The 283,715-nt window shown below is 47.4% G+C and overlaps 3 protein-coding genes and 1 pseudogene across 8 annotated transcripts; 1 reads left to right on the plus strand and 3 right to left on the minus strand.

Moving 5' to 3' along the window:
• The first annotated feature begins 7,499 nt into the window (after positions 1–7,499).
• Cdc42bpb (CDC42 binding protein kinase beta) lies at positions 7,500–99,744 on the plus strand. Of its 2 annotated transcripts, XM_027946579.3 has the most exons (37): positions 7,501–7,917; positions 44,233–44,324; positions 48,276–48,359; positions 51,973–52,068; positions 53,877–54,025; positions 57,607–57,700; positions 59,943–60,143; positions 61,682–61,930; positions 63,496–63,575; positions 66,129–66,295; positions 66,369–66,488; positions 67,454–67,587; positions 68,061–68,303; positions 70,351–70,461; positions 71,354–71,598; positions 71,686–71,791; positions 72,326–72,450; positions 72,921–73,026; positions 74,084–74,232; positions 75,442–75,536; positions 77,564–77,643; positions 81,597–81,686; positions 82,039–82,116; positions 83,415–83,520; positions 83,838–83,974; positions 84,528–84,667; positions 85,869–85,950; positions 87,513–87,729; positions 87,877–87,939; positions 88,839–89,435; positions 92,185–92,282; positions 92,371–92,455; positions 92,575–92,692; positions 92,800–92,917; positions 93,662–93,767; positions 93,855–93,925; positions 98,508–99,744. In XM_027946579.3, the coding sequence occupies exons 1-37, from the start codon at positions 7,743–7,745 to the stop codon at positions 98,637–98,639; spliced, it is 5,139 nt and encodes a 1,712-aa protein (XP_027802380.3). In that variant the 5' UTR covers positions 7,501–7,742; the 3' UTR covers positions 98,640–99,744. The 2 variants fall into 2 exon arrangements, with proteins under 2 accessions (XP_071463607.1, XP_027802380.3); XM_071607506.1 differs by lacking the exons at positions 92,575–92,692; positions 92,800–92,917; positions 93,662–93,767; positions 93,855–93,925; positions 98,508–99,744 and having other exon boundaries at positions 7,500–7,917; positions 88,839–89,251; positions 92,371–92,459.
• Positions 32,518–32,603, minus strand: LOC114101659 (U2 spliceosomal RNA; annotated as a pseudogene).
• Positions 99,745–105,444: 5,700 nt separating the features above from the next.
• Amn (amnion associated transmembrane protein) lies at positions 105,445–114,911 on the minus strand. Its single transcript, XM_027946550.3, has 12 exons — positions 114,869–114,911; positions 113,966–114,084; positions 113,809–113,853; positions 107,401–107,488; positions 107,092–107,306; positions 106,833–106,970; positions 106,579–106,687; positions 106,379–106,461; positions 106,055–106,217; positions 105,802–105,988; positions 105,626–105,719; positions 105,445–105,543 (listed from the first exon to the last, which is right to left on the minus strand). Exons 1-12 carry the CDS (start codon positions 114,909–114,911, stop codon positions 105,445–105,447), a joined length of 1,383 nt encoding a protein of 460 aa, XP_027802351.2.
• A 6,086-nt stretch (positions 114,912–120,997) lies between these two features.
• Traf3 (TNF receptor associated factor 3) lies at positions 120,998–235,858 on the minus strand. 5 transcript variants are annotated; one of them, XM_071607507.1, is made up of 13 exons: positions 235,844–235,858; positions 235,289–235,392; positions 171,629–171,753; positions 154,172–154,427; positions 153,028–153,079; positions 150,509–150,613; positions 149,072–149,239; positions 143,242–143,322; positions 140,771–140,845; positions 139,055–139,147; positions 134,524–134,664; positions 127,761–127,935; positions 120,998–126,903 (listed from the first exon to the last, which is right to left on the minus strand). In XM_071607507.1, the coding sequence occupies exons 4-13, from the start codon at positions 154,408–154,410 to the stop codon at positions 126,332–126,334; spliced, it is 1,701 nt and encodes a 566-aa protein (XP_071463608.1). In that variant the 5' UTR covers positions 154,411–154,427; positions 171,629–171,753; positions 235,289–235,392; positions 235,844–235,858; the 3' UTR covers positions 120,998–126,331. The 5 variants fall into 5 exon arrangements, with proteins under 5 accessions (XP_071463608.1, XP_027802358.1, XP_071463609.1 ...); XM_027946557.3 differs by lacking the exon at positions 235,844–235,858 and adding an exon at positions 235,643–235,745; XM_071607508.1 differs by lacking the exons at positions 171,629–171,753; positions 235,844–235,858 and adding an exon at positions 235,643–235,745.
• Between the last annotated feature and the right edge of the window lie 47,857 nt (positions 235,859–283,715).

Consider the following 283,715-nt stretch of genomic DNA (forward strand, 5'->3'; position numbering starts at 1 on the left):
CCCAGGTGAGGCTCCACCCCTGCCTGCTGGTCACTTGAACATGGGTTCTTTGAATGACCACTGAGGTGGGGGAGGAAAGAGACCAGAATGAATAATCTTACCCTTTGGCATACTGAGAGCTTCCTCCACAGTAAATGCTATTTTGGTGAGCATTCATTCCCATGGGCAGGCATTCTGTTCCCATTCGGAGAAATTCATCCATTTGGTTCCTCCCCAGCAAAAGAAAAGAAAAACACTTTTTTTTTTTCCCTTGGTACTGGGAATTGAACCCAGGGGTGCTTAACCACTGAGCCACATCCCCAGCCCTTTTTATTTTTTATTTTGCTAAGTTGCTGGGGCCTAAATTGCTGAGGCTGGCCTTGAACTTGCAATCCTCCTGCCTCAGTCCCCTAAGTCACTGGGATTACAGGTGTGTGCCACTACGTCTGCCTTCTATTTTTTGATGGAAAGATAGCTTGGGTTGCACAGCTCCTTGGTATCCATGGTCAGACATTCAACTTCTACTAAGAACCAGTCACAAGCAAGTACTGATTTGAAATGGAGAAGAGTTGTTGGCAGAAGGCGGCATGGACTTACTCCAAAACCTTGGGGATCTATGCTGTAATTCTCCCATCATAACTTTCTCCACAGAGCATCTTTGTCTGACCCTCACACTTTCAAAACCATAGGATTTGCTGGGTCATAGGTTAAGTGTCAGGGAAGCTTGCACCAAAGCCTGAATTTGCCAACTTTCCCATTTTCCCCTGGGTGTCACCCAAGATTGGTTGTCTTGGAGAATGTACAGTAAATGAATCCAAGAAGCTCATCCAACGTAGTACATGTTATCTAGAAAAGATACCTATTAAGCATTCTTCCTTTTTCTTCATGGTGGGTTTTCGTATGTCTAAAAATATCTTTATTTCCACTTTTTGTTTGTTTGTTTGAAGAATATTTTTGCTGGGTATAGAATTTTAGGTCAGTGAGTTGTTATTTTTATTTTTTCAGTGTTGAGGATTGAACCCAAGGGCACTGTACTAGCAAGCTACATTCTCAGCCCCTTTCACGCTTTATTTTTCAGATAGGGTCTCACTAAGTTATTGAGGCTGGCCTCAGACTTGTAATCCTCCACCTCAGCCTCAAGAATGGCTGGATAATAGGCATGGGCTAGTGCCCCTAGCTTCTTTTGGTACTTTAAAGGTATTGCTCCAAATCTTCTCATTTATGTTGTTTCCAATGAGAAATTTGGTATCATCCTTATTTTTGTTTCTCCATACATGATGTGTCTTTTTTTGTTTTGTTTTCTTTGTTACCATCGGTTTTGTGCAATTTATGAGGAGCATAGGTGTAGTTGTAGTTATTGTTTCCATGTTTCCTGCTCTTAAGTTGAGCTTCTTGAATTTTTTGTTTTCATTTTCATGGAATTTGGAAAATTCTCAGTTTTTATTTCTTCAAATATTTTTTTCCTGACCCTCTTTCTTATATATCTCCTTCAGGATCTCAAGTATTCATATGTTAGGTCACTTGAAATTACTACAGTTTACTAGTACTCTGTTCACTTCTTTGGATTCTTTTTTCTTGGATATTATTTTGGATAGTCTCTTTCAAGGCTTTGACCTGACTAATCTTTTCTTAATTAGTGTCTAATCTGCCATTAATCCCAAACAGCATAATGTACACCTCATAAATTGTAATTTTGAAACTCTGGGGGATGTAGTTCAGTGGTATTGAACTTACCTAGTACACAAGACCCTGGGTTTGATCCTCAGATTGGGGGGGGGGAGGCAGGAAATAACTGGGTTTGGTGGGACGTACCTGTAATCCCAGACTAAGGCAGGAGGATTGTAAATTCAAGGTCAGCCTCAGTAATTTATGGAGTAGTTAAGCAACTTAACAAAACCCTGTTTCAAAATAAAACATTTAATAGGGCTGGGGATGGATGTAGTTCAGTGGTAAAGTGCCCTTGAATTCAATCCCCAGTGCAAAAGAAAAAAAGTAAACAGAAATTGTAGTTTTCATTTCTAAAAGTTGTCATACTTTTTAAAAAAATTGATATTCATGGTTCTACTAACTTTTTGAGCAGAGGAATACAGTTATCCTGTTTTGGTGTCCTTCTCCCCTAATTTTGACATCTGTGTAAACTCTAGGTTGGTTTGATGTGATTATTCTCATTATGAGTTGTGTTTTCTTGCTTGTTGGAAAGTCTGGCAATCTTTGGATACCACACATTGTGCCTTTATCTTTTTGGGCACTGGATATGTTGCCTCCTATAAATGTTCTGTAGCTTTATTCTGGAATGCAGCTGAATTACTCAGAATTTGAGGTTTCTGTGTCTTCATTTTATGATTTGTTAGACAGATATAGAAGAATGCTCAGTCTAGAGATTTTTCTAGGATGTCTGGGGGACAGATGATTAGATGAACTCCTAGTAGTAATAACCCCATTACTAAGGCACAATATTTTTTTTTTGAATTCTACCCAAAGCCTGTGAATTCCAGTTTGGCTGGCAGAAAACAGATTTCCACTGTCTCCTCTTAAGTCTTTTGGATGGTTCTTCCCGGGACTCTGGATAGTTTTCTCCCACAGGAGCAGTTCTCAATATGTTGCTGGGGGCTTGAAAGAACTCTGCAGATTTCCAGGATCTTCTTGGCACAGTGCTCTCCTTTATGAGGTCCTGTCCTAAGAGTTCTGGCTCTCTTTTTCCCTCCATTCTTTTTTTTTTTTTTTTTTAAAGTTCTAATCAGTTTTACATGACAGTAGAAAGTTCTTCAATTCATTGTACACAAATTAAGCAGAATTTTTCACTTCTCTGGTTGTGCATGAAGTAGAGACACCATTCGTGCAATCATACATGTTCCTAAGGTAATGATGTCCATTACATTCTATGTCTTTCCTACCCCTTTGCCCCAGCCAAAGTTCCTCCACTTATCCCATGCCCCCACCCCCTGTATGGATTAGCATCCACTTATCAGAGAAAACATTCAGTCCCTGGTTTTTGAGATTGGCTTATTTCACTTAGCATGATATTCTCCAACTCCATCCATTTACCTGAAAATGCCATAATTTTAGTCTCTTTTAATGCTGAGTAATAAATTCACTGTATATATGTACCACATTATCTTTATCCATTCATCTATTGAAGGGCATCTAGGTTGCTTCCATAGTTTAGCAGTTGTGAATTGTGCTGCTATAAACATTGAAGTGGCTGAGTTACTGTAGTATGTTGTTTTTAAGTCTTTAGGAGGAGTGGGATAGCTGGGTCAAATGGTGGTTCCATTTCAAGTTTTCTAAGGAATATCCATACTGCTTTCCAGATTGGTTGCACCAATTTGCAGTCCCAGTAGCAATGTACGAGTGAATCTTTTCCCTCACATCCTCACCAACACTTATTGTTGCCTGTATTCTTAATGATTGCCATTCTGACTGGAGTGAGATGAAATCCTAGTTTTGATTTGCATTTCTCTAATTATTAGAGATGTTGAACATTTTTTTATATATTTGTTGATCAATTGTATTTCTTCTTCTGAGAAGTGTTCATCTCCTTAGCCCATGTGTTGATTAGTTTGTTTGTTTTTTTGGTGTTAATTTTTTGAGTTCTTTATATGTCCTGGAGATTAGTGCTCTGATGAGCATGTACAAAAATTTGCTCCCAAAATGTAGGTTCTCTCTTCACCTCATTGATTTGTTTCTTCTGCTGAGAAGAAGCTTTTTAGTTTGAATCTATCTCATTTATTAATTCTTCATTTTATCTCTTGTGCTCTAGGAGTCTTGTTAAGAAAGTTGGGCCTAATCCGACATAATGAAGATTTGGGTCTACTTTTTCTTCTATTAGATGTAGGGTCTCTGGTCTAATTCCTAGGTCCTTGATCCACTTTGAGTTGAGTTTTGTGCATGGTGAGAGATAGGGGTTTAGTTTCATTCTGCTGCATATAGGTTTACAGTTTTCCCAGCACTGTTTGTTGAAGAGGTTATCTCTTCTCCAATGTATGTTTTTGGTGCCTTTGTCTAGGATGAGATTACTGTATTTATGTGGGTTTGTCTCTGTGTCTTCTATTCTGTACCATTGGTCTACACGTCTATTTTGGTGCCAATACCATGTCATTTTTGTTACTATAGCTTTGTAGTATAGTTTAAGGTCTGGTATTGTGATGCCTCCTGCTTCACTCTTCTTGCTAAGAATTGCTTTGGCTATTCTGGGCCTCTTATTTTTCCAAATGAATTTCATGATTGCTTTTCCTATTTCTGTAAGGAATGACATTGGGATTTTAATTGGAATCACATTGAATCTGTATAGCACTTTGGGTAGTATGGCCATTTTGACAATGTTGATTCTGTCTATCTAAGAGCATGGGCGATCTTTCCATCTTCTAAGGTATTCTTCATTTTCTTTCTTTAGTGTTCTGTAGTTTTCATTGTGGAGGTCTTTCACCTCTTTTATTAAATTGATTACCAAATATTTCATTTCTTTGAAGCTATTGTGAATTGGGTAGCTTTCCTAATTTCTCTTTCAAAGAATTCATCACTGATATATAGAAATGCATCTCCTTATCTTAGGGAGCCACTGGGCTTTAATCCCTCTATCTCCACCCTTGCCTTTTTTTAACCAAGACTGTGATGGCTGACCTGAAGTCTTACCTTCACAGCTTGTGCCATGAAGTAAGAATCAGTAAACTACAGCCTTGCAAGCCACTTCTTTCTGTAAATAAAGTTTTATGATTACTCAGTCACACTTATTTATTTACATATCACTTATGGCAGCTTTCATGTGACAGCAGTAGAGGCAGAGACTGTATGTCTCACGAAACCTAAAATATTTACTCTCTGACTCCTTATAGTTTACTAACCTTGGCCTAAAGGAAAAAAAAAAAAGCAAGAAATTCTCTTGAAATTTTAGCATACAATACCCTAAAGAAGATCTTCTCTGATTAGTCTGGCATGAGTCACATGAATGCCCACCATGGGAAATCGGCAGCTGACCAGCTGGTCCTGGGTGACATATCCACCTCTTGTGGCACCTGCTCTAGAATCTCCTGCTCAGAGTGGAGCTGGAGCAGAGATTCACAGGGAATGGGGTTCAGGGAGAGGGCAGTCAGACACAAGGACTGTCCACTAAAGGGACAACGACTTTTGTCCGATATTAATGTTGTAAACATACTTGAATACTAAACTGAAGTTTTGAGGAATGAAGGAGAAACCGCTGATATGGAATTCTCAAGAAGTGAGTTTTCAAGATTGCCACATGCAGATCGTCAAGGAGGAGGTTTTGAAACCTGTCCACACCCTGGAATAAAAGGTGAGGTGGAAGACAGAGGAAGTGGTCCTGCTAGGGGGCACAGAGCATGGGTGTTCTTACCTACACCTTGAGTGAGGAGGTTTCCAAGGGATTTCTCAGAGAACAAAAGACTATTCACAATTGGACCTATAAGGACCCCCATAAATACTCACTCCCAAAAGTGACACATTTGGGCTGGGGATGTGGCTTAGTGGTAGAGCACTTGTCTAGCATGTGTGAGGCCCTGGGTTCAATAACCACCACGGGGGTGGGGGGTGGGGAAACCACTGGGGGGGAAAAAGTGACACATCTGTTTGGGTTAAAGGGATTCAGGAGAAGCCCACTAATGTCCCCAGAAGAGGGTCAGCTTTATTCTCTGCTAGTCTGCCGCAGTCCGGCTGCAGCAAAAAAACCAGGGGGTGAAGAACAACTTGTGTATGTTGATACAGCAGGAGTGGAAGCAGTTTATTGCAGGACAGGAGCAGTATTTATACATTCCACACAGCTTATCTAATTAGCATAAACCACATACATCAGTCAACCAATCAGGAATCTCCACACTTAATGGCTTGCTGGTGTTAGTTCACAAACCACTCCCTCTGGCATTTTGCCAGGCACCATCCAGACTTGTTTAGGAACTCTAACATTCCCCTGGCAAAATGCCAGATGTTATTTTGACTTGTTTACAGACTCTAACACTAGTCCAGAGATAGAATCATAGTTCTTCCCAAACTTCCCCATTCCCTCTCCCTGACAGTTTCAGACCAGCAGGAGCCGGTTGAGCATACCTGAAACTGGGGGGGAAAAAAAAAAAACAAGGAGGGTGCCAGGCACTGTGTCCTCTTGCCATTGCTCATCTTAGGCTCTAAGGGGCCCAAGGATAGAGCTAAAGTCAAATAAACTTCAGAGGCTTAACTCTAGGACTGAACATTCTAATTTCTGAACAAAGTCATTGATTGTGGCTTGAAGTAACTAGGTTGTGTGTACATTCTGGAGTGCTGAGGATAGGTTAGCTTAGTCCTGGGGTTGGTGTTTTGATTGCAAAGATCAGAAATTCACTGGAGCCAGCCCAAATAAAAGTTTATTGTTAAACATACAGCAGACCCTCATGGGTGCCTGAGAACACAACAGCTGGGCTTCCCTGGTCAGGGGACCAAAAGCCAGCAATCTCCAAAGGTGACCACTACTCTGACCTCCAATACCCGATTATTTTGTTCTTCATTTAACCAATCAAGGTTATATACAGATGCATCCACAGTGACATACATTGATCTTAGGAGGGCAGCTGGTTCATACGCACGCCAGTGTAACCCAAATCCGGTCAGGGCAAGTTCCCAGCAGTCCGGAAGGCCCCCTGGCCCCTCCACGTAATACCGCTCCTAAACGGAGGCCGTTATTCGACATCTTCTCCATAGGGTCCCCTGGCTGCCGGCTCACCTACCCGCCGCACGGCCGCGGTGGCCTCCGCAGCTCCAGGATGTCCCCTCCCTGACCCACGGTTCGTTCGGGTGGACCTCCCTTAACCCCCTCCCGCAACAACGATCGGCCTCAGTAAAGTGGTGATGGCCTGAAAACAAGAACCTGCTTCCTACCAGAGTATCATACTAGGAGTCTAGGGAGTGGAACCCGAAATGGCCACCGCGGGCGTCGCGAATTTCAGGGGCGGGAGCCCGCAGGCCGCGCCTCTCGGGCAGCCCCACCGCCGCCGACCGGGCCAGAGCTAGGCCGCTCCGGAGCGACCCGCCAAGGCCACCATACTGCACCTGCTGGGGTCCGTGAAGCCCGCCCAGCCTTGCGAGGCAGCAAGAGGCCCCAAAGCTTTGCCCCGGCCCAGGCCCCGCCCCCGCCGGGCAAGCCAGAGACCCTTGGCCGCGGGAAGCGCGCACGCGCAGCGCGGCCCCCGCCCCACCCGGGAGCTTCTGCGCACGCGCCGGGCCTCAATCTCGGCGGCGCACTCAGTGCCCCACCCCCGGCCCGGCTCCTACGGCAAGCCGCGAGGCCGGATCCGCCGGGAGTCGCCGCGGGGCGAGGGCGGGGCAGCGCGCTGAGGTCAGCGCGGCGGCGGCCGGCCCCGCAGTGGTTGGCTGCGCCGCGCTGGCCGCACCCTGGTTGGCTGCGGGCCGCGGGCTGGGCGGCCGGCCGGGCTGGGGTCGGGGCTCGGGCGCCGGCCGGGCTTGCGCAGCGCTCGGCTCCGCAGCGCTCCAGGTCGGCGGCGGCCCGCGGGAGGGCGCGGCCGGGCGCTGAGGGCGGGGACGGCGGGCGGGCTGAGGGGAGGAGACCGGCTCATGGACCCGTGGGGCCCGGCGCCCCAGACTCCGCGCCGCCGGGACGGAGCCCAAGATGTCGGCCTAGGCCGGGGCGCACCGACGCGGACGGGGCGGCGACCGGGCGCCGCTGCTGCCGGGGCTCGCGGCCGGGCCCCCCAGGGCTGGCCCTGACGTCCGGCCGCGCGGGCGGCCGAGGCCGGCGTGTGGGGAGCGGGCCGCGCGGAACCATGTCGGCCAAGGTGCGGCTCAAGAAGCTGGAGCAGCTGCTCCTGGACGGGCCCTGGCGCAACGAGAGCGCCCTGAGCGTGGAGACGCTGCTCGACGTGCTCGTGTGCCTCTACACCGAGTGCAGCCACTCGGCGCTGCGCCGCGACAAGTACGTGGCCGAGTTCCTCGAGTGGGGTGAGTGACCTCGGCCCGTAGCCCTCCGCGCCCCCTCGCCCTGCGCTTCGGGCCACATCTCCGCTCCACCCCCACCCCGCCGGGCCATCGCCCTGGCGGCTTCCGAGACCCACCCTCCGGGTCTGGAGATCATTTCCTGCTGCGCTCCCCGGGACATCCGCCCCGCCCCCGCCCCGCACCTCGCCTGCGGGTCCCACTCAGCGACCGCGCTCTGCGGGATGTGAGGGCAGTAGCCTGTGCCTTTTGTACCTCGGCGCCTGTCCCCCACGCCCCGCCCGAGCATCCCCCGGGAGATGGCCCCTCCCAAGTGACAGCTTGCTCACATCCCCTTGGTATCCAAATCCTGAACACCCACTTTCCTGTAGCACCGCAAGGGAATTTTAAGGTTAAAAGCTTTAAATACGCCAGCAAAGAATAAGTGAATTATTTCCATCCTTCATTGTGCCAGACCCTTGTGATATTTGGGTAGGTGGGACTGTTACTTACAAACTTCTGTTTACCTGATCTTTGCATGTTGTCTTTAGTTCATTCAGAGATCTTTAATGCTGTAATCATCAATTAGCTAACTTATTATGCTTTATTAGGACAAAAAATTTGGTTAAGCCATTAAGTAAGGTTAGAATCCACGGACAGGTAAAAATGTAAGGTGAAACCCGTCTGCATCATCTCCTGAACACCTTCATCCCTGCAAGACCCTCAGATTTCTCATGTACTACAACTGAATAGGAGGAAGCAAGGTTTTGGTCCAGGCCAAACCCTGTGAAAATTTTACCCTTGTGTCCTTTGTGTCATCAGGCTACTGGGACTGTGCAGTTTGAACCAGTAATTTCTAATCTTTGGGACTGCTGATAAAGCCAATATTTACATGAGGAAACAAATGAATGTGTTCCACACTGAGGCCTCCACTCTGCCACAGTGGTGACTGGAATTTGGAATTTTGTTTACAAAGTACAATTTAAGTTGCAGTATGTAGAGGGTTTCTGTTGATTGCTCTTCAGTGAGATGTTACTCTATGCCTGTGAGAATAGCAGGAGGAGGCCTGAGTCCCAGGACAGCTTTTGGTGCTTTGTTGCATGGAGCCACCATTCTTGGTTACATAGAGGATCTGTCAGTTCAGAGTTCTGCTTTCCAGGGGTCCTTTATCTGTGACATAATTTTCAACTGGATAATTACTTCACAGTTGCTTTGAAAGTGAGGTCTTAAAACCATAGCCTCTTTAATACTGTGTTTGCCTTTCCTTTCTTAGCACTGGATCTTGAAATCTGTGAGATTTCACAGCCAGGCTCAGCTGAGTGCACAGAGGTGGGTAAAACTCTACTTAGGGGAGGAAGCAGAGGAAGGTGGATTTAGGTAGTGAGGTGTGATCCAGCTGACCTCTGACCTCTGACCTGGAACCTGGGGGAGGCCTGGAGACTGAGCACTCTTACCGCTAGGATACTCTGGGCTTCACTGGAGGATTTCTCAGCATGCAGAGAAGTCAGATTTTATAATCTGAACTTTCTAATTAAACAGAAGCTGTGACCTATATCATAGACATATTTTCAAAATTGTATTCTGGAATTGAAAATCACAACAAGTAAATCACATTTTTTAAAGAACTCTGTTTAACAGAGTAAGCTTTATACTTCAAAGCATAGGGGCTAGGGCTGTAGTTCAGTGGTAGAGCTCTTGTCTTGCATGCGTGAGGCACTAGGTTAGATCCCCAGCATCACATAAATATAAACAGATAAAATAAAGGTATAAAAAATACAATAGCATTATTAAAAAAAGGTTAAGAATAAATTACAGAACAGACAGAATGGACTTAAATATAAGGTGACATTTAATTAATTAATTAATTAATTATGGAGGGGGGTACCAGGGATTGAAATCAGGGGCACTCGACCACTGAGCCACATCCCAGCCCTATTTTACATTTTATTTAAAGACAGGATCTCACTGAGTTGCTTAGCACCTCGCTTTTGCAGGTGGGCTTTGAACTCCTGTCTCAGCCTCTGGAGCCTCTGGGATTATAGGCGATTAGGTGGCATTTTAATGAATATTAACATATTTTAGAAGTACTATACACATTTGTGTATACACTGGTGTAACACCACAGTGGTGTATTACTGGTTAAGATAGGTGGGCAGTCATTGGTGTACTTGTAACTGCCTAGTTGTTCTTTATGAAAACAAAGAATGGCCTTTCTAATAAAACTGTTTGTAGAGCATGGCTAGGTACCCTAACTCCAAAGGAGTGACTTTTTGCTTAGGAAGCTATCCTGAGTCTGGATTTCCTGGAGTCGGAGTCAGGCTCTCTCCACCTTTCAAATCCTGCCAGATAGCTAATGATAGTTACGTAGTAGAATTCTTAAAATTTAGGGATGAAAACAGCCAATTCAGCCTAGATTTTAAGATTTATCAGGATATCTTTGAGGTAATATGGAAAATGTAAGTAATAAGTTTTATTTTTTTACTTTTTGGGACGAGGGATTGAAACCAGGGGTGTCTAACCACTGAGCTACATCCCCAGCATTCCCCACCCCATCACCTTTTTAAAAAAATATTTTGAGATAGGGCCTCATGAAGTTGCTATGGCTGGCCTTGAATTTGTGATCCTCCTGCCTTAGCCTCCCTAGCCTCTGGGATTAAGGTATATGCCACCACATCCAGTAAGTTTTTAAGTCTTAAAAGAAGATTATTCTGGGGCTGGAGTTGTAACTCAGTGGTAGAACACTTGCCTGGCATGTGTGAGGCACTGGGTTCGATCCTCACCACTATGTAAAAATAAATAAAATAAAGGTATTCTGTCCATCTACAACTAAAAATATATTTTTATATAAAAAAGAGATTATTCTGGCTCCTATTTTCTTATTGCCACAGTGGCTGCACGGGACAAATCATCTAGCTTTCATTGTAGAGTTTTGTCTTTAATTTTCCTTTGATTGTGTTTATGGCTTGATTGGTTTCCTTTATGAAGTTCTGGACCTTAATTAAAAGTTGGAAACACCCTGCTTTGCATGAGCCTTTCTTTAAGCTATTTTTTTAAATGTAAATGATTCCATTTGAAGTAAGCACATGAAACACTTTAAAATTTCCACTAGTAAATAGCAACAAATATAAGCAACCAAATGTGCTTTCATCTTTGTTATATGTCTTTTCATGTGTTAAGTGTTTTTTTCACAGCTTGAGTATTATAAATGGTGTCACATTTAGATGGAGCTGATGTTTGAAATCCCAGCCTTTTGGCGCTGGACAGATCACTGTGGTCCTTGCTGTGGCTCCTGTGTGGCCTTCAGACTTGGAGGCAGTCCTGAGTGGTGTGGATATGCATCATGGAGCATGCCTTCCCAGTGCCCAGTCCTGGGCCTCTTCTTTGCCATGTGCTTCCTCTTAATGAATAGAACTGATGTTGCCAGCCTTGTGGTTAATTTCCTCATTTGTGGTTCTTCTTATCTTGAATGTGACAGCACCTTCTGAGTTCTTCATGAATGTGACTGTGTGGAGCTCTCTGTATGGAGATGCCCAGCCCTCCATATGTGTGGGTGGGGCTACCAGGTTTAATGAGAAAGGCTTAACTGGTGGTGCCAAGCATCTCATTGTCCATTTTAAGCTTAATGGTTTCTTTGGATAAAATTTCTTGTAACAAGGTTATATTAAAAAAAAAAATAGATTTAGGAGCTGGAGCTGGGTGTGCTGGTGCATTCCGGTAATCTGGGCAACTCCTGAGGCTAAGGCAGGAGGATCTCAAGTTTAAGGCCAGCCTCAGCAACTTAATAAGACCCTATCTCAAAAAAGAGAAAAAGGCTGGGGATGTATTTCAATGGTAAAGCATCCTTGTGTTCAATTCCTAGCAGTGGGAAAAAATATATAAAACTTAAAAAAAAAAGTAGATTTAGGAAATGGGGTCCTGGGTGAGTATTGCTTGACACCCTCTAATCCCAAGCTAGGGATTGAACTCAGGGCCTCTGCATGCTAGGCAAAGAGCTCTACCACTGAGTACACACCCCAGCCCAAACAGGTCTTTTGATAAGATCCAAATTATAGGGAAATGTTGGGTTTCATGATAAAAATTAGGTTAACATAATTTAGATTGTATAAATAGCTTTTTGAAATGCATATTGATATTGACTGCATGGCTTGAGATAGGACAGTTAAAACCATTAAAAATTGACAAGCCAGGGCTGGGGATGTGGCTCAAGCAGTAGCGGGCTCGCCTGGCATGCGTGCGGCCCGGGTTCGATCCTCAGCACCACATACAAACAAAGATGTTGTATCTGCCGAAAACTAAGAAATAAATATTTAAAAAAAAAAAAAATTGACAAGCCAGTCTTTTTCTCTCTTCAGATATCTTCATGGCTAGTTGGGCTTTAAGGTGAATAGCAGTGTCTGTGTTACATTTCTAAATAAACAGAATTGGAGTTGAAGGGATCGTTCTTACTTCAGGACACCACTGTGTGGGCTGCCTGAAGGAGTACACACTGCAGTGAATCACTCTCCAGGCTGAGGACTCCAGTGTGAGTTAAAGAACTCAAAGTGCCACAGGATTGGCAGGCAGCTCCTCTCTGGCCCCATGCCTTGGCCCTTCCTCCTGTCTGTGCCAGATGCCCTGAAGTCTCCTGTCCGTGCTGTGACATCAGTGATGTGGGATCAGCAGGCAAGAGGGTGGGACTGTTAACTCCAAACCATACTGAATCCACTAGGAGAAGATTAAATGTGTTTCTTGGTAAAGAGGCAGAAAGTATTTGTTAAGACTGATAAAGAAAAAGACTTGTTGGATGAAACCAAAAACAGTTTTCACTTTTTGTAGTCAAAAAGTTTGGCATTGTGGCACATGCTTGTAATCCTAGCAACTCAGGAGTTTTGGAAGTTCAAGGCCATCCTGGGCAATTTAGTGAGACTCTGTCTCAAAATAAAAAATAAAAATGGCCGGGATGCAGCTCAGTGTTAAAATGCCTCTGGGTTCAATCCCCTGTACCAAAAAGGAAAAAGAAAGAAATTTGGAAAGAATTAAAAAGCAAGCACAAACAAACAAACACGTAGCCAGGCTGGTGGTTCACATCTGTAATTCCAGCAACTCAGGAGGCTAAATAAACCAGGAGGATCTCAAGTTCTAGACCAGCCCAGGGAACTTACTTAGACCCTGTGCAGTAAATTGCCACATATAGTATTTTGAAGCCTTTATTTGGATTTTTAAATCTACCAGAAAACTGTTTTTTTGTTTGTTTGTTTTTTTGGTTTGCAAACAACATTAATACTGCCTATGAGGTAAAAGGTCGTCTGGTCATCCTCCCCAGTTTGATTTTAGATGATGTGTGGGGAATTAGGTTTATTTGGTTAGTTTTATTGATTGGTAATCAACTGTGGCAACAAAATTGTTTTTAGATTAAACTTTTCCAAAAAGATTGATTATATGGTAGGAAACTTTGGGATTTTTTTGTTATTCTTAGGAATACATGAGGAATTTAAAGAGAAATTTGAATTGACTCTTATTCATTCAGATTCTGTCCTTTGATTGGAATCTTTTTAGAGAACATGTGAAACAACTTCTAAGGTCATTCTTTACTTTATTAAGGCAGTGATTTCTGGCCTCAGTCATGGATTGGAAAACAGGAATTTTGAGAACTCATGTGGTCTGCGCTGTCCCTATTCTCCTGTGGTTACACCTGTTCCTGAATGTTTTCCTAATTACTTCTGAGGAAGCAGCCCTAGATCTCAAGTGATTTTAGCCTTTTCTTTCTATTCCCATTAGCAATGGCCTACCTGAGGCTCTTAAGTCCTCAACCTAAGTGAATCCTTCTCCCCAGGAAGTTCTAGAAGCCTTTCCAGCTCAGCATCCCACCCTGCTCTTTTTTTTTTTCTTTTAATATTTTTTAGTTGTCGATGGATCTTTATTTTATTTATTTATATGTGGTGCTGAGGATTGAACCCAATGCCTCCCATATGCTAGGCAAGTGCTTTTCCACTGAGCGACAACTCCAGCCCCCTGCTCTTCATTTTATCACTCTCCTTTTCAAGAACTTCTACAGTGGTGGCTTCGTATTCTGTTGCCTTTGAAAAAAATCAGGTCTGAATCCACAGTAGAATGTTTGAATTTAAAATCCACCTAAAAAGACACATGTAATCTTAACTTCAGAAGTGAAGGTAGGGCTGAGGTTGTAGCTCAGTGGTATAGAGCCCTTGCTTAGCATGTGTGAGGTTCAGTTCTCAGCACTGCATATAAATAAAAAGAAAATAAAGGTATATATATATATATATATATATAATTTTTTGGGGGGGGCGGGTACTGGGAATTGAACTCAGGGGCACTTGACCACTGAGCCATTATCCCCAGCCCTATTTTGTATTTTATTTAGAGATGGGTCTCACTGAGTTGTTTAGTGCCTCACTATTGCTGAGGCTGGCTTTGAACTCGATCCTCCTGCCTCAGCCTCCCTAGCTGCTGGGATTACAGGCGTGTGCCACTGCGCCGGGCCAATAACTAAAAGAATAATAAAAAAAAAAAAAAAAAAAGAAAAAAGAAGTGAAGGTTAGCTAGGCATGGTGACGCACGTTTATAATCCCAGAAGTTCTAGGCTAGCCTGGGCAATTTGGTGAGCCCCTGCCTCAAAATAAAAACTAAAAAGGGCCAGGATGCAACTAAGTGGTAAAGTGGAAGTTCAAGGTCCCCCATCGCCACCCCAGTTCAATCCCCTGTATCAAAAAAAACCCCAAAGGATGTGAAGAAGTGGGAGGTGCATGTGGGTGTCATGGAGTTGAGGGTAGTGGGGGAGGGAGCAGGATGCTGTTTACCACTGGGAACCAAATGTATAAACTGTACCTGGAAATAAGATAGAGCTGAATCTGTTCAATGCAAAGCCTTTGGTCTATAGGAAGAAATCACCAACTGGAAAGAGGAATGGGACAAGAAACATTCTTGCCACCCATCATATTCTGAAAAAGTTAATATCAGAAGTGAAATTCAAAGGCACATGGACCTCCCTTAACAGAACACCCACGACCACATTTTTAAGACGTTTGTATGTCACCTTTGTTGTGAAAAAGGGAGTTGAAATAATTGAATTTCTTTGTCATTTTGTTTGAAAGTTTACATCAGTGGTCTGAATTTGTTTTTGAATTTGACATAACTATTTATATTGGTTCGTCATTATTGAAAAATATATTGATTTTATGATTTATGAGTATGCAGCAATTCTTAAAAATCTGGCAGCTGGCACAGTGGTGCACACATATAATCTCAACAATTTGGGAGGCTGAGGCAGGAGGATCAACAGTTTAAAGCCAGTCTCAGCAAGTTAGTGAGACCCTAAGCAATTTAGCAAGATCCCAGTAAAAATAAAAAGGGCTGGGGATGTTAAGTATCCCTGGGTTCAATCTTGCTAACAAAGAAAAATGAAAAAATTAATTTTGCAGTTCTGTTGCACGTGGATTTTTTTTTTTTATACCAAAGTATTTGAATCATATTGTTGAAGAGTCTTTATGTATATCAACAATAGCTTTCTGGTATACATTTAAAATTAATCAGGGAAGCAGGCAGGGTATAATCTGAGCAGTTCTAGGCCAGCCTATAATCCCAGCAACGGGGAAGGCTGAGGCAGGAGGATTGCAAGTTCAAAGCCAGCCTCAGTAATTTAGTCCCTAAGCAATTTAGTGCCACCCTGTCTCAAAACAGTGCAAAAAAAATGCAATGGGATATAGCTCCTGAGTTCAATCCCTGGTACTAGGAAACAAAGGGGAAAATGTCAAGAGAACATTGCTTTCAAATCTGTAGAAAATAATTATCTAGCAGCAAATTGGAAAGTTCTGGGAAAGCCCAATTTCCAATTTCACCAGTTAGTTAAGGTGTGGGGGACAGTATTTATATTATTATTATTATTATTATTATTTTGATTTTTTTATTGTTCAAAAAGTTCTTGACATATCATATTTCATACATTTGATCAAGCGGATTATGAACTCCCATTTTTACCCTATATATATATTGCAGAATCACATCGGTTACACATCCACTTTTTTACCTACTGCCATACTAGTGTATGTTGTATTCTGCTGCCCTTCCTATCCTCTACTATCCCCCCTCCCCTCCCCTTCCCTCTCCTCCCCTGGAAAGTGCCCTTTTGGAATCTGAGACCAGTCCCTCACCACACACCAGATCTGCTGATGCCTTGGTCTTGAGTTTCCCAGCCCCCAGAACTAGAGAAATAAAATTTCTATTGTTACAAAATTGCTTTCTCTATAGCATTTTGTTAGAGCAGCAAAGACAGGCTAAGGCAAACATAAAAGTAGCATGTATTACTGCTTTAACATAAAAAAGAAACAAAGAAATTGTATATTCTGTATTATTTAACTTTCTGTTACATAAATGTAATTATTTAAGTAAAATAACAATAAAACTGGTTTAAAATGGCAATTAATAGTAATTAGTAGTAGGACTAATTAAATGAGATGTGAGAAAAATATAACAATATTTTACAATATTTCTGTTCTGATATAGCAGTTTAACTCATTTAAAAATTCTTTACTGACTTATTTAAATTTTGTAAGCTTATATTATGTATTCTGAAGATATATAAATGTTAAGGCTTTTAAAAAGGAAAATGTAAAAAAAAAGCATGAGTAATTAAACAGATATTACCTATTTTTAATAACAACATCAAACAAAGTTTCTGCTCCCTGGTAGGATATTTTACTCTTGGTTCCTTCTCCACAAATACTTCTCTGAACTGCTTGAAGTTATATTCTAAATGATGTTTGAAATATTCCTCAAAACATCAGGCTTTGCCGGCTGTGTTGGCACAGCCTATAATCCTAGTGGCTTGGGAGGCTTGAGGCAGGAGGGTCACAAGTTCAAAGACAGCCTCAGCAACTTATCGAGGCCCTGTCTCTAAATAAAATATATATTTAAAAAGGGCTTGTAATGTGGTTCAGTGGTTAAGTGCCCATGGGTTCAATCCCTGGTATCACACACACACACACACACACAAAAAAAAAAAAAAAAAGGCATCATCTTGGTTCATGTAACCAAAGTAATAAGCCTGGATGTTTCCTCCTACAAATATTTCATTATTTTAAAAATTGGACTATGAAGTTTAGATAATCCTTGTGAAACAATATGAATAAAAACTGGAGATGTCTATCCGCAATACAAGAGAAATTAAATTGAATTATACAACTAATTTTAGTAGAAAATAGGTTTCTCTGCTTTTTGCAATTACCACATGATTTCTTAAAAATTTTTTTTTTTTTGATAATAGCAATATGGAGAACAATTCATGTCCATCTTGTCTCTTTACAGTGTATAATTTAGTGGTTTTTAGTATATTCATAGATGTAGAGCCATCTCCCTTGACTAATTCCAAAATATTTTCACTACCTCAAAAAGAAACCCTGTACCCTTTGGCTCCCAACTCCCCTATCTCTAAGCAACAACTAATCTTCCATTATCTATTTGCCTGTTCTGGACATTTCCTATAAAAGGAGTCCCGTCATGTGTGGCCTCTTGTGCCTGCCTGGCTGCTTCCACTCAGCGTGGTGTTGTCTGGCTTGACCCTGTTGTTGCTTGCATCAGTACTTCATTGCTCTTTGTTGCTGAGTGATGTTCTGTGGTATGGGGGATCCACATTTGGTTCGTTCATTTGTCAGCTGATGGACATTTGGGTTGTGTCTGTCTTTTGGCTGTTGTAACATTGCTGTCAAAATTCATGTAAGAATTTCATGTGGACATAGGTTTTTGGTTCTCTTGGGTGTATCCTGGGAGTAGAATTGCTAGTTATGCAGTGGCTCTGTGCTTAGCATTTTGAGGAAATGCCAGATCATTTTCCATAGCAGTTATGCCATCCTACAACAGCACGTGAGGGTCCCAGTTCTCCAGATGCTCTCTACCACTTATTGTTATCTGACTTTTTAATTCTAGCCATCCTGGTGGGTATGAAGTGACTTCTCGTTATGGTTTTTTTTTTTTTTTTGTATAAGGATTGAACTCAGGGGCACTCAACCACTGAGGCACATCCCCAGCTCTATTTTATATTTTACTTAAAGAGACAGGGTCTCACAGTTGCTTACCACCTCGCCATTGCTGAGGCTGGCTTTGAACTTGTGCTCCTCCTGTCTCTCAGCCTCCTGAGCTGCTGGGATTACAGGTGTGCGCCGCTGCGCCCAGCTCATTATGGTTTTGATTTGCTTTTCTCTAGTGGCTAATGATGTTGAACATCTTTTTCTCCATTTATTGGTCATTTGGATTTTTGGAAATATATATTCAAATTCTTTGCCCGCTCCACCTTTCACCCTACCCCCCCCTTTTTTTAAATTTATTTTTAATTTATTTTTTTAATTGGTTGTTCAAAACATTACAAAGCTCTTGACATATCATATTTCATACATTTGATTCAAGTGGATTATGAACTCCCATTTTTACCCCGAATACAGATTGCAGAATCACATCGGTTACACATCCACGTTTTTACATACTGCCATACTAGTGTATGTTGTATTCTGCTGCCCTTCCTATCCTCTACTATTCCCCTCCCCTCCCCTCCCCTCTTCTCTCTCTACCCCATCTACTGTAATTCATTTCTCCCTCTCATTCTTTTTTCCCTTTCCCCTCACTTCCTCTTATATGTAATTTTGTATAACAATGAGGGTCTCCTTCCATTTCCATGCAATTTCCCTTCTCTCTCCCTTTCCCTCCCACCTCTCGTCCCTGTTTAATGGTGATCTTCTTCTCATGCTCTTCCTCCCTGTTCTGTTCTTAGTTGCCCTCCTTATATCAAAGAAGACATTTGGCATTTGTTTTTTAGGGATTGGCTGGCTTCACTTAGCATAATCTGCTCTACTGCCATCCATTTCCCTGCAAATGCCATGATTTTGTCATTTTTTTAGTGCTAAGTAATACTCCATTGTGTATAAATGCCACATTTTTTTATCCACTTATCTATTGAAGGGCATCTAGGTTGGTTCCACAGTCTAGCTAATGTGAATTGTGCTGCTATGAACATCTATGTAGCTGTATCCCTATAATATGCTCTTTTAAGGTCTTTGGGGAATAGACCGAGAAGGGGGATAGCTGGGTCAAATGGTGGTTCCATTCCCAGCTTTCTCCAAACTGCTTTCCAAATTGGCCGCACCAATTTGCAGTCCCACCAGCAATGTACAAGTGTACCCTTTTCCCCATATCCTCGCCAGCACTTGTTATTGTTTGACTCCATAATGGCTGCCAATCTTACTGGCATGAGATGGTATTTTAGGGTGGTTTTAATTTGTATTTCTCTGACTGCTAGAGATGGTGAGCATTTTTTCATGTACTTGTTGATTGATTGTATGTCCTCCTCTGAGAAGTGTCTGTTCAGGTCCTTGGCACTTTTATTGATTATTATTACTTTTATCAATAAAAGTAATTTGTTTTCTTACTGTTTAATTTTTTGAGTTCTTTGTATACTCTGGATATTAGGGCTCTATCTGAAGTGTGAGGCGTAAAAATTTGTTCCCAGGATGTAGGCTCCCTATTTACCTCTCTTATTGTTTCTCTTGCTGAGAAAAAACTTTTTAGTTTGAGTAAGTCCCATTTGTTGATTCTTGTTTTTAACTCTTGTGCTATGGGTGTCCTATTAAGGAATTTGGAGCCCGACCCCACAATATGTAGATTAGAGCCAACTTTTTCTTCTGTCAGACACAGAGTCTATTTTGATATCAAGCTCCTTGATCCATTTTGAGTTAACTTTTGTGCATGGCGAGAGAAAGGGATTCAGATTCATTTTGTTGCATATGGATTTCCAGTTTTCCCAGCACCATTTGTTGAAGATGCTATCTTTTCTCCATTGCATGCTTTTAGCACCTTTGTCAAATATAAGATAGTTGTAATTTTGTGGATTGGTCTCTGTGTCCTCTATTCTGTACCATTGGTCCACCCGCCTGTTTTGGTACCAGTACCATGCTGTTTTTGTTACTATTGCTCTGTAGTATAGTTTGAAGTCTGGTATCGCTATACCGCCTGTTTCACTCTTCCTGCTTAGAATTGCTTTTGCTATTCTGGGTCTTTTATTTTTCCAGATAAATTTCATGATTGCTTTATCTATTTCTATAAGAAATGCCTTTGGGATTTTGATTGGCATTGCATTAAACCTATAGAGAACTTTTGGTAATATCGCCATTTTGATGATGTTAGTTCTGCCTATCCATGAACAGGGTATATTTTTCCATCTTCTAAGATCTTCTATTTCTCTCTTTAGGGTTTTGTAGTTTTCATTGTTTAAATCTTTCACCTCTTTTGTTAGGTTGATTCCCAAGTATTTTATTTTTTTTGACAGTGCTGGGGATTGAACCCAGGGACTTGTGTGTGTGAGGCAAGCACTCTACCAACTGAGCTATATCCCAAACCCCTTTGCTCACTTTTAAATTAAATTTTTTTTGGGGGGGGGCACTGGAGATTTTTTTAGTTATAGGTGATATTCTTGAGTATTGCTAGGTCCACAGTTGATCCAATTTTTTTTCCCCTGAGGTGTTGGGGATGGAACCCAGGGCCTCCTGTATGCTTGGCAAGTGCTCTACCACTGAGCTATACCCAGCCCTTTTTAAATTCTGTTTTGAGACAGGGCCTTGCTAAAGTTGCCCAGGCTGGCCTGGAACTTGAATGCTTCTATATCAGCCTCCCAAGTAGGATTAAAATTTTTTTAAATTGTTTTTGAGACAGAAGGTCACTATGTTGTCAAGCCTCATCTCCAGCTCTTGGGCTCAAGGGATCCTCCTGCCTCAGCCTCCCAAGTAGCTGGGAGTATGGGTGTGCAGAATTTTATAATTTTTCTTCTCCAGCATTATTTTGATAAAAAAAAAAAAAAAAAAAAATGGTAGCTCCACCACTGTTGAGAGCCACAACCAAGTCAGGATGGCACCTGGCATTTTGCCAGAAGGAGCGATTGAGGGGTAGCGCTAGCGAGCCATTAGGATGATGATGATTAAGTTAAGCTGTGTATAATTATTGGGATGATGGCTGATTGCTGTAACTGGATGATGCTGGATTGGGGCAGGCTGTGTATTCAGTTGTGTATATGGACCTCTGCTGTCCGGCAATAGGCAATACGGCGGCTCCTGCTACCTTGGGTGCCCACTACTTTTGAGTTCTCGCGGAGTTCCCGTTGAGTTTGTGTGGGTTCTGGAATAAAGTTAGTTCCTGCTTGAATCTACAAGTGGCTCTTGACCTCCCGGTTATTTGTGCCCAGCCAGACTGCAGCACACCACTGAGCTACCAAAAAGGATTATTTTCAGGAAATCCCAGACATCTGTCATCTCATTTATAACTATTTCAGTATATATTCCAGGAAGATGAAAAATGATTTTGATTTAAAAATGATGCTGGAGAAGAAAAATTATAAAATTCATTTAATACTAAGGAAAAAAGCAAAAACCCATACTGATTTGAGTTAGATTCCACTTCACACCCCACCCATGCTCCTACGGTTTATTTTTTCCCTGCTATGTTAGTTCTTGTTGATGGTATGCAATGATGCTTAAAGTATTAAATTTATAATCTTATGAGAAATAATTCTCAGTAAAATGAACTTTACATTTTTTTTAAGAGAGAGAGAGGAGAGAGAGAGAATTTTTTAATATTTAATTTTCAGTTTTAGGTGGACACAACATCTTTATTTTATTTTTATGTGGTGCCGAGGATCGAAGCCAGCACCCTGCGCGTGCCAGGCGAGCGCATTACCGTTTGAGCCACATCCCCAGCCCGAACTTTACATGTTTTTTAAAGTAAAATTTGTTGTGGGGGATTATGAATGTAGTTTCTCAGTTTTCCTGAATTGTCCTTCACTGCATTTGAAGGGGAGCCTGTGGCAAAGATCCAGGAGTACCAATTAAAAAAAAAAAAAAATGGTTCAGCAGTAAGACCACCTCTACAGACCTTTGGGACTTAAGTCCAGAGTGTGGCCGGGCCATTGTTGACCAGGTCCTAAGGTGTAGATAGTTTAAACTGGATACAGAAGCCATTAGTCATGGCAGCTTTGCAGAGGTTGCACAGAAGTTTTACCAGGTCATAAAACTTTTATGACCCAGAAGGAATGCCAGCAATAAACAAATGAACTCACAGCAAATACACTGGGCATGAAGCTGATTTTCTGCTGTGATAATGCTTCCGTGAGGGAACTGCCGTGTGGCTCTCAACAAGAGCTTTCCCTCATCTGGAATCCAGCCTTCCTGTTTTGAGCACTTGAAAAAGGAAACTCATTGTTCAATATATATATTTTTTCTTTCTGTGGTTCTGGCAATTATACTCAGGGCCTGGGGCATCTACCACTGCACTATATCCCATCCCCTTTTATTTTGAGACAGGGTCTCGCTTAGTTGCTCAGGACCTTGCTAAGCTGCTGAGTCTGTAGGATAATTGTTGAAACTGAACCCCCAGTTTCAACAATTTTTAACTCATGATCCCTTGTATTTCATTTTAATCCCCCCATTTCCAAAGAGAATTGTTTTGTTTGTTTGCGGTGTTGGGTTGAATGAACCCAAGGCCTCAACCATGCTAGGCAAGTGTTCCACCACTGAGCTACCAAAAAGGATTATTTTCAGGAAATCCCAGACATCTGTCATCTCATTTGTAACTATTTCAGTGTATACTCCAGGAAGATGAAACTTTTTAAAAAATCATAGCCATCATAATATTATGACATTGAAATAACCAATTCCTTAGTATCATTCAATATTTGTTTGTTGTTTGAATTTCCTTCTATTAAAGTCGATCTGTTCTGTAGGAGCCAAACAGAGTCTGCACATGGCATCTGGATTGTGTGCCTCCCACATTTCCTTTACTCCCCTTTGCTGCTTTTTCACCTGTTTGCAATTTTTTAAGGAATGCAGATCATTTGTCTTGTCTTGCTCACATTGTAACTGCTAGTGTTTTCTGAGCTGGACAGACTGGGCCTTTGACAAGTCATTTCTGTACTATTGGCCTAGTATACCTTGTGGGATATTTAGGATTAAGTTGAATTAAAACAGGCAGGGTAGATTCTCTGAGTACCTGTGGGGCTCCAGAGCCTGAATGGTGTCCATGTGGGTCCTTTGGGACTGAGGGTTGGGTAAATCTGTTATCACCTCTCTTCTGGCTCCTGTGTTGGGTCAGGGCTCCTGAGCTTAACCATGGAGCCACCTCCTCCTTGGCCCACACATCCAACTGGCATTTTTTTTTTTTTTTTTAATGGTCCTGGGATTTGAACCCAGAGTTTTGAGCATGCTGGCAAGCACTCTACCACTGAGCCACCCCACCTACCCTTGCAATGAATCTGAAGGGTAGATTCATGTTGGTTGAACCTGGAGAAGGACCAGTGTGGTATGCACGTAGGGACATTCTGTACAGTACGGGGATTGTAATCAAGGTACACTTGTACTAGAAGTCTTATTTTTCTTGAAGCCTTTGTTTAAGGAGTAGCACTTTTGACAGCTCTTTTTGGTGTGTAGAAGCAAATGCAGTCTTCATAAAGAGCCTTATCACATTATCACAGCAGAAAATCAGCTTCATGTTCTTTCCTTTTCCTCAAGCCACATGTGGCTCATTCTGCTTTTGCTCTTAGTTGCATTGTATTTGGAGAGCCAGCCCCTTTCTGATTGTTTTCCCCATTGTGTTGTCTAGGAGTGTCTCCTCACCCTGTGGTATGTATCCTCGGTATAGGGCACTGGGGCAATGGACGCTGGGCCCTCGGGGTGTCCAAGCAGGTCCTCCATCTTCTGGAGAGGCCTGTGAGCTGCAGGGAATAGAAATAAAAAGTCACCCACCCAGGGTTCAGCATGCTTCTCTCACTAGGGGAATAAAAAGGTGGCTTCCCTCAGGTGACATTTGACTGAGTTAGTGGATGAAGGGCAGGCGTAGAGCAGGCTGCAGGGTCCACCACTGGAGAGTGGTGCATGGTGGTGGGGATTCTGGTTGGGTTCCAGGGACCTGAGCATGGGAAGGTTAAGAGGTGAGAGCACGTCTCAGAAGGCATGGACAGGGCCAGGCGTGGGCAGCATGCCTGTAATCCCAGCAGCTCAGGAGGCTGAGGCAGAAGGATCGTGAATTCAAAGCCAGCCTCAGCAAAAATGAGGTGCTAAGCAACTCAGTGAGACCCCTGTCTATAAATAAAATACAAAATGGGGCTGGGGATGTGGCTCAGTGGTCGAGTACCCCTGTGTTCAATCCCTGATCCACCCCCACCCCCCCCCAAAAAAAAAAAAAAAGACATGGAGAAGACCCAGGAAATAGAAGGAGGGGCAGACAGCTGGGCTCTATGCCTTGCTCCAGTTTCCATTAGACCAGGCTTTTCTGAAAGGGTCTAGTACTGGGAAAGGAGCATGCACTATGCATTATTCTGCAGAACTTCAGAAAAATCCCACAGCCAGTTCTGTGTCCTCCAAGGTATGTTCCTGGAGTTGCTTCCCTCTCTCCATCTCTAGACCATGTATCCCAGTCTGGCTCCCCAGATACCTCCCCTTGTCTAGCTGGGACCTTCCAAGGCAGGCATACCCCAGAGGACACCTAGAGACGTGCACTCAGGTATCTTCCTCTGAGTGGTATCACTCTGCCTCTTGGAATTTTGGAGAACTGTATGTGCAATGTGGAGGTCTGGGATCTTGGCTGGGTCAGCTCATTGGTGCCAGGTAAACCCAGGGTGTATTAGAGGAACCAGTGGACAGGCCCTAGAGGGGTGGGATGGGAACTGCCTGCAGAGCCTTTCCTCTTCTTCCAGCCCTCAGTCTCTTGGTGTTGGCCAGGTGCTCACTGATAAGGTGTTAGGGCAGCATGCTGGGATCCTCCTGTCTCATGGAGTCATCACAGACACTGAAGAGTATTTGGCAGGCCTTTATTCAGCTTTGTGAGACTATTCCAAGGGACAGTCCTCTAGGGTTTGCATCTGTGGGGATGGGAGGAGATTGTAGCCAGGTGAATGTGGGACTGCCAACTGCATTGGGGGATGATTGGCCAAACCTCAGCCCCTTTCTGAGGCAGCAGAGGGGACTTGGGTAATGAGAGAAACGTGTGTAGTACTGTCTAGTCCTGGCTGTAGCAGCACTGCCGCTGCCCTGTGGACACTGGGAGACATTATGCTCCTTGCGTGGAGCTCCAGCAGCCTGGTCTGTGGCATGTGTCTTAGAAACTTCCCTGCTCTGCAAGTTGTGTATACAATATAATAGCTGTTCCTTGGAGACTCTTTGAGGTCCACATTAGCAAGGACTTAGCTATTTAAATGTACTCTTGAACTTTGTGGTTTTTATTTGAACTTAAGGAACAAATTGATACTCATCTGTGTGTGTGAGCTCACGTACATCCAGCTCTGATGTTTTTCCTTGCTGGCTCTTGGAGAGGTTAGAGATCTATAGGCAAATGAGGCCATGCAGATGCTGTGCTCCTGAAGGCCCCACCCCACCCCAAGCTGCTTCCTGCTGGGCACCTGGAGAAGGACCAGTGTGGTATGCACGTAGGGACATTCTGTACAGTACGGGGATTGTAATCAAGGTACACTTGTACTAGAAGTCTTATTTTTCTTGAAGCCTTTGTTTAAGGAGTAGCACTTTTGACAGCTCTTTTTGGTGTATAGAAGCAAATGCAGTCTTCATAAAGCTAGATGTCCTTTTAAAATATGTTAAGCAGGGACTGGGGCTGTAGTTCAGTGGCAGAGCACTTGCCTAGCATGTGTGAGGCACTGGGTTGGATCCTTAGCACATATAAAAAGAAAGGCATGCTGTCCATCTACAACTACCAAAATAAATAAGTAAATGAAAATTTAAAAAATATGTTAAATATTGGCCAAGCTTTCACTAAAATTGTGTTCATTATTTGGAAAGCTCTTTTCATTTGCCTGGTTTTCAGTGTCTCATTTCCAGGCATCTGGTAGGGAGAGATAGCTCTCAGTTCATTAAGTGCTATATGAAATCAAAATAACACTTTGAAAGGTCTGACATAAAAACATCCTTCTTTTTTCCTGTTTGTGCATGTGTTTATTTGGGGGATGGCAGACTAAGAGAAAAGGACAGCAGGACACTTACTCTATTTGTCTGCTTAGTGTCTGGATAATTTTCCCTTTTAGTTTAATTTCCTTTACGCTGACATTTTTATATTACTGAGAAAATATCAAGCACGGAGGGTTTTACTTATTTAAAAAAGGTATCCAATGCATAGGTTCAGTTGGATAATGTGACATAACATTTAATGTGGTAGAGAGTGGCGCACAGTCTGGGCAAATTAAATTTTAATTTTTTTAAGTTGAGGCTAAAACAAACAGCATTTAAAAAGTGTTTCAGGATTACTGAAACACTGTTATATGCCTCTTTCTCAAAAAAGGTAGATTCTTCTGTAGGTTAAGTGCTTTGAAAATGACTTTTTTCTTGGCCAGGTGTGGTGGTGCACAACTTGAATCCCAACTACTTTGATAGTCTGAGGCAGGAGGATCAAGAGTTTGAGGCTAGCTAGGACAACTTAGTGAGACCCTGTCTTAAATAACAAGGTTGGGTATTTAGCTCAGAGGTAGAAAACTGTGCTAGGGGTTCAGTCCCCAGTATTACCAAAAAAAAAAAAAAAAAAAGGAACAAGGAAAAAAAAGGACATTTTTCCACCTTAAATTTTATTATGCTGGGAGACCCTAGAGGTCTGCCCCCAAGGGCTGACCTGGTGACAGCAGTCAAGGTAACAGTGGCCTGGGTGGGCATGTGAAGCGAGACAGGGCGGGGCTGCTCCTTATTTCTGCTCTTGGAAAGAAGCTTAGTCTTCCCTCCGAGCTGTATGCTTGGTGATTGGTTAAGAAGAAGCACCTGGAAGCCGGTTAGATATGGGGCTGTGAATCACTGTTTTTATTCTTACCTCCATGTCTGGCCACTGCTATTCCCTGTAGCTTCAGGTGTCTGGCAGTGGATTAGATTCTAGCAGGTTCATACAATTTTGGAAGAAAAATTTTTTCCCCTCCATGCACTTATTTCTTATGCAGAAACACAGAGCTAGTCACTAAACACAGTAAAAGCTTGGAGTTTTTGGTTAAGAGAAGAATTTCTATTAAAATGATTGCTTTTATATGCTATAGTATATTAGCTGTCCAGTTCAGAAAGTTTATCAGGCAGACGTAGATAATTCACTGTTGGGCTCTGGGCACTTACTAAGAACATTGGTGAAGATTGGTACATGCAGGTTTAGCAGCTTAGACTTTCTGTTGGTCCCCAGGATATAAGCTAGAATTTTAAAAAATAACCAGCATAAACTTGTTTTTCTTTTTATTAGTGTTTTCTAGTTGAATGGATTTTTTTTAAAGTCATGTTAAGCGAGAATTCACATTTATATTCAGATTGAAGCTTCTGCCCCATATGTGTGGGTCACAAGCCCCAGCCATGAGGCAGAGGGGAGGAGGTTGGAGAAGCATCTTGGGAGTACAGGGTCTCTCTTCATTCAAGTGAGGTCCGTGTTTGAGTGATTGCAGAAGGCAGCCCCTGAGCTCTGAGGATAGGAGTCCTGAATTCCTGAAAGGCAAAAGTGAATCCTGAGAGGCTGAGAGAATCCTGAGAGGCAAAAGTGGAAGGAAGACAGATGGGAGGTGCAGGCCTGCCTGGAGGCATGTTGGCTCAGCTCATAGCTGCATGGGGCGGGCAAGAGCGGAGGCCATGCACCTGCTGAGTGTCCTGTAGACGGGTGTGTGTCCCCAGAGCAGCTTCTCCAGTGGTCTTTGAGCAAGCAGCAGAACAGAGAGTCCCCTGGGATGATGGCAGCATCACAGTGGTCGCACCTTGTTGCCTTGCTTTCCTCTACTTCTCAGGTGATCTCTCAGTTGCCCTTTATCCTAGGACCGGTCCTGACAGTTCTACCCCCAGAGCTTGCTCCTAGCTCTTATGTCTGTTTCTTCATTTCAGTGAGATCTTTTAAATGTCTTTAATATATTTTGAATAAATGACTGAAAGAATTATGTATCCAAGCAGGTCCCATTGTGACACTTACCTTCCCCCCAGTGGTAAGATCTGCTGTGACCCATACCACATGTGTCTGGGTTGTTGTTTTGGGAGTTTTTGGTGTGTGTGTGTGTGTGTGTGTTAGTATGTTGGTAGTAGGGGTTGAACTCAGGGGTGCCTGGCTTCTAGGATTATATGTGTGTGCCACTGTGCCTGGTAGATGTCTGGGTTTTTGTTGTTGATTTTGTCTTTTCACTTTCTTAATGGTGTTTTTTGGACATTTTTTTCCACATTTAGTAATTTTAGTTCAAAAACAAATGTTTTTGGTTTTGATGCAGCCTGACTTGTCTGTTATTTTTTTGTTCATGCTTTTGGATTTGTATGTTTTCTTCTGAGTGTCTCCAGTTTCAGGTCTTCATTTTATGTCAATGTTTCTAGTTGGACATGAAGCAGGGTCCATGACTCTAGCATATGGCTGCCCTTGTGTCCTCATGCCCCTTGTTGAGGAGACAGCTCTTCACTGTGGAATTACCTTTGGACTGTGTCTGGTTTTTGTGCTTTGAGCACTGGAATCGTGCAGTGCCATGTGTCTGATTTCCTTGGTTTCATACCACATTCCCAGACATGGCCGGCCCTGTTGTGCATGACTTGAGTTTGTTCTTGCTTTCTCAGGTGTGGTGATAGTGGTCGTCGTGAGAGCACCACAGAGCGTCTGTTCTTCTGTTGGTGAACTTCTGGGTTCTTTGCAGTTTCTGACCACAGGTGCAGAGCTGTTGTGGACAGTCCTGTGTATATCTTTTTTGGAGACACATTCACGCCTCCTCTTGGTGTTGCCTGGGACAGCTCCTAGGTCCTAGGCACACCTGTGGTAGCCCCCAAGCTGCCTCCGCAAATGTGGAATGGAAGGCTGTCAGACGTCATGTTTAGAGGAGAAACTGGATTACCAGTTTTCAAAGGACATGAACCATGCGGTTCACCTAAACTGAAAGGACACTGACTGCCACTGTCAGGTCCTCAGAAGATTGGCTCAAAATGAGAAGTGGCCATTGTTCTACTGTGTAGAAAAACACTGTGCTTCTCTGAATTCATAACAATGGCATAAAAACATCTTTGATAATAGATTATCTAGTATAGGAGGTTAAGAACAACATGAAAAATAGTTAATTTTGGGGGGCAGGTACTAGGGATTGAATCCAGGATCACTCAACCACTGAACCATATCCCCAGCCCTTTTTTGAATTTTGAGCCAGTGTTTCACTGAGTTGCTTAGGGCCTTGTTAAGTGGCTAAGGCTGGCTTGAACTCTTGGTCCTCCTGCTTCAGCCTCTCAGACTGCTGGGATTACAGTGTGTGCTACTGTACCCGGTTGTAAAATTCTTGATATTACAATAAAAATCATATATGTATATGAAACAAATAACAAAAGGGTAAAAATACTATGTGTTATGAACTTGGGCCTGTGTTCCTCAGCTGGCTTAATTTTCAGAAAGGGATAGTATCTGTCCTGCATGTTTTGGATATTGTACATGACATCCTTGGCATAGTGTAGGTGTTCAGAAAGTGGTAGCTGCCATCAGCAAAGGGGTGGGTTTGATGCTTATTGAATGTGTGGGACATAAAAGAGTAAAAAGCAGATTTTATTAAGTCAAGGTCCTGCTTTCTCGTGCCTGTCAGACAGGAAGGGCCATGTTATAAATTTGGATTAACCCTAACTAGTGGGTATACATTTTTGATTATCAAAGTTTCTCTGGATTACTGAAATGAAGATTGCCCTGGAATCATATTAATTTGCTGATGCTTTGAGAACTGGTACTTTACTGTTAATCTTGGTTGAGTGTCTTTAGTAAATGCCATGTTATCAGTGATTTGTCCTAAGTCCTGTGACTACTGTCCACTAGAAACATTTAGCAAGTCTCCAGTCCCAGAGTGAGAAACAGGAAGAGAGGCAGTCTTATTCTGTCATGGATCTCCAGTGGCCAAAGCCCAGAGCTCCTCTATCCTCCATCTAGCAGCAGAGACCTCTCTACGCAAGGCACTGTGGGAAGAAGAGGTGCAAATGGTTCTCTTCCTTTTGGTCCCAGCCTTCCGATGTGGGGGACTTCTCTATGTATATTTGGATGGCCCAGCCTCTTGCTGGGAGGCAGGGAGGAGGTCATTCTTCATTTCTCATCCATTCCCTCGCAGAGGCCAACCTCCTTTCCCACATTGCCCTTCTAGAGATGGGGCCTGTCCCCCATTGGTGCTGCCTGCTGTTTTGGGGAACAGTCTGTAATGATGCTTTATCCTTTAAAAGAACTGTGTAGAATGTGGGGGAAACTAGTCAGTCACCACAATTCCAGTTATCTAGTTCCCAAACAAGATTTGGAATTATAGAGAGTCATCTCTTTAGCGTGGCTGCCATCCTATTTTGCTGAACTAATGAGAGTCCCGACTCCACTATATAAGATCCAGAATGCCTCCATTTAGTGTTCTGTGAAATCTGTGTATTACCAAAATACGTACGTATCATCCTAGTAGTTGGCTTAGTAACATTGTGTGTTTATAAATATATATATTTTTTAATCAAAATTAACTTTTGGGCTGAGGTTGTGGCTCAGTGGTGGAGCACTTGCCTAGCATGTGTGAGGCACTGGGTTTGAGACTCAGCACCACATATAAGTAAATAAACCCATTGACAACTAATTAAAAAAATGTTTATTAAAAAAAATTAACTTTTATTCAAAGTAATGAAAGTTAAGAAAATGGGAGAAAAAATAATGAGTAGAACCATTGATTTATACCAAATAAAAAATTGGCTGTATCTGTGTAGTTCCTGTTCTACTGGTGTCTGGAAACCAGCTACTCACCAAAGAACTTCCTGCTGTGGGAGCCAGGAACCATGGCAGGTGAGCTGTGCCTAGAGAGGCACCACCTGCTCACATGCCCTCACAGGCAGATTGAGGGCCATCAGGGTTCCCCTTCAGGAGGTGGCTATGTTCTGCTGATGGCCTTTTGAAGTTTGTTTGAAACCCTAGAATTTGATGTGATGGTTTATTGTTGGCATCTAGGTACATGGAAATGAGCTGCTTGTTACTGTGATCTGTCGCAACCCGTGCTTGGTTGGGTGAGTTGGCCAGTCTGATGTTGTCTGAGTTGGCCAGGTTAGGAATGAACTGACTTTGCCTCCATTCTAAGACCAATGCCTTGGTTTTTTTTTTAAACAAACATTTGGTGAAAATGCTTGCAAGCCTCTCATCTGTACTTTGTGGGTCTTGCCTTCTCAGTATTGGAGATTAAACTCAGGCCTCTCACTTGCTAGGCAAGCCTTCTACCGCTAAGCTACATCCCGATCAACACCCCTGCCCTTTTTAAAATTTTATTTTGAGACAATCTTGCTAAATTGCCCATGCTGTCCTCTAACTTGGTGGTGATCTTCCTGCCTCAGCCTCCTTGGTAGCTGAGATTATAGGTGTGTGCCGTTGCAAAAACACTTTGTGTTTTTTGCAGTAAACTTTATAGTTGTCTGCCCTTGCTGCCCTCACTCCATCCTCTCAGTCTCAAATTCAGTCTAATCAGACTTTTGTCTCCCCACATCCTTCAAAACTGCTGCTTTTGTCAAGTCTCCATGGCAGAAACCAGTAGGTAGTTCTCAGTCCCTACCTGCCTTCAAGATGGAGCCCCCCACCTTCCTGGTTCCTTCTTCTCTCTGGTGTCAGGCACCCCAGGTTTTAGTCCTTGGTCTCTCCTATCTCTACTGACTCCCTGGGTGACTCTGGCTCCTGACCTCAGCCCTATTGTACACCCTGTACCTAGGCTTCTTTGGGGAATCCACACTTGCAGATTCCCTCCCCATCTCAGTTGTGGCTAACTCCACACTCCTGGTCACTCAGACCAGTGCACTGGGTAGTTGTCACACTGCAGGGCCAGTTGTGCAGCATACCTAGGGGTTCTGCCTTTCAAATACAGGTGGTCTGCCCATTCTCACCACCTCCATGGCTTTTGTCCCTACAGGCAACTGGCAGTATGTGTCCCACTCTGCCCCCCCCCCTTCATTCCACATCCCCACCTTTTCTGTTAGCTGCAAGGCTAACTCCTTCCTGTGCAATCTATGTGTTCCTTCTATTTAATGTTTCTTCTCCGTCTTTACTGAAATGTGAACTCTTTGCAGGTGTTTGCTCACAGGTCTATCCCTGTGTCCTCACAAAGCTTTTCCTCCTCTCTCTCCTCCGCATTCCCCTTTTAAAAAAAATATAATCTCTCCTCCTGCTTATTTCTTTTCTGTCTTTTTAAAACAGCTTTATGGGGATAAAATTCCCATGCCATAAAATGCACCCCTGTGGCTGTCTCCTTAGAGATGCTCTGGTGTTTGTCTGGCTCCCGATCTGTTCTGCTTCTGCCCTCTGCTAACCTGGGTGGGCCTGGTATGGGAGCCCTGCGAGCTTTCCTCGGTGACTGTGGGCTAAACTAACTCGGCACAGGAGCCTGCTCCTCAGCTCCAGTGTTGAAGAACAAGAAAGCAGGTCCTTGGGTCATTATTGAGTGACGCTTCCTGGAAGAAGGCGACTGCAGGCAGCTCCGGGTTCGTCCCCACAGAGCCTGACCTACTGGACTGTGATTCCAGATGATACATTTCTTCATGATTGTTGAATTTGAAGGGTGATGTAGGTGAAGAGGGCTAGGGAGATTTGTGGTTTGGAGAAAAACTAGAAAGATTATTGAAAGGCCTTAGAAAGTTAAACAGTGTTGGAAAAAACAAGGACTTCATCCTGAAAATTTTAGTGAAAGAAACAGTCAAGATGCCATATTACACTTGATCTTAGCCAAAAGGCCGAGAAGCGATGATGCCATATTAAATTATGATGTTTCTTGCTGAGTTATATTTTAGCATGGCCTACATTAGAGGGTACAGAAACCTAGGACTTTTTTCCTTGTATCTGTCCTGGCTGGTGTAATCCTGTTATCCCAAAAGCAGAATGTAGCTTAGAAGATTCAGGGAGGCTGGAAATGGCTTTTCTGGCGAGGCTTGGTACCCTCTCGGTAGGTAGTGGGCACTGTGTTCCCTGCCACTCCTGCCTGTCTAGGAGCATCCTGACCGCCCACGGCGTTAGGGGAAGGGCCCAGGGCCCACATTAGTCACATCCTCCTGGGGCCAAGCAGCTCTGTGCAATGGGGTCTCAGGGCCTTACTTGTCTTACTGGCAGATGGGGAGCGTATTCAGTGCACACCCTGATTCCTGGCTTCATTTGCTGGCAGCCCAGCGGCTCTGGGTCTTTCGGTACACATGTGTGGGAAATGTTCCACATCCAGGTGTCACTGTTTCTTCTTCGTGCACTGCTGAGGCTTGTTTTGGACCTGTCTCATTAAAATGAGGTCAGACAAACAATAGAGAATTAAAACTCTTAAATCTAAAATTCTACTTACTATAGGGGAAAATGTGCATTTTTTTCAAAAATTTTTGTTACCCCATTTTCCCCCAAACAGTGGGGTAAGAGACCCTTCTGTGTTCTTCCACCCATGGCTTCAGTGACTGCACTTTACTTCTGCCTCACTGTGAGGAGAAGCCTGTGAGCAAGGCTAGGAAGTAGGCAGCAGTGGCAGAGATGTGACTTTCAGTGACCTTTCATGTTCCAAATTTATAAAGAACAAGGAAAGTAGCCACCTGTGTGGAAATGTGATGGTGGGTGGAATGATAAGATGCTCCTGCCACTCCCTTAGAACCCTCACCCCAGATGCAGGTCACCTTCACCTCTGGGCCTGTGGGAAGGCAGTAGAAATGCTGATTTAGGTAGGGATCAGAGACAGCCTGCCCCTGACCTAGCCCACTGGAGGTGCCATGCTCACTGTAGCCCTGCTGCCCAAGGGCTGCTCTTCAACAATGGCCACCCCTAGGGCCCACCCACATAGGGCCCTTTCAGGGTATGGCGTGTCAGTTCTTATGTGGTGCTTACGTGTCCACTGTGTTGTGACCTGCCTGGAGGTGCTTGTTTATAACCAGGGCACCTTCTTTGGTGAATTGGCTGGATTCTGTGGTATGTTTGTTTACTTATTGTTAAATGTGACATATTTACTAACATAACTGATCAGACAAAATGTGACCCAGTAATCCTTGAGAGCTTACTCTGTTGGACAGAGCTGAACACTTTGTGGGGATCACCTAGCTGAGTACACCCAGTGAGATCCTTGAGGTGCAGGCTGTTTGTTGCTCCAGCTTGCAGGTGAGGAGACAACCTCAGAGAGGCCATGCTCAATGATGGAGTGGCTCCAGCCCCTGCTGCACAGGATGTGCCTTCCACTCAGTAGTGGTGATCTTGGGTAGCTCTGTTCCTCACCCAGAGTTTCTCAGATGTGAGTGTGTGTCCGGCTGACACTGAGGGTCTGTTAAACACAGTCTTCCTGGGTTCCAGTGCCATAGGTCCCAAGAAGGATAAGGAGATGCACCTTCTCCCAAGTTCCCAGGTGTTGCTGCCTCCACTGCTCTGAATTTGGGCATTCCATTTCTAAAACCACCCCCTTATACTCAGGGCAGTTGTACCTGCCTGACTTTTGGCAGCATATCATGTGGCTGGCTGACAGGGAGATGCTGCCAGTGGAGCAGCCTGACTTCTAAGTTCAGGTGCCCTGCTGGGTGGGATACACTGTAGGTCTGCCACATTTGGTCTGGGGAACCTAGAGTGAAATAGATGTTGTAAAAACACCATAATAATAATTATTTAAACCTTCTCTAAGCTCTTCAGCCACTGGCTAACTAGCACTTATTCTTTACTTCTGATTTTCCTTTTTCTTACATTTAGGATGTAGGTAGACAGGATGCTCCTAGTGGCTCGCAAAAGAGGTGGCCTGGAAGCTGGCCACGTTATTGTGTAGCAACAAGAAGAGTGGGGTCCTTGTGATAAAGTCTTTGCAGCATTTCTGTGACTTGAATGATGCCATTGGCTCTGTCCTTCAAGTCACTGTCATACACTTAGAATGTGTTTGTGTGTGAGTACACATACATAATACACGTACATATTTTTAAAATTTTTTTGTGGTGTTGGGGGGTTAAACCCAGGGCCTTACACATGCTAGGCAAGTGCTCTACCCTTAGCCCTGCAATAAATTTTAAACTAAAACGTGTTTTTGTTCACAGCAGCAGGGGACCTGGCTTTATGTTGTGAAGGTTATGTTGCTTTGCATAGGCTCTTTGCTTTGCCAAAGGACTTCCAGAGGGCAGTGCTGCATATGGTTCCCAGGAGTACTGGGGACTGCTTCCTCTTTGACTGGGGGCTTCAAGTGGGGACAGACCACCTTCCAACAGGATGACAGAACACCTCAGAGTGATAGGCAGAGGTGAGGTCGTAGGATTTTATTCTGGTAATGACAGAGCAAGCCCACAAATGGGAAAGAATGGAGAAACATTCAGTCTGTCTGGTTTGAGAGAAGGCAAAGAGGAAATCAGGCATTCCCAGCCCCCGTAGTCTTGAGACAAGTGTAAGTGAGGCTCGTGGTACCCCCATCCTCCCACCATGGCCTCAGCTTGGAATGAAGGTTTCCTAGTCTGGCATTGGCTGGGTGCAGCCTCCCTTCCCTGGCTGTTGGACTTTCACTGCCTGATCTGAACCCCACTTGGCTTCTGTCTCAGAATATTATTAAAGGGCTTTCTTTTCAGTCCTCTAAAATCTCATGTTGTATTCAGTTAAAATTTAATGTCTGTCCTTATAAGCATTATAGTTCTGCCATCCGCCTGAGTGGGAGAGTTTGAATTTAGAGAGCTTTGCTGGATGCTTCTGGAAGAGTCCGTTTCCTCCAACTTGTGGTTCCTGATGACACATTCGTGACTGCCTGGCTGCTTGTGATGGAGAGTGCTGTCAGTTCGTAAAACATCTTAGTTATTGAAACAAGAGAACTTGTTTTTTTAATTTGAGCACATTTTCCAGAAACTTTATGTAGGTTATCAGCAGCCCGAACTGGATGTGTTTTGGAACTGTAAATTCATTCTAAAATGGGTCTGTGGAGTGCTTGCTTTTCCTTCTCAGGCTGGCCAAGAACTTGACCCTCAGCCTGTGCTCATAGGAGCCTTAGCTGTGCATTCAGCAAGGTGAACCTGTCCACTTCATTTTACTGCCGGCTGTGTTCCCTGGCTAGCCCCTGGGTGCTGTTCTGGCCTTAATCTCTCTGCAGGAGAATCCAGCACAGGACCAGGCAAGTGTGGGTCCTTGCTGCTTACTGCCAGTTGAGGCCTGACTAAGTCCTCTCTAGGTGTCCCCCGGAGTTGCCCTATATTCTAGTCAACCCTGCGGTTACTGCTTTGAGCAGTTTTCAACATGCTCTCTTAAAGGGACCAGAGCAGGAGTGACTGTTAAAAGGGGAAGTATTCTCAGGGGTGGGGAGCCATTGAGTGAAGTTTACTTTTGTCCCTCTTGCCCTCTGCATGACAGTGACCTTTAGGGCCCCTGGTTCTTTTTTAAAATTCTTTAAATTTTTTTTAGTTGAGATGGACACAATACCTTTATGTTGTTTGTTGATTTTTATGTGGTGCTGAGGATCGAACCCAGTGCCTCACACGTGCTAGGCAAGCACTGTGCCACTGAGACCCAGCCCAGCTCCTAGGGCTCCTGATCTTCATGGTAAATGTGTTATTTGTACCAGATAATCTTTAAGACTGTTTCCAAGTCTAAATGTATTGATGTGACTACAAAGGTGCTGAGGCAAGAACTGAAGAGACAGGGGTGGGAGGAACAGTCCAGCCAAATCCAGAGGGAGGCCAACAGCTGGAGCTGGAGAGAGGGAAGTGGGACATCTCTCCTGCCTTCCTGTGGGCTGCTGCCCTGGGACCCAGCCCCAGCCCTCCTTCCTCTGACTATCCTGCCCCCATCCAGCTAATCTACTCTTATTTCCTTTCTTGGTAAACAAGAAGGAGATAAAGGGGTCATCAGTTTCTCATTTCACAATGATTTTCATCAAAAGGTCCTCCTTCCACCTTCACTTCCTGGCAAAGCCTTTCCTGTTTGAAGAGAGTACTGGGTTCTAATTTTCCTTGCAGTTTGGACATTATGTTTGACAGTGGTAACCCTTGAGTGTTGAATTCATTAGATTTTAGGTCATTAAGAGAAGTTCAATTGGGTCTGCATCATGAAGGAATGGGTTAGGGTTAGGTTTAGGGTCAGGGCTACGGTTGAGTTTTTATTCAACTTTTTGGGGTGAAAACTGTCCCAAGATGTTCAATATATTCTTATAGGAAAAAAGCAAGCCCTCCTTGAGGGGAAGGTAGTCTCTTTGTGACAGTTGGTCATTGTGAGCGTTACAGATAGCATACACAGTGGACTGTATTTACTGAGCTCCACCTTCACGCCAGGTGCCTGGGGAGTCGTGGACAACCAGGTGCGGTAGACCTGCCCTCCTGGGACTTATGTCAGTGAGGAAGACAGCCAGAAAAAGGTGAGGAAGATGGTATCTGGGTGTTTCAGAAGGCACCAGATGCTGCACCTGAAGCCTTAGGTAAAGGTTAGTGTCGCAGCCCCACCTACCCCTGCCTGCCTGTGACTGTAGCTGCAAGGTGCCAGCTGACCAGTTTGGCTCTGTTCTGAGCTGAAGAGGGGCCTTGTCTGTCTGGATCCTTAGCATGTTTCCTGGTAGATATTTACTAACCCAGTATCATTTCATATTTGTTGATAGAATGTGAAGGAGAGTTCATTTTATTCTTTGTAAAATTTAAAATAGTTATGTTTGGTCTTACTTCATAATCTATAAGTTCATTATCACCATGAGAGTCCAGTTCATGTATTGTAGCTGGTCAGTTTTCTTCAAGCTACCCATAATATTTGTAGTCTTCTCTACCTCCCTGCCCCCCCCCCCCAGTGGGGATTAAATTCAAGGTCTCCTGCATATTAGGCAGGCAATGCACCACAGAGCATTGCTTTTTAAAATTTAACTTTATTTTTGAAACAGGGTCTCACTGAATTGCAGAGGTTGGCCTCAGCCTCCTGGCCATCTTCCTGCCCCAGCCTTCTAAGTAGCTGGTATTATAGGCAGGAGCCACCACATCCAGCCAAATTGTCTGTATTTTAAGAGAATCTCTGTATAAATGGTATTTAAAATGAGCCCTTAATGATTTTCAATTGTTTTGATTGTTGTGGTTTGCTTTGCATCTGAATGTTTTTAAGAATATTTGCATGACAAGTGATGTTGCATCCCAGTGGGTATAATTCATAAAATTTTGTAGCATTTGTATTCTGAAGAGCATCCCAGATTCTAGATTTAGGTGATGAAACATCAGCAGACTGAAAAATGGCTTTAGAGAAGATGGACACTGTGTTTCCTTCTTGCATGCCCTTCGGTTGCTCTATAATGCCTCTCCCCTTCCAGCCCTCACCTCTTCCCCACCATGTAAGCTGGTGGTTCAAAAGTGATCTTTTTGTGAAAATACAAGACAGCAGTTCACTATAAAAACAAACAAAAACCCCACTTTGGTCTCTACCTTCTCAGGCACCATAGTAATACCTGTGATGTTTTTACTCCATTACTGCCACCATTACTTGCCATCTCTCTGGGTCTTTCCCAGTTCAGTAAACTGAGTCTCCTTCATCAAGGTGCCTGGGCTGAAAACCCCCCTCGCATCCATCCTGGAGCCAGTGGCATCTGGGCTCAGCCTGGCCCTCAACCACCTGGTTCTCTGTATGCACTTGGCTAGCTTGGCTCTTTCCCCTTCGACCTTTAACCTCTACTGCTTGTTTTACAGTTTGCAACAAATGACTTCTTTAACCCCCCCCCCCCCAAATGCTTTGAAACAGTTTCAAACTTAAAGAAAAGTTGCAAATAACGGAACAAAGAGTTCTCATCTCCAGACTTCTGGAGAATGAGTTCTGACATTATACCTGCTTGTCCTTGAGGCTTCAGTGTGTTTCCTACAAACAGGGATATTCACATAACCACAATGTGACCACAAAACCAGGAATTTCATATTGATGCTTGCTACTGTGTAGTCTTCAAAGGTGTCAGGCTGGCACTGATTCCTCACACCATCTTGTGTGATCCAAGGATCGGTGCAGGGCCCCTCCTGTGTGACCTTGTCTGTGTCCTGAATTCCATTCTGCATGAACAGCTCCTTAGACTTTCCTTGGCTTTCATGACCTTGGCACTTAGAAATTGCTGACCAGTCATTTTGGAGCATGTTCCTCCTATGTGGAGTTACCTGACATGTAGGAATGTCACAGAAGTGAAGCTGCATTTTCTTTATTGTGTTCTGTCAGATGACGTCAGTTTCGCTTTGTCATGTTACTGATGATGGCTACTCGGTCAATCAGTTTAGGTGGTGTCTGTCAGCTTTCGATGTAGTCACCCTTTTGACTTGTGATTGACAGGTGTTTTGATGAGGTCTACTTTGTGCACCAGATGTTAAAATTTATTGCTTGCTATCAGTACAGACTCCTTTGGGTTGCCAGTGTCCTTTGCTGGGTTGTGATCTATCAGTCAGTGTTTGTTTTGATTTGCCACCACTGAGCTTGTCTGCACAGCAGGGTGCCTCAGGCTCACCTTGTACTTTGCTGACTGGGCTCTGGACTTGCCAGAGGAGCTCTGTTTCCTTCCAAGGAGAAACCAAGACCTGGCACTGGCTGTGCTTGTTGTTGGGATGTTGCTCCTACCAGGCTCTCGACAGATGAGCTAGGGCCATGTGTGTGTACATACCAGTTTATGCTTGTGTGTATTTCTCCTTGTACCTATATATTGCCAACAGTGAGGACACACTCAACCATGCAAATCCCATACTGAATGGCTGGTTTCAGTTTTCTCCCTTATTCGTAGCACTGTTCTCTGACAGTGAGGAGTCTGGCTTTTATCACCTATGTGTTTATCTGATCAGGCCTCTATATACACCAGTCTCTCCTCCCCCACCTGGCTTTGCTCACCCCCACTTGGCTCTCTGACCCTTGCTCCCTGTTAAACTTGGCCTAGAGAGGATGCTAGAAGGCGCCTGCAAGTCCAGGAGGAGGCAGGTCACATCTCCCCATTTCTTCTCTCTGACACCTGGCAGCTCCTCATCCTCTCAGCCAAGTTCCTTCTAGTGTTAGGCAGCCGGTTTCGCTTTGAAAGTTTCCCCACACTTGTTGAACAGTGTTGTTACAGTCCCCTCTGGAACCCAGGGTCTGCGCTCCTTCTTGATACCTGAGTCCCATCCTTTGCACTTAGAGACTCTAGGACTCACCAGTATTGCCCTATCCTCAGGGGCTGAGTTCAGCTTTATAGGGCCTTTGCCAAGTGTGTACGACCACTTCCTTCACCTCCTCGTCCTGAGTGCAGTGGGTCCTGCGTCTGCTGCCTGAGATTATTTAGTGTGCCCCTTTTCATTTCTTTCAAGAACTTAGAGTTCTTCATGTTTTCTTTGTTCAGATGTCTGATGTGGTTTCTGTCTGCTGGCTTTTTCCAGCCCAGAGGGCAGGGTCACCTTATATCATGTCGACACTGATCAATGGCCTCATTGGAAGCATCCCTATTTGTCCTTTCCACCTGCTGCACCCCATCCATCTTTCTTGGCCAGGCTTATCACCTTTCCTAGTTTGACCTTACGCCCAGTCCCTGTGTCATTAGTGGGTTGGTCTGCCATTGTCACTGTCTCTTCTGGCTTTAGCTACTGCAGTCTTAGTAAATACTTACATGTCAGCACAATGTTGTCACTGTGGCATCAGAAATGTTTGAAAATATCAAGTGTTCTTTAAAAATGATGTTTTTCCCTTAGACTTTTCCTTCTGGGTTCTTCTTTTAGTGCCTCCATTTTTAGAAGTTAGCTTTCATCCATGTGGATTTCCTTTTGCTTGATTTTGTAGTTTAATCTTTTTATCTTTGTTATTGAGATTGTTTCCGCTGTTCTCCTCTTTATCAGACTGGCCCTGATAAATCCACTTCTACCAGTTTCAGGGACACTTGTTCAGGACTGTTACAGTGTATAAGCAACAAAAAGTGTTTTGTCAGAGGTATAGGAGAAAAGCTTGACATGGAAGACCAAGTAACTTCAGGGCAATTAATGTGAAAAGAGGAGAGATGCAAAGAAGGACGTCACAGCCCTGGTGCAAGCTACTTTCTGTCGTTAACTTCCCTAATCTGTACTGCTGATGAGTCCCTGGAAAGAGCTTTTGCCATTTTGTGGAGGAGGAAGCCTAGTCCCAGAGGAGCAAGTGACTTTTTTCTAAGATGGCACAGCTACCAAGTGTTACACTTAGGACTCTCTATTGTCTCCTAATGGAAGCCAGGGTTTTTCCCTGGACCCCACAGTGAGTGTGTCCCCCACCTCCTGCCCAAGTAGGGATGAATAGTCAGACCACTTTCCTAAGACCATTCAGATATGTGCAGATGGTCTAAAGGAAGAATCAAGGCCAGCACTTCTTACCCCACTACAGAGTGCTTTAAACAACAGGTGGCCTAAAGGGTTAGGTATTATAAAAAGCCATGCAGCAGAAAATAGTATTGAATTTGAGATCTTCAAAGGGTTGATAACTTTCTAAGCCTTAATAAAGTGAGAAAGGAACCAACTTAATTTTATTAAAAATAATAATTTCTATAAAGTGAAAACTAGCATCATTGAGGTGAAAAGAGGCTACAACATGGAAGAATAGCATTTTTAGCTATTATGTCTGACAGCTGAAATAAAACGGTCATATAACCATTGAAAAGGTCCAGCTGTGATCAGTGAGCAGGTGATGTGGTTTGATGACTGACGCAATGGGGCCTACAGCTGGACCTGAGAGAATGTTAGCCTCTAGGTGTCAAGGAGCTGTATTAGTGGAGGGTGGACAGTGTCAGTGCATGGCGTTGAGGTATGTTTTGGAAGGCAGTTTAGGGACCATAAAATACGTCAGTGCCTTTTGGAGACTCCTAGAGCTTCATTCTAACAATTAGTTAAAATAGTAAAAGATCAGTATGAATGAAAATGTTCATTGCAAATATATCACCTAAAAAAAATATACACACAAATACAAGAGGTTTTTTTTTTGGTAGGGAGAGGGTATGTACTGGGGATGGAACCCAGGACCTCTCACATACTAGGCAAGTGCTTTATCACTGAGCAATATCCCCAGAACTTATACTTTATTCTGAGACAGGGTTTTGCTAAGTTGCCCAGCTGGCTTTGAACTTGAAATCTTCCTGCCTTCTGCCTCCTAAGAAGCTGAGATTATAGGTGTGTGCCAGCTAGAAAAACTAACCAGTTCAGTAGACACATGATTTAAAATTTTTGGTGTGTCGATTCAGCTCTTGGATCTGTTAAAGTGATTACTGAGTAGTATAAAACATGAAAATCAGGAAAAATAAAAGCAAAATACACACACACACACACACAAATAAATAACCAAAACAACCCAAAGCGAAGTTCTAGGAGCAAGAACTAGAATGGGAACATGGGCCAGTTATATTGGTTCATGGCACAGAGATAGATGAATTTTCTTTGATCACTGGATGTCGCTGCCTGGTTTGCATTGTTTAAGCCACAGCTAATAACAAATGCTGTGAGTCTTGGGGGTTTTGTAGGAAAGTCAGGGTGCTTGCTGGTGGTACCACTGCCACAGGGAGCTCTTCTGCTCCATGTACCACATGTGGCTTGTGACATATTTGATTGGCATCCTTCTCTTCCCAGGCTGTCTTCTGGTAGAAAAACAAAACAAGTCAGATTTGTTGTGACTATTTTTCTCCACAATGAAATGAAAGGTATGATTGGTTAAAAGACTTATTTCTTTTAGGAATTTTGGGAATGATTATTTTGGGTGATATTTGAAAGAAATAGGGAGAAACTATGGATGACCTTTTAAGTTCTAGCCACTTTTTTTTTTTTTTTTTTTTTAATAATCCAGGCCTTATGTGTTCTGTTTTCCTGAACTCTATGCCAGTAGTCATTCATGGCAATGGTGGGCCCTGGATTGGTAATTCACCACCAGACAGGCACCTGCTATTGTTGCTGGGGACAGTGAAACTGGTGATGGAGTCTGAGTGGTACTTAGTAATCGTTTAAGGAGAAAAAGATACAGAATTAAATTAATAATGTGGAGCTCAATTAAAAGCCCTGAAAATGTCAGATTGCATATTTTTTGAGTGATAATTTTAGAGACACATGCAATACTAAGAAATAATATTGCTTGTGTCTCCATGTACCACACACATTGGCACCCTTCTCTTCCCAGGCTCTCTTCTGGTAGAGAAACAAAACAAGTTAGATTTGTTGTGACTAATTCTATGTGACTTGTCCAGTTTTGCTCAATGGTAATATTTTGTAAAACTGAAGTAATGGATAATTTGAAAAAGAAATATATAGAACAAATAGAAGTTAACATAAAATGTGGATATGAAACCTGAAGATGAAAATAAAGACAGGTGTAAAAGATGAGGGACAGTGATCAAGACAGTGCTGCCTCAAGACCTGGACTGCATGGATTTAGACCTGGCTCTGCCACATACCCTGTTCCTGACCTCTCCATAGGAGTTTCTAGGAACCGTTGAAACAAATTACCACAAACTACTACAGGGCTTAAAAGGACAGAGATTTTTTTCTTCTCACAGGTCTAGAGCAGGCAGGCCAATGTTAAGGTGTGGGTAGGCCGTGCTCCCCCTAAAGACTTTAGGGAAGAATCCTGCCCTGTATTGTCCCAGCTCCTGGTGGTCAGCGGTCCTGGACATGAACTATCTTGAGGCTGCTTGCTCTATACTCTGCCTCCATCTTCACGTGGCTTTTCCCCTCCTCTGCCTCTGTGTCCACATTCTCTCTTATGTTTTGGACTTAATGGCCGTTCTCTTTGAACATGTGACCCTACCTTAACCTGGCTGTATCTGGAAAGGCCTTATTTTCCCTTAAAGTCACAGTTTAGTGGACACTGTTCAACCTAGCACACTGCCACAGACACCTGACTCAGTGTCCTCATTTGTAAAAAATGGATAGTAACAGAACAACTTTCAAGGTGTCAGGGTAAAGAGTACATGGCCAGTGTAGTAAAGTGCCCAAGCAGTAGACTTGGCTATTAGAGACCCTGCGTGGTTTATTGGGAGCCTTTATAGATACAGGGGATGCTGCTGGCACTTTCAGGCCTGCCATCATCCTGGAGGTGCCTCCTGTTTCCCAGCTGCTCTGTGGCTTGTGCAATACAGATATGGGGCACTCAGAGTTGCCTCACCTCATGCTCTGTGGCCAGCAGCTGAGTTGTCTCTCAGGACAGACAGGCACACCTAACACACCTGTCAGTTGCTCTCTCAGTGGGTAAATCCTGGCTTTGACCAGGAAGAAGAACAGATCTTTATAGTGATGGTATTTGTTTTAGTAGACTTCGCAGGGTGGTTGCTAATAAATGTTTACATTAATTAGCATAAACAGACTTTCTAAAACCTTTCACTTATTGAATATTTCAAAAGTAAACACTTTTTGCACTTTTTAAAGTATAACTTGGTATGCCTCAGTTAAGTTTTCAGGTTGCCAAATTGTTGACTAAATTATTAATATTATTTTTTTTTTCTGTTTACAGCCAAACCGTTCACGCAGCTGGTGAAGGACATGCAGCTTCATCGAGAGGACTTTGAAATAATCAAAGTAATTGGGAGAGGTGCTTTTGGAGAGGTAAGAGAAGCCTCACTAGACAGTTTGCCTCTGTGGCCAAGGCAGCAGAGCTCCACTCATATTCTTGGGGACCTATGCATTGATATTTTCTGGAAAGTTCTGGATTGGTAAAATCTGAAAGACAGAATTAAGAAGAGAACAAAGAGGACTGGGTGTGCAGCTCATTATAGAGTGCTTGCCTAGCATATGAGGCCCTGGGTTCCATCTCTAGCACTGCAAAAAAAAAAAGAAGAAAGCTTATGATTGGCAAATGACTCTCAATAGTGTTGGGACCATAGTTTCTCTCTTTCTGGGGGGAGAGGGATACCAGGGATTGAACTCATGGGCACTGCACCACTGAGCTACATCCCCAGCCCTATTTTTTGTTTTATTTAGAAACAGGGCCTCACTGAGTTGCTTAGTGCCTTGCCATTACTAGGGCTGGCTTTGAACTCAAGATCCTCCTGCCTCAGCCTCCTGAGCCATTGGGATTACAGTTGTGCGCCTCCATGCAACTATGGCAAGGGACCATAGTTTCTTAAAGACGTAAATAAGTTTTAAAAAAATCAGTTTGTTAATTGAGAAATGACTTGGAATTTTCTTTTTTTTTTCCTCTTTATCTGAAATTTATTTATTTTTTTTAATTTTTAATTTTTATTTTTTTATTGGTTGTTCAAAACATTACAAAGCTCTTGACATATCATCTTTCATACATTTGATTCAAGTGGGTTATGAACTCCCATTTTTACCCCAAATACAGATTGCAGAATCACATCGGTTACACATCCACATTTTTACATAATGCCATATTAGTGACTGTTGTATTCTGCTACCTTTCCTATCCCCTACTATCCCCCCTCCCCTCCCTTCCCATCTTCCCCCTCTACCCCATTTGCTGCTGTTCAGTTCTCTCCCTTGTTTCCCCCCCCCCTTTCCCCTCACAACCTCTTATATGTAATTTTGTGTAACATTGAGGGTCTCCTTCCATTTCCATACAATTTCCCTTCTCTCTCCCTTTCCCTCCCACCACTCGTCTCTGTTTAATGTTAATCTTTTCCTCATGCTCTTCCTCCCTGCTCTGTTCTTAGTTGCTCTCCTTATATCAAAGAAGACATTTGGCATTTGTTTTTTAAGGATTGGCTAGCTTCACTTAGCATAATCTGCTCTAATGCCATCTTGGAATTTTCTTTAAAAAGCAAAGAGAGGGAAGTGAGGGCGTCTCTCTGCATCCAGCCTTGCTGAGCAGCTTCCCCTGGTCCCTCCAGGCTTCAGTGCCTCTGCACCTGTTCTGACCTTAGGCTCTACCTGCTTGGGAGCCGCCTGGTGGTTACTGAGGGAACTCCAAACAGGAAAACGATCTGTCTGCTGTCCTGGTGGCAAGAGTACTGACGCCAGGCCCTCTGACATTACCAGGATGTGTGCTGAGTGGGCAGTGGCAGTTGTTGTGCAGGACTGGATAGTTTGTCGTGTGCAGACATGGAAGAAAGCAAAGCAGTACATAGCGTGGTTGCTGCTTTGCTCTGCAATATCTCCTATGGCTACAGGGGCTGAATAGGCCTGTTGTGTCTCAGCACCTTAATATTTCTGATGAATATTTTCTGCTGCTAAAGTAACCTCATTACACCCTTACATCATCTGCAGGTCTTTAGTAGAATATACAAAAAGAATACTCTCCCCTGCACTTGTCTTCCCACCTCCCCATCCCACCCCATCCCTCTGCACCATCCCTCTGAGGGGTGGGGGCAGGGAAATGACCAGTCTCCAGAGGACAGCTTCTTTGCATCCTGCCCCACCTAATGTGTAGCTTGGGGTTTTTCTCAGTACTAGGACGGCCAGCCAAATTCGGTTTATTGTATGCTGGGACAGAAAGCCTTTTAATTTTTAAAAAAAGATTGAAATATAATTCCATAGAAAATGCACAGATCTAAGTATGCAGTTTGCATTCTGACTCATCTTTGCCAGTGTAATCAGTACCAAGTGGATGCATAGTGCCGTGGGTTCCATCCCCACTTTCCTCCCCAGAAAGTGCCTTTCTGTCTCCACAACACCTCACTCCACTCCATTCCGCCCAGACAGGGACTTTGATTGCCACCAACAGGGAAATTTTCATTTAAAGGAGCCACAGGAAAATCTTTTGAACTCTACATAAAATAAAAAATCTCTAGGTGATAAGTAGCTTGCTGATGCTATAAGGTATGAGTTTTATTGTGCAGTAAGAAGGCAGAAAAAGCCTTTTAAAATTAACACCAGCTTCCATCTGTGGCACACTTCGATGCCTTTCTGCCTGGTGCCAAGACTTAGGAGATGGCCAGGCCCATCCAGAGCACTGCAGCTGCACTGGCCAGAGGATGTTCTGAAGAGGGAAGACAGGAGACACATAAGGGCATGGATGCCCTTCATTGACACTTGGGAAGGTGATACTGCATTATGACCACTGTTAGAGGGTAGTTGTAGAAGCATGCTCTTGAGAGTGAGGCTGCCACTTCTTGACAAGTATGTAAGCCTCTGAACCTCAAATTCCACATCTGGAAAATGCGGCTGTTAAATGTCCCACCATTGAGGATTGTTGTGAGGACTAGGTAAGAGTGCAGGTAGACTGCTTAGAGCCCGGCCTGGCATAGGGAGAGTGCTCAGGGGGTGTGAGCTCTCACGAGTCCCTTGATGGCATTCTTGTGTGGTTTGTGACATGTAGAAGGGTCAGGAAGTAGATGATTTCATTTAATAACTCTTTGTCCGTGCCTGCTGTGTGCATGGAGGCAGGTTGACTGCCAGAGGGCCCTTAGCCAGTGGGTGGTTGACTGGTGTAGGTGGAATGTGCCCTGTCATGTGCAGCATTGCAGTGGGCACTGGTACTGGTGGAAGGCTCATTCATGAGCTGGCAGGGACTAAAAGACCAGGAGGACTTCCTAGAAGAGGTGATGATGGAGTTGTGCTGGGAAGGACCTGGCTGACAGCTAGCATGCTGATAGCTAGCTGTGTGCCCCTGCAATAACTCACCTGATCATCCCAGCAGTGCAGGAGGCCAGTCCTGTTCTTATCCCTTGTATAGTTGTAAAAACCAAGGCCCAGGGCTGGGGTTGTGGCTCAGTGGTAGAACACTTGCTTAGCATGTATGAGGCTCTGGGTTCGATTTTCAGCACTGCGTATAAATAAATGAATAAAATAAAGGTCCGGACTGGGGTTGTGGCTCAGCAGTAGAGCACTCACCTAGCATGTGCGAGGCCCTGAGTTCGATCCTCAGCACCACATAAAAATAAATAAACAAAATAAAGGTATTGTGTACAACTAATAAATAAATTTAAAAAAATTAAAAATAAAGGTCCTTCAACAACCATATATATATGTATGTATGTATGTATATGTGTATGTGTATAATATACACATATGTGTGAGTGTGTGTGTGTGTGTGTATATATATATATGAATGTGTGTATAAATATGAATGTGTATGTGTGTGTGTGTATGTGTGTGTAACCCAAGGCCCAAAGAAGGGAATTTGCCAAGTTATTTCAGGCCCTCACTAGCCCTGTAAAGCAAGAATACATGAACAACTGGTACTTGCAGAGGCTGATGGGAAAGAGGTAGAAATGGGCAGGAGTGGGGAGGAAGGAGCACACAGATGGGCCCTTGTGCAGGGAGAACCTGTGGCCTTGATCAAATTTAAAAAGGTGTTTGTTTTTAATGTGAGAGGAAAAACGACAGGCATAGCCCTATATTAGAGGACTGAAATTCCTTGTACCCATTGCTCAGTATGAAAGTTTTTGAACAGAGCCGGGTGGTACTAGGTAAGTTGTGGTGTGGGTAAAAGCTAATTTTGGATGCATGAAAGGGCAATGTTTATTTACATAGGAAACTTTACTTTCTTTGACAGTTTATTTTCCAGGTCTCTTGGGCAGTTGGGATTTCACTGTAACCATAGATGTGATTTTTGTTCCATTAACAAATTTGGTTATACTCAAATTTGTATTATAGGTTGCTGTTGTTAAAATGAAGAACACTGAACGAATTTACGCCATGAAAATCCTCAACAAGTGGGAGATGCTTAAAAGAGCAGAGGTGAGTGTGCAGTATAGAATAACTAAGTAAACCAAGGCAAGGGCTCGCCTGGGACCCCAGCCACTCAGGAGGCTGAGGCAGGAGGATCGCATGTTCCAGGCCAGCCTGGGCAGCTTAGTGAGGCGCCTCACAAGTCTGAGCCTCCTTGCACCCTCTACTCCTGTTGCTCTCGTCCTCCTATCTAGTGTCCTGCAGACACTCTGCCTGAGGGCACACCCTTGAGTCCTTCAACCAGGTTTTGTCTACAAACAGAAACATTCATGGAGGTTTAGGCATTTAGTGCATTCCTGCTCCACATGCAAAAGAAATTGCATAGTCTAGAGCCCACTTACCTGCAGAAGTGTTTTGAATTCCCCTGTGGAAGGCAGAGCTTCTAAACAAATGTGGATAGCTGGTGGTTAGCCATCTTTGTGGGTTTTTTGTTTTGTTTTGTTTTTGTTTTTTTTAGTTGTAGATGGACGCAATACCTTTATTTTATTTATTTACTTTTATGTGGTATTGAGGATCAAACCTAGCACCTAAAATGTGTGCCAGGCGAGCGATCTACCACTGAGCTACAACCCTAGCACCACATCTTTGTTTTTGTTTTTATTTTTTTTAAGATGTTGATGGAGCTTTATTTAATTCATTTATTCGTATGTGGTGCTGAGATTTATATTTATACTCAGGGCCTCGCAGGTGCTTTACCAGTGACCCACGATTCCAGCCCCTACTTGGCCATCTTGATGTGCCTTTTCCTTGTTCCCACTGTGTTCAGCCCTGATCTTGCCTCCTACCAATAGCAGCCAGCATGGCTGCTCTGTTCTGACTCTCTACTTCTCTCATAACTGGTGCCCCTCCTTGAAGGTGCTGCCTGTGACAGTGACTCTGTCACCTGAGCCTCTGACCTGCTTCCAGTGCTATCTGGACTTGGTTCTATGACTGGGCCATCCCCTTTTCACAGGCTACCACCACCTTTTGGAAGGTCCTTTTGTGGTTCCTAGCCTCGTCTACCACCTACACCCTCCTTGACACATGAGATAACTTTGTCTCTGTTGTCTTGGAGTTCTTCCCTGTTCTGCCAGTGGTAGGTGCCACCTTGGGTATGTGACAGTGGCTGGCTTCTGTCCACTCTCTCCTGAGCTTCTGGCCTCTGAGAACTCAGTGCAGTGGCACTTTAGCCTCCCACTGACCTCTCAGGCTCGTCGTGTCTGATTCGTTTGGGTGTGTTCTTCCCTGTCCTCACGTAGCTCCTCTTCTCGGCTGTGCCAGTTACACCCATTTATTGTTTATTGCTAGGAAATCCATGTGGATTGACTGAGACGCCACTGTTGTGCAGTCACTGGTCCCCCCACAACTCTGCTTCAGCTATGCACATCCTGCAGCATCTCCTCCTCCTCTCCACAGTGTCTTCTTTCATCCTTGTTCCTTCACCTTGTGCTTCTTTTAGTTTGGCCACCTTAGCCCTGTGTGGCTCTTTTCCCCATCATTGGAGGAACTTTGGCAAACACTGCCACTTCTCTCTTGGGAGAAAAGCAGCTAGTGCTGTGTGAAGGAGTGGGAGGTGCTCGGCTGGACCCAGTGTCCCTGGCAGCGAGCAGGTCTTAAAAAGCAGTGGGGCCAGGGTTGTGGCTCTATGATAGAGTGCTTGTCTCACACCTGTGAAGCACTAGGTTCCCTCTTCAGCACCACATAAAAATAAACAAACAAAATAAAGGTATTGTGTTTATCTATGACTAAAAGATATGTATATATATTTTTAAAAAGCAGTGTGGCGCTTCCACTCAAATTTGGCTATACAGACCCAGCTTAAAACTGGCTCGCTCGGAGAAGACAAGAGGTGTGCTAAGTGGTCGTGACTATCTGAGAGTTCAGGTAACAGACTGAGCTTAAGCCTGTGTTGACATGGAATAGTCGTCCTAAGCAATTGGTCTTCTAATCCTCATCATTAAACATATTTTAAATCTTACATTTTACAATGTTGACATTAAAAAGCTTTTTAAAAACATAGATGAAATAAGATCAGGCAGAAGAGTTGCTAGGCTGTGTAAGTTGATAGTCAGACTAGGCTGGGTTTTTGTTTCATCTTCTTTGGTCATTAAAAAAATACTAAGAGTTTCTCTGTTGTTTATTTGGTGTTTTGTTTGTTTTATTTCAGTACTGAGGATTGAACCCAGAGGGTACCACTGAGCCACATCCCCAGCCCTTTTTATTTTTTATTTTGCTAAGTTGCTGAGGTTGGCCTTGAACTTGTGATCCTCCTGCCTCAGCCTCCTGAGCCGCTGGGATTATAGGCGTGTGCCTCTTTCTGTCTGTATGAGATGATACTGAATGATATGTATATTTCCTGCTGATGGGTCACTGTGCAGGTGATCCCAGCTTAAGCCCAGCTTCTCTCTTTGTGTTGATGGGCAGATGCCAAGCCACAGAGAGCAGCCCCTTGTGGAAATGACATCACAGTGCTGTAGTTTCCTGCACTGGCTGTGACTCTCATAGCAATGGTCTCATCTAGCCGAGGACCCCCTGCTCTGTCCCCATATCCTTGTGGAGGGTGTGCTGGAAGACAGGAGGCCAGGCATGCCAGTGCTCAGTGTCTTTCAGCTATTTCTGTGCCAGGCCTTGGGTTAAGGTTAACATTGGCAAAGGGGGCTGCTTGTCTCCACATCTGACTGTTGACCTTTGTCATGTGTTAATTAGTAACATTGGGGCATGTGTACCTCGTCATTGGTTTTGAAAGGAAAATGTCTTAAGAGTTTTGAAAAGAAAAGTTTATAGAAAACTCAAGTGAGAGAGTGATACTTGCATTTCTGTTAAGTTTTGACAGTTTCAAACAGAAGTGTGTTTAAATCTTATCATGTCATGTGCTCAATAAAGAGGAGACTTTATTATAATTTGGCAAAGATCTCATAACCTTTTTTTCTTAATTGTGTATGGATATAATAACTTTATTATTTATTTTTATGTGGTGCTGAGAATCGAACCCTGTGCCTCACATGTGCTAGGCAAGCACTTTACCACTGAGCCACAACTGCAGTCTAAGACCTTATAACTTTTAAGTAGATGCCATGTGCCTGTCAGGGCTGGCGCGTGCGTGCCTGTCTCTCTCTCTCTCTCTCTCCCCCCCTCCCCCATCTCCCCCTCCCTCCTTAAAACCATATAAGGGTAAAAGGTACTCCTGGCCATCTCCATAACAACACTCTGTCATGATCATATTTCATTACACTCTGAATAAATCATATTTTCAGATAAGCAAACAGGCATGCCCCTGTCCTGCCAGTCACTCACCTGCTCAGCAGTGGGAGTGAGACGGGGTTGCTATGTGGTGGTACCATCCCAGTCCCTGTGGAGGGGGTAAGGCCGTGTTTTGGAGAGTCCAGTTTAGGAAGGTCCTGCTGACTCCCCCTTGAGGATGGCAGGACCCTCATGTGGGCCACAGGCAAGGCCCTGGGGAGGCAGGGCAGGTTTCCAGCAGCCCTTGCCATGCTGGGACTGGGTGGGGGGTGGCAAGAGCAGAGGGTGCTCAGAGTAACAGGCCAGGGGCCAGGCATTGTCTCCAGAGGGACCCCCTGCTGGGAACTTGCCCTGTGGGGTGTTTTCCCAGGGGGACATAGACTGACTGTCCTAATCCCTGCAGACTGCCTGTTTCCGGGAGGAGCGCGATGTGCTAGTGAAGGGCGACTGCCAGTGGATCACCGCGCTGCACTACGCCTTCCAGGACGAGAACTACCTGGTGCGTCTGTCCTCGGCCACCTCGGCCTCTGCTCCACCTTCACTGTGACCTTGCCACACCCAAAACTAAGACAGATATTTGGAACTCTCTTTTCTCAAATGTAAAATGTTTGACTTGATAAAATTGAGGACAGTGTTCTAGTGTAATGAGAGGTGCAAATGTTAATAACGGGCTGGGGGAATTTGGTATACCGTTTTCCTGCAGTCCCTAGATTACTGGACTCCTTTGTTCTCTGGGTGTATCACATTTAAATAAACTGAAGATTTGAAACATTTTCTAATTTGAATTATGTATAAGAAACTGCTGTGGGGATTTAGAATGGCCAGGACTGGCCTCACAGCTGTTTTCTCCTCCTCCATCCCTTGGGCAGTCTGTCAGAGAATGCCTTCTGCTGGCCGTGTGGACCTCCTCTATAGTCTGGTACAACCGCTGTTGTCACACAGTCTCCAGGCAGGAGCCAGAGGCCCTTTCCTTTCCTTGGTGGCTAACTTATCTCTTCACCCTGAAGCTCATTGGTCACAAGGTGGTTGGCTCATGAGAAGCCCAGTAAGATAGGATTTCTTTTATTTATCTCCCTCAGGCATCAAAAGAATCCCTTAGTTCTGAATACCTAGGATTAGGTTAAATGTTGTGTTACGCTCTTTATTTGGAATTAAAGCTGCGCAGAATGGCAGCTGATGTCTGCTGGCCAAGTGTGGTACATCAGGCTGTGCTTATCTCACCCAGTCTTCCTAGGACCCTGGGAATTAGTCCTTTGTGATTTTTACTATTTTATAAATAGGTGTCACATGCCTACAGATCTCAGACAGATAACAGAAACCTTCCCAGTGTCCCTTCCTAGGCCTGCCTGTAGGGGCAGGCGGCAGATGCTTCTGGGCTGTATCCATAAAAACCATGTCATTTTCTGGGTCAGTGTGCCCATCCTGAGGACTCAAGGTTCTCAGTACCTTTGAAAGTATTATTCCCCTGACTCAGTAAACCTGGTACTAGTTTTCCTTTCTTGTTGGTCAGTTAAAGTTAACCGTCCCTGTCTTCAAAGGAAATTGGCATAGAAGTTGGTGGTTCCTAAAGGGCTGGGACCTCTACTCTTATCCAGCTATGGCAGTCTTGCCTATCCTGGGCCCTGTGACCCTGTGAGGCACCCCCACTGGGGCCTCCACAGCTTTGGCCCCTGCAGCCTGAGCCTCCTGAGTGCTGCACAGGAGATGGTGTCCTCAGGCGGAAGCTCTTCCTGGTGCATATCCAGGTCTCCAGCACCAGTGCTGGCTGGTGGAGAGAGAGAGACAGGCTCAGCCCCACCGGCAGGAGACGTCTCCTCACACTGCTCTGGTTGCTGCTGTAGCAGCAGCTCCTCTTATGTGTCTGTGGTGTGACCCGCTCTTTGATAACCCCATCTTTCCAATAAGAGCTGCTGTTGTAGATAGCCTTTCCCTGGTCCCGTGTCCTCCTGTGACTCAAGGCCTGGAGAACTGAACCCCACGGGTCTTGCCAGCTGCTAAACTTTGCTCCTGCTCTGGCTCACTAGCTCTTGGGAGGGTTTTCTCTAGCAGCAGGCCTCCCATCACTTTTTCAGTGATCAGTGTGTTCTCTGTAGGAGTCTGTTCTCTGCCACGTGTGTAATCTACATTACAGCATCATCACAGTACATCTGGGACCTTCCAAGAGGGGCAATCCAGCTAGCAAAGGAGCAGCTAAGAAGCCAGTGCTCAGACTTGAAGAGTCCATGGGCTTCTGCAGGGGAAGTTTGGTCTTTAGTTGTCAGGTTCCCTGGGGACTCAGCATTGTGTTCTTTGCTCTCTGATCTGTAGTACCTGGTCATGGATTACTACGTGGGTGGTGATTTGCTGACACTACTTAGTAAATTTGAAGACAAGCTTCCAGAAGACATGGCAAGGTTCTATATTGGTGAGATGGTGCTGGCCATTGACTCCATCCACCAGCTTCATTATGTGCACAGGTAAGTACCTTCTCATGTACTTCATGGCCATCACATTTAAGGTGTTAAAACATCCCTTTAACATGTTTAAGGTCCCTGAGTCACAGATTGCAGGTTCCAGTCCATCCAGGGAGTCATGCAAGTAGCGAGTCCTTGTGGTGAGCAGCCAGGCACAGAATGGTTTGCCCACAGCACGTCTTACACCAGGCCTGGCATGTGTCTCCTGTTGTGATGGTCTCACTCATGCCTGCTGAGCCACCTTGCCCTCTGGTAGTCTTACATGCCTGCCCTTACTGACACTCGTGCATGTTCCATCCCATGGCATCTCCACCCTCTCCTCGGTTTTACCCCTCCTTCTGTCCCAGGAACCTCATAAGGGAAGATTGGCCAAAGGAGGTTGGTTGTCCATCACGTTAGTGGAGAGAAGTGGAGGGATTGGTGGTTGTGCTTCAGAGGCTCCCTGCAAGATGGGACCAGGCAGCAGCCCCTTTGCTCTCCCTGTCCCTTCATTGCAGGCAGGCCACTCCCTGAAGACCACCTTTGCACCCCACTCATTCAGAGACAGACGTATATAGTCCTGTGGTTTGTTTTGTTTAATAGAAACTGGTTTAATTTATATCTTTATCAAAGTAATTTCATAATAACAGTTTTTAAAAGTTGAAAAGTTCTATAGGACTTTGCCCCCCAAATTAGTCCCAGCACCACCCTTCCTGTAAGATCGCCAGCTGTGCTTCCCAGACATTGACCTTATTGTTTCTAGTGATTGAAACCCTCCTGAAGACACTAGTGTGTTGCTAATCTCTCTACATGTAGTCAGCATCTGGTTGGCACCCATGTTTGTGATCCGCCCTCTGCTGTTTTTGAGGGCAGCCTTAGGTTCTGGCTCATCTTGAACTTCTGTGCCTTCTTGGACATTTCCCAGAGTGGCCCTGGCTGTGGTTTGAAGATGCAGGTCAGTATGCCGAGTGTGCTCATTTCATCAGGGGCGCCTGCTTCTGGGCTCCTCAGAGAACAGAGGGACTGAAGTGCAGGTGTGCAAGCAGCGCCCCAGGGCCATGCGTCCACCCTTGTAGTGTGGGATTCTTGAGTTAACTCACTGGTTTTTACCCATTCCACATGGCAGCCTTCCTCCTCCCGACCCTTCTGGCTCCTGGAAGGCATAGCACCGTGAGTCATTGGCTCAGTCCTCTAACTGTCTGCAACAGCTCAGTATTGCCCTGCCTACACTGCTACCTAAAACAGAACTCCCAAAAAGAGTCCAGGGTGTGTCTGCAGTTCTCCCCCCTCACTAATGCCCCACCTCTCACCTGCACAAAGGTCAAATGTTCTTGAAAATCTTTGAATTTTTGCCACCTGATGGATGAGAGATGCTGGACAATTGTGGTTCCTTCCTCCCTGCCACCTCCTTTCTGTGGTGCCGGGTATTGAACTCAGGGCTGTTCTACTACTGAGCCACATCCCCTGCCCTTTTTATTTATTTTGAGACGGGGTCTTACTAAGTTGTTGAGGCTGGCCTCAAACTTGTGATCCTCCTGCCACAGCCCCCTGAGTTGCTGGGATTACAGGGAAACATGGCCTTGGTTGTAGTTTTTGTTTTGTTTTGTTTTTTAACCTTTCTTATGGAGTTGAATATCATTTTCCTGTCTTTGTTGTGATTGCCTCTATGAGTTATTTCATGTGATTTTACTTTTTATAGAGTATCTGCTTATTTCCTTCAATTGTTAAAGAATTGTCTTTTATCTCCAATATATGTTGCAAATATTTTTTCCCAGTTTGCCATTTGTTTTTGACTTTGCTAGTTGTTTTTTTTTTGCCATGCAGATTAAAAATGATGGTTTTTTTTTTAAATTTTTTACAATATTTATTCTTTAGTTTTCAGCGGGCACAACATCTTTGTATGTGGTGCTGAGGATCGAACCTGGGCCGCACGCATGCCAGGCGAGCGCGCTACAGCTTGAGCCACATCCCCAGCCCAAAAAATGATGTTTTATATAATCAATTTTGTTGGTCTTTTCTTTGATTACATCTGGATTTTAAGTCATAATTGGAAGTCTTTTCTTTTTTTTAATCCCCAGAAAGAAAATACATGTTTTCTTCTGATAGTTTTATTTTCTTCATTAATGTAGTTTCATTTTTTAATTTATGGACCTTTAATACATTTGGAATTTATTCTTAAATCTGGCACAAGGAATGGGTCACAAATATGTGATTTTTTTTTTTTAGTTATAGGTGGATACAATATCTTTATTTTATGTGGTGCTGAAGATCAAACTCAGTGCCTCATGCATGGTAGGCGAGCGCTCTACTTCTGAGCCACAACCCCAGCCCCAAATGTGTGATCTTTAAGTCTGTGTTTCCCAGTGACTTGAGATGCCACCATGGTCACAGACTCCATTCCATTGTGTCTGTGGTGTGTTCCTGGGCACCTCTGGCCATTGCCTTTCCTGTTCTCATGCGGTACCTGCCCAAGACTGGGAGGAGGCTGTGGCTGGATCGCCCCCCAGCCCTCCTCACTGGTGCCTCTTGTGGGTTACTTCTTCTGTGTGAACCTCAGTTTCAGCTTCTCTTGCTCCCTGAAATAGGACACTGATTCTAAGTCCGTGGATTCGAGGCTTTTCTCTTGCTCTGGGATGTGGGCTCAGCTCAGCTGGACGTCTGCTGTGCGCCTCAGGCTCTGCCTGCCCCCTCCCTCTCCAGCTGTCTCCACTCCGCAATTCCCTCCTTACTTTCCGTGTTCTTACACTTCTGATCTTTTCCTCCCTGTCCTCGGTGTTTTTCATTAGATTTTGATTAGAATTCTCCTTTGGATTCTCATTTCTGGTAAGGTTTTCTTTTTCTTCTCTTCTTCTTCAAGTTAAATCTACTCATCTCTTCCATTTTTGTCCACTTCTTTTTCTTAGGTTTTTAAAAATTATTCGTTGTGGGATTTTTTTTTTTTTTCCCATATTCCTGAATGCTTGCTATCAGGGTTATTTCAGTTTGGAGTGCTGTGTTGAAGTATTCTTTTGCTTTGTGCTTTTATTATTTAGTCAGGATTGTCACCATCTGCTCACCTGTGTTTTTGAGAGTCTTCCCTGTTGTGCCCTCACTCTCTTCCTTCATCAAACTGCTCTTCTTCTTGGAGGCTGCCCTGACTCCCTCCATGCTGCCCTGCCCCTTGGCCTCAGTTTCTACTTCTTCGTAGCACTTCCCACAGGCCGCGCTGGATGGCACTGTCAAGGTGACAAAGCATGCTTGTGTCCTTGGATGTTTATTTTCTGACCCTACAGCTTTGGGTAGGCCTCATAAAAACAGGGCATCCTTGTCTCAATTTCAAGGGAGACTCTACCTGGAGGGTGATAGATGGACAGGAATGACAGTGTGCTTTTGGAGTCATTTGGGGATTCAGTGAGTGGCAGCGGTGGCAACACCTGCTGCTGTTCCTGATGGGTCTCAAACAGAAGTGCTCTGACTCAGAGGCTCTTTGAGTTGGTGGTTACAACTATTCCCAGATGATGGTAGCATTTCCTCAGCTGACCTACCAACCTACTGCTAGTTCAGAGCTTTGATCTACCTAATGTATTTCACAGAGATGGTTAATTTCATGTTTATTTTAATAACAGAGACATTAAACCTGACAATGTCCTTTTGGATGTGAATGGTCATATCCGCCTGGCTGACTTTGGATCCTGTTTGAAGATGAACGATGATGGAACTGTAGGTATTTTTGTTGGAGATTTTCAATTTGGGTGGATTTGGCTTGTAGTTAGGAGGCATTTAAGTGTTCAATTTTAGGTACAATTAAGAAACCAAATTTTTTTGTTTGTTTTCTTTTGTTTTTGTTTTTGTGCTAGGCATTGAACCCAGGGTTTCATGCAGTCTAAGCATGCATCTTACCACTGAACTACATCCCTAGCTCCCTTTCATTTTATTTTTGTGGTGCTAGGAATGGAACCAGGGACTTGCACCTGCTAGGCAAATGCCCTACCACTGACTGAGCTACATCCAGCCCCCAAGTTTATTAATGTAAATTAAGAAAATCATTTAGAACATAATTGAACATTTTTTATTTGGGCAATTAAACAAAAACTTTATTGTTTTATGTTGAGGAAAGTCATGTGTGTGCCATCAGAGAAGTTGTCAATCCCTCAGACTTCTGGGCTACTGCCAGCCTGCCAACCCTGCAGCAAGCAAGACAGCTCCTGGTCCTGCCTTGAAGAGCCTGGCCTGGTGGGCAGACCCCGCCGTGTTACTGCCTTCTCCCTTTGTTTGGGCAGGTCTTCCTGCCCATCAGGGGCTTTCTCTCGTGGGTGCTGCAGACCTAGAAACAGGGCTGTTGCTGTGCAGAATGCCAAGAGGGCCAGTACCACTCCTGCCCCAGAGAAGGCTGTTTCCTGGCGTGGCCTCATCTCAGGTCAGGCCAGAATCACAGCTGGTGACTACTTTACTCCAGTCCCGCTCTCACCACAGCAGGGCTCAAATGCGCTCTCTCCCATGGCCATGGTTGCGGCTTTATATATATGTTTGGAAGTCTTTTCTCCTTGAAAACCTACACTTATAAGTGTCATATGAAATATTTCCAAAAGCCAGCAGTCTGGTCCTTTTCTGTGAGTTGGTTTTCATGCAGCAACAAGCCTGCACCAGCAGGTCATGCTTTACGTGCAGTGCACTTTTTCTTTTGGTACTGGGGATTAAACCCAGGGACATTTAACCACTGAGCCACATCTCCAGCTCTTTTTTGTGTTTTATTTAGAGACAGGGTCTTGGTGAGTCATTTAGGGCCTCATTAAGTTGCTGGAGCTGGCTTTGAACTTGCAATCCTCCTGCCTCAGCCTCCCAGGCCACTGGGATTACAGGCGTGCACCCCTGTGCCTGGCCTCGAATTATCTCTTTCCAAAAAGCCAGTCTCTCTTGTTTTTAAGTATTGACCACAAATCAGTCAGGTGGTAGGTAAGAATTGTCCTCAAACTCAGTCTCAGTGACTGTAGCACTGGCCTTGGTTGCCCTTCTTGTCTACCCATCTCCTCATCACAGTGGGTGTTTGACCTTGGGTTACCACCAACATACTCAGCAGTCCACTACTCACATTTGGGACTCCTATGGCCTGGGAAAGGCATTATGCAGAAAAGTGACTAGTGACATGACATGCAGAATCCCTGCTGTTTCTGCAGACTAGCAGTGCTCTTCACTGCCAACCCTGGCCCTGCTTGTGCCCGAGCTGCTCTTTCCAGGGAGCCCCAGTTCCTGTCTGAGCCTCAGTTGTAGAGACCTGCAATCTCTAGTGGTCTTTTCTCCCTGTACCCAGCCACCTCTTGCTTTCCTGTGATTGTTGGTCTTTGCTGATCATAGCATTTGGGAGACATGGCAGTATATTCAATCACAACCTTCTAATGTTGACAGCAGGGAATTGTTCTCTTCCTTTTGGGGGAGTGTTTACCTCCCAGTTCCCTGAGCAGGGAATGCCTGAGCACCCAGCTAATGCCTGGACCAACTTGTCTTCCATCTAGGAGACCACAGGTGGTCTGCAGATGGGCATTCTTGGCACCCTGAGGGCTTGTTAGGAATACAGCATCCAGGCAAATCCTCGCCTGACTCCCTGTTATAACAAGAGCCCCCCTTAACAAGTCTATTGACGGAAAGTCAGAGTCCGGCCCTGGGACAAGGATGGAGAGTGTGGGGACTCTGCCTGTGGGGACTTGGAGAGGTTCTGACTTGGGGCTGGGGAGGGTGTTCAGCCTTGGGAAACCATGCATGCAGGGCCTCACCACTCTGGGAACTGCTCACTGTTCAGTACTGCAAGAGAGTATTTATTGAATTTTGAATCATTAGCCTTGTATATCCTGATCACTCACTGCTTTTCTTCCATGATTATTTTGTTTCCTGTTGGTGCTAGATGTTAGAGAGTGGTTAGAAACAGGCCATCGGAGCACTCTAGGTTTTCCTTCACTCTTCCCCACAGGTTCAGTCCTCTGTGGCCGTGGGCACACCTGACTACATTTCACCCGAGATCCTGCAGGCCATGGAGGATGGCATGGGCAAATACGGGCCTGAATGTGACTGGTGGTCCCTGGGCGTCTGCATGTACGAGATGCTTTATGGAGAAACACCGTTTTATGCAGAGTCACTTGTAGAGACCTATGGGAAAATCATGAACCATGAGGTAAGACTCCATTCCCGTGCCCTGTATTTTCTTAGTATATGGTATAGGCCTGGAGGGAGGTAGGACCACACCCTTGGGGCAGGAGGGGACAGAGAGGGTTGCTAGATGGATCTGGTGGGCAGAGGGAAGGGAAGCCTCAAAAGCATTGCCCAGGTGTGTGGGTGGCTTCTGTGGAAACCTGCAGTGTCTGCATGGCGGTATCAGAAGTGAGGAGCCTGGCGCTGCTGGGGAGGCTGTGGGAGCACATGGACCCGGCCTTACAAATGGCCACTTATCTCCCTGGGGAGGGCAGGTCCATGGTCCTTTCTTATCCCGTTTTTTCCCTTTTCTTCTTTTCCCTCTCCCAGAGACTAATTTTTCTGTTCAGTGTTGCCTTCCTTGGTCTTTCTTGTTTTCTCTTGTATTATTTCCTTTTCTGCCATTTTCTCTTGTTTTTTCTCTTAGCCGTATGTCTTTGCAGTGTTGTGTTTGTCCTTTCCACCAGCATGCTGGTAGCATTCTGCATTCCTGCCTGCTGTCCACACACACACTTGCACACGTGTTCTGCACACAAGTCCCAGAACCTCCAGTTGTATGCTGACCTGTCCTGTAGTTGAGGTCTCCCACTAACTGCCCATGTGGGGAGCAAATTAACAGGACAGCAGTAAATGATTTTGTATTTAACTCTAAATTAAAGCAAAAGCTGTACTTATAAAAAATTTTTCCCCAGAGTAGAATCGTGTCTTTCATTTAAGAATTAGCAATCACACCTTTCCTGTAGACTTCACGTGTGTATAGAAGGTGAAAGCCCTCTACCCACTCCTACCTGACAGCTGCTGTTACCAGTGGTGACACCTGCATGGCCAGGCCAGGCACTCCCTGTGCACGCGTTGGCTTGATCCTCACTGCCACCCGTGAAGTCAGTGATGGTGGTCCTTCTGTGTAGACAGCAGAAGGGAGACACAGACAGCCTGTGGGGGCTCTGCGTCCAGGCCTGCTCTGTCCCATGGGGCATGTGGCCTGGTGAGTGTGTCTGAACAGACAAGCAGGTGTCCTCTTCATGTGTCTGGTTCTCCCTCGGCCTTCTTGTGGGGTGTGTGTACTGTATTTTTTTAACGAGTCCTTTGGGTGGGCATTTTGCCATTTTCTTGGTCTAGCTCAAATGTAGTCAGGGTTGTGTTGTTTCCTCTTTGTGACTGTTCATAGAATAACTTTTTGGACGTGGACTTACATTAGACGCCAGCAGATACCCTCTAAGAAAGCTGTGCGTGTTTACATTCCACACAGCATTCTTTGCTGCTTTGATAGGCAAAAATTTATCACTGTTGTAATTTATTTGCAGTGTAGAATCAAACCAAGTATAAATAAAACCAGAGGGACTAAAGTTTTCTCTTTCCATTTGCCTTTCTAGAATTAAAATTCTCTGACTTTGGTTTATGGTTAGTTACCATGAAATCACAAGGACGTGGCTTCGGAGCTGCTTCGTCTTCATACTGTCTGTACAGCTTGGATGTTTCTGACGGTGTCCATTTGTCAGCTGTTTTTTTGTCTCCACCCAGGAGCGATTTCAATTCCCTTCCCACGTCACGGATGTCTCTGAAGAAGCGAAAGACCTCATTCAGAGATTGATCTGCAGCAGAGAGCGTCGGCTAGGGCAGAATGGAATAGAGGACTTTAAGAAACATGCGTTTTTTGAAGGTCTAAACTGGGAAAATATACGAAACCTAGAAGCACCTTACATTCCTGATGTGAGCAGCCCTTCTGACACATCCAACTTCGACGTGGATGATGATGTGCTGAGAAACGCTGTAAGTGTCAAGGTGATTACACCTCAGCATTAGGCCAAGGTGCTGCTTTTTGTTATTCCTTGAGAATTCCTTATACTAAAATAGTATCATTTGCTGCATGTCTCATCCTTCTTGACCTCTTGCAATTGGTGACCTTGACTCGAGGGAACTGCTGTAGCAAGATAGTACATTGAAGAACCACATGGATTGTTTTTTAAATATTTGGCAATGTCCAAAGAAAGGGTTCCTTTTACTCCAGCCTTTGGCTTGGCTCTCAGTGTCCCTGTTAAAAGATGATGAATCACTCAGTTTGAGTAGGATCCAGCTCTTTTGTTTGGAATTCTTCAGAAACCCTTTGCTTTTATTTTCATCATACTTTGTACCTTTTCAAAGCAGTCACATGCACTGCTGTGCTCATGCCTCAGTACAGCCCAGTTTCCACTTTGTAGGTCTGAAGACTTAAGACTCACCAGGAGCACAACCCACGGCCCACCAGTGGTGAGCCAGCCTGGCTTCTGGCTGAGAACACACTAAGTCTTTCAGGGTTTGCATTTACATTCGTTGTACCGAGGATTCAGAGTGATGGCAACGGAAATAGGTTCTGAGTCTTTGCACTGACAGCTAAGTTGTGGTTTCCACTGTGGTCCTGGCTGTGGGGCTCACTCGTACTCTGGTCTGGTCTGGCAGAGCCACTTTGACACACAGTCCAATACTTCCACCCTGGGAGATTTGCTCATGTCTTATAATATTATTTTTGTCTCATAGACCTTTTTATATGTGACTTATTTGATGGTAGAGGAAACCAAGTGAAGGAAACATTTTTGTTATTCCTTGAGAATTCCTCATACTAAAATAGTACTATTTGCTACATATGTCTCATCCTTCTTGACCTCTTACGATTGGTGACCTTGACTCTAAGGAACTGCTGAGCAGGAGCAGCCAGGGAAGATTGTTGAAGCACCCCTTGCGGCCTCAGGAGGAATTCTGTGCTTGTACTCAGCACTGGCTCAGATGGTGCCACATTCAAAGAGGGGCTGAACTTCAGACCCCATGGAGGCTGCAAAGAGTGACACCATTGATCAGAGACTTGTTCCTAGACTGCAGAAACCTCTTTGCACACTGAATTCCCCAGATACTTTAATTCAAGAAAGAGCCTCTATCTGAAAAATAGAGTTGTAGTAAACCGATTGAAAATAGTCTGCCTTTGAATTATAGAACTCCTTTCTGTTTGAGACCAAAATCTTGAGAGTCCCAGCCATTCATCATGTCCCCAGAGGGCTGACGTGTCCACTGCTGTTCTCTGCACACAGTCATGCTCAGTAGTGGATTCTGTGACTTTAGAAGCTTTGGCAGTTACTGGCTGATCCAAGCTGGTGTCATGTGGGTGCATTTATCCTCTTAACTGTGCTGTGCATTCAGTGGATAGAGCCAGAAGTGAGAAGTGAGAGTGGCCTGCAGGCGGCACCATGGGTGGGCATTCTGTAAGCTACTTGTGGCCTGGCGCCTCTAGCTCACAGTAGCGTCACATCTTTTCCTCTGGGTGTTTGGATATAGATTTCATTCCTATTGTTTGTGTTCTTATGCAGGAAATATTACCTCCCGGCTCTCACACCGGCTTCTCTGGATTGCATTTGCCCTTCATTGGCTTCACATTCACAACAGAAAGGTGTGTCTGGGTTTGCCTTTCCCCTGCAGCACCTTCCCTGGAGAGGCACATGGTCTGGGGGTGCTTCTGTGCTGGGCATGCTTGTGCTGAGAGGGCTGGGGGGCCGTGATCAAGGGAGACATAGGGCTCTTTGTCCTTTAGAGATGCATGCTTGGTCACTGCAGGTGTATGTCAAAGTTGGCTAACTTTCTCTGAAGGGCAAGACAGTAAATAGTCAAGTGCCACATAAAGACTTTTTGGTCAGTGCCAGATCCCCATAAGCTGTGCTGTTGCTGTAAGATTCCAATGAGTGGAACACTTCTTTCACTTGTGATGTGACAGCCTGCTAAGGTCACCTATTTTGTGGTGACACCATCTGCGCTGCTAGTCATGTAAAGTACAGCACATCACTGCTCAGAGTCCCGCAGTTGTTGAGACATGCTGTTTCCTGGGACCTATTGTGGCGTGCTTTCCTGCTCATGAAAAAGAAACTCACTGTAAAACAGTCTGTTGCTGCCCTGTAGCAGCCTTGCCCAACTATGTCCATTGTACCTCTCAGCCGCCTCTCTTCTTGAGCCATGTTTTGTTTGTTGTTATTGTTGTTTTTTTAATGGTACTGGGGATAGAACTCAGGGGCACTCAACCACTGAGCCACATCCCCATCCCTATTTTGTATTTTATTTAGAGGCAGGGTCTCACTGAGATGCTTAGCGCCTTGCTTTTGCTGAAGCTGGCTTTGAACTCACAACCCTCCTGGCTCAGCCTCCCGAGCCACTGTGATTTCAGGTGTGCGCCACCGCGCCTGGCTGCCATGTACTCTTGTGCTTGAGTGAGCTCGCTCTGGTGTTTGCGTAGTGATGGAGTAGCCTAATAATGCAGTTCTCAGAATGTGTCCCATCATTAATCAACATAGGACTATAATTTAAGTTTTGAGGTCTCTGTTGTGTGTATTCTTTTACAATCCTTTAAAAAATGTGAATGCCATTTTGGCTCATGGACGGCACAAAAACAAACTGTGGGTGAGATTGGGTCCACAGGTGGTAGTCAGGTGACTCCTGCCCAATCAGCTCTCGGTGCTGGCAGAGTGTGTTCAGATGTCAAAATCAGTGGCTACAGTTGAATTTGCACTTCTGCCCAACTGAGAGTCATCTTCTTTTAGAACACTCTGCTTGCTTTTATAAGGATTGAAGCCCAGCTCCATGGTTTCCTTCCATCAGTGGGGCTAAAATACATTCCATGCCTCAAGGTAAAATCTACAGTGCCAGATGCACCCACCTATGTGCAGTGCCACAGGTGCCAAGGCTGGTGTCTTTGTCCGTTGGCACCCACGAAATTGTGTGGCCGGAGGTTTTCCACCAGATTTTAAAGGAAGTAGGCAGGGGGTCGCAGGCCCTTAGCAACTCAGTGAGATCCTGTCTCTAATAAAATACAAAAAAGGGGCTGGGGATGTGGCTCATTGGCTAAGTGCCCCTGCATTCAATTCCTGGTTCTAAAAGATGGAAAGGAAAGAAAAGAAACCGGGGCCATGAAGAAAGGAAGGTGAGATAAGAACGCCCCTTCCAGAAGGAAGCTCCCATACCTGGATTTCTGGCATCTTCTGGGAGCTAGCAGCTGAGATGATGAGGGTCCTCAGGAAAGAGACCACTGCCCAAGCTCATGGACAATCTTGAGGTGTGAAGTGCCAGAGCTAGAACCAGAGTGACAGCTGCTACCGCTGTGCAAGGGAATGCATTTAGTGGCCCAAGCCAAAGACCCTTGACCTGTCCAGTGCGTCCCAGGTCACTAAGTTCTTGTCACGCTTGCAGGTCCCAGGTCTATATGCCAATACCCAATTTGGTGGGATGGACCCAGGACTTTCCTCCCTGGATAGACACCCGCAGGCCTGGCATGCCCAGCTCTATCAGAGCCCTCTGCAGAAACACTCATTAGTTTTACATTCTGTAATAGATGTGTGTTCCCTTGTGCCTTTATCAGACTCAGCATAGGAACTCAAACAAGTTTTTTGTGTGATATGGTGTCTCCTAATGAGCTAATTAGAACTAAATAACGTGTACACCAGTCCAAGAATTGGGCTGGGTGAGAGAACCATCTACAGCCTCCATCTGGGCAGTGGATGGTGCTTGCATGAATATCCAGTGTGTCCACCAGTTGGCTGATCCTCAGTGAGTGGCTCAGCCATGCCAGCCAGAGCTCTGCAAGGGCCATTTAGTTTGCCAGGTCAAGAATGTGAACCCTGAAGGGTTGGATAGCTATCCCAGACGGCTCAGTTGTGGCAACCTGTCAGAAACCAGGGAGCCCTGCCACCTCTGGTCCTGTTCCTTAGGCAGAATGCTGTGTTGGTGCTCTGGGTGAGAGTGAGGTGGCTGTGCAGAGGCTTCTCAGGTTCCCTCCCACCACCCAGTCCTCTGCAGGAAAGAGGGCTCTTGCCTAACTTTGGCTCCATACACAATAAAAGTCTTTTCACAGGTATTTTGTGTGCCACTTCTAAAAGACTTTCACCCTAGAAAGTATTTAAGTGCCAGTGTAGGCACTTCAGCTCTCAGTAGATGAGAAGGCCTGTGCTCAATTTCACAGCTGCTTTTCTGACCGTGGCTCTCTGAAGAGCGTGATGCAATCTGACACATTAACCAAAGATGAAGACGTGCAGCGGGACTTGGAGAACAGCTTGCAAGTTGAAGCTTATGAGAGGAGGATACGAAGACTGGAACAGGAAAAGCTGGAGCTGAGCCGGAAGCTGCAGGGTGAGTGGCAGGGCGGTTTGGGCTGCAGCGCTGTCTCCCGTAGCCTGCTGCACTGACACCGTGTCTCCCTCAGAGTCCACACAGACCGTGCAGTCCCTTCATGCTGCCACACGGGCCCTGGGCAACTCCAACCGAGACAAGGAAATCAAAAGGCTAAATGAAGAAATTGAGCATCTGAGGAACAAAATGGCAGGTAAATGTTCCCAGAAGCAGCTGCTCAGCCTCTGTTCTTAAGTGTTGATCTCTCTTCTGTTTGGATCTGTTTCTTTAGTGGAGCTGGTGACAGAACCCAGGACTCACTCATGTAGTCAAGTGCTCTACCACAGAGCCATACCCAGCCCTGTCATTAATCTTTTAAAAGGAAAATTTCTGAATCCTTTAAATAAGGTGGAAAGGCAGGAAGACAGTTCTCTATTTAGAGTTCTAGCATTCTGTCAGTATTAAAATGGTCAGTTTTAAAATTATTTTCCACCTTGTTTGGTTCTGATAATAGAGTAGTAGTTCTGATAATAGTGTAGTGGCATGTGTTTTCTCCATAAACTCTTTCTTTTCCTCTGTGTAGCTCTGACAATTATGTGGCCTCTCGCATTGGTGGCCCTGCCTTGAATTTTATTTAGAGACAGGGTCTCACTGAGTTGCTTAGCACCTCACTGTTGCTGAGGCTGGCTTTGAACTTGCGATCCTCCTGCCTCAGCACACCCCTCCCTTCCCGAGCTGCTGGGAATACAGGTGTGAACCACTGCACCCAGCTTCAGATGACTTTTAAACTGTGACTCTTAACTCCATGTGGGCAGGCTCTGTTGGCCACTTACAACTCCAGGTCATCTCAATCTCCTGTCAACCCTACCATCCTGATCCAGAAAAAGGCTTGGGTTGAGTTAATTAGTCACTGAAACCTTTATGCTCCCTGAAAAAATAAGGTGCTGTGCTGGGTTACATGGTTTTTAGGGACAGGTGGGCGTATGGGTCCAAGGCTTACAGTCCCTGGAGAGAGTGGTTAGAATGAAATGTAGTGAGCCTGTTCCCTACAGCTCAGAACACTTATGATACACGTAAAAGGAAAAGAAGTCTGAATGAGAGAGATGTTTTGTGTTGTTAATAAGGCAGCTGACAAATCATTTCATACAAAGACACACAATTTATTTCTCTTCTGCTCAGATTCAAATAGGCTAGAACGGCAGCTGGAGGACACAGTGACACTTCGCCAGGAGCACGAGGACTCCACACACCGGCTAAAGGGCCTAGAAAAGCAGTACCGACTGGCGCGGCAGGAGAAGGAAGACTTTCACAAGGTAGCATGGTGTGCTTCTGTGTGAGAGGTCTTGATGGTTTTGCACTTTCCTAAGGGTGAGCCTCCCCGAGACAGTTGAAGACCTCCTGGGGTCCCTGGTGTGTGGGCTGTCCTGTGCCGGGTGTTGTTCTGTTGGTCTGCTTGCAACTCAGTGCTAGATCGCGTGCACAGGTCCTGCTGCATCCTTCTGTGTGACTGTAGATGAGTCAGAGAGGTGGGTTAATGGGGCCAGGTGCCCCCAGCAGGCTGCTCCATACAGTGCAGGGTCTTTCCTGGTCTGGAATTGGTGCTCAGCCCCCAAGCCAGGGGACTTCAAGGCTGCATGTGAGGAAGAAAGGCTTTTTCCAAGAAGGTGGGTTCTTGGATCTATGACCGGCATCTGCAGTCACTCTCTTTAACACAGTGGAAACTGAATTTCAGCCTTCCGAATCTTTACTAAGCTGACATAAAACATCTGTCATTCTTTCTGATCAGCAATTGATTGAAGCTTCAGAAAGATTGAAATCCCAGACCAAAGAACTCAAAGATGCCCATCAGCAGCGAAAGCGGGCCCTGCAGGAGTTCTCGGACCTCAATGAGCGCATGGCAGAGCTCCGCTCCCAGAAACAGAAGGTGTCCCGGCAGCTCCGGGACAAAGAGGAGGAGATGGATGGGGCCATGCAGAAGATCGACTCCCTGAGGCAGGAGATCCGCAAATCTGAGAAGTTCAGGAAAGAGGTAATTTCTTATCTTAGATTTCAAGAGACAGTATTGATTGATTGGATTTTAGATTGATCTTAAAACATCTTTGAAAGCCTGGGCCATATTGCATAAATCACACTAAAATGGGTCTTAAGATTTGTGTGAAGTTGATCTGCCAAGTATTTATTTTCAAAGTTTTTTTGTGTGTGTGTGTTTTGTGGTGCTGGGAATTGGACCTAGAAGGTGCTCTACCACTGAACTATACCCTTTTTATTTTGAGACAGGGTCTGCCAAGTTTCACAGGCTGACCTCAAATTTGTAATCCTCCTGCCTCGGCCTCCTGAGTCACTGGGACTGCAGGCATGTGCTACCACACCCAGCTGTTTTGTGGTTCTTATCTCTCAACATTTGCTTGTAAAATTATTATTTTTCTTTTTGAGGTGATAGGGGTGAAATCCAGGGTCTCATACATGTAGGCCAAACACTCTACTACTGAGCTACAACCCCAGCCCACGTTTGTGAAATTATTACAAGAAATTCCTGTAGTGCTAATTTTTAAAAATTCCATATCGAAGTAAAATAATATTCATGTTGTGGTTTGGCTTGGCATGACTTCAGTGACTCTGTGCCTGAAGCCCATTGAAGATGGGAAACAAATCAGTCTCGCTTCCTCCAGTCAGTTGCCTAAGGTCCACAGTGCAAGGTCCTCTACACCCCTTAAAAATTAAAGTAGGCTTCAGCCCTTCTTATGTGTAAGTTAGAAATTGAAATGATTTTTTTCATTGTAACAATAAGCCTATTTTACTTGTTAATATAAATAACATTTTAATGAAAAGTGTCTTTTTTGTATGCCTTTTTAGCATCTGGCATATTAGTAAACACCTGGGTTCTCACACCTATTTCAAGGGACAGGCGCTTAGAAAAGGAAGAGCCCTGGGACCCCCAAGGGTCTCACCCCCAACTTTGAACCTTCTGAGTGTTCTGCTCCTGACAGGTAGCATGTTTGAAACAATGCTTATGGTTTTGAATTCTGCTGAAGTCTGCTTGAGGAACCTGTGAAATTGGAAAGCCTGAAAGTACATGCTCTTATTCCTTTAGAGTTCAAATTCTGCCATTTAGCCTCAAAATATCTACTTTTTTTTCTTCTTAGTTTATTTTCCAATCAAATATATTTGTAGTTATAATCAGCTATAAGTCAGGTTTGTGAAACCCCTATTTAAGAATTATGGGTGAGCCAGTCATGGTGGTGAGTATCTGTAATTTCAGTGACTTGGGAGGCTGAGGCAGGAGGATCCCAAGTTCAAGGCCAGACTGGGCAACTTAGACCCTGTCTCAAAAATTGAAAGTGGTAGGGGTGTAGTTCAGTGGTCCATTGCTCCTGGGTTCAATCACCAGTTTGGGGGGCAGGAGGGGGTGAAGAATTATGGGTGAAATGACACTATGGGTGTCTGGGCTTTGCTCTAAAATAACCTAAGGCACACAGGCTAGACTTATAAGATGAACCAAATTGGCCTTTAATAAGGCACCACTGTCAGAACTGGTTCTCACTACTCTCCTTCGAGGATGTTTGAAACTTTCAGTTAAAAATTAAGCCAGGTGTGGTGGCACACACCTATAATCCCAGCGGCTCAGGAGGCTGAGGCAGGAGGATCATGAGTTCCAAGCCAGCTTCAGCAACTTAGTAAGGCCCTAAGCAACTCAGCAAGACCTGTCTCTCAATAAAATGTCAAAAAAAAAAAAAAAAAAAAACGGCTGGAAATGTGGCTTGGTGGTTAATTATCCCTGGGTTCAATCCCTAGCGTGTGCATACACGCACACACACAAAATTGGATCATTGTTCTCCACATATCAGAAATAATCTTTCCTAAAACTCAATCTCAAGTTTGCCATCTAGACTACATTTAAACTTGCTTCTTACCAGTGGCTTACAGCTAGCGTTGCAGTGAAGCCCTGGAGGTGCTTCTCAACCTGACTTGGGGTGGGTTTGGTGGTGGGGAGATGGGTACAGGTCCTCAGGTGAGAGCTTACCACAGCAGCAGGGCTTGTTCTGTGTTCATGAAAAGCGGACCTTGCTTTCTCATAGCTGGAAGTGCAGCTGGAAGACGCCCTAGCCGAGGCCTCCAAGGAGCGCAAGCTTCGTGAGCACAGTGAGAGTTTCTGCAAGCAGATGGAGAGCGAGCTCGAGGCCCTCAAGGTAGCACTCAGCCAAGAGAGCTCCTCACCCAGGCGCCTGGGGACACTGTCACACAGGGCAGGACGTGGGTGGGAACGAGGGCAAGGCTGCGCCTTAGGGTCACTTTCACTTGTAAACACCCATTGTGTCTCTTTTCTTCCTTTTGGACAAGTTGTAGGTGGCATGTATTAAGTTGTGGTGAATTGACACCTGAGAGCTTCACATGCTCATTTTCTAATTAGCCAAGTGTGGTTCTGCAAAAGCCCTTAATGCGCTGTGTGCTGTGTGCACTGTGACCAACTTACTGTGCCTTTGTCAGCCCTCCGTAGGGGGTGGCACATAGCAGCCACAGTGAGCTCACTCAGAACACCTCACTCCTTGCAGGCTATTGCCAGCAGTTCCCTGCAGGACTCCCTCAGCCCGGCCTGCCCTCATGTGCCCAGCAGGCCCTGCTCCATTCCCGTACTCCCACCTTCCTCCAGAGCCCATTAGCTATCCTCCTCTGTCACCAATTCAAAGGTGTCCTCCCTTGTCGTTCCTGCTGTGCCCCATTCTTTGTCACATTACTTTGTGCTGTCATCTTGTGCTGGTCTGTTGTCAGCACCCCCTTGCTGACAGTGGAAACCTCAGCATCACCCAGTCACCAGAAGGGTGCGTGATCCACATGAGATCACAACAGTGTAGGACGGAGTTGCAGAGCTCAGGCAGAGCTGGGCAGGTGCCTCTGCAAGGCAGACTGCCCCTAGGCTACCCATGCTCATAAGAAGAACCCAAGACCATGCCCGGCATGCCAGCTGCCCCGGGGGATGGGGCAGGGGGCTGTTTGCAAGTGCCGTCCATGGTGGGGTTGAAGGACTGCACCATCCTCAAGGGAGGACCTGCATTTGTCAGTTTATTTAACCTCCATCTACAGGTAAAGCAAGGAGGCCGAGGGTCAGGGGCCACTTTGGAACACCAGCAAGAGATTTCCAAAATCAAATCAGAGCTGGAGAAGAAGGTCTTGTTTTATGAGGAGGAGCTGGTCCGCCGGGAGGCCTCCCACGTGCTGGAAGTGAAGACTGTGAAGAAGGAGGTGCATGACTCCGAAAGTCACCAGCTGGCACTGCAGAAAGAAATTTTAATGTTGAAAGACAAATTGGAAAAATCAAAACGAGAACGGTAAGTTTTGTCAGCGCCTCAACCCAGAAAAGGGTGTGAACATGAGTGAAGCTGGGAACGTCTGAAACCGCTTCTCTGCCTCTTCAGGCACAGTGAGATGGAGGAGGCGATAGGCACTGTGAAAGACAAGTACGAGCGAGAACGGGCGATACTGTCAGAGGAGAACAAGAAGCTGACTGCTGAGAACGAAAGGGTAACTAGTGGTACCGCCTGTCAGTCTGTTGGGCCATGCCGGGGTCTTCTGGAAATGTAGTGTCTCTCTCAGATACTTTGATTTTTAAATGAAGTAATAGGTTTGTGGGGGATGGGGTTGTGGCTCAATGGTAGAACACCTGCCTACCACGTGTGAGGCTCTGGGTTCGATCCTCAGCACCACATAAAAATAAATAAATAAAATAAAGGTATTGTGTCCAACTATAACTAAAATATATATATATATAATTTTTTTTTTTTTTTTTTTTTAATTTATAAGTTTGGTCTTTTAAATGGGCTGCTTTTGCTCGTTAAAGGTAGTTACCTCAGATCTCTAGCTCAGTCACTTTTAGGGCCAGATTTTAATAGAAACAAATTAAAAACTGTCAGAAAGTCTCTATCCTGAACTTACTTTGGAAAAATCTCCTAAAGAAAGAAAGTGTTCAAAACCTCCAGAAGGACCTCTAGTCTTAGTCATGCTGCCATAGTAACAGGTGCACCTTAACAAGTGATGGGGTGGGTTGTTTGATTGCAGCTCTGTGCCTTTGTGGATAAGCTCACGGCCCAGAACAGACAGCTGGAGGATGAGCTGCAGGATCTGGCAGCCAAGAAGGAGTCAGTGGCACACTGGGAAGCTCAGATCGCAGAGATCATTCAGTGGTACGTGCCAGACACGGAGACATGCAGCCCGCAGAACACCTGTGAGACCCCCGAGCCGAGCTGCCTGTCTGCTTCTATCTTGAACTGCACTGTTCCCCAGGGTCAAAGTTCAGGCCTCGCTGTGTTGCTGGTCTAGGGCTAGGCCAGCAGTTCTGCCCAGTGATCTTCTCAGTTGGACTAAGGGTGGGAAACACCAGCCTTCTGTAGGGCTTGGGTCAGGCTGTGCATGCCCTCTCATTCTGGATAAAACAGGCATGAGCTTTCATGGCAGCCCACACACTGACTGGGCAGAACCTGAGAGAGGGTGTGGCATGGGCCTCTGCTCACAGAGGGCACTAGCTGGCCCTGGGTCTTTGGTGCTCTGGCTGGTGTGAGACCATGTCTCAGGAAGATGGGAAATGCTTGTCTTGTTCAGCTCCTCGCACCAGTAGTCTTGCCTTCCAAGATGCCACATCTGCTTGTCCCTCCAGGGTTAGTGACGAGAAAGATGCCCGGGGTTATCTTCAAGCCCTAGCCTCTAAGATGACTGAAGAGCTCGAGACTTTGAGGAGTTCTAGTCTGGGATCAAGAACACTGGTAGGATTTTTTCTAAAATCTGCATTCTTATTGCTGAAGAACTCATAGATTGCTTTATTGTAAGTAGGACTGTGGTGCAGAAGTGCTGTCGGGTAATTCCAATGCAGAGACTTGTGTGACCAGCATACACTAGCCTGCTTGGTGTCGACAGCTTCCTTCCTTCATGTAGCAAGTGATGATTGAGGCTCTGTGGCAGCAGCTTTGTCACTGACTCAATCCTCTGTCCACTCACTCGGTGTTTTGAGCCCTGCAGTGCAGTTGGCTTTGGGCTGACTGGGGGTACAATGCAGCCTGACCTGTCCCTGGGGCAGGTGCTTCTCACGGCCATCTGAGTTCCGTTTGAAAAATATGTCTGTGTAGTTACTTTATGAATGATCTTTCTCACACTCATCGTTGGTATCTAGCTAGAGTGTTGCCACCTGTCCCTCCTCACCCACTTCTGGCTGGTACTTTTCTTGTCATTACTGCTTTGAGTGGAAAACGAAAACTTTTCATCTGTTTCCGATAAAAACTTAAGTCACCAAGACAGCGTGTCTTTTGTGGCTCTTGAAGGCAGCAGTACGTTGGGCAGCTCAGTAAGAACACGGAAGAGTGACAGTACCCAGATGGCTGGCTCCCCTTTGCTTGGTGCTTCCAGGCCACTGTCCTCCTTCCCTCACCATTGAACCTTTGTTGTAGGCAGGAGTGGTAACCACATGGTCCCGAGTAACGGGGTAGAGAAGGTCCCAGCTGCAGGGAAAGGTACCAAGACCCTGCTGGGCACCTGGGTTTGTGCAGGTGTTGCCTGGACCCACAGGTTGCACCACAGAATCAGTTTTTGTCCTCCTTCTAAAAATCATCAAAGTCCTGGTTTTTAGGAGACAGACTTCTAAGAAATGAATTAAAGTTAGAAAACATCAAAACTAAAAGTGGGTCTGATGGACCTTGATAACATCTGAGGATTAAATTTAAATATACTAGTAAAGTTTAGAAAAAGTTGAATTACTTGTTTGCATTCATTTTGTTTACCAAATAAATAGCTTAAGATGTGTTTTTAATCTCTTCACCAATGTCAAAGGACCCACTTTGGAAAGTTCGCCGTAGCCAGAAACTGGACATGTCTGCACGGCTAGAACTGCAGTCTGCCCTTGAGGCAGAGATCCGTGCCAAGCAGCTCATCCAGGAAGAACTGAGGAAGGTCAAAGACACCAATCTCTCCTTTGAAAGGTACTTTGTGCATGGTGCTCCTCTCAGCAGGAGCAGGGGTCCTGTGTGACTCCTGAGCCATGCAGGCCCTTGTTCTCCCCATCTCGGGGGCAGGAGCCCTAGAGCTTGCCATTGTTCGGGAGCACATGAGGGCTGTCTACCAGGCCAATTTGGGAGAGTTTCAAGGAGTCTAAAGGTCTCTGGCACTTAGTGGGTGCTCAGTAAGAACCTGTTGGGTGAATGTGCAGATGTACCCACGCTGCAGCAGGTATACTCAAGTGTTCTCAAGGAATAGAGGGCAGCATCAGTAAGGGGTTCCTGTCTCCCCGTACTGGTGACAAGACTCATGGCCACGTGTCTAAGGGGCACTAGGCTCTGTTTATTTTGTCAGCTTTTCAAGCTAAAGCTGCTGTGCTAACAGGTTGAAGATGGCTCTCCCCACTTGGAAGTAGTCTGCCACTCACACGGCAGGTGTGCATGTGCTTGCCGAGAGCCCATGGCAGGAGAGCTGTTTCACCATGTGGGATGCCTTAAGCTGTAGCACCATGAATGCTAGGGTGGACGGCCAGGGCCAGCTCTGCCACAAGGAGGTGTGAGATGCTGGCAGGATTCCAGGCCCCAAATCCTGTCTGCCTGGGGCTGAAGAAATGTGGCCATGGCTGCCAAGTAAATGTACTTCTTCTGTTCCAGGAGCTGGTTTGATAACTTTGCCTATTAAATCACGTGACCCTTGCATGCCCTGAGACACAGGTGCACTGGGTGAAGTGTCTGCCAGTGTCTCCCACTAACAAGTGTAGAGCCCCGCTCTGACCTGCTTGCCTCCTAGCCAGATGCTGCGTTGTGGCAACCTTCCTCTGTTTCCTCCATGAAAGCGCGAACTCCCAGGGCCCGAGCATATCCCCCACTCCCCTGCAATCCACCATCTAGCTGATCATGGGAAAGGCCTCTGCAGGTCTGGCAGCCAATGGGTCTAGGTTCTATGTCCTCAGGGGATGGATGGCTCATCTGGAAACAGATTTGGGTGTCATAAAATCACCTAGGGCTTCCTGAGCCCTCACTTTTAAAGTTCATGTTTGGATGTTAACAATTTTGAATTATTTGTACCTTCTCTAATGTACTAAGTAGAAAGACCCAGAGTGTGGTGGGCACACTCTCTCCCCGAGACACACCGTGAACTAGCATGGATAGCCTCTTTCCAGTGCACTTAAAGCCATTTGTGTTTTATTTTAGTAAACTAAAGGATTCTGAAGCCAAAAACAGAGAATTATTAGAAGAAATGGAAATTCTGAAGAAAAAGATGGAAGAAAAATTTAGAGCAGATACTGGTAAATTAAAATCACAAAAGTTTTGTTGAACTATTTAGATATCAGCCTTTTCTTAGGAATGGTATTGTTTTCCTTTGCTTTCTTTTTAAATGATTTTTAGTTATACAAAGAACTTAAATCATTCTGAAGTCAAATTTTTGAAATGAACTATTAAAAACATCTTCACCAGAGGGGACCAAATTTGGTTTATTCTTCCTTTGCCTCTTCTTGAAAACTGCCGCAGTCTGGCTGGGCACAAATAACTGAGCCACCACAAAGCCTTGTAGGTTCAAACAGCAACTCTTTATTCCCCAACTCTCACCGGCACTCTACACACACTTCCCGGAAACACACTGCCTCCACCGGGCTCCACGCGCCAATTCTCCTGGAAACACCCCCCAAGAACTCAATGGGAACTCCAAAGTAACTGGCGCCCAAGGCAGCAGGATCCGCCCTATTCCCAGAGGAGCCGCCCTAATCCCAGAGCAGGGTCACCTTTCAACCATTCCCTCTGGTAAAAATGCCAGGCGTCATTCTGACTAAACTGTGGCTCTCAACATCTCCCCCCTTCTGTTGCAAATACCAATGTGCATAGTCAGGTATTAGTACCCACTGGCCACCTGAGAGACAGCATGCTTCTCACTTTTCTGTGCTGGGCAGCTGCTAGGCCACAGCCACTAGGCCACAGACACTGAGACCGTCCTAAGCCCTTTTAGGACTACCCGCTGTGAGCTGTAGCAGCCCATGCTGATGGGCACTGGGCCATTTCCTAGCTTTTGCTATCATAAATAGTGCTTCAGTGAGAGCTGCATGCACAGAACCTTGTGTGTGTGTTATATGCATGTACATATGTTATATGTGTACATACGTGTATATATATATACACACCTTTTTCTATTTTTCTTTCTTCTTCTTTTTTTGTAACTGGGGATTGAACCACAAGTACTTTACATCTGAGCTACATCCTTAGTCCTTTTTTACTTTGACACAGGGTCTGGCTAAATTGCCCAAGCTGGCCTTGAACTTTTGATCCTCCTGCCTTGGCCTCCTGGCTGGGATTACAGTTGTGCACTTCCACAGCCCCCTGAACATTGCATATTTTTGTCAGTATGTTTTAAGGATACATTTCTAGAAATGGGGCTAAGAGATCAAAGGGAAAATGTGCATACACTGTGCTAGCTGTTGACAAATCATGAGGGGTCTCTGTCCCACAGCCAAGCTCAAAGTCGACTTTATACTTGGGGATTTTTGCCACCCTGAATATATGAGAGCAAGCTTTTTGAAGGTCTGATTTGCATTCTCCTGGCCATTTTTAAAATTCAGGTTGTTATATTTAAGCTGCAGAAACTTTTCATGCCTTGGGGATGAAATTTTTTTATTTATGTTGTGACTTGCAGGTATTTTTCCTACTGTGACTTTACTTATAGATTTTTTTTTTGCCAAGAAAAGTCTTCTTATTTTTTATGTTTTAAGTTATCATTCTTGTTACTTTTTGAGTCATGGTTAGGACTATTCAAGGGATCCACACACTTCCTAAAACTAAGCTGCCAAGGCTGGCTTCCAACTCAGATCCTCCCACCTCGGCTCCCAAATTACTGGGATTGCAAGTGTGGCCACCGCACCCGCCAGGTCTCACTCTTAAATTCATCTGACTGGCTCATTTGAGTTCACACTGAAGCAGTTTTCTCTCTCTCCTTAAGCCCTTTTCCCTCCTGATGACACCCATGGCTTTGATCACACATGACGCACTGTGGGCACCGGGTGTTTTTCCGATTCTCTGCCTTGTCCTCACTCAGTGGCAAGAACCACTTAATTCCAGTCTGAGTTGCAGTGTGGCATGGGATCTGGTGGCTCTTCTGAGAGTGTCCTCACAAAGGTGCTGATCCTGTTGCTCACTCGGAGGAAAGCCCTCTGGTGCTTTTACTATTACATCACAGTTATCAGTTAATTTAGGGAGAACTGACTTCTGGTCAGTGTTGAATGTTTTTATTTAACAGTATAATCAGTCTTTCAAGTTTTTTACCTGGACTCTTCTTTCTTTCTTACAGGGCTCAAGCTTCCAGATTTTCAGGATTCCATTTTCGAGTATTTCAACACTGCACCTCTTGCACATGACCTGACATTTAGAGTGAGTAATTGCTGCCCCTGACCAGTGCAGGCAGCTGAATTTAAGATTGCTTGTGTGAATTTGCAGGGACACCAAATAAAACACAGACACAATTTACCTTTATACGAGCTTCAGGAGAGCTTCCCTGCTCTCAGCCTCAGGCTCCCCAAAAGGGAGAGCAAGAGAAAGTCATGAGAGGCTGACGAGAGAGAGCACGTTCGGAAGTCAGCTTTTATTGGGGGGACTCTTGTTCTTAAAAAGTTCTATCCAAAAAAGGGCAGAAGGTGCAGGACTACAAGGGACATGTGGGTGTAACTCAACCCTAGGGGCACATCCCACAAGGAAGACCCCTTGCTATCCGAGCTAGACCCCGCCCAAGCCACAGTGAACGCAGTGGACGGTCAGAATCTGAGGCATTAGGGCTGAAAGGGTGTGGTCATTCATTGTGGCTCCCCACAAGTACTTTTTTTAAGTGAATTTAAATGAATTTATGGCAAATCAGAAATAATGGACTATGATTTGACTACTGGTGGGGCCATGAGCATACCAGTGAATTAAGATATGATGTCACTGTAGGTTAGAGGCACTTACAGTAGTAGAGCTACTCCCTAGAGAGCTTTCCCACCTCACACCTAGTGCAAGCTGATGAGGAAGTGCTCACGCTTTCAGGGCAGACATCTGCACTAGCCTCTGACTGCGTAGTCTTTTGGGTAACTTTTTGAAAGATAAATTCTCATACTGCAGAATATAATAATCAGTTGTGTTATCATTTGTGTGACTTCCATGTGGCTGTACTCATAAGAACAAATTGGCACTGGTCATGGAGGCACATGTCTGTGATCCCAGTGGCTTGGGAGGCTGAGGCAGGAGGACTGTGAATTCAAATCCAGCCTCAGCAACTTAGTGAGGCCCTAAGTAGCTCAGTGAGACCCTGTCTCTAAATAAAATACAAAAAAACGGGCTGGGGATGTGTCTCAGGGGTCAAGTGCCCCAGGGTTCAATCTACGGTACCAGAGGAAAACAAGAACTATTTGGCACCTAGCAGCTTGGCTGGTGACCAGTGAGCCAGCCTGCCATGGGGCCAGCTCCAGCAGAAGTCAAGTCACGTAACCACTCTTCTACTTGGGAAGCAGCTGCAGAGCACAGAATGAGTCTGTCCTCCACCCTCTTGTGCCAAGTTCCTGGTGGCACTCCAGAAAGGCAGGAAGGTTGTTCACTCTGTTTCTGAAGCACTAAGGTGGACCCTTTCTAGCAGCCACTTGAAACAAACCAAAATGCTGGAATAATGAAAGCAGCTCTCATTGAAGGACCCGAGAGAAGGTGCCTGTAGGTAGTGACTTTCCAACTTTTTATTTACACTTTTATATGTATTTTATGTGTATTGTGTGTGTATATATATATAGTTGTTGATGGACTTTTATTTTATTCATTTATGTATATGCGGTGCTGAGACTTGAACCTAGTGCCTCACACAAGCAAGGCAAGAGCTCTACCACTGAGCCACAGCTTCAGCCCATATTTCACTACTTTGATCCTCCAAGAAAATGGAAAAAATGGTACCATGAGTGTGTGCCAACCCCAAATGCATTCTGCTGGGTTCTCCCCTCCCTCCCTTTGCCATTACACACAGACTTTCTCCCCCTGAACTGTGTGAAAGTGGCCCCTAAAATACTTCAGCATTTCCGGATGTCGACAGCATTCCGTGTTATCAGTGTCATCATTCAGAAACATTTTGCCCAGTGTGAAACTGCATGGCAAATTCCCCTGTGGTCCCAGCAGCATCCTTGACAGTTGGTTTCCCTCCCAGTTCAGAATCCACCAGAGGTCATGGGTCACCCTGCGATGTAGCTCTCCTATGTCTGTCAACCTTGGACAGAGTCCCTGTCTCACCCCCCACCCCCACCCCTGTGATGTCCTGCACTCTGGAATGACGTGGGCTGGACATCTTGGCAGAATCCTGCACAGGGGGTGTTGCGCCTCCCACTTACTCTGCCCATTTCATCACTAGGCTGAGGTGTCTGCTGGAGTGGCTCCTGTCCTGAGCAGCAGCCTCCTGGGACTGCGCGTCACCACCATGGCACACTCCTGACCCCTTGGCCTGTCGGCATGTTGTGCTTTTATCAAATTGCATCTGTGTCTTTTCCCTGGAGTTCTCCTCAGTTTTTAAGAAGCGAACACATTTGGCTATTACTTGCTCACTGGGTCTTGACAGGCCTGATGCTGTGTGAGCCCCTTTCTAGTCACTGTGGTGGCAGACCCCATCATGGTGAGGAAGGGGCAAAGTTTCCAGAACCCAAGACACTGGCCAGCGGTAACAGGATGTGGTGAGGAAAGAAGTGCTTTTTCATAAAGTTAGTGAACAGAATACAGATCTCAGTGGCAGGTTTCCAGCCAGTGCCGTCCATCAGAAGCCACAGCCATGGACAGCACGGTCCAAGAGGAGGCAGGTCGTTCCTATTGCCCCATCCTGTAGCCAGCACCCTCTTAATGCCTCTGTGATGTAAGAGGAAGAGTGCTCACCTTAAAGGAAAAGGCTTAGTTGGGCTGAGACAGCTGGACTGGGAGCGGTCCCACTCTGGGACTAGTCTTTGGGAGCTGCTGCCCTCCCTGTGTTGGGCACGTTGCTGTGGTTCCAGCCACAGCTCTCTGGAGGTATTTTCTCACCAGCATTTGCTGGATGAGGAGCAATGGTTTTGTTCCCCTGTCCATTGCACCAGGATGCCCTCTTCTGCCCCTTACCCCTAGTTGTGGAAGTGTGTGCCTGTGGCTGTCCCCAGAGCAGGCCGCCTCCTCATGCTCCCTTCTTGCGCTTGCATCCATCTGACTGCTTGAGCACTGAGACCAGTGGAGTTCTACAAGCTGATGAAATTGGATTACTGGGTGTCCCTGCTCCTCATTCATCAGATGGGTCTCTGGCTCGTGTGACGTGCCTTACTTTTGGGTCGTTTGCTTACACTTTTTTTTTGCTTATACTGATAATTAATTGATCCGGCCTTTCCCTTGTGGATTCATTCACAAATTTAAATGCTACAACACAGTTGCGGTGCCACCTCTGTCTTCCCAGCTGAGTGTGGCTTCACGCTCAGCAGCCCAGTTGACTGCAGCTGTTGGAAATGCACAGGGGATGTGGGCCTAACACGGCTGTGGGCTGTGCTCTCAGGCATGGGCCAGTGCTGCTGCACATTTGCACGCAATTGGTGTGGGCAGTGTCAGCATTGATGCCTGTTCCAGGGATACTCATCACCACAGGGCTGCTCTGAGTGACTTCGGAGAGAAGCCAGTGGGCCGCCTTGGGACTCTTGTGGTACTGGATTGATAGACTGCTTTCAGGGAAGGTCGTGCTCCTGCTCACAGGCCCATGGGCCTCTGTTGATTGCTTCTTTTTTGTTTGTTTGCCTGTTTGTTTAGTACTAGGGATTGAACCCAGAGACACACTATTGAAGACAGAGTCTCACTGAGTTGTTTAGGACCTTGCTAAGTTGCTGAAGCTGGCTTTGAACTTTCAGTCCTCCTACTTCTGCCTCCCAAGCCGCTGGGATTACAGGCGTGCACCACTGTACCTGGCCTGTTTATTGTTTCTTGATCCCTGAAAAGAGGTTTAGAACCATCTGTCTAGTTGGTCAGTTCCACAGAAAATTGCTTACAGCTAATTCAAAGGATTGACATTTCCCGGTTTCCTACCCTTAAGTGGCTGGGGATGGGAGGTGGAGGTGGGGAGTGGATGGAGGGGAGGCCAGATGCTCTCACCTTGGGTAATAATGGTGGCTTGCCAGACTCCACCTCCCCATGTGGTCACCATTGCAGCCTCAAAAGGCCAAGGGCAGCAGTCCTCAGGGAAGGCAGGACTGCTATAAATGAAGTGGGGACTCCTAATAAGCCAGGAGGCCCTGGGATACAGGAATAAGGACTGGATTCTGGGCCCCAGTAGGTTTTGCTTTATATTAAGAATGTTTTCTTTATCTTTCCTTCCATAGACTAGTTCAGCCAGTGAGCAAGAAGCACAGGCTCCAAAGACAGAAGTATCCCCATCAGTTTCTGTGGCCGCAGGCACAGAGCAGCAAGAGGTGAGGCCGTGTTGCCCTGTCTACATCTGGGAGCCCTTGGCTCCGCCCCATGTTCACGTGATGCGGCTGATGCCATCATGAGCAACAGCCACCCTAATAGCAAGGCCAACCCTCCTGGCCCCTGCCTGCAGCCCTCTCCCTGGCTCCTGGCCCACTTTTACCTTCTGAGCTCTTGCTAGTCCATCAGCTGGATGAGCAAGGCTTCACTAGGTATCTCAACAACATAATGAATTAAAAATGCAGAATGTTAATTACTAACAAGTTCTAGAAAAAAATAAACCCCTGACAGGTTCTGGCATCTGAGCACAGTGCTGGCACAGGACAGTGCTCACATTTTCCACCTGTCTCCCAGGACATGACTCGGCCCCCACAGAGGCCACCTGCTGTGTCGCTGCCCACCACACAGGCCCTCGCCCTGGCTGGACCAAAGGTAGGGCATTTCTTCTCAGGCACCCTCTTGTTTTTAGAAAACAGCGTTTGTGTAAATAAAATGGGTGTGTTAAGTTTGTATACACAAAGTAAGGCCCTGGTGTTCTGGTGGTGATTGTTTAGAACAGTGAGCCAACTGGTCCTGTCATACTGAAGCTACACAATGCAGGTTAGCTAGAAACTGCCAGAGTTCAGTCTCCCAGCCCTGTTCCTCTCTCAATGGGAACCTCTTTTATATCCAGTTCCTTCTCCAAGATTATTTGTATTTATCCGGCTACACTTAGAGATGTAGTTGTGGGTGAGAATTTCTCCCCAGCATAAATGGAACTATACCTGAATGTCCCCACCTTGAGTGTATCCCTGTGCCTGAGTGTGTGTGTGGCTCCACCCACTTCCCATGCTGGCCTAGGGGCTCTACAGGGTGGTCCTCTTCCTCTCAAATGTAAACGTCGGTACAGATGATAAGTTACCCTGGGTCAAGCCTAGCAAGCGCCCAGCCTTGTGCCTGGGGTGGAGCTTCTGTTCTGTTTAACGTAGACCAGTGTCTGCGGTTCTAGCTAGAGATGAAAAGCTTGATCTTGTTTGAGAGTGATTGAAGCTTGGACTCTGAGACATCAGTCCTTGCAGGATTGTGGACCAAGGAGAGAGGCCCTTTGTCTTGTGAGCACCTGATACCCAGAAGCAGCTCCATAAGGGTGCTGTGTGTCTTGGTTTTGCCCCCCTCCTGTAGCCTCTCCCTGGGGTGCTCTACCTGGGGTTGGCACTCACCACTCCCCACTTCTCCACAAGGTCTCGCCACATCTGTCTTCAGAAGTAGCGTGACACTTTTGTCGCTGTCTAGGCTTCGTAAACATGCTGACCCAGCCTGGCACACTTTGCCTCTCCAGCCAGTCTCATGTCTCCTTCTGTCGGTTGTGTCCTAATGTGTCTGTCCTCCCAGCTGGCACAGTGGGTCTTTCTAGGCCTTTGCTGGGGACAGGGCTGCTGTAGATGTCTGTTACATTCATCTTGATCACACACCCAAGACACCTGAGCAACAGCCCAACCAAGATGTGTCCCTCAACTGGCCCCCAAAAGCCAGTTGGTGCTAATCACTGGGGGATATGCTAGCACCAGAGAGAAGGTCAGCTGTGCCGTGTGGGCCACTGGTTCGGCTCCTTGGGTCCTCTGATTAGCCGTCAAGGATACATATCTAGAGAAAAATGGCACACTGCCACCTTTTCAAGACAAAAAAGCAAAATGACCCACCTTGTCTTGACTCCTGGGCTGCCTGACCTTCTTCTTGGTGTTCTTCTTCAGCCCAAAGCCCATCAGTTCAGCATCAAGTCCTTCTCCAGCCCCACTCAGTGCAGCCACTGCACCTCGCTGATGGTTGGACTGATCCGCCAGGGATACGCCTGTGAGGGTGAGTGCTGGCCATTGTCCAGAGGCCACATTGTCCACATGTGACTTTGACACACTCTGGGCCCTGGCTTCCTTCTTACAAGCACTAGTAAGGGCCTGGCCATCTGCACTTGCTGTATCCACAGAAGGCTGCAGCAGGCAACTATCGCCTGTCAACCATCATATAACACCCACAGCTAGTCCCCTGTGCATTTCCCTTGGAGGCTTTGTGGAGGTCAGGTCCTGCGTGTCACCTTCCCTGTTTGGGTTGGGTGCCAGGGGCCATCGTGCTGCCTCCTTGGAGTTGCATGGTGCAAGAACCAGACTCTTCTCTTGCAGTGTGTGCATTTGCCTGCCATGCGTCCTGCAGAGACAGTGCTCCCCAGGTGTGCCCCATCCCACCTGAGCAGTCCAAGAGGCCTCTCGGCGTGGATGTACAGAGAGGCATAGGAACGGCCTACAAGGGTTGTGTCAAGGTAGGAAGGGGGTCTGCAGCTTCTGTCCACGCCCTGACTGGCTCACTCTCTTTGGTCAGCTCGCGATGTCTTTGAAGTGTGGTAACAACTAAACACAGCTCCTTCTGAAGCAGTGCTTCCACTGAATGAGTGACCCAAGCACTGGTCCTGGGAGACCTCCCTCCCTGGAAGGAGGCCTTTGAGCAGGCTGAGGGCCCACAGAAGCCCTGCTCTCCCCACGTTTCCCTCCTCGTATGCTGAGCACGGCCAGTGAAAGGCATGGTTCCAAAGCTCAGAGTTGGCGAAGCTCCGAGTCCTTTCCCACGCAGCCCATGGGTGCTGTGTTTGGTGTGAGCCTGGCTGTTTGCTGCATCGTCACTGCTCCTGCATCACCTGGGTCATGGTGGAATTCTCCTCCGCAGTCCCTTGAGCTTCCTTGGCAAGGGCCACTCCACCCTTATTCAGATTCAGCCCTTACTACCAGCCTGGGGTGCCTTGAAGCATCCACCTGCTGCCCAGACATGTCCTGACTGGCCTCCCTGGCCCAGGGGAACATGGTCACTTTCATCTGTAGGTCCCAAAGCCCACGGGGGTGAAGAAGGGATGGCAGCGGGCCTATGCAGTGGTCTGTGACTGCAAGCTCTTTCTGTACGACCTGCCTGAGGGAAAGTCCACCCAGCCAGGCGTCGTCGCGAGCCAAGTCCTGGACCTCAGGTTTGTTGCCTACAGCACCACTCGTGTTCTGTGAATCTTGTTCCACATTTGTCTTTGCTAAGATAAGTTTGTGGCTGGGTAACCATTAATGTTGCTTATACCTCTATCTTCCTAAGTGTACTGTTTCAAAGAGTGAAAAACTAAGTTGTTACTTAAGTACATGCTATAACTTTCCTGCTTTGAATATTTATAAATTTCAAATCTGCCAGATGGACATTTAACACAAAACTATACCCCCAGGAACGAGCAGAAAATCCCAGAGAAAAATGGTACCGACTCTGGCAGTCTTGCCTTGTGTACCACTGGGAGTTCTCTGAGCCAGGGCTCTGTGTGGCCATAGCTGTGCCACCCTGACCTCATCTCTTCTGTCAGGTGATACCTACCACCCTGGCTGGCATCAGATGCATGCAGAGTGCAGGGCAGGGGGCTTTGCCTGCCATCCTCCCTGTTTTCTCTGACTTCATGACTCTGGTCCTCGGGCTCCCTGTCTATAGAGTGAGGACAGGATTGCACTGTTGATGCAGAGACTGCTGTGCAGGTCAAGCCAGTGACTAGAGGGAGGCACTCTCCAGAGCTTGGACGCAGGCCTGTGCATGGGTGCACTGCTGTCGTCTTGCCCTGTGCCGCCTGAGATGGCAGGTGCTGGCCGCAGGGTTGACTCCTGCACTGGCTGGATTTAGGGTCTGGCCTGGAGATTCGGGTTGCAGCGTTGGTTCTTAGGGGGCAAGAGATGTGCAGCAGTACCCTCCCTACTGGTCCTTTGCCATGCAGAGGTGTGCCCCAGGCTGGCATGAGCCTAAGTCACAGGCACTGCCTGAAGGCAGTTGGTGGCCAGTATGCAGACCCTAAGTCCAGGGTATGCTGGAGCTGTGCCTCCATGCTGGCCTCAGCCTTCCTTTTCACACATGGCTGAGAAATGGCCACCTGATGGTGCCAAGTGACTGATGTAGAGTTGTAACTGTGGGACAGTGACAGTGCGAGTCAGGGCGCAGCCTGTGCTCTCAGCCTGTGCGCTCAGCCGTTCTAACCATTGAAGCTCCTGCAGGAGTCTGGAGCAGTTGTGGGTTTGGTCACTGTAAGTGTCTCCTGGTCCAAGAGGTGACAAGGGCTTGCTGTGTTGGGGGAGGTAGCTTGGCATGGGTATCCTCTTCATAGAGTGGCTTGCTGAAGGGTGGCAACCAGGTGTGTTTTTTCTTACCAGGGATGACGAGTTTTCAGTAAGCTCAGTCCTGGCCTCAGATGTCATCCACGCAACACGCCGAGACATTCCCTGTATATTCAGGGTATGATTTTTTTTCTATATTTCATTAATTATTTTAAAAATTACATGGTTACTGGGTGCAGTGGCACAGTCCTGTAATCTCGGTGGCTCAGGAGGTTGAGGCAGGAAGATGGCAGCCTCAGCAATTTCACAAGGCAAAATAAAACATGAAAAGGGCTGGAGATGTGGCTTGGTAGTAGAGCTCCCCTGGGTTCAGTCTCCAGTACTCAAAAATAAGAAAGTAAAAAGGCCTGGGAATTTAGCTCAGAGGTAGAACACCCCTGGGTTCCATCCCCAGTACCTGGAAGATGGTTAAATTACATTGATTCCTCAGCATTTCGTGCTGCAGCAGGTACTTGTGAACATCCAGAGCAGACTCTTTCCCTGCTTCTTGTCTTACCCAGGTCCTCATGCACATCTGCCCACCCCCCAACCCCTAACAGAGCAGCACCCCCCATCGCCATCAGCCTGTGACCTTCTGGTGGGACACCTCCTGGCAGCCACTCCTGAGGTCCCACACACTTCACTGGCCTTCCCTTTTCACCTCCTAAAGCACCTTTCCCTCCTGGTCTGCAGCTCTTGCCTGGGCCATGGTGACTCCTGGTTCCAGAAGGGTTCTGCTCTAGCATGCCACTCCCAGCATTTTCTCATCACTAACAGCAGAACTGGGGTCATTTTTTTTTTTTTTTAATTAAGTTGACCTAGCTTGTGAGCCCCTCTGTGGCTGAGCCTACCCCTCCCCTCCCTTCCCCTCCCTGAATTAGAGTTAGTTGCTATGGCATTAGGAAGCTTCTGGAAGACTGTGGATCAGAGAAAGAACCCACACACTTCCCTTCATGAGTCAAATCTTAATTGACCGTTTACGTCTGTGAGTCATCTCTTCACTGAATCAGTGCTCTGTTCAGTAACAGCCTCTTACAATACAAACATCACCACTGTCACGTGCTTACACAACCATCATCATTGTACGGCTAGTAAAAATCTCCAAGCTTCCTCGTAAGTTCCTGGTGAATGCTCAGAGGAAGGAGGATTTGAGACTCTTTGTCTTTCCTGGACACGTTTTTTCTTTTTCTTTTCTTCTCTTTTCCTTTTTTTTTTTAATACTTTTTTTTTTAGTTATAGTTGGACCGATATCTTTATTTTATTTATTTATTTTTATGTGGTGCTAAGGATCGAACCCAGGTCCTGCCCGTGCTAGACGAACACTCTATCGCTGAGCTACAACCCCAGCCCCTTTCCTGGACACTTTCTAAGAGTATACTTTTAAATTATAATAAAATTACCCAAGAAAGCAAAATGGATGGTTACACCATAGTTTTGGCAAGAGCAGAATTAACTGAAATCTGACCAGGAAGAAACTTCGTGGTGCTGTGTTTACAGCCTCACCCCTTCCTGCTTACTGCTGCTGAGAGTCGCGGGGCCAGCAGCTGAAGAGCCCCTGGTGACCCTTGCCAGGCAGCCCACAGGGACAGAAGCAGAAGCTCTAGGAAGCCTGACCTTCCTTTGTTGACTTGCAGGGCGAGTGGCTCCTGGGCAGGCCTGGCTCTGACTCCTGTTGTCTGTGTTTTGTTCTCCCTCGTGAAGGTGACAGCCTCTCTCTTAGGTTCACCTGCTAAGAACAGCTCACTGCTCATTCTGACAGAGAATGAGAACGAGAAGAGGAAGTGGGTAGGGATCCTGGAAGGACTCCAGTCCATCCTCCATAAAAACCGGCTCAGGAACCAGGTCGTGCACGTCCCCCAGGAAGCCTACGACAGCACGCTGCCACTCATCAAGGCCATCCTCACTGCCGCCATAGTGGGTAAGTCCTCGTGGGCTTCAGAGGCAGAGGTTGGAATGGCTGTGACTCCAGGCCAGAGTTCAGTCAGGACCGCCCTGCCCCAGTATGCAGTTCCCAGGTGTCTGCAGAGGCAGATGGCTGGCTAACAGACATGTGTTGTTCCCCCAGATGGAGACAGGATTGCCGTCGGCCTGGAAGAAGGGCTCTATGTCATCGAGGTCACCCGGGATGGTATGTGAGCAGGGGCCTCCCACCCGTCATCTCAGGTCCAGCCTGGGTGCCTACAGCACACAGCCCGAAGGGCTCAAATGAGTTGGCCCCACGTGTGAGTCCAGTCCCCACGTGGAGCATCGTGTAAGCAAGAGAGAGGCCGGTGGGAAGCAGCCGTGATAGCTGCCTCTGCCAAGCGCCCCCAGTGTGTTAGCATGCCAGGCGACAGACAGCAGGACGGTACCACATGTCTGGTGATGCGAGTGTATCCTCCCTACGTCAGAGTCCCCAGAGTGGGGGCTAGAGTGCCTTGCAGGAGGACCTGGTGGCAGCAGGCACTGAAGCACTGGTCCCTTAGTTCTGTGCTGGATGTGTCACTCTTGCCAGAGGGCTGTGGCCAGCAGGCCCTTCTGCACAGTGAGGGTGAGCCCAGAAGCCTTGTGTGGCCGTAGCAGCCTGACCAATGGTTCAGGTTGTAGAGCAGAGTGAGGATGGAGATTCTGAGCCCCTGCAGGTCCAGGGTTAGTGTGGGGCCAGTGAGGGGTGGGCACTTTCAGAGTTTGTTGGAGGATCTGGGGAGGCTGAAGATAGCATTTGTTCTCTGTATTCAAACCAAGATTTCTTTGGTTAGGACATGAACTGGAATGAGGTCCATGTCTACCCCACAGGGCCTCACTGCCCTCAGGAGTGGTGCCCAGCGAGGGCCCTGGCACACTGGGGGCTTGTGGGGTCAGGGGTGTTAGGACTATGGTAGGCAGTGGGCAGATGCTCCCGGGCATTTGTGCCTCTGGCCCCTTGCTGAGGATGGCTAGGACTGGCCACAATGGGGGGCTGCAAGGGCCTTGACACAGGTCCCCAGTAGAGCTGGGGGTCTGTGAGACGTCGATGGCTTCCCCTCACCCTTGTCCTCCTCACCACAGTGATCGTCCGTGCTGCTGATTGTAAGAAGGTGTACCAGATTGAGCTTGCACCCAAGGAAAAAATTGTCATCCTCCTCTGTGGCCGGAACCACCACGTGCACCTCTGTCCGTGGTCTTCCTTTGACGGAGCAGAAGGCAACTTTGACATCAAGCTTCCAGAAACCAAGGGCTGCCAGCTTATAGCCACCGCGACGCTGAGAAAGAACTCCTCCACCTGTTTGTTCGTTGCGGTGAAGCGGCTGGTCCTCTGCTACGAGATCCAGAGAACTAAGCCTTTCCACAGGAAGTTCAGTGAGCTGGTGGCTCCGGGACATGTGCAGTGGATGGCCGTGTTCAAGGACAGGCTCTGTGTCGGCTACCCTTCTGGGTTCTCTCTGTTGAGCATCCAGGGGGACGGGCCGTCTCTAGACCTGGTAAATCCCACTGACCCCTCGCTTGCGTTCCTCTCACAGCAGTCTTTCGATGCCCTTTGTGCTGTGGAGCTCAAAAGTGAGGAGTACCTGCTTTGCTTCAGCCACATGGGACTGTACGTGGACCCTCAAGGCCGGAGGTCACGCATGCAGGAGCTCATGTGGCCTGCGGCTCCTGTCGCCTGTAGTATGTATATGTTTTCTGTTGCCATACCCCGTTGCCGCTTCTCACGTCCACGGTCGGCATGTGCTCCTTTGCTGTGGTTTGTCTCCCAGTCCGTAGCTGAGCGGTTGCAGGAGCTGGAGGGGCCTAGGCTCCAAGCACTGGCCAGATGCCACACCGCAGCAGTACAGGGGCCCTGCGGGTCACCCCGGCCTGCCTGCTACCCTGAGCATGCTGCCTCATTGCTCCTGGGGCTTTGCAGGTGCCCCACAGAGGAGCCCCACGGGGGGCCTGTGGGCAGAGGGCACAGTGAATCAAAGAAGGGACCTTGTGTTTAACTCTTTCTAAAAAGGCTTTCCTCAAGTAAGTGTAAGTGTAAACTTACACAGCAATACAGTAAACTAAAGGGTTTTGGTGGCCAGGAAAAAGTCAACCCTGATGTCTAGGTCATAGGGGCCTGTGTTTCCTGGGAGTGGTAGGAGCCATTCTGTTTTCAAACAGCCGAGTTAGTAGTTTGTTCAGTGTGAGTGACTTCTGTGTGGACACCTGTGGCACTGGGCATAGTTGGGATGACTTGGGCACCCCCAGGGCCTAAGCCTGACAGACGGCCACTTCAGCCAGCCTGCAGCCTAGTTCTTTGAAGGGCCTTCAGCCTGGAAGTTCTCCATCTGGCTCTCATGGGATTATCAGGGTAGTAGCAGGTAGCCAGCAAGCAGGGCAGCCAGCAGGACACACAGCCCGCAGTGAGGGCACTGGAGCAGGAGGTGGGTATCATGTTTGCGCTTAATCACCTGAAACTGAAGCCTTCGTCTTCCTTACCTGTAGCCTTGCCAACTGGCAGTGTGCCCAGGGCACTGGGGCCAACACCCAGGCCTGGGGTGGGCTGCAGTGTCGCACACTGTCCTGTACACTGGGACAGCAGGGTTGGGGTGGGGGTGGCTGCAGGCCAGACCTGGAGTATGGTGCCATGCTCCTAGTCTCTGTCCTCACGTGCAGGGCTCCTGCCCACACACAACTCCTGCTTCCCAGGGTCCTTTGATTGTTTGGCACAGTTGAGGTTGAAAGGGATCCGGGTCACTAGTGCAGTGTTTCTGTAGGTGGCCACGTATAACCATGGACACCTGAGGTCATTGCGTCTCTGCCTTCGTGGTCTCCTGTCCTCTCTGCCCTGTGCGTAACATAGATGCCAAATCAGTTTCAGAGCTGGTAAAAAATAATTTAACATTTAGGGTGAAGAGGTGCTTCTGCAGAGCTGTATGCTGAGTACTGCGTACTTGGCCATCTCTTAGGGGTGCCAGGTCTTGCAGAGGCGACTGAGAACCACAGCGGTTCTGTAACTTGCTAATCTTCAAACTCCAAAGCCCATATTCTTTCTGCTGTATTAATTTTTTAGGTTATTTGTTTCTTTAGACATCTCAATTTTTTCAAAAATTATCAGAAACGAAACCCCCACAGCAAGTGAGAGTTCTTCCTCCAGAATTCCCCTATGAAGACTGCACACCTGAAAGTCAATTCAGGGTCAGCTTTTGCATGTGGCCTTCAAAAAGTGGGCCAACCTTGTGTCTGGAATGTCACTTCTGAGAGGCTGGTGACTAGGCCCAGCACCCTGTCTACCTCCCCGGCCCTGCTGTCCTTCCTTTCCCCTGCACAGGGGCAGGAGAGGCTGGCGGTGCGGGCTGGCTGCAGGCTGTGCCGGAAGTGGAGCCGAGGTGCTCATGCGCACTCCAGCTGGACAGCATAGGTCGACTGACCTGGGATTTGGAGGACTGGGCACAGCTTTCTCTTAACTTCATGTCCTGCTGGCCTTTAGCTCTGCCTGTCCATGAGGGGCCACCTGGGAACTGTGCCAGGGAGAGGTCGAATGGCAGCAGTTAGGGTGCCTAGAGGGTGGCCCCCTGTGGGAAGTGGTCACCCACTGCTCCTAGTCCATCAAGTCATGCAGGTGGCCTTCATTGCCATCCTCAAAATGGGGGCATCCTCTCAACCTCCCATGCCCACTGTCAACCTAACGGCTGGCCAGCTGTTGACAGTCAATGGGAAGATACACCAGCCATAAGTGACCATTCTCATGTGTTTTCAGAGCAGGCTACTAGAGGGTTCCCCCACATCCTCGGGGATCTGTTTGACAGTACCATGCTGTGGGGAGGTCTCACACACTCACCCAGAACCTGCCTGCCTTGGTGCTGACTGGACGAGGGACCACCCCACTGCATGGTGCTGAATAGTTGGCCCCACCTGAACTCTGCACCTGTGGGCCTGGATTGATAGGCTTCTATAGCCATCAATTCTGATAGGAGAACTAGATGAAAAAACAAGCTTTTAAAATCATTCTAAGTATCTATACTGTGGTGTTTAAGCTGTCACATACAGACAAGTCCGTGGTGCACACCTTCAATCCCAGATACCCTAGAAGCTTAGGCAGGAGGACCGCAAGTTCAAGGCCAGCCTAAGCCACTTAGCAAAGCCCTCAGCAACTTAGTGAGACCCTGTCTCAAAAATTAAAAAAGGCTGGGGATGTGGCTCAGTGGTTGAGCACGTGAGTTCCATCCCCAGCACCAAAAATTTATGTAGTTATGCTGGGGGTGGGGGGGGTGGTGACACGTTAAACGTGTGTGTCGCCCTGTAATGAACACGACTGGTAAGGTGGGAACATGAAGCCCAGGGGGCGGGCAGTGCTGCCCCCTCCTCTGAACCTTGTCAGGCCGAGGTGGCCTTAGGAGGTAGCAGGCAGGGCCCAGCGCTGCCACTCACCCATTGGCTCCATCTGTGTCAGGCTGCAGCGGCTCCCACGTTACCGTGTACAGTGAGTACGGCGTGGACGTCTTCGACGTGTGCACCATGGAGTGGGTGCAGACCATCGGCCTGCGGAGGGTGAGGCAGCCTCGTGGTCTTGTGTGGGTGGGCTTCCCCTGCCCACCTGTGGCCAAATGTGACTGTCACTCTCTGGTTTCCAACACAGATAAGGCCCTTGAACTCTGACGGCAGCCTCAACCTCCTTGGCTGTGAGCCTCCGCGCCTTATCTACTTCAAGAGCAAGTCCTCAGGTGAGCCTCCCATCATAGGGGGCAGAATCCTGGCCCCAAGCATCCAGCAGTTGCTCTCAGGCCTGGGGGATACTTGCCACTCAGCAGCAGCCATGGTGACTGCATGCTCTCTGCTGCAGGAACAGTCCTCAATGTGCCAGACACCTCAGACAGCAGCAAGAAGCAGATGCTCCGGACTCGAAGCAAACGGCGCTTTGTCTTCAAGGTGCCGGAGGAGGAGAGGCTGCAGCAGAGGCGGTAAGGGCCAGGGCCCTGGCTGGCCAGGCCTCGCCTGAGGAAGGACTGGCTTGGAGCTGAGAGGATTTTTACATATTCCTGAATCTCAGAACGTTTCCTTTCCCCAGAGAGATGCTCAGAGACCCAGAATTGAGGTCCAAGATGATATCCAACCCCACCAACTTCAACCACGTGGCCCACATGGGCCCGGGCGACGGGATGCAGGTGCTCATGGACCTGCCTCTGGTGCGTTCAGGTCTGGGGGGTGGAGGGGGCGTCCTGTGCAGGCACCTGGCTCTGAAACTCAAAGCAGGGCCCACCTAGGACCTTGCTCCCCAGCCTCTCACTGTCACATTGACCTGGAGCAACTATCATGTGGCCACCTGCTTAAGCTCCCTTCTCTAGCATTTTTCTTGTCCTGGGCATCTGTGTGCCACCTTGAGCCACTTGCTACACCATGGGTGGGCATCTGGGCTGGTGGCAGGCCCTGCTGTTTTCACCTCATTGTCCCTTAGGAAACCAGCCCTAAGAGAATGATTTATAACTTCTTAGTATAAACACAATAACATGCTTTTTAAAAATCCTAAATGTGCAAGTTGAGCACAGTGAGGCACACCTGAAACCCAGCTATCGTATCCAGGGGCTAAGGCAGGAGGATCACAAGTTTAAGACTAGCCTCTGCAATTTAGCAAGACCCCATCTCCAAAAATAAGGGTTGGGTGTATAGCTCAGTGGTAGAGCACCCCTGGCTCAGTCGCTAGAAACTCCCCACACAAAAAAAAAAAAAAAGAAAAGAAAGAAAGAAATTGTAGGATTTGACTTGTGAAATTGTCATGACTGGTTCTTATCTCAAACCTAGTGGAGGCTATGTCCAGAGATCTGCAACCCATTTGCCCACTAAAGTCCCATTGTGCAGACCTTGTTGTGGGCCTGGGTGCTGGTGCAGCCTGTGGTCACTGTCCCCTGCTCATGCAATGCTCTCTCTCCCAGAGTGCTGCACCCCTCACCCAGGAGGAGAGGCCTGGCCCTGCCCCTGCCAGCTTGGCCCGGCAGCCTCCCTGCAGGAGCAAGCCCTACGTCTCCTGGCCCTCCTCAGGTACCAGAAAGGGGTGGGGCTGAGCAGGAATTGAGCTCCATCAGCTCACAGCTGTTCCCTAAGGTGACGGCTGTTCTTGCTTTGCAGGTGGGCCAGAGCCTGGAGCGACCGTACCTCTGAGGAGCATGTCCGACCCCGACCAGGACTTTGACAAAGAGGTAGGGCAAAGCCCCAGCAACACAAAGTGGCATGTCCACCTGTAGGTCCACTGTGGAGAGGACCAAAGTGGCTTTTGAGAAGGACTCTGCACTGCCTCTAGGGCAGCACCCAGGTCAAGCATGCTGAGGGCTGGGAGGAGGAGGCTCGCGCAGCTGTGGCCCCCAGGGGAGCAGTCCAAGGCCTGGAGGCCTGGGCAGTGTTGCCAGCCCCTCCAGAGCTCTATACGTTCTGAGGGAGGTGTGCGTGTCCCCTCCTTGGTCCTGAGTCCTGGTCTCCTGCACAGCCCCTCTCTGCCCCAGTGCTAGCCCAGCCCCTCCAGCAGAGCTGCTGAGGGTGTGACAGGCACATCCTGATGAAAACTTCCCTGGAAATTTATTTTCTCCCAGAAACTTCACACCTTACAGAATTTTCTGTACAATATTTACATGTGCATGTGGCATTCCAGCAGCTGCCCTGGTCCTGGAGGACCTTCCTTTCTGGTCTCTGCTCTCCTTCCTTTCCTGAGCCACTTGGTGCTGGGAGTGGGCAGCAGCACCCTCCTCTGCTTTGAGGCCATACTGCCCCATGCCTCAGTCTCCCCTGTGTGTATGTGGCCAAGATACAGAGAAGTGAATTGGAACTCATCTGGCACCGCAGGTGGCCTGGAAATGAGGGCCTTGATATTGCTGCCCATAGGCAAGGGTGGAGGTGCTGGCTCCTCCCTCAGCCTCAGCCCAGCACAGAGTGCTGTCCAGCATTTGCTGCCAACCAGAGGCCCACTGAGGCTGTCTCCCCAGAACAGATCAGCCGGTCCTTCCATATCTTCCCATTCTTTCCCCTCGACGGCTCCCCATGCTCCACTGGATGCTGCAGGAATGTGTTTTCCAGCTGCTGACAGATGCTGTTTTCCGTGGAGTCTACTCAAACGCTTTTCAGGAGACCAGTTTGGGCAAATTAGCAGGACCTTGTCTAAAAATAAAATGAAAAGCCAGGCATAGTGGCACCCACCTGCAATCCCAGCAATTCAGGAAGCTGAGGCTACTTAATGAGGTTCTATCTCTAAATAAAGTATAAAAAATGGGCTGGGGATGTGGCTCAGTGGTTGAGTGACCTTGGGTTCACTCTCTGGTACCAAAAACAAATCTGGAGATGTAATTCCTGGGGAGCAGGTGCCCAGCACATGTGAGGCCCCAGGTTCTACTCCAACACCAAGAAAAAAAACCTTTGCAGGGTACTGTTTGTCGTGGCATCTTGAAAGAATGTGTACATGAGCACATGTGTGTGTCTTCAACGCAGCTGTGCATGTGATCAGTGCAGTGCCTGTGCCCTCGCCCTGGGGCCTCAGAGCACCACTAGGAGAGTCCTGTAGAACAGGTCTGGATCCGCAGGCCCCTCACCTGGCCAGGGTGCTCTTCTTGACTGGCAGCATTCTCAGGGCTGTCCAGGTTCTTATCTAGCCTTCCCAAGTGGCCTCTGGGCTTTTGATGCTTGCAGATGTTGTACATCATTATGGCACATTCCCTTGTGTCCCTGGTCACGCGTGCTGTCTTACCAGCGTGCTCCTAGCGTCTGTCTGTGAGCGTTTTGCTCCAGTGTTCATCCATACGGCCTTACATTCCGGGGGGAATCATCCATGTCACACAGTTGTCTTAATGTGGGGCTTTCTTTCCTGGAAGGTTTCAACAGGCCTCCCACTGCCTGAAACTGCTGCCTTGTAAAGGAAGGTCTTCCCCCTCCTGTTTTTATCCCCTTGAATTTTAAAACTCTTCAAACTTCCAGTAAAGTCGCAAGAGCAATAGCATGAGCAGACCACATGAGCACTGAGCCAAATCTGTCCTCCCGTTTCCCTTTATTCTTTTGGAAGAGCCAGTTGAAGGCACATGCAGCATCGCAGCCCTCTGTGAGCGTCTGAGTGAGGGTGCCCCCACAGCCGTGGCCACCTGCCACTCTCAGGCACTTGCCCTGGTCCCGGGCCCTTCATCCTCAAACCCCCTTCTAAATCCAGAATGCAGTCATGGGGCGTGCACACTATTACCTGCCAGGTCTTTTCAGTATTATGTGTCTGGCCTTTTAAATTTTTTATTTACTTTATTTTTTTATCTGTCTTACTTTACTTATGGTTTTGAGGGTTGAACCCAGGGGTGCTCTCCCACTAAGCTACATCCCTCCCTTTTTAGTTTTGAAATAAGTCTCACTAACTTGCAGAGGCTGACTTTGAACTTGGAATTCTCCTGCTTCAGCCTCCTGAGTCCCTGGCCCTGGCTGGGTTTGGCTTTTCTTTTCTTTTTTTTTTTTTTTAATCTTTTATGGCATTAAACTGGTTTTAGAAAGTACAGTTCTTTTGGAGAATACCCCTCAGTCAGGGCTTGTCTGATTCTCTGAATGAGGTTAAGAGTGGCAAACCCCCCAGCCACCCAGGTCTCAGAGAGTCACATGCGTTTCTCCTGAAATTTCCCCGCTGGTTGCTTGTATCATGCCCTTTGACCTAAGGCAGGGACGCTACCTTGGATGACCATGGTGCACACCTGTCAAGTTGACAGTCTGCGTGTTCCAGTTTTCTCCGTGTCCCAGCAACATCCTTCACCACATTTCCTCTGGGGCAAGATCGAGTATACCAGGCACCACCTGTCACTGCCTGTCTCTCTAGTCCCTTTGCTCTGGAACAGGCCGTGGCCCTCCTTTGCTGGCTAACAGTATGTAGTTGGCCCAGGTTCCTCCCAGGCCGAGGGAGTCCTGTAGGGTCCAGCTGTCCCTGGGTAGGCACCCTGTTTATTCTGCATGCACGCTGTTTGTTCTTTTAAACTCATGTGAGATCATGACACATAAAAGTGGCTTTTTATTTCTTTATTTTTTTGTGGTGCTGGGGATTGAACCCAGGGCCTTGTGTATGCGAGGCAAGTGCTCTACCAATGAGCTATGTCCCCAGCCCCCCATGTCCATTTTTAATTGGGATATTTTCCTATATGTATTCTAAATGCTAGACCCTTATCATATATATCTTTTGCAAACATTTTCTCCTGAATGTCATCGTATCACATTCTTAATAATGTGCTTTGATGTATAAAAGGTTCTAATTTATTTATTTTATTTTTTTTAATATTTATTTATTTATTTTAGTTTTTTTCGGCAGACACAACATCTTTGTTTGTATGTGGTGCTGAGGATCGAACCTGGGCCGCATGCATGCCAGGCGGGCGTGCTACCGCTTGAGCCACATCCCCAGCCCCTCTAATTTATTTTTTACTTTTTTTTTTTTTCCTTCTGTTGCTTGGATTTTAGAAGTCTTAACCTAATAATCCACTATTGCCAAGTCCAGGGTGATGAAGATTTACTCCTGTTTTCATCTATGAGCTCTATGGTTTTAGCTATCATGTTTAGGCTGCTGGTCTGTTGGAGTAATTTTGCTTGTGATGTGAGGTAGAGCTCTGACTTCCTTCTTCTGCATGTAAATACTCAGCATATTTGTTTAAGGTCTGTTTTTCCCACTGGATGGTCTCGGCATATATTGAAAAATCAGTTGACCACAGGTATTATTTCTGGTCTCTCCATTCTATTCCATTATCTGTATATCTGCCTTTACATTGGTACCACAGTGTTGTAGTGTATTTTGAAGTAGTAAGTTTGGGAAGTGTGAATCCTTAAGCTTTCTTTCTGTTTAATATTGCTTTGACTATTCTGGGACCCTTGTACTTGTATATGAAACTGAGGATTGCTTTTCTATTTCTGCTAAAAAGCCATTGGAATTTCAGTAGAGGTTGTGTCGAATCTGTAGACCACTTTGGGGAGTAATGCCATCTTAAGTCTTCCAATCCATGAACATGGGATATCTTTCCATTGATTGACTGAGTGATTTTTAGAAGTGATTTGCAATTTATAACATACAAATCTTTTGCCTCCTTGGTTAAATTTATTTTTTATATTTACTCTTTTGGGATACTTTTGTAAATGGACTTGTTTTTCTCGGTTTCCTTTTCAAGCTATTCATGGCTGGTGGGTAAAAGCACAGTTGATTTCCCTTGTGTTGATCCTGTACCTGCAGCTGTGCTGAATTCACTTGGTTTTTGTGAGTTCTTTGGGATTTCCCGTGGATAGAGTCATGTATTCTACAAATGGAGATCATTGGGCTTCTTTTCCAACCTGGGCGCCTCTGTGGCCTTTTCTGGCCCAGTGTTGCTGGCTGGAACTTCCAGTGCAGTGTCAAGCTGCGGCGTTAAAAGCACACCCTTGGCTTTTTCCTGATACAGGAGAAAGCTGTCTCCACTGAATGGTATCAGCTGTGGATTTTTCATAAAGGTCATTTCACCATGTTGAGCGCATACTCCCAAGAGAGTGTCATTTATGACTTTTGGCCCTTTGGTTGCAGGTCATTTTGGCCTTTTGGTTGCTGCTTCATCGTCGAGTCTCTATTCTGTAATTGTCAGTACCAGGTCCTTTCTGAGTGCCTTTACAGGCTGACACCAGCAAGCTTAAGGACCTTGTGAATAGCTTATGTAGTGTTTTTCCTAACAGGAAAAGAGTAGCCCCTGTGCCTCCCTCCAGGGCCGTATATGCCCACCCAGCCCTGTGACAGCTGGTTCTCACGTGTTCTCTTTGCATTGACAGCCTGACTCGGATTCCACCAAACACTCAACTCCCTCGAACAGCTCCAACCCCAGCGGCCCGCCGAGCCCAAACTCGCCCCACAGGAGCCAGCTCCCCCTCGAAGGCCTGGAGCAGCCAACCTGTGACGCCTGAGACCACCAGAGCACCACCGTGGGGTCAGGGAGCCGGGATGGCCCCAGCATCAGTGCCAAGACTGAGCTGACCCTCCAGTGTTGTCCAAGGAAATGTAGATCCGTTTGTAGATATGGAGATGGAGAAAAGTCTTTATTAGAGTAACGGTCAGTTTTACACCACGTCATGCGTGGCATAGACCAGATCTGTTTGTCTGCACAGCCGTAAGGCGACTCTTCTGTTTGCACATGAAGGACCACCACACACTTCCCTCCCACCCAAAGCCAGCCGGGAAGGCTGTGGGGCGCTGCTGGCTGCCTCAGCAGAGCCCTGTGAGAACAGGCCACTGGGGACAGCAGGCGGCTCAGGACGCAGCCTCAGGGCCTGGGCTCTACCCTGGCTCCTGAGGCTGCGTCTGAGACCAGAGGGCAAGAGTAGGAGCGCTGAGTCGTTCCCAGAGTCACTAGCATTTGAGGACAGGCACATGGAGGTCAGCTGTGGAAGTCCTGGTGGCTACCGTGTCCCTGTGAGCCAGAGTACTCTAGGTCACAGCCGTGTGGTGCCAGCAGCATCAGCGCCACGAAGGCAGCTGCACTTCCACTTGCCACCAGGCGCCCGCCTCCTGCCACAGCCAGCGTCACCTACAGGCACGCCCTGTGGCCTTCCCTTTCCGCCCCGCATGGAGCCCCGTGATTAGTAGCCCGTGTGAATCACGTAGACTCGCCCGACACTCCTGCACATCAGCCCAGCTCACAGCGCGTGACGCCTGCGCGTTTAACCTCACCCCTCTGTGTCCAGTGTTGAGTGACCAGGTCTGTGGCCCTGTCTCACTGAGGCTTGTGATTCACTGTGGTAGCAGATGCAGCTTGTCACAGCTGGAGACTGGGCTCCCATCTCCCACAAGGTGCGCTTGGCTGGGTGGGCACTGAGGGATGTGGCACCGCTGGCTGTCACGCCCAGCACCTGCCTGCCTTCTCCGCCCTCCCGGGCCTCACGCTGGGCGGGCACCTGCTGGGGGTTCTGGTTTTTACTTTTTTAATGTAAGTCTGAGTCTTTGTAATTATTGAATTGTGAGAACATTTTTGAATAATTTACCTGTCAATAAAGCAAGAGATGGCAATTTTAATGTTCCCAGTGGTTTGTTTGGGTTTGATGTTGCCCTAATTGCCTGCGCTGCCAGGAGAACCCATACAGGAAGTGCCTCCCGGAAGGTCCATGGTGTGTTGCCCTGCCCACAGAAGCTGTGCTGTGGTCAGTGTAGAAGTCACATGAAAGGCCACTGGGCTAAGCAGAAGAGCATGACCTGGAGGGGCTGCCTGTCCACGGGTACATCTCAACTCCCCAGCAGAGGGCGACCTGGAGCAGGTGACCGACCCCCTGGCCAGGGATCCGGAGCAGCCTACAGTGAATCAGGTGATACCTCCCGCTCACTGGGACCTCCAGCTAGTCCATCCTTGGTAAGATGAACGCAGCAAGGGCACCTGCCCAGGCGTGTGGCCTGAGGATGAGTTCAGAGAGCAGCCAGCTGGGTGGCGGCAGGGCCGGGGACCTGGTAAGTGCCCACTCTACTGTGATGGCAGCAGCTACCCCCAGCTCTGTGCTGCTCTGCAGTCCACGTTGGCCAGTGGCCTGTCCTGAGCCAGGGGAGCGACAGGGCGAACTTCAGGCAAATCGGCCCTCAGGGTCCTGCCCACAAGAGGTCGGCATTGATCTGTCCCCATTTCCTTGGCAAGCTGAACACCACACCATCTGGGGGGCACGCAGTGTTCTTCCTGTCCCACTGCAGACCTGGTGGGAGCAGCAGTGGCCATGCAGGCACACCTACGAAGACAGAGAAGCAGAGCCCTCGGGGTCCACGGGGCGGGCTGTCAGCTCCACCCCACATGCCTGTCCTCAGGCCTCAAACTGCCTCCGGTTTCGGCCACTGTTTGGAAATGCTGTGGTAGACTGTGGCATCCACCTAGGGGAACGCATGTGGCCAGAGTGACAGACTGCAGCCCAGCCAACAGGCCACTACCCAAGGGAGGCCAGGCTGTGCCAGGGCCACTCTGCTCCTGCACAAGCTGCACGTGGCAGATCCGTGCCCTTGGCCGTGTCTGCATGCCCTTGCACATGTGCACAGCTGTGGTCTGCCTTCCCACGCTGCAGTCCCAGGGCACCTGGCTCCAGCTCTGGCAGCAGCCTGCTGGTCGGCCATCATGGGGGGAGGCGCGGCCTCACTCTGCGGTGATGCACTTGAAAGCTGTGGACTCGGAATGCAGCCAATCTTGTCAAGTCCCAACCAATGGAAAAATGAAGTTGGAGGCTGTGAAGCAGGGGACTCAAGTGCAGCCTGCCTGAGGAACAAGACCACCAGACCAGAGCCGCACGGAGGCCAAGGCTGCCCCGCCTCACACCAAGTGCCCTTGCAAGAGGGTGGCCCTGTCACTTGGTAGAGTGCTTACCTTGCATGTGCGAGGCCAGGATTTCAATCCCCAGGGAATAAAAGAAAAAAAAAAAAATACTGTCCACCCTGCAGTTGTCCCTCCAGCTCCAGCCTGGAGCCACCCATGTCAACCCTCCCAGCCAAGGGTCCCTGTCTCACAGTCTGACATGATGGCCACTCAGAAGTCACTTGCTCTAAAACCTCTCCCTTCCTAAAGCCTCTTTGAACACATCTATAGCTTGCCACGGCACCATGTCCCCACTGCAGTGTTCTGTCGTCCCAAACATTCCTTAGAGACTCTCTGGTGGGTATTTAGGTGGACACACCTGGTGTCAGCAGTGGACCTGAAGCCAGGAGCGGGCGGATGGCTCCAGGAAGCAGGCGTGCTGTCCACACTGGACCTTTGTGCAGTTCTGGGGCTGGCCGTTTTTTTGCCCTGCTGGACCCCCTTGGGCTGGACCCCCCCTTTTTTGTAGAGGCTCCGTGCTGGCTTTAGGATAAGCCCTTTTGGGTACGCAAGCCCGCTCAGCCAGTCCCTGCCCATGCTTATTCACATTTCCTCAGAACTCTGCCAGGACTTGACGTGTCCTCTGGTGAACTGCTTCCGGTTTGTGTGCCCAGTGGAATACTTCATGTGACCTGCGTGTCTAATTGAAGACTTGTGAGCACCTTTATTTTGGTTTCACTTTGGTTACAGGTGTCTACAAATGATTCAGCTTCTTTACTTTTCTCGTTTCTGAAAATCTTCCAAGAGCAAAATAAACATTGTAAAACAGGTGGACATGGGGACAGGGTGGCCACTCAAAAGCCATTAGCAGGTCCCACCAGCCATGAGAGAGTAATCTCTAGGTGTAGCATGGTGATTGCCTGGTCATAGGCAGGTGAGATGCCCACTGGGTGCCTGTCAGACACAAGACAATTTCCATGCAGCCTGGACAGTGTGGTCACAGACAAGACTGGCTGTCTGCAAGTAGAGACTCCTGTGCCAGGTGTGCTCAGCAAAACAAGGATTTCTGCCCACACCCGCAGCTCCCAGCAGGGCTTGGGTTTTCCATGCTTTGGGAGACAAGTTGGGAGATGGAAATAAAGTGGGACCCCAAGGTTTCAGAACACAACCTCACCCTCCAGGGACTCCAGTCACCACAGAGTGGTCCATTCCTGGGCATCTTCTGGCTGCACATCACTGGAAGACAATTCTTAAATGTGTAATTATACTGCTAATGTAAAGGCTCTCTTCCTGTGCCTATTTTGAATCTGACTTTTCCATTTTATTAAGAAAAAGACGGGCTGGGGTTGTGGCTCAGTGGTAAAGTGCTTGCCAAGCATGTGCAAGGCCCTGGGTTCGAGCCTCGGCACCACATACAAACAAAGATGTTGTGTCCGCCGAAAACTAAAATAAATATTGAAAATTCTCTCTCTCTCTCTCTCTCTCTCTCTCTCTCTCATAACCAAAATAAAAGTGCTGTGTCCAACTAAAACTAAAAAATAAATTTAAAAAAAAGAAAGGGGCTGGGGCTCAGCAGTTAGAGTGCTCGACTTGCACATGCGAGGCCCTGGGTTTGATCCTCAGCACCACATAAAAATAAATAAATAAAATAAAGGTATTGTGTCCAACTACAACTAAAAAATAAATATTCTTTTTATAAAAAAGACAAAAAGGGTAAACCCCAGCTTTAAAGTTTTTTTTGGCATTTCAGTCAAGATGGGAAAACCTTTCAAAATTAATGGTGTTGTAATTTACCATAGCTCCGCAGCAATCTAGACACCAGAGAGTCACCCCTTTTAGAAATAAGAATTTTGGTTTGCCTGCAAACACTGGCTTAGGGTGATGAAAGAGTTAATTAAATGATTAATAATCTAAAAGGAAACAATGAGAAAAGTATTTATCATATAGGGTGGTCAAAATCTTGTACTTAGAGCCATAAGAAAAGATCTTTCTGCCCAAAGAGCTGGTTCTTTAAAAATATAAGCAAAATTGACAAACCTTCAGCTCTATAATCTAACCATAAAGAGAGAGCGGACCCAAATAAATAAAATTAGAAATGAGAAAGAGACATTATAACTAATAACAAATTCAAAGGATCTTTTGAGACTATTTTGAAAAATTATGTTACCAACTTAAAGTCTACAAATGGACAAATTTCTAGACACATGACCTACCGAAATCAAACCAAGAGTGTATAAAAAAACCTGAATAGGCTGGGTATGTGCTGTGCACCTGCAATTCCAGTGAGTCTGGAGGCTGAGGGAGGAGGATTGCAAGTTCAAGGCTAGCCTCAGCAACTTAGCGAGACCATGTCTCAAAACCAGTGGGGGATGTGGCTCAGTGCTAAAGTGTAAGTGCCCTGGGTTCAATCATTGGTACCAAAAAAAAAAAGCAAAAAAAGTTCAGTGGTAAACACCCCTGGGCTGAATCCCCAACTAAAAAAAAAAAGAGAGAGAGAGAGAGCTGGGTACAGTAGGACCTGTAATCCCAGCAGCTCCGGAGGCTGAGGAACTTGAACTCATTCAAAGCCAGTCTCAGCAAAAGTGAGGTGCTAAACAACTCAGTGAGACCCTGTCTTAAAATACAAAAAAAGGGCTGGGGATGTGCCCTGAATTTAATCTCCGTACCAAATAGAATAAAAGAGCCTCAACCATAAGCTGCCAGGGGCAGTAGAGCTCACTACAGTGGCACACACCTATAGTCCCAGCTACTAGGGAGGCTGAGGCAGGAGGATTTCTGAGCCCAGAAATTCAAAGCCAGCCTTGGCAACAGAGACCCCACCTCAAACAACTGAACTATAAGATGATTGATGGGTGATGCTTTCAGAAGAAGACATTGATTAAAAGGTAATATGAAAGTTGTGAGAATCAAAGTGAGGTCACTTCTGTCAGGCTTTAGCCAAAATAAAAATAAAGCCAGGAGATGGGGAGGGAGGGGATTTGGTGCACATGCCTGTTCTCTGAGACTGCCAGGGCCCCACTGCACAGCAGGTGCCTCTGCAAAGAGGACTGCAGGCCACTGTATGGCAGGCTGGGGCCAGTCCTCCCAGGTGGCCGGCTCAGAATATGTTATATGATCCTCCTCACTTAAAAACGTCTTTCCTCAGCCAGGCATGGTGGCCCATGCTGTAGGATGTGGAGGAGGGTCCCAAGTTCAAGGCCAGCCTGGGCAATTTGGTGAGACCCTCAGCAATTTAGCAAGAAGACCCTGTCTCAGAATAAAAAAGGGTTGGGAGTCTAGCTCAGTGGCAGAGCACCCCTGGGTTCAATGCTCAGGGCCATGAACAAAAAACCCTTCTTAGGGCTGGAATGTAGCTCGGTGGCAGAGCACTTGCCTAGCACCTGTAGGTACTGGGTTTGATCCTCAGCACCAAATAAAAATAAATAAACAAAATGAAGGTATTACGTCCATCTACAACTAAAAATGAAAAAAAAAAAAAAAAGAGGCTTTTGCTTTCCTCAACCTCCTGAACAGTTTGCCAGAGCACGCGTGTCCCTCTGCGAACGCTTCTGTGGATGGAGAATCTCTCATTCAGGCTGACCCGTGTCGAACGCCCAGGGCTGAGACCGTGCTGCCTCCCAGCGCTCCACATGCTCCACAGGCCCAGCAGAGGGGGCGACCAGCGCCTCCTGACTCTCCAGGACAGCATCCCCAGAGTGTCCATGTCCACCTGAAGGCCCTCTCCTAGGCCAACTGGCCAGGGCCCTGGGCCTGAGCTGCTTGTGGTAAGGATGGGAGCTACCGGCAGCCCCTCCACCCCAGTATATCCTGGGTCTATCCCTCCGGTCTCCTCTTCCACCTCTATAGGTGACATGGGTTCTCTCCACACTGCTTTTTTTGGGGGGGCTGGGGGTACCCGTGATTGAATTCAGGGGCACTTGACCACAGAGCTACATCCCCAGCCTTATTTTGTATTTTATTTAGAGACAGGTTTAGCACCTCACTTTTGCTGAGGCTGCCTTTGAACTCGGGATCCTCCTGCCTCAGCCTCCTCAGCTGCTGGCGAGCACCACACTGCTTCTTTAGCACCAGGCACCAGTACCTCTAAATTCTGAGCTTGGATTGGTGCAGACTGAAGCCACTGGCCACCCTGGGCCCCTTGGCTTACTAGCCAGCCCCCCTGACCCACTGCCACCTGGCAAGGGAGGACCCCTCCCACTACCCAGCTGTGTGGACCAGCAGGGGCAAAACCAGCCCAGCTCCCCCAGGTAGGGGCAGAGGGGTGGGCAGGGCAGGAGGTGTTCACTCTGACGTCAAGAGCAAAAGAAAACCTTTATTGGGCAAGACCAGCCTATCCTTGGTCTTCAAGGAAGACAGGAAAAGACTACGGTCTCAGGGATGAGGAGGCCACAGGTCAGAGACCCAGCACCCCCACAGGAGGGGGCAACAGGGTAGGAGGTGGGCGCCAGCAGTGGTCAGGCCTCAGCCTCGGCAGCGAAGAGCGGGTTGTCAAAGTAGCTGTGGCTTGTGCTGCCGTCCAACTTCAGGGCCGGACTGCAAGGCCGCACTGGGGGCTGCAAAGGGACACAGGTCAGGACACGTTGGTCCCAGTGCCAGGCCCTGGAGAGCAGCCCCCAGACCTTCCCGCGCTCTCACCGGCTCCTCCGAGGTCGCCACGAAGAATACCGGGTTGCTGAAGCCCGAGGGCGCCCCCGCGCGGGCGGGCTCTGCCTCCTCCTGCCTCCTCCACCTGGGGAGCGGGACACAGATGAGCCCCTCGGACGGCGCTGCTCCCGCTTCCCGCCCGCTGCAAACCTGAGCCTGCCGCACACCTGAGCCTCCCGGTGCGGCGCAGCAGCACGATCCCCAGCAGCGCCAGCAGCGCCAGCAGCACCGCGGCCACCACGCCGCCTGCGAGCCCCGCGCGGGACCCGGGCGCGTTCTGCTCAGCCGCGGAGTCGCCCCCGACTGGCGCGCCCGACTCCCGCAGGGCGGCCGATAGGACCCCGAGGGCCTCGCCTGCAAGGGAGGTGGGCTCAGCGGCCGGCGGCCACGCGGAGCCAGAGGAAGGGGCGGGGCGCTTACCGTGCTCCGCCACGTCCGCCACGAGGGCCCGGGCCAGCCGCCCCGCGCCGCCGGTCTCGGGTCCAGTGTCCGCCAGCACCACCTGGATCTCCGTGTCGGCCTCCCGCAGCCGGGACCAGCGCGGCACCCTGGACACGGCCACTTGCAGCCCTCGGTACTGGGGCTGGGGAGGGGCAGGGTTAGCCTGGGACCCCGCCCCTCGAGCCCTCGGGGACTTTAGGGGCGCCGCATAAGGGGACAGGTGGACAGAGAGGTCCGTCCCGGCAGGGCCTTCAGAGGCCGCTGGTGTCCGGAGGCCCCTTCTCGCCGCCCGCGCGGCCATACCAGTGACAGGAAGGCGTCCAGCAGCCGCGCCCGGTACCGCTGCAGATCAAAGGCGGAGCTGTGGGTCAACGACACGATGGCTCCTGCAGCAGGAGGGCAAGGGTCACGCCGTGGACCCGGGCCCGATGGGGAAACTAAGGCGGGAGCGAGGCAGCGTCCGTCAAGACGCCGCAGCAAGCAGGGCCCCGGGGGACGCTCACCGCAGAGGTCGCAGCACTGCCCCTCAGGCCGGAGGGCGTCGTGGCAGGAGGCCTGGGGGCAGCGGCCGCCCAGGGGCTGCAGGAGCGCCGCGCAGACCCAGGGCAGAGCCTGCGGGGGGAGGCGCAGTGGTCAGCGCCGGGATGACGAGGGCAGACCGCAGCTAGAAAGGGTCCAGTGCCCCGAAGCGGGCCAGCCGCCCAGGCCCAGTACCGACCCTCGCACGGTGCCCGGCAGGGCCTGCAGCCGCGCTCACCTCGGCGGTGCCGCACACGCAGCCCGACGGGTCGGCGCAGGCCTCGGAGCCCAGGCTCAGCGCGCCTGGCCCGTGGAAGTGCAGGCGGCCGGATCGCGACGCCAAGAAAGCGGCCAGGTCCTCGTCGCGCGTGAACGTCTGCGGAAGGCAGGGTGACCCACGGAGCCAGCCACCCGACGAGATCCTCTGGGTGCTCAGAGCCACGTGCGCAGACCAGGAGGGGCGCGAGGGCCCCCGACCCCTCCTCCGGCCGGCTCACCTGGCCCAGAGCCGAGAGGCTGCGGACGCGCACGGGGCCGGCGCCGGGGCCGAGCCCCACGCGGAAGGAGCCGTCGGGCGGGAAGACGACGTCGTCGTGACTGCAGGGCACGCGCTCGGCGTCCACGGAGAAGAAGCCGCGCGCCTCCTCCGAGCGCCACAGGCGTGGGTCGACCCAGGAGAAGCGGTCGGGGTTGCGGAAGAGCGCCGGGGGTTCTGGGGGCGCGCGTCCCGGAGTCGGCCACCGCGCGGAGCCCGGAACGCGCCTTTCCCACAGTCCCCGGAGACGCCCCGCCCCCGGGCGCCTCACCTGAGCCACAGTCCGGGTCCGAGCCCGGGGCAGCCGCGCTGAATCCCGCTCCCGAGGCCAGCACGAGTTCCCCGTCCAGCGGCAGCAGCTGTGGGAGGCATGGGCTGAGGCGGCGCGAGGCCCAGGGCCCGCTCCGCGCCCACCTGCGTCCCTAGGGTCCGCGGGGAGGAGAAACCAGACCAGGACCATGGAGCAGGGTGAGGTCAGGGCCAGGGGCACCGCGCTCTGGCTTAGACTAGCAGGGTCAGCAGGATCTCGCCAGGGAAAGGAGAAGGACATTCTGCGCGGAATGGAGCTGGGGAACAGCCTGTACCAAGGCTGTGCGGTGAGAACAGCCCAGTGTCCCGAACTCTGGGCTGCAGTGGGGCTACAGGGCCACGTAGGCCGAGGTGGCAGAGCCGCAGGCTGAGGAGCAGGACCGAGCGAGCTGAGACCTGGGCACCCGTGCAGACTTTCCCCATCGCCTCCCCCCACCCCTGAGAAGTTACAAGCGAAGGGTTTCTGGGTCCCAGGAACTGTATTTTAGAACAGTGACAAGCCTCTGGGGAGGGGGCTTTAGTTTGGAGGAGAGGAGTTCCAGAGAGGGCAGGGAGCATAGGGGGCTTTGAAGTGGCCCTGCTATATTCCCAGATCATGGCTTCATCATTGCAGCCCCCTCACCACAAAAGCCAGGCCATACCCAGGCCTCAGGTGCTAGGAAACACGGCAATAGGAGGGAGAGAACAGAGCAACCCACTCTTCATTTCCCCTCCCCTCCAAGCCGTAGGACCCTCACCCTTTCCATCCTTTTTTCTCTGAGGAGCTGCTCATGAGGGGTCAGCATCTCAGGGCCCAGCCCCTTGTCCCAAACTGAGGGGCAGGGCTTGCTCCTCAGCCCTCCCTGGAGCACAGAACCAATAAGATCACAGGCCAACAGCACCTTGGCTGTCCAGCAGAGACCAGACCGCAGGGAATGACCCTGCGCACCACTGATTGCACCTCGGTGCAGGAATCAGAAAAGACAGGTGAAACAGAGTGGTTGTCAGAAAGCGGTGGTCACTGTTTTAAAATTTAGTTCCTGGGACCCAGAAACCCTTTGCTTGTAATTTCTCCGGGGTGGGGGGTCCAAGTGCAGGGTGAGGCCGCAGCTCACTGCAGAGTTTGTCTAGCATGAACACAGCCTGGGTTCAACCCCAGAACCACACAAAAAATAATAAAATATAAAAGAAATAAAAAGAATCAAAAAGAAATATGAATAAAATGTGAAAATCACAATGGTTAGAAGGACGAGCACAAGCAGGTGAGAGCCACAAGAGGACTAAGCCAACTGTGGATGCTGGGTGATGCTGGTGGTCACGCCCAGGCTCCCCGGAAGACAGCAGAAAGAGAGAGGACCAGGGGGCACAGAGGCAGACCCAAGCACTGAGACTCATAGGCAGGGGTGGGACAGAAAGAAAAAGAAATTTTTTTTTTTTTTTTTTGTACCTGGAATTAAACGCAGAGGGGCTTAACCACCAGGCCACATTCCCAGTCCTTTTAATTTTTTTTTTTTTTTTTTTTTGAGACAGTCTTGCTAAGTTGGCTTTGAACTTGTGATTCTCCTGCCGCAGCCTCCAGAGTTGCTGGGATTATGGCATACACCACCTCACCCAGCTAGAAGAGCAAATATTTGAAGAAATAACAAAGATGATCTTTCTGAATATGAAGAAAGATGCAAAATCTCAAATTGAGTGCCCAAAGGAAAATTGGAAAATCCACACGTGTGACACATGACAGTATGATTATATCAAAGAGAACATTCTGGAAGCCTCAAAGAGAACACATTACCCAGGAAGGGGGAAAACAAATCAGATTCCTATTTCCCAGCAAAATACAACAGAGCAATAATTTTATATTTTAAAGAAAAATAACTTTCCATCTGGAGGTTTTTTTTTTTTTTTTTTTTTTTTATCAAGCTAAACTGGGTCAAGTGTGAAGGTACAATTAAAATGCCTTCAACCTAAAAGGCTTCAGAACGAATGCTTCCCAAAGATCCATCCTGTCATCATGCTCAGAAGAATCAAGTTCCAAGGAAAAGAAATCCAGATCCTTCAAGAGCTACAGGCAGCAAGAGTGATGAAATAACACTAGTAAGCCAATTCTGTGTGTGTGTGTGTGTGTGTGTGTGTGTGTGTGTGTGTGTTGCTTGGGATTGAACCAGGGCCTTGCTCTTGCTAAGCAAGTGCTCTCCCACTGAGCCACACCACCCAGTCTCTTGTCTTCTTAAACAGTTTAAAAACTGGGACTAAATATGATGGAGAAGGGAGGGGGGAGACAAAGGGTGAGGGGTCTGTGCTAAGGAGCTTCCTTGTCTAAGGGAAGATACAGACCCCGAGCAGTTTAAGAAATCAATAGGCTACCCAACTGCAAAACTGAGGAGCTACATCCTTTGCTGAACGTTTTAAATGTCAAAAATTGATGCAAAGGGCTGGAGACATAGTTTAGCGATAGAGCACTTGCCTAGCATGCATGAGGTCCAGGGTTGACCCCCAGCACCACACACACACACAGAAGCCAGGCATGGTGGTGCATGCCTATAGTTCCAGCGATTCAGGTGGCTGAGGGAGGAGGATCAGGAGTTGGAGGCCAGCCTGGGCAACATAGCGAAAGCCTGTCTCAAAAACAGCAAACAAAAGATCACACACAGAGAGCAATCCAGAATGTGTATAGACTGGTAAGCATTAAAGACATCATATCCGTATTAGTCAAAATCTGATACCCCAAAATCCCAGCCCAAATAATTTTACAGGGTGGTTTAGTAAACCTTGCAAGAAACGATTCATTTGTTTTCACCAGAAGTTTTCCTGGAGAACAGAAAAAGGAGTGAAAATTGTCAAGTTTCTCTATGAGGCCAGTGTGGTCTTGATTACAAAGCCAGAATGAAGGACAGAAAAAGAAAAAAATGATAGACCCATGTAACTTACAAATGCAGTGGTTAAAATTCTAAGAAAAACATTACCTCACTGGAGGCAATAATGTTTTTTAAGAATCCTGTGCAAGAGCAAGAGTAAGCCCTTATGTGCACTGTGGGATCTGGATGGTGTGCCAATGTGGGTGGCCCAAGGTGACAAACATGCCACTCTGGGGCAGGATATTGGTGATGCAGGAGGCTCTGCATGGGTGGGGCCAGGAGGCATATGGAAACTTATGGTACCTTCCTCTCAATTTTACTGCAAACCTAAAACTGCTCTAAGAAATTAAGTTTTAAATGTTTTTAATTTAATTTAATTTAAAAAATAGACGGTCACCACGGGGCATGGTGGTGCACGCCTGTGATCCCAGTAGCTCAGGAGCCTAAGGCAGGAGGATCTCAAGTTCCAGGCCAGCTTCAGTAACTTAACAAGATCTGTCTCGAAAACAAAGAGGGCTGTGGATGTAGTTCAATGATAGAGTGCCCCTGGGTTCAGTCTCCAGTAAAACACACACACACACACACTCACACACACACACACACACACAGGTAACCAAATAGGGTTCATGTCCCAACCATGCAGGAATGGAGAGCAATGGGGACAATTTTCATCTCATCACCCACAGCAGAATTGATATGTCATGACAGACAAGTCCAGGGTCTTGAGGAAGTTGCGGTTTGGAGCCCTGCTGCAGGTGTGTGCCAGAAGAACATCTTGAGAGCCGAACCTCAGAAAACCTCAGTAATGGAGCTGGGGTTGTAGTGGTGGAGCGCTTGCCTAGCAAGTGTGAGGCACTGGGTTCAATTCTCAGCACCACATATAAACAAATAAACAAAGATCCACCAACAACTAAAAAATATTAAAAAACAAAAAAACTCAGTAATGGGCTAAAAGAAGGAGAAGCACATCTCAATCCAAGTAGAAAATGATGGCGCTGGCCCAGGGGCTATGCCTAGGATAGCAGCCACTCCAGAGACGAGGCAGGAAGTCACAAGTTCAAGACCAGTCTCAGCAACTTAGCAAGGCACTGAACAACTTAATGAGATCCTGTTTTAAACTTTTTAAAAAGACTGGGGTGTAACTCAGTGGTAAAGCTTCCCTGGGTTCAATCCCCAGAACCCAAAATAAAAACAAAGAACAAAACAACCAACTGGAGAATATAGTTTTTAAGTATAGGGCACTATTCATGATCAAAACCCAGCCTAGGGCTGGGGTTGTGGCTCAGTGGTGGAGCGCTTGCCTGGCATGTGTGAGGCACTGGGTTCGATTCTCAGTACCACATATAAATAGATAGATAGATACATAAATAAAATAAAGGTCCATTGACAGCTAAAATTAAAAAAAAAAATCTCCAAGCCTATCAATACTAGGCAAGAAGCGGCTGGGGATGCAGCTCAGTGGGAGAGTGCAAGCAGGGTTCAATCCCCAGCACCACACACACACACACACACACACACACACACACACACTATGCAAGACTTCTAAGATCCTGTAAAAAGATATGAATGAACTGAATATTCAGAGAGACAGCCCAGACTCTGGAATAGATGATCCATGGTACAGCTATTCCAATCAATATTTCAGGGTTGGGGGTTTGGGGGAGGGCAGTGGGTGTTGCCTGGGGAACCTGTTCTACAGTTTCTCTGCAACAGTCAGAAGAGGGAAGGAGCAAGTTGCCCCAGAAGACACAAAGATCTGCCACAGGGCACACACAGAACCAGGACAGCCCTGGGTTGGGACTGAGAGTGCTAAGACCCACACCCTGGACAGGCAGTGAAGCACATCGGGCTATGCCCGAGGTTAAAGGGCAAGGCTGGCTGTTTGGGGAGGATGGGGAAATTGGGCTCACTCTAAGGAGGAAACTAAAACTGGGTCCCTAGCTGGTGCCACACTCACCCATGCACCCCAGGTGGCAAACTGCCACTTGACAGACATACTGGAGTGCTTGCCATTGTGACTGAGTGCAGGTAAGGGATTCTCATAACCAAATATAGTTATGAGGCAACAGACTTTGCATTTGGTAGATGAGAACGAGGGTTTTCGTTTGGCATGGGACACTGCAGGCCAAGTTCACGGTGAGAAGATACTGGCAGCATCTCACATCCCCACAACAACCAACCGCTGGACAGAGGCTGGAGAAGGTGGCCCAGGTAAGGAAGAGAAGCACCCGCGAGGCAGACAGCTGACGCTGGGAGCGGGTCGCCCGCCGAGGCGCTGGGTCCATTTGGTTTCTGTGGCGACCGCTGCCCTTTACCCTGCCCTGGGCAGTTCCGCGGGTCCTGGGACGTTGAGGGCGGGGCGGGGCTGGCCCGGGAGAGGCGCCTGGACCGAGGGACCCCAGACATGCCTGAGCCATGAGTGGGTGAATGAGCGAAGGATCCTTAAAATCGCCACGCTCCCCAAATAGGTGCCCGAAGTAACGAGGTCGCGCGGCGCTTCACCTCCTCCGGGCGCCCCTCCAGCCCGGGGAGCCGCCGCGGGGCCGCCAAGGTTACCCGAGGGCCTGGGTCTCACGCCCCGCACCCTCCCCTGCAGTTGAGGCGCGGGGCCGCGGGGCTGCGATGTGCCGGTTCCGCCCAGCACCCAGCGCTGCCCGGCGCCAGGCGCAGACCTAAGTCAGTAACCGAGGCTAAGGGTGCAGCTCGGCGAGCGCCAGGCCCGGATCGTCCCGGCGCCGCGGAAACAGAAAGGAACTTTAAAAGTCGACCACGGGGCCACCCTCGGGGCGGAAACGAGACCTGCGGCCCCGATCTGCATCTGGGCAGGGGCTGGGCCGGGCACTGCCCCTGCCAGTGGCCTCCCGGGGAGAACTCAGGAGCCAAGCTCGTTGCGCCCCCAGCTCCAGCTGCCCTCGCTCGCGGGTGACTGATGAGGGCAGGTCCGATGGCGACTGCAAAAGGGAGGCCGGGAAATGACGCTTTAAACCAGACACGGGGTGCCCTTTCTGTTAAAGGGTGGACAGTGAATAGTCTCGGTCGCTGTCGCCTGTGAATCTGTCTGACACCGCACAGGATGGGCGGGGCTGCGTGCAGATGATTCTGGAAGGGCCCTGGGGTCTTGCCCTGTAGAGCCTGTGCCTCGTGGGAAGCTCCAGACAAGTGCAGATGTGGAGATCCCCAGTCGTGGGAGGTCAGGAAAGCCCTATTTTCCCGATCCCTTAGAACTCTAGTACCATTTGAGGGGAAGCCCCAGGATTTTAGGGAGGGTGTTCCCCTGGAATAGGGAAAGGCAGGTGGAGCAGCTTCCCCAGAGCAAACCTGACGGAAGACAGACTCTGAGGAGCCGAGGTCAGAGGCAGAAGGGCAGTGGGTACTGAGATGCTCTCCCAAGGCACAGCCTGGCTGAGGCCGAGTGCCTCTCGGCATCTCTAGAGGCCAAAAGGCTGGGGCTGGTCTCCAGACACAGCGACCTGCAGGGGCTCGTGGGCCTCTGCTACCGGCCAGTCCCCTTCCAATCTCGGGTCAGCCCTGCACCTTACCATATCCGAGACGGTGTGACTTTCTTGCACCAGGACTGACACCATCTGCAGGAAGAAAGGGTGTCAGTAGGGGTAGGTGGAGACCCACCCCCTGCGGGATTATGCAGGTGTGAGGGTCCAAGGCCCCATCCATGATCCAGTAGGGGCTTGGAGGCACCTTGTCTGCAGGGAACTGGACAGCGCCCCCGGCGCACGGTGTCCGGTTCTGGTTCCAGTTGGTGGCAGTATCGAAGCCGGTGTTGGGGACCCAGAATTTGTAGGCGGCCCGGGTCAGCGCTGGGGAGAGGGTGGCTGAGTGCCGCTGCTCTCGGGGAAGGCGATCCCCCCGGAGACGAGCCGCAGGCCGGCGTGGGTCACACACATGGGTGCCCAGGCGGCCCTGCCCCAGGCCTTGGTGCCCCCGCGCAGCAGGCCGGACCTCGTGGGAACGCCGTCGCGGCGCTGCGACCCACTCCTGGATCTGCAGAGGCGGCTCAAGCTGCTCAGCCTCAGGACGCCGCCCCGCTCGCCTCCCGCCCTGTCCCGTTTGCCTGGCGCTGGAGCCGGGGACTGCTCGGGTCTCTCAGTGGCAGCAGGGGGTGGGGCCGGCAGGGCTCAGCCTCCGCCTAGGGGTCAGGCGCGCTTCCTGGAGGCCCTTCCCGGAGGAGTCGCACCACTCCCGGGAGGAGCTCTGGCTGGAGGCGGATCCCCGCGGGCGAAGGAGGAGGCTGGGCCGCAGGGCAGAGGGCGGAGGGCGACGGGGGGCCTGGGAGGGACGGGGCTGGGCCGCGGCTCTTAAAGCTCCCGGGCGGGCGTCGAGGCGAGCACTAGGGACACTCGCCGGCCAGGGCGCGGGGGTGGGTGGGGAAACTGAGGCAGGCGCCGCGCTGCGGACGCGCCCGGTGGCTCTGGGCCGGCGGGCAGGGCGCGAGCGGCACCGAGGAGCGTCTGCCTCCAGCACCGCCCGCCCCGCCGCGTCCTCGCTGGCCAGGGGCCGGGCGGGTTCGGCCTCCCAACCTCCCCCAGGATCTCGACCCTCGCGGCTGGAGGGTCCCGCGGCCCCCCTGCGCGCCCAGCCTACCGCACAGCTGCAGCCCCAGCAGGAGCCGGCCCAGCGCGCCCATCGCGTCTCGCGCGGCCCCAGGGGACTTTGCCCCCACCGGCCCACGTGAGCGGGGGTGGGGGCCACCGACGCCACACGTTCACCTTCAGACCCGCCCGGCGACTCTCGCCCCTCCGGAAGTGACTTCTCAGCCTCCCACGCCTGCCCTTCAGGGCTTGAGGAGCTAGGAAGAGGGGCGGCAGGACTGCCCTGCCCGGTGACCACCTCTGGGCTCACCCCCGCTCCTCCCGGTGCTGGTGGGGCTGAGCCTGGTCTGCCCACTGATGAGGCTGAATGTCCACCTGAGGCAGCTCCCCCTCCTGCCTCCTGGCCTGAATGGTCTGTGGACGCCGGGAAAGGATGATTGATGGGAGAGGATGGGAGGGTTGTGGGTGATCTTCATGGAGGATCATGAAGGTGAATGGTTAATGGAGGAATGATGGAGGAGGAGACATGGGGTGCAGTGGACAAGAGCCGCTAGGTGGTGGACAGACGGCTGGTGCGTGGTGTAGAGTGGATGCTGAATGGTGGGTGAGCAGCCAGTGGTGGGCTATGGATGGGCAGAGCTGGAGGGTGGACTGAAGCTGAGTGGGTGGGATGGGAGAGGACGACTAAATCGATGTGATGGGGGCAGGGTGGGTGCAGAATGGGGTACAGGTGGTCGTGTGGCTGGGAGGGTCTTGGATGGTAGATGTTAGAGGTGGTTGTATTGGTGTATGATAGATGGCAACTGGAGACAGGCAGGTGGTGGGTGGGTGGAGGACGCAGGATACAGTGGGTGTAGGAGATCGATGGATAGGGTAGTTGGTGATGTGTTCGTGTGTGGATGGCAAATCACAGATGGGAGATGGCACTGGCAGAGGGGATTGGGGATGATGGGTGGCAGATGGTAATTGGATGAAGAATGATGGAACGGGTGGAGGTGGAACAGTAGTTGGATCAATGGATGGTTGTGAACGAAAGGAACACTACAGCTTCTGCATGGATGTGCAGGTGTGGATGGTGGGTGGGAAAAAGTTGTACATTTTGGATGCAAATGGATGGAAGCAGATGGCGATGAGGTGGAATGGTGGCTGAATGGACCAAGGATAGATGGATGGCTGAATGGTGGCTAGGTTTTATTCTATTATTATTATTATTATTATTATTATTATTATTATTATTGGTACTGGGGATTGAACCCCAGGGAACATTACCACTGAGCCACATTGCCAGCCCATTTTTTAATTTTGAGGCAGGGTCTTGCTAAGTTACCTAGGGCCTCGCTAAGTCGATGAGCTGCTTTTGAACTTGCAATCCTCCTCCAACCCAAGTCTCTGGATTACAGATATGTGCCACCACGCCCAACATGGTAAATAGGTTTTAGGTGAACTGTGAGTGGATAGCTGGTAGACAGGAGGGACATGGATGAGACTGTGGGGGGTGACTGAATATAAATGAATGGGTGCATGGATGGAGGATGGTGGGACAGGTTGTGCGTGTATATGGTAGGTGGAGAAAGGACAGGGGACATAGGTGGGTGGCGTGGGGGAGATGTTGTTTTAATCAAGTGAATGACGCTTGGATATCTGCATCACGCACACTGGGCCTGGGTGGTGAGTGAATGGAGGATGGGTTTGTGGGGGATGAGAGGCAGAGGTGACGTGGTGGATGAACGGTGGCTAGACTGTACATGGCAATTAGATGTGTAGAGGGCAGACTGCTGACGACAGGGAGCTACCCAGGCCTGGGACTTCCCGGGGCCTTCCTCCCTCGGTCGTCCTGCTCTTTTCTGCACCCCACGTCTCATCTGCGGACCTGCTTCTCCTCACTGTCCTTTGCTGTGTCTTTTGTTTCTCCCATGCACAAGGAATTTCATCCAACGAGGAAGCTTCTTGCCACCAGAGGATGCTCTGGCTCTTTTTGCGTCTGGGTGGTGCCATGACTTCTCTGCCTGGGGAGGGAGCCCGGCTCTATCCCCTCTGTGTGCTGGTGGGGACACCTTCAAGCACAGCAATGCTGCCGGGAGGGGACTTGACCCCTGCCAGCCAAGACTCAGGTCCTGAGAATGGGTCAAGGGTGGTTCTGGAGCTTGACCTTGGCCCATGTTGGCCTGCAGGAAGCTCATCCTCTGTAGCCTCAACCAGGAGCAAAGGGGATGTTTTGGGGTCACGTCCACCTTGCCCTGCCTCCTGTTTCTCCTTGGGCCTCCACTTCAGTGTCTGGCTCTGCCCTGGCCTCACTGTAGAGCAGCTGGGGCTGAGCAAATGTCACCCCTGGGGTCCAAGCCTGAAAGTCCAATTGGGCCACCAGACCACAGTTTCTCCTGACACAGGAAGAGGACGGTATGGCGGGCAGAGCCTGCAGGCTCCAAAGGGGTGGATGGCCAAGCCCTGGGGAAAGGAACCTCTGTGTCCTGCTGTTCTATCCGAACAGGCCATTCTCAGAGTCTGCAGTGTGCAGAGGGCAGGGAGGGCACCTGGACAGTCCAGAGGCTTCCTGAAGAGACAAAGATGAAGGCCCATTGCGGCCAGTGCAGAGATTGTGCTCAAGTTAGCGGCAAAGAGGAGGAGCTGGTCTGGCTGGTCCCGGTCATCCATAAACATCCCTGGCCCCCATGAAAGGGACCTGTCTGAGCAGAGGCTGGAGGTGGGGCCTGGTGCTGGAAGGTGGCCCTGAGAGTAGCTCATGAGGATGAGGCCCCACTCCTGGCCCCAGAAGCCAAGGGGTACTGGAAACCACCGAGGAGCAAAGGTGTGGGGAGAACAGTTAGGCCAGCTGCAGGTGCCCGTGCTCACAGCAGGACCTGAAGCCCTCAGGCACACGTGTGGGTAGTCTTGCAGACTGGTTAGGGCCTCAGGGGGAAGGAAGCAGGAGAAAGGCCAAGCCCTGAGGAGTTTCCTCCAGTAACTAGGAAATCTGAAGGAACGGCTACTTCAGGTGAGGCTGGACCCAAGGACTTGTCCGTTAATTTGGGGGCTGTGTCTTGCTGCTCTGGCTTAACTGTCCCCCACCCACCGTGGTGGTTTCCCTGTGTACACAGCCTTTTTTCCTCCAGGCAAGGAAGTTGACTTAAGAATGGGACTCCCCATCTCCCTGAGTCGGCCATGACACGAGCGAGGTCTCTGTTCCGTTTCCAACTCTGAACCAACTCCATAGCACAGGCTTCTGCCTCAACTGGCTATTCTAGTTCTGGCCCTCCCTGAGGTGTGGGCAGCTTGAGTGACAACCCTGCCACCCACACAGTGGGGTAGGGAACAGGGCAGGCTGACCTAAAAATCTGAGGAGAGCCCAGCACGGCCCCGAGGCAGAACATGAGAGGCTGGGAAAAGGTGAGATGGCCATGGCAGGACAGAGGGAAGGGACAGTAGGAGGTGAGGCCGGAGTTGCAGAGGGCACAGGGTTGCTGGGGCTGCATTTGATACAACTCAAGGGAGCCCAGGAGGAGAGTGAGGCTTGGATAGGGCTGGACAGTCCTGGGTCCAAAAGCTGTGAGGCTGTTGCATTCACTCAGCCTGTTCCGTTCCTTCACCTGCAAAATGGGCAGCAGCGCCCCCTCACAGGGCCCAGGGCAGGGCAGGAGCACTGGAGCCTCGACCTAGCACAGTGGGCGCTGCCTTCACCTGTGGGCACTGGAGAGGCCAAGGCCTCCGGAGCACTAGACTGGGAGCCACTCTGAGCGAGTCTGCTCCTGAGGGGGAGGGGGTCCAAGGCAGTGGACCCCTGGTTCCCTCCCCACCTTCTCAGGGTTGGTCACCTGTCCTGTGCTTGAGTAGAAGGGGAGAACACGGGCTTCCGGGTGGAAGGACATACTTGCTGTTCCTCCTCTGGCAGGGTCCCAGCAAGGCTGGGCCAGGACGTGGGAGCAGATGGGACAGGGGCACTTAACTCAGGGCAGAGTTTGGGGAGCCAACGTGTGGTAGGTGGGTGGGAGACGCTGCTCTATGCAAGGCCTCCGTGATGGGGCCAGCCAAAATACACAAGCCGCCCTTGACCCCAGAGAGCTGGGTGGACTCAGCGCCTGGGCCTCAGCTCCACAGGGAGAGGTCGGGAGGTGGGAAGAGCCCCCTGGAGCCCAGAGCCATGGCCACTGCCTGGCCCCCACTCCCAGGTATCCTTCAGTGGCTGGAGTCCTCTGAACTTAACACTTCAGGTCAGTGGCCCTGGGAGGGCCTGGCCATACCACTGGCAGTCCAAGGTCACCACAGGGCGTGTCTTGCCTGGTGTGGCCTCTGCTGGCTGTGTGCCTGTCCTGCAAGAGGGCTCCCCACACAAGGCCTCCTGAGAGCCACACCAAGACCCCTGCAGATGGACTGGAGGAGCCAGAGTGCACGGCCTCCAGGGGCCAAGCCTCCCCGCTGCGCCCAGATCCCACCACCAGCCGGGCAGCCCCTGGCCTTCAGCTCCCCCGGGGCCCCATAGCCCATCTCCAAGACAGACCCTGGGGTAGAGGGTCACGAGGCACAAGTCCACTCAGTTGCTGCTTGGGTGAAGGGGTGAGGAAGCCTGGGTGGTGTCTTTCCCCTCAGGCCTGATCAAGCAAGGTCAACCCCTGCCCCAGGGCACTGGAGGACCCTGCCTGGGTGACCTGCTCCTGCAGAGCCAGAGCAGGGCAGTGACGGGGCCCTTCCACTCAGCCCTGGTTCTTCAGGTGTTTAAGAATAAGACACAGCCGGTTGTGGTGGCACACATCTGTAATCCCAGTGGCTCAGGAGGCTGAGGCAGGAGAATTGCAAGTTCAAAGCCAGCCTCAGCAAAAACGAGGCACTAAGCAACTCGGTGAGACCCTGTCTCTAAATGAAACACAAAATAGGGCTGGGGATGTGGCTCAGTGGCCAAGTGCCCCTTGGTTCAATCCCTGGTGCCCACTCCCCCACCCCCCCAAAAAAATGAGACAAAGATAACTCAAGATTTGACCATGCAAAGGTCCATTTTCAGAAAACGGAGAGCGCCCGCCCAGACTTGGCCATGGGGACCCAGTCTGTGACCCTTTCTCTCATCTGCCTCCAGCAAGGTCTCACAGGGCGGGCGGGCGGGCAGAGGCGGTGGGTACTGGCTGCGGGCCAGGCCCTGTGCCCCTCTCCAGGCCTCCATGTCTATGAAAATGGATCCTTCCCAGCACCAGCACCTCTGACTGAGCACTGTTTGCCTTCCAGTAGGGGCACTCTGCTAGGTCTGGCTCCCAGCTGTGCGGGGTGTGTGGGGGACACATCCACATGCGGAGGCTGAGGCCCAGCCAGCACTGCAGCTCCCCGAGTGCGTGCTTCCTGCTCTGCTGCCCTGTGCCCATCCTCCGGCCCTCATCCCACTCCTGTCCTTGAGCTGAAGAAGGCAGTTGAGGGTCCCTCCCCCGGCCTGCACCATGACACCTGGCTCCCTTCCTGTCCCCCGAGGCCTGGGGGCAGGCAGAGTGAAGGGGGGTGGCTCATCTGGCCTCACCTTGCTGCTGCAGACCCCGTGGTTTGTTCAGGGCCAGATCTGACAGCTGCTCCGCAGGGTCCGCACGGGCACCCTCAGCCCGGGGAGCCAGTGCAGGCCCAGGGGGCCAGGCTTGCAGGCTGATGGCATCTCCTCCGAATCTGGCCCTAAGCAGGGCCTGAGAGCACCTGAGACGAGCAGGGTGCTGTACCGGCTGCAGGTGACACCAGGAGGGAGCAGGACAGTTGGGTGGGGGCTGAGGGCCGCCCGCCTTGTCAGGTGGGGCCTCAAGGGAGATGCAGGGCTCCCTGCTGCCAGGCCTGACCCAAAGGACTACCTGGGAAAAGGGGGGTGGCCAGACTGGAGGGAGCAGCAGCCTGAAGAAGTCCCAGGCCCAGCACCAGCAATGCTTTCAGGTGACCACTGTGTTTCAGAAAGGAGGCAGAGACTGTTCTCCCTTGTTACAGATAAGATGGAGATCTGTCCCAGGCCAAGGGGCCACACTAGAAGCCACAGCCTCGAGAGATGACCTGGGGCAGGCTGAGGGGCCACAGGCAGGCTCACATGACTGGCAGGACCCAGTGCAGGACGGGCAGGCAGCCTGTGCTCGGAACCACTGTGGAGGCCGCCGTGCAGCCTCTGCGGAGCACAGCCCTGGCTGCAGCAGGGGCCTCGGAGGCCCACGTGTGCGAAAGATTGGCAGGAAACCAGGACTCTTAATCAGATTTATTTTCCTCTAATAAGACAGTTTAACATGTCAAAGTTTTGCATTCTACAGTCTTACAAACTTTAGTTATTAGCATCGGAAACACAAAAACATTGCAAGACCTCAAAACACAAATAAATACCAAATAAAACCACACAAAATATACAGTAAACAAAAATATAGAACATAATAATGCTATCGGGAAACCAGACATGTTGCTAACTCCTAACAACAGGATTATTGCTGAGCAATAACTCATACCGTTTCTTAGAAGAGCAGAGGACACGGGAGTGATCACTGGTCACAATCACTTGGACTGTCAAGAGGGTCCTCACAGTGAGTGCACTACAGACGGCGAGTTTTAAAACAGGCAGATTAAAAATACGGAGTCAAATGAGAGACTGGCCTTCTTTGGTCTTTGTTTCTGGGTAAGAACTGAACACAAGAGGTGGACCACCAGGAACTGACGCATCCTACCAACAGTCCAGCTGTCTCCGTCGGCTTCCACACTCCCTCGCCGCGGAGGTTCTCCTAGAGAGACTGCTTACGGAAATCCTTGGAAATAAGGCCGGATTTTATGTTTTTCCAATTAAGTCATTTAGTTTGCTGCTGAAGGTCATCTTACTTGACTAAGGGGACTACGTCATAAAACCACTCACCACTGTTGACAGGAGTGGCACAGCGCTCCTGGACTTGAACCTTTTTCACACGAGCTCACAAGACAGAAATCGACTCAGGGGAAATGAAACACAGCTCTGCTGGCCACTCGGGCCCTCCTCAACCACACGACCACCAGCCACAATGTGGGGTGCTGTCTTGCCCGTCTGCCCAGCAGTGGTGTCTGTGCACACCTCTGCAAGTGGAAGACACCCCTGACCTGTTTCCTGGCCTCTGGGACGGGCTGCTGGCCTGGCCTATCCGGGTCCCTGCTGGCCTGGCTCTCCACTGACTCAGTGCCTGCTGACAACCAGCACCAGCCATGCCAAACTAGGAATGCTGACCAGGTCACCCACTGACACCAACTGCACCTGAGCAGGCCCTCATGGGCTCACGACACCAACTTCAGAGAAAACAGAGCGGATGAGATTTGCAAACAGAAGACAGGACTGTGGTCTTGGGCCAAGAGATAGACCTGGGTGACAGACCCTCCTCATTTCATACACCCTGATGCACAGGTGCACTGAGAACTCCCGAGCACACCTTCTGGGCCTGGTCAGGGAAGATCTGGACTCAAGAGAAAAGAATGGCATTTCAACCTCCACACAGGCCCTTTCCAACGAGCAAGTGACCCAAGCAGAGGGATGTCTGGGAGGGTGGGGACTGGGCAAGGGGCACCCAGGGGAGTCTGTGCTCCTAGATAGCATGCTGCCACCCTGCCTGGCTGGAAGCGTCTTGGCTGGGCACACTATGACGGTCCCGTGCCACTTCGCGAGGCATGGGGGAGAAAGGAGGTGTGGCTTGGCTGTGGGTCTGTGGGCCACCTTCTTTCCCCAGGGCACTGCTGTGGTGGGCCTTCAGCACCCTCTCCTTTGCTGGGTACTGTTCAGTGCTATGGAGCTGCCGGGCCTGACTGGGCAACTATTTCACAGAGGATGCCGAACAAAGGGGTGACATCAGTGACGACCCCAAGGTGGCAGCATTTACCAGGATGCGTGGTCCAGTCCTGGGTGACTTAGGTGATCTGGGGAGGTGTCTGGCTTCCCCGTGGACTGTGTCTGACGTCCATGTCCTCACCAAGGCTGGCCACATGTGGTCAAGGGGAAGCCAAATCAGCAGGGGTACAGATGGGCAGTGGATCTGCAGGCCCTGGTAGAGGCTGCACAGAGAGCGGGAGCCACAGCACTCCCCACCAAGGCTCCCTGGGCAACAGGCCAAGGCAGAAACAGGGGCCGGGCAGAGCCACAGAGGAGGGAGGCAAGGAGACACCCCGAGCAACCGCCCCTGTTGGCTGGCGGGGGGTGTGGGGATGTAGTATAAAGAGGGTTCCATGCTGTCTGCTCGGGGGCTCCAGGAGGGACAGGGATCAGAACTCAGATGGGGCCCCCTCTACAGCCCTCTGCCCACCTCTGCTTCTGCACTGGGAGCACATCCAGGTCCTAACCCAGGGCTCCTGGGACGTGTGTGGGGGAAGGATAGGGAGCTGCCTTCTTGTGGGGACCCACTGCCCTTCCTAGGAGCCTGGACACTGGAAAGCCCGGCTCTCTGGGGCCAGGCCAGCCCACGCAGGGCTGGGTCTGTTAGTCCTAACCCCCCACACCCCGGCTCCCTGACCCACCCACCTTGCTGCCAAGGCCTCCACTAGCCAGCCTCAGCCTGGCCCTGCACCGTCTCGGGCATTCTGACTCTCCGGCTGCTCACGTTCCCAACTACAGAGGGCCCAGGCCCAGAGGCCAGAAGCCCAGGCCCATGCGTGTCTAACTGGCTCGGCCCCAGCAGCCCCTGTGGCAGGAGTGGTGGGAGCAACATGCTGAACCATGGGGAGCAGAAACAGGAAGGCGTACCCATGTCCCTCACAGAGGTGACAGCAGAAAAGACTCAGAGTGCTGCTTCAGAGGGCTGGACGGCTCTGTCCTGTGGGGAGTTTTGTTACTTTTGGTAAATGGGAAGAGCACACCCAGACACACACAGTGTATGGACCACCCTTTGCTTCTTGTGGCTGGGGCCCTGTGAAGCAGAGAGAGCAGGACAGGGCCCGATGGACAGCCAGGTCTCAGGCATGGGGACCACAGCCCGAGGATGGCCCGAGCGGCAGCACCGACTGGGGCACCAAGGAGTGCGATGGAGCAGCGCCCGGGGACAGCATGACAGCGGGTCCAGTGCCCAAAGGCATGGGCTCCCCACACTTCCACCCTGCAACACCAAACCACAAGCAGGAGACCAACCTGCCACGCCCTCACCCCAAAGGACCCTGCAGTCACTCCAGTCACATTCTGTAGGCGCCTGGGGGAAGAGGGAGGGACCTGGGACACATCCCACCAATAAGCTCCCAAGAGTCCCTGCAGGGTCTCACCCAAACCAGGGTTTCTAAGAAGGGGAAGAGGCTTCTCACCTGGCCACGCTGCTCACCCTGATCTGTGGTGGTGCGCATGCTTCCCGTTCTCGGGAAGCAAGCCACAGGGACGTTCCTGCACTGCCACCTGGCTGTGGGAAAGCCACTGAGGGCTGGTGGGGCCTGCCAGGTGCTCCTCTCCCCTCCAGACCCAGTGGACAGGCCTGGAGGAGGTCAGGGACACCTTCGAGGGAACAGCGGGCTCCACAGTTCCTGCAAGAAATCCTTCTGCTGAGCAGGGATGGTGGCTCCTCCCTGGGGCACAACCAAGGACACTGATCTACCCAGAGCATCCCAGGAGTGGAGCAAGGAGTGGCAGATGGAGGAACCAGTGTCTTAGCCGTGGAAGGGCATGGCAGGCGCTTGGAACCAAGCAGGTGGCTTATGGGAGCACAGGGACGGGTGTGCGGGAGGGCACTTCCAGCAGGCACTGGGGCAAAGGCACACCCAGGACAGATGGCAGCACCAGAGACGAGGTGGGCGCCAGGCACCAACCAGCCGTCCCTGCACGACCGTGGGGAGAGCCCAGAGGCAGGCAGTCTAAGTGCGCGGCCCAGCTGGCCAATTGTGGGCGCGTCTTTTGGGCGAGTGGCACAGATGTGGTGGCCCGCACACATTGGTTCTGCCTAAGAAGCACCCGTCGCGTGTAGCACCCATCAGTGTAAGAGCACCGTGAAGCGTGGTGCATAGCAAAGGGGCACGGGGCGGGGCTCCAGGCTCTAATCACAGTTGGTAAACAGTGAGCTGGGAGTGCTGCTCAGGCAGGGGCAGGCTGGGGAAGCAGCCCGGGCGACCTTCCCATCAGGGTGGTGGCTTGGCGCCGCTGGCAGTCGGCCTGGGCAGACCCCCGAGCAGCGGTCTCTGGAAAGCTCAGAGGGCTCTGCTCTGAGCTGTGTGGGCCCCAGGCCTGGGGGTGGTGTACAGGGAGAGGCGCAGCTTCTGCTCCAGCCTGCCTGCTCAGGGAGGGCAGGGCAGGGCAGGCTGCGGCCTGGAGTCTGGAATCTGGGACAGCTAAGCAGTGGAAGTTCCGGAAGCCACTGATGAGCCTGGCTTCTCTGGCAAGCACAGGGGGTTGAGAGCCTGTAGACAGAGACCTAGCGGTGGAGAGATACGTCTGGTCAGACCATCACGTTCTAGAACCATGCCGGACACAACCCAGGGTGGAGAAGCAGCACGTCACATCTAAGGCACATGTACCGTATGCCACCATCTCTGAGCAAAGGCGTTGCTTTCGGAGATCACTCACCGAGCGCAGCAGTGTGACAAGACGAAGGACACCTGCGAGGGCCTCCTGCAGCACAGCCACCTGCCCACCCCCGACGCGACCCTGGAGACAAGGCGGCGCTGTCAGCAATGGAGAGCTTGTCTGAACCGGGGCAGAACCTCAAAAGCCTACAGGATTTTGTTTAGAACTCCAAAGTTCAACTAATGCCCTATTTTAGGGTGAAAACAATTATAAATCTGAAAATGATGCACAGCATCCATGAGCAATGTTCCTTTCATAGTAATTTTGAAGTAGTGTCATTAACTACGACAGATATTGAAGGTTTACATTTCTAACGAGAAATAGCAACAGATTGAATGTTCTCTTTCCTATCACAAGTGATAACCAGTGTTAGTTTACATTTTCTTCCAAGAAATATCAGTCTATCCACGTTTTAAAATAAAAGGTTTGCAGTAACAATTATTTGTAGAACTTTAAATTAAAAAATGATTTCGGAATTTAGAGACTTTAAAAAAAAGACCTAGCACTTCAGGGTCTTCTGACAAACAAATTATTAGAACAGAGACCAGATGAGGCCTTAAAAATAGACAATATACTATATTTGAAACAAGATTGCACTCTTGACTTTTAGGGTGAATATATCAGAACTGCATTATTATTTCATAAATTTTCCTTTTGCTGTTCATGCCGACAGGTCCAGCTGTCCCCACGTGCGTTTCCTCTTTTGGGTGTTCAAGTTTACGGAAGAAAAATGTTTCTTTTGTTAGCATATGTTTTCCACCTTACTTAACTAGATCTTTAAAAATGAAAATGAAACCCTCCTCTGACAGCAATATTTATCTCATTGAAGGATAAATAACTCTTCAGAGTGGAGTGTGGCTAGTCTGTTAGAAAACGCTGGAGTGTGTTCACGTGTGGTTCCTCCCGCCAGCCGTGCGTCCGCCTCCTGCTGCTTCCTGCGTCCCACCAGGTCCTTTTCTGAGTGCGAGGACCTCAGTGAGGACAGACTGGTTCAAAGCCCCCAGAGGAGTTACCTTCTGCTAAATCCACCTCCCCAGGTACTCATCAGGGGTCAGGCAGATCCGAAGTATCCACTATGACTTTAATAAAAATTGTATCATCTTTAATATACGTCCCATTTTCTAGAACAGTTTGGGCCACGAAGACAGGGCAGCCAGAGGCAATATTCATCTCTCCGGTGGGCTTCTTGAAGCTGCTGCTGTTGGGGTCGGGCTTGAACGCATCTCCTAGATGGCGCCGAGAGGACCCCTGATCCATCAACATGAGCGTCACTTTCTGCTTAAATGGCCACGGCAGCAAAGCATCGTACTCTCCACGCATAATGACAAAAAACAGCGACAAGTGCGTCCCCTTCCCCATCCCATCTCCGTTCAGGTAGACCCTGGCACACATCTTATAGCCAAAATAGCCCGTGTAGAAGGGCTGGCTGTAGAGAGACAGGGTCTTCCCCATGACAGCCTCCTGCTTCCGGCGCTTGTAGTCCCGGATCTTCCAGATGAGCACGCCATTGTAGCTGGCGGTCTCCAGGACCTGGAACCGCAGGTCCATGTCAGCCAGGCGGATGTCATGCACGCTCAGCATCTGGTCGTGCCGGCTCAGCTGGGACTCCAGCAAGCCTGCTCGGGGCCACGTGGGGATGAGACAGAGTATCAGGGGTCAAAGGTGACATCTAACCAACAACGGCTACATAAAAAGGGGGCACACACAGGGGCTGTCCCAGGACGTCTGGAAGGGCCCCACCCACCCCCAGTCGTCCCAGCAGATGAACTGTCAGGCAGAAGTGGGAGTGAAGATGGGAGCCCAGGAAGGTGGCAGCCCCCAGGAGATGACCTAGGGCCTGCATGTCACAGGCACCTCGCTGCAGGTCAATGGTGAAGCCATCTTACTCGGACACTCCCTCCTTGCAGAAAGGCGCCCATGAAGGCAGGTGATGGCCACCTACCTGCCCACTAGCCAGAGGCCAACAGGGTCTGCACTCTTTCTGGATCTGAGCTGCTCCCTCCACTCCAATCCTATATGCACCATGATAACCCCATTCCTTCCCACCATTAATCTTCATGCAAACAGTCACAGTCATTCAGGCCCAAGGCCACAGGCCACACATTTACTCAAGAGTGTCAGAAAATGTTCGGGCTGGGTGTGCTGAGCCTCCTGTGTGTGGCTTCCGCTCTTGTCCCAGGCTTTCAGGAATGCAAGGTAGGCACACAAATGGCCTGGAGCACCCTGCCCAGCAGGCCTGGGCCTCCCTGTGGTGCCAGCCTCTCAGGGAGAGCTCTGCACTCTGTCACACTGGGCCTGGCACAGAGGGACAGGTCTAAGGGGGAAGTACCTGTCTCTGCTAGAGGAATCTCCACAGGAAACTTCTCTTGCCTCCACACATGCGTCCTCTGTAACCAGAGGAGCTGGAGGCAGCAGGTGCCAGCCAGGCCCAGCCCTCACCCCAAGCAGCTCAGGCCCCGGCCCAGCCCCTCACCTGTGTTCCGAGCTGCCTGCCCCGCACTCTTGTCCACACTCTCCAGCTCGGTCACACGGTTCTGAAGGGACTCCACGCTGCTCTTCATGCTGTCGGCCTCCTCCCAGTTCTGTCGGAAGGGACGGATCTCCTTGTCCAGCTCCTTCAGTTTCTCCGCCTGGCTGTCTATCACTCGCTTCCAGACCAAGGATGGGAAAAGGCAAACAACAGTCACAACTCACAGGACGCGCCTTGTGACAGCAGACGTGCACAGTGTCCTCGGGCGTGCAGCACGCACCACCAGGGGAAGCCAGGAAGAGCGGTGAGGGCAAGTGGTCAGTGAATGGGGATTCTTCCCAGAGGCTGTGTACTCGGGCCTGCCTTGCCCACAGTGGCCACTGTCCCCTCCCAGGCCAGGCCTCAGTGGCCCCCCAGCTCTGTGCTGAGACCCCCGGATATGAGCCTGCCTGTATTCTCACCCACTTCCCACAGGCCAGCAGCACCTCCATGTGCTGGCCAGGCCGCCAGGGTCACTCACCTGCACCCGCACAGAGCCAGGGTCTCATGTGCCTAGAGGCCCTGCTCCCAAGAGGCCTCAGGTTTGGGAGAGTGGAGTCATGCCTGTGTGGCCCCATCTTTCATTTGTGTGTCTATTCTGCTACCTGGTCCAGGACACAAGTGCCATCCTGTTTCTGTGGCTACAGATGCAGCTTCAGAACTGCATGTGGGTCCTGGGAGGGAGGACCACCCAGGACTCCTAGGACCTCCCCCAGAGAGCTAGCTGCTCTGCTCAGGGCTGGCAACAGAACAGGCCAGCAGTGGGCCTCAGGTCCAGGGCGAAGCCAAGGGGGCAGCGCCTATGAGAGGTCTCCTCCTCCACCTGCTTCACACTGGGGACGGGGCGGGGCACAGAGCCTGCCTACAGACACCAGCTGCCTGGGCCTGAGCTCATGCTGTCTTAAGTACCTCAGAAAACCCTGCTCCAGAAGCAGACCGATCTACAGTGGTCATGGGAGGGATAGGAATCCTGGTCCAGCTGTGGTGGCCCAGGGTTTTAAAGGAGTGTTTACTTGTTAATTGGAGCCAGAGACTGAAAGGTTCCACTTTTGAAAAACACTTGCATTTTGAAGCTAGCTCAGGGAGGCTGGGCCCTGGCCTACAACTTCACTTCTCCTTTTGGAAGTCAGCACCTTTGACAGCCATGTCACCAGCCTTTAAGGAACAAGTGTGGCAAGTCTGGGGTACCCTTCTGGGGTGCTGTTCTTCCTGCTCCTTCCAAGAAACCTGGTATTAGCTGACATTTATAATAGTGAGAATGGTGTCTCTAAAAAACACCCCTTGTTAGGTCGGTGTCACTTTAAACAAGTACCTATGGCCAAAGTGACAGTTAATTAGTTCAGGAGGTCTGTTTTTCTGGGACCAATCTATTGACATTAATGAATGGCCACACACTTGGGATGAATGGTTCACACACTTGGGATGGATGAGAGCTCTTGTGCGTTCTTCCTACTGCTAATAAACTAAGCTAGTGTGGATACTGATGAGACACAGACCTAACACAGCCTGAGTGACACTGTTTTGTAACTTAGTGCACTCAGGAGACAACCCTGAGTTGAAGGATGGCCTGGGACAAGCCACTTGTCACTTTAAGCCTCATGCTTCTAAGTTGCTTCAACCTCAAACTGGTGTCCTTCAGGGGGTAGTGGCAGGAGGTCCCTGCTACTGTCCGATGCCAGGCCTTATCTCAAGAAGGGGACTGTGGGGTTTGACTGTGCGACATCCTGTCAGCAGTGAGGCTCCCCACACAGCAGGGGACACTGATCCAGAGCGTGGGGCACCGTGTTGGGGCAGGAGAAGGGCACCCGTGCTGTGCACACACATGGTCCACACGAGCAAGGCTCAACTAAGTAACCTAGGCATTTCCACATCCAAAGGGAAAATGTTCTGTTTTTAAGTCAGAACTTTCATTTTTTAATTGGCACAGTCTCAAAGCAGAACACAGATCTAAATCAAGTTTTCTCTATAGAACACAGCAAAGCAAAGAGACTTCGCTCTTTAAGCGCCATGGTCCACAATCAGCTACTGCAGTGTTTTTATAAATATAAATCTTAAATGCATATGTGAAATTTCATTGTAGGAAGAGTACAGAGCCGGCACAGTGGCACACGCCTATAATCCCAGCGGCACATGAGGCTGAGGCAGGAGGATCACAAGTTCAAAGCCAGTCTCAGCAATAACAAGATGCTAAGCAACTCAGTGAGACTCTGTCTCTAAATAAAACACAAAATAGGGCTGGGGATGTGGTTCAGGTCAGTGCCCCTTAGTTCAATCCCTGGTGCCCTGCCCCCCAACAAAAAAAAAACAAGAGAGCAGAAGCTGAGATAAGTAGTGTGGCTGCACAATCCATGGGCAAGCTTTCAAAGACTTGCTGACCAGCCCCATGCACACACATTTTGGGGCTGCAGCCACCGTTCCTGGCTGTCCTTCTTATTCTAGGTCACTGGGACCTGAGAACATGACCCTGCACAGAGACACAGCATGGTGATGCCCAAGTGCTCAACTGAGCTGTGGACTGGGCATGGTCAGTGCTGGCTTGGGCCCTGCTGATCCACTGGCTTCAAGAACCACAAGTTGAGCGCCACTGGCAGCCAGAGGGCATGGTCAGGCTCACATGTCCATGGTCATCTCTTCTGAAGACAGGGTGGCTCACTATGTTGCTCAGGTTGGCTTCGAACTCCTGGGATGAAGCAATCCATCTGTCTCAGCCTCCCAAGTAGATGGGATTTAAGAAAAATAGGCTCTAGGGCTGGGGCTATAGCTCAGGGGCAGAGCTCTTACCTAGCATGTGTGAGGCACTGGGTTCGATCCTTAGTACCACATAAAAATACATAAAATAGGGTTGGGGATATAGCTCAGTTGGTAGACTGCTTGCCTTGCATGCACAGAGCCCTGGGTTCAATCTCCAGCACCCCCCACCCCAATAAATAAATACATAAATAAAAACATGCTGTCCCTATAACTACAAAAAATTTTTTAAAAAGAAAAATGGCTCTTTACATTCCTGTTAAGAAACACCTTCTTGGTATACCCAAAGGACCAAAAAACAGCATTCTACAGGGATACAGCCACATCAATGTTTACAGCAGTACAATTCACAATAGCTAAACCGTGGAGCCAACCTAGATGTCCTTCAGTGGATGAATGGATAAAAAAATGTGGTATTTATACACAATGGAATATTACTCAGCAATAAAAAGAACAAAATCATGGCATTTGTAGGTAAATGGATGGCGTTAGAGAAGATTATACTAAGTGAAGTTAGCCAATCCCAAAAAAACAAATGCCGAAAGTTTTCTCTGATATAAGGGGGGTGACTCAAAGTGGGGTAGGGAGGGAGAGCATGGGAAAAAGATTATTTCTAGATAGGGAAGAGGGATGAGAGGGAAAAGGAGGGAGAAGGGAAATAGCAAGGATGGGGGAATTTGATGGTCATCATTATACAAAATACATGTACTAAGATGTGAATTTGGTGTCAACATACCTTATATACAAACAGAGATATGAAAAATTGTGGTATATGAGTGTATTAAGAATTTTAAGGCCAAAAAAAAAGAGTATGTGTATAATGGTATAATTTTGGCATGGACATACTTTATATACAGTTACCAAAAAAAAAAAAAAAAAAAAAAGAGCTAGTGTGTGACTGTGGAGACAGATAGGTTTAGATTTAAATTTCAAATTTCAGTTCTTCTACTTTCTGACTGTGTGACCTTGGTAAAGTCTCCTAACATCTTTTGATGTAATTACTTCACCCATAAATAAAAGAATAATAGTACAAAAAAAAAAAAAAAAAAAGACTTTTGTGTGTTAAATGTGTACTCTTTCTATGCATAGAATCTTTAATTTGAAAAATGTTACTTTCATTTGACCAACATTGAAGAAAATCCATACTCATATAATTTTTTATATGCAATAAATCATATGTTTCTATCTAAAAAGCCTATGCGATTAAGAAGACAATTTTCCAATAAAGTAATAACCAAAAATAAACAAAGAAATAAAAGAAACACCTTCTTGGCACCAGGCATAGTGGTTGGTGCACACCTGTAATCCCAGCAGGTCAGGAGGCTGAGGCAGGAAGATTCAGGTTCAAAGCCAGCCTCAGCAAGTTAGCGAGACCTTGCCTTAAAAAAAGAAAAAAGGTGGGGGGGGGGGCGCGGCTGGGGACTTGGTGGTAGAGCACCCCTTGGTTCAATACCTAGTACCAATAAAACAAAACCAAACCTGTCATACCTTCCTGGACCAGCAAAAGCACACACACTCTTCACTTCCACTCTGTAACACCTCAGCCTGCGTCCCTGTCCCCACAGCCTAGAAATGAGGCCCTGGACTCCATCTGTACACCTACCGTCTTTGGATAATCAGACAAGAAAAGTGATGATACAGAGTGAGGGGGACTGCGGTCACCAAGGGGGTCCATGTGCAGGGCTGAGGAACCCTGAGGAAGGCAGGGGAGAGATGGAATTGACACTGGCATGGGAGGTGTTGGAGGAAGTGCTGGAGTAGACCAGGGAAGGCAGGTGGGCAGAGTGGCTCCCCCAGGTGGGTGTGGAGCCTCTCAAGGTGCGACCAGAAGGCCACCTGCACTAACAAGCGTGGGACAAAGTTGGAGGTGGTCAGTCACGTGAGTGCAGGGCCCAGCAAAGAGCTTAAGGTAACTGTGCTGGGGCAGCCAGAGGGTGGGGGGTCTGGAGATACGGGCGACTCAGCTGTGTCCATGCCCCTGGGCACTTAGGGTCATGTGTGTCTTGGAGGCAGGCAGAAGCCAGAGCAGCCCTCCCATCACCAGACAGAGCTGCCAAACCCACAAGGATTCTGCAGGCAGGACTTCACCTTGCACAGCGCTGGTGGCTGCTGACCTGGGTGATGTTGGCTAATGGCAGTCACCTCTGGGAACCTGTGCCTTCTTGCCCCTTGTTCCTGCGTCTGAGGGAATTGTGGGTACTGGGTCTACTCAGAGTCCTTTCTTCAAATATGATCTTGCCTCCCTGTGCTTCTCTCTCCATGGAGAAGAGAGATGGCCCACTCACTAAAGGTCCAGACAACGCAGACAGCTGCTGTCCCACCATCTTTACTTCTGGGTGCCACCCACCCCCATCTTTTGACCTACAACCTGTTGATTTATTCAATTACAAAAATTTTAAAATAGAGTGGTAAAACAGCATTAAAAGTACAGTAAGTAAAAACCTCTCCAGTTGGAAGAGGCAGACATGAACAAAGAGGCCTGAGGCCGCGGGCAGGGCAGACTTGCTGCAGGTGGTGAAGTCCTGCGTGATTTCTCTCTCTGCCTGGACACTGCCTCAAGTGACTCTCCAGCATAACATCCCAGACCAAGTACAACAACTACACTGCCAACAGCTGGGCCTGCTCCCCAGGCAGTGCAGGTGAGGGTGGCCAAGTCCCTGTGGCTGTGCCTCCACCAGCCACTTGGACAGTCCTGCCAACAGCCCACATTAGTGGGCGCTTGGCAAAGTGCAGGCCCACCCAGGGTTTTGCCAGTCTGGTCAGACCCTGCCCTGTTCTGCTCAACTCAGCACTCATACCTGGCACCTCTGTGAAGGCCACCTAGTATTCCATTGTGCCTTGTCCTTGTCTCCCTGGGCAACCGCAAAGTTCAATACAATTATAATAAATTTAATAAATCCCCAAATCATTCATGGGACTATGATTAATCTCCAGCGTCAAATGGGAGGATAGTCATTCCCAGCAATGCCATGACTTGGTATTCTTAGAAATATTTCCTTTTCCTTGGAATTTAAGGAAATACATTTTCCTACAAGCACTAAAACTACTCCAGCAACACGAGCCATTCCCCTGGGCCCGTGTGATACCATGAGTCTTACTACAGCACATGGATGCTATAGAGTGGTGTGCAGAGCTAAGTGCAGGGGCTCAGCCTGGGATCCCAGTGGCTCAGGAGGCTGAGGTAGGAAGATCCCAAGTTTGAGTCCAGCTTGGAAACTTAGAGAGGGCCTAAGCAACTTAGATTCTGTCTCAAAATAAAAAACACAAAAGGCTGTGGATATGGGGTCAGTGGTAGAGCATTCCTGGATTCAATCTCCAGTCCAATTAAAAAAAAAAAAAAAAAAGTCACGCGCAGAGAATATCTAAAGGGTGATCTGTTTACAAGTGAGTACCTAGCATTTTCATCAGGCTCATTTATACAGTCACTTGGTTCAGAGCGCAAAGGGTTATCTGTTGTTTTGGGGGTACCTCAGGATTACTGTGATGAAATAAAGTCAGATAAGTATATGTTGCTAGAAAACTTGGAACAAAGATGTTTGGCTCGTTTCACTCTAGGAAGTGAAAATGCATGCAGGACTCATAAATGATATGAAATCTTAATAATAATAAAAATGGATAACTTTTTAAATGTGTAGTGTTAGGATCAAATCCAAGGCCTTGCCCAGGGTGGGTGGGCACTCTACCCCTGAGCTACACCCAAGCCAAAACATTTAAAACACAGCTGTTAAGTCTTGCTTTACCCGGAGTGGATTAAAAGCACAGAAGAGAAGCATCAGGCCAGCTCCCAGGGCTGGACCCCACGCTGATGCAGGAGCCCTCCCTGAGTCTTTACCTGAGCAAGAGAAACTTGGCATTTTCTGTTTTGTCTCACTTCACTTAAGCAGAGGCTTAAGGCTGGGATCTCAGCCCACACTGAGAAACCCAAAGAAAAATGCAGACGGCTCCCCTGCCCTCTTTTCTAGTCAATCTAGTCACTTACCTGTAAATGAAGTATTTTGGATTCATTATTCCGAAGCATTTCCTTTTGTCTCTCAATTTCAATTTCAAAGCTACATATCTGATTGTGCAAACTTTGTATGCTCTTGTTTTTTTCTACGCTTTCATTCTGCAGCAAGGAAACCTGAAAAAGAATTTCTTCAATTAATGTAACAAAAAGTGGTTTGGACACTAATTAACAACAGTGATAATGAAGGTAATTAACTTTTAACAGTACAGGCCTTCTACTGGTGCACTGAAAGGAGTTCTAGGAGAACAAATCCCTCCACACAAAAGAGTGAGTGCAGGGAGCTGTGTGGGGACCCTCCCCCAGCAGTAAGGGTGGGGCGCAGAGCGCTGGATCCAGAGTTAATAGGGTGGCTTTTGAGGGTCTGCCGGAAACCACTAGCCTTTCACCAGAGCAGCTTTTAAAATTGGACCAGGAAACACAGTAATAAACAGTCTTACATTTTGCCCATTTGCACCAATACTATGTGTGCACACCTGAAAAACGGGTTTCACAAAACCAGCCTTGCCTGAACAATCTATAATGCAGGGCTGGGGCTATAGCCCAGCGGTAGAGCGCTCCCCTAGCACGTGTGAGGCTCTGAGTCTGAATCACAGCACCACATAAAAAAATAAAGGTATTGATAACTACAACTAAAAAATAAATATTAAAATAAATAAGTAAAACAAAGGTATTGTGTCCAACTACAATTAAAAAAAAAAAAAAGGATCTATAATGCACCTTGGCATTTTCTGTTTTGTCTCACTCCACTTAAGGCTGCTGCCCCCAAGGGCATCATGCTGAGTGAGACCCACTGCCATGTGGAGCCTGGAAGACTGAAAGGGCAGGAGGTGCTGGTCACAGGCTCAGTTCCAGTAGGAAGAGCACCTGAGATGCTGACCGTGGGACCAGGTGACACACACTCCAGGACAGCTAGCAGAGCAGACTCCACGTTCATTCCACAAGAATCCAGGGACGTGATGGACGTGCTGACTGGCTGGTATGGCCTTCCCTAGGTACACACTGCACCCCACAGCAGTACCTTAGAGGTACCCACGGGCCACTCCTGCACTCTGGATGCCCCAATGTGATGAGAATGAAAAGCCACATAGGGCGTCAGCTCACCACAGACCAACTCACTAACCCAACAGAGAGCAGGCACAGAACCATCAGTCACCCACCACTGTCACAGGAGGGGCAGCAGGGCCAGCATCTCCAAGTCTACCTGTGACCTCTTCAAAATCTCTCTAAAGAACAACTAGAACTGCCCAACGGCAAAGTTTATACCTGTCTCAACAGGCCCTGAGATGAGGGGTCTAATGAGGACAGCTCCCACAGGTTTCTCCACAAAGGGCACCCTGGCCCCCAGGAAAAAGCTCCTGGTCACTGCCTGTCACAAGGCATCTCCAGCCAGCCCAGCAGGGTGCTGTCACCCAGCAGCCCTTGGGCCCCAGGAGGGGGCTGAATCCCACAACTCATGCAGGACTGAACTGCAGTGAAGAGCTCCCTGAAGCCCCCCAGGCCTGGCCCGAGCTCAGCTTAGGACAAAGGGGTTACGACAAGAACTGACTCCTGATACTGTCCACTTAAAGCGTAGCAGGCCTTCAAAACTGAGGGTCCTTTAAGGAAAGAAGCACCTCTGGAGATAACCATAGCCTATTTAATGTTAAAGCAAACTTGCATTTACTCAGGCGTACAAGACTTGCAATGTCCATAAGCAAAACATGACTTCACTTTCCTAGGATCTTACTCAGCAAAAATCAACTTTCCTTCCTAAACACACAGGGTCTCAGACGTCATAGACACCTGCAGTGATCAGGGTGCGAACTGCAGATGGGGGCACACGTGGGGCCACAGAGCAGGCTGGCCTCTTCTGAAGTTATGACGCACTCTTTCCCATCTGGTGGAGACAAACTGAATTCCAGACTGTTTATTCTCACCAAAGAGACATTATGTATGCCAACTTTTGACAAAAATTTCAGTGGTATCTCCAAAAATAATGACTTTTTTTTTTTCTCTGCAAAAAGTCAAGTACTTGAATAGGAGTAGAAGTAACTTACAGTGGTGAACACATGTCATGCTACACTAAGCTCTCGATTTCTCCCATGTAGGGACTTCCCTCATGTGCCTGCAGATCACCGTTTCTGCATATCTCTGAGGCAGCTGTTGTCTGCAGGAGGTGAGGGGCCAGTGTTTCCAGGAAGCACCATGGGTAGGTACACCAGTCAGTGAGAATCACGCGCCCTCCCCTGAATTGAGCTGCAGTAGGGTGCTCTCCACTTCCCTTTCATTTCAGCTTTCTTGAGATACAACATGGATACTTAATAAGGTCCAGATTTTACAACGTTTGCTTTAGTTTGACCATGAATGTGAAGACCCACCCCCCATTTGAACCAACTCAAACATTTTCTGTTTTCTATTGAGACAAACAAAATAAACCTAAGAGTTCCAACAGAATAATTCTATAATGACAAATAATTCCTAATTTAGGAAAATGCAAATATCTTTATTCTAGTCCATCCTTTCCTTTCGGATCTAGGGAAGGGCAAGCAGGAACAAGGCTCAGCCACTCCAAATGCCAGGGCAGGGCCAGAAAGAGACAAATCCTTGAGCAACACCCAAGGGGGTGGCATGTCAAGCATATCAGCAGCAATGCACTCTATGCATCCTGTGCCCTTAGGACTGTCACCGTGCCTTGGCAGGCAGTGGTTTAAACATGAGGCCTTTACAGAGTAAGGCTGCTGCATGGTGGGTATAAGCAGTGGGAGTTGTGTCCTGGGGTTCCCAATGGTGCAAAATCATCACTCTGGGTAGGAGGCAGTGGTGCACGCTGTAACCCCAGCAGCTTGGGAGTCTGAGCCAGGAGGAACCCAAGTTCAAGGCCAGCCTGCAGCTGGGGAGATGCTATCTCAAGCCATTCACTTCAAATGAAGAAAGGTAAGGTGGAGTGAAGGGCGGGGCCGGCACACCCTGCGTGCAGCCTGGAAGGTGATGGGGTGATACCTCCTGTAGTATCCTGGATAAACCACAGGCCCAGACCCGCTCAGCACAACAGTAAAGAATGAATTCTTAAAATGAAAGGAAGAGCCTCTGAGATGAGAAGTAGCAACTATGAGACAAGCTTCCATGACTTATGCCTGTGAGTTTTTTGTTGTATGTGGTGCTGGGGACTGAACCAGTGCCTCATGCATGCCTGGTAAGTGCTCTACCCTTGAGCCATATCCCCAGCCCCTGTGCCTACAATTTTAAAATAGCATAAACAGAAGGGATTTTTTCAAAAAGGTAAACCATCCACGAACTTGCAACAAATCCTGTGTTGATGGGAAGATGGCCTCCGGCTCAGCTACCACGAGCTTCCTGTTACTATTCCGTGGGCTTTCCTCCTCCCCTCACAAGTGACTGCACGCCACCGCTTACCGCCTCTCAGGTTCATGAGCATTCACATTAGCCAACTATTTTATGCCAGACTTCATGAAAATCTTCTGCTTTAGAATTTTAGACTCTTTGAAGTACATGTATATTAACACTGGAAACAAGATGTTCAATTCTTTATTGACCTTTAAAATACTCAAATGTCAACTCCACTGGCTATTCCAACTAATTTTGGTACCTTCCTACTGCAAGTTCTCCACAGATGTGTGACAAACACTGAATTAATCTTTTATTTTGGGGATTATTATTATTTTTTTTTTAAATTTGGCAGTGCTGGGAATCAAATCCAGGGTCTCAGGCATACTAGGCAAATGCTCCACAATAGAGCCCCATCCCCAGCTTTGATTTTTGTAAGTAAGCCACAATGGGAGATCCCATAACAACACCTTCTTCATCAGTTCTTGAAGATTTCATCATCTTCTCCTGAAAACACAGCCCCCAAGAGAACACCACAGAGCAGACTCCACTAGGAAGGAGTGGCCCCAGGCCCCAGCCAAGACCAGCCTCTTGCAGACCGCACGGGAGGGTCTATCAGCAGAGTGCTATGTGTAGCTGGAGCACCAGAGTTCAGGGTCAGCTGAGAAGGCCAACTGTAGAATTAGGAATGTAGCAATGCTTTTTACCTGTCGCTTAAAAAGACCCCGTTATAACACATTTAACCTTGTAACAACCACATCAGGGCTGACAAACTGTTCTGCAGGGGCCAGGTACCAAGTGTCCTGGGTGACTGGGTCCACAAGGCTCAGCCTCATGGATCCACTTTGCATGCTCAGTGCCACAGCAGCCCCAGGCAACTGCTATGCTCCAGGTTGGCCGTCTTTTGCCAAACCAGGGGGAGGGGGTGTTGGAAGTCCTACCCTCTCCGTTCTAGATCAAGCACAGACAATCACAATGTGATATGAAATAAAGGCATCACATACTTGCTTCACCAGAAAAACAACAACCAAAAGACTCTGTAAGCTCAGGATCACCAAAGAGAATTCATTGGCAATCTCTTGATGCTGCTTCTTTTAACCAAAAACTATTAGTAACTCTGAAAAAGTTTAAATAATTTGAGGAAACCCTACCACCCAACAGAGATGGGACCAGGGCCTACCTTCTTCTCCAGGGAGTTGCTCCACTCCTTCAGCAAGTTGACATGCTGCACGGCAGAGCTGGCCTCGTGCGCCTTGATCTGCTGGTTCGTCCCCTGTGAGAGCAAAGGCATGTTGTGTGAAGTGATCACCCCACTGCGAAAGGCAGATGACTGACAGATGACTCCAGGAGCAGCATCACACACAGGGGGCTATTCATGTACAGCTGCCACAGAATCTGAGCCCCACGAGAGCCACGCCCAGGGCGGCCAGGCAAGCACGTGCAGCCAGGAGGCCGCGGCAGAGAGCGCCAGAACACTCTGCACGCAGTGCTGCAGGGCTGACTGCAAGCCCAGGCTCCTTCCTCAACCTCATCTGAGTGGCTTCTTATCAACAGTTCACACTGGTAATGTCAAAAAATTAGATTTTAAACTCATTCTTGTTCCTTTATAAATTGCCTTTCTCATAAAAAATAAAAATAACATGGAAAATGTTCAGACACCTGAAGCTGCAGCGAGATGCTGCGGTGGCAATCCTGCAAAATGCAGCAAAGCGGGGTTCTGAACAACTTCCCTGGGTTCACTGATCAGCTCAAACACACTGCATCCAAAAAGGCACTGCTCCTCACCAGTCCAAGTCTAACTGGAAATTACATACAAAACATGAACAATCTACAGAGTACATAAGATGCAGACCATCTGAGAGTCAAGAAGAGGCACACTGAATAGTACTTTATATATTTAAGAAAATAATTGGCATGAAAATAGAATTTGTTTTGATATTGGAAAATTAAGAAGCCAGAGAAAACATTTTCATGATCTCCAAAACATATACTCTGTACATAGAATATCCATATATATATATTGATATAAGTTCTTCTCCATATCAACATATATATACACATACACAGAGAATGGATGGTACTACGTACGACATACAGGGGTCTCTCCTCAGAGCCTGAAGCAAGGGGCAGCTAGTCATTCTCACTCTCAGCTTCCTACTTCCTCAGAAAATACCCCGAGGCCAGTGTCTCTGTACCGACTTCATCATAATGTACTGGTGATACATAAGAGTAAATGTACAATACTTCCACTGTGATATATTTTGCCTTTTGACATTTTCATGAATATCATTTAAATGAAAACTTAGTCTTAATTCACTAGCAATCTCAGACATGTTAAAAAAAAAAAAAAAAAGAACCAGAAGCCCGCTGTGGGTTTCTTGCAGTGCACGTGTGGCAGCAACACTGTTTTCTAGGAGGCGTTTCCTATGGGCTGTGCTCAGTTTGGATCTGTCCTGGTGGGGGTCAGAGTCAGTACAGGTGTGTACTTGAATGCATCTAGGGACTTGTGTGTGATCCGTACAGCCGACTAACGGCACATGTGATGTGGAAACCACATCCATTTGATACTCGTTTATGTTCAACTGACTGCTAAAACTTCCACAGAACCCACCAAATGCCATTCCCATCTGTCCCGTCACTGGCTGGTTTCAGATGTGGTTCTCCTAATGCACTGACGCCCCCCTCAGCAGTGTCCACCTGAGGTCTCAGAACACCACCGACCAGGCAAGAGAGTACCCACGCCTGCTGCATGTGGCTTTTGTCACCCATGCAACAGGGCGTTTTCGTTTCATGACAAGGACCAAGAGTCCAGAACTTGCATGTTAAAATGTTAATTTAAGAACTTTCTCTCACGGCAGAATGTCAGTGACTGGAAGGACAAATGTCGGATACTGACCTGAAAAACGCAGCCATAGCGCTTAAAGCTACAGGTGCTGGGGGCATTGACACACTCTGACAAGTGTGCACTCAACTGTAACGGGAAAGAGACGTGAGTTGTGGCACAAACGTTTGCATGAAAATGCTTAAACACATTAGGGCCCAGAGAGTCTCTGGGCCATATTAAGAAGGCTGTTTTTATCAGCTAAGGTGTGGACGCACCGTCTGTGCGCTACACTCCAGGCAGCAGATATATAGCATTGTCACGTGTATGCACATATACACACCAATATACAGAAATACATTCACTGTAACATTTCTTAAACTTGCAGTTTCTTTAGAACAAAATTGTTCAAAATGTGATATGCTGTCTGAAGTGCCAGAATTTAAAAAGGAAAGGGAAAAAAAAGTAAACTGAAATGCACATTTAAAGACTATAAACAAAAATTGCATGAAACACAAAAAAAAAAAAAAAGAAAGAAAGAAAGAAGGCATTCAGGATGCAACTGGGTCACACATCTAATATACAGTACACAAAATAAACCCATTCCAATGAAGCTCACACTGCACCATTACTGCAAGACTCGGGTAACTAGAGACGAGCTTCCCCACTGCCTGAAGACTGCTCCCTGGCATGGCCAGAAACTCACCAACTTTTCAAAAACCTCTAAGGCCATCTGAACAACATGAATCTTATGTTGTCATCTCTAACCAAAGGAAGGAAAATTAGGAGGGGTTGGAAAGCTAATCCTGAAAGAAAAAAAAAACTCCCATTCAGCCCCAGTATTGGTGAAGCAGCTATTAAAAAGAAAGAACGTATTTGAAACTGTCTTATTTGTAAGACATAGACTTATGCACTAGGCCAATGCAACCAGGCCTAGAACGTGCTTTTCCGTATGCTGGCACCCCATGTTGTTATGTCAGGGGGTGCGAGTAGGGCCCAGGGCTCCTCGGTCCACCAGGACAAAGGCACACCAGGTGGATATTTTGGACAGAGGGGAAAATGGATCTCCGCCTGCCATGTTCTCTGATGAGAGCTATAGAGGAAGGCCCTAGGAATGCTGGGAGGCCCATGTGGCTCCTGTTACCAACAAACATCGAGAATGGTCTATGAGGTAGGCAGAATCCTTGTGGTTAAGAATCACACCCTTGCCCTGGACCCAGCAGGAAGCCCTGGGCTGGACTTGGAGGGAAGCATCCAAAGGCACCTGCACATGGTGGGCATGGAGACACGCATGCATAGGAGGCTGCTCTGGCAATGTTAGTTCAAACCTTAAAAGGTTCTTTCAGGGCCACTGATAGAATCAGGAACATACCCAGCTAGTGCTTCTATTGCTGACATCAGGGACACACTGCATCTGACAGGCTATCTTCAATGTACTACTATAAATTCAGTGTTGTATCTTTTCCTAAATTGGTTTTATTCATAGTATTCTGAGTCTCAGAGTCCTATAGACTTTACAGGAGCTTTGAAACAGAGGCAAGAATAACAGCCCAACAGCTCTTTTCACTAGAAACCAAGAGAAATCCAAGTTCAAAGATTTTTTAGAAAAATAACTTAGAGGCAAAAGAGGCAATTTTTGACCCTTATTCAGAGAGCCCTGGGTGAAATTCAGAGAGTGCTCATAAAACCCTGGTAACTGTTTCAGCAGCACAGACTTTTCTCTATTAGTCTTAACAGAACTATCCCATTGTGTATGTGATGCAAATGCACTTTACAGCTCCTTCCACAGGCACATTCGGAGGCCCAGAGACTTCTGTCACCAGGCAAGACCTTCACCCATCAAGGTCCTGGGAAAATGCAGCTTGGCTGAGTGTGGCTCCTGGGGTCTTCCCCACACTCTGTTCCCAGCCTGGGCCCACACAAGCCTTGCTTGGTAGGGACATATGCAGCTGCCCTCTCCTCCAGATCCAGTGGTAGGATTTCAGGCTGCTGGAAAAGGCTGAGTGAGCAGGCTGCTCAGATCAGAGACAGGGAGCCCAGGGAGGGGGTCATCTCTGAGGCTGCCGAGAGCAACCACGGGGATAGATCAGTCACATGCAAAAAATATTCACAGTCCATGGAATTCTTCCATCTGGATATATCCTGATCAGATGAAGTTAACACAAAATCTACCTGTCTCAAAGAAGGTGCCATGGGCAGTGTGAGACGCACAGTCTGTGGGCAAGCTTCCACCCCACACTTTGTACCCAGGGCTGCCTCTGCCCAGTAGGGTGGTCAAAATGGCTCTGGAATGTCTCTAAGCTAATTTACTTTCTAGGGATAATGTAATGATTCCCTATTTTGAAGTTTTAAACACAGTGCTTTTTGAAACTTAAAGTGCCACCTTTGCTTCCTTGTAGATGAAGCTTCCCATTCTCTCAATTCTTAACAAAACGTTAACCCTGAATTTACTTTCTGGGCTTTTCTTTCCTTGCTTTTCTGCCACGTGTTCATTGAAGAGCAAAGACCTAACAAACCCCAGACTGGGCGGCACAGCTGTACCTTACCTCGCTCCTCAGAAGAGTCTGGACACTGCACTTGTGAGGACAGGAGACCACCACGCAGGGACACTCAGTGTCTTCATGTTTCTACAGAGTAGAACAAAGCACATCAGCCTTGAGACACACAGCCAGTCCTCCTTTAGGCCCCACCTCGATTCCTAGGTGGACACAAAGCACTTGTTCTGCTCAGTCCTCAGCTCTGCAAGTTACCTCCCTGGTGTGAGGTCTCAGGTCCCCAGGCACGGAGCAGACTCTGACAAGGAAAGGAAGCTTGTGGAAAACAACTACACAGGTGTTTTCCTACTGACAGCTCCCGTAGCAGTGTCCCCATGTCACACTGCTCCAGGCTCATGCAGCTCCACAAGTGGTGCCTGCTCTTGCACCCTATTCAGCACCCGCCCCAGGCCTCAGCTTGGGATCTGGACATGATGTTTCTCAGACATGTGGACATGGCTTCACATCCTGGGTTCTAAGCTACTGTTCTGAAATATCACACAGATTTCCCTCAGTGTGTGGGAGAGATGGTCAATTCCAGCTTTGCCTTTCTCTGACTGGTGCACACTGCAGCTCTGCAGAGACTGAATGACGGTGCTAGTTAAACCTGATGCCAGGATACTTGCTGGACGCCTGCCAGAGCACCTGCCCTAGGCACATGAAGGGCAGGACTCTGCTGAGGATACCAAACCCAATGCACAACAAAAACAGAGCCAGAGATGGAAGTGTCCTCTAAACAACACTGTTGAGCAAGGAGCCCAGGCAGAGTTTCCGCAGCAGCCCTGGGCTCTGTGGTCCTCACAGGTCTGTGGGAGGCCTCCTTTGGCCTCAAAGTGCTGCTGTTATTGAGGTGCATGAATGGGGAGGGCACCTGTCCCAGCCTCAGTGTGTCAGAGCCAAGGAAGTGGCCCACACAAGGGAAGTATGTGCCTGGACCTAGGAGGCTCTGCTCCTCTGAGGAAGGCCCGGGCCAAGCACCAGACTCAGCTTTATTTGGTGTGTTTCTAAGGCTCTTGACCCTCTGAGCATGCATGGTGGGCCTGCAGTGCAGAGGGGGAAACCCATGAGGTATAGGCTATTCTGCTCCTGATCCCGGGCCTTGAAGCCTGCAGAATGCAAGTCCAACGCCATCCCAAGCTCATTAGTAGGCCTTAGTAGGGTAAAGCCTGAGTTGACTTTCCTCAGAGAGAGCACTGCATGGGGACCTCAGCACCAGGTTGAGGACACCCACGCTGCTGGCTGGGTGGATCCCAAGTTCCCAGGGACCTTGAGGTAAAGGCTTTTTGTGTATTCCAATGGTCTCACCAATATGATCTCGATCCTTCATAAGTAAATGGGGAGTGATCAGCCCACTTTCCCAGGGTGCTGAGGGCCGAGTCAGTGCAGGCCTGCAGAGCTGAGTGCTGGCTCTGAAACAGGGTGAAGGCTCCATAGAGACTTGGCCCTCTCCCTGGACCTGGGGGCTCATAACCTGATTCACCCTGCTGGTGCCCATGGTGCCCATATCACACAGGACAGTGCTGAGGGAAGTTTAGGGTGGTGCTGGGACAGAGTCTAAGGACAGCAGGGCTGGAGGCCGGAGGGGCAATACCTTCGCATACTTTTTAAAGTCTACGCAAGGCTATCTGCCAACTTCCAGATGCAGAACTGCGAGAGTAAATCACTGCTGTTTCAAGATCCCAACTCTGTAGTGCTTTGCTACATTTGCCAAGTACTGCAAAGTAAAAAGACCTGTCAATCTTTTTTAATTTTGAGTACTCTTTGCATATTAATGAATCAGTCTTGTTTATAAAAGAAAATGCAACTTTGAGATGGACACAAACAGATGTGACAGGACACCCATGAGGCCACCACCTAGGTAAAATATGTCCACCTTCCACCTCCCTGTTCCTCCTCCCCACCTCAGCCTCAATTTCCTCGAGGAGAGACCCTAGGCCACAAGCCTGCATTTTCTATCCTATTTCCTAGCAAAGTTTTGTTACACAAACAAGTTTTATTACAAAACACTGCTTGATTTTGACTGTTTTTGAATCTTATTAAAATGGAACTCTGGACAGGAGTCCCATGTGGCGGGCTGTGTCCTGCTTCTGTGACTGACCCACAAACTGCACAGAGTTTGCAGGTCCCTTATGTCCACTGTCTCGTCGCATGCTGCACGGCTCTATGATGAAGTTGTGACACGTTTTCACTGCCTTGTCACACACTGCAGGGATCCCACACTGAAGTGCTCTCATCCTCTAGCAGGGGCTCAGGCTGCTACCGGATTCTGCTGCTCTGGTCACAGCTGGCCACAATTCCTGGTGTGCGTATGCAACAATCCTGTCTGTGTACCCAGGAAGGGCACTGCCAGCTGACTTAGCATGAATGTTCAACCTGATAAAACACTGCCAGCTGCTTTCCAAAGTGGCCTTGCACAAACTGCCACCAGAATATATTTATTTTTCCACACAAGGTCTTTACAATCCTTTCCACAAATTAATTGAGCTGTTTAAAGACACATAATAATTTCTAGAATAAGAGAAAACAATTTTTCTGACACTTTAAATCGTGCTGATTAAATATGGCAAATAAAGGGCTGAGGATATAGCTTAGTTGGTACAATGCCTGCCTCGCATGCACAAAGCCCTGGGTTCGATCCCCAGTACCACACACACACATAAAAAGGCAAATAAAACTTGGAAATAGGGGGCTGAGGTTGTGGCTCAGTAGCAGTGCGCTCGCCTAGCATGTTCAAGGCACTGGGTTCGATCCTCAGCACCACATAAAAATAAAAACAAATAAAAATAAAGGTACTGTATCCAACTACAACTAAAAATAAATAATAAAAAAAAAACAAACTTGGAAATAGCTGATACCCTGTCCCACAGTTTAAACATAGAACAGAAATCCTCAGAACACTGCAATGATCCAGAGCTTCAATGCTTCACTGATGCATACTGGGCCAACATTTGATATATGTTACACACCACAAAAAGGAAACAGAGCCAGGTGTGGTGGCACGTGCCTGTAATCTTAGTGACTCAGGAGGCCGAGGCAAGAGGACTATAAATTTAAGGCAATTTAGCAAGACCCTATCATAAAATAAAATCAAGGGCTGGGGTTACTTCTCAGTGACAGAGTGGCCCTGGGTTCAGTCTCCAGGATTACTTCAAAACAAACAAAAACAGGAAATAGGATGGCCAGGCTTTCTGTCTGCATACATTAGATGGCTGCTCTTTTTAAAAATAGACTTAAAGCCTGAGAGGATGAGATTAAATGTGTTAGAGGACGAGATTAAGAGTGTTAGAGTGGAAAGACCAAAGGATCTAGGAATCCAGTCAGGCCACTGAAGGGAGAGGAGGCCCAGGGCAAGTCCCAGCACCTTCCTAGGCGTGTGAAAAAGTTCCTGTGCACAGTATTGCCCAGGTGCAGGAAGGGCGGGCACCCGCAGTGACCTTGAACACATGGGCTCCTCAGAACCTTTACAGGCTCGGGGGAAGCATGGCAGACTTGGAGATGGACTCTAGGACCCATGCTGCTGAAACAGCACACCCAGACCTTCCATCACAAGAGAGTACTAAGACCTCTGTCACCTCTTCACATAATTCATGCTAACAACCGCTCCACGCCTGAGCACCCTGTCTGTGGCTGATGAATTCAAGAGCCAGGTCAAAGTACATGCCACTGCTCACTGACGCCCTCCCTCCCTGTCGGTGATAGTCATGGTGCTACCCTCACTAGGGGAACCAAAGAGTGTCCTTGGCCGTCTCCCTCCCAGAGCGCATCCAGAAGGAGAAAGACTATCAATTATTCTCACGTATGACCCAAGGGAGGAACACAGGGTGTGGGCCCGACAGGCCCTCCATGGAATCGGGGATAGAGCCCAGGGGCACTTACCACTGAGCCACATCTCCAGCCCCACCCCCATCTATTTCTGTATTTATATTTACAGACAGGGTCTCGTTGAGTTGCTTAGGGCCTCACTAAGTTGCTGAGGCTGGCTTTGATCGTGTGATCCTCCTGCCTCTGCCTCTGGAGCCACTGGAATTACAGGCATGGGCCACTGTGCCCGGATACCATGCCAGATCTTAGCATCTGACTTCGCCTTGTCTATGCCCACTCAGTTACATATTTGGTGTTTAACTGACAGGCTCTACAATTCCTTCTCAAACAAAAATTAATTGCTGGATTCTATGTTCCAAATAATTGATTTTTGCAAGAAGCCAAGTGTAACTTCAATAGCAATATATTAACAAGTGTAAGGCCTGAGGTACTATTCATTAGGTATGTCTCACTCACTGGAAGGTCACTCTTGGAGGAACTGCTCGCTTACAAGTAATACTGCTATTTCCCAACTTGCCTAAACATTCTCAGTAACTGGGAAATCTATGGTATCCCATAAGAGAAAAAGAATTCCCAGTGCAAGAGAGGCCAAGGCCCAGGATGGTGACAGGAGGTAAATTACACACAGATGGTAAAGCAGAACACATTTCATTTTATAGGGAAAAATCTAGGGCAAGAAAACTTTCTCTAAGTTATAGCTATTGAGTGCTCCAGAATATTCACACAACAAGCTCTCTGGGGGCCCTCATGCCCTGGCCACGGCTTCCTCTGCCTTGGGGATGCCACTCTACCCTTCTTTAAGTCTACTCCTCTGCTGATGACCACCCCTCGTTGACAATCTGGAAGGTGTGCCCAGGCCTCTGTGAACTCTGGCCCTGCTCTCTACTCACAGTGCCACAGCCGCAAGGAGCACCAATCACAAATCTGCAGCCTGGATCACTTCCCTCCACTGCTCTGCCCCCGAGCCTATTACCTCTATTGCACTGCAGTCAAGGGACACCCCAGTCCACTAGCTGATCCTGCCACAAGGGCTGGCCTCATCCTTACCCCAAACTCAGCTAAGCCATTGGCTGATCCTATTGCCCCACCTTCAAGACATACTGCAGTACCACTGTGCCCCTACTGCCTGCACACCTGCCTCCCCAGCTCAAGGCAACCCTGTGCCTTTCCCTCATCCTGGTGTTCCATGCAGTTCCTGAAACCCACGTGCCATCTCAGATTCAGACCCCAGTGCTCCCAAGCAGGCCCCTCTACACAAACCACCCAACTGCCTGGGAAGCCAGCCCTCGCCATCCCTGGCCTTACACCAGGTAAACTGCCTTCACAGTTGTGTATTATTATCTCTTCAAACAAGAGGGTGAGCTGCCTGAGGATGCACTGTCTCTTGGAAGGGCCCTGGCAAACCGTGGGCACACAGCAAGCCTTTGCTCAGTGAATGGACAGATTTAAAGTCTATCCTCCCCACTCAACAGCTCTCCTTTCTCTTTAATTTATACAGAAGTGACATGATTCCAGCACACAGTACAGAATCATGCCAAAAAAACCAGAGCAGGAAAACATTTTAAATTCTCCTCTCTCCAAAGCAGACAGCTGAGCTTCAGCACTGCAGGACAAACCAGCCTGCCGTGAGGAATGGTTATGTCATGCAGCTGTGAAAAGATGAGCACCCCATCTCAATTTTGAGGCCTTTCTCTAAGACACGTTACAAATCCTATTGTTTTTGAACAATCATTCTTCACATTTTTGACACCCCAAATGATATTCAATCAAGGCAATAAAAATGTTAAATATATAAATCAAAATAGGCAAAACAAATATAGCTTTACTCTGAAATAAAGTTAGATGAAAAGTGCTATCTAGTCCTCCTCGCTCTCTAAGGCCATCAGAATCATTTAGAAAGCATTCTGCAAGGGGGTGTGTCTGAACGTACAGCGGGGAGAAACCAGCAACGCTGGGCTGTGAATGAACCATTTTGTCCCAAGTTTTAAGCTGGGTAACACTCTTTACAGTCTTCACGCACCTGCAGTGTGACCATCGGGACTTGGCTTTTGCAGTGATTACACGTGGCCTCACGGTATTTACATGCCTTTTCAACGTGATCGCGCAGGTCTTTTCTCAAGACTTTTTCTTTACAGTCGGCACGGACACAGGGAAGTTCCTCAAACTGGCAGTCATTTTTTAGATGCACCTGTAGGACAAACCACTCAAAAATTCTTAACTGGCAAAAAAAGAAAAAAAAAATCAGTCTGAAATGCAGATTCTAACCTCTATGCAATGAAAACTCACAGAAAGCACCTTCGGCTCTTCAGGGTTAGTGGTGGCACTAACTGTCACTGAGGCACTCACTATGCTCAGGGTTCCTCCACATGCTGTGGAAGAGAGTTGACACTTCCTCCCAGACAGAGATGGTTGGGTACCAGCTAAGAACTTTCCTTTATTTCAATTCAAACATCCTCCCAGGATGAAACAGGATACTAATTTTAAAAAGAACATGGAGGGCTGGTGTTGTAGCTCAGTGGTAGAGCACTTGCCTAGCACGTGTGAGGCATTGGGCTGGATCCTCGACACTACATAAAATAAACAAACAAAATAAAGGTATTGTGTCCACCTACAACTTTTAAAAAGTTAAAAAAAAAAAAAAGAACATGGAAAAAATCCATGTGGAATTTCATTATGAAAAAAGGTTTCATGTGCCTTGCAAAATTAAAATCCAACCTAAATCCTCCTGCTAGGGCAGGAGGATTCCAAGTTTGAGGCCAGCCTTACCATCTTTAGCAAGACTCAGTCTCAAAATAAAAAATAAAAAGGGAGGGGACACAGCTCAGTGATAGAGCACCATGGGTTTAATTTCTGGTACCACCAAAAAAAAAAAATCCAACTCAGGCTTTCAGGTTTCTCTCTATTCTAATTAAGGTAGGCATGCCAACAACTCTACCAATGGTATCATAAAAATAACACTGTATGCCCCAGAGGTCAGACCATTTTCCTAGAGACTGTGTGTTTTAATACATGTTTATGGTACAAAGTATTGGGACATTTTCATCTATGCATATATTATGCTTTTGTAAAAAAGTATTTTTTAGTTGTCAGTAAATCTTCTCACATATGCCAGGCAAGTGCTCTACCTCTGAACCACAGCTCCAGTCCGCCCATATAACTCCTGATCATCATCCACCTTTCTTCTATCCTCCCCAAGACAGCAATTTAAAAACTTTTATTTATTTATTTTTTGCTACTGGCAACTGAACCCAGGGGAGCTCTACCACTGAACCACATTCCCAGCCCTTTTTATATTTTATTTAGAGACAGGGTCTCGCTAAGTTACTTAGGGTCTCAATAAGTCCCTGAGGCTGGCTTTGAAATTGGATCCTCCTGCCTCAGCTTCTTGAGTCACTGGGATTGCAGAGAGGGACCTGAATTCCTCAGCAGGAAATTGTCTGGTGCCACAGGCACCTACCAGAAGCTGACCCAGGGTTAACTGCTCTGCACATCCTCTGCTCTCGTTCCGACAATAGATCTGAAGGGCGAGGATCTCTCTCTTGCAGCAATTATCTTTAAACACCTAAAAATGAAAGATGGTTATTTTAGAGGATTAATATTTCTGAATCTCCACATGCTACTGTTTTGGACAAGGCAAACCACTCTTAAAAACTCATGAGAGGGGCTGGGGTTGTGGCTCAGTGGTAGAGCGCTTGTCTCACATGTGTGAGGCACTGGGTTCAATTCTCAGCACCGCATATAAATAAATGAGTAAAATAAAGATCCGTCACACTAAAAAATATTTTTAAAAAAACCTCATGAGAGCAACTCTGACAGTAGACCTCAGAAAGTACAAAGGACGCTCTTAATTTCTACAAGTGGAATAAAAGAGCTGTACCAGCAAGAAACAGGGTTCAAGTCACACGCCCATGACAACTATCTTCTAATAGATGAGCCCAAAGAAAAGGAATTACATTGAACTGTTCAAGGTCACTCTGAAGCACCCACCATTCTCCCTTTCATCTTTTATTTTCAGACAGTTGAGAACTTTTGACATAACTTTAGTTGTGGAGGGCTGGGCAGGCCCAAGCGCAGGCCGCGCTCTGTGGGGTGCATCTCCTAACAAAGGACCCCCCCCCCCCCCACAGGCTAGCGCATAGGTTGCTTGCTAGGAAACCAGGCCAATTACTGCATGGGACCATATTTTAGAATGATTTGTAAAACATTTATTTTGGTTTCTTTTCCTGAGTTTATGCTGCTTATAATTCATATTTATCCCAAAATGAAGCTTTTAAATACATAGCACAAAGGTCCATTAATAATGGAATATTTCTTTAAAAATAAAAACCTGCCTGGCTTTAATTTTATTTTCCCCTAGAAAACAAATGCTCTCCCTCTAACAGTCCACAGTGCCTCATCCTCAGAAAGATCCTGAGAAACTCCCCTCTGTCGACCCCAGGCTTGAAGGAGGGAAACAGGCACTCAACAGACCTTTCCTAGCCCCCCAGGCCAAGAGCAGATTTAGCAGCTTGAAAAAACTGATTTGGAGACAATCTAATCCCTCATAAACATGATTTTTAAAAAGGTCACGAATTAAGGTACAAAAGTCATCAAAACAGCTATTTTTCTATGCCACTAAGTTCCTTAAGTTGTTGGAGTCTAAGCTATTAACAAAAAAGTACTGATTGAAAACAACCAGAGCAGCCAAGTCAGAGTCTGAGCGCTGAAAAGGTCTGAGATCACTGACTCCAAGGTCCCTTTTCCAAGTAAGAAGCCTGAAGGCCCATACCACTTGGGGACTGCTGGGTGTTCCAGGTCCCCTGGGGCCCCACTGGCTCTGCTCTGACCATGAGGACTTGGGCTTTACTCTGTCTTATTAACGATTCTTCAGCAAAACTAGTAATCTTTCCTTAGCTATCAATGTCACTGAAAAATAAAGATCATCATTCTGAATAACAAAAGAGACCAATACCCCCCTTAACCTGTGATTCCAACCCCCTCAGTCATGCTTGTCAGGGGTGTGTGAGCACCTTCACGGTTAGCAGGTCGAGTAACTGCCGTTCTTGTGATCACTGACCTAAGTCTTTAGCAGGGGAATGCTAAGAAAAGGCATGGGGGGGTGGTGGGCCAGTTTCCTTTCCAAGCCTTCCAGAGCAGGTTCCAATGAGTGCCCTGTCCCCAGCAGACCAGGGGCATCTGCTGCCAGTAGCCTCACACTTTACATTTACCTAGACTGCCCTGACTGACAAGTTCAACTTCTGCAAGTGCTTAAGACAGCAAAACCCCGAGCAGGAATCTTACTGTACAATTTAATGACTTACATTAAAAACTTGTTAGGTTCATTAATCAAAATATTGGAACCACATACATTTTTATTGATCTTTAAGTGCTTTAAGAATGAGTCCTTTTAAACCACAAGTGTGCCCAGCAGGGCTTGGCAGGGCTTAGCAGGGCGTGGATGACTGCCTTAGGCCCCAGCGGGAAGCCGGTGGGTGAGTCAGTGGGTGGCCCCTTGCACCCTAAGTGGGCAGGGACATCCATGGGCTTGGCTGGCATGGACACTGCCTGGGAAGAGGACAGAGAACAAATTCAAAGGAACCCCTCACACTAGCGCACATCTGAAGGTACCATCTAGCCTAAGGGCTGAGCATCAACTGATGACTGCAGGGGCAGACCACAGACAGCCCTCGACAGCACCTCACTCACACCAACTCCCTGACTCCTCATAAACCTCTGGGGTCTTAGCAGGTGACACTTTGTTGTTACAGCAAGATGGGCTCAGAGGTCAAAGTGCCTCACAGGGGACACCCAGGGATCTGATCCCCCTCCTCTGCCCAGGTGCTTACATGGTGCTGGGCCTCAAAGCCCGCTGCACCACCTGTTCAACCCGGGATGCAACTGAGCTCCAGAGCCTCCAGAGTACCAAATGCAGACTATGTGGAGAGGTACCCAGCTTAAAACTCCTGACAAAACAGTTCATTCACAGCCCAAGAATACCTTGTCTTTAACGATGCTTTCTTGACACGCTGTACATTTTGGACTCGAGGAACTGGAGGAAACACAATAGTGACGTTAGAGCAGAGTCCCTTTCTCACTGGGCTCCCTGGACACGAGGACCCACCCCCTTTCTGGTCAGGCGCCAGCTTGGGCAATAGGCAGAGCATCAGGATGCCACAGGCAATCTGGTTTAAACATGAAGCCTCTGGAGAGAAGGGCGGAATTCTTTTTTAAATGGTAATTTTTCAAAAGAAAGCTATTAAGTACAACAGCTTAGTTCAATTCCCTTGGAAAGCCCCTCTTGAAGCACATGAAAGCGCCATGTCCTACGGGAAGGCAAACGTGCTGCTGCGGGAGGCTGGGTGCTCCTGCCCCGACACCAACCAGTTCTTGCTCCACAGTGAACCTTCTCTGCTGCATGTTGAAAGGCCAGTGCCAGCTGGAGGGGAGCTGCCCTCCCTATTTGCCACAGGCCTCTCCTGGGCCTGAGGTGCAGTTAGGCCCTGGGCCCCCGGCTGGGGGACATCAGTGCTGAGCCTGTGGTGCCATTGCTTTCGCCTTGCCCCCAGGTTGGGCAAAGCCAAGCTGGCTACCTAGGTTAGGTGGGCAAGACCACAGTAGTAAGATAGGACGGGTGACAGCTGGTGGCGGGGGGGACAGTCTGGCTGCTGGGCTCCCTGGGGCTGGGAGCAAGCACAGCTGGGCAAGGCTCTGCCTGTACCGTATGCTGACTCTACCTCCCTCCAGCATGCGCAGTAGAGCACCTGTACACACACTTGCTGGTGCCCGTCCGCCCACAGAACACTGAGTGCCTCAAACACAACTGCCACAGAGGTAAGGACACCATGGTTTTGTGGACAGAGTGGCCAACATCACCAAGGGAGGCTTCACAGGATGGAACTGGGGAGGATGCAGGGCAGGTGGGGCAGGTACAGGGTGACCTCAGAGACTCAGGCATGGGATCCCACGGACTTTCCCCAAAGGACTCACAAGCTGGGCAGAGACTCTCATTCACTGCCTCTGGGCTTGAAGCCGTCAAGGTTGACTTTTACTTTCGAGAGAAATGAAATGGAAGGAAGGAGAGGTGGAAGAGCAGGGACAGGCACAGTAGGCTGCTGGCAAGGCGTGGTACTTGGGGACCCACCTCAGCAGGGTGGCCATGCAGCTTTCGCAGAACCGGTGCCCACACTCGGTCTGCCTGGGGTTGCACAGCACCAGGCGGCACTTCTCACACTTGTACTTGTCCTCCACGGCCTTCACAAACTTCTCCTTATAGCCTCCTTGCTCGGGGACCAGCACAGACCCACTGCGGTCGGGCTGCAGCTTCAGTGGGGGGTTGGTCTGCAGTGCGCCCACGGAGTCCATCTTTTTACTCGACTCCATTTTAGGAAAGAGAGATTCTGCCAGGAAAAGACAATAGGTCAGGAGAGCGCCACCCTGTCACCCCAGGCAGGGAAGGGACAAACAGCTCTGGAAAAGCAAAAGTGCCTGAGAGACCCCTGCGATCCCTTCTGCCTGTCCCTACAGGCTGCGAATGGGACGCGACTAAATGGCTTCTTTCTGTGATGGTATTTCTATCTGAATACCACCAGTACTACCACCAAAAATACTCCCTAGGGGTATACCGGGGAAACTATATTTTCAAGGTACTTTAAAATCCTATGCATCTTTTTTTTTTTTTTATTGTTGGTTGTTCAAAACATTACATAGTTCTTAACATATCATATTTCACACTTTGATTCAAGTGGGTTATGAACTCCCATTTTTACCGCGTATATAGATCGCAGAATCACATCGGTTACACATCCACTGATGCATCTTTCCAATATTTAGGTCAAAGCAGTAGCCACTGTCAGTCAATTTTACATCCTGGTTAACTTTACAGCATGATTCCAGGTGTCTCTGTCACACCATGATGACACTGCAGTCAAGCCCAGGCCAGAACAGTATGACGCATCTCCACGCAGTGCTGGCCATGACTGATGTGCTTCCAGAAATCCAGCAACACTCCTTATAAAGTGAAGCCCCACCTCGTGCCCACTAGCCCTTCAAGCTCTGCTTCTGCCCCCAACTGTGGCTTTACCAAGTCCTGAATCACCCTAAGCACTCTGCATTGCTGAGCACTGGGTGGGCCCCTCTGCAGGGCATTTTCTTTTTCTTTTCTTTTTTGTGGTACTAAGTATTGAACTCTAGGGTGCTTTACTACAGCTCCATCCCCAGACCTTTCTATTTTTTTTTATATTTGGGGACAGGGTCTAAGTTGAAGATGCTGGCCTTGAACTTGCACACCTGCTTCAGCCCGCTTAACTGCTGGGTGTGCTTGCTGTGCTCTGCCCCCAGGTTGCAAGGCATTTTCACACCAAGGCTGAGAGGTGTACATGGCAGGGGGCCCTTTGCACATGAGGCCAAGGGTCAGGTAGATACTAAGATGTCTAGCAACAGGGCTGGCTGGATGGGGTCTCCTGTGCCTCTGGGCAGGCTCTCCTACTGCACCTGGCTCAAAGTTTCTCTGCAAGGATGACTGCCTCCCACCTGCAAGTCCATGCACTGGTAAAGTAAGCACTACTAAAAATGAGGCACAAAGTCTCTGTCCACTGAAACTGTGAGGTCAAGTAAACAAAAATTATCACAAAGCAGCTGCATAAAGTTCCTAAGGAAACATTAGCTTAAATGACAATTATACTATGCATTAATGAATATGAGCTTAGCTGGGTGTGATGGCAGCAGTATGGGAGGCTGAGGCAGGAGGATCGCAAGTTCAAAGCCAGACTCGGCAAAAGTGAAGTGCTAAGCAACTCAGTAAGACTCTGTCTAAATAAAATACAAAATAGGGCTGGGGATGTGGCTCAGTGGCGCCCGAGTTTAATCCCTGGTACCCACCCCCCAAAAAAAGAATAAATATGAATAAACTAATCATTCTGAATATTTGCTGATACATTTATCTAAAGCACATTTTAAATGTTTCCAGATGGTGGTATAAAGGCTGTTTTTTCTAATTTTCTGGATATTATACAATGAGTGTAGATAAAAGTGTTGAGATAGATCTGTGCTTCACAAACTTTCTGAGGGAAGTTTCTGCCTAGATTCTTGCAACATTTGTTTACCGGCTTCTGTTGGGCAGCTCTAGCTCATGGGCATATGTGTCCTTCCAGCCTCTGGGCCCAGCCAGCCCTACTCACCCACATGCCTCAGTAAGGAAGGGAGGCCACAAGGGGACTGGTGATCACATGTGGACTAGGCATGCAGGCCCCAGGGGGAGATCCAGACCCAGATGCCTGATGGAGCCTCTGCACTGAGATTCACTCTCCCAGCCCAATCCTCCTCCATCCTTTTCCATAACAGGGTAATGTAGCTGTTGACCAATGAAGTGTCTTTCAAAATGAATCGGTTCCCTGGCAGGTGAGGTGGTGCATACCTGTAATCCCAGTGGCTTGGGAGGCTGAGGCAGGAGGATTCCAAGTTCAAGGTCAGCCTCAGCTATTTAGCAAGGACCTCAGCAAATTAAGGAAACCCTGTCTCAAAATAAAAAGGACAGGGAATGCAGCTCAGTGGTAGAGCACCCCGGGGCTCAATCCCCAGTGTGTGTGTGTGTGTGTGTGTGTACACCAAACACCAAATTCTTTTTTGTTTGTTTTGGTACTGGAGAGTGCACCCAGGAGTGCTTTACTACTAAGCAATACTATCCCTAGTATTGACCCAGGAGTGCTTTACTACTAAGCAATACTATCCCTAGTACTGACTTTTGAGACAGGGTCTTACTAAGCTGCTGACACTGGCTTCAAACTTGTGATCCTCCTGCTCAGCCTACAGGCACTGGGATTACAGATGTGTGCCACAGTACCACACATGTGACAAATTTTACTCACAAGATCCTGGGCGTCCACCCCAGGCCCAAACCTCCTCTTCAGGGAGAGACTCAGAGGGGCCACTGTACACCTCAGACCAGCAGGGCAGACACAGGGATTCGAAAGGGAGCAGAGCCAGCTCCTCCCTCTCCTCTGAGCTCTGTTCTTGCACTGCTTCTTGCTGCCTCTTTCTGAGGCTCAGAGAATGAATGTTTTATGGCTGGGGAGGGATCAAACCACTGCCAACAGCACAACACCTGACAGATTCATGATGTGGTGGTGAGGCCACACCTAGGTTAGCTTTAATAAAATACAATGTGGCTATGGAAAAGTGAGGGCACCTGTGTGAGATTTGGGGACTTGTGAAAACAAAAGAAGTTTTCGAGATGACCTCAAAGGGTCAGTGACTCTGCTTGCAACCAGAATCCCATCCATTTGGATGCCTGCTAATCTTTCCTAACTAAGTGAAGAAAGGATCCAGGGCTAACTGCATCCAATGAAAGGGTTGGCCGGACCCAACCTGCTTCCCACTACCTGCCCCTCAGATACTTTAGCTTCCCAGCCCTGGCCTCTGACAGCGTATTGATAAATTGCCCAGGCTTGGGGCTGGGGTTTGGCTCAGTGGTATAGCACCGGTCTAGCATGTGTGACACTGGGTTCGATTCTCAGCACTGCATATAAATAAATAAAATAAAGGTCCATTGACAGGTAAAAAATATTTATTTAAAAAATAAAAATTGCCCAGGCTGGCCTGGACTTGTGATTCTCTTGGCTCAGTCTTCTGAATAGTGGGGATTACAGGTGTGTGACCTGCACCTGGCTTATAAATTGCTTTTTGTTGAAATTACATTGCACTCATGATGGTTGTCTTCTGGGTTTTGCTACATATTTCAATGTTATTTTTCACATGCAAATAGTGTGAAGAGATTTTCCTACATGAGAAAATACTGGTTATACAAGATGACACACCACGTGAATTAACAGCTTTTGTAATTGAGAAGCTAACAACTGCCTAGCTACATTTCTCCCCCAAAACACAAACTGAGTCTCCAGTGGCAATATATTCAAAGCTAAGGAGACAAAAACAAATAAAAGACCGAGTCCACACCATATCAAGGGAGCCCTTCCTCACTCGGCACCAGCGCCACTTTTGGAGCCGGACAACATCCTGACTGTGTTCCTCAGAACGCCGACTTTAAGAGCCATGGTTCAGGCTCCAGCTCCCTGAGCCAAGGTGAGCTACTAGGGGCAGGGTGGAGAGGGTGAGAAGCAGGGGAGGCCGAGTGAGGAGAGGTGTTCCAACTGCTGAGGTACGGCTCACCATGATGGACAGGCCAAGCTGGCTGTTCCTGGTGTGGTCTGGGGAGGACCATCCTGAGGTAAGCCTTCCTGAACACAGGTCTGCTCATTTGGGTAAGCACACAGCAACAGAGCTGCCGGAGACACGCTGACGTGTGTTTTAAGATACCAGATTCACTGCTAACCTGTCTTTGAACAGGATGGGCCAAAGGGTATTTATTTCCTCCACCAGCCAAGGAATGACTGAACACTAGTTGGAGGGCAATGGCCTCGACGAAACACCAGGAGCCCCCACTTGACCTTGGCCTCACACATTTCTGGGGAGTGCTGTGCTCCACACTGCTAAGCACAGGGTCCTCGGGTGCATGCCCACCCAAAAAGCCCTGTGAGCAGGACAGTGCTCCAGGGCACCACTGGGCCCCGTGCAGCCCACAAGCAGGCCCTTGTCAGGTCAGGACTCTGCAGAGGTTGGCCACAACCACCGCCCTCATTTCAATGCCTACTATGGGGGCAGCAATGTATACACCTCTGTGCCTACTGTGTCAGGGGACACAGGGAGGAAGGAAACTGAACCTGTCCTCAGAGAGCTTTGAGGGGATGGGGAGGGTGGGTGGAGAGGAGGGGCCCTCCAAGGTCAACAACTGAGTGTGAGCACTGTACCAGACACACAGGGTGTCTCTTCAAAAGAGGAAGCCCCCACCTCTGCTTTGGAGCATCCTGGGAGTTCCCAAGTTGGGCTGATGGCTTAATTCCAATTTTCCAATTCCAGCAGAGGAAGAGGAAGATGTCAGCGACACCCGCCAGCAGGTGGCTATGGACGGGACCTGGGGTTTACTTTGGTACTGGGGATTGAACCCAGGCAAGCTCTCCCACTGAGCTTACATCCCAGGCCCTTTTCACTTTGAGATAGAGCTTCGCTAAGTTGCTGAGTCTGGCCTGGAACTAGCAATCCTCCTGCCACAGCCTTCTGAGTTGCTGGGTTTACGGGTGTGCACCACCTCCCGTGGCTTGGGATTGGGGTTTCTTGAGAAGATGACATGATTGCAGATAAGCCCCAGGTGGGTTGAGTGGTGCCAGGGCAGGATTTGGTCCACATTGGGGAGCCAGCCAGACAGGGCAGCTGGCTGTGAACAGGCCTGGGTGGGAAGGTGGCCTACCGTCACTTCTGTCTGGCACAGCGCTTATCCTCTGAGCCTCACTTTTTCATGGAAAAGCAGACACTACCTAATTCTCACAGAATTATCAGACATCACTAGGATAACACATGCAGAATCCCCTCAAACTCTTCCGCACCACACGAGTAAAAGATGGATCTCCCTATGAACTGGGGTCAGGAGTCTGTCACGGTTGGGGCTGGCTCCTCATCTCAAAGCCTTTCTTCACGAAGTTTTTCATCACTTAGGCAAGAAGAAACAAAAAGCATCCACACTGGAAAGGAAGAAGTAAAACAATTCCTAGTTTCAGATGATATGATCTTATATGAAACAGAAAATCCTAAGGAACTGACCAAAACCTAGAACTAACAAACTTATTTAGCAAGAATATAGAATACAACAATATATAAAAATTAATAGCAATTATATCACAGCAACAGACAACGTGAAAACGAAATCAAGCAAACAATCCATTTTAAATACTATCCAAAAGAATAAAATATCCAGGAATGGATAGAGAAGCAGACATATATACTGAAATCATAATCATACATCAAGGAGCTGAGATTATAGGTGTATACCACCGCACTTTAAACATCCTGACTTTAAAATTTACAACAAAGCTAAGCATCAGGACACTGTGGTATTGGCACAAAGAGACACACACGTGTAGACCATCGAACAGAACTCCAAGTTCATAAATTAACCCTGACATTTATAGCCACAATCACCTTTTGACAAGGATTCCAAAACCAATCAATGGGAAGGAACAGCATGCACTCAAGGTGAGCCCCAGGTGCTAATGGGCTGAGCTGCTGGTCACTGCCAGAGCTGCTTAGACATCTGCCTCATCTTTCTCTGGGGTGTGGGGCTCTGCGGAGCTCCACTACACAACAATGCATACTGCCTCTCTCTGGGAGGACGGGAATATGGTTCTCTTGCCTTTCAAGAAAAATGTGTTAGGAGCTATGTATGAAATAAACTGTGTGCAATACATGTAAAGTACATGTAGTGTGAGGACAAAATGAGCCCAGAGCCCAGCGCCCACTTGAGTCGGCACCTGCCACATGCTGCTTCCTCAGCCCCCCACCACTCTTATTGAAGGCAGACAAACACCCCAACCTTATGTTCTCAGCTCTCCTGCTAGCAGACCTAAATAACCAACTTCCGCCTATTCTCCTGCCTTTCACAAGAACATGCCCCCTGCCCTGGGCTGTGTCTACATCTTGGGAGGTAGAGGGATACTGGTGGCCAGGTCGTGCAAATGGCTAGTTTCAGAAGCAAGTTCCAAAATGCTCTCCTAGGGCAAAGGCAGCAACACATGTCCATCAGCAGAAGGTGAGTGTCTGCTAACCCACACCCTCACCCACATTTGAGCTCCAAATCTCTGACAGCCTATCTGTGGAGAATAAAACCAATTGTTTCTCCTCTGCTCTCACACTACAACAATCAATATGGACAACTTCTGTGACTCCAAAAGATGTGGGAATGGAGATGCGGCTTAGTGGTAGAATGCATGGTGAAGCCCAGGGTCTGAACCCTAGCCCTACAAAAATACATAAAATTCAAAGGTGGGGGGCCTTCTGCACACCAGCAAGTAGGCCATCATCTCTGTAGCCAACACCAGCAAGGTATCCTCGGATCCAACTCCACTCTGATACTTCTACCTGGGGACAGCATCGAATCCCACAGGTGCAGGACCAATGGCCACGTCTGCCCTACCTTTGGATGCTAGGCTCAAGCCCAAGTGGTTTTTAACCCTGCTTCTGACTGACTGTTATAAACAGAGTCCCACAACCCTCTCTTTAGGTTCAATTAATTGGCTAGAAGAACTCAAAAACCCAGGGAAACACTTATTTACATTTACTAGCTTATTATAAAAGATAGGAGTTATGTATGGGAATGGGGGTGCACCCCTGTAATCCTAGCTACTCCAGAGGCTGCGGCAGGAGGATTGCAAGTTCCAGGCCAGCCTCAGCAACTTAGTGAGACCCTGTCTCAACATAAAAAATAAAAAGGCTGGGGGTGTGGCTCACTGGTGAAGCACCCTGGGTTTAATCCTGGGGTGAGGAAGGAGGAAGAGGAGGAAGAGGAGGAGGAAGAGGAAGAGGAGGAGGAGGAGGAGGAGGAGGAGGAGGAGTTGTTGCTGGTTGTGGTGGTGCATGCCTGTAATTACAGCCACTCCAGAGGCAGAGGCAGGAAGATCGAAAGTTCCAGGCCAGTCTCAGCAACTTAGTGAGACCCTATGTCAAAAAAACTTTTTTTTAAAAACATTCCATTCGTTGTTGATAGACCTTTATTTATTTATATATGGTGCTGAAAATTGAACCCAGTGCCTCACATATGCTAGGCAAGCAGTTTACCACTGAGCCACAATCCTAGCCCCAAAATAAAAATTTTAAAAAGGGCTGCAGACCTAGTTAAGTGGTAGAGCAATTGCTTACCATGTGTGTGGCCCTGGGTTTGATCCCCAGTATTAGGAGTGGGGGTGGAGAAGACTGAGTAGAAGAAACACAGAATGCACAGGCAGTGTGCAGGGAAAAGGAACCCCTGCAGCCTCCCTGGGCGGATGACCCTCTAGGAGCCCCCACATAATCTGCAACCCAGATGCTTTCTGAGACCCACTCCACTTCCTCCATGGAAGTGGAGAATCTAGTCTGTGCATGACTGACTAGATTCTCTGGCCACTGGCGTCTGCCCTCCTGGAAGATGGGGTAGAGCTGAACGACCAACTCTCTAATTCTACCTGGGCTTTCTAGTGACCAGTCCCAGTACTGCCAGCCATCAGTCAACTCATTAGCAAATAAAAAGTCACTGTCACTTCAAAGATTCCAAGAATCTCAGGAGTGGTAATCCAGGAAACAGGGGTGAAGACCAAATATATATATATTAATTAAAAACAATTTTTTAGTTGATGGACCTTTATTTTATTTATTTTTATGCAGTGCTGAGGATCAACTCCAGTGCCTCACACATGCGAGGCAAGTGCTCTACCGCTGTGCTACAGTCCCATCCCCCAAATATATATTTTATAATATGAAACTCACAGGTACCACTTCTAAAGTATATACCCAACAGAACTTTTTTAAAAAAGGTACTCAAAACAACAACAACAAAAAAAACTCGTGGACAACCCTATCCACAGCAGCACTACTGACAAGAGCCAAAAGGTGCAACCAGAGTATCATCCACGGATGAGTGGATAAACAAGACATGGCCCACCCACAAGAAGGGATGTCATTCAGCCTTACAAAGGAACAAACGCTCCGGTTCATGTAACTGACGTGGGTAAACTTTGAAAACATAATTATTTTATTTAGGCCAAATAAAAAAAGCAGACACCAAAGGTCACATATTTTATGTTTCTATTTATAAGAAACATATATAAAAAAAAGCAGTGATCATGAAATTCATTTGGAAAAAGAAGAGGCCCAGAATAGCCAAAGCAATTCTGAGTGAGAAAAGTGATACAGGAGGCTTCACAATACCACACCTTCAATGACATCTCGGAGCTGTAGTGACCAAAACAGCCTGGTACGGCAAGGAAACAGACACGAAGACCAATGGTTCAGACGAGAAGACACAGAGACAAGCCCACACAAACACAGTTATCTCGACCAGACAAAGGCTCCATAAACATACACTGGAGGAAAGAGAGCCTCTCCAACAAATGGTGCTGGGGAAATTGGAAATCCATAAAAGCAGAATGATATTGAATCCTTATCTCACCCTGCACAAAACTCATCTTAGGGCTGGGGTTGTGGCTCAGTGGTAGAGCGCTTGCCTAGCAAGTGTGAGGCACTAGATCCTCAGCACCACATAAAAATAAATAAAATAAAGATATGGTATCCATGTATAACTAAAAAAAAAAAAAAAAAAAGAATGTGAACAGAGCCCAAGAACGGGGGAAAATCTTTACCACACACACTTCAGATAGAGCATTCATCTCTAAGGTTACACAAATAACTCAAAAACTTAACACCCAAAACACGAATAACCCAATCAATAAATGGGCAATGGAACTCAACAGACAATTCATAGAAGAAATATGAATGGTAAAAAATATAGGAAAAAATGTTTGACATTCCTAGCAATTAGAGAAATGCAAATTAAAACTACACTGAGATTTTATCTCACTCCAGTCAGAATGGCAATGATAAAGAATACAAGTAACAGGCTGGGGTTGTGGCCCAGCAGTAGAGCACTCACCTAGCACAAGTGAGGTGCTGGGTTCGATCCTCAGCACCACATAAAAATAAACAAAATAAAAGTATTGTGTCCAACTACAACTAAAAAAAAAAAAAAAGAATACAAGTAACAATAAATGTTGGTGAGGATGTAGGGAAAAAGGTACACCCATACATTGCTGGTGGCACTGCAAATTAGTGGAACCACTATGGAAAGCAGTATGGAGATTCCTTAGAAAACTTGGAATGGAATCACCATTTGACCCAGTCATCCCACTCCTAGGTTTATACCCAAAGGACTTGAAATCAGCATAGTATAGTGACACAGCCACATCAATGTTGATATCAGCTCAATTCATAATAGCCAAGCTATGGAACCAACCTAGGTGCCCTTCAACAGATGACTGGATAAAGCAAATGTGGCATATATACACAATGGAATATTACTCAGCCATAAAGAAGAAAGAAATTATTGCATTTCCTAGTAAATGGATGGCATGGGAGAATATCATGCTAAGTGAAATAAGCCAATCCCCCAAAATTAAACACCAAATGTTCTCTCTGATATGCGGATTCTAACACACAACTCAAGAGGGTGGGGAGGGGAAGAATAGATAGTCTGCTGAATTAGACAGAGGGAAGGAAAGGAAGGGGGTGGGAATGGGAAGGACAGTAGAATTAATTGGACATAACTTTCCTAGCCTTGTATTTGAATACATGACCAGGGTCATTCTACATCATATACAACCACAAGAACAGGATCCTGATAGTTACACTCCGTGTACGTATAATATGCCAAAATACATCCTACTGTCATGTACATCTAAAAAGAACAAATAATTAAAAAAAACAAACAAACAAACATAGAACAGGTACATCTGTTAGCACAGGTGATTACCTAGAAAAGAGCAGAAATGGGAGAAAGTAGCAATAAGAAAGGGAGTCAGGCAAAGGAGCCCTTGACCAGCAACTGACCCACAGAACTCAATGCCCATCATGCCACACCAGGGGACACATGTCCACCCCGCTTGTGTGGGTAGGCTATAGAAGAAACCCACCTCAGGAAGGCAGGCAGACTTCCCAGAGCCCCTGAGTGGACCCGCAGTCTCCTCTCCCTCTCCACACTCACAGGGGTGCTTCCCATTCCTTGCAGATCGGCAGGCACACCATGTTCCCAAGGTTGCTCCACCCTGCTGTGCTGCGATGTGCTCTTGGGCCAGGGCAGCTGCCCAGCTCTTGGGCATTACACACAAGGACTGAGGATCACTCCATGGCTGACTCTCCCATTTGGCACAAATCCATGAAGGTAGAAAGCAGACTTGAGGGAACAGCAACTGACCAACTGTTTAATGGGGACAGGGTTTCCTTCTGGGGTAATGAAGACGTTTTAAAAGTGAGCCCTGAGAGCCAGTGAACTGTTAACTTTAAAATGGCTGATTTTATATTATGTGAATTTCACCTCAATTTAAAATTCTATTGTTGGCTGGGCGCGGTGGCACACTCCTGTAATCCCAGCGGCTCAGGAGGCTGAGGCAGGAGGATGGTGAGTTCAAAGCCAGCTTCATCAATGGTGAGGCACTAAGCAACTCAGTGAGACCAGTCTCTAAATAAAATACAAAATAGGGCTGGGGGTGTGGCTCAGTGGTGGAGGTACCCCTCAGTTCAATCCCTGGTATCCCACCCCCCCAAATTAACTATTGTTATGAAAACTCACCATAAATAATTTAGTACCAGTAGAATGACTAAACTTTACAACAATGGAAAATGGCAGGTTTGGGCAAGGATAATGAATGGAGCAACGGGAACCTTCTACACTGTTGGAGGGAACATAAAATGGTGTGTCCATTAGGGAAAACAGACAGGTCCTCAAAAAGTTAGTTACCCCAGGATCCAGCAATCCCTCTCCTCCATGTACATGTAACAGAACTGAAAATAGCTCACACAAAACCCTGCACACCAACATTCATGGCAGCGTCACTCATGACAGCCAAAAAGTAGACTCAGCCCCAAGGCCCACCAACGGTGAGTGGAAAACAGAACGTGGTCCATCCAGGCATCAGAACAGCACCCGGCCACAAAAAGGAATGAAGTTCTGACGCGTGCTGCCACACGCACGAACCCTGAACCTACTATGCCAAGTGACAGAGGTCAGACGAAGGTCGCGTGCCAGCCGACTCCACCAGCATGGGAAGCCCACAACAGGCAACTCCACAGAGACACAGTCCCCAAGCGAGTGCAGGTGCAGGGCCTGAGGGGATGGGAGCGACCAGTGAGTGTTCTGGACTTGGAGAGTAGTGACGGGTGCAGAACACTGAGGACACAAAGCCACTGAACTATGTGTTTTAAGAGTTTAAATGGTAAATTTTATGTGATTTTTAATTTCAATTTTTAGAATGTAAAAGTGTTCATATGGAAAGAGTCAGAAGGGTGAGACACAAAACCCTCTCCATCCCGCACCACCTGGTAACCACCCCTCCCTATGGCAAAGGAAAGGGTCGCATACTAGACCTCCTGCCGTTCTGCTGGTCCTGTTAGGCCCACTGGGTTTCTGCTCATGTTTTTCTTTTGTTTTTTTCTTTTCTTTCTTTCTTTTTTTTTTTTTTGCTAGAGATGGAATCCAGGTACCTGCCCCTGTTAGGCCAGCTACATCCCCAGTTCTTCCTTTTAAGTACTTAAATAGGAAAGATGAAGCTAGAGAGGAATGAAGACGTACAAGTCATGAAAAGCTAAGACCGAGGGGATAACGTTTTAAAGCAAATGCAGAAACAAGCAAGAGGACAGCTGCCCTGATGCACGTGGGCTCTGCTGACTGGTGGTGCAGAGGCTGGCCAGGACCACGGGCAGCAGCCATCTCTGATTTTCTGAGGAAGGTTTCATGAAGTTCAGTCTCCAGCTCACACTGGCATAGCAATGCCGAGAAGTAGAGTTCCAGGAGGAAAACTTCGTTCAAAGGTCTCCAAACCAAAATCACCGTAAAGATAAAGTTCCTAAAATTAAAAGGCTGAATTTTTCTAAAATATCTGTGCTGGTAATTTCTAAACTGTGATTACATCTGGTTGTTCACACCCAGCTGTGAAGGGCTGGGAATCCCATGTGTGTTCCACCTGCAGGCCAGTAACCAGAAGCAGCAGAAAGAAGTCGAGTGGAGAGGCTAGGGCTGGGGCTCAGGGGAAAGCACTTGCCTAGCATGTGTGAGGCACTAGGTTCGATCCTTAGCACCACATTAAAAATAATAATAAACAACTAACGTAAAGGCATTTGGTCCATCTACAACTAGAAAATATTTTTTTTAAAAAAAGGGCTGGGGTTGTGGCTCAGCGGTGGAGCGCTCGCCTAGCACATGCGAGGTACTGGGTTCAATCCTCAGCACCACATAAAAATAAATTTTTTTAAAAAAAGGTATTGTGTCCAACTACAACTAAACAAATATATATTTTCAAAAAAGGAAGTAGTCAAGTTGAATCTTTGGAACCTCCCAAAACAGAGATTGTGGAAACCTCTGATTAGATTTCTTGATTTAAACACAAATGCCTTTATTTCACTTGCTTATACTTGAGTTCAGAAATATTTAAATTGTACTTTTAACCTAAAGTAATCATAAGTTAGTTAAATTCTACAATATTTATAATTATTGTGTTAATGAAGAAAACTTAATGCAAATTCAGTCAAATGCATTAAAGATGGTGTACGACGCAACTTTTAGTGATACATCAACTAACATTGGACAGCATGCTTTAGGGAAGCAACTTGAAGGTTACAATGCCCAGTGACTGAACACAAGCACCTCTGAGAAGCGTGTCACGACACATGCACGACAGGCATCCAAGCCACTGCCACGTAGTCTCACCTTCTCGTCCTTACTGGGGATAAAGTGGGAAATCAATGTTTGTTCCCATACATTTACAGAAGAGCAACAATAGATCCACTAAGCAAGGAGCGTGAGAGGAAGTTACACAAGGGCACTTGTACTACGGCTAGAGCTCCCCACACCTGGAGAGCAGCCCCGTGGGGGTCCCCAGGGCAGGTCTGCTGCTTAGTGCTGGAACTGACTCTGCAGCTCCCTGAGCACCAGCACTGCTCCATTGATGATTTACTGTATGCAGCATTTTCAGGCATGAATTTATTTTATTCTGAAGCTTTTTTTTTTTTTTTTTTAATTTAAATGAAAGCTCTAATTTTCTGAGGAAGGTTTCATGAAGTTCAGTCTCCAGGTCACACATGGAAACGCAGCGGTAGACGGGGTTCGGCCTCCTTCCTTGCCACTCCTTTACTCAATGGCTTGCCTCATGCTCCCTGCTTCTGTGACTGAAGTTGTGCCATATTTTAATTGGAGCTCAGAAACTGGAAACAAAAGTACATCTGCTGACAAGGATGTTCCAAGAACTGGAAAGCCCGGGGAAAACCAAAAAAGGGAAGCATCAGATAAACAAAGGAAATGGCGCCTGCCAGCAAGCAAGGGTGAGAAACACACATGTCAAAACAAGCTCCACGTGAAGCGCAGTGGGGGCTCAGAAGTGTCCAGAGAAGCCGAAGCCGAGGCTGCAGGGGGCAGGATGCAGGCGAGCATTTCAGCGCACCGACTCCTTTCACCATACCTGGTGCCAACTGCTTGCTCCACTGTGGGAGAGGGCACCCAGCAAAGGTACTGGGAACACAGAGGAGACGAGACTCATCCAAACAAACAGCATGACTGCTTATCCAAAGACCTGAGAGAAGAGGGGCAAGGGAGAGGGCAGAACAGCCTGCCCAGGCCGACACGAGAAGAACCAGGCACATAAGGGACTGAGGCCTTCTGTGGCCAATACCCCTGGGTTTGTGTGACTCAGAGCTTTTTAAAAAGCTTCCACTCAACCTTTACTAGTGCAGACACCCCGGGCCAGAGTCTTGCCCTCTGGACAGGAAGGAGGAGCAGGGTGAGGGCAAACTCCGTGTATAGCCTCCAGGAGCAGGCAGCCTCTCCAGGCCAGGCCACGCCTGTCCCAGGGCTGGAGCCTAAGGTCTGTGAGTGGAAGCTGAGGGCGTAACAATGCTTACTTCGGGAGCGCCAGCTTTACTAGAAGGTGGAAGTGGAAAGCATAAAACATGGCGTAGTAGAGTGGCTTCCAGTGTCTAAGTTGTTTAGAAGGTTTAGAAGGCATGAAATTTCAGAAAACACTGCCTTGTCTCTGTTCTTCAATCTCTTTTGCAGACTGCCCTGTTTCTAACTGCGTTTACACACAGGAGCTGTTGAGGGTCTGATGCAAACCCTTTTCTCTTCTCTGAGCAGTCTTGCTGGACAGTCTTTTGCCCTCCTCAGGACATGCATCGCTAAGAATGGGAACCACACACAGAACACCGAAAGGTAAAAACTAAAAAGTTACCTAAGGAGGGGGAGGAAACAGGGTCCAAAGGACAGGAATGGAAGCTACATTTCTCAAAATTTTATTTTGACTTGGAACCATAAAAAATGTTTTGTGAACCTGTAACAAAATTAAAAAGCTCTTCCTTAAAATTAAGATTAAAATGAAATAAATGTATCAGTGTAACCAGCTGATGACATAGTGAAGAACTGGTTCAAGTGATTAAAAAAGCAACACTTTGGCAGCACATCCCTAAGGATCTACTCCAAGAACAAGAACAACTGCAGAGAAACCTTAGGCTATTTTCAGTGATCCAACTGCTGGTGATATATTGGTACTGCTGCTATAAAATAATCACAAATACTTTACAGGTTAAACAAATGAGTAAGGATGCCAAAATCATCAGGAACCATGACTTCTAGCACAAGAGAAATGAGACAAATATAAAATCCAAGAAGCAAAAATACTCTTAAATTTGAAATAAAAATAGTATGAACACATGCCATATTTTCACTTAAAAAGTGTTGTCTGCTGGTTGTTCACCAAAGAGTCTGGAGACAATCACCAGCATCACAGCAATGGGCATCACTGGGCCCAGACTGTGGTCTCAGCAACCCAGGAGCCTGAAGCAGGAAGATCCCAGGTTTGAGGCCAGCCCCAGCCAATTAGTGAGGCCCTGTCTCAAGGTTTTTTTTTTTTTTGTTGTTGTTGTTGTTGTTGTTTTGTTTTTTGTGGTGCTGGGATGGAACCCAGGGCCTTGTGCATGCAAGGCAAGCACCCTACCAACTGAGCTATATCCCCAGCCCTAGACCCTGTCTCAAACTAAAAATAAAAAGGGCCAGGGTCAGTGGCAAGGTACTGGAATTCAATCCTCAGTATCCAAAAAAAAAAAAAAAAAAGATATTGACTCCTACATACAGCACTGCTTAGAGACACTGTGATCCTAGGTCTGGGGCAGAAGTTACATGAGTCTAGGACATCTTCCCAAACCAGGAAGCAAGGAGGGCAGACCAGGAGGTATGTTAAAGGACAAAGGACAAAGTCCAGGGAGTTCCACCGGCCAGAGCAGCACAATGAGCATCTGTAAGAATCACTGCAATGGACTGAAATACTCACGGCTGCTTTAGTTCTTGGATTTGCATGGTGCTCGGCACAAAGACTACTTACTCTGGGTTTTTTTTTTTTTGTTTTTTTTTTAATGGTACCAGGGATTGAACCCAACGGCACATATCCCTGAGCCTCATCCCCAGCCCTTTTCATTTTTTATTTTGAAACAGAGACTCACCAAGCTGCTTAGGTTTTCACTAAGTCACTGAGGCAGGCCTTGGATTTGTGATCCTCCTGCCTCAACCTCCAGAGCTGCTGGGATTACAACAGGCGTGCACCACCATGCCCAGCGATTACTGCTTACTCTTACAGTGGCTGCAGAATAGACACTTGGGAATGGACAGAGGCAGAATGAGGCATTTATTTATCCTGCCTTTCCCATCTGAACTATCCCAAATATTTAATGAAGAATTGTTGACAATTCATCAAGGAGAAGGAAAAGACAAACAGCATATCACCATTCTGCAACCTCTGATGGCTGCCCAGGCACAGCACTGGCCTCCATGCCACCAGCAGACCCATGTGCTAACCAGAGCACAGCCACCACCGCAGTGCCTGTTCTGAAAGGCTGAGCCACAGTGACTGAACCTCCAGATCCCCCACGGTTCACAGGAAGTACAGAGGCACATGTTCGTATTCAGTGGAAATGGCCAGAGCAAAATAGGGAAAACTGGGCACCAGAAAAAAGACCCTGGATTCCAACCATCAAAATGTAAGGAAACTTGCAGACAGAACTCTAATGATTTCAAGAGACTATCAGCTAACTATTTGGACTCTGCCTCAAACTCAAAAAAACTGAGACTTCTCAGGAAAATGGAATGGCACTGTAACAACAATATGAATACGGATAAAATCTAAATAGTTTTCTTGATACTTATCAATTTATCAAAAAGAGCTATGCATTAAATCTCACTTTGGATGTAAATATTTCAAACTCTTTTTATCTTCATTTTAATGTTCTAACACGTTAAAGTTTTTAATTTCAAGTGTAAAGTGCCACTCAATCACATATTAGAGGCTAAACACAGGGTATTTTGCTTTCTTTAAAATTCCTAAAGACAACTAAAGAGCAAACAGTTCCCAAATCAAAGGTTACACTACTGGGAGAAGCAGGCCTGCAACCTTGGCTGCCAGCACCGCTCCTGCAGTGGGCAACCCTCTAGGCAAGGGGAGAATTGGGGGCTCTCAGAGGACGGGTCTTTGAGGCAGAGTGCAGGCCACTACTCCTGGTTTTCAAACTTTAAATCTTTCCTGAGCCATTAGGGATCTTATTTGTTATTCTCAGAATTGAGTGCTACCTTTAAAAAATCGAAAAATAAAAGTAAGGAGATAAAAACCAAAACACCGTGCTATATATAAAGAAGACTCTTAAATACATCTGCTGGAAGGAAATTGCTAAAGCCCAAGATGAGTAAGTTCAGGGTGTTTTGCAATTAGGTTGTTTTACACAAAACAAAAAAGTAATAGCTAAAGAAATGCAAACACACTAAAAATGTCTAAAGCCATGCACGCTGCGGCATGCACCTATGGTCCCAGTACTTGGGAGACTGACAAAGGAGGATCCCTGCAGCCCAGGAGTTCAAGGCCAGCCTGGGCAACACAGAAAGACTCTGTCTTCCATTGCAAACAAACCAAAAACAAACAAGAAGTCACATTTTCTAGTAGCATACCTGTGTGTCATATGTTGTAGGAAGATCTATCGAAGCTTGACCGAGGAGGAAGAAGCTTCAGCAAAGCAAGAAGTGAAGCAGTGTCAACCTTAGCTTCTTCCACAGAATGGAGTTTCGGCCCTCACCTAGGAGTAAGAGCAACACTTGATCAACTCTCATCTGGAAAGCATCAAAGCTTCAAAAAAGGGCTGGGGTTGTGGTTCAGCGGTAGAGCGCTCGCCTCATACATGCAAGGCCCTGGGTTCGATCCTCAGCACCACATACAAATAATAAATAAATAAACAAGCAAACTAATTAATTAAAAAAAAAAGGCTTAATTAAACAAAACAAAAACCAGGCTTCTTATAGGTGCATGCCTGTGATCCCAGCTACTCGAGAGGCCCAGGCAAGAGGATTGCAAGTTCTAGGCAGCCTGGGTAACTTAGTCAGATCCTGCCTCAAAATAAAAAAGACCGGGGGTAGCTCAGTAGTACAGCACTTGCCTAACATGCTAGTACTGCAAAATAAATAAATAAATAAACTAAAAAATACAATTTTAAAAACTTTACATTTCTATAGAATGTAAAGATAAACATTTTTAACACTACATGCATATATGGTGTTGACTGCATTTTTTCCCTAACATTCATGGGCTTTATTATTTTGTTAATAAATTTATTGGTACATTATAATTATACATAATAGAGGAATTTGTTGTTACGTATTTATACATGCACCCAATATAATCTGGTCAGTTTCACTCCCCTCATCCTTTCCCCTATTTCACTCACTCTGTGGATTTCCCACATTTTTTTGAGCAAAGTATACATTATAAAGTCTGCTTCTTTTTACTTTTAAATCACTTTTATCATCAAGTGCTACATACCCACAGGAAATACAGTTTCACTAGCTTACTACAGACCCCAGTCCACTCCCATGCTGGCCAGGGAGATGGCCTCACTAGAACTCCAGAAAGGTGGGGGCCTCTCTGGTCCCAAACCTTGCCCCATGCAAGAACAACTACCTTAACTCTCATGGTTATCACTGCCTCCCTTTTCTTTCTTTCTTTTTTTTTAACTTTATTTTATTTATTTATATGTGGTGCTGAGGATCGAACCCAGGGCCTTGCAGTTGCGAGCAGAGCGCTTTACCGCTGAGCCATAACCTCAGCCCCTGCCTCCCTTTTCTTTATGAATTTATCATTTGGCTGAGTGGCCCTAATATAGACTGTTGATTTATTTATTAAATATTTATTTTTTAGTTGTAATTGGACACAATACCTTTATTTTTATTTATTTATTTTTATGTGGTGCTGAGATTCGAACCCAAGCCCTTGTACATGCAAGGCAGTGCTCTACCACTGAGCCACAATCCCAGCTCCTAACCTGTTTATTTTTGCTTGCTTCTGTGTTTTACATAAATAGAATCATGGATGAAGGAGTATGTTGTTAGTCAACACTGTTGTGGTTAAGGGGAAAAAAAAAAAAAGAATGGTACGGGGGGAAAATGCTGCTTTTGCAGCTACAGCTTATTTTCCTTACTTTGTAATACTCCATGTGTCCATATTCCATAATTTACTCACTTCTCTGATTCCTGGTATTTTCTGCTTTGGAGTGAATATAGACACTACTGAGATCTTTCTGCATGGCTAGACCAAGCTCACAGGTGTACATGCCTAAAAGAGCAACTGCTTACCTACTGGGCAGGTGTATATTCAACTTTCGCTACAAACTATTTCCCAGAGCAGTTATAACAATTTGTATTGACAAGAAAAGGGTATGACAATGGATGTGTAACTGATGTAATTCTGCAATCTGTATATGGGGTAAAAATGGGAGCTCATAACCCACTTGAATCAAAGTGTGAAATATGATATATCAAGAACTATGTAATGTTTTGAACAGCCAACAATAAAAAATTAAAAAAGAAAAGGGTATGAGAGAATTTCTGTTGCTCAATTTTTCAACAAAACTAGTAAGGCTTTTTAATTCTTGCTAACTGAATAGTTGTGTAGTGGTAGCCTAAGAATTACCTTTTATGTAGAATTTTACGGTTGGTTATTTTGAATAAAGAACTTGGGAGGTCCTACATCTGACAATCGCTGCAGAGGAGATCTACATTTTCCAACCAGCATCTCACTTTTCCCATGGCTCCTGCACCCAATTTTTTGCTAGGCATAAGCCCTCCTCTGAACCCATCAGCTTCTAGAGTTGGGGCCTGTCCAGGCAGACTCACAGCTGCCCTGGCCAGAGCTGGTTCCCCCTCTGAATACACAAGCCAGGTCAGAATCAGTGAAGTTTTCCTTTTTCATTCAGAGACTCACAATGACTCTCACTCTTTCCCAAAGAACCCAAACATGTGCACAAACAAGTCTGCAGCTGATGCTGTCCAGGTCAGCTGTGAGGCAAGAGTCTGCTTGAGCTTAGAACATCTCGGGAGGGCATGGGGCTAGAGCCTGACCCAGGCAGAGCATGCCAGCCAGCCCCCCACAGGCCTTCCATTCCACAGGGACATAACACCTGTGCTTTCAGGTAGCACTTATCTGGTGGTCAAAAACTGTTCAACCAGTTGAGGCCATAGGGCTGCACACACGCATGCATGCCCAATGTTCCTCCACTCACATCTTTGCAAATCTAAACAACACAGCTGAACTTAGTAAGTACACATTTCATGAAATGTGTCTATTTCATCTACGTTTTCAAATTAATTGGCATGTTGCAACTTCTAATATCCTTATATTTTTATAGGTACTGAATCCACAGTGGCTTCTTTTTCTTTTCATTTCATGGATTGTCTTTTTTTCCACTTATCAGTTTCACCAGAGGTTTGTCAACTTTTACTAGGTGTTTCAAAGAACCAATTACCAATTTTTACCTTTGTTCATCTTTACTTTTTTTTTTTTTTTTTGGTGCAGGAGTAGTGGCTGGGGGTGCTGGGGATGGAATCCAGGATCAAGCACATGCTAGGTAAGTCCTCCACCCTTGAACTATATCCCCAGCCCTGTACTAATCTTTCCTACTATAACTTTTCCATATGATTTATTCCACTCCTGTCTTTACTAGTTTCTTCCTTCTGTTTCCCTTGGGCTTTTCTCTCTCTCTCTCTCTCTCTCTCTGGTCTCTCTCTCTCTCTGCTAATTATGATATTTATCTTGATTTTTGGCCTTTCAACTTTTCTAAAACTATAAATCTCCCTCTAAGAGCAGCTTTGACTACATCCTAAAAGTTCTGATATATAGTATTTTTAAAATAATTCTGTTGAAAATATTTTCTAACTCGTCTTTATATCATCTTCTTTGACCATGAGTTATATAAAAGAATTTATTTTGAAACTCTACCATTTTGTTCCTGGATTCATAGCTTCAATCTACAGAGGTCATATACTATGATCTGAGAGACTTTTTTTTTTTTTTTTTTTTTGAGAGAGAATTTTTTTTAATATTTATTTTTTAGTTTTCAGTGGACACAACATCTTTATTTTATTTTTATGTAGTGCTGAGAATCGAACCCAGAGCCCCACGCATGCCAGACAAGCATGCTAATGCTTGAGCCACATCCCCAGCCCCTGTGGCTATCATTTGATGAGATGTTCTATGTGTGTATATGAGACCAAGGCTATTGATCCTATTTAAAACATCTGTGTTTATACATTTGTTTTGTTCATCTGCTTGTTCTATCAATTACTGAGATGTGTTGAAATTTCCACTATAGTTATACTTTTCTTAGAAGATATGTCAATTTCTACTTTGTATAATTTGAAGTCATATTATCAGGCTACAAATTTGTAATTGCTATGATTTCCTTGTGAGTTGAAACTTTTATCATTACAAACTGTGGTAGAGTTTGTCTGCCAAAACCATTTCCTCTGCCTCCTGGGAACACTGCTGGATTCTGCTGCCAGCCTTCCTTGCAGTTCAGCTTGGTGATATGAACTGAGCTCCCTACCTCAAGGCCTGGCCAGACCACCTGCATGATGCTCCACACTCTCCCCCAAATGCAGAGGACCCTGCAAAGTATGCCAGGTCCTAGAGACAGTGGAGCCACAGGGCAAAGAAACCTGAGTCCCGGAATGGTCTTATGGAAAGGAAGCTGACAGCCTGGGCCGCCTGCGCTGACTCTGCTATGCAGGGCTCTGTTAGAACAGAGTTGCTCTCCCATGACACAAAATACCCCTGGTCTATAAGCTGATCTGCCCTGAAGTATGATTTGCTTGACAATGCTCAACCTTGCCTTGGTTAGAGACTGCACGTTTATTTTTCTTCACTATTTTACTGTCAACATTTCTGAAACTTTATGGTCTGGATGGACCTCTTGTACAGAGCATATCACTAGAATTGTGCAAACTACAATTTGACATCTTTTTTTTTTTTAAATCCAGAGTTTATTTTCATTTTATTTATTGTGGACACTTAAGGGGTGCAGTACAATGATTTGCTATTCCTTTTTTAGAGAGAGAGAGAGAGAGAGAGACAGACAGAGAATTTTAATATTTATTTTTTAGTTTTTTTGGCGGACACAACATCATTGTTTGTGGTGCTGAGGATCGAACCCGGGCCCCACGCATGCCAGGCGAGCGCGTTACCGCTTGAGCCACATCCCCAGCCCACAATTTGACATCTTTGTCTTTTAATTGGAACACTTATCCATTTACATTGGAAGTAATCATTCACATATAGACTTAACACTTCCATAGTGCCAAGGTCTTTCTATTTGTCTTCTTTTGGATTATTTATCATCCCAGTTCCTGCTTTTCAGTTACCCAGACATTATATAGTTTGCTTCTAATCTTTTAGTTATTTAGAAATTAAAATGTGCAGCCATGTATAAAAGTCCAATATTAATACTCAATATTTTATTTTTAAATATTTATTTATTTATTTTTTGGTGGACACAACATCTTTGTTTGTGTGTGGTGCTGAGGATCGAACCTGGGCTGCACGCATGCCAGGCGAGCGCACTACTGCTTGAGCCACATCCCCAGCCCAATACTCAATATTTTAGCTGGGCACAGTGACACATGCCTGTAACCCTAGTGATTCAGGAGGCTAAAGCAGGAGGATCAAGAATTTGAAGCCAGTCTCAGCAATTTAGTAAGATCTGCCTCCAAAGAAAAAAAAAAAAGTAAAAAGCAGGGGGAAAAAATCCTACATTTTTATCCTTCTCTTGGATGACAAGGACCAAACCCATTAATTCTGTTTACTATGTTCTATGTGTGTATATGACTTGTATGACCTGCATCCTACCAATGTGACCGTGCACGGGTGTATTTAAAACCTGTGCGTCATTATTGTCACTTGACATTCGTTTTGGTGAGAGATGGAATTCTCTCCCCTTCAGTACATGGAAACCATCATTCCATGGTCTTTCTGGCATTCACTGCTACAGCTTTTGTAGGTGTTTTGTTTTTCCCCTTTGAATGTATTTAAGATTTTCTCCTCTTTGGTTTTCTGCAGATTCACCATCACCTGTTTGTGTTTGGATTTCTTTTTATTTATACCAGTCATTTTGTGGGTGTCCTGAATCTGTAGTTTGGTATCTGTCTTTTCAAATATTGCTTCTGCACACCCTCCCTCCAGTTATAAACTTGTTAGGCTCCTGCTTTCTCGGTTTCCATCTCTGCGTATCACTATCACTGGCTTTCCTTTCTTTCGTCTATCACTATAGCAAACTACACTGCTAGATTTTCCAGTGTTGAGCCAACCCGTCACTCCTGAGAGGACTCTCAATTGGTCATTATGTAACATCTTCTTTATATGTTGCTGTGTGTGCTGGGTTTGCTAAACTCACCAAAGGCTTCTGTGAGCATTACAAATATTGCTTGGGGTTTGCCTTTATTATAACATCTTTTGTCTGGTCTTCCTATAGGGCTGGTCCTCAAAAATAATTAGAAAAATTTCCTCCCCATCTATTTTCTGAAAAAGATTTTTGTCAGATTAGTATTCTTTTCTTCTTAAATATTTAGTACAATTTTCCAACAAAACCATTTGGACCTAAAATTTTCTTTGATATATTTTATTAACAAATTCAACTTCTTAAAAAATATAGAAACTTATAGGTTGTATATCTCTTCTTGAGTGAGCTTTGACAACTGTGTTCATTAAAGTTGTTAAGATTTTATCAACATGAAAATATTCACAATATTCTCTCTCTTTTTTTGGCGGGCGGGGGGTGGGGTGGGGGTGTGGGGTACAGGGATTGAACCTAGGATAAGCCACATCCCCAGCCCTTTTTATTTTCTGAGACAGGTCTCTGTAAGCTGCTCAGGGACTTGTTAATTTGCAGAGTTTGGCCTTGACCTTAGGACCCTCTGGCCTCCGCGTCCTGTGTCACGGGGATTACAGGTGTGTACCACCACAGCTGCTGGTTTTCTGTTCACTGTAGGTTTTTTTTTTTTTTTTTAATATTTATTTTTTAGTTGTAGTTGGACATAATACCTTTATTTTATTTTTTTATTTTCATGTGGTGCTGAAGATGGCCTTGCATGTGCTAGGTAAGCACTCTACCACTGAGCCACAACCCCAGCCCCCAACTCTAAGGTTTTTAAGCTTCATAATTGACAGTTTTCTCCAGGAACTATGGACATTTTCAGCCATTATTTCTTAAAATATTATCTCTATTCTCTCCTCCTCTCCCTCTGGGCATTCAGTTACCCTAATTTTTTTTGGGAGGGGGCAGCAGAGGGAGTACTGGTGATTGAACTCAGGGGCACTCAACCACTGAGCCATATCCCCAGCTCTTCTTTGTATTTTATTTAGAGGCAGGGTTTCACTGAGTTGCTAAGTGCTTTGCCGTTGCTGAGGTTGGCTTTGAACTCTCGATCCTCCTCTGTCTCAGCCTCCAGAGCTGCTGGGATTACAGGTGTGCACCTGGACGGTTATCCTATCTTAGACTAACTGATTTTGTCCCACAGGTCAAAGCTCAATATTTCACACAGTCTTCTCTATGCTTTATTTTGGGTAGTTTCTATTGCTATGTCTTGATGTTCACTCACTAATTTTTTCTTCTTTAGTACTAATCTGCTGTCCATCTCTCTACTGCATTTTTCCTTTCATATATTGCATTTTCACGTCTAGAAATTCTATTTCAGTATTTCTACAGCTTTCGTTTCATTCATTATTATGTTCATATTTTCCTCTACATTTTAAACATCTGCAACATAGTTATCTTGGTTCAATTCCATGCCTGGGAAGATTTTATTAGATGCTGAACACTGAATCTTACTTTTTCTTTTTTTTAGTTGAAGATAGACACAAACCTTTATTTTATTTGTTTTTATTTTTATGTGGTGCCAGGGACTGAACCCAGTGCTTCACGCATGCTAGGCAAGTGCTCTACCACTGAACCACAATCCTGACCCAATCTTACTGTTTTTGTTTTTGTTGTTTTGTGGAGCTGGGGTTGGAATCTGGGGCCTGCACATGTTAGGCAAAGGCTCTACTACTGAGCTCCAGCTGTACCTCCAGCTCTAATGTCATGAGAATTTATTAGGGTACTTTGGGCACAATAAGCTACTCTGTTTTTGTTTTGCATTTTACAGTGTTAAGCACTGAACCCAGGTCTCCCGCACAGTGAGCATGCACTCTGCCACAGCCCTTTTTGTACCTTTTATGTATAGCTTGGGCTTTGTTCTGGAAATATAGATATGTCACTTGGATTCAGGACAAACTGTACTGACTCCAGACTATTAGTTTAGGGCTAATTCTGCCCTATTACTGAGGTCATACCCTCTGAGCAATCTACTTAATGCCCTCAATGAAAAGTTATCCTGAACCCTCCCAAATTAAAATGAAGATAAATCTTAGAAGGATCTAACTGATTACCGCATTGGACACTGAATATTTTTAGTGCAACTTTTGGGCAGTAGAGCACAATTATTCCCAGCCCTGTCTGATGTTCTAGAGTTATTCAGTCTATTCCTTTCTGACAGTACTTTTCCTGATTTGAAGTGTGTTCTTTGTATATACATTGATACATTCCCAAACTTCAGGGAGTCCTGCAGACCTCTGGACTGTTCTGAGCAGCTTCCTCTTCTCCTATACTTTGCGCCACGAATTCTAGCTATCTTGGGTTCCCCAAACTCTGCTTGGATTCATCAGGTCAGTGGACCTGCCCTGAAATGCCCTGAATTATCAGGTCACAACAACCTTCCCCTCAGCCAGGGTTGGCAAGCACCATCTGAGGGTCAGACCCAACCGGTACCACTGTTGTAACAAAGTTCTGCTGGACAGATCTACTCCGTCCACTTGCATACATGGTGTGAAAGGAGCCACAGATGATGCAGAACAGCTGTGACAGAGACCCAAGGCCTACAGATCTAAAGCGCTAACCTTGTGGCCCTGTGCAGACAAGTGTGCAGATTCCTGCTCTGGGAAGAACCTGGAACACGACGGGCTCATTCATTGCTTCCTCTACTTCAGGGAACATGGCCCTGACCTGCCTGCTGTTTAGGGTCTGGAATCACTTGCTGTATATTATTCTGTCTGGTTTCCAAGTCACTCAAGATGGGAATCAGGTTGGAGATTAGGGTGTGACTTACCTCAGAACAAAGTGTAAGAGAGTGCCAAAAATTCAGTAACAGAGATAAAATAAAAATTAATGAAAAAAACCCAGGAGAAACAAAATACCAAAATTATATATAAAGATAGTACCAGAGGGGCTGGGGTTGTGGCTCAGTGGTAGAGCGCTCATCTAGCATGTGCGAAGCCCTGGGTTCGATCCTCAGTACCACATAAAAATAAATAAATAAAATAAAGGTAATGTGTCCAACTACAACTAAAAAATAAAAATATTAAAAAAAGTTTGTTTTGTTTTTAGTTGTAGATGAACACAGTATATTTGTTTTTATGTGGTAATGAGGATTAAACCAGTGCTTTAAAGTGCCAGGCCAGGCAAGCGCTCTATCATGAGCCACAACCCCACCCCATCCTGTTTTTATTTAAAATTTGTTTTTGTTTTGTTTGTCATGGATCTCTGCATTAAGCTTGGCTGTTTTAAAATAGTGCATTAAAATATTGTTAATCTCAATTACTGAGATTTTGGCACTCCCTAAATTCTTCACTATTTGCTTCACGCTAGTCCTGGTGGGACACAAATCTGGCCTGTTATTCTGCAATCCTTAATGTATGTCAGATGGATGTAAATTAGTAAACAAAAGCACTCTGCAGACAGGAAAGTACTAAAAGGACAAAAATCTTGTAATTGTAAATAAAGATATGCAAAGACTGTGACAGAAGGGCAGCATAGTCACCAAGCCCTTGGTGGTGCACACATACTCCCAGCACCTGGTGGGCCAGCAAGAGCCGGCTGCAACAGCACCAGGTCAGCTCAGCGACGGTCAAAGCAGGCGTCCCACTGCCAACACAGTCAGCAAACTTCCTCTAAGTTTTGCAGGACAGCCATCCTTCTGAAATCACCTGCTCATTTCCAATCCTATCTAATAAATGTGACAGGAAAGCACTTGGCAGACAAAAGCACATTGTCATCTATCTGAGAATCAAAAACTTTTACATAAAAGCCAATTTCTGTGTATTCTCTACATCATTTATTTCATTTTCTAAGGCTTGGTTGCAAGAAAATGTTTTTAAGGGACTGGGGCTGTACCTCAGTGGTAGAGCGCTTACTTAACAAGTGTGGGGCACTGGGTTCGATCCTCAGTACCACATAAAAATAAATAAAATAAGAAGTTCCCAAGGCAGAGCCGGACCACCCGACGGCCCCACGCCACTGCAGCCTAGAGTTCCAGAGACAAAGCCACCCCACACCAACACAGAGAGCTACCCCGCACTGGGATTATTATTCACCAAAGCCTGGCTCCACGGCCTAACATCAGGAAACATATAGGCTTGAGGCTGCCACCACCAAGAAACTGGGATATCGCCACTTCTATCAAGAGACAACAATAAGGACCTGGTAAGACGTCACCAGTCCCTGTGGCCTGGCTGCACCAGAGGTTTCTCTACTAGGGGTGCTAACAGTTATCCTGTTGCTAAGGTTAACAGGGAGTCTTGCATGGGGTTGCCTCTCTCTTGTTTCTCCTACTAACAGCCAACTTCCTATGATTATCCCCTCACTAGTCATATAATATAATACATGGATACATCCTACCTTATAAACATCTCAGCCAACCCTCCAGTCCCTCCTTCCATCATCAGAAACCGTAAACCATTACACAAACCTATTGATTATATGGTTGAAGATAATCAAACTCATCACTTCTGTTTATAGTGACAAAACTGTAAATGTAAAAATAGAAGCTAACTGATGTATGGCTGCATGTTGGGCACACTGAGTGCTATAATATTGAGCTCTCCCTTAAAAGTAAAGTATTGGTAACCTGTAGGCACACTGTAAGACAATAAGGCAGAAGCTGTAATACCTCGGATCTATACTGCAAGAGAGGAAGACACATAGACATCATGAAAAAACAAGAGAGGAGACTGCCCCAAATAAACCAAGACATTACAACAATAGATCCAAAAATAGTGAAGTAGGTGAAATGTCAGAGAAGGAGTTCAGAATATACATAACTAAAAGGATTGGGAATTTTAAAAATGACCTAAGTGAGCAGATACAGATAAAAATTGATCACTCCAACAAGAGTGATAAGAGAACAAATACAGGTTGCAGGAAATTATTTCAAGAAAGAAATACAGATACTGAAACAAACAAAACAAACAAATCAGAAATCCTTGAAATGAAAGAAACAATAAGCCAATTAAAAAACTCAATAGACAGCATCACCAATAGACTAGATCACTTGGAAGACAGAACCTCAGACAATGAAGACAAAATATACAGTCTTGAAAATAAAGTTGACCTCACAGTGAAGATGGTAAGAAATCACAAACAGAACATTCAAGAATCATGGCATACCATCAAAAGACCAAATTTAAGATTTATTGGGATAGAAGGTTCAGAGATTCAAACCAAAGGAATGCATACTCTCTTCAATGAAATAATATCAGAAAATTTCCCAGGCATGAAGAACAAATTGGAAATTCAAATACAAGAGGCCTATAGGACACCAAAAGTACAAAATTACAACAGACCTACACCAAGACACATTATAATGAAAATGCTTAGCATACAGAATAAGGATAGAGTTTAAAAGGCCACAAGAGAGAAAAATCAGATTACCTACAAGGGAAGACCAATTCAAATCTCAGCAGATTTTTCAACCCAGACTCTCAAAGCTAGGAGATCCTGGAACAACATACAACCAAGCTCTAAAAGATAATGCCAACCAAGAATCTTATATGCAGCAAAATTAAGCTTCAAATTTAATGATGAAATAAAACCCTTCCATGATAAAAAAAAAAAAAGATAAAAGAATTTAGAGCAAGAAAACCTGCACTACAGAATATTCTTAGCAAAATATTCCATGAGGAGGAAATGAAAAACAACAATGATAATCTACAAAGGGAAGAACTACAATAAAAAAAAAAAAAAGCCAACCAAAGGAGAAACCAAGTCAAGCTAAATACCAAAAAAAAAAAAAAAAAAACCACTGGTAATTCAAATCATAGCTTAATAATAACCCTAAATGTTAATGGCTTAAACTCACCAATCAAAAGACACAGACTGGTAGACTGGATTTGGGGGGGAAAAAAAAAGGACCCAACAATATGCTGCCTTCAAAAGACTGATCTCATAGGAAAAAACACCCACAGACTGAAGGTGAAAGGTTGAGATAAAATATACCAATTCACATGACCTATGTAAGCAAGCAGGGGTTTCCATCCTCATATCAAATAAAGTAGACTTCAAGCCAAAGTTAATCAAAAGAGATAAAGATGGCCATTTCATACTGCTTAAGGGAACCATACATCAACAAGACATAACAGTTACAAAGAAACTATAGAACTCAATAATACAATCAATAACTTAGACTTAACTGACATACAGAGAGTATATCAACCATCACCAAGTGAATATACTTTCTTCTCAGCAGCACATGGTTCCTTCTCTAAAATAGACCATATTATGCCACAAAGCAACTCTTAGTAAATACAGAAAAGCAGAGACACTACTCTGCATTCTATCAGACCACATGGAATGAAATTAGAAATCAATGATAAAAAAAAAAACAAACGCTACTCTAACACCTGGAGACTAAATAATATGTTATTGAATGAACAATGGGTTGCAAAAGATATCAAATTTAAAAATTCCTGGAAGTAAAGGAGAACACTGATACAACATATCAAAATCTCTGGGACACTATGAAGGCAGTGCTAAGAGGAGAGTTCTATTGCATTGAGTTCATTCCTTCAAAGAAGAAAAAGTCAACAAATAAACAACCTAACATTACATCTCAAAGCCCTAGAAAGAGAATAACAAATCAACTCAAAAGCAGTAGGAGACAGGAAATAATTAAAATTAGAGCTGAAATCAATGAAACTGAAACAAAAGAAACAATTGAAAAAATTGACAAAATAAAAAGTTGGTTCTTTGAAAAATTAATATAATTGATAAACCATTAACCATGCTAACGAAGAGAAGGAGAGAGAAAACTCAAATTACTAGCATCTGTGATGAAAAAGGAAATATTACACGGACACTACAGAAATACAGAAGATAATTAGAAGTTATTTTTGAAAATTTGTACTTCAATAAAACAGAAAATATCAAAGACATCGACAAATTTCTAGAGGCATATGATATGCCTAAACTAAATCAAGATGATATACACAATTTCAAGCAAGGAAATAGAGGATGCCATCAGAAGTCTACCAACCAAGAAAAGCCCAGAACCAGATGGATACACAACTGAGTTCTACAAGTCCTTTAAAGAACTAACACCAAGAGGCTGGGGTTGTGGCTCAGTGGTAGAGCACACACCTAGCATGTGCAAGGACCTGGGTTCGATCTTCAATACCACGTAAAAATCACTAAATAAAATAAAGGTATTGTGTTCAACTACAACTAAAAAACAAATATTAAAAAAAAAACAAGTATGGAACTTGAAAAAAAAAAACTAACATCAATACTTCTCAAACTATTTCATGAAATAGGAAAAAAAGGGAACACTTCTAACACATTCTATGAGGCCAATATCACCCTGATTACAAAACCAGACACAGACACATCAAAGAAAGAAAACTTCAGACCAATATCTTTAATGAATATAGAAACAAAAATTCTCAATAAAATTCTGGCAAATTGAATACAAAAGAGTATCAAAAAGATAGTACATCACGATCAAGTAGGTTTCATCCCAGGAATGCAAGGTTGGTTCAACATACAGAAATCAATAAATGTAATTCATCACATCAACAGACTCAAAGATAAAAAACATATGATCATTTCAATACATGCTGAGAAAGCATTTGATAAAATACAGCATCCCTTCATGTTCAAAATGCTTGAAGAACTACGGGTAACAGGAACATACCTCAACATTGTAAAGGTTATCTATGCTAAGTCCCAGGCCAACATCATTCTAAATGGAGAAAAATTGAAATCATTCCCTCTGAAAACTGGAAAAAGACAGGGATGCCCTCTGTCACCACTTTGATTTAACGTAGTTCTTGAAACTCTAGCCAGAGCAATCAAACAGACAAAAGAAATTAAAGGGATATGGAAAGGAAAAGAAGAACTCAAATTATCACTATTTGCAGACAATATGATTCTATACCTAGAAGACCCAAGCATTCCACCAAAAATCTCCTAGAACTAATAAATTAATTCAGCAAAGTAGCTGAATATAAAATCAAAAGGCTTCTTCTCAACAAACAAACAAACAAACAAAAAACAATCAGTGAGGTGAATAGAGAGCCTACAGAATGGGAGCAAATCTTTACCATAAGCACATCAGACAGAGCACTAATCTCTAGGATATATAAAGCACTCAAAAAACTTAACACCAGAAAAACAAACAACCTGATCAATAAATGGGCCAAGGAACTGAACACAGACACTTCTCAGAAGAGGATATACAATCAATCAACAAACATATGAAAAAATGTTCAACATCTCTAGCAATTGGAGAAATGAAAATCAAAACTACTCTAAGATTTCATCTCACTCCAGTCAGAATGGCAGCTATTAAGAATACAAACAACAATAGTGTTGGCAAGAATGTAGGGAAAAAGGCACACTCATACATTGCTGGTCGAACTGCAAATTGGTGCAACCAATCTGGAAAGCAGTATGGAGATTCCTTGGAAAACTGGGAATGGAACCACCATTTGACCCAGCTATCCCACGCCTCAGTTTATACCCAAAGGACTTAAAAACAGTATACTACAGGGACACAGCCATATCAACGTCTATAGCAGCACAATTCACAATAGCTAAATTATGGAACCAACCTAGATGCCCTTCAGTAGATGAATAGATAGGGAAACTTTGGTATATATACACAATGGAACATTACTCAGCATTAAAAGAGAATAAAATCATGGCATTTGCAGGTAAATGGATTAAGTTGGAGAATATAATGCTAAGTGAAGCAAGCCAATCCCCCCAAACCAAAAGCCAAACGTTTTCTTTGCTATGAGGACGCAGATGCATAATGGCAACTGAGTATGGGAGGAATGGAGGAACTTTAGATAGGGCAAAGGGGAGGGAGGGGGAAGGAAGGAGGCAAGGGGATAGGAATGTAAGTACATGTATAAGACTCAAATGGTGTGAAAATATTCTGTGTACAATCAGTGTCTTGAAAAATTGTGCTCTATGTGTATAATATGAAATGAATTGCATTCTGCCATCATGTATAACAAATCAGAATTTTTAAAAAATATATCAACAAATAAATAAGTAAAATAAAGGTATCATGTCCATCTATAACCAAAAAAAATTTAAAAAGAAAATGTTTTTAAATGTATTAATAAAATTTTCTTCAGAATTAAAGATCTTATGGTATTAAATTTAGTGGGAAAATGAAGACTGAAATTTAGTTATACTTTGTGTGTGTGTGTGTGTACGTGTGTGTGTGTGTGGGGAATTGAACTCAGGGTGCTTAACCACTGGGCAACATCCCCAGCCAGCCCTTTCTATGTTTTGAGACAGGGTCTCACAAAGTTGTTCAGGGACTTGCTAAATTGCTGAAGCTGGCTTTGAACTTGGAATCCTCCTGCTTTAGCCCCCCAAGTCGCTGGGATTATAGGCCTGCATTACCGTGACCAGCTTCAAGTTATAAATTTTATGACAAAACTGTCTAGAACTCATGGAAGTTAGTATAACCATCATATATCATTCCAAATCACAAAGCAGTTGGGCAAGGTGACACATGCCTGAAATACCAGCGACTTGGGAGGCTGAAGCAGGAGGAGTGTAAGTCAGCGGCCAGCCTGGGCAACTTGATGAGACCCTGTCTCAAAATAAAAAAGGGTTGAAGATGTAGCTCAGGGGTAGAGCATCCCTGGGTTCAATCCCCAGTACCAAAAAAAAAAAAAAAAACCCTCAAGGCATCACACACTTCCCGTGAGCTTTGTTCTGCCTGCTCTGCTTGGCCTTTGGGTATGAGTCTAGCCCACCAGGCTTGGCCCGACCCACGATGTTCTCTGTCTGTACTTGCCCTTGGGCTGTCAAAGCTGCATCCTCTAGGTTTGGTTCAGGTGTGCTAGCATCTACCACTTGCTACTCAGCTCTGGGTTTTTACACAGTGCACGCTATTGTAGAGCAGGTGCCATAATCAAGTTGAAGGGGCCCCAAACCCAGCGAGGTGACAGGCAATCAGCAGGTAATTCTTTTTGGAATTAATCTTTTTTTCTTAGTACAAGGAATTGAACCCTGAAGTGATTTACCATTGAGCCACATCCCCAAAACTTTTTATTTTGAGACAAGGTCTCCCTAAATTGCCCAGGTTAGCTATAACCTTGCAATCCTCTTGCCTCAACCTCCTGAGGAGCTGAGATTACAGGTGTGTGTCATGGTGTCCAGTTGGAATCAAACTTTTGTGAGAATCTTTATAAAACCCTCCCTCCCCAGTGAAACTCACCTCCTCAAACCTGTGAGGACCCCATCAGTATACTGCCAAACAGCCCCTGCTCACTCTGCTGCCTCCTCACTCCACCTGGCTGACTGAGCTTTCGGAGGTCAGAAATGCATTTTATTCAGCTGCTTCCTTAGCACTTACCATAGAAACCAACACTCAGCAAGCATTCGACACCACATATTAACTGCAGTTATTAAACTATCCCTCACAACCATAACTACCATAACATAAAACCATAACATTTTCTCCTTTTTTTTGCCCCATTCTAGAGAGGAGAAAAATGGAGCCCAGAGTTGCTGCACTTCTCAACTTTATACACCAGTAAGTGGCAGAGTGGTCAGCATCAGAAACTGACTGCAGCACCACAGGCATGTTCAACGACCTGTGCTCTAAGAATCAAAAAAGATTTATGCTGTAAAATCAACTTTCCTGTGTGGACCAAGTTACCTTAAAAAGATTCTTCAATGGCCCTTGATGCTGCGTAACTAGAATAACACATTTAGCAATTTGCTCAAAGCAAAAGTCACCATGACTAAAACCTGGTCTCATTGGGCCCTCCTTGACCACAGTTTCTCGATGGCTCTGCAACCTGTACATTCAAACCCTTCACAACAGACTAATTCCACAGCAAGAAACAAAATAACATCTCAAAGTCCCCAAATATCAATAGTGCATGATGGATGAGTTTGCCCCTTTTAAAAACCTTTTCTCATTGTTTTGAACTTCAGCACATTTTTTAGGACCAGCATGTGACATTCTCAACCAGATGCACCAGACACAGCATACCATTAGCAGAACCCAGGCCATTCTGACTTCAAGGAAGACGCTACAATTGTAGTTGGACGAAAACAAATTTTCCCACAATGTGTAAATAACTATTTGCTTAATTTCTACTACTTAGATATAAAAATTGAGGAGATTAACTTAGCTTATTTTGGGAAAGCATTATCCAAGTAGACTTGAATAAGGCAGAGACAAAGAACCAAGTCAGAGGGGTTGGCTGCCCTGTGCTGCCCAGTAACGTTTAAAACTGTTCTTGGGCAGTGGTGCGTGCATGCCTGTAATCTTACCAGCTCAGGAGGCTGAGACAGGAGGATCCTGAGTTCAAAGCCAGTCTCAGCAATGGCAAGGCACTAAGCAACTCAATGAGACCCCTGTCTCTAAATAAAATACGAAATAGGGCTGGGGATATGGCTCAGTGCTTGAGTACCCTTGAGTTGGCTCAGTGCTCAGAGTACCCCAAGTTCAATCCCTGGTATTCCCCACCCCCACCAAAAAAAAGAAAAGAAAAAACTGTCTTGGGGGGACAGATATTTTTTAGTTAAAAAGGAGTCACACTAGATATTTTTAGTTAAAAAGGAGTAACGCTGAAAATTTAAGGTATTACTGTAGCACTTCTCTGAATTTAATATTCTTCACACTTTATAAACCCTCTGGAGTAAGTCTACTTCATACCCAAATAAGATACCCCCACTAGTACATGTTTCTCTACATGGAACCCATCTGATCAGTTATTGCAACTTAGAGATGTACCAAAGAGTGAAAATTTCCCAAGCCATTCTGAAATTTTCATCTAATTGGTCTTTCTAATAAATTATTCTGCACTGTTGGCTTTTGTTTGGTATAATTAAGATTCCCTGCAGTTTCCTAAGTAAATAGATTTGTTACACAGCATCAAATCTCTTAAGGTACCCCCAAATTGATCAATATTTTGAATAGAAAACATTTTGCCAATATTCTATACAAATAAAATGGCTAAATTGACAAATTTTGTTAGAAAAGCATGAAAATTAAATCCTTGAACACAGATTAGACAGTGCTGTTGAGAACTTCAGTACTCAGGGAACCAGGCATATGGAGGGGCCAGGCACAAAGGGGCCTAGTTCCGATCGCGCGCAGCATGACCAGCTCCTCCTTCCTATGCATGGCCAGCAGCAAGCCCTGCTCAAGGCACCTGGCTCTGTCCCAGGCATCAATCAGAACTAAAGCACCCACCAAATGTTATCGAATGGTGCTGTCCTGTCCTCAGTCTGGCACTTGTGCAGAATAAACTAAAACTTAAAAGAGACCTGCTAAAAATTAAAACAGTGACAGCTCAGGATGGGTTGACTGTAGTTTTTTTAAACTACCTCATTCTCCTCAATCTCTATACTTGAATGTGAAAAAATCCCCTTAAGTTTGCTATCCTTCAAAATACATTTGTTTCTTTGCATTTAAAAAAAAAAAAAGGTTGAAAGAAGAGACAAGCAAGGAATTAACCACTGGAGGACACAAAAAGTCACGCACTTGCCTGTGTGAGGCACTGGGTTCAATTCTCAGAACCGCATATAAATAAATAAAATAAAGGTCTATCAACAACAACAACAACGGGAAAAATATATTTATATATGTTATAATTTTTTTAAGTCATCTGTAAGTAGCTGTCACCTCCCAGGAGGATGCAGGAAGTAGAAGCAGTGGAGGAAGAATGCAGTCAGTCCCGGAGCAAGACTGCTTGGTAGATGCTGAAAACCCTGACGAGGCCTGCAGGCTGGACACAGACCACCTGCCCACACTGCAGGGAAGCTGCGTAACAGCACCCATTCATCCAGCAGCAAGCCCTCAAGTGTCCTAGTGGGTGGCACTGAGAAGGAGCGGCCAAGATCAGCATCCAGGACTAAGGACACCTGTGCTGTGTCTGGGATGAAGACCACCACGAGAGGCATGCAGTGCACACAGCAGCAACGCCATGTCCCTGGGCACAGGAAAGACCTCTCAAGGAAGGGCACTTCACTATGAGCCAAAGGACAGGTGGACATCAACACAGATAAACACAATAAGGAAAATCAAATGTTTAAAAAGCAGCTCAGTATGAGACATCAATTCAGCATCTGAGTTTATAGATTATGCAGGAAAAAATCCTGATATAATCCTAGGGCACAAAACTTTTGCACTTCTGAGTGATCTATACAGGTGTGTGTGTGTGTGTGTGTGTTTGTGTGTACAGGCATGATGAGCATTAAATGGACTGGCGGGTTTGCTAAAAAATGTGTCTGTTTAAAAAATCTTTCTCAGGCTGGGGATGTGGCACCCAGAGTGCATGCCTAGCATGCATGAGGCACTGGGGATCCTCAGCACCACATAAAAAATAAAGATACTGTATCCACCTAAAACTAAATAAATATTTTTAAAAAAATCTTTCTTCTCATGCTTTCTTTTTTTTTTTTTTTTTTTTTTTTGTGTGTGTGTGTGTGTGTGTGTGTGTGTGTGGTGCTGGGGATTGAACCCAGGGCCTTGTGCACTCTACCAGCTGAGCTATATCCCTAGTCCTCATGCTTCCTTTCCAAGCACAAAATTAATCTTCCAAACAAATAACTACCAGGCTTTAAATGACATTTCAAAATTATTTTATTAAAGGTGATACAAAAACTGTTTTAAACAACTCATGTGTTAGAAACCTTGTTCTGTTAATATGATAAACAGAATTTTTAGATGACCAAATTTGAAATCAGGAAATCACTTGTTTGACAATATTTGAAGCTGCAAGCCATGAGTCGTACCAGCCATGAAGGATCATAATGCCACTATCAGACCCTTTTGAAACCTAGGCAGGAGGAAAAGGGAGCAAGAACTGTGGGCTCTCCTACGCAGCCCCAGCAGAGCAGTCAGCAGCTCCTGTGCCCTCCAAAGGGAGCTGTGTCCCCCTGGGTAGCTGTCGCACCTGCCTTCCAGAGAGAAGGAGACCACCAAGGTGTGCAGCTTAGTCCACCTCTGAAAGAGGAAGTGGGTGAAACACTTGCCCTCTTTGGTTTCTTGTATTTCACAAACTGCCTACAGTGGACATGTAGTAGATATAGAAAAAGTAGAAAAAAATGAAACATTATTGACTAACATTAAAAATTGTTGGGCTGGGGACATAGCTCAGGAGCAACTGGTGCAGGAGTCCCTGGGCTCCAGCAAAAAAAAAAAAAAAAAAAAGAACTGTGGGCTCTGAGACAGGCGAGATGCCTGCATCCTGGGCAGGTGGAACCACCACTGGGATGGAAGGAAGCAGCCCACCAAAGTGCAGAAGGCAGCTGGGGCCAGGGTGAGGCTGGAGAGGAACACCACAAGGGCCTGGGCTCCAAGTGAGGTTGGAAGGTTGCTTAGCAGTAGAGAACACCAAAGAGACGTTTTTCACAGCATGGCAAGCTTGAGCCCTGTTCTAACACCTTCTCTGAAAATGTTTCAACTCAATTCACAGACCCTGTTTCAAAACTACAGCTGAAGTTACTCAGAAGTGTTGGAGCCTGCAGCTGGGCACAGTTGTGAGGACAGCCTAGGCAACTTAGCAAAACCCCTGTCTCAAAAGAATAGAAGAAATGGAGTTCAGAAAACAATATTCCAAAATCTGGAACCCTGGCATGCTGAGTACTTTGAACTGAAGGTCATCAGAGGGATCACAGAAGCAGCCCTAAGGTCTCACCACCTCCTGTCCTCCTGACTCTCCACTTCTTTCTCCCCCTGAAATGATTAATTGAAACCAGAATTCCTTTTCCCCAAAGCAGGTCACAGGAACTAGCAATATTCCTTCTCTGACTCTGACCATAAAAACCTCATTCTGGGGTGAGTCCTGCCATGTGCTCTAGAGGCAGGAATGATGCACAGAGGCCAAGAAGCATCTGGGCAGACAGGCTCACTTGGGCTGTGAGGTCAGATCGCAGCCTTGTGTCCAATCTCATGTCTACACAGCTGTCCATGTGCATTAAACCCAAGGGCTAATCAGTTCCACACCTTTCCACACTAAAGAAACACTGTCCCACAGGTGAACAAAAGCTGCCAGGAAGATGCTAAAAGGATGCTTACCCCAATGGTGGGTGTGAGAACCTTTACAAAGATCTCTAATTGATGAATTTGCCTGTTAAATGCCATTGTGTAACACACACAGGGCTTATCTAAATGGAAAATGCTATTTTTAATTGAATATCATCTCTTTGTTTAACAAGTCAAGATTCTGTGCTCCTTCGACTAATGTAATTTTTCTTCCTCTAAACCAAGAACAATTTTAATGAGATTATGCTACTGAATTCATTTTCAGTATATCACAGGCTTCTAATACCAGAACCTGTTTTACAATGGCAGAGACACAGAACTGGCCCCCAAATATTTACGGCCCTCTGCAGAAAGAGTGTGACGACTGGACTAGGCCATCAGCAGCCCCTTCCTCTTTGGGCCATGCCTTGCTTCTGCCTGTGATGTCACCTTCACATGCGCATGTGTGATGGGGCAGGCGGGAGTGCAAGTACATGTGATGCCCAGGGTAGCGAGTGTGGATGCCTCAAGCACCTAATTGGGCCAATGCTCACCTACAACCCTGCAATCCACCCCCATCCAAAAGGGAGGCCTGCCAGAGATGGACTTCCTGTCCACTGTGTAGCCTCTGTCCCACCACACTCACGACCTGCCCCTCCATGAGAGCCCCGCAGGAGCTCACCTCTCCCTAGAGCCTCAACGTGAACTCCAACTCAGAGCAGAGGTTTCAGAAGGCCGCGGCTAACACCAGCTCCAACCTTCAGGCTGTCAACCTCACTCTTCCCTTCAAACACTCGCCTGCTGGGCCTCACACACTGCACCACAGCTGCACCTGCTGCACAGAAATCTCATTTTTATCCATTTGTCAGCTGAGTAAATTAAGAGCCTATCATTTCAGGGTGATGAAAGGGCTCTATACTTAAATAGTAGTGACGTTGCACAACTGTGAATATGCTAAGGTCCACTATAATAGGGTAGAGTTTATGGCATGCAAATTATCTCAAAGAAATTAAAACAAACTTTTAAAATATATGATTATCAAAAAGTACTAACTTCTTATACTTTCTTTATTAAAAAAAAAAAAAAACAATCAAATACTGATGAATGAAAACACTAAGGACTGGGGCTGGGGTTGTAACTCAGCGGTACAGCACTCGCTTAGCACGTGCGAGGCCCTGGGTTTGATCCTCAGCACCACATAAAAACAAACAAATAAAATAAAGGTATTGTGTCCAACTAAAAAATAAATATTTTCAAAAACAAAAGAGGCTGGGGTTATGGCTCAGTGGTACAGTGCTCACCTACCAAGCACTGGGTTCGATCCTCAGCACCACATAAAAATAAAGATATTGTGTCCACCTATAACTAAAAAATAAATATAAAAAAAGAAAACACTAAGGAGTTTAATAATGAGGCTACATAATAAATTTCCCAAAAACTTAAGCATGAATCACCATGTGTTGGGCACCCTGGTTTTGTGAGTCGGGGATCTGGACAGGGCACAGAGGGTGATGAGTCTCTGCTCCTCAGCATCCAAGGCCTTAGCTAAAGGAGAGAAAGCTAGACTCACTCACATGCCGAGTAGCTGCTGACTATGGGTCTCACTGAGCAGTCTTCCTGCATGGGCCAGATGGGCTTCCTCCAGCTTGGCACATGGCTTTCCCCAGAGCAAGTAACCCAAATAGAGAAGCCAGGCAAAAACTGTACCCTGTTTAAGACCTGGCTCAGAAGTCACACAGAGTCACTCTGCCAGGTTGTAAGGTGAGGCAGGTCACAAGCCCAGCCCAGGTTCACAGTAAAGGAACAGAGACTCTACCTCTTCATAAAAATACCACATAAGAAGGGAATGTCAGTGAAGCCATTTAAGAAAATGCAGCCTGCCACCCTGAGTTCTAGGTTAAATCTCAACCTGGTTCAAAAGCTGAAGGGTTACTCAGAATCTGGCTAGAAAATCAATGTGCATCTCACCCTTGTAAGCTAACCTCTTCTTCCTTATAGTAAGTATGTGTAAGGTGAACCTCCTGTCTCCATGTCACCCTGCCTGAGGAAGTCCAGCATCATGGTCTTAACTCAGCAGGTGATGCCTCTGGTGCTCCAGGTGACTTCTGGGTCCTGTAGCCCTTGTTTAGAAAGCAGAAATGCCAGAGGCAGAAGGTGGCAGTCGAGCTAGAGCTTGCCTGGACAATCCAGTGCGCACAGTTCTCACCAGCATATGGCTCAAGGGGCAGAGGTCACGCCCTCCATCCCCTCCTGTGGGTATCTCCAGCATCCTCAGCAGACGTTCAATAAGTGACCCAAGAAAGAAGGAAGGGAAGGCAGGAAATATTCCTGTTCTAAGTTAAAGAGCTCCAAGCAGAGCCCTGCTGCTGTGACAGGTTCCCTCAGGAAGCAAGCTCCTGCCAGGACAGCAGCCCTCGGGAGCAGGTTTCTGCACCTAATTTGGTTCTGACCTGCTCTGGAACCTTCACCACATGGCATAACTTCTTTGGATCTCAGTTTCTTCATCTGCAAAACAGGGATAAAACTGGACAGACTCTTCACCAAGGCCCACAGGTGAGCCCCAGCAATCTGCCGACTGACACATGCCAGAAAGACCAGTAGCCTTCAGTCCTCAAGTTTAAGCTGCATGAACGGAATGCTGAGTGACAAGAGGATGATCCTAGAGGAGGAAGATCCTGCTGCCAGACCCTGCAGAAACACTGTCCCCGGGCTTCAACCCTCTCACCTCAGACCCCCTCAATGTGTACTCAAGAGTTCAATAGAGTTTAGATGCATGAATTGTTTTCAAAGAAACAGCTACAGATAATTCCAACAATCACCAAACAATCCACAAGAAAGACAATAGGCCCTTGTTTTTACCCTCTCAAGTTTGACATTTTGAACACCGCTGCCCTCCAAATCAACCACCACCCCTCTGGAAACAAGTAGCAGGGCTGCATCCCAGGCGTCAGGGTCTCCACAACCTGGGGTGTGCTACAGAAAGAAGCTCTCCACATGGCCACAGCAGCCCATGCCTCTGACTCCAGCAACTCGAGGGCTGAGGCAAGAGGATCACAAGTTCAAGGCCAGCCTCAGCAACTTAGCACAACCCTGTCTCAAAATAAAAAAATAAAAAAGGCTGGAGGTGCAGTTCAGCAGTAGAACACCTCTAGGTTCAATCCCCAGTACCTCAAAAAATAAATAAAAGGAAAAAAGCAAGCACCAGGACCCCACCAGCATGTGAGGCTGCAACTACACTCTTAGGGATGCTGAACTATCACCCACCCTCAGGAGGCACAGCCACACCAGCCCACAGACTAAGCAGTAAGACACCACACAAACACTAGTTCCCCAACCCGAAGCTAAAAGACCCCATCTCAGCCATGGTCTGTTGCCAGGAATCAAGAGTCAAGGCAGATGTCACCAGAGAAAGAACTAAGCAGAATGGCTGAGGCTGGTAGAGGAAAGCTGAACACATTCACTCATCACAAATGCAGGTTCTCAGCTGGAAAACCTCACTTAATAGGCCAGCAGGTTCAGAACCCATTCATAAGCTTTCCAGAACGCATGCAGTTGCCATGGTAACACTGCCATTATATTTCTTGGTGTTGGACATGTAAAATTACCACCCATAATGCATTTAATACAGTTTGAGGCCACCAATTCACAGCAAAATAAATCTGAGTTCAGATACTGGCTTCCCTCTTACATAAACAAAGAGGACCAGCCAGAGGGGTATCCACCTAGCCCCATGCATGAGCACAGAGCTCACAATTGAGAAAATGTTCATCCAAAGACAAAATAAGAACTGAGGGAATCTGACTTCCTCACTTACTGGCATATGGTAGAGATGGTAACAATGAAATGTTCCCTGACACATTAATGAAACGTCGTCATTTCAAAACAAATATATTATAATCTATACCTACATCTCTGAAATTTAACTGTTTAGAAAGCCAAAGAAAAAGCATTTCTCTTCAAAGAACATCTTCAGTAATTCACTAAGAAAACATGTGTCCACACTAAATAAGATAATTCTTCAGATGTCAAAACTGTCCTTAACAAGTAATAAAGTTTTATTTATTAGGTTCAAAAAGGGATCTATTCAATTGTAATTCTTTGACTCAGTATGTTCATAAACATTTAATACATACATGCATGATTTGTAAAGTCCCTTACCTTTTTACAGTCCACCGTCTGGACACAAGAGGTGAAAGCAAAATGATCAGGTACGAACTGCAAAGGCATCTTCAATCTCAGCTTCCCAAGGAAGCCCACTGCACCAGCACACAGAGCTGCTGCAGGGCCAGCCTGTGCTAGCCACGGCACTCACTAAAGCACCTGCATTCTCATCACTCAACCGCAGTCCTGGGGAGTATTAGCTCCATCATCTCCCTTTCAGATCACAGGCAGCAGGCAGCAATGTGGAGGGGCACAAAAGACTCCACCACAGGCGGTTTCCATATTAACAGGGACTGGTAACCGCTGCATTGCAGTCTTTCTGAAAGCTACCAACCTCAGAAGCAAAGGCGCGCGCGAGAGAGACTCTGGCAGAGGAAGCTGCCTTTGGAAACACAGAGATTTTTTAAGGATCTTTAAAAAAAAAAAAAAAATGTTGCAAACCCCTGGGGGCATTTCTGGACTTCAGTTTCCTAAAGGTTGACTGGTATGTGGTTTTGACTAGGGGACGGCTATGACAGACAACTGAGCTGAGTACAATGCTAAGAATAAACCATGCATTATGCCATGCCAGCCTAATGCTCAAGCACTCCCGTGAGAACCCTGCACATCTGCTGCTGAACTCCAGCTGCAAAGCCCCACTGAGGAGCTGCTGGGAACCAGCCATGACTTTCCATTTAAAAAAAATGCATGCACAGCAAGCATGTCTGGTTCCCATGTCAGCAGCAATCACTTGGACACCCAGCTACCTTTCAGTATAGTAAAAACCCTTTCATGGTCAGAGCACTTGAAATATTAAACCATCGACCACGCAGTTCATACAGTGGCTTCCAAAACAGCAGCTTCCGCTTACAAAGTGACCTTTGATTTTCATTCATTCACTCAGTACATTCAGTGAGCCCTGGCCATGTGCTGCATGTGAAAGGAGATGCAGGTAAGAAAAATGCAGCCAGTGGTTACATGTCCTCCTGTGAGAAGATGAATGGAAAACAAGTCATTCCAAGCCTAAGGACAAGCACCACGGGAGGAGAACTATAGCTATTCTTGGGGTCCAGAAGGGATCAGGACATCGTTCTACAAGGAAGGAGTATCTGACAGGAGCTGAAGGATGTGGACTGGGCTGGGAAAGGTAGAGACAGAGAAGAAGATCCTTGAGACAGTGGCACACACACTCCGCAGTATGTAGGAGTGGGTCCTCAACAAGAGTGCACAGGCTCCGCTGACTGACACGGCAGGAGCCATCTTACCTCACTGCACCCCTGAGCAGTCCTGCCAACCCCACAACTGACAGACATCTAAGTGTCCCACACTGGGGCACACGTTTGCCTGAGGCACATGGGGACCAACAAAAAGTGCTGGGATCTGAGCCTAAGGGCGGTTCTGTGTCACTTAATGCCATGACATTGCTCCTAACAGGTAACAGCTGCCTTCCAATGACCATGGCATGATTATTGTCTACCTAGCATCTGTCCAGACATGTTTCATCCTGCCCCATGCCCAATACTGCACAGGCCCTGGGTGAAGGACTGAATAAGTGAATGAACTGAGGACACTGCTGGTCACACCCTCATTCCAAGTCTGCATGAAGACCTGTGGGACCCTACAGACATGCAGCTGTGATCTCTGGGGAGGACGCACCTTCTCTCCACTTCCCATCCTAGGTTCTGAAGTCTTCTCTTCCAGGAAGTCTTTCCTGGCTCCCCTCCCAATCCTAGCAGCAGGGCCCCTTACTCTGGGTTCCTGTTGTCCCCAAGGTCACCATACGGTGCTGAGTGACAGTCAAGTTTTGTACCTGTGTGCCCACAGCACCATGCTGCAGCAACATTCAGACAGGGAGTCCAAGACCCAGAGGAGCTAAATTATGAGTCAAAAGGGGAGACAGGACTCAAATCCAGGCCTTGGCCCCTTCCTAACCACCCTGGTTTCTGGTTTTATAGGTCCCAACCAAAGTGTGCTGACACTAACAGGACAATGCTGACCTATGGATGTGCAATGGATGGGGTTTATGGAAAAACTTTTTAAGAAAATCACACCATCTTTCTACTGTGAGAAATTGAAACTTTGGTGGTCCACTTTCAGAATACAGTATTTTGCCTTAAATGTAAAACTGGCATGTTACAAAGGCAGCCGGATGGGAAAAAGAGCAGAAGAGAAGTTGCAAGAAGTTAACTCACTCAGTAGCACTACAGTGGCAGATCCAAAGTCCAGGCACATGAATGACCCCCAGACAGGAAGTGGGGGAAGGGTGGGCCTGACCAAGAGAGATGGAGCTCTATCATAAGAAATGGTAACATAGGTAAAGAAGTAAGAGCTGTGCAGGCAGACATCAGAATGCATTTACCCCCAAGGAGGCTTTTCCCGCAATAAGAACACAGGGAGGAGAGGACAACCAAAGGTCTATTTCTTTAAGTAAACCAGCAAGAGACAGTAAAACCTAGGGACATTTAGAAAGACAAGTGTACCCCACAGTATTCAGCCAATGAGAAACCGGGGAGGGACCCTGAGGCTCTAGAGGGTAAAATGTTGACTGCACCCACTCTGGGTGTGCCTGACCACCAAGGCACCCTGATCTCACAGGATGGTCAATAAAGCCTCACTTCTCTGTGCCTTCGTCTCTCAGTCCATTATTGAAGTTTGGACAGGTGAGCATGTTTCTCACACTACCCCTGTCTCTCCCTTTCTAGGTGAGATATGAATGAGCAAATGCAGTCACACTCCACACTGACATTCTGGCCACCGGACTGCCATACCCTATCCGCTTCAGCCTTCACAGCCAGCTTAGTATAAGCACTCCATAATGTTCACACAAGATCAACTAGTGACACATTTCTCAGAATGCACCCTGTTGCTACGTAATGTGTGACTTCGCGTTAGACAGACCAGACACACTTCCAGTGTGAACTCCCAACTGACTGGGAGGATCTCACAGCACGGTGGTGAAGAGCAGAGCAGAGCAGGAACAGAGGCAGTGCTGGGATGCTTTTCCTTCCCATCACTGTGCGTTACAGACTCACTAGAGCAGTTTAAAAGCTTCAGAAGAACTTCTATCAGATGCCGCTAGGCCAATTTAGGTGGCACTCTGGGCACTCCCCACAGCAGTTCCAGCAGAACTCAGCCTTTCAAGTTGACTAGGATCAAGGCTTGTCCTCTGTGGCAGTCTCACTCCTGCCAGCCCCAGGCAGTTGCAGTGGAGCAGGACAACTTCTTCACTGGATTGTCAGGCAGTGCCCCTGAGCCTGATGCAGGCAGACCCTGAACTCTGGCTTGAGTGGGCTTTGCCAGGGGACTCTGCAGAAAAGTAGGGGTCATGTGTCAAGATTCTTGTGCCTCCTGGAACAGAGGATGCCTGGAGAGATGGGGCTACCAGGGCTGTGATCTGGGGCAGTGCATGCAGGTGGAAAGAGATTGGCAGGGGGCATGAGTTGCCCCCAGGGCCAGTGGATAAAGATCAGAGAAAGAGTGCCCCATGCAAACCTCTTTTCAGCTTGATCCCTAAAAGCCAAGGGCAGTGACATCCAGTGCTCAGGTTTCAGGGTCCCAGCAGGCCTGTGGAGATGTCTTGCTGTCATCCACTCTGCAGATCAAGCAGCAAGACTCCAAAGGAGAGGTAACTTTCCAAGTGCTCCTAGGTACTCGAGCAGCACTGAGTGGTCTCAGCTGCGATCCTCTGGGCATGGTGTAACCTCCAGGTGGCAGCAGGGCCTGGTCTCCCTCTGGCACTGACCACACCTGACCACTCACTCTCTCTCAAACTCTCCAAATCCCAGATGCCTTGTCAAGGAAGGGAGTAAGACCTATCCCACAGGGGCTGGGGATATGGCTCAATTAGTGGCGCACTCGCCTGGCAGGTGTGAGGCACTGGGTTCGATTCTCTCAGCACCACATAAAAATAAAATAAAGATATTGTATCCACCTAAAGCTAAAAAATAAATATATATAAAAAAAGACTTATCCTACAACCTTACTTGATTTGACTTTAGACTCCTAGAATGCAAGTGAAAGGCTCCCTAAAGCACAGACTGACTCAAAATGTTAAGCACGACTTTTAAAAATAAGTCAGAGGGGGGCTGGGGATGTGGCTCAAGCGGTAGCGCGCTCGCCTGGCATGCGTGCGGCCCGGGTTCGATCCTCAGCACCACATACAAACAAAGATGTTGTGTCCGCCGAAAAACTAAAAATAAATAAATAAATTCTCTCTCTCCTCTCTCTTTAAAAAAAAAAAAAAAAGTCAGAGGGGGCAGGAGTTGTAGCTCATCGGTAGAGTGCTTGCCTGGTATGTATGAGGCCCTGGGTTCAATCCTCAGCACTGCATATAAATTAACAAAATAAAAGATCCATTCATAACTAAAAAATATTTTTTTAAAAATACAGGCACAAAGCATTTGGTCATTGTTCCAAGCTTAACTCAGATTAAAAACATGTTGTGACCCCTCCAGGGCTCTCACCATTAACTAGAATGACCATGGCAAAACTTGTTCCTTTATTAATAGCAGTAATGAAATTAATACTCAAACAAATCAGCTAATATTGTTCATTCACATTTACACTCATCAATTCAAATCATAGAAATACCCCCATCGGTGTCACCTGGACAAGTGACAAGAGGCTAGAGAGCACCAATACCACCCTAAGGGGCTTTGCTTCAAAACTGCAACCTAGGTACCCAATTCAACACAAGAGCGCCAGGGAGCAAGTACACTGCCTGAAAGGAAGCCCAGGAGCAGGGGCTGAGGGATGAAAGATGTCCCCAAGAGAAAGGGAGGGAAAATAAAAAATTGGGCAAATTTATTCAGCTTGCACATATAATTATTTGTCAAAAACTTAACTGGGTACTCATCTGATAAGACCACTCCTGACCACTAGATGTGATCTGGCATCAGGAAAGAAGAATGTTGTAATTCTGGCTGTTTCTCTGGCGAAGAGAGGATCCAAGGGTTTCAACCATGAAATACGAAGTTGCCGTTCTGAACAAGTCCCAGTCATTATAGAAGGGTTCTTTACAAATCTAAAGGGGACCTGAGCAGCAGGCAGAAGCAGCATCAGGTGCTGATGCAAAAGCCTAGGTCACCCCCAAAAGAAACGAAAGCCTGTGTCCACACAGAACACACAGAGCCTGCTCAGAGCAGCACTGCTCTTTTCTCAGTAAAAAGCAGAAACAGCCCCTCATCTGTGAAGGGACTGACATACTCATGCAGGGACCCACAGTGTGCTAAATTACCAGAGGCCCAGCCGAAGACCACACACTGTGCAAGTCCACCACCATTCCTCCAAGAACAGGCCAGGGCACACAGCTCGTGCGCTTGGGGCTGGGTTGCTGCACAACACTGCTACCTAGTCAAGCTGCTGCTATTTAAAAAGCAGGCACAATCAGGCCAGAGGCCCAAACACTTAACCAGGTGCAGCTCAACCCCCATTAAAAATCAGAAAAGGACATGGTAATTGGGAGATTCACTATGCCAAATGCATTAATTCGGAGATAGACCTTCCAAAAATTTTAAAATAGCTTCTCATTGGAAACAATTCACAACTGCTTTAGCAACCCCCCTAGCCCCCAAATCTCAGAGTTCAACAACTTTTTGAGAAAAAAATCAGCTTTAACTTTAAAGATATAAATTAAACAGGTATGCAAATGTAGCACTTCACATACAAGGGAAAAGCATCACTGTGGAACCTTTCAACACCCCCCCCCCCAAATACTCATTTACCTAGTTCTGCCCACTATGAAATATGTGAGTGTGCCTATTTTTTTTTTAAATCCAGAAATATTTCTTAGCCCTGAAGTTAAAACAAATTAACTCAACCTAAGACTCACAAAATGAAAAATAAGCCTATGCATAAAATAAACTAACCAATCACAGCAAAAGACATCCTCTGAGCCTAACAAAAGCTCCCCCAGGCCCTCTGCTATCAGTCCCTCTCAGTCCTTAATACCCCAACTCCCAGGAAGCACCCAGAGTGGGGCCCAGAGTGCTCCCGTACCAGGCTGAGCTCCTCAGTGCCCCTCTGTTCCTCAGGAAGAGAATCACATCTACTCACAACTCACAATGAGTCACTCTCAGTGTGTGAAGCAGTTTACATAATGGGAAAATTTATTGTGACCCAAAAGTTCAGTGTGTTCTCATTAAGTTACCAGAAATTACAGATGCGAAGATACCTCCCTTTGTTAACTGAACCAAAATCAAGAAAAGAAAGTACTTTAGATATGCACATATTTTTGGTCTGGTAGATCTGATTTCTATATGTTACTCTATTTCTAACTACTCAGGTTGGTAAACTCATAGTTTAAGTACTAAATAAAGAAAATCTGCATGTTGACAACACAGGTAATTTTAAATTGTTTTGACATTACGTCACTACTTGCTACCTACATAACTAAGCAAAGCCAAAATCTTGAGAGCTTCAGTTTTTGTATATGCCTGTGTGTTGAAATGGTTTTTCCAAAATTAAGATACCATCTAAAGTGTTAATGGAGCCTTCCCACTGTGCTTCACTGAAAAAAATTCGGTGGAAAATCTTACAGTGTTGCATCCATTTAGCATTTTCCTATGTTACATTCTGTTTATTTTTTAATCCCAGTGAAAGAAGATATTTAAGCAATTAAAACAACAACAACAACAAAAACTTCTCTATTATGACTTTTAAAAAAAATACCCTTTGTCTTTTAAAGAGCCACACTTGAAAACTGACAAGTTTATCCATATAATACAGATAGAAACATCCTAAGCTAAATAATCTATGGAATCACACAAATTTTAAGAAATAAAAATATTTCCATGAACATAAGACATCTGCAGCCAGGGTAAAAACCACCAGCTGGTCTCCAGAAAAGGGTAATTGTAAAACCCAGGTCTCTTTAGCCCTGTAAACCACCTGCTTGCAAACATAAACCAGGAAACCACGGGCCACGCCTCCTCCTCCTGGCACTACCCCTCACTCACAACACCAGGAGGGGCCTGGAAGGAAGTCTGCTATTGGAACTCTGTTTTTAGCTCTTAAAATACACTGCAAGCAACTATGCTCCAGAGTCTTTCTAAAATCTACAGTATCTTGGTAAACTATGAAAGACTGAAAGAGTATTTCTAATTGTGTTACTACTCATTAAACCTTAAGTCAAGTACAATCTTGAATACACATTTCCTGATGTACATCATTTATCAAAGGCCACAGAAAAACTCTAGAAATAAAACAGAAATAATACAGAGTGACATCTGCTTCAGGAACATACTGTTTTGCTCCACATCCTTCCTTTTTTTTAATTAATTACTTATTTTAATTAGGTATATATGACAGCAGAATGCATTTTGATTCATTGTACACAACTGCAGCACGACCAGTTCATTTCTCTGGTTGAACACAATGTAGCATCACACCATATGTACAGTCATACATGTACCTAGGGTAATGATGGCCATCTCATTCCACCATCTTTCCTGCCCCCATCCCCCATCCCCTTCCCTCCCTCCCCTTTGTCCAAAGTGTCTCCACTTTTCCCATCCCCCCGCCATTGTGGATCAGCATCCACTTATCAACAGAACATTCGGCCTTTGGTTTTTTGGGGAGTTTTGCCCCACATCCTTTTTAGAGGTTTGAAACCTATTTGGGCATATTTGAATATTAGCACTTCATTTTCTTATTTAAAAAGGGTAGGCATTCCTGTAACCTGGCAATTAAATGCATTTTCAAAAGCCAGGCAACAAGGGCTTGAGTTGTGGCCCAGTAGTAGAACTTGCCTAGCGTGTGAGGCACTGGGTTTGATCCTCAGCACTTCTTATAAATAAATAAATACAATAAAGGTCCATCAACATCTAAAAAAATATTTTTAAAAAAAGCCAGGCAACATGTCAGAAAGTAGGTACATTTTTAAATTTTAAAGGTTATCTATCCATATTATAAAAATGTATCTTGGGCTGGGTTTGTGGCTCAGTGGTAGAGTGCTTGCCTAGCATGCATAAGATACTGGGTTCAATCCTCAGCACCACATAAAAATATAAAAATAAAAATACTGTGTCCACCTAAAACTAAAAAATAAATATTTTTTTTTAAAAATGTATCTTTTTAAGCATCAAAATAGAACTATACTCACTGTATCTAAAAAGTCAGAAAAGTGTATACTGCCTCCACTTCACTGTTTCCCCAGCTGGGCCTCAGCTCTTAGCTACTCCTCACAGGCCCAATCTTAACTCCCTCCTAGCAAAAGAGAGCAGACGTAGAGAGCCAGGACCTGGGGACAGCCAGGTGATGGACATGTCAGTTATCTGAGTTTAATCTGAGCATTACCCTGAGCCTGCTCACTACTCCTTGAACCCCTTGAGTAGGCCCCAGGGACCAGGATCCAGGAGAACCCAGACTGCTGCTCCCTGCACCCTGGCTGGCACACAGTCCACCCTGCTTCACAGTAGGCCCCAACTGCTAGACCCTGTAGCTCACCTCAAACTGTGGTACCTGCAGGGCACTGTTTTCAAAGAAAACACCCAGGGCATCCAGGAAACTGCAGTTCCCCTCAGCTGTACCTTCCCAGTGTGTGCTGTCACCCCAGTGTGTGGCTGCCCATCTTCCACGAGGAAGGGCAGGTGTGATGTTCTTTCCTCAGCAGGATGCCTGACAAACACACTAAGACAGGTCCACAATCCCTCCTCCATAATTCTGAACTCCATGTTCGTAACTCACCTGGCAGCATGCCCTGATCTGACATCAGGATATTCATCATCTGTCTGCCCCATTTGGCATATGTTTTCCTGCAAAAATCAAGATGTGTTTGTTTGATGACCAGGTGCTGCCTACGATGTCCCACAACTTAGGATACACTCACTAATTCTCAGCTCTCCAAGATTCCAAACTCCAGAACACTCCTGCCCTGAGAGCACATGAAAGAATGTGGTCCTATGGCAGCTGAATGACAGGGGGACAAGCACTTGCATGCCACAGAGTGCAAGGACACAGGAGGAAGAGCCCTGTGCTGGCCAGGAAGCAATGGCCCTCTGGAGGGCAAATCTGGCCTGGCACTCCAGCTTGTTCCACAAGCCTTGAGAGTACGTGTGTGCCACGTACCTGGCCAGACACTGGGTACAAGAGAAGAAACAGACCACAACCCCAATGACCAAGGAGCAGTCACGTCACTAGACAAGCAGCTGGGGCTAGGCAGTGCCGATGCTTCACTGGGCCAGAAACTGGGGAACCACCGCAAGGGGCAGGGACTGATGCGAGCACCAGATGTGCAACACACCTGCTAGGGAACTACAGCATACCGCTGTAGTGCATCGGGCCAGAGAGGAATGTGAGTCTGGGAGGCACAAAAGAGGTAGTTTTTTTTTTTTTTTTAATTAACTAATTTTTAATTGACAAAGAATAATCATATATATATATATATATATATATATATATATATATATATTTATGAGGTACAATATAATTTTTGGCATATGCACACATGGTAGAAAGATTAAATTAAGATAACTGACATGTCCATCACCTAACTTTTTGTGTGTGTAATGAAACATTTGTGATCTCCTTAGAGGGAGAGAGGGAGAATTTTTAGTATTTTTATTTTTTAGTTATCGGTGGACACAACATCTTTGTATGTGGTGCTGAGTATCGAACCCGAGCTGCACGCATGCCAGGCGAGCACGCTACTGCTTGTGCCACATCCCCAGCCCCGTGATCTCCTCTTTTAATGATCTCCAGTATACATTATTATCATCTATGGTGATGGAGGAACCTGGAGGACGTCATGCTAAGTGAACTCCACCAGCACAGAAAGACAAACACTGCAGGACCTCACATATACATGGACTCCAGAGCAAGTCAGCCTCAGAGAAACACGGGGGTAGAACAGCAGCCGGGGTAGGGAAGGGATGTTGGTCAAAGGGAACCAAGTCTCAGTTAAGACCATGATTCGATGAAGTGCGACAGTAGCAAAGGGCTATCTGACCTAGCTGTGTGCATAAACTATTAATTACCAATCAAGCTCCGGACAGACCTCAGCCGTCTACCTGTCAGCAAGGACAAGAACTCTGACTTCTCAAATGCTTCTATTCTAGGAGGTAACTTCTACACAAGAACAAACTTCACAGAACTTTCTAAGATGAAGAAGGAACTTTAATCGGGGAAGGATCTAATCATGACAAAACTGTATGGAAAGAAAAAAAGCAAGTCTGGCATGGTAGCTCCACAGGATACTGAGGTAGGAGGATTGATGGTCGGAAACCAACCTGGGCAACTCAGCAAGACCCTGCTCAAAATTAAAACATTTTTTAAAGGGGTGGGGCTGGCTAAATGGTACACCCCTGTAATCCCAGCAACTCAGGAGGCTAAGTAAGGCAGGAAGATCACAAATTTGAGGTCAGTCTCAGCAATTTAGAGGCCCTGTCTCAAAAAAAAATAAAAACTGGGAATGTAGCTCATTGGTAGAGTTCCCTCTGGGTTCAAGAAAGGAAGGATGAAAGGGAGAGAGGAAGGGTGGGGTGGGAAGAAAGAAGAGGAAAGAGAAGGAGAGAGTGAGGGAGAAGCATTGGTGAGGCCCTGAGTTCAAGTCCCCAGTATAGCAAAACAAAACAAAAAGCAAAAGCAGGCAATGTGATAAACAACTTATCACTACAGACTGTTACATGATGTGAACACAGCCAACAGCACTACACTCAGCTCAACCAGACCACCCTGCCAGAACTAACGGAGAGGTAGTGCATTTGTTAAGTGTTTTGAGAACACAGGAAAAAGGGACACTCAAAGTTCCTGGGGGGTGCTATGCTTCCTGGAGGGTGCCATCACGTCCTTCCTTCAGAGACAGGTGACAACTGCCCACACCCCCCTTCTGTCTGCAGATACCCCACAGTTTTCCACACGCCTTCCCAGTATGGAGCCAAGTGGCTTGCCAAATGGCCACTGAGATGCACAAATGGAGGGCTATTTGGAGCAGCTGCAGAAGCTCTATTAGGGAGAACAAAACAGGCAAGGGAATCTCAGACTCTTTAAGGTTAAACACTCGCTTGGGTGAGATTTACCAACAAAATAGGCTACAATAATGAAGTAGCTTCTCAAACTTTTCTACTAAAGTAGTCTCAAAGGCACAAGAGAGAGAGCCCTGAGGGTAAGTACTCCGAAGCAACTCAATCTATATGAGGTCTTAGGTTTTGAATTAAAAATTCATACAAATTTCACATTTAACCCTGAAGCTACCTTTCCACAGTCCTCCTCCATCCTGCCTACTCTCACTTTTGGAAACAGGCTCTAGGACATGTTCTCCCCTCCCACTGTGCAGTGGGAAGGTGCCTCCTCTCCCTGCTTTCTGGATCCTCTGTGCCTGCACACCCTCCCCTGCCATTGGAGGAGGTCCTCTTCTCTCACCCTCCTTCCTGGACCTCTCCCTTTCATGCCAGGGAGAGGGAAAGCGTGTCCCAGCTCCGCATCCCCACTGTTCTGTCCATTTTGGAGCAAACTTCTTTTTATAAAGACCTGAACTTTTTTAAAAAATAACTTTATTTGTTTATTTATTTATTTTTTTAATGTGGTGCTGAGGATTGAACCCCAGTGCCTCACACATGCTAGGCAAATGCACTACTGCTGAGCTACAATCACAGCACTGGAGCAAACTTTTTCAAGTAGTATACACATCTCATTCCCACTGAAAACCTTCACCCACTATGGCTGCTGACACCTCTTGCTGGGGTCCACAGAGAATCCCAAATTGCCAAATATATGACAATCCCCACCCCCGCGTACTGGGGATTGAACCCAGGGCCTCTTGCATGCTCGGGCAAGTACTCTACAACTGAGCCACATCCCCAGCCCATTACTTTGCCAGATCTAATAATCAGCATACTCATCCTGCTTGATGTCCAAACAGCTTTCTGTAAGTCCCCAATGTATCCAGTCCCACGTCCCGCCATTTCCAGGTGGTGTACCCAGTTACCAACTACCAACTCGGTAGCTTCACTTGAACACCAAAAGGCATCCTCCAACTTAGCAGGTCCAACACAACCCTCAGTTCCCTCTTCCCTCTGCTCTACCTGCAGTGATCCCTAGCTCAGTAACTGGATTATCCAACCGCTCTACGTACCAAGGTGCCCCTCCAACCTATCAGAAGAGACTCATCAATCCATCTTCCAGACACAGTCCAAACCCAACACCTTCCCACATTCCAACCACACCGGCCTCCCCACTGTTCCTAAAACACACACAGCACTTTGAGCTTCAAGATCTTTGCACTTCCTGATCAGTCTGCCTAGAGCATTCTGCCTCCAGGTCTTCACACAGCTCCTACATCCTTGACTCTTTCAGTACTACTCAAATGTCACCAGTTCAGAAGGACCCTCTCTGATAAAGGCCCAGGCAGGACCAGCTCACACCCTTCCTAACACTGCCCTTCAACATCAACTGAGGTATTTACTGGTTTGTTGCCTGTCCCTTCCTCTATTGGAATGTGCTCTTCAAGAGGGTCAGAACTGGAACTCACTCACTCACCACTGTCTGTTCCCAACCCTGGGAACAGAACTCAGCCCCTCAGGGGAGGCTCCATCATCATTTGTTGCATCAATCTGTTCACAGCCTTACTTCTAAAACCTACTTTTTATTAAATGGAAACATACATTCATTCACTCAAACACTTCATAACAAGAATTTGCACGTCTGAGTCTTAAACATAAGCAAATGTGTTTATGAAGCTTGTCCTGGCAGCAGCCACAGGAGTGCACAAAAACCCAGCTCAAGTTACTCATCACACACTGAAACAGAACACTGGAAACAACCTAAGTGTCCAACAGCAGGCTGAACAAACTGACATGCCAGACAACCACAGCACAATCAGCCATGCCACGAGGAAAGGCCTCTGTCCAACAGCAATACAAGAACCACTTCAATTTTAACCTTTCTAGCAGCCATTTCAAAAAGCAAAAGGAGCTGGGCTCAGGGCACACGCCTATAATCCCAGCCACTCCAGAGGCTGAGGCAAGAGGATTGCAAGTTCAAAGGCAGCCTCAGCAACTCTGTGAGACCCTGACTCAAAATATTAAAAAAGCCAAAAGGAAGAGGTAATTCAATGCCTGCAGCTAACAGTAAGTGAAGTCGGTGCTGCCCACTCACGGCTCCAGGCAGTGGAGGTGCTCTGCCTGGAGAAGGGGTGAGGTGACCACAGACACACACTGCAGGGTGCTGAGAGCACCACGCTGCGTGCCAGAAGCCAGACCGCATGTCGTGACCCCACCTGCGTGAAATTCCTAGAAGCGGTAAGTCGTCAGGCACAGAAGGGACCACTGCTGCCCATGCTGTGGGGGAGTGGAGAAGAGCCAACAACTAGTGGGCTCTGGTTTGTGAAGTGAAAATGATCTCTGATGATGTTAGATATACTAAAACCCTCTTAAAGTGGTGAACTTTATATCTGAATTATATCTCAAAAGTTATGTTTTGTTTTGATTTTTGAGGTACTGGGGACTGAACACATGAGCCACATCCCCAGATCTTTTTTATTTTTTGAGACAGGGCCTTACTAAGCTGCCAAAGATGGCATGGAACCTGTGATCCTCCTGCCTCAGCTTCCCAAGTCTCTGTGACTTCAGGCCTGTGCCACTGCACCCAGCTGATAATTCTGTTTTTATAAAAAAAAAAAACCATATGTATGCACCAAGGATGGCAATCTGGTACAATCAGCCCTCTATATTTGCATGTCCCACATCCAAAGATTCGACCATCTATACTGAATATGTAGACCTTTTTCCTTGTCATTAGTTCCTGAGCAATAAAGCGTATGTAACACCTAATTAGCAGCATTTACCCTGTATCAGGTGTCCAAGTGAGCCAGGGAGTCAGGAGCACAGGATGCTGTTTGGGGAGGATGTAGGCAGGCTCTATGTACACACTGTCCCATGCCAGACCAGGGACCTGAGCATCTATGCACTCTGGTCTCTGAGAGGGTCTTGGAATCAGTCCTCCGTGGATGGTGAGGAACATCTGGGTGGGAATGACTTTAAGTACTGTTTCTATCATCTGTGGATTTGCCTATTAAAAAGTTTTTCCTATAACTGAGTGGATATTGTTTTTTTTTTTTAATTTTAAAAGGTGGTTTTAAAATTAAAAATCATTTACGTGTGTTCCCATTTTTGTAAAAATTCCTAATATTGTGTTTCCCCAAAAGAGTCAAATGACATGACAATGGTGAGAAAAAGAAAATATCTGCATTTTCTAAATATTCAACCCTGAACATATTAGATTTTTTTCTGAAAAGACATTGGGCAGCAGTAAAGCACTCGCCTAGCAAGTGCAGGGCCCTGGGTTCGATCCTCAGCACCTCATAAAAATAAATAAATAAAGGTATTGTGTCCAACTACACTAAAAAATAAATATTTTTTTAAAAAGAAAAGAAAATGAAAAGACTCACACACTCCCCCCCCCCTCTCTCTCTCTCTCACACACACACACATTTCCAGGACATTTAATCCTGGGATGGGGTCTTGTGGCTGTCGGGAAGCCTCCAAGTTGCTGGGATTACAGGTGTGCACCACCACACCCAGCAAGACGGACCTCATTACCTCTTGCAGTAAATGACTGTAAAAGTTCTGCCCTCAGGGGTGGTCACTTGGATTCAGACTGTCCACCAGAGTCAGGGTTCCCTTGAAAGAACATGCCCACACCCAGGAAGGCCAATTCTGAGATAGGCCCTACCCTGACATTCTCCAGGCAAGGGTGAGCAGCCCAAGCACAGTCACAGACTACAGCAAGAATGTCTCCTTGCTCAGCATTTTCTCAAGTCCTCAATTTGTGAGATCACTAGGACTCTAAAATTGTCTGCTGCTAATTAGAAAATGTGAACAACTAGCATAAGCACATCAGCAAATCTTTAGCCCTAATCCAGGAACTCTGAATCTATAAGAGTCAAGGCCTGTTAAGCAATTCAATTGCTTTTGAAAAACAACCTTACAAATTCAGGAGAGCCTGTCTCAGAAAAAAAGAAGGGGGGAAAAAAAAACACACACACAAAACAGCCTGAAAGCTGGCCGCATGCAGTGGCCATGCCTGTCATCCCAGCAACTTGGGAGGCGGAGGTATCACAATTCCAAGGCCAGCCTGGTTAAGTTGGTAACACCCTAGGCAACTTAGTGAGACACTTTCTCAAAATGAAAACTAAAAGGGCTGAGGATGTGGCTCAGTGGTAGAGCATCCTGGGTTCAATCCCCAGGATCAACAGGGGTGGGAAAAAAAAGGTGAATCCTATTTCCTGTCCCACAATTGACTCTATTTTTGATATTGATACTCTTGTGCCCGAAGCATCTGGCGGTTTGCCACTCCAGAACTGAGTTCAAACACAGTGGCACCCAGATGGGCCACGATAGATACCCTTCCTCCCCACTGCCACAGGCCTCTGCACCTCCTCTGATGAACAGTGTCTGTCCTCCCTGCCCCCCAGGCATTTTGTAGAACTCCTGATCAAACATTAGGGGCTTCGTTTTCATAGTATTCCCTGACCCTTTAAGCCAAGAGTTGGCAGACTTTTTCTTTTTCTTTTTTTAAAATATTTTATTTTGGGGCTGGGGATGTGGCTCAAGCGGTAGCGCGCTCGCCTGGCATGCGTGCGGCCTGGGTTCGATCCACAGCACCACATACAAACAAAGATGCTGTGTCCGCCGAAAAAACTAAAAAATAAATATTAAAACTCTCTCTCTCAAAAAAAAAAAAAAAAAACTTTAAAAAAATAAGTAAAATATTTTATTTTTTAGTTGTAGTTGGACATAATACATTTTATTTATCTTTATGTGGTGCTGAGGATCGAACCCAGGGTCTCACCGTGCTAGTGAGCGCTCTACCACTGAGCCAGCCACATCCCAGCCCCCTTGGCAGACTTTTTCTGTAAAGGGCTAGATAGTAAATATCTCAGACTTCATGAGTCACATATGGTATTTGTCACATATTTTCTTTGCTTATTTTTACAATCCTTTAAAAACATAAGAACCAGATCACCAACCCATGTTAGACACCATTACTCCCACGCGGGGCTCCACATCCCATTTGATGACATTTCTGCCTGTTACTAGCAGAATTACTAATAATGCTACTCTGCCTCCTGCCTCCTTGGCCTCGTCTAGCCATTCACCTGCATGTCTGTCCTGCCCTGCCCCAGGGAGTATGTGTTCTTAAAAAATTTCTACCACAATATCACCTATAAATAATACTAATACAGAGTTCTCCATCCTTCGATCTTTTAAATAGATGGCTTTTCAATGGTGCATGTTAAACGTTAAAGTGCTTACTTAAGACCTCTGAGGTGCTTCTGGGACACCTCAACACAGCCTGGAGTCCCCTGGCGTGAACCTACTCAGTTTAATTTCAACTAGATGAACTTCCAAGCTTTGAAACTGAGGGTTTCCTACAAAGGTCTGTCTTGCTCACATGGTTTTTAAAATACTATGGTGTCAAAGATTATTTATAAAGCTTAAAAATAATCCTCATTTGGCATACATTCAGTTCCTAGATTTTTTTAAAGCCAATCTCATCAACAAGCTCAAAATGATCAAAATTAAGATTAAAATCTTCTAGTAATACAATCAGCCATTAGATTCAGGATGTATTTTCCCTTAGAAGAAATGCATCTTCTATATTTCCAGCTCCTTGCTTCTTCTAAAATGGATCTCCACCCAGCACCCACCTCTTAGACTAATTTGGAAGTTTCTGTCACCAGCAAGTCATCTTAAATAATGTCTCAGACAGTTCTTTCCCTCAGAGGTCCCCTCTAACACCTGACTAGCTTCTCCTCCTTTCACTTTCCACTTGGGAAATTTATGGATGCTTCAGAATGAGCCAGTGGTGAACAAGAGACAAGGCCAAAGGGACCCTTGGTGCCCCCATCCTGCCCAAACAACGCAGCACTGCATGCTGGCCTGTACTCCCTTCCAACACAGGAAACCTCATGAGTCTCTGACACCCAGGGGCTGGCAGCTGGGCTAGCAGGCACACACACACTGCCATGATGCTAGCCAGTGCTCACCCGCTTGCTGGAGTGACACTGCCAACACAGTGCCTGCCTCGAGTCCTCCGTTTCCTCTTCTGTAGTGCGAGGGGCCAGCTAACTCACCTTGCTCTTTTTAAAAGCTTTCTAACGGCCATGCAGCACTCCTATGTTCTCTGAAGACAGGGTGCACTATGGGCCAGCTTTGGGATGGAGGATTCACAGGAGGTGCAGTCACTGCCCCACCCTTGCCACTTAGCCTCAGTTCTTTTCATACTCCAAAAGGCGAGGAAAAAATAACTGACACAAAAATCCCCTACACAAAAACCCCAGCTCTGTGGGAAGGAGGATGCGTCCCTGTGAATCATGCACTCCCCTTCCACACCAAAGGCTGCCCAGGTGAGAGGTTTCTCCTCTGAAGAGGCTAAGAGAAAGGGATGCAGGACTGGGGGCCTGAGGGGGCACCTGTAGGAAACTGGGCAGCAGGACTCCTAGAGGGGTGAAGCTCCAGGAAGGGCAGGCAGGAATGTGGCCCTGGGTAGACCCAGCTTTCTGCGCCAAAGGGAACAAACAGGGACGGAGTAAAGTGAAGAGACTAGGTGGGCACCAACATCAGTAAGAGGGTGGGCCTGGGCTGGGGACCAAGGAGGTGGAAGACACAAGGCTGAGCACCAGGGACCCACTGTGAGGCAACTGGTTGGGGGTGGGGAGAAAACAAGAGTTCTAGGGCAAGATCAAGTGGAAACCCAGGTGGCTACTCGGCCTGGTCACCTCCTTCCCCAATAGGTTGTGGTCAACCAGCTCCTCTCAGACCAGCTATGTGCAGTGTTCCACTCCTGACCTGGCCCAGCCTCACCAATCTTCTCAATTCTTCTGGAATCAGCAGGTGGTTTCCTGAGTAGCCCTGTCTTGGAACCCAAGCTTCATGACAGTGGGGAGCTACCCGAATGGCTTCCTGCATGCTCTGGCACTTAGGGTGGTGCTCGACACATACCAAGGCTCGATCAATAGTAATTAAATAAATACACAGTCCAATACCAAAGCTCAAAGAGAAGTACAGGTTAAAGACATAAACTTGGGGAATTTGGGAACCACACTTGGAAAATTATTTTATTTCTCTAATGGCACTACTCAAAAATTCCCATTCTGCTAACCAAAGTTTTGCTGTAAATACTAGAATCTTAAGAAAGTTTATTCAGATGAGTTTGATGGCCATCTGGGCTTCTGTTCCTGGCTCTCTAATCTCCCAGGTCCCCCTGTTCATTTTACTGTTTAAAAATGTTTTTAATTCTAAAGATCTCAAGTCTCTTCTACCTGTCATTGTTTTCATGAATACCACTCTCTCAGAAGAGTCAATAACGTGCACACTTTAGCCAGGCATGGTGGCCCATGCCTGCAATCCCAGCAACTCTGAAGGCTAAGGCAAGAGGATGGCAAGTTCCAGGCCAGCTTCAGCAACTCAGTGAGGCCCTAAGCAACTTACTGAGACCCTGTCTCAAAATAAAAAAAATAAAAAGAGCTGGGGATGTGGTTAAGTGCCCCTGGGTTCAACCCCCAGTACCAAAACTAAAAATAAACACAGTTTAAATCACTTCAGATTCTTTAGTATCAGATGTCCACATCAGTTTACCAGAGCATTGGAACTTCAACTCACCTATCCTCCATCTAAGCAAGTACCTGGTGCATCTCTTGGTCTTTCAAACCCCACTCCATGGGACTGGTGATACAGTCCTGGATCAAAACTTATGCTAATGAGAGCAAAACTAGTTGCCAATTATCTAAACCAAAGGGCAATAAATATGCAAGGAGAGCAAATACTTCCCTAAGGGCCAAAACAGGAAAAGAAACTGAAGACAAGTAATTAAGAGATTAAAGAAGCAACAATCTTCTGTGCCCTAGGAAGGTCAAAATCTTTCTTGGTGTTTGTCAGATTGGTGGGATAGAAGGGAGCCACAGGGATAAATAGTACTTTTTCTGGTCCTGGAGGGTCAGTTTCAGTACACGAAGATTATCAGAGGTCTGTAACATTAGAATACATATTATATATCAGACTGTGAAATTCATATGGATTTTAGATAACAGAGACCACAAAACTGTGTATCAAGAACAAAGGGCTGGGTTGTGGCTCAGAGGTACAGCACTCGCCTAGCTTGTGTGAGGCACTGGGTTTGATCCTCAGCATCACATAAAAATAAAAGTATTGTGTCCATCTACAACTAAAAAAATAAATATTAAAAAAAAAAAGCTACCTCACAATGTTATATTCTCTGTCCTGTGAGAGTAAGATCATGTGTCTACTCTCTCCGCCACCAGGAAGGCACACAATAGGAAGTTTGGAACATATGGATGTTATTTTCTACTCAATGGAAAATTTAAATTTTTTCTTGGCCAAGATGAGACATGATGCACAAGGAATCTGAAGAATACACCAGAGAACTGAAGATTCCAAATCTTCATAAAGAAAAATCAGTGAATCCCAGAGGCTTGGGAGGCTGAAGCAGGAAGAGCACAAGTTCAAGCAACTTAGTGAGGCCCTAAGCAACTCAGAGAGACCCTATCTCAAAATGAAAAAATAAAAAGGGCTGGTGATGTGGCTCAGTAATTAAGTGCCCCTAGGTTTAGTCCCCAATACCAAAAAAGAAAAATCAGTAAGGGGTGAGAGTGGGGAACATTGCACAAGTAAACATGCACAAGTAAACCCTATTCTTTCTCCAAATTTGCACTCCATTGTTTTTAGCCAACTTCTCAGGGTCACCTCCTCAAAGGCAAGAACCGTGTCACTTGCAGAGATCAACAGATGCTCAAAAAGGAAGAAGAGAGGCTGAGAGCCCAGAGAAGCAATTCTAGATGCCAACTACCACACCACTGTCTTCTCTGGGCCTCCCCAGCATGCCTCATACAAATGGAAAGGAAAATGATGACAAGAAGTGAGGGCCAGCATTCCAACCACCTTTAACTCTAAGGATCCTTTCATGGGCTACAAAAATCCTACCTCCTCTATCAAGCCACCTCCTCATATACTTCTGTACCTTGTTATTAAGAAGGCTTTTTTCTTTCCTTCTCTTTTGGCAGTGTTGGGAATTAAACCCCAGGCCTCAAGCATCACACACAACCAGGTGGGCATCCCACCATGGAGTTACAGCCCAGCCACTGGTCACTGTTTTCTTAAAAAAGGCCTCTCATGCCTATGTGCTCCCTCTGGAACCCGTTACCAGGTTCTGTGCTGGCAGAGATCATGCCATCACACACCTACACTCCTGCAACATCTTGCCCGATGTCCTGCACAGGGGAATGGAAGTGGCCCATTTGTAGGTACAACTCACTTCTGATACGGAAAGCACCCAATTATCTGAAGAATAAAGATAAAGCCTGGCATACCAATATGGAGGCACTGGGAAGGCAGAAGACTGGGCAGGGAAAGTACGGACACACAAAAGGCTGGATCCCATGTGCATACTGACATTCTCATGATACATACCAGCCTATCTGCAAGTTGGCATCTACAGCGAGCTCCACAGCCCCTGATCCAAAACCAAGGCCACTTGTGTTTCATAATGAGAACTCTTTGGATTCTAGAAAGGAAATGTGGTACTTACTGTGTGCTGTACAACACTCCAGGTAGTCTGCAGTAACACAAGTAACTGACAGTCTGCAGTGAAACCGCTTACAGTACGTGGGAGAAAGCTGCCAACAGCCTCACCCAGGTTCAGGTCAAGCCACTCTGGGCTAAGAGATGCTAGGTTTCAGAATTGTGGCTAAGGGGGCAAGGAGTGTAGCTCAGTGGCAGAGCACTTGCCCAGCATGTGAGGCACTGGGTTAAATCCTCGGCACCGCATAAAAATAAATAAATAAAGATATCGCATCCATCCATGAAGAAGAAGGAGGAGGAGGAGGAGAAGGAGAAGGAGAAGGAGAAGGAGGAGGAGGAGAAGGAGAAGAAGAAGGGGGAGGGGGAATAATAATAATTATAATTATTATTATTGCCTGGTGCGGTGAAGCACACCTATAATCCCAGCTCAAGAGGCTGAGGCAGGAGGATCATGAGTTTAAAGCCAGCTTCAAAAACGGCAAGGTGCTAAGCAACTCAGTGAGACCTTGTCTCTAAATAAAATACAAAACAGGGCTGGGGATGTGGCTCAGTGCCCAAGTGCCCCTGGGGTTCAATCCCCAGTATCGCTGCCCCACCCCCATCCCCAGCGGGGGGGTGGGGTGGGGTGGGGTGGGGCAGGGGGAAGAACTGTGGCTAAAGAACTGGGTGCCTACATTTCATACTCATTTAATAAGCCAGGGCCCCAGGCTCGCCAAGTCAGTGACTTCCCCAAGCTCGTGTGCAAGCTAGGAGAAAGGGACACAGGGATTGACCTCCCGCAAAGCCTGTGCAGTGCTTCCAATGCTGAGTGAATGCAGCAGTCACCTGGAAACCTCCCAGAGACAATGGTGAATCACAGGGACTGAGACTCTGTACTTCCAGGCATCAAAGAAGTGTGTATCTTGCCTATACCAGAGGCTCTGGCCCGGGCCAAACATTGTTATCTTCCTGAAGCTCTTACTTAGCAAGACAGTGAGACTCTGTCTCAAAATTAAAAAAAAAAAAAAAAAGCTGAGTGGCAAAGCATCACTGGGTTCACACCCCAGTATCAAAAAGAGAGCGAGCGTGCTATTAAATCTGCATTTCTGGGGTCTTAGCTAACAGAAATGGTCTGGGATGGCCTCCAATTTATATGGTTATTTCTGATAGTTCTAGCATACCCAGGATTCAGAATCACTGGTACAACACCATTAAATGGAGCCAGGTGGGCATAGCACTTGCCTATAATCCTAGCAACTCCGGAAACTGAGGCAGGAGGATCCCAAGTTACAGGTCAGTCTCAGAAATTTAGCAAAACTCTGCCTCAGAAAAGAAAAAGAAAGGGCTGGGATATAGCTCAGTTCTGCCAGGCCCTTAGCCCAGTTACCGCCCTAACACTAGTTCTCTGGGGAAGCTCATTTGGTAAAATTCCTCATGTAATCTGAGCCAAACTCCTATTCTGACCTTAGTATTAGTGTACCAACTTACTCATCCTGTAATTTGCCCTTTTTATTTCTGTTCTATCATCTCCTTCATAAAGCACAATGTTCCAGATTGAAATTAGTAGTCTGGGTTTCTAGAGATCACAGTATCTCATCTAGCATAGTATGTGCACACACTTCACATACATGTATGTGTACAGCACTTTAACAACATGAAGTGCTTCACAGAATTTGCTGAACTAAACTGAATTTTGTCATGGCTCATTTAAATTTTGTTTTTCTTTATATACTTAGCACAAACACAAAAATATACAGAGCACCTAAGCTTAGCCAACCACATAATAGACAAATACATTCTCAACTAGTAAATGTGGACACATCCAGACTTCTCTTTTCTGGGCTGAAAACACAGGTTCCTTTACCCTTCTGTACCATTTTTCATTTCTATGGCAAATTCATTTATGGTGAGCTCATTGTTGTTTTTTTACAATCATCATGACACTGTTCTCCATATCTACCATGCAAGGAAATGAGGGTTTCAAGGAGATAAATGATTTGTCCAAGGTCTCAAAGACAGGGGGCTAGGCCACTGGTCCCAGGCTCCTCCTCAACTCTTGTCCCTGTGCTGTCGGACCGGGGAAGGGAGGAGGCCATTGGCCCCACTGCCCCTACTCTCCAGCCTCTGCTCACGCAGATGCACATGCACCTAGCACTGCAGCATTCAGAGATGCAGGGATCTGTGGGAAGTGTCAAAGCTAGAGGAAAGGGGCCCTCAGCTACCTTCTACAGAACAGAGCCGTGAGAAAGCAAGCTCAGACAGCTTCTCCCAGGGTGAACAGAGACCCTACATGACTCACTCCAAGCAGTGACTAGGACATGAAGCAGTTCCTATGAACTGAGGACAAAATAAAAGGCAAAGGGTCATTGTCAGTTCATCCTAGGTCAAAGGAAGGCCTGGTTTATGAGAACCAGAACACAAGAGAGAGCCTAAGGGCAGGTCCTCCACTGTGAGAAAGGCTGCTGCCCTCTCCTCTATCACCCCCCTCCCCAGTCCCCAGGTCTTGTCAACCCCACACGGTCACCCCAGTCACAATATTATGGCACAGAAATTCCTGAAGGTGATAGAGAATGAGAAACCTAAGTGGCACTGAAAGAGTCATGCCCAGAGGCTGACAGAGAGCAATTCGTTTATCAAAAAAAAAGCCAACAAATTTATGAAACTCCAATAAAAGGACAGAGTGAGAAACAGTCAGCCCTATTCAAAATATTCACAAAAAATATGGCAAAAGACCTCAGACCACGTGGACCCAAAGTTCCTGACCTCAGGAGTCACAGGAGAGCAGCAGAGCACCCAGGACTCCCAGCAATTCCCACTTGAGTCACAGCGGTCAACTGTTCTGCCCATCAAATACTTCAGGTAACTCACATCCTTCATTCATGCCTGTTCTGCACCCAAGACCAGGTCCAGGAGTGACTTTCCTGGGAAACACAGGGTTGGGTGGCTGTACAGCCAGGGATGCTGGGCTCTCTGCAAGTGCAGGAAAAGGGTACCCAGCTCCTCCCTCCTTCACCCCAGCACAATGTGTTGAAGAGGCCAACTTCTTGTTTCATTATTTAAATCCATTCCCTAGTCCACGCCCCATGACCTCATCACATTTCCTCTTGATCAAATAGTGTTGCAGCCAACAGCTGAGAGAGGCTGAGAAGACAGAGGTCACAGAAAAATGAGATCTGTGTGTGAGAGTTAATGCAGACACACCTCTGCAAACACTGTCAAATACCCCACACTTTTACACAAAAACAGCCACGACTTTATTTTAATAAGTCTCTAGGGGATTTACTCAGAGAATCTAGATGAAAAAAAGAAAATTTAGGATATGTAAGTTTACAAATATTTTCTCGATAAAACTTTTAAGACAGGGACTGGGGATGTGGCTCAAGCGGTAGCGCGCTCGCCTGGCATGCGTGCGGCCGATCCTCAGCACCACATACAAAGATTGTGTCCGCCGAAAACTAAAAAATAAATAAATATTAAAAAAAAAAAAAAACTTTTAAGACAGAAGAACAGAGAGAAATATAAGCTTAAACTCCATAATACTTCTCAAAATCAAAGTAAAGGTTTCTAGTAATTTTTTTTTAAAGAGAGAGAATTTTTTTTAATATTTATATTTTTAGTTTTCGGTGGACACATCATCTTCATTTTATTTTTATGTGGTGCTGAGGATCGAACACAGTGCCCCGCACATGCTAGGCAAGCGCACTACCGCTTGAGCCACATCCCCAGCCCTCTAGTAATTTTTAAAATCAATTGACAGGAAAGAAAACTCTATGGACCCAAAGTTGTACTTAGAGAATTCTTGACAAATAATTGATAAAAGATGACTGCTAATTAAGTAAATATGCAGCAATTACCATTTTACAAAGGGTTACATTCCAGAAGTTTATTCATAAATTTGCCCTTCAGAGCACAGAATGTATTTTCTCACAGAAAACAGGTAAAACAAAACAGGTGAACCCTCCATTCCAAAAGTGGGTCTGATGGAGTGCTGAGAACACTGTGGAATCCAGGCACTCTGAGCCCAGTGGATTGGGATGGCCTCAGCTGAGCACTCATACCAAGAGGGAGGGCCCAGTGAATCTGCCAGGGCTTGGTGGCTTCTCTGAACAATGGAGCTCAGCAGGACTACGCTGTGTGAATTTCCAAGCTCAGGCCATAAGAGCCAGGCAGCGTCCACTCCCTCTCCTGGAACATGCACTCTGAAGAGTCCTGCACAGCCATGCAAGAAAGCCACCTGCAGAGTCCCTAAGACCAAATGGGGAAAGGAGCCATAAGCCTGGCCTTTCCACCACCCAGGCAGGTGAGTACAGCCAACCCAGATCCGGGAGCCCAGCCCAGCCCAGCCACAAGGTGAACACCACTGAATGACCTCGGACAGTGCATGGACAGAAGTCTCACCCAGGTGAGCACTGCCCAACCAGCCCTCAGAACCAGGAGACCTGGCAGATTTCTGGTGTAAGTCACTGACGCCCAACAGTTACTACCCAGAACACACTGCAGCTTCTTCTTTTTTTTAATTTTTTTTAGAAAGAGTGAGAGAGAGGGAGAGAGAGAGAGAATTTTAATATTTATTTTTTAGTTTTCAGCGGACACAACATCTTTGTTTGTATGTGGTGCTGAGGATCGAACCCGGGCCGCACACATGCCAGGCGAGCGCGCTACCGCTTGAGCCACATCCCCAGCCCACACTGCAGCTTCTGAGCAAATAAAAGCAGCACCTCTCCCTCCTGCCCCAGAGCAGTGTTCCCTCCCTGGTTTTCTTCTGGAGGACACAGGGGAATGATGGTAGTGTCAGCCCTGATTTGCCCCAGCTCTGAGCCATCAGGGCAGCTGAGGCCTTAGAGTGAACTGCAGCGTGAATGCATGCTGGGGCATGCAGAGCTGCACAGTATCACCAGCAGCATGTCTACTCAGAAACCCTCCTAGAATTTTCTGTATGGCTCTCAGTTAGGGAAGGACAGGTAACAAAAATCTGAAGAAACATGATGTAGTCACAATGTGATAGGTTTTTTGTTTTGTATAAAAACAAATATACAGGCTGGGGATGTGGCTCAAGCAGTAGCGCGCTCGCCTGGCATGCGTGTGGCCCAGGTTCGATCCTCAGCACCACATACAAACAAAGATGTTGTGTCCGCCGAACTGAAAAAAAAAAAAAAAATTAAAATTCTCTCTCTTTCTCTCTCTTAAAAAAAAAATATATATATATATATACACACACACACACACACACACACACACACACACCAGGGATTAAACCCAAGGTTGCTTAACTACTGAGCCCTATCTCCAGCTCTTTTTATTTTTTATTTTGAGACAGGGTCTCTAAGTCCCTTAGAGCCTCACTAAGTCTGAGGCTGGCCTTGACTTGTGATCCTCCTGCCTTAGTCTCCCAGGCCACTGGAATTACAGGCATATGCCACCACCCCAGCCAAAATGTGGTACCTTGATGCCAAAATCAAAGATACCATAAGAAAAGAAAATTACAGACCAATATTCCCTATGAACACAAATGCAAAAATCCTCAACAAGAACAGTGCCAAATAATCCAGCAGGACAGTAAATGGATTACATACCATGACAAAGTGAAATTTATCATGTAAAGGTAATCCAACAAACAAAAATCACTATAATACAACACATTCATAGAAGGGGAAAAATATAATCTTTTTTTGGCTGGGGATATAGCTCACTTGGTAGAGTGCTTACCTTCCATGCACAAAGCCCTGGATTCAATCTCCAGCTCCCCAGCACCACAAAAAAAAAAAAAAAAAATTGAATTTAAATTAAAAAAAAAATCTTTTCTTCTCAGATTGAACCCACTTTACCACTGAGCTACATCCCCAGACCTTTTCACTTTTATTTTGTTTTGAGACAGTTGCTGAGGGTCTCACTAAGTTGCTGAAGTTGGCTTTAAACTTGGAGTACTCCTGCCTCCACTTCCTGAGTCTGGAATTACAGGTGTATGCCACTGCACCTGGCTCACATGATCATCTTAAATCGTCTTAACAAAATTAACAACCTTTTATCATTAATACAAAAACCCCCAACACTGGAAGGATTCAGTAGCACACAACCGTAATCCCAGCAACTCAAGAGGCTAAGGCAGGAGGATGACAAGTTCAAGGCCAGTCTCAGAATTTTAGCAAAATCCTAATCAATTTAGTGAGACTGTGTCTCAAAATAAAATTAAATGGGCTGGGAAGTGGCTCAGTGATTAAGCATCCCTGGTACCCTCCCCCACCAAAACAAACAAACAAACAAACAAACCACCAGCAGACTAGGAATAGAAGGGAACTTCCTTAAAATGACAAAGGGCTTTTACAAAAAAAAAACAAACAAACAACAAAAAAAAACACAGCTAACTTCATAATCACTGGTGAAACACTGAAAGCTTCCCCAAAGACCAGGAACAACATAAAGATGCCAACTTCCACCACAGCTATTCACCACTGTACTTAACATCCTACCCATAATCAGGCAAGGAAAGAAGGAAAAGGCATCCACCCACACTGGAAAAGAAGAGATAATCTCTTTATCAGATGACATGACTCTACATAAAAAATATTCCAGGGACTGGGGTTCTAACTCAGTGGTAGAGAACTTGCCTAGTGTATGTGAGGTACTGAGTTTAATTCTCAGCACTGCATATGAATAAATAAAATAAAGGTTCACTGACAACTAAAAAAAATTTTTTTAAAGAATATTCCATAGAATCCACAAAATAAAGATTTATAAATAAAGCTACTTATTAAAAATAAATATTAGAAGTAACAAATGGATTCAGCACAGTTGTAGGGCATAAGACCAACAAGCAAAAATCAGTTATATTTTTATATGCCAGCCATAAACCATCCAAAAAGAAAACAATTCCATTTACACACACACACACAAAAAAAAAACTCACACAAATAAATATGCAGGAATAAACTTATTCAAAGAGGTGAATGATTTCACCAAAACTATAAAATATTGCTGAAAGAAATTAAAGAAGATAAGCAGGTGTGTAACTCAGCAGGTCATGGGTTTGATCTTGAGCACCACCAAAATATAAATAATAGAAATTAAATTAAACAAGACATAAATAAATGGAAAGACATCCCATGTTCATGGATTAAAAGACTTAATAATGTTAAGATGGTAACTCCCCAAAGCAATTTATGAATTCAATGCAATCCTTATCAAAATCCCAATGACCTATTTTGCAGCTAACCCTCCAATTCATACAAAATTTAAGGGGCACCAAACAGGCAAAATACAGAAAATAAAACAACAAAGTGGAAGATTAATACTTTTCAAATTTATGCTTCAAATCTTAACTATAGATGGGTATGGTAGTAATCCCAGCTACTTAGGAGCCTAAAACAGGAGGACTTCAAGCTCAAGGCCAGCCTGGGCAATTTAACCAGACCCTGCCTGATTCAAGATAAAAAATAAAAAGAGCTGGGATGTAGCTCAGCAGTACAGCATCCCTGGTTCAATTCCTAGTAAAAGTCTTTAAAAAAAAAAAAAAGACTGCTACAAAGCTACAGTAATCAAAGCAGTGTATTACTGACATAGGATAGATTCGAGTCTAAAAATAATTGCAAACATCTATAGCCAATTTATTTTCAATAAGAATGCCAATCCCTTTCAATCGGAAAAGAACAGGCTCTTCAATAGATGGTACTCAGAAAACTGAATGACCACCTACAATAGAATTAAATAGGACTCCTACCTCAGTTCAAACACAAATATTAACTCAAAACCTTAGTCCAAATGTAAGTGTAAACTCAAAATGGATCAAAGACCTAAGTAAAACATAAAACTAAAAACATACTGGTAAATCTTTATGACCTAGTATTTGGCAATAGATTATTATATTTAACACCAACAGCACAAAAAAATAAAATAGGGGCTGGGGCTGTAGCTCAGTTTAGAGCGCTTGCCTGGCACATGTGAGGCACTGGGTTCAATCCTAAGCACCGCATAAAAATAAATAAATAAAGATATTGTGTTCACCTACAACTAAAAAAAAAAAAAATTTAAAAGAAACAAAATGAGTAAACTTGACTTCATTAAAAACTTCTGTGCAAAGGAAATTATCAAGAAAATGTGTGAAAACCCCTACAAAATGGAACAAAATATTGCCAGTCATATCTAACAAAGGTTTACTATCAAGATCAAGCATGATGGCACACACCTATAATCCCAGAGACTAAGGAGGTGAAGGCAGGAGGATCAAAACTTCCAGGTCAGCCTAGGCAAGACCCTGTCTCAAAATAAAAAAGGACTGGATTATAGCTCAGTAATAAAGCACCCATGGGTTCAAACCCCAGTACAAAAAAAAGAAGAAAGGCTTTACTATTCAAAATAAAGAACTCTTAAAACTCAACAACAAAAAAATAAACAACACAATTAAAACATCATCAAATATATATATATATTTGCACACACACATACATACATACATACACGAATGCATAACAAAAACATGAAAAGACATTCAGTATCACTGGTCATCAAGGAAATACAAACCAAACCACAATGAGATACCACTGCACACCCACTAGGATAGTTTTAATCAGAAAACCCAAAATAAGTGGTAGCAAAGATGTAAAGAAATTAGAAAACTGCTGGCCAAAATAAGTTAAAAGAGAATTACATATGATCAGCAATTTCACTCTTATGTATATACTCAAGAAAAAGGAAAACATGTCTATACAGAAACTGGTACACAAATATCTATGGCAGCATTATTCACAATAGCAAAAAAGATGAAAACAATTCAAATGCCTATGAACAGAAAATGGATAAACTGTGGAATACATACACATGGATTATCAGCAGCAAAAATGCTACAACATGGATATACCTCAAAAACATTATGCTAAGTGAAGGAAGCAGATACCAAGATACTACAAAGGTCACACGTTGTATAATATTCTGAAAACAGGCAAACCTATTGAGACAGACAGCAGATTAAAGGAAAAGCAAGGTAAGGGATCAGAGAATGATGGTATTGACTTTTTCATCAGTGGTGTTCAGGGGAGACCCTTCCAAAGAGGTGAAATCTGAATAGAGACCTGAATAAATTGGAGAATATTATTCCTGCTAAATAATCAAAGAAAACAAAGGACTTAAGCCAGGCGCAGTGATACACACCTGTAATCCCAACAATTCAGGAGAATGAGGCAGGAGGATCACAAGTTCAAGGCTAGCTTAGGTAATTTAGCAAGGCCTTTTCTCAAAATAAAAATTAAAAGGGCTGGTGGGAACACAGCTCGGTGGTAGGACACCCCTGGATTCGATCCCCACTATCAAAAAGAAAAAAGAAAAAGAAAAGAAAGAAATAATTTAATTTTTTTCTTTTTTTTCTTCTTTTTTACTTATTTTTCAGTTTTAGGTGGACACAATATCTTTATTTTATTTTTTTGTGGTGCCAAGAATCGAACCCAGTGCCTCACACACGCTGGGCGAGCACACTACCACTTGAGCCACATCCCCAGCCCCAAATTTAATTTTTTCAAATGCAAAGTTGCTTTATTTAAAAAAAATGTGATTCTACAATATGTATACTCAGAAAAATGAGAAATTATATCCCATCTATGTAGGATACATTAAAGTATATAAGTGCATTCTACTGTCATGTATAACTAATTAAAAAAAAGGGGGGGGGGGGATATCTAGCCAGGTGTAGAAGCACACACCTGTCCTCCCAGCAACTCAGGAGTTTAAAGCAGGAGGATCACAAGTTTGAGACCAGCCTCAGCAATTTAGTAAGACCCTGTATCTAAAAATTAGAAATCAAGGTTTGGGACTGTGGCTCAGTGGCAGAGTGCTTGCCTCGAATGTGTGAGGCACTGGGCTCAATCCTCAGCACCATGTAAAAATAAATAAATAAATAAAATTATTGTGTCCATCTACAACTAAAAAAAATTTTTTTTTTTAAATTAGACATCAAGCGGGTTAGGGTTATAGCTCAGAAATACAACACTCCTGGGTTCAGTTCCCAGCAACACACACACACACACACAATCACACAGGAGAAGGCATTTAGCTACAGAGGGGATGTCTAGTTTAGCTTACTTTGCATACATACTGTGAGTTTGGCTTTCAGATCTTACCCTGTGTTAAGACTCTGTCCACCCACAAGATACCCTTCCAAAACCAGGCTGTTCTCCCATCAGTGTCCAGCAGTCACCTTGCTAACAAGCCGTTTTCCCTGTGTGAAACCATGCTCAGGAAGGGGAGAGGAATGCTGGCTTCTGGCAGAGCCCTCCTCTTTAAACCCAGAGCTTTTCATAGGTGCTGCAGGCCTCCACCCCCGTCCATCTTCAGAACTCCACCTTCACCCTTTCACAGCTGAGAAACTAAGATTTAAGGAAAATAAGTAACTTAAAATCACAGTCAGCTAAGAGAAGAACCAGAATTCAAACCAGGTCTCATCCCTTCTGTACATGAATTCATCTCATTTTAACTAGGCACATCTTGGGCAGAGTATGAAATATGAAGATTAAAAGTGACTCTACCCTCAAGAAGCTTGTCACCCCAACACAAGAGACCTGTCTGAGGAGCACCAGAATATCCTGTAACATGGAAATCATAGGGAGGACCTGTGACCTTACCACTGCTCCCATTCTATCAGGGGCAACCAATCAAGAAGAGAGTCCACCTGTGCCACCACAGGGGCTGACTGCATCCCAGGATTCACAGCCCTTCCCGGAGCAGATACAGATGAAACAAGCCCCCCACACACATCTGTCGAATAGCCACTGGCCATTCCTGGCTTCACACTCAAAAGCTTTACAGTGGTTCTAGCAGAGGAGCTACATAAAGTCTCCTCCAGAGCAGCCAACGACATCATTTCCTGCTAACTGTGGCAAGGGCTTGCACTCCCTAAGCAGTCTGTAGCTGTACTTACAGTCAAGATGGAATGGGTGCTGGGCTAACCGTTATGCTCTCCACAGAGTGGGCAGGCCTCAGGGACATGTTCACCACTAATGAACTCATGCTTGTAAAGACACAAGGACTAAATACTATCATTAGTACTAGACTCCGCTCTAAATGTAAATCAGGAGAGAGAAAGGGGAAAGAAAACACATTAGCAAATCAGTTTAGGGATCGCTCTTCAGCAAGAAGCAAGCAAAGCTGAGCCACAGGGTAAAATTTTCCTGACTTTCCTCAGTGCTTGGTGTCATAGGTCAGGCAAGCACTCACCACTTAGCTACCCAACCCCTAACTGGACTTGTTCAAGCACACTGAACACAAGGGTGCTACTATAAGAAAATAACCTAGTATGATATGTCAAGTTCATTGTATTGTCTCGAGCAACTAATAAAAAATAAAAATTAAAAAAAAATAACCCAAAGAGAAGGAATGTACTACTGACTAGAAAAACAAGTCAATATAGGCAAAAAAAAAAAAAAAAAAAAAGACATGGGAAGAAAGAGAAACACTACATGAAACATGTCTGCTGGAGCAATAATCTATTTACTAAAACCATGAGAACAAAACTGAAGTCTAGCCTCAGAAAGCAAAACCAAAAGTCTTGAATCAGAACAAAAAAACTGAAACTGGTTTTAATGCAGCCTCAACTGTCCAGAGCTATGGAGAAATGTGATCCACACTGCAACAGGCCTGCCCCCCACTCCACCTGGTGCGTGGGGGGGTGGGCAATTCCCATCCCAAAAGGCAGGCCAGCACAAAGACAGCACCCCAAGGGGACCAGCTCCCTGCTCCATCGCTCATACCCCTGAACAACAGCCACCCATGGTCCCTAAGACCCGGACTCTGCCAGCCACACTCTCCTCCACAGGCTTGCTCAGGCTCATCCTTAATGAGTACCTATGGTCCAGACTGTGTGGCACCCTAAAACCCCACCATACCCATCCTCCTGTCATGGCACCCCCTGCACCACGCTATAACCAAATCACTTTTCTGGCTCAGTCATAACATGAAAGCACCTAGAGGAAGGATAGCATCTTCCTTGACTTTTTAGCTTTAGCAACCAATAATATAACTCCTAGTATATAGGAAGTTCTCAAAAAAAATGTTTTGATTAAATACAGGTTGAATATCCTTTCTCCGAAATGCTTAAGACCATCAGTCTTTTAAATTTCTGACATTTTTGGATTTTGGAATATTTGCATATGCATAATGAGATACCTGGGAATGGGACCTAAGTTTAATCATGAAATTCATTTATGTTTGATACACATCTTTTACACATAACTTGAAGATAATTCTACACAATATGCCTGTCTTGCCTATGACCAGTGACATCAAGTCAGGAGTGGAATTTTCCATTTGTGGAGTCATACTGGTACTCAAAAAGTTTTGAATTTGGCTGGGTACAATGGCACACACCTATAACCCCAGGAACTCAGGATTGCCAAGTTCGAGGCCAGCCTGAGCTACTCAGCAAGACTGTCTCAAAATAAAAAAAGAAGGAAGGGGAGATGGGCTTGGGATAAAGCTCAGTGGTAGAGCTCCCCTGGACTCAATCTCTAGTATGAAAAAAAAAGTTTGGGATTTTGGAGCATTTCAGATTGTGAATTTCTGGATTAAGAACACTCAACCTATAATTCTCAATTACAGCTCTCTGTAATTAGAAGTCAGCATCCTTAGGACAAATCTTGGGGACATGAAGAATGCCAGGGAAAACACACACTGCCTGGGCCACAGCTCCTGCCTTGCCCCTACCTGGGAGGGCCACTTATCCAACACTTTTGAGCCCCAGCTGCCTTCCAGGAAACCTATGTCCCTTCCAGCAAGCTCTGGCACACTGTCTACACTACGACGGTGACATCCTTCCCCTGCTACATCTCAGTCGCCCATTGCTATGAAAACTAACATCTGTAGGATGCCTCACTGGCCACCTTGTTCATAACAAATGATGTTCTTCTTAGAAATGGGGACACCGATTCAGAGGCCACGAGGCCCACCCAAGCTGCCTTCCAGTTCAGCACAGAGGGCAGGACTTCAGCTCCTCCAAGCTGGCACATCCACCATGCCCATGCATGGATACCCAGGAGGAGCACCAGGCAGCTTCTGGAAAATCAACTGTACTAACAGACTGGCAGACAGAGGTGCTTATGTTAAGAGAGTCAGAAATATTACCAAGTACAAGATAAAATTTACATTAAATTTTAAGATAAAACAGGCTTGTCCCCACTCCCACTAAGGGAGAAATCACACAGAAAAGCCTTCTGAAACCTATAAACTTAACTTACCCTTTAATAAGGTTGAAAACAGCAGGCTACAGTAATACAAAAATGAGGGAACTTAATTTCTTAATTTCCAATATAGTTATGACTTCTGGGCATTAGTGGCAAGGAAGGGCTTAAATGTGCCTGTTCTTCCAGCTTTTAAGTCATGAAAAGCACCCAGGAAAGCTAAGGGTTATAGTGGCAAATGAACTTCCCATCATGCCTCCCCATGTAACAGAACATCAGGACAGGAGGTTTGCCCCCCCAGGAAAACAGTCAAAGGAGGCCCTCAAGGTCTTCCCAACTCCAGACACAGACCCCAAGGCACAGGGAACACCCAACTTGCAGCATATAGATGCAAACAATAAAAAAGCCTTACTTACTATGTGCCTAGCAGTCAGGAAGAGGGGAGGCCTAACAAGAACCACGGCACCTCACATGTATGCAGGCCGAAGGAACACTGACTTTATGGGTACTCACATCTCACCTCAGACTCCACTGCTGTCCTCAAGATTCTATTACCGGGTGCAGTGGTGCATGCCTGTAATCCCAGTTATTTAGGAATTGAGGCAGGAAGATGGCAAGTTCCAGGCTAGCTTGGGCAACTTAGCAAGATGCTGTCCTTTTTTAAATGAGAAAGAAAAAGAGCCAGACATGGTGGTGTACACCTGTCATCCCAGCAACTCAGGAGGCTGAATTCAAAATCAAAGCCCTCAGCAACTTAGCAAGACCCTGTCACAAAAGACAAAAATAAATTTTGGCTCAGTAGTATAACACCCCTGGGTTCAATCCCCAGTATAAAAAAAAAAAAAAAAAAAATTCTGTTATCCTATTTGGTTACTTGGTTTATCTTTTCTCTCCAATTAAAGAAATCAAGTTTCCATGGGCTAGGGTTGTGGCTCAGTGGTAGAGCGCTTGCCTAGCAAGTGTGAGGCCCTGGGTTCGATCCTCAGCACCACATAAAGATAAATAAATGAATAAATAAAATACAACTTAAAAAAAAAAGAAATCAAGTTTCTAACAAATATGCTTTTGAGTTTTGCCACAGAATTGTTTCAACTGAATAGCCAATTAGGATATCAAAACGGCAAATCCTAAAATCTTTCTGTATAGAATGGCTTTATAAGAAATTACCAAGTAGCTGGGTACAGTGGTGCATTTGCCAGCTTCAACAACTTGGCAAGGTCCTAAGCAACTCAGCAAGACCCAGTCTCTAAATAAAATATCAAAAAGGGATGGGGATGAGGCTCAGTAGTTAAGTGCCCCTGGGCTTAATCCTGGTACCAAAAAAAAAAAACAGCTACCAAATAGCCTCTATTTAATTGTTTTAATAAAATCAATATGGAACAAATCCTAGAAAAAAGTAAACCATGAGAGAAAATGAAAGACCTGACTTCTCGTTTTTTGTGAATTAAGATTTTAGGTTTTATTAGCAAGGAAGACAGGTTTGGAAGAAGGGGCCGCGTGTGTGTGTGTGTGTGTGTGTGTGTGTGTGTGTGTTTGATACAGAACAGTGGTTTTCATTGTGTCAAATTCTGACCTGAACATCATTTGATCAATTTCACTCTCCAGGACTCCCTCTGTCCTCCTCTTCTCCCTCCCGATTTCCTTTCTCTACCCTAATGTTCTCACTAAAAGGGTCTTTTTGTTTTTAAACCTTTACACCCCTTAAACCACCACCACTTTTGGAGATTTTATACCTACAAAAACAGTAGGGACAGCAGTGTAATGGGACCCACTGCCCATTCCCCTCTACAGATCATGCCCTTCACAGCAACAGCCTGCCAGACCCATTTGAGCTCCTGTGGTCAAGGGCCTTGCAAGAGCCAGAGGGAAGCACAGGAAGCATCCCATATGGGAACCCAATGACCAACAGCATCCCCAGCACCACATGTACTGGCAAAGAAGAAAAGGACAACAACTATCAGATCACATCTTACCAAAAGAAATTGGGGAGGCAAAATTCGTATTGCTATCCTCAGGGTCCTCCAAGTGAGCCCAGATGGAGCCACTGTGCCAGAGACCTCCCACCATTGGGCTCAGCTGCATGGTACTCCCAGAAGTACCACCCTATGACCACCCTAACCAGTCAAGAGATTTCCATTTTTTCTTTTCTTTTTTTTTTTTTTCCTCTTTGGCACTGGGTATTGAACTCAGGGGCACTGAGCTACATTTCCTAGTCCTTTTTTTTTTTTTTTTTTTGAGCTAGGGTCTTGCTGAGTTGCTAAGGTTGGCCTCCAACTTGCAATCCTCCTGCCTCAGCCTCCTGAGTAATCAGAATTACAGGTGTGTGCCACCACAGCTGTCTTCTAGTTTCCTCCTGGTGGGTACAGCTTCCTCCATGCAGGATGGTGAAATTCCCTTTTTCCTCACTCTTCCTACCAGGCTCCTGTCCCAGGGTCACAGTCCAGTAAATGCTGACCTCTAGCAACTCCCATCATCATGCACAGGGGCCAAAATGCCCCAGATCTCCCGTGAAGGCAGACGCCATGCCTGCCTCTCTCATCCTGGCATGGTAACCATAATATCATGGGAACTTGGGCACATTAACTGAGCATTAATTAAATGAAAAAAGACTCCCAAGACCCAGCTGATGCACTTATCTCAAGGAACACAGAATGTAACAGGAATCCCACCCGACTCCTGAAAGGGCAGAAGCCAGCCGTTGCCCACATTCATGACACCACACTCTCTGCCACCTTAACCCACAGACCAAGAAGTTTCAACAAAAAATCTTAAAAGGGGAGGGTTGACCCTGAGTGCTAGAAGTCCTACCTTCTCCTTTCTACACTGGTTTCTCCCCTCCCACACCCTTTCCTGGAACACTGTGGTGCAGACCTTAGTCAATAAAAGCTAGCTTTCCAAAGTAAAAAAAGTCACCTTGGACTGGAGATGTGGCTCAAGCGGTAGCACGCTCGCCTGGCATGCGTGCGGCCTGGGTTCGATCCTAGCACCACATACAAACAAAGATGTTGTGTCCGCCAAAAACTAAAAAAAATAAGATATCTTAAAAGTTCTGTCTCTCTCTCTCTCTCCCTCTCTCTTTAAAAAAAAAAAAAAAGTCATCTTGTATTTGTTGTTAATTATAAATAACAGAAATAACACAGGCACTACTTTTTTTTTTCCTGTGTGAATCTGAATTTTCTTCTCTTTCCACTAGCTCCTTGGAGACTACACAGATGTCCCTCCCCCCCCCCCAAAAAAAAAAAAAAAAAAAAAAAAAAAACATCTTCTACCTTTCTCTACTGCCCTCTTGCCTGCTGGCCTCTGGGCATCTCTCACCCTTTGACTCCCATTCCTCCTACCCAAGCCTAAGCATCATCCCCCACATTCAGGCCTCAGCTACCTCTCCCTTGTCAGCTTCCAAATCCTCTGGCCTCTCCTCCTCCTTTCTTACTATAGCTCTCTTGCTAGTTTCTGTCTGTATCTGAAGACAGATACCTGAAAAAAAAATCATTTTTCTTCCTCTATGAACACTTGCAAAGAATGCAAGGGGTCCTGATTCCATAGAATAAATGCAGAGGTCCCTGGTCATGGGACTTCTCTGTTAATAGTTCTTGAACTGACCAATGACAGGAAATTCATCTATTGCATAATATTTGACAGGTTAGATCACTTGCTGTTTGAAGAATCTTGCTATACAAGATGAGAAAATAGAGATGGGTAAATCTAATGCAATTTCCTTTGTGTATCTGAGCTAGCTGCAGCTTACAACACCACAGTGACAGTTTTATCTTTCTTGAAGCAGAGCTTCAGCATCTTAAAAAAGGGTTTTAAAGAATGATAAATCACTCTCATCTTTCAGCTCATTAGCATACATATCCTGACAATACCTGAGAAAGTCCTTCTTGATTTGCACACTCAAAAATCCAAGAAAGTCTAGCAGGGATGTTTAGAGAAGGCCCAAACGCAGGGGAAAAGCAGCAGCAGCTCAGATGTTTAATTACATGAAAGACTCTCTCCAAGGCACAATCAGAGAAGGGAATGGCACGATGGTATCTGCACCAACTGGCCACTGCTGCTGCCCGCTTCCAGGGGAACGTCTTTGCAGCCTTTCACTGAGGCCATCTTACTAACTACAAAAAGAACAGATAGCATCCAAAGAAAAATAATTGGTCTTCTTTCCTGTCATAGAAAAATTCATATATCTTAAAAAAAAAAAAAAACAACGCTGGAATTCTCCCTGGCCAGCTCTCCCTGCGTCCCTGGCTTTCTAGCTGTGACAGCTGGAACAGATGGCGTCTGGGTGAGACACCTTGCATCTTAAACCTTAGCCACCATAAGGTCTGATTCTCGCTAGTGACGCTGGAATCCGCGGCGGTCTGCGGGGTCGGTCCTGAGCCCGTACTCACAGAGCTCTCCCGCCTCGCGGGGCATTTTCCGGTTTTCACACTGATAAGGCTTATTTTCCTCTGGCCAAATAATTTTCACCGAATGCTAAAGTGTCCCCGTGGTGAGGTCCCAGCACCGGGGAGAAGCACTTCCTCTCGCTGGAGTCATGACGCGCACGCCGGGGGCCAGACTGCCTGCCCGCCGGCGCTGCAGCATTTCCCAGGCCCTCTGCAGGCACCGGCGCCAGGGGTTCTAGCCCCGCGAGGCCCGGCTCGCCCCTCAAACGCGGCGTCCACAGACACTCGCCGGGTCTCGGCAAGGGGCATTTCCACAGCCCTCGCCGGAGGGGATTCACCGATAACGCTAAGGAAAAAAGCCCTGGCTCCGGCTCAGGGGCCTGCCGTGAATGTAAATGAGAGGCGGCCTCGCGCGGCTCCACGCCGCCTCCACGACTCCACGAGCACACGCATCAACAACAGCGCACACACAAGCACACACCCCTGTCTCGCTCCGAAAACCGATTCTGGGCTCAGAACGAAAAACGCGAAACGAAATCGGTTCCTCGTCCAGCGGACCATTATCCCACGACTTCTTAAATTTCAGAGCACGTCCACAACACTTCGTCTCCATTCCCTCGTGCTCCGGACTCAGGCAAGGCGCGGTCCACTCGGAACCCGCTCTCCGGGTCCCCACGCGAGGGCCGCGTCCGCACCGCTGGCCTGTGCGGAACGTGGCTCTCCGCCCGGGGCGGGCGCCGGCAGGCTCGCCTTCCTCCCTCCCCGCCCGGGACCCGCTCTGACCTTTGGCGTTAATCGGAGGTGGAGTGTGCGCATTCTGCCCGCGCCGGATCCCAGAACCGCCCGCCGCCAGCCTCTGCAGCTCCGATTATGAATCAGTCATTCATCTGCAGAGGAATGACTCAGTATAAACTTTTCAGCAGCGGCTTAAAGGAAACCCACCTCCCTCGCCGCGGCCGGAGAGGCCTGGCGCCCGCTGCCCGGCGGCGGCGGCGCGGCCCGGCCGCGGCCTCCGCACAAAGTTTCCCCAAGTTGCGGCGCCGGGACGGCGAGCGGCGGCGGCGGGCAGGGCCTGCGCCGCTCGGGACCCGCCGCCCGCCGGGGACAGCCGCCGCCGCCGCCGCCACCGCCCCTTACCCCGCGGCGCGCCGCTGCCGGCCGCTCAGGGGCGCCGGGCGCGTCCTCCGCCGCCGGCCGCAGCGTCTTGCTCCCCGGGCAGCCCCATGGCGGGGGGCGGGGAAGGGCCGGCGGCCGCCGCCGCCGCCGGCTGGAAAGTCCCTGCTGCGCCGCGACCGGCTCGCGCACGCGGCGGCCGCCGCGCCGCGCCGCCTCACGCACCCTCGCGCTGGCACTTCCTCCCGCGCGCTGGAAATCCCCGCCGCCACCGGCGCGCGCCCAGGCGCGCGCGCCCCCGCCCGTTGCCAAGGGCCCTCGCCGCCGCCCGCCTTAGCAACGGCGCCGCGCGCCCCGCCCCCGTCGCGCCCCGCCTTCCGGGTCCGGAGCCGTGCAGGCCCCGCGCGCGCCCCCGCGCCGCCCCACGCGCGAGCCTGTCCCGTGTCACCTGCCCCCACGCGCGAGTTGCCCACGGAGACGCTCTCGGACGTGCTCACAGGCACGCTGCCCGCACGCGCGCGCGCGCGCACCCTGGCTCCGGGCCACAGTTCCCGCACGCACGCCCCTCGCACTTGCGCGCGGCCCAGTGGCCCGGGATGCTGCAGCCCTCCAGCCCGTGCTCCTCAGTGCCCGGCAGGACTTGGGTCTGGCCGGAAGGCGCTGCCTGGGCTTCTCCCACACCCAGGAAGCTGGGTCTCCGTCCAGGGTGAACAGGGTGCTCCAAGCCCCTGGTGGACACCTTGCCTCCCCACCCCGCTCGCACTCCTCTCCTGGCCAACCCGAGGGCCAGGGGCTCCCGTTTCTCCAGGGGCCCCCCTGTCCCGAAACAGTCGAGGACCACCAAGCCCCCAGTACTGCCCCGTGGGGTTTGGCAAGATGGGATTGGGTGAGGGCCTAGCCAACTAACGAGCCAGGCTATCACTGGAATTGACCAGTGGAGGCTGAGGAAACAGCATGGACTTTCATTCTCACTTTTCTAGAAAGCTTATAAAGATCCCTAGGCCAGTGCTGCCACCAGTGTGACCAGCTTAAACCAGTCTTCTTTTGTTTCTCCAGTGGCTCACGTGCATGGAGGCAGGAAGGTCCAGCACGTCTCCACACATCTTGCCCCGTGTAATGTTCCAGAGGCCCAGATAGTCTGGACCTTGTCTCTGGCTGCATTAGCCTGACAGGTGCTTGTTCTGCGCTACTGACAGTAAGGCCTTGCTAGCCAGGCTAAGCCACGCCAGTGGCGCCCCCATCCGGGCCACAAGGGCACACTCTTAGTTTAAACAAGAGAGACGCTAGGTTCCCCAAGCAGCCATGCCAAGGTGACAGGCCAGCCTCGCCCATCCCACTAATGCAAATTGGGCCTCTGATAAAACACAGGTCCTCGGATGGACTGTCCTTCCTCTCTCGGAAGTCCTTTCCTGCCTGCCTGAAGTTGCAATGACCTTGACATCAAAGGCTTAGGAACCCAGGCCTCTGCATATTTGCCTACGCTTCCCAGGTCCCCAACCCCTGGGGCACAGTCAATCCGAGTGCCTGCTCCCACCTCTCACCTTACATTGTTTTACAAGGGAACTGCTTTTAGATTCTACCCAAATGAGGAAAGACTCTGGACTATTTTTAGTTCTTTTTAAAAAAGCCACGAGGCAGAAGTCTCAAAGACCCATCATCGGGATTATCTATGGTTCCTTTCATTCTCTTCCCAAGCAGAGTAAGCCACATTCAGAGTGAATAGGCTCAGCTACGCCCGCGGTTGAGCCCTCTGCTGGTGAGACCAGCTCCTGCTCTTTCTCTCCCAACTCCCATCCCCCTTTTCCTTTTCTTCTGCGGTCATATGGGCAATCCTGGATCCCCTGCTTTGGGGAATTGGGGAACACCACAAAGAAGTTTTGCCCCAAGTAAGACCACTACTTTTTCTTTTTTTTTTTTTTTTTTTTTGGGGGGGGGGGTGGGGGCGGCAGGATTCTGGCTGCAGTTGGGTTGGGCGGCAGTGATGGGCAGCAAGGGGAGCCAATCACAGGGCTTGCCTCCTTGCATTTCCAAGACAGAGTTCCCTGTTTCCTATGGCAACCCCCAACAACAAGCCGACATCATTTCTGAACAAAGAAATTTCTCACAGGGATTTATGTAGCATGGCATATTCTGTTTGGTTTTCAGAGAGGAGGAAACACCATTCACTATTGTAGTAGGGGCTTCTGGCCCATGAACCTGGTCCATCAAGCCTCCCCTGGAATAGGATGACCAGGGCCTTGAATGATAGCTCCCAATGCAAAACCCACCAGCCACTGCATCCAACTTGGGCTGTCCCTGGCTGACAGCTTCTCTCTTGCTACAGCATTACACATCTTCCCCAAATCACAGATACAGAATTGTTCAGACAAGTGGCTTTCAAAAGTATGGAGCATATTTCACAGGCAGATATGCTTAACAGTACTTCCCCCCTAAACATGTGATACACTCTGATATCTTCTTTTTTTAATGCCAGTCATGACCCTATAAACTTACTGTTGACTTATGATCTGATGTTCAAAAACACACTTTAGACTGCAAGAACTGCTGCTGGTGATAGCAGGAGTCCTGGGGGATGGATGGTTGTGGCATCAGGGCACCCCTCTCTCTCCAGCTCCACCGGGGTGTACCCAGCAGTGGCTGCCCTGAGAAGCCAAAGACTCCAGCCACCCCATCCCTGCCCATCCCTGTGCTTCAAGTGGACCTGGCACAGTGGAGGTGCACCAGCAGAGAAACAGCCTACTGGGACAGGACCCTTCTCGGGTCAGGAAGGTAAAGAACAATGCAGAGAAGACAGGGCACAGAGAGGCAGAGCAAGCCGAGGGTGGGTTTTGTGAGTGCTAAGGAAACGGGGAGGGAAGGTGGGAGGTTTAGGGACCCGGCCACAGAAAACAATTCTGATTTTCTCTCATCTCTGTAGGCCACTCCGGGAGACAAAGGTGTCCTTGTTTTTGAAACCTTTTCTGGGACTTATGTGCATGCACATTCATACACACACTCCCATCTCTGGAAATTTCCAAAATCTTCCAGAAAACACGAGTCTTGGGTGTAGCCAAGTCCCACAGGCAGTTCCGACTGAAGCCCCACACCTACCTCAACCTTTAACACTTTGAAAATTATTCAAACTCTACCATGCTCCTGAGAAAAAGGGATCTTTCACTGGAGATGTCCTTGGGGGAAGGGAAGAGGATTTGTACCAAGCCCATACAGCAAAACTCCTGAACCTCATCTTGAACATCTTGTGCCTTCCTTCAGATCCCATGCTTGTCGCTGAGCTCTCCCCATCCCACGGGCCCATGGTGGCTCTTCTGTTTCCCCCTGCTCTCATCTGGCCCTCTCCACTCTGCAAACAAAAGCCAGTGTTGCCAGAGTGGCCCCCTGGAGGGCCCAGTTCACAGCACCCAGCAGCATCCAAGAAGGTGAGCACTGCTGCTCTCTGCACATGAGAGATAAGGAGGGGGAAGATTTTGGATCCAGTTAAGTCTTGGGTTAAGAAAACAAAATGGGTTGGGGCTGTAGCTCAGAAGCAGAGTGCTTGCCTGCATGTGTGAGGCACAGAGTTCAATCCTTAGCACCACATAAAAATAAAAAAAAAAAAAAATAAAGGCATTCTGTCCATCTACAACTACAAAAAGATAAAAATAAAAAAAGACAAAATGTTTGAAAAAGATGAATTATTCTAACATGTCAGCATTGCCTTCGGGCAGCAACTGACACACAAACACCCCAAGCCTTCGAAAAGACCAATGTCTAAGATTCCTGGAGACACTGAGAAACCATTGGGTATCTTCACCTTCAAATCAGAGGGCAGGCAGCAAGGGAGGCAGACCCTTTACCCAGTGGCTGTCACCGTTCTAAACCCCATGGAGGAGGCTTCCTTGGCAGGCCTTTGGGATCTGATTTTTAAGTGGATACATGTTAGGTATTTTTCAATTTCAACTCCAAATGTCATAGAGACGGGTACAATAGTTGAAAGGAAGTACATTTTAGAGCCGAGGAGAGAAGAGGACTCAGGGAATCATGGGTGGGGATCTCAGAACCCACGGCCCATAGCCATGGGCCAAGTCAGCTCTGGCCACTGCACCACTGTCCCTGCAGAGCAGCCTTTGCCAAGTTTTCCTCAGTGGACACATCTCCAGGAACAAGGGAGCCATACTGGGCAGCTCAAGTCCTGTGATTCCCCCTCACTCACCTGCTCTGCTGTCCTGGCCTCCAGGGGCCTTGCAGGCTGACCGGTCCTCAGGGCCATTGCCCAGTCTGCCAGTCTGTTCCCTCTGCCCAGAACACCATTTGTCCAGGTGTCTGTACTCCTTGTTCCCTCTCTTCCCTCCAGGCCTGGGCCGCTGAGATTCTGGATGAAAGCTGCATTGCCAAGATCCCCCCCATCCACCTCCAAATGGCCCTACCTGAGGTGGCAGCCTCATGTCTCAAGCTGCAGGATGCCACAGGACAAGGCCCAGCCCTTCTTGCTAAGGGCCCCAAAATATAACGGTGAAGATCTTCCTAGGAAAGATAAAACAACAAGGAATTCTCTAGAGAAAGAGAATTTTATTTTAATTATTTTTTGTTTGGTTGGTTTGGGTTACTACGTGCTTAACCACTGAGCCACATCTCTAGCCTTTTTTATATTTTATTTTGAGACAGGGTCTTGCTGAGTTCCTCAGGGCCTCGAAAAATTGCTGAGGCTGGCTTTGAGCTTGTGATCCTCCTGTCCCAGCCTCCTGAGCCTCTGGGATTACAGCATGTGCCACCACACCCGGCTTCAAGAGGGAAAATTTAGAGACCAGGAATGGAAAAAAACAGAAGTCAAACCATGACTAACTGTGAAATCTTAGGAAGGCACCTGACCTCCCTGGGCCCGGGTTTCCCCTTTCATAGAACGGAAATATCACTGCCTGCCCCACCCGACAGGAGCTGCACTATGAGGAGGAGCCCTTGCTGGGGAGGACCCTGCGGCCAGCATGTCCTTGCAATGCTACAACTCACCCAGCAGAAGAGCACAGGTGATCCTTCAGAGGCCATCCTGTGGTCACACAGAGGACAAGCCAACTTCCTGTGGGACCCAGGGATGGTTTCAACTCAGGCGTCCCCAGTCCGCTGCTGTGGGTAAAAATCATGTCTATCCTCAGGTGACTAAACTGATATCAGGACATGATCTAGCACTTTCTTACCACACTTGCAGGAGGCCACCCATTGCCAGGTCACTACCCATTCATTCAAAGTCACTTTCCAAGAAACTAGTGGCCCTTGGACCCTACTTCAGATATGAAAGGGTGTCAGAACTGCACCAGCCTATCAACAGCCTGTCACCAGCCCGTCACCTAGGATGCAGCATTTTCCAAACAGCATCTCCCATCCATTTATAGATTGAAAAATCAGCTGAGCCGGTGTGTCCAGCATCTTTTTCTTAAAAAATGTAATAGAAAATAGCATTCTTCACGCCGAGTCAGGGTCAGTAGCTTGGCAGGTGTGCTCTGGCCCTGTGTGAGTGTTCTCAGACGTGGACGGTGCACTACGGAAGGAGGTCACGTACCTCTGGAGCTGCCATGTGTTCCTTGCTGTGGAGAAGAAGTCTGCAGGCTCCTGTGCCCATGGCAACACAGCAGCTGTGATGCACACACAGTTTGTAAAACAAGGTGCACAAAAGTTGTTTTGCTCTACCCTGTCCACACTTGGCTCCCATGTTGAGTGCAGGGGGAGGTTCTGCATGCCCCGGGGTGAAATGTGGGATCGGGATTAATGCATTTTATCATATCCAAAAAAAACAATAAATGGGGTGTACAATCAGAGACTTGAGAAATTGTGCTCTATGTATGTAATATGAAATGAATTGCATTCTGCCGTCATATATAACAAATTAGAATAAATAAATAATTTAATTTAAAATAAATAAAAGAGGCTGGGGATGTGACTCAAGCGGTAACGCGCTCACCTGGCATGCGCGGGTCACTGGGTTTGATCCTCAGCACCACATAAAAATAAAATAAAGATGTTGTGTCCACCGAAAACTGAAAAATAAATATTTAAAAAATTTCTCTCTCTTCTCTCTCTCTCTCTCTTTAAAAAAATAAAATTAAAAATAAATAAATTAAAAATAAATGGGGGTTGGGGAGACTCGCATGTGTGCTCCTGAGTGGTCCCAGCAGAGGACCCATTTCACTGTCAGAAGGCTTTGTTCTCACAGCCATTTTGCTGTCTCCAGGACTGCTTATGGCCTGGGCAGAGTGGACACCCTGGTCAATCTCAATGAGGAAGGCCCTGGGCAGCCCCCAGCTTATCTGGCTGAACGGTGTGTGCACAGCTGGATGATTGGGTGAGTGGGCCACCCACCCCAAACCAAATCTCTCCTGGCCAGGTTCACTTGGTCAAGCATCACAGGGAGCAGCTGCCGGCCAGGGCTCTGGCCTGGGCTGGCTCTGAGCCAGGGTGGGCTCCAGAATCTCTATGGAAGAGATGTCCTTGTGTGTTTTCTATTGCCAATAACATACACCACAGACTGGGCACATCTTAGAGAAAAGAGGCTCGTCTGGGCTCATGATTCTGGAAGTATAAGGTCAAGCAGCCATATCTGTTGATGACCACCTTGCTGTCCTAAGGAGGCCCAGGATATCAAATGGCAAGAGACAGGCAGTATGTGCCTCTTCTAGTCTCTTCTTATAGAGCCGCCAGGATTCAACTGTGGGGTCCCCTCTGACCTTACCTTACCTGTCACCTTCCAAATGCCCCACCTCTGAACACCATAGTTGGATCACCTTTCCACCCTCTGAACACCTCACAGTGGGGGTTAAATTTCAACATGTGAACTCAAACCATACCCAAAACAAAGCGAGAGGGTTAGGGTAGACAGTCCCTCTGGGAGAGGCCACAGGACTTGTCTTTCACTCTCTGTGCCATGACCATAATGACCACAGCTCCTCCATTGAATAGGTGGCTTTGGACTGCTGTTGAAGACTGGGGTCTTGGCCACCCTCAGCCTCACCACTGAGCAGATACACCAAAGACACCAGAGGCCAGGTCTCTGCCCACACCCCAGGAATCACTGTGGAGCCCTGTGAACTGCCACACAGCCAGCTGCGTTCTCCCCCTGGGTGACATTCAGGGAAATGCAGTTGTCTTCGTGTCTTATTCACTTGAAGCATGTGAATGCCAGTTAATAAACTTAGTTATAACTAGAATTCCCAAACTCCAGAGCAGCCAAAGGCCTGGTGAGTAGGCAGCGGACTGAGTCCAGCCAGACCTTCCAGGCTCTGGATCCGAGAAAGCCACTCCTTCCCAGGCCAGCACCTCTTTGGGTATGGTTTCTAATCTGGAGGCCTAAAGGGACTCAGCACCTCTCCAGGTGGTGGACCCCCTCTCTTCTCTGCCTTGGGAAATCAGCCCTGCTTGGTGGTGCACACTATAATTCCAGCAACTCAGGAACTTGAGGAGGGAAGATTGTAAGCCAATCTCAGTGATTTAGCGAGGCCCTAAACTACTTAGTGAGACCCTGTCTCAAAATAAAAAATTTTTAAAAAGAGCTGGGGATGTGGCTCAGTGGCAAAATGTCTCTGGAGTTCAATTTCCAGTACAAACAAACAAACAAACAAAAAAACAGCAGATTCAAAAATTCAGATTCCCAACACACCCCTGTGGCTAATCAGTTGTTCTAAAACATTCAGTTCCATGTGTGATGTCACTGCATGTGATTTCTCAATCATCAAGTTTGAATATCCCTCCAGTATCTCAACAGGGATCTGAATGAGCCTGTTTCAGAAGGAAATCAAACACTGCTCAGGTGCAGGCCCCTGGGATGACAGGCTTAGCATCGCATTCCATACGCGCTCTCTTTGGAGTTAGCGGCTGTGTAAAGAAGGACTTCACCGGTTTACCAAGTTTGCTAAACACCAGCCACATCACGTGTCCTAGGACTGCAGGCTCAGAGCTCTTGGAAGGGGACTTAGGTCACACTCAAAGGGAAAAAGAACTGGTCAGGACATACACAGGGTGCTCTGTGACCCTGGGGCCTGGGGCCAGATGTCTGGATGTGCTCCTGAACCTCTGCAGTGAGGTGCGCCCCCTCTCTTGGAGGATAGTGATGGGAACCGCCTGCTTAGTGAGAATCCACTAGCAGGACTCGTGCGGTGCCACCGTGCAGTTGCTGGTGGAGGCAAAGCCTTGCGAGGCACTCAGGATGAAGCCTGGGTTTGCTGCCTCAGAGGACCAGTCACAGGAAATGGCCTTTCCTCCCTTGCTGTTTCTTTTTGAATGTGAGGCAAACTAAAAAATTTCCCCACAAATGGTTAAGGAACCAAAATCAGGGCTCTGACTTTGGTTGGGGATTTTGCTCTCTGAAAGGGCATTTCATTCTGCAACTTCAAATGCAGAAATGCTGCTGCCAATGCCCCGGAATCACGGCTCTGTGAGCAGCCACTTCCAGGTCACCCCCAGGAGGGATGTCGTGGGGTCCAGGTTGTCCTCCCTGGGCCCTCTCCAGAGTCCCCAAGGTAGTTAGGCTGTGGGGCGTGGCCATTCCTGCCCTGTTTCCTCTGTAGATGTGAATTTTCTGGATTCCCAAAAGACAGCAAAAGTCAGAAGAGGACTAAGGTGAACTGTCCCAATTTGTCCAGAGCTGGGATTCCATTTGTTCTCCTTGTTTAAGGACAGTTAAAATTGGTTCTGCTCCAGGGTCCATCAGAAATTACACTGGCCCCTGCACGTTGGAGACTTCCCTCCTTCCACTGTCACTGGGCAGCTAGAGACAGCCTATTCCAGCTCTATGCCATCCATCAACTCAGCTGGGGTGGGGCTGTTCCCTCGGCTGCCCCCCTGTGAGGCCCTGGGGCTAAGTCAAGGAGCCTCTGCCAGCATCTTCTTCCCCACCTTATTTAATTCCCTTCCATGTTGGGCTCTGCGGCTTCTGGCATGGATGCGAAGGGGCAGCCACGAACTGGCTGAAACTGGTTTCAGATTTGTGTGTTGTGGGTTCTTTTCTGTGATTTCTCTTTTTTCCCCATATTTTTATTAGTGCATCATAGTTGTACATGATGGTGGATTTGTTGTTACATATTTGTACATGCACACGGTATGACGATACAACTTAGCCAATATCATTTTGTGGGTTTTTTCTCTCCCTTGAACAAGGGCTCAGCTCCCACTGGATTGTCAAAGGACCTGAAAACCTAAAATGCAATAGAATTTCTGGCATTTGCTCAGGAGAAAAAGAAATGAAAAAAAAGCCTAAACAAACAACTCCTACCACATCTCATAATTATGCAAACTCTGGTATCATCCTGTAGCTATATGCATCAAAGTTGGGATAATTTCAAAAGCATTAGAATTTCCCCAAAGCCATTCCCTGCTACCCACCAGCTGCCCCAACTTCCTCCACTACCTCTGCTTTCTTCACTATTCCCTGCCTTGTCCTCCCCCATCCCCCATGCCAGTCATTCCCTGTCCCCATCACCATCTTGCTCCCCAGCCACCTTCTCCCCACCATTCTTTAGCCCAGCCCCCTGGGTAGCAGAGTATCACTGTCCCCTGCTGCATGTCCTCCAGGTAGCTGAGGAAGACTGAGGACCAAGGAGCAGGCAGCCTTTCAGGGCTTGGGAATGCGTGACAATACTTCAAATTGCATCTCATCTTCTGAGCACTCCAACCAAAACCCACATGGTCTCCCGCCCCACCACATCCTGGAACACTCCAGCTCCTCTTTCGGAGATACACCTACAGGATAAGCGCCTGCTACCGGCTCCAGCAGGTTGGAGAGACAGGCAGCTGGATTTCCTCTGGATTTGAGAGGAAATCCAGACAAGTTTCTATCCCCTGGGAAATGGGCATGCTTCTAGGGTTTCCATCAGGGGAGAATGACCTTCAATCAGCTCTACCACCTCCCTCCACTGGAATCCACAGAGGTACCTGTTGTTCTGGAAGCTTCTCTCCCAGATACTACAAGACCAGGGAGGTTACAGAGGTAGAATGGTTTGCTAGAGAAGGAAGAAGAGATATATTGGGCTCCATCCCTGAGAGCCCTGCCTGGTAATGCTGCAGGAGAGAAACAGTAACAGGAGGAAGACACACTACTGATAACAGGGCAGGACACAGTGTCCGCCGTCTTCAGGAAGCCTTTCCTTGTCTGTGTACCTCAAGATGATGGGGAGGCTGCCCTCATCCAAGGTCAGTGTAGACTCACTGTTAGTGAACAATAAATAAGACCAAGGCTTAGTAACCTAAGCAAGAGCAATCATCTGTATTATCTCTTACAGTTTCTGTGGGTCAGGAATTTGAGAAAGGTTTACCTGGGGAATTTGAATGTGGGCTGGCCAGGCGTCTCCCTATACAGGCCAGCTGGGCTTCCTTACAAGATGGCAGCCTCCAGGCGGAAAAGCCGAGGCTGCAGGGCTGGGAATTCCAGTCAGCAAGGAAGGCTGCATCACCCTTGGTAAGTGTCCCTCAGACATCACACAGCAGCATTTCCCCCAAGCCCTATGGTTATAAGCAAGTCCCCAGCCTGCCCAGATTTCAGGGAGGGGCCTAGACCTGACCTCTCAAGGAAAAGCATCAGGGTCCTGGTGTAGAAAAGCACAAGAGAGAGGACATATTCAGGGTCCTCTTAGAAAACACAAGCTCCTCAGTATGGTGGCACATGCCTGTATTCCCAGCAACTCAGGAGGCTGACGCGGGAAAGAGGCAAGTTTAAGGCCAACCTCAGCAACTTAGTGAGATCCTGTCTCAAAATAAAAAATAAAAAGGGCTGGAGGTGCAGTCAGTGGTAAAGCACCCCTGGGTTCAATCCCCAGGAAAAGAAAAAGAAAGTACAAGCCCCACTGTTGAGCTCCCTGGAAATGGAATTGAAGCAGGTATTTGGGGGCAAGTTTGCAGAGGGGATGCCCTTCCCTGTGTGGGAGGGAGAAGAGCAGGACAGACCAGTGGCAAGAGGGGAGCAGGGGTATGGTTTCAGGTCAAGTCCAGCCCTGGACTGACTCCCAGTGGGCTGAGGAACACAAATCACACCAGAGAAGTGCCCTTGCCTCTAAGGAGAGCCAGCCCAGTGGACCATTGGCTCACCCCCACCATGGGCAGAGAGGAAGGGTACAGCTGGGGGAATGGTTTTTGGCAGCCATGGCCAGTCCTTGGTGTGTGTACAGTGCCCCATAGATGTGGTAGGGCTCTGTGGTAGGCTGCAGAATGACCACAACATCCTTCTCTCTGCATCCTAACACTGTTACAGGGGACTTTCCTTCTGAGGAGGAACAGGTGGAGTCCATTCCCCACTCCTTAACATCTAGCTTGGCCATGTGACCTGCTTCTGCCAACTGCACATCAGCAAATATTACATCTGCCAGCATCCTACGTGCAGACCCAGCTGAGCCACGTGAGGAGCCCAGGTGTGGCCAGTGGCTGCCCAGCTAAGCCAAGCCCAAACTGCCAGCTCATACAACCAAGGGCCCATAAATGGCTGCCATATAAACCAACTTCCTGAGTTGCTTATCACAGTAAAGCTCACTAGACGGCAGCAATGGTGCCCACTACAAAAATATAGCAGCCCAAAGAGCTAGTCACCATCTACAATTGCACAGATGGGCCTGGTCCTTGGCCTTCTGCCCCACTGGCCCTTGCCCTCACACTGACCTGGGGAAATGTCTGGCTTCCTCAGGTGAGACTGTGGCCCCATCAGAAGCTCAGAGACTTCTGAGGATTCTGGAAGCAAGTGGGACCAACCCCAGGAGTTACTAAACCAGTCCCCCAATCCATGCCTTTGCCATGGGGCTCTCTCTGACCTCAGGGGCCCCAGATGTTGACCTTGGGTGAAGGACAGTGTCCCTGGGTCATCTGTCCAGTTCCCACAGCTTTATGTTAGAACCAGGGATCCCTGATGGGAAATGCCATCTGCTCCTTGAAAAACATTTTTTGGGGGCTCTGTTGGAAAAAGATTTCAATATTGAATGTTAAGATTTTGCTATGACTAAATTCTCACTGGGCATGGGAAAGAACGGTAGCTATACTACAATGTACCATTTGAAGGGATTTAGTGATTTTTCCATTAATTTTTTTAAATGTCAAGGGTATATGTCTTTCTTTGAGGACTCAGCCTATGGCAAAATGTTGGATTTAGAAAGACCCACGGATGCACTCAGGAGTCCAAGAAGGAGGCTGACGGTCTACAATTCAAAAATTACAAAACCGCAAAGTTGTCAGTTAATTTGAAAACCATCTCAGTGGAAAATGTTGTAATCTTCCATGCGTAATCCAAGAGAGCAGTCTGGAATTGCAGCTTAAACGAAGCCTTGCAGGAAAGCTTGTTCTGAATACAACGATCACACTGAGGCTCTGCTGAGCAACCGACTCTCATCACAGGAAGCACGGTGGAGGACCGGGTGGAGGACCACCGTTCGGCTCCAGCCGGGAGCCGAGCCAGGCCCTCCTCTCTCCTTCCCGGCCCATCGCCCGCTCTTCCCAGCAGGCCTCACAGCCGAGAGAGCCAGCAGAAGGAGCAGTTTTCAATTTTATGGAGCAGTGAGGTTGGTAGTAAATATTTATTAGCTATTTAGTAAATACAATTAAATTTCTGGCTGAGCTTTGCATGGCTCTTTTATTAGAATTAGCTGAGATTTACTTTCAAGTCCGAGAGGACACAGTAGCGTAAAGTGGTACAGACATTAAAGCACAAATGAAAATTGGTGGTGATTACCGAAGGTGAATGGTGTCCTCCAGTCCTGAGCAGCAGAGGCCCTGGTCAGGGAGCCAACACCAAGCAGATGCCTACGTCCTGTCCTTTCCCTGCCCTCTGTCAAGGGACACCATTCTCTCTCCCTACCACAGGCCTCAAGAATCCTTGGTCTCTTCCCCAGGGTTTGCTACCCACTCAGGGCTGGGCCTGTCCACCCCAGCAATGACCCGCCCAGAGCAAGTCGTATATACCGGACCACAGCCCCAATTCCTCCCTCCCTCCCAGGCAGTGTGCTGGACACTCTGACCCCGACCAACTTACCCCTTAATGTAAATGCCCTGTGACCTTGCCTCAAAGGTTTTCAGCCAGGGAGTCCACGCCTCTAGTGGATCTGCCCACACCAAAACAGGCACACAGATGCCTGTACCTGCATCATTCATGACAGCCAAAAGGCAAAGACAACGAAGATGCCCATCAGCCGGTGAGCAGACAGACACAATACAGCTCATCCACAGTGGAACGTTATTTGTTAATAAAAGGAATGAAGCCCCGACGCAGAAGAAAACAAGGTGAAGCACTATGTGAAAAGAAAGAACAAGCACAAAGGACCCCACACCGCATGGTTACCTAATAAAGGTCCAGAACAGACAAGTCCACTGAGAGAGAAACAGACCTGGGCTGGGAAAAGGGAACGGCAGTGACCACCAAGTCATATGTGGTTTCTTTTGGGGGGAATTAACTTGTTCTAAAATTGTTTGTGGCAGTGGCACACAACTCTATAAAAACAACCACCCCTGAATTTTACTCTTCAAGATATTGAATGTAGAGTATACAAATGAGAAAGTTGTCAAGTTGTTGAATAAGAATGGAGTCCCTATTTTTAAAATATTTTTAGCTGTAGGTGGACACAATACCTTTTATTTTATTTATTTATATGTGGTGCTGAGGATTGAATCCAGTGCCTCAAATGCGCTAGGTGAGCACTCTACTACTGAGCTAAAACCCCAGTTCAAAAGTTCTTGGGGTACTGGATTGAACTCAGGGGCACTCGACCATTGAGCCACATCCCCAGCCCTATTTTGTATTGTATTTAGAGACGGGTCTCACTGAGTTGCTTAGCACCTCACTGTTGCTGAGGCTGGCTTTGAATTCACGATCCTCCTGCCTCAGCCTCCCTAGCCACTGGGATTACAAGTGTGCGCCACTGTGCCTGGCTTGAAGTCACTTTTGACAAGCCCAAACCAAAAAGAATAAATAAAGCCAGGAGATTATCAGGGAAGGATCGCAGGCACATGTGCTCAATAATAAGAACTATCACCCAGAGACTCTGCCCACAACCTTGCTCTAAGGCCACTGGAACCTTGCACAAAACAAACAAAAAAACACTTCTGCAAGGATGTCTGCCTGACAACCGTCTGTCTGGCCAATGCCACACTCTTGTTATTAATCCTTCCAACCAAGGGTTATTGTCTCAACACTGATGTCATCCTTCTTGTTTTGCCTTTAAAATGTCCCCTCACCCCAGCCCCCTTGAAGATGCCCAGCGCTCACTCCCACTGCAGTGCTCTGACACTAAATAAGTGTCAATATTCTTTGGAGAATCTGTTATTTTGGTTGACATGGACTCTATTCAGTTCAGGGGGATACTAGGGATTGAACTCAGGGGCGCTTTACCACAGAGCTACAGTCTCAACCCCTTTATTATTTATTTATTTATTTTAAATGTTGAGATAGGGTCTTGCTAAGTTGCCAAGGCTGGTCTGGAACTTATGATCCTCTGCAGCCTCCCGAGTGGCTGGGATTATAGGTGTGCACCACTGCCCCTGCTTCTACTCAATCTTTAAGAAGGCTTTTCTCTTGGATGTGCGTAAGCAACAGTGCAGGCACCGAGGGATCTGCAGCCCTCAATGCCAGCTGTGGGGTTCTGCGGCTTCCCCTGCTGCCCTTGCCCAGCTCCGGAGCCATGATGCCGGGGCAGGTGTGAGGAGTAGGGAGCCACTGTGCATCGTGGGTGGTGAAGACCTCCGACTGAGTCCCTCCGATAGTCCAGGCCACGCCATGCTGGTGCCTTCCTGGCAGAGCAGAGAGGGAGATTGTGATGTGCACACTGCCGGACTGAGGGCAGAACAGGAAGAGGCCTGGCTCCTGATGGTCCACAACGCCACACCACCTCCAGACATGGTGAGGGTGGCCCTGGACGCTCCATGGATTGTCCCAGCTGGAGGTGACTTCGTCCAGCTCCTGGCAACTTCCAGCCTTCTTCACCTTCTGGAACCTCAGGCTGACCCCGGCCCTCGCAGGTTAGAGGCAGCTCTTCTATGAAGACCTTTGGCAGAACAATCCAGGGAGGTGGTGGACAGTGTCCCAGCCCACACTCGGTGGCTGCCCCTCCTCCCTTAGGCAGAACCCAATTTTGTCCTGGGGTCTGGACAGTCGTCTCTGATTGGCTAAGCTGGTGAGTGGCTTAACAGGGGTCCTGAAGCCCAGTGCTGCTCAGGGAGCTGTGGGGACGGCTTCGGAGGAAGGACTGCGAGGCACATGGAAAGACAGAGGCGAAGAAGGCCTCCCTTCTGCTGCTGCTGGTGACACCCAGAACCACGTCTGCCAAGTGCGGCAGAGGGAAGGCCAATGGCCCCTCAAGATGCCACCAAAGCTGAGCATCTTGTCATCCCAGCTCCCTGGGAGGCTGAGGCAGGAGAACCACAAGTTCCAGGCCAGCCTGGGCAATTTAGCGAGACCCTGCCTCAAAATAAAAAATAAAGAGGGCTGGGATGTGGCTCAGTGGTGGAGCACTTGCCTAGCCTGTGTGAGGCCCTGGAGGGAGGGAGGGAGGGAGGGAAGGAAGGAAGGAAGGAACCACCAAGTGGCCCAGCTGTTTAGGCGGGAGCTGCCCCTCCTCGCTTTCCTTCTCATTTTAGGCAGTTGTATCCGATTTCTTTCCCCTGCAGCTGAAATGGCCCTGGCTAACCGAGTGGTGAGGTGGAGGGAGCCCCAATCCATACTGATGGTGGGTTGGGCGGCTTGCGGACAGGGTGTGTTCCCTTTTGCCACTATAATAAATACCCCAAATCACCAATTTACAAAGAGAAAAGGTTAGTTTTGGCTCACAGTTTTGGAGGTTTGGGTCCATGACTGGCCTTGTGGTGGCACAAACTCACTCACCTCATGGCTGTGAAGCAAAAGAGAAAAAGGAAGAGACCAGGGGTCCACTATCCAGCTCCAGGGCACCCAGTGACCTAACAGCCATCCACTAGGCCCCACCTTCTAAGGTCCCACCAGAGCCATGCTAGGGACAAACCTTTGTCACAGGGGCCCTGGGGAGACACTGGTGTCTCCAAACTAGAGCATCTGGTGTCACACAGGGGTACAGGCAGGAGTGTCTTCCAAGCAGGTTTCCCGCCGAGCCATCTGGTAATCTGCTCCTGGAAACTCGTGTTCCCAGCATGTGCTCCTAGAGACTGTCTCCTATCTATGGCTGACGGAGCCGCGCTCTGCGACTGGTTGCTAGAAAGGGGAAAAAGTGCCTTGCCCACGCGAGAGTGCGGTTGTGGACTTGAACCTTCCCTGCAGATGCCTAGAGCTTGATTCAAAACCAGACAGAATGTCAGAATCCACAACACAGTGACCTTCAGACTTCCCAAAAAGTCCCCTGGAGGCCCCGAGAGGCCTGAGCAGGGCCACATCCCCCTTCCTGGAGGGTCCCTTGGGGAGGAGAAACCCAGACAGACGTGGGGTTTGAGGGATGGGGGCTCAGGGAGCCCTTGGGGGAGGATGGAGAGCTTGAGGCCACACTGGGTGCTGCTGTCCCACAGGAAGCAGGGTTATGGCCAGAGCCCAGGCAGGGCCTCAGGCCTGAGCTTCACTTGGTTCCATGAGTCTGTTCATCTTGGAGAAGAGAAGAGGCCCCGCAACAGGCACAGCTGGTGCACAAGCACCATTTAGTTTGGGGAAGTGAAAATAACCCAACGCCTAAATCATATTAATCTCAGTCTCACCCCAGGTGCCGAGACCCCCACGTCAGAGTGGGGTGCCTGCTAACCAGAGCGTAGTGACACCAGGCTGGTGGGGGGCCATCTAGAGTCTCCTCGGATGGGCTCTGAGATCTGGATGGCTGTGTCCCTGCTGACTCAGCATCCCCACTGACCACTGTCCTTGTTGGACTCGCTCCTGTCATGACTCTGCCAGGGAGTGGGTCCCACCCTGGCACTCAACGCCCAGACAGAAACAATCCTCTAACACAGGCAGCCACCACCTCCTGCTCCCCGGGCTCCAAGTTCACAGGCTCCCAACCCAGCCGCAGCTCTGCATTTCCACTGGAGATTTATAAAGATTTAATAGCTGAGGGCTGTAATGAGAGCTCAGATTATTAAGATCTCATTTCTCTTTGAAAATATCTCGTGAAGTATTCTCTTACATAATTAAAACTAAATTCCACCTATCAAAATAAATGAAAAGGCTGTTTGGCTCCAGTGTCCTTGAGTGACTCTTTGGGGCCATAGGCTCTTTTCTGTGCTCTCTGTCACCAGATTGACTTAAGTGTCCTGGCTTTCTAAGTGCATTTTCTTCTTCTCTCAGGCCAGTGCGCTTCCTAGCGACACTGGCCAAGCTACTGACCTTCCTAATATATCATCAACTTGCTGATGCACAGGCAGGTCAAAAAAAAAAAAAAAATCATGTGGATATCAGATGTTGACACCCACCAGACAATCCCAAAATAAGGACTTATATATATTCTGAGAATGCAACTTTATCTATACTTAGGATGTGGAATCCAGTCTCACTGAATGACAGTGAGCTCATCACCTCTGAAAGTCAGAGCTTGGGCACCTGATTTTTTTTATTGGGGGGGGGGGTGCTGGGATGAAGCCAGGGCCTTGTGCATGGTAGGCAAGCTCTCCACCACTGAGCTACACCCCCAGCTCTTTTTTTATTTTGAGACAGGGTCTCACTAAATTGCCCAGGTGGCCTGGAACTTGGGATCCTCCTGCCTCAGGCTCCCAAGTAGCTGGGATTACAGGCGTGTGCAAAGGGTCCAGCTGGAGGAACTGTTCATGGGATGTCACCAAGGCACCTCTTGGTGTCAGGGATCTCTGGGTGGACCCTTTGTGACCACTGTCTCACAGTGAGGAGTCCCAAGGTGAGGCTGTTGTAATGTATAAAAGAAAGACCAAGCAGGCCAAACCAACTCAATGTCCTTTTCTCTGCACATCCTGGGCATATAAGTTGTTTTCCATGCACTCCAGTGGTCTGACTCTGAACTTCCCTAATAAGAGTCTTATTCACACACTATACAACCTACCAGTGGCCTGGGTGCCAGGTGGACACTGATGGCCACAGTGTAGGGACCTCACTGACAAATGTGCACAAACACAATCCTAATTGTGCAGTTAGAGGAGCAAATGCATTGGATACTTCCAAGGCAGAGCAGGATGAGAACTGCAAAGTGCCCTCAGGCAGCCTGGTGAAGTTACACAGGTGGTGGGTGCACTGGGCAAGGGCAGATGTCTAAGGGTCTGCTGTTCTTGATGTAGACATCTCAGACCTGGATACAGTAAAGGGAAGAGTTTTAACTAATTAGTATATTAGGACCACTCTCTGTCACATGGAGGAAAATGTCATGAGAATTTCTAATTCAAACCTAGTGACCTTGAGGACCATCAGGACCAGAACTGTGTTTGTCAAATGGGAGGCCGGAGGTTACCAAAGCCATTTCTCTGGAGTGCAGGGCCAGAATCTCCAGGCAGCAGGTGGGTTGCTTCTGGGAATTGAGGAGAGGCTGGGGCAGCAGTCAGGGCCACATCTGGGAAGGGGTGCCCTGAGCCCAAGTCAGAGGTTGTTGCAGGGAACCAGGGGGCCTCAGGCAGGGTGGGCTTCTGAGGATTAAGACTGCTGCAGGGGTTCCTCTGTGGGCCTGGGGTTGGGGGTAGCCCTGGTTGGCCAGGGAGCTGCGAGGCAGCGACTCTGCCGTGAGCTGGAGGCCTGGAGGGGAAGCTGCAGTGTGGACCAGGCTGTCGGCTTGGAGACGCCCAGGCTGCTGTTGCCTCCTGCCCACGGGTGGCTGCAGCCATGTGGAGGACCCTGGCCCCAGGGACCAGAGAGGCACCCACCAGACTCAGTAATGCCTCAAGAGCATGAGCAGCTCCGCCATTCGGCCAGGGCTTCTGGGAAAAAGTCTCAGGATGCATCCCGGCAAGCGTAGGATCTTTGTCTGGGGTCTCAATGAAGCTATCTGTGTTTTCAACTGGGAAAACCACCGGGAATGCTTATATTTCCCGTGTATGCTCCGGGTTAATGGGGGCTTTCCTGTCCTGGGGTGTATGCCTGAGCACCACCCCCGCCCCTAACTGCACCGCCAACTAAGGGCCCCTGGTTCCCTCCCTTCTGGCCTGGCAAGACCCACAGGGCACACAGGCAGATCTAGAAAGGCTGCAAGGGGTCCTGCCGGGAGCAGTGCATCTGGGCCACTGGGCGGTCTGTCCAACTGATGCTCGTGACCGTGCGGCACCCCATCTGTACTCAGGCCCTCTGGATGTGCCCCCCATCATCCACAGTCCATGGGGAAGGGGTTTGAGAGAACGCTGAAGCCCAGAGAGGGAAAGTAGCTTGTCCAGGTCATGCAGCTCCCGGGCAGTAGAGCTGAGATTGGGCCCTGCCGCTGCCTGGGCCTCCCTGTCCTCCCCAGCACGCACTCTCCAGGACACCCCAGGCCTTTGCCAGAAGTGTGGGTGCTTTCTGCGGGGCTCCTCTACATTCTTGGCCTCTGATGACCTTGGAACTTGCTGCCAGGGCCTTGGGAGCCCCCACAGACCACCCGCCTCTCCCTAGCCCCGGTCGATTCCTCTTCCCCTATCCAGGTCCTCCAGCTGGTCCTCGCAGGCTTGTGGGTCAGGTGGTGAGCTCTGCGGCCACTCCTGCATCCTGAGACAAGAGGCTGCCCGGGCTGCGCTCGCCAGGGCCAGGGCTCCCCGCAGAGCCCATATGGCCTGGTCCTGGGCTTTTCTTAATGGTGAGTTTTCTAATGCACTGTTCCCTTTACAACTTTATTATTAGTTGGCATTCTCAGTCGAGGAAGAGCTTTCTCTTCTCTCCATTCCCCCCCTCCACGGTGCATACTAGGCAAGCACTGAACCACTGAGCCCCATCTCTGCCCCCTGGGTTTGATTTTAAAGGATGTTTTGAACCCTTTAACTTCTCGGGGATTCTTGTGCCTGCAGACCTTCTTATCTCATGAGTCACAGGTATCGACCACTGTCACCTTTCCAGGAGGCTGTGATGCTAAAATCTACCCAGGGCCAGGCCCCTGAGGCTTACGTTTGGCCTGCCCTCTGTGTGCCTGTCCCACACCCTGATTTCTGCACAGCCATGGTGGACAGTGCTGGACAGGACAGGGTGTGTGTCAGGTCCACGAGAGGAGGCCCATGCGAGGAGCTGCTCTGGCTCCTGGGATTCCAGGTTTCTCTGGAGCCAGGAAGGACCCCCTTCAGCACAGCAGGCAGGAGGGTTATCATCTAGCCATTCACCACCTTGACCAGGAGCCGCTGGACAGGGCCCAGCCTCCTGCCCTCCCACGGGCTGTCCTGAGATGCTGATGCCCACCGGACTCCTTAGGGTCCCCTGAAATGATGGTCTCACTCCATCATTGCAGGTAGACTCGCCCTCTCAGGAGTGGCTCTAGCATGGCCCCAGTGTCTAGGCATTCGCTGATCACCAGAGTGATTGTTGGTGACTCTCTGAATACCATTTGTTGACTCTGGGTTTGCACAGCCATGAATATTCAGATATCTCAAACTATGCTCCCTGCTGTTTCCTGGCTAATGTAAGTGAAACCAGAACATTCTGCCTGGGTGCAGCGTGGAGCCTCACTGTCACCACTGGATAACAGACAAGAGAGGGCCCCATCCTCTGGGAAAAAACACAGAGAAGACTTCATCAAGTGCAGGCCAGAGGGTAGGCAGTGCACAGATGTCAGCAAATAGAACGTTCAGAAAGCCGAGACCCCCGGCCCCATGCAGGTGCTACTGAGGCCACCAGGACAGGCACTGTGCACCACTGTCTCGACCCCCCAGGTCCAGCCTCTGGGATTAGCTCCTGCACCTGTGGCCTGGGTTGTCTCCATACATACTGAAACACTAGCACACCTGGAGCACAGCAAGCCAGCAGGCGAGCCGCCCAACCAGGTCCTGCTGCTCTCTGCCCAGCCCCTGGCTACTGCTGCGGTTGGTGCAGGGTGCCTGGCGGGCCAGCTGCTCCCTTGCAGATGTAAGGGTGGCAGTGGGCGCAGGGACACAGGTGGCTCTTGTGCAGGGCCCTGCTGTTTGCTTGCTGATTCCTGGGACTAGGAATGCTCTATTGCAGCCCCAAGGGAGGCCTGCACCAGACCTGCACTGAGCCCAGTTCTGGGGAGCAGCGGCTGAGGGCGGGCGGGGAACTCAGGGCCAAATTCTGCTGCAGAGGCAAAGAGTGGCAGGAAGTCCACAGACTGCCCGGGACCTCGGAGAGACACATGACAGGCGACAGCCACAGGGACTATGTGGGGAGGGGAGACCTCCAGGGCCCAAAGAGGCTGGGACAGGCTGGGAGGAGGTGTTTACAGCATCCTGGAGACAGAGGTGCTAAAAATAGCAGGGGCCTGGCCCCCGAAACTCACTCCACCTCGCCCCCAGCAGGTGGTGAGACAAGAATAGGCAGCCAGACCCCAGAGGGGTGGGCTCCGGATGCCCCATCTCCTGTGGCCTCCTGAGGAGGGGTGCAGAGGACAGGCTAGGCAGAGGACTCCAGATCCTAGGTCTGAGCTACAGGCAGAATGAGGAAGCACTGGTCATCTCAGGCCATCTCTGGGGACCTCAGGGTAATCAAGGGAGAGGCCACAGAGGCTTAAGGACCAACCAGAGTCCCAGCAGCCCCAGCTCAGTCTCAGCCTCCAGAGCCAGAGCCAGGGTTGTGTCCATGCGCGGGTCCTCACCAGCACCCTGCCCACAGGTCTGACCTTGGAGAGCCACACAGTTGGGTGTTGCAGAGAGCGGGTGGCCATGCCTGTCCAGAGCTCAGGGCTCACCAGAGGACCAGGCCGCCTGTGGCCCACGTCCCCAGGGCAGGGTTGGGGAAGGAGGGTGTGTGCTGGGCTGTGTGGTTGGGGGAGGTTGGGCATGGGCATTCCAGTCCTGGGCAGAGGGTGTAGGGGCCAGGGCTGACCAGCACAGGCCACTGCCTGCTAGACCTTCAGCCCCAAGCTTCTTGGAAGTGACATAGTCTGCAGGCTAAAAAGGTTCTGTCACCAAAATACAGCCACCAGGGCGCCAGACACCCAGGGAGAGGCCCGGACACACTCTTGGACATCGAGCTCATGTTTTCAAAATATCGCACCTCGTGACTGTTCCCAGCAGGGCCAGAGGAGCTCGGGGCCTTCGCTGTCATCCTTTTTATTAGTGAGCAAGAGTGGCCAGCTCCAGAGCCTGGAGTCAGGCCCCACAGAGCCGGGCACCCAGGGGGCACAGGTGGGCAGCTCGGGGGTGGGGCTGCACCCGCACATCACCAAGAGGTGCAGATGTGGGGACAGGGAACCGGACACGCCCCTGGAGAAGATGGTAAAATGACAAAAAGACTAATTTGGGGCTTGAGTATATGACCAGAGTCGAACCACTCCTGTCCCCAGCAAGCCGTTCTCCCTCCAGTGCCCACCAAGGACATGGCATACGTCAGTTCCTGGGCTGCGGGCTGTGGCAGATGAGAAGTTCTGTGCACTGGCACAGACGCACAGGTGAACGTGGGACCCTCTGAAGCTGTGTGCCCCTCAACTCCTGGCAGGGCTGGGCATAGAGCGGCCAAGCCCTGGTCCTCGGCAGGATGTCTATCACATCCCTGGGGCCACTGCCCAGGCTGCTGGTTAGGCCCTTCCCCACCTTCCCCCACTGGGTGGTGTCCCTGCCCTGCCACAGGCCTTCTGAGCAAATGGGGAGACCCTGGCCAGCTCTGCCTGGGGCTCCGAGCTAGCTATCCTTCCTGGCACCATGTGTAGCTCCGCTGCCATCATGAAGTGCTGTTTGGGGCAAAGGGCCAAGGCTGGACAGAAGCCCATCTTTCAGGGGTCTTTGGCTTCAACTCACCGTGGCCCATCACCTGACACCTCCTTGCCCTGTGCACAGAGACCTCGGCAGGTGGTGGGCGAGCTTCCTCACTGGCAGGAGCCCCGAGTGCATCCCTGCAAGGCCCAGCCAGCCCAGCCTCACAGGACTCCTCTCCTTCCCACAACCCTCTGCCACATGTGCCCCTGGCACCCTGGGGCACAGGCAGGAAGCAGGCCCTGGGGCTTCTGAGGTCCCAGAACCTTCTAGAGGTCCCAGTCCCTCTCCACACTCAGGTGGGCTCCTGGGGCAGGTGTAATCTCCACTGACCGACCAGGTACCCTGAGGCATCCCCATGTGTACACCTTCTTCTGAAGCCTCCCCCCAACCCCAGGCCTTGGCCTCTCACAAAAGCCCTTCTCTGCACACCCAGAAGTACAGGCTGCAAATATTCATGGCTGAGCAGGAACCAGAGAGGCCAGCCAAAGACAGAGGACTGCATGCGAACTCGGAGAGCTCAGAGATGAGCAGTGGGCAGGAGGGGCAGCCGCCTCAATAGGTGAGTGGATTGAGGTCCAGGACAGATTTCCCCAGAACTAAGCTGAAGGCCCAGGGACCCCCTTGCTTCTCAGGAAGGCCCCTCGAAGTATCTTCTTGGGGACTTGTCAGGAGGTTCTGGGAACAGTAATGTCCCAAATGTCCCTGAGTTCCGTCCCTCCCCCCAAGGCCCTGGCTGCCCATTTGGTCACTCTGGTAGTTCATGAGCCCAGCCAGTCAGGACATACTCACCCTCAGCAGGCAGATTCTGGGCACTCATGTCCCCTCCTTGTGGGAACCACCCCAAAAGCCAGCCCAGGGGACAGTATTTCCCAGTGACATGAGGCTGGGTGGAGGAGCCCCGAGCTGCCTGGCCTGCCTGGCTTCCAGAGAGGACCCCCAGCTCGGAGCAGACCACCCCTTCCCAGAGGAAAAGTGTGTGAGGTGGAATCTGTGGCCCTGCATCCTGCTGACCACAGCCCTGGGGCTCAAGGCCTCACCAAGTCTCCCTGTAGTGGCCTGGAGGGTCCCTGATGGCCCCAACAAGTGGACTTGAGCACAGGGCTACACCCGCTGCCACTATCCAAGTCCTTGCTAGGGCTGTTTCCCCGCCTTGCCCTGGATGCCCTGACTCTGTCCGTCCACCCTGAGGTGGACCAGCCTTGCAGGTCCAGGGCTTCTGCACCCTGCAGGCCTTGCATCCACTGGCCAGGAAGGTTGCCCCTTTCTCCTGCACCCCACGGCACTGATGGCCCCAGAGATGGAGGGGCCTTGGAGGCCTGAGGAGGCCCTGAGCCTAGTCCTGATGGACGCTCAATAGTGGGGGTGGTCATGTGCAGGAGGCCCTCCAGGTCTGGAGTTATCTGGGCCTGGGTTCAAATCCTGTCTTTGGCACAACCTTGCTGCAGAGTTTGGGAGAAGCCCCTCTCTCATTAGCAAGTGGGACAAAGGCCAGCTGTTGAGAGGATGGAGTCACATGACATGACTTACATAAGCTGCTGCCAGGCTCAGCCCCAAACTCTAGAATGAATGAGAAGCAGGAGACATAAGGACCCAGGACCCATGTTGTCCTGCATCTGGGCCCTGGTGGCAGTGATGAAGCACCAGTGTCCAGCCTCAGGGGCAGAGGCAGGGGCAGGTGCAGACTGCTGTGTGTGCCCAGCAGTGAGGTGGCCGTGCTCTTGCTCCAGATGAGGCGCTGTTCCCAGCAGAAGCCACCTGGCTGGCTCTAGTGCCCTCTCGGAGATTCCGTGGGCTTCCCAACTCCTGTCCCATTAATGATTCATTTGCCCAGCAGTGGTGTCAGGACAGTCCCCACGGTGGCTCGGTGGCTGTGGGGTTGTTCTCCTCCCTCTGTTCTGCCAGGGATTGCTTCCTGTACTTTGAAGTGGTTACAGACCCATGTGTGTTCCTGCCCCTGCGTCTTCCCAATGAGCTGACCCTTTAATCCTTATGCAACATCCCTCTTTGTGACATCCCTCTTTGGCCAAGAGGCCTGTTTTGTGCCACACTGTCATGGACGGCCCGTTCTCTTGGGCTCACTTGTGCGTAAACCTCTTCCATATTTCTACTTTCCACCCGTCTTACCTGGGCCTTTGCACTGTCAGTGTCTCGGTGGGTTACAGATAGCTGGGTGGGCCTTTCATTATTTCACAGCACTAGTGGTGGAACCCAGGGCCTCACAGGTGCAAGACAAGTGCTGTGCCACTGGGCTACACCCCCAGTTCCTGGATTTGGCTTTTTTAACAGTCTTTGCCTTTGAATTGGAGTGTTTATCCCACCTGCTGGTCTTGGAATGAGGTCAGGAAATAGTGTAGCACTTTGCTGGCCTGCAGTCCCCTCTCCCTCTCCCTGTCCTCCCCGGTCCCCCTGGCCCCTCTCCCTAGCCCCCCAGGCCCCTCTCTCCAGCCCCCCTGTACCCTCTCCCCGGCCTCTCTTCCTGGTCCCCCTGTCCTATCTCTCTGGCCTTCCTGGCCCCTCTCCCCAACCCCTCTCCCTGGCCTCCCCGGCCTCTCTCCCTGGTCCCCCTGTCCCCTCTCCCTGGCCTCCCTGGCCCCTCTCCTGCCTTCTCTTGTGTCACACAGTGCTTTTCAGTGTTCCCTCATTTTCCCATCACGTTTTCAGTGATGGCTGCAGAAATCTCTGCATTTTCACTGACCCTAGTTTGCTCAGAACTGGTCTCGAAGGACCTAAGTTAAACATAGTAATGGTGCCCCTTCCCTGACCTTGAGCCCAGGCTATCATCACCTGTCACATCAACATGGCTTAGGCACAACAGGCATCGTCATTTTCGTTTTGAAGAGTGGAGCTCTTAAAGAAGTTAAGAAATAGGACTGGGGATGTGGCTCAATCGGTAGCGCGCTCGCCTGGCATGTGTGCGGCCCAGGTTCGATCCTCAGCACCACATACAAACAAAGATGTTGTGTCCGCCGAAAATTAAAAAATAATAAATATTAAAATTCTCTCTCTCTTTTAAAAAAAAAAAGAAAAAGAAACAGGGCTGGGGAGGTGGCTCAGAGGTAGAGCGCTCACCTAGCATGGGTGGGGACCTGGGTTCGACCCTCAGCACCACATAAAAATAAAATATTGTGTCCATCTACAACTAAAAAATAAAATAAAGAAGTTAAGAAACAAAATGAGAAGCAAATGCACAATGTGCCTGACATCAGCTTAGGACTCTCCTCTTCAAATCGACCCTCTTTGTCCTGCTTGGACATGCTGAGCTGGCCCTGGCCAACATTCCTGCTTTGCCTGCTTGGGCCATGCTAGGCTTTGTCAGGAGAGGACACTAGAGGGACACTGCGAGGCCAGCTCAGGAAAGGGCTTCCCTTCCTGGCTCCCATTGCACAGCAGTCAGAGGCTGGCAGGAGGCCCACTGGGGCTCAGGGTCCAGGGAGTCTCCTACCCGCCCAGTGGGTCACTTCCTGTGAACCAGCCTCAGCCAGCACCTCTGTCATGCCACAGTGACCAGGCCGCACGCTCCCGGGGCTGCCTCCACCTCCCCACCGAGGACCCTCTCACCCCTCTTCCAATGTGCATCCCTCCTGATGCACTCTCCGACCTCCCCATGTGGCAACTGCCTCTGCGTTTGCTACCCCCCACTCCCTCGCGGATCTCTTCCCCTCTCTTAGTAGTTGACTGTCCCTTTACCAGTTTAAAATTCGTTGTTAAAATCTCCCTGTTCCAATTAGGAGAGCAGTTTCTGTCTCCGCTGGACCCACCAGGTGCCCAGTTTCTCCCACTTGCCCCACACCAGGCCTGTTGCTCTCCACTCCCACCTGGGTATACGAGGTGCCAACCCTGCCCCAGCCACTCCCTTCAGTCTCAGGGAGTCAAGTCCTGCTGGTGACACCCTCTCTCCATTTCTGTCTCCCTTCTGAGGAATAGTTTCCCTGGAGGTTGAGCTCTGGCTTCGTGGTTTTTATTTTAGCACTTTGAACGAGCCACCTCAGTGCTTTCTGGTCCATGGAAGCCAGCTGCTCTCCCCTCAGGACACCTGCCTTGTTCCTCTGGCTACTGGTGGAGGTTTCCAGCAGCTGGACCAGGATGGACCTGGAGTCCTGCTCTGGGTTCATGGAGATTCTTGGACTCCTAATAGGACATTTATGCTGGATGCCTTTTTTTTTTTTTTTTTTTAGTACCAGGGGTTGATACTCCAGGTGCTCAACCACTGAGCCACACCCTCAGCCTTTTTTATTTTTTTATTTACTTATTTATTTTTGGTACCAGGAATTTATTTTTGGAACCCAAGGGCACTCAACCACTGGGCCACATCCCAGCCCTATTTTGTATTTTATTTTATTTCAGGTCCCACTGAGTTGCTTAGCGCTTTGCTAAGTTGTTGAAGCTGGCTTTGAACTCGTGATCCTCCTGCCTCAGTCTCTGGAGCCACTGTGCCCAGATTTTTTTTTTTTTTTTCCGATTGGTTAATATCTATTAACATCTTGAAGTTCACTAGTTCTGCCCTCTCTAACCTGCTGTTAAATCTATCTTTGTAAAAAAAAAAAAAAACAAAAAACCCAGTTCTTCATTTTAATCATACCTTTCAGCTAGAATTTCCATTTTTAATAGTTTTTAAATCTCTGTTCACTCATTGAAAACATTTTTCTCTTAATTACCGGGGCACATTTGCATGAGCTATTTTGAAGACTTCACCTGCTAAATCCAGTATCTATAGAGTCGATTTCTCTTGACTTTCTTTTTTCTGATGGTGAATCACCCTTTCCGCTTCCTCACATGTCTGTTAATTTGGTTGAAAAGTGGGCACCGCAGATAATACTTTAGTGACTTACGAAGACTGTTTGTCCCTGCTTTAGAGGACAGTTAACTTGCTGTACTAAACCACTGTTCTGTCCCTCAGGGCGTGGCAGCTGACCTTCTGCTGTTCTTCAGCTTTCTGGACGGCTATTGGTCAGCCTGCTTCCCGGCGGCCTGCCTGGGCCTGGGCCTGTATAGTTGTGCAGTCAGTCAAGGATTTCAGTAAAGTTCACACCTAGATTTAGGGACCTATTGTCTTTGAGGTCCTCTTGCTTTTTTTTTTTTTTCCTCTCGTGTATGTGTGTGTCTGTGTGTGTGTGTGTGTGTGCGCGTGCACACGCGCGTATGTTCGAGTACTGGGGACTAAACCCTGGCTGCTCTACCACTGAGGTAGCTTTTTTCCTTTATTTTTTGAGACAGTCTTGATAAATTGCAGAGGCTGGCCTCACATTTGCAATCCTCCCACCTCAGCCTCCCCAGTAGCAGGGATGACAGGCATGCACCACTGCACCTGCCTGTTCCTTTGCTCCTGAGGATTCTCCCTACATTCGCAGCGTCTCTGCAGCACCAGGCTCTCCTCTGACACGTCACACAAGTCAAGCTGCACACTGAGCACAGCTGGGTCACTGAGTTGAAAGCAGTGAGCCCGTAGGTCTCTCCCAGGGCCCTGCCTTCCTAGAGCAGAGCCATCTGCTGTCCTGCAGTCTGCACCACGGGCACAGTTGTGTGGTCCGCCAGGTATCTGGGCAGTTTCTATCCAGAGTTTGAGTCCCACCCCTGTGTGGCTCCCTCACTTGCAGCTCCTTCAGGATGACAGGGACGTGTGGCCCTGTGGCAGTCTCCACACAGGCTGGGGAAGCCGGGCAGCCCCTGTGAGCTCTCAATTCCTCCCCTTCTGGTCCTGGCTTTCCGGGCGGACTCCCTGGGCTTCGCCCTGGCTTTGGGTGCTTCCCCAGCTTCTGAAGGGCCGGAGTGTGCTTGTTTGCCTCAGCACCTTATTCAGAAAACCACCACGTGTGTCCCCACGGTGCAACCATGGCTGCCGACGGACCCCAGGACTCCCGCATCTCACAAAACTGGAATTCTGTACCCCTGAGCGCCACTCCCCGCCCCCAGCCGCCAATCTGGGTGTTTGTCTTTTGGTCACTGGTTTATTTTGCTCAGCATGGCTTCCTATCCATGTTGTCACACGTGTCAGAATCTCCTTCTTTTTAGGGTTGGGCAGTACTCCGTTGTAGGGCTGACCACCCTGGTCTTTCCATTCATCTGTGGACGACCGGCCGTTCCTGCATCTTGGCTACCGTGGGTGGGCCTCCGTGGATGTGGGGGTAGAGGTGTCTGCTCAAGCCCTTGCTTTCCATGCTTTTGGGGACGTGCCTAGAAGTGGCAATGCTGGACCATGTGCTAATTCGCCTGTGTCTGGCCTGGGCCCATCGCAGGGCTATCAGCATGGTGACCCCTGGGTTGTGCTCCAGAGAAGAGGACTCAAGAGCCAAAGGGAAATGTCCGTCTGCTCCGGGTTGGGCCCGCGAGTGTTGGCTGCTCTCACCCGACTTCTCCCTCTCATCCCCACTTCTCCCTGTGCATTGGTGGGGAGCCAGAGGGTGAAAGGAAGTGGGGCTGGAAGGACGGTGGGCGCCATCCCAGGAGGGTCACTGCAAGCCACCCTCAGTCATAGGGGTTTCTTCAGTCTGGGTCCTCAGTCTGGGCTGCTTTCCCTTTTCTTGCAGAACTGGGGTGAACAATTATCCCAGTTAGCCTGGGACTGTCCCCATTTCAGCACGGAAATTCCTGAATCCCAGGAAAACTGAGGTGGCTGGCCACTCTAGGTGGAGTGACCCTTCAGACGGTGGGTGTAGAGATTTGGAAAAGCAGGAAGTCACACAGACCCCATCACACTGAGGTCGGCCAGGCCTGAGAGAGGCCCAGCCCACTTTCCGCTCCCCAGTGGGCAGCGGGGCTGACCTGGCCTTCCCCAAAGACAGGATGTGATCCAGATGCAGACCCTTCCTAGTAACAAAGAGGTCACTCGGTCAGCAGCACTAGAGAGACTGGCAGGCTGGCTGTCTGTGTCACTCTTCTGAGGCTGTGTCACCCTCCTCAGGCCCTGAGCTGGCCCCTGGTGTGCTTCCCTCTGGCATTAGAGGACAGGAGGTCAGGGTCAGTTCCACACACGCCTGCTGGCACTGGAAGGCCCACTGGCCTGTGTGCCTCGGTGATCCACTTGCTCTAAGCCACTGGATTGGTGTGGACAACTCTTCTCTCTCAGGCCCGAAGCCCGGGTCTGGTGACAGGAGAGGCAGCACCCTGGGCTGGGCGGAGGAACGGCAGCAGGAGGACCCCTTCCAGCAGGCCACAGATGCAGCTCTTTGGCCAGCTGCTCGGGCCCCAGGCCTCCTGCGACCCACCCTATCTCCCCATGGCTGTCCTGCCATGTCCCATCCAGCCCCTGACACAAGCAGGCACCTTCCCCTCCTCACCTCTCCCTTCTCTCAGCCTGGGCAGGAGGAGTGAGGCTGTGCACAGTCCACTCAGGCTGGACCCTGGTGCACCAGGCCGTGGGGATGATGATACTTCTTTTTTCTGGTGGGAGTGACAGGTACTGGGGATTGAACCCAGGGGCGCTTAACCATTGAGCCGCATCCCCAGCCCTTTTAAACAATCATACAGCATGTCAGGAAGTGACTACCAGGGGCAGAATGTCCTCGGGTGGTGGCTGTGTCCAGGTATGTCAGGAACGGAGAGGAGGCAGGAGGCAGGAGTGGAGTGGGGGAGAGGGAAGGTGGCAAGACAGGGTCAGAGGGGTGGATCACTCAAACTGGTCATGGGCTGTTATTCCTCTACGGCTGACTACATTAGGCAGGGTCTCAGCCGAGCCTGGCCAGGAGGTGGGAAAAGCACCCTCCTCACTTCTCTAGGAAAGGTCACGTGCAGTGGTACACGCCTGTAATCCCAGCAATGTGGAAGGCTGAAGCAGGAGGAAGGTAAGTTTGAGGCCAGTCTGAGCAATTTAGTGATATCCTGTCTCAAAATAATAAATAAAATCAACCCCAGCCCTGTAGATTGTTTTGGTAATATGGCCATTTTGATTATCATCTATCCATGAAGGTGGGAGATCTTTGCGTCTTCTGAGTCTTATTCAATCTTGTTCTTTAATATTCCATAGTTTTCATTGTAGAGGTCTTTCACCTTCTTGATTTATTCCTGAGTTTTTGTTTGTTTTGTTTTTTTAGGTTATTGTGAACAGAAGAGTTTTTCTGATTTCTTTCTCAGCAGATTCATTGTTGGAGTAGAGGAAACTATTGATATTTGTATGTCGATCCTACCACTGTGCTCAACAGTACAGTAGTATGCTGAAGAGTACAGCTCTAGAAGTATTCTGCTGGAGTTTTTTGGGTCTTCTAGATATAGAATTATATTATTAGCAAACAGAGATAATCTGAATTCTTCCTTTCCTATTGTATGCCTTGGATTTTCTTCTCCGACCTGAGGGTTCTGGCTAGTTTCAAGGATCATGTTGAATAGGGGTGGTGTGAGTGGAAAAGCTTTCTTATTCCTGTTTTTAGAGGAAATGCTTTCAGCTTTTCTCCATTCAGTATGATGTTGGCTTTGAGTTTTTCATATATAGCCTTTACAATTTGGAGGTAGGTTACTTCTATCCCTAGTTTTCTTCACTGTTTTTTTTTAATTAATTATTATGAATGGTGTTGGATTTTGTTGGAGACTTTTCCTGCATCTACTGAGATGATCATGTGGGCTTTGGTCTTAACTCTATTTATGTGGTGAATTACATTTATTGATTTGTGTATGTTGAACCAATCTTTCATCCTGGGATAAAGCCAACTTGATTTTCTTCATGTGTTTTGAAAGCAGACTGTTTTATATATATATATATATGGTTAGGGTTAGGGGTTATATATATATATAAATATATATATTTATATATATATTTTTATATTTATATATATATTTTATATTTTTATATATATATATATATATATATATATATATATATATATATATATATATATATATATATTTTTTTTTTTCCAGTACTGGGGGTTGAACCAGAGGCACTTAATCACTGAGCCATATCCCCGGCTTCCCTTTTTTTTTTCTTTTGAGATAGGGTCGCATTAAGTTGCTTAATGCCTTGCTAAGTCGCTGAGGCTGGAATTGAACTTGCAATCCTCCTGCCTCAGTCTTCTAAGCCACTGGATAATAGGCACCTGATAAATTGCTAATATTTTATTAACGGTGTTTGCATCCATGTTCATCAGGAGTATTGGTTTGTAGTTTTCTTTCCTTGATGTGTCTTTGTCAGATTTGGGTATTAGGGTGATACTTGCTTCACAGAATGAGCTTGGCAGTTTTCCCTCCTTTTCCAATCCATGGAGTACTTTGAGGAAGATTGGCATTAGTTCTTCTTTGAAGGTCTGATAAAACTCAGCTGAGAATCCATCTAGTTCCAGGCTTTTTTTTTGTTGTTGTTTGAAAGCCTGTTGCTTGACATTGGTCTATTTCTGACCATAAATTACACTATGGAACTTCAGTTAAAAAAAAAAACAAAAACAGTATGGTATTGGCATAAAAACAGACATGAAGTCCAATGGAATGGAAGACTCAGAGACAAACTCAAATAGAAACAGTCATCTGTTAGGGGCTGGGGTTGTGGCTCAGTGGTAGACAAAGGTGCCCAAAACCCATGTTGGAGAAAAGACAGCTTTTTCAACAAATAGTGCTAGATAAACTGAATATCCACGTGTAGAAGAATGAAACTGGATCCCTATCTGTCACCCTGCACAAAAGTCAACTCAAAGTGGATCAAAGACCAAGAAATTAGGCCCCAAACAATGCAATTTCTAGAAGAAAACAGGGTAAATACTCAACACAACATATTTGTGTAGGGACTGACTTCCTTAATAAGACTCCTAAAGCTTAAGAAATAAAAACCAGGAATCCATAAATGGGATGGCTTCCAATTAAAAAGCTACTGCACAGCAAACAAGAATATGAAGAGAGAGGCCACAGAATGGGGGAAATCTTTGCTAGCTGTTTTTCCAATAAGGGATTAATATCCAAATTATATAAAGAACTAAAAAAAGTAACATCAAAAACCAAGGCACTCAATCAATAAACAGGTAAATGAAATGAACAGATATTTCTCAAAAGAAAAAATATAACAAACATATGAAAATATGTTCATATTTAGGAATCAGAGGAATGCAAATCAAAACTACAGTACGATATCATCTCACTCCAAAACTACAATAAGATATCATCAAAATACAAATAATAATAAATACTGGTGAGGATGTGAGGAAAAAATTATTGATGGAACTACGAATTAGTACTACCACTCTGAAAAGCAAGGTGGAGATTCCTCAAAAGACTAGGAATTGAACCATCATATGACCCATATATCCCAGTCCTTGGTATTTATCCCAAAGAACTAAAATCAGCACAGTATAGTGCACATGCACACCAACGTTTATAGCAGCACGATTCATAACAGCCATAATAGTTATGAACTCGCCCAGGTGCCTATCAACACACAGATGAGTAAAGAACATGTGGCATATATATCCAATGGAGTTTTACTCAGCTAAAAAGAAAAAATAAATTGCATTATATGCTGGTGATTAATAGATGGAGCTGGACAAATCCATGTTAAGTGAAATAACCCAGACTCAGAAACTCAAGGGTTAAATATTCTCTCTCTTATGCAGAAGCTAGATAGAAAAAAATAATTTCAAAAAGAAAGGGAATCCCATGAAAATAGCGGGGAGAACAGTAGGGGGAGGGAACCAAGAGGAGGAAGGGAGACAGGGAAGGGGAGGAACTGCAGGACGAAATCAACCGAACCACATGCAGGTGAGAATATGTCAACGATTCTGCTTCTGTGTCTGCCTATAATTCATCAGTTAAAAAACAATAAATTAATAAAAGGAAGAAGACCAATAGAGTAGAGGAAGGGGGTGAGGGAGAGAAAGAGGGGGAGGAAAAGGGGAAATACTGGGGATTGCCATGGAGCAAATTATATGCATGAATGAATATGTCAGAATGACCCCCCTGGGGCTGGGTTGTAGCTCAGCAGCTGAGTGCTTGTTTAGCATGTGTGAGGCCCTGAGTTCCATCCCCAGTACCACACAACACACACACACACACACACACACACCCAAATGAACCCCTTTATTATGTTTAACTATAATGCCCTAATAAAAACATAAAGAGACATGGCATTGGATTTAGCCTCTATCATAAACTACTATAAAAAATAAGCAATAGGGGCTGGGGTTGTGGCTCAGTGGTAGAGCCCTGGCCTAACATGTGTAAGGCACTGGGTTCAATCCTCAGACCACACAAGAAAATAAATAAAATAAAGGAACTGTGTTCATCAACTAAAAAATAAAAAATAAATTTTAAAAAAGAATATGGCAAAACTGAAGTAGGTTCACTCTACCAAAACTGAGTCCAACATACCCAAATGATTGGCAGGAAATGTATGTGCCTAAAAAAAGAAACTGTAACACTAAATACAGATAATACAGTCCAGAATTTCTGTAACATGTCATTAACAATGTCTAATAAACAACAAAATGGCTAGACATGCAAAGAAGCAGAAAAGGAGAGGAAGAATCTAGGGATAAAACAATCAATAGAAGCAGGTCCAGAGAAGACTTAGATATTGGAGATACCAAAGACTTTAAAATAACTGTGACTCACACCTGTAATCCCAGCAACTCAGGAGGCTGAGGCAGTATCGCAAATTCAAGCCAGTATGGCCAGACCTGGCTCAAAATTTAAAATAAACACATAAATAAGGGGTTTGGGGTTGTAATTCGGTGGTAGAGTGCCCCTGGGTTAAATACCCAGTGTGGATGGATGGATGGATGGATGGATGGATGGATGGATAGATAGATGGATAGATAGATAGATAAAATAAAAAGGGCCGGGGACGTGGCTCAACGATACAGTGCATGCCTGGCATGTGCAAGGGCCTGGGTTCAACCCTTAGGACTACAGAAAGTAAACCAACTGGGCAGATTTGGGGGGCAGCAAAGCCACCTGCTAGAAGAAGGAGTCCCACAGATGGCTTTGGAAGCCTCCAGAAGCCTAGTTGTGCTGCCCCAGGGGTGGATCTCTCTGGCCTTCCTGCTCCTGGCCTGTCATAGCCCTCTGCTTAAGCCAGTCAGAGGTGAAATTCCCTTGGTGGCAGCAAAACAACCTCAGTTCTCCAGGAAATGGTCAGGAGGAGCAAAGCCAGAGACAGAGCCCTCCCAATGACAATTCAAACATACACAAAAGAAGGACCAGCTTCAAAAAAGCAGTAATTTTCCATAGAAGCAGAAAGCAGACTGGGAATTGTCAGGGATGGGGTGCGGCTGGGGGCAGTGGGGAAGGGGAGGAAAAGGTAAGTTCTTAATAGCTGAACACCGCCGTGAAGGTAGTAAAGGTCGTGAACTGTTCACATAAAGTGGTTGCTTTTCTCTTTTGCCAGTTTCATCTCAATTTCAAAGAAAGCAATGTCTCTGGATCCAGGTCTTAGCTAACACCAGCTACTCTTCTATACTTGCCTGCTCTGCTCCATGGAGTATTTCAGAACAAATCCCAGCACCGCTGTCTCCCCCACATGCACTTGAGTTTGTACTGCTGACCCATCAGGAATTAAAAAAAAAAATACCATCTTGCCAATATTGCAATAAAACAACTAACTTCTTCTGAGAGTGGTTTATTTCCCAGTCTGTGTTCAGAATGTACTGTTAGGGCCTAAAGCCCTTCACTCTGGTGAGTGTTGTAATTCGGATGGGAACGAGTTCTGCACCTGGATTGGGGGGTGAGGTCTTCATGTCTCTGGAAGCCCTGCTCCCTCCTTTTCAAGGCATTAACTAGCAGAAACCAAATGCTCTGCCCTGTGGCACTGCAGCCTTCCCAGCTGGGCTGATTGTTTCCCTGAGGTATCCTGGGAGCTAATGCTCCATCCCTCCTGGTAAACCCTGCTTAGATCTAGAGACTCAACTAAATTCAGTCTAGGCGATCTTATCTTTCATGGTAAGTGTTTTTGTATTATTAGAAATCTTGTCTGTTTCAAATCAGGAAGACTTCCTTCCTGTGCATTTCCTAGAAGTTTTCTAATGTTGGTTCTTCCTTTTGGGCTTTGATCCACTGTGAGTTGATTTTTGCCCATGGTGTAAGGCCAGGGTCAGGTTCTCATTTCCTCTGTGTGGACGGCTGCGGCACCTTTTCTTGAAAGACTGGGCTAGACTACCTTTGGCCAGAAGCCTGCTGACCACTGTGTGTGAATCAACTTCTAAGATCTCTGTTCTTAGAGACTGATTCAAAGTCTAATTATGCCAATATCACACTGGTTAAGTTTTCTTTCTCTCTTTCTTGGGCCAGGGATTGAACCAAGTGGTGCTAAACCACTGAGTCACATTCCCAGCCCTTTTTATTTTTTATTTTGAGACAGGGTCTTGCTACATTGCTTAGGGCCTCACTAAACATCTGAGGCTGGCCTTGAACTTGCAATCCTCCTGCCTCAACTTCCCAAACCACTGGGATTACAGATACGCACCACCACACTTGGCCTACCACTTTATAGTAACTCATCACTTTGAATCCCCCACTTTGTCTTCCTTCACCTTAAATATGTTTTGACTATTTTAGAGCTTTACATTTCCATATGCATTTGAGACTCAGTTTGTAATTATAAATGTCTAGAATTAAAAAGATTGGTAATACCAGAGTCAGTGAAAATATAGACGAGCTGGACTCTCACACTGCTGATGGGAATGTCAAATATCACAAATTCTTTGGAGAACAGTTGGGCATTTTTTAGAAAGCTAAATATATGTTGACCAAGTAGTTCTACTTGCAGGTAATTTAGCTAAAAGCAATGAAAACATTCATCCACAAAGATTTGTCTATGAGAATTTCATAATACATTATTCATAAAAGCCAACAATTGGAAATAACCCAAATTTCCATTATCAGGTGGTAGATAAGCAAATTATGTTATGTTGATACAATGATATACAACACAGGGACAAAAAGAAACAAATTGCTGATATGCACAGCAACAAGGATGAATCTTAAAACCAGTATGTTGAGCAGAAGGACCTAGACAAAACACGACATGCTGTACAACTCTCCGTATGTGGGATTCTAGAGTAGACACAATCTACAGTGACAAAAGGCAGATCAGGGCTGGGCTGGGGCTGGGGAGTGGTTGGGAAGCTTTGGAGGATGGTGGAACGTTAAAACATCTCGATTGATGTTTGTATACATGTGTATTCATTTGTATACATGTGTATTAATTCATGTATACAAATGAATTAGAAATCTTGTCTGTTTCAAATCAGGAAGACTTCCTTGTGTATTAATTCATGTATACAAATGTATACACTGTATACACTGTATACATTTGTCAAAACTCACTCACTCTTGCTAGTGCCACCCCCATCACTACCAGAGTACTGAGGGCCTACATGCAGCAGTTTCTTTTACCACTAACAGGAAAAAACTGCAAGGCATACATACCAAGATGCAAAAGACAGCTTAAAAACTCAGAGAAAGCTTAAAAGCCAGCTTCAATGTGGCTGAAGCACTGGAATGATCAAAAAGGAAATTCAGACCACTGTGATAGGCTGAGTCCACTGATGGGTGAGGGGGACGGCATGCCAAGGAAGGTGGGCAGTACAAGCACAGAGACTGAGATCCTTACCAAGAACCCCAAAGTACTCGAGGTAAAAAGCACTGCAGGAGAAATGAAGAATGTTCCGGATGGGCTTATTAGTAACTGGATGTAGTTGAGGAGAGGGTCTCTGGGCTCAGGAACAACTCAACAGAAACCTACAACACTAGAAACAGAAAAAACTGAAAGTACAGAACAAAACACCCCGAAACTGTGGGGCAACCTAAGTAAGAGGTACAGATCATACAAAATTAGAATCCCCAGAGAAGAAAGAAAGAAATAGAATATTCAAAACAGTATCAACTGAAAATTTCGTCAAATGAATGTCAGACACCAAACCTGAGATCCAGGAAACTCCAAGAACACCAAGCAGGATCCATGTCAAGAGAAACAACAAAAAACAATGCCTACAACTAGGCACAGCATGTAAGACTACAGATAATGAAAGATAAGGAAAAATCTGGGAGAAGCTGGAGGGAAAGAACACTTTTCACACAGAAAATCTAGGATAAGAATCATCTTTGACTTATCCCCAGAAACCATGAAGAGAGAGGAATGAAATATCTTAAGTGTTGAGAGCGAAATCCTATAATCTGTGAAATTATCCTTCAAAGAAGAAAAAGAAATAAAGACTGCATCAGACAAACATTGTCTGAGGGAATCCATTGTGGCAGACCTCCCTTGCAAGAAACGTAAGTTCCTTCTGACATTTAGAGAGAAAGAAAATTATATTGGATAGCAGCTCAGATCTACATAAAAACAGGAAAACCAGCCAAAAAGGCATAGTGAGAGCAAAATAAATAAGAAAACTTATTTATTTCTCCTTCGTGCTAGTTGACCTAAGAGTTAAGCTCTCTTAAAATAATAATAGCTGGGGCTGGAGTTTAGCTCAGTAGCAGAGCACTTGCCTTGTACGTTTGAGGCCCTGGATTCGATTCTCAGCACCACATAAAAATAAAATAAAGGTTTTGTGTCCATCTACAACTACAAAATAAAAGAGCGCGCATAGACCATCCAGATGTATGTGTGTATGTGCACACACAAGCACCAAGCACGCGTAAGCTGGTGTGTTGGTACTATTATTTTATTTTTTAAAATATGTAAATTCTTTTAGTTATAAATGGGTCTTTTATTTATTTATATGCCTCTTGAAAGCAAGTGATTTAAGTCTCCTAATATTGCCTACTGTCTGCATTTGCCTAGCATATCTAGATGCTTCAGTACTTAGTGCACACACATTTACAATGATTATATCTCCACGAGGAACTCCTCTGTCATTGTGTAACAATCTTCCTTGTCTCTCCTAAAGAGAGTTCATGAATTGAAGTGTATTTTATCTGACCTAAACAGAACTACTCCTGTTCTACTTTGGTAACCATCAGCATGGAGTATCTTTTGTGATTCCTTCACTTTCAGGTTGTGTGTGCCCTTAAACCTAAAGTGAATCTCTTATAGATGGCATATTATTACATCTTAAAAAAAAAAAATCTACTCAACCACTCTATTCGTTTTTTTTTTTTTGGGGGGGGGACCAGGGATTGAACTCAGGGTCTCACCGAGTTGCTTAGCACCACGCTGTTGCTGAGGCTGGCTTTGAACTCTTGATCCTCTTGCCTCAGCCTCCCAAATCACTGGGATTACAGGCATGCACCACTGTGCCCAGCTCACTCTATGCATTTTGATTGAAGAATTTAATCCATTTCCATTTAATGTTAACTACTGAGATCCAGGACTTACTGTTACTTTTTGATTGTTTAGTGTTCTTTATTTCTTTCTTCCTCTCATTCTGACTTCATTTGTGAGTTTTTTTTAAAAAAATTAGTTGTAGATAGACACAATAGCTTTGTTTTACTTATTTTAATACATTTATTTATTTATTTTTATGAGGTGCCGAGATCAAACCCAGTGCCTCATATGTGCAAGGCAAGCAGTCTGCCACTGAGCCACAACCCAGCCCTTACTTATTTTTATGTGGTACTGAGGATTGAAACCAGGGCCTCACACCTGCTAGGCAAGTGCTCTACCACTGAGCCACAACCCCAGTCTATTCATTTATAATTTGATACTGTTTATTTTTTTTTAAAGAGAGAGAGAATTTTTTTTTAATATATATATATATTTTTTTTTTAGTTTTCGGCAGACACAACTTTGTATGTGGTTGAGGATCGAACCCGGGCCGCATGCATGCCAGGCGAGCACGATACCGCTTGAGCCACACCCCCAGCCCAATGATACTGTTTTTCTTTAGTGACATGCTTTGAATTTTTTTTCTCTTTGTTTTGTGTATCTACTAGAAATTTTTCCTTATGGTCCCATGGTATTTTTGCTGATAACAAGTTAACTTCAAATGCACACAGATTCTTAATTTTATTTCTCCTTGTACATTTAATGTTAATGATGCCCCAATTTACATCTTTTTTATTATATATCCATTTACGTGTTATTAAAGTTATAGTTGCTTTTAACTTCTAGAGTTAAAGTAATTTATGTACCACAATATCAGAATTAGAGTGGCATAAATTTGAGAATACACTTACCTTTACCAGTTAATTTTATGCTTTCTTATTTGCCTGTTACTAATTAGCATCCTTCTGTTTCGACTTGACGAACTCCCATTTGCATTTCTTGCAAGACAGAAAGGTGAGTTAATGGCAGTGAACTCCCTCAACATTGTCTGAGAAAGTCTCTCTCTTTCTGTCCCATCTGAGGACAGGCTTTGCTGAGCACGGTACTCCTGGTTGGCAGTTTTGGTCATTGTTTCTTGGCACTTTGATACATCACCACAGTTTCTCCTGGGATGCAGTGTTTTTACTGAGACACCCACGGACAGATTTAAGTAGGTTCCCTTGTGTGCAATGAGCTGCTTTTTTCTTGCTGCTTTTGAAATTCTTTGACTTTTTTTTTTTTTTTTAGTTTTTGGGACTGGGGATTGAACCCAGAGGTAATTTACTACTGAGCCATATTTCAGGCCCCTTTTATTTATATCTTTTAAAACTTTTAATTTACAATGTATTTATTTATTTTCTTATATTACCTTTATTCTATTTATTTGGTGCTAAGGATTGAATCCCGGGCCTCACATGTGCTAGGCAAGCTCTCTACCATTGGGCTACAGCCCCAGCCCTTATATTGAGATCCATATCCTTCTCAAGATTAGGGGTTTTGGGCTGGGGTTGTGGCTTAGTGGTAGAGCACTTTCCTAGCACATGTGAGACACAGGGTTTGATTTTTAGCACCACATAAAAATAAAGGTATAAAAAATTGGGGGTTTTCACCAATTATTTTGTTTAATATTTATGTTTTAGTTGTAGTTGGACACAATACCTTTATTTTTATGTGGTGCTGAGGATCAAACCCGGGGGCCTCACATGTGCTAGGTGAGCACTCTACCACTGAGCCCCAGCCCCAGCCCCCTTACCAATTATTTTTTTAAAATAAGATTACTGTCCCTTTCTCTTTCCTTGTGACACTACCATAACACGCACATTGATCTGCTTGATGGTATCCCTTAAATCCTGCAAGACTTTACTTGTCGTTTTTCCTTTTTTCTCCTCTGACTGGACACTTTCAAGTCATTATCTTCAGTCCCAGAAACTGTTTGGTTCTTTTAAAATGATATTTCCTTAATAAATTTATTTTGTTCATATATTATTTTCCTTTGAGTTCTGAGTTCTCTTATTGCTCACTGAGCATCCTGAAAATAATTATTTTGATTACTTTGTCAAGCACTATATAGATCTGCATTTCTTTAGGGTCAATTTCTGGAAAACTGTTTCTTTAATGGGGTTCACAGCTTTCCTTGTTGTGTTTGTTGAAGGTCTTTTTTTTTTTTTTTTTTTTGAGTGCTGGAGATTTAGCACAAGAATCTTACCACTGAGCTACATCCCCAGCTTGTTTATTTATTTAGAGACATGGTATCGCTAAGTTGCTTAGGGTCTCACAAAGTTGCTGAGGCTGGTCTCAGACTTGTGATCCTTCCCTTGACTGGGATGGTGGCTGTGCACCATCGCACCTGGCTGTTGTAGTCTTGGGTTGCAGCCTTGACACTGGAAGCTGTCATCTCTCTGACCTTTTACTGACTGGCTTTGGAAGTGAGAGACCTCCGCCAGACAGCCTGGTGAGAGATTCTGAGGTATTCTAGATCTTTCCATCAACAGCCATTGCACCCTGGATGCACCCACCCTCATCAGACCCCAGGAGCTAGGAAGGCTGAGCCTGGTTTCTGTGGATGGGATGTCTTTCCTATGGGTGCAGCTGATCCATTGCTTGTTCCCTTGTAGGGTAAGAAGAGTCTTAGGGTTGTATAGCTTCTCTCCTCTCAGCTCCAGGATGGGTGCTGAGAGCCTCCCATCCATTTCTCTAGGGCAGCACGGAGGGTGTTCAAGGCTAAATGCCCCCTGTAATCCATCAGTCAGCCTGGCTGCCACACGTTCAACCTGCAGAGGCTCTTTGTGATGTGGACGGGTTGGTAGTAGTATGAGTCTGTTTGGTCCGCGTAGCGTCTTCTGGGGAGCCTGCAGTTCAGTGTCAGGAAGGCAGGGCACACCTTTGGTGTAGCAACCCGCCTGCAGGCTTCTGATCCTTGCAGGCGGGTCCTCAGCGCAGCGATGGGGTTTTAAGACGTCCATTGGTGTGTAATCCTTAAATAAAGCATGAGAGTTCTGCAAGCCCAGCTAAAGGCAGTGCCCCTTAGCTGATTCTATGCTAACCTGAAGACTGAAAGCTTAAGGTTTTGGAATCTACCCCATGGGACGCTGTTGGGATGCTTAAGTTCCTGCTGTTGCATCCTCAGGCTGTCATGACAAGTGGAGAGCAACCCTTTCTCCCTGGTTACTATGGATTTTGTTGACACAAAGGATGCTCTGATGTTGGACGGTTTCTATGAATATAACATCTTTCCTGTATTAAACTGAGCAGCTACGAAGCACAAATAACTGGCTAGAATTTTTGGGACCCTACCATTAAGTAGAGAGTATTTGCTTATGTTTTGTCTCATTTACAAGCACATGATTTTATTGGAAAAATTTCAATAAAATATTTTAAAGCAAAACAAACAAACAAACCTGCTCACGTACACCATCTCCATGGATGGAGGTGCATGCATGCTGTGGAGGCGAGGTTCATGGGGCGTGATGTACGTGGGATAGCTGACGTGAGGTAAGGTGTCAAACTTCATGCGTAGGAATCTTGGTGGAGCCCACAGGCAGTTGCTAGAAACCAGTGGGCATGTAGAGAAGGCCAGGTCTGCATTCCAACCTGCTGTCCCAGCCTGGGGCCTCCATACTTGCCTGATGTCCAAGGCAAAGCTTCCCCCTGAGAAAGTCTGGGCCCCATTTACTAGCTACACCTACTAAGTGCCAAAACTTGGCTTGCGATGGATCACGAACCTGTAGGCTAGGCCTGGCTCCCACACAGGAAGGAATCTCTTGGGCTGAAGGGGAAGGCCTGGATCATCTCCCAGGCACCCTGGCACCCCAGTCCTTTAGAATCACCTGTCTTGCCAGAGGGGTCCCCTTGCCTCCCAGCTGGAATCCAAGGTCCTTTTCTTGCTCCTGGCTCTCTGGTGCCACGCCACTCTGCAGGGGCTCTAGAAATGCTGGCGGCAACCAGCCCAGCCCAAGCTGCTGTCTCCTTTCACTGAGGGGCTGAGCGGCTTGGATAACACCCCTGAGCTCACACTGGATAGGGGGCCCATGCCACCCGCCACCTGGGGCTGTGCAGAGCATGCTGACTGCTGACACTGTAGGGGCCCTGATTCAGTGGCTAGTCCCAGAAAGCTGGGGAACCATCCCCAGCCCTTTCTGACCTGCACCCTGACAGCAGCTGAGCTGCTGTGGGTCAGCAGCAAGTGTACCTGGGATTTAGTCAGGGAGGCAACCTGGTAACCACCTCCTCACCAGGGATCAGCACAGAAATGCACCCCACACAAAGGGACTGAAGGCTTGTGGCTGATATCCAGTGATCCAGGAACGGAATCCAAGCCTCCAATTTGAGATACACAGGATTTGAATTCAAATGGTTATAAAATGCTCCTGGACAACGTAGGCTGGAGTAGGAAGGCAGGCAAAACGAGGGGTGGGAATGAGAAGCCGGGATAGAGAAAGCATGTTAGGGGGCTGGGGATGTAGCTCAAGCGGTAGCGTACTCGCCTGGCATGCGTGTGGCCCGGGTTCGATCCTCAGCACCACATACAAAGATACTGTGTCTGCCAAAAACTAGAAAATGAATAAATGAATATTAAAAAATTCTCTAAAAAAATTAAAAAAAAGAGAGAGAAAGCATGTCAGGGGCCTGGGCCTGGCTTGTCACGCTGTAGATACAGTTTGTGGGAGTGGCACCTCTGCGCAGTGGGAGTGATGGAAAGAGCCGCAGCACACCCGAGGCCTGAGGAGGGCACCTCAGTCCCAGAGGCAAGAGCACCCCAGGCTCAAGCCCATGTGTTCTGTCCTATCCTGCAGCTTTGTGAGCCTTACCACAAGTGCTTGGGCCCAAGTCCTCTCCAACCCTGTATGTGTTACCATGTGACACTCTACACCAACAGGCAGTGGCTGCAGCCTCTCTGCAGAGGAAATCCTGCGGGCCAGCCTCTGAGCTGGGCTTGCCTGGGTCACTCGTGTGGTCCACTGATGGCTGTGCACACAGGTCTAAGGATGTGTGCTGGTTGCTCAGCCCTCTCAGACCAGATTCTGATGATATTCTCTCCCCTGCAGACTCCCACCTGCCATGATATAGCACCGCCCAGGGACCCCTGCCAGAACCTGCTACTTGCACTTCTCAGCCTCCAAAACTGTGAGATAAAAAAAGTCTCTTTATTTGTAAGTAGGTTGTACCAGGTATTCACTGTTGTAAAGCCAACTAAGTCAGTTCCTATAAGGATTAAACGGAAGGACACATGCTTGGTCTTTAGGGGGCAAGGATAATCTTTAATAAATTAAGCAATTATTACTAAAAAACAATTTGCTACACAAGATGATCTATGGTAGAAGATATACTTGTTGCTAAATTTATTCAATTAAATGCCATGAGCAGCCAGTTAATACAACTGTTACACAGAAAGTTTTAGCCAAGTGTTATGATGTACACCTGTAATCCCATCACACCAGAGGCTAAGGCAGGAGGATTTCAGGTTCAAGGCCAGCATTGGCAACTCGGTGAAACACTGTTCAAAAAAAAAAAATAGGCTAGGGATATAGCTCAGTGGTCTTTGTAGGATCAAGAGGCCCCCCTCCCATGTCCTTGGGGTTGAATTTTGGCAAACAAAGATCAAGGTGCTGACACCAGGTACTCCTGGGGAAGAGAAATGCATGTGTCTACCCAGGCCTGGGGCAAGGGGATTCCCAAGGCAGATCAAAGCTGGAGATGCCCATGGGATGGCTCAGCCTGCACCATGCCACTGATCCTGAGCCAAAGCCTCTTTCCCGAACCTGGCCAATAGGGATGAAGCCTTTGCAGCATCACAGACTTCAGGCTTGTGAAGAACCCCAACAGAGGACCTGGCCTCTCAAAGTCTTTCTGGAAGCAACAAACATTTACTGGGCACCTGCCAGGCCTGGTGATGGTGCCCTTTGCAGGGAGTGGGGAAGGTGCTTTGCAAGGAATCACACAAAACTGGCTGCAAGTGGGTGATTTATTCCACTAAAACAGGGTCTGTTGCAGCCCTGGCCTAGGGTAGTTCCTGCCCCCTCAGCTGTCACCTCTAGGATGCCCTCCCCAGGACTGTCCAGGGCAGGACAGTCCCTTCCCACTTCTACCCAGTTCTGAGAAGTCCTTTCTGGAAGAGGCTTGGGGAAGGCAATCTGTCATCCTGGCAACTCTCAACACCTGCCCACTGTGTTACCAGCCCCTCTCCACTGTGTGTGGGGGGGTAGAGATGGACTGATGTGAGGACTGAAAACCAGATCCAGAAGCCCACTTGTTCAAATCCACAACCACACGCTCTTCTGTTTACACCTATGCTAGCAGCACTCCGGCAACAACAGATACCTAAATAGCAGGTAGCTCAACAAACAAGCAAAGGGCCTTGAAAACTCTGAGCTTTGGCCACTTCCTCTGGATGTCCAGGAATTAACCGGCAGCTCTGACTCCCACTCCCTGGGAGTCCATCATTAGCCACAAAGGCCAAGGGCTAGCAGGTACTTATTTTCCTCCTTGATGCACCCAGTTTCTTGATTCCTCTAACAAGCATTTATGTGCCTCCTATTCTCAGCACCACAGACCCAGCTGTAGGACAGTCTTGACCTCAAGGAACCCACACGCCCGGGGCTGAAAAGCTTATCCAACACCTGAGTCAAAATGCTCACTGACTGGAGTGTAAGGCAGGGTGTGTGGGGGCAACAGCCTGCCTCATTCCCAGCAGGGGAAGGAGAAAACCGGCACGGCCTCTGTGGAAATCCAGAGTGGTACCGGGAATGTAAACTCACACTGACCCAGAGTGGCCACGCCAGATGGGACTCTATACGAGCACTTGCACAAAAGAAAACGACAGGTGACTTCCTGTTAGTACCACAAAGGACCTTTTTTCCCCGTCACCTGATGATGGATCCAACAAATCGTTACAGCCCCACGAAGAAGATGATGAGACAAGAGAATGTGCAGAACAGAAAGACGAGGTCATTCACATGTCAAAAAAAAACGAAAAAAAAAAAAAAACCAAGGCACAGAAGAGCGAAAAGTGTGTTATTTACATAGAAAAAGACTGCAGTTTGCGTGCACAGCACACCTGCAACTGATCCGTGGCACACCTCTTGAAGCTGTGTGAGGACTTGGTTGCAAGGGCTGCTGAGGGGAGAACTGGGAGTTCAGAGGGCGAGATGGGGGAACTTCCTTCTGCTTGCCTTCGTACCAGGAACAGTGCTAGTTATTTATAAAATAAGAATTTAATATCACTTTTTCAGGCACAGCGGGAGGTTTGAGTGGGAGAGGCCTGGTGATGGTGCCCTTGGCAAGGAGTGGGGAAGGTGCTTTGCAGATGCACAGCAGTGCCACACACCCAGGAAGAGGCCCAGGAGTGGGCAGGGAAAGGGCTTTCCACCTCAACTTGTCGTTCTGCAAATGCAAAGGTCGAGTGGTCCTGTTGCAGCTGAGGCCCAGGGAGTGGACGGGTCCCACGTGTGTGCTCAGTGCACAGGTGCTGAGAATCCCCGGGAAGGTGGCAAGATGGCTCAGGGCTGGGGGATGCTCAAGGCCTATATCTGTGTTAGGATGAGGGCAAGTGCACTTGGGGGGCTTCCCTTTGGACTGGTCCCAACCCGCAACAGCAAATAGCAAACGTGGCTCACCCCTGAGCTGGTCCTGGCACAAATGAAGCCCCCAGCACGAAGTAGCTGCAGAGGGCAGCAAGCGTGGTTCTGCACCCTGCCCCAGCGTCAGCACCCTGCATATCGAGGTCACCGGAAGCATAGTGCCTGGAGGCTACAGAGCATGGCCCCTGGGCTGGCTCTTCAGTACACGTGTTCACTGGATGTAGTAAGAACATGGGAGCCCCTTCCTCTGGATGTCCAGGAATTAACCGGCAGCTCTGACTCCCATGGTGCTGTCACTGCCTCTCAGACAGTACCCGAGGGCGAGGGCTCTCTGAACTCTCCCTTCAACTAACTCACCAAGGCTAGGACAGGCCTGTTAAGGAAGAGAGAAATTCTCACCTGTGTGCCATCTTGGCCAGGAGTCCTCAGAATGTAGAGCCTGCAATGAGGTTTATAGGTGAATAGTTCAACTGTGAAAGTGATGCCAGGAAAGAGAAGTGGGGGGCCAGAAAGAGTGAGAAGGGAGGGAGAACTGCTACAGGTGTATGCTGGACTCCTCACCCTGTGGGCCACTAGGCGGAGCCTAAGGAGCTGCCCGGAAGCTGCCCATGTGCAGCATGTCAGGAGTCGCTGCACTGCCCTGAGGCTGCCTGAGGACTGAGCTCCCTCGAACATCCAGGGGCTCCCGGAGCTCAGTGCCCTACGACAGGGAGTGCTGCAAGTCCTGCCGGCAGTACTGCAATAAAATCACGGGTGTGTGAAGCAAGGTATAAGAGGTGACACTGGGGACACCCGCACACAGTGAGCTGCCTTTGTGCTCAGAGTGGCGGAAAAGGGGCCAGGGCCTGGGGGCTTCACACAGCTCTGATCTTGGTACCCATGCTGTCGCCATGCTGTTCCTCATTTAAGCCTCTCGTACCCTAGTCCCACCTTGGGATCAACAACTGCCTGAAGTTACTCTAAGACAACAAAGGTCAAGCCCACGTGGCCCCCAGTGCCTGTCCCAGCAGATGCCTGGGGTCCTCTTGCCAGAGGGCTACCCCTGCAGCAGGGAGCCCAATCACATACCTCTTGTCCCTGGCAGGGATTCCCTCTTCATGTCCTTCTTCCTTGGTCGGGTCTCTTGGGAAAGCCCAGGTTCTGCTCTTGGCCTTTGCTCCCTCCACAAATCTGAGCTCTCAGAGCCCTGGCCTTCTCGTCTGCTCACCCAAGTACATGGCGCCTTGCATGCAGGATCAGCTCCAGGACAAACTCCTGTTGGGTGAGATGGCGAGGCCCTCCTTCCCCGAGGGCCCGCAGCCCTGGCAGTGCACCTCAGCTACCCCTGGAGCACACGGTGGGTCTCCTCCAGCAGACTTCTGTTCTGAGAAGGCCCAGATCTGCTGTGCTGCCCTTTCTACACCAGGCCAGAGGGACCCCTCCCCCTACTGCCAAGTCTCCTGGAGGTTAGCCAAATTTCAAGGTTGGGCTTCTGTAATGTTCTACTGTAGCTGGAACCTCAGTGTTGCCCAAAGGCCCACGTAAAAGGCTCAGTCCTCAGACTGGCGCTACTGGGAGGGGGTAGAAACATGAAGAGGTTGGGGCCTAGCAGGAGGTCTTCAGGTCCCTGGGGCCATGAGTGTGGAGGAGACCGGGGCTCCACCCCTCCTCTTCCTGGTTTTGT

Source organism: Marmota flaviventris, chromosome 2, assembly GCF_047511675.1.
Source record: "Marmota flaviventris isolate mMarFla1 chromosome 2, mMarFla1.hap1, whole genome shotgun sequence".
Lineage (NCBI taxonomy): Eukaryota > Metazoa > Chordata > Mammalia > Rodentia > Sciuridae > Marmota > Marmota flaviventris.

Bases quoted from the DNA above. Each gene is read 5' to 3' on its own strand.
- Traf3 (XM_071607507.1), bottom strand. From the start codon at position 154,410: ATGGAGTCGAGTAAAAAGATGGACTCCGTGGGCGCACTGCAGACCAAC. The intron at 143,323-149,071 runs GTGCGTGAAGAC...TCTACTCTGTAG, and splicing joins TCCCGATGGTCACACTGCAG to AAACATGAAGACACTGAGTG. The intron at 134,665-139,054 runs GTAGGCCCTGGT...ATTCTTTTTCAG, and splicing joins GCAACTCCCTGGAGAAGAAG to GTTTCCTTGCTGCAGAATGA.
- Cdc42bpb (XM_027946579.3), top strand. From the start codon at position 7,743: ATGTCGGCCAAGGTGCGGCTCAAGAAGCTGGAGCAGCTGCTCCTGGAC. The intron at 66,296-66,368 runs GTGAGTGGCAGG...TGTCTCCCTCAG, and splicing joins GCTGAGCCGGAAGCTGCAGG to AGTCCACACAGACCGTGCAG. The intron at 73,027-74,083 runs GTAGGATTTTTT...CCAATGTCAAAG, and splicing joins GTCTGGGATCAAGAACACTG to GACCCACTTTGGAAAGTTCG.
- Amn (XM_027946550.3), bottom strand. From the start codon at position 114,911: ATGGGCGCGCTGGGCCGGCTCCTGCTGGGGCTGCAGCTGTGCG. The intron at 107,307-107,400 runs GTGAGGCGCCCG...GCGCGCCCCCAG, and splicing joins GGACCCGGACTGTGGCTCAG to AACCCCCGGCGCTCTTCCGC. The intron at 105,544-105,625 runs GTGAGAGCGCGG...GTCCCTTTGCAG, and splicing joins TGGCGACCTCGGAGGAGCCG to CCCCCAGTGCGGCCTTGCAG.